This window comes from Ammospiza nelsoni, chromosome Z, assembly GCF_027579445.1.
Source record: "Ammospiza nelsoni isolate bAmmNel1 chromosome Z, bAmmNel1.pri, whole genome shotgun sequence".
NCBI lineage: Eukaryota > Metazoa > Chordata > Aves > Passeriformes > Passerellidae > Ammospiza > Ammospiza nelsoni.
The window spans coordinates 71,085,071-71,373,428 of NC_080669.1; the positions used below are offsets into that span (position 1 = coordinate 71,085,071).

At 38.2% G+C, this 288,358-nt stretch overlaps 1 protein-coding gene and 1 long non-coding RNA gene across 3 annotated transcripts; both read right to left on the reverse strand.

The window, feature by feature from the left end:
• Nucleotides 1-17,306: 17,306 nt before the first annotated feature.
• RORB (RAR related orphan receptor B) lies at nt 17,307-145,309 on the reverse strand. 2 transcript variants are annotated; one of them, XM_059492354.1, is made up of 10 exons: nt 145,211-145,309; nt 49,138-49,223; nt 44,748-44,889; nt 41,357-41,758; nt 26,761-26,882; nt 25,397-25,529; nt 23,350-23,457; nt 22,141-22,251; nt 17,989-18,101; nt 17,307-17,502 (listed from the first exon to the last, which is right to left on the reverse strand). In XM_059492354.1, exons 1-10 carry the CDS (start codon nt 145,215-145,217, stop codon nt 17,347-17,349), a joined length of 1,380 nt encoding a protein of 459 aa, XP_059348337.1. In that variant the 5' UTR covers nt 145,218-145,309; the 3' UTR covers nt 17,307-17,346. The 2 variants fall into 2 exon arrangements, with proteins under 2 accessions (XP_059348337.1, XP_059348336.1); XM_059492353.1 differs by lacking the exon at nt 145,211-145,309 and adding an exon at nt 58,123-58,162.
• A 63,562-nt stretch (nt 145,310-208,871) lies between these two features.
• Nucleotides 208,872-261,480, reverse strand: LOC132086708 (uncharacterized). Its single transcript, XR_009420433.1, has 2 exons — nt 261,353-261,480; nt 208,872-208,954 (listed from the first exon to the last, which is right to left on the reverse strand). It is a non-coding gene; the product is annotated as an uncharacterized LOC132086708 (long non-coding RNA).
• Between the last annotated feature and the right edge of the window lie 26,878 nt (nt 261,481-288,358).

A 288,358-nucleotide genomic window follows, 5' to 3' on the forward strand; every position in this document is an offset into this window, starting at 1 on the left:
AATTGCAGAAAAGACAAAAAAAAAAAAAAAAAAAAAAAGGAAATATTAAGAAAATGGAGTGTGCGGGGAGGAGGGATAAGCAAGGTAGCAAGGTGAAGATCTTTTATTTCCAACCCTGCAATATCAGGAAGCACAACTAACTCCATGTGAATCCAAATCCCTCTTATCCTGTAAGTCTGCTGTTTCATACAGGGACATGCTAGAGTGAGTCTTATGAGGTGGTGACAAAATTTCTGAAATGGCTTAAGGAATCAAGTATTCATATTTTCATTAAGATTACTGCAACAGCCTTCAAATAGGGCTAGAGAGGTGTGATTTTTTTGGAGCACCTGAAGTTTATTGCTTGGCTAGTGAGCTCTGGAGTGTGATGTATAATACACAAAATAAATCCCCTTTAAAGAGCAGCTGGTAGGTGTGAAAACTCAATTTTCTTTTCTTTTTTCAGAACTACATCTGTTACTAGGGCATGTCTGAAGCTGAGGATTCAGACACAATACTTAAGGGAAGTTTAGATGCCCTGTGAGGACATGCCTGCAGTTTGAATCCAGCCTGAGGTCCCAGAAGAACTGAGATTTTGGCAGCCTTCTTGATTTTGGTAGTACCCTCCAGAGCCTCTGACTGTCACAGCTTAGCAACTGTCTCTCAGCAATTCTTGATGTTTGGAAATGTTACACCCCTTCCCTCTCCTTGGAAGATCAGGACTTCCCTACAGATTGCAAAATGGCTTATGGAATTGCATGTTCGAAATATCACTACTCTCTTCAATTTTCCAAGCTCAAGCTTATGTAAAAATGGCTCCTATGCACTGTGCTCTTTGAATCCATGTAATGAGGAAAAAACTCTAGATGATGACTTCTTGTTTTAAAGATGCACCATTTATTAGATACTGGATTCTATTTAGTTTTCTATCTTGAATTTGCGGTTCCATGCACTCTGCTTCATTACCTAGTGTGAAATCCAAAAAGGCAGACACTAATTAGTTATTTCCAGCACTGTGCCCTCTGTTCAAATGATTAGGCAAAAGGGAAAATATACTTCCATCTCTTGCTGTTCTAGACCATGCTGAATTAGAAGAGCCCATGAAAAATCCCATCTCTTTTTTGTTTATCTCAGTCCTGAATTCCAGTCCCCACCTACATGTTGAAGTCAGGTTAGTAAAAGTATTATGGCACTGAGCTTCCATACTGACTCTATGATAGCTTTTCCTTGAATTTCTCCATTATCTGAACAGCCCTGTTTACCAAACTTATTACCCTTCCCCCTTGGTTTTCAAGCTGAGAGAGCAAAAGGAACTTCATTAATGGCTCACAGATCGATAATTAACAATTTACATGTCCCTTGTAAGGCTGGTAAGCAAAAGAATTGCTTTTGGACAGTGAAAATACTGGAGAGAAGCAAATGGGAGTCAACTTACGTGGTTAAGTTGTGCTGCTTCATTAATCACAATCTATCTTTTATCGCATTGCTCAAAGCCAAATCCATTCTGTTTCTTGGGAATGAGTTAGATTAAAATCAAGTGCTGTTAATGCATCTTTGACATCTGGTCTAGCAGCTGGCTATCACTAATATTGCTCTTTAGAAATGTCAGGAGCCACATTTACTGTGACCATTCCAGTCCTTCTGATTTAAGCTAGTGTAGAGGGCAATGAATTACCTTAAAGGAGCTCCTCCGGAAAGTCCTAAGTTTTATGCTGGATCCCCTGCCAGCCTCACCACTTCATGAGTATGAACAATCATACAATTGAACTGATTTGACTTTGCTGCTCCTGGAGTTTCATTGCTTTTAACCTTGGGATGTAATGATGGTAATGCCACGCTAAGTGCCCCTCCTACCTGGGTTTGTCTGCTCAAGTAGGGCACCCATTCTTGTTAGCTGAAAACTGCACTGATTTACAGAGAGAGGGGAAATGGATTGAGCATGATTAATACCACTATGTATGCAACCTATTTTCTTGCAAGGCTTTTGAAGGCAGTAGTCCTCCAGAGATATTTATTTCTTTATTAATTGTAAGCTTGTGCCTAAAAAATGCTGGGATTTCACACCCTCTCTTCCCCAATAACATCAGTCTAAAGCCCCTAGTCTCTCCTTTCTCCAGGTAGACTTGAATATGGACTGCATTAAATTTGGGGGCAATTGTTCCCCTCTAAGGAAAGTGCAGTGGGAGGAGAGTTTTCTTTTCCTAGCAGTGAAAGGCAAAGAAATTAAGAGTTGGTCAGTGAAATAGTCCTTACCACAACTGGGAGGACAAATCAGAGTCCTCAGCTTCCCAGATACTATGTTGCCTACCTTATTTCCTAGATGTTTTCCAGTGCCCTCTCATGCTACCTGCTTCTGACTCTGACTTGGAAAGAATCTAGGAAATGCGAAGAACACGAAGCAGAATAGCAGTTTGAGAGTCTTTACTATGACTTGGCCATTCTCAGATTGAAGGCTCTTAACAGAGGCATAACTTCCTCCATAGATGTTGTGGTCTGATTTGGCCATTGCTTGGACCCACAGGAGCCAGTTATTGCACCCTAAAACCTCTGATATTTCCTAGAAAAATCCCAGCGAGAGAGATGATGAAGGCTTTGTTTTATTCGTCAGCCTGCGAAACATCCAGATATTAAAATTATTAGAGAGATGTCTCTGCTTGAGTAAAAGTGCAAATGAGACCACAGGCTGAAGTGATTTATGATTTAGCAATAAATGATTTATTTTTAGCAATAAATGTGAGGTAAGAGAGGGAGACTTAAAAAGAGAGGGCAGGGGGAGAGCAGCAGAGTGACCAAGTAAGTCACCACTATGTGGATCCTGATGGCGTCCAGTCCTGATCCATCTGGGCTGAGGGAAGCCCAAGAAACACAGAATCCACCAGGTTTATGTTTGTTCACAGTCAGGTGAAAAAGTCCAGGCTCCTCCTGTGGGGCAGGGAGTTTTACACTAGATGATGTTAATGCTTTGGATCATGGGACACTTCAGGAACCTTTGAAGATGGTTTATGACATCTTCAAAGATGTTACAGCAGCCTCTTGCATCAGCAAAGCTGAGTCAATTATGGCTCATTAGCAGGAATGGATATCTTCAGGCTATGTGTGAATACTGGAAAAGCACAATTTGTCATGGAGTAGAATGGATCTGTTAAGTGTGAAGCACTCCTACCCCGACTGCTTTGCTGGACACAGGATGAAGTACACGTTTTAACTCTGAGAGTAATGTGTCAGCAGCCTTCTGTGTTGCAATGCTGCTCCACATTGAAAGGAACAGCACCTCAGAGATCCCAGTTCAACATAGTACTGGAAACAGGATCTCTTGGAAAAAAGCCTTAAAATATACTGGCAAATGTTTTTAATGCCCCAAGCTCAGCTAACAGAGACTAGTCATTAGTTCAAGTGGTTCAACCATACGTAAATTGAAAACAGAATCACTTGATGGGCACATTTTGGTTCACACTGAGTGGTAAATAATGAGTTGTATACAGTAATCAAATGACTGAAGAAATTTGAAAAGAAATTCTTTTATTTGTCTTCTGTGATGTGTGCTGGTTCCTTCCATAAAAGAGATACGGTTTTCTTTTAAATTTAATGAAATAATGCATCATATTGCTATAATTTTTCTTTTACTTTCCAAGGCACTATTGCTCATAGGAAAAACTGTGGCCGCAGAATTTTGATTACTAGATTCAACACTAATTGCAATTTTAAATCTTTTGACTGTTTACGCTTTTATTAGCTTCAGTCACAAATGCTCTCAGGAGATTTTTGGTGGATAATGTCTTGCTTAGGGGTCTTAAGGTTCAACATTTCTAAAAGTGCAAAGCACATTTCTATTGCATTTCCATTTCTATTTATTCTCACTGAATGTTGTCAAATTAAAAGAAAATTAACAAATTCAGATAACGTATTTCAGACAAAGAGTTTTAAATCTATTGATTCAGTTCACTAGTGTGCAAAAGGCACGATACCTCTGCTTTGCTAGCATTTGGAGAAGGCGAATGTTTTAGAACAGCTGGATATCCTTTAGCATGCAGCATTGAAGGTTAGGAGTGAGGAATTTAAATCCTGATTTGTGAACAGCCACAGCTTTTCAGCATATTGTTTCAGTGAAGTCACAGGACGGCTGAATTTTCCCTTAATAATGTGAAGGTTGTTACAATTCTGACTAACCTGCACAGAACAAGTCACTGTGAGACCCTGGAACAATCACTGTTCTCAGAGAGAAGAGCGGATTTCATTAATAATCCAGATGGAAGCAAGAGAATGAGGAGGTAATTGCCAAGACAATAGTTGTTTATGTGACAACATCTGAAAATTTTGAAATAAAGATGAAATCGGGGCTTATTCTGCAAAGTTGACAAGAAATAGCTAAATATGTATATGTACAAATGTCAAATTATCTGTTTGCCTAGAAGTGAGTAATCCATGATCAGAGTCAGCATCCCTAAAATACAGTGTTTAAACTTGGTGGTGCTGTCATTTCCTGGTAGGCCCCTCAATTATCTATAGAAAGGTATTTTGATTTAATTTTTGGACATAAAATAAAAATTCCTTATGGCAGTATTTTTCAGCACAACGTTTAACTGCTAAAATGTTCTGTACTTGACAAAGGTGCACGGGTAGCTACACTCAGACAGTTACTTAAGCACAAATCTTTATTTTCACAGAGGAGGTAGTGATTTCTTTTTATATGGCATGCGTTTAAAAAGCACACACAAGGTAATACCACTGACTTTCTAGGATGTCATTCCATTTGATGAAATGCTCCTGAATGCATTGCTGCAAGAAAAATTGGGAGGGGGGTGGAAATTACAAGCCTAGTATAAATTACTGACCTAACTTCTAAGCCAACAGTAGATTTTTATTGGTACAGGAATACCAAGAACGTATTTGCAAAAATTTATAGAGTTACATGTGTGACGTGCTGTCACAAAGCAGCAAAGGATATACCAAATCTTGTTTGTCTCAATCACTGAGTTGTCCAGAGGAACCACACAAAGCTGATCAATTATAACTGCAATTTTAGCAGCGCTGTCTTTATAACTGGGTGCATTTTTGAATGCCAAAATACAAAAAAACCACCAGGGTAGAGGATGCAATTTTTGAAGCCCTCTGATAAGGCTTATTTTATTAGTCTGATGAAACTCCAGATTAATTCAGCATTTGCTTAAATCTGCTACTGATTAATTAGTGGAACTGGAAACACATTACATGACACTTTATTAGGACTGAGCTGAATCTACTGATCATGGAAGTGCTCTCTTAAGCCCTTAAGTAAAGCAGTTATTGTTGGGAGGATTTTTGAAGGCAAATCACAGCAATTATTTCTAAATCACTGATAGTGTTCAGTCTGTTTACTTTCATACACCCACAATTCCAGGCATTCATATTAAATATAGATGTTGTGCACCAAAACCTTCTGTGGACATCTGAACACCAGCACACAGCTACACTGGAGTTTCCATAGGTTATTGCAAATGTCAATGTACTGGAGAAAGCCATGAGGAGCAGCAGGACAATGTCATGTGAGGCACCCAAGAACAATGCAAACAGCACCAGTGCACCTCTCTGGACAAATGAATTGAGCCCTAACAGGCAGAATGTGCAGGTGAAGGACTTGCCAAGATTATAGCATACTTTTAATGCACATCTGTAGGGGGAGGTAATATTTTTATTAGACTGCCCACTCTAATTGGAGTAGAAGCCTTCTGGGATCAGTCCCTTCATTGGGGTTAACTGAAACTCTTACGTCTCCTATAAATTTCACTTCTCTCCTATATGCAGACCATTAAAACCACAATTAAACTCCTGCAGGCATAGGAAGGTAAACAGACATTTATCAGAAACAGAAGCAAGACCTTTAACACCAACATTACAGCTACACCTGCACCAGAACAAGTCAGAGTTTGTCCTCCCAAAGCAATCTGCAAGCCAAAGGACTTTTTCAAAATGTACTGGGTATATGAGAATGGGAAGTGAGATTAACAATAAAGGAGTAAGAAGGAATAGATGCAGAAAAATTGTTTAGCTAGATTTTGATTAACTGAATACAGATACTGGACTGTTTTTAGGATGTTGATCACACCTCATGAGACAGTTTCTGTTACAAAGATGTTGTCTGAAGAGCATGTAATTTATGATTGAGTGCATCTATGATACATCATGATCCAGGAGGCTGCATTTGCATGGGTTTGTAACTAATTGAAGTATGAAATAATTGTAAGTAGGTAATTTTTCTGGGACTGGCAACTATAATTATTAAATGTTATTTTGTCTAATGCATTGTGTTTCTAGAAAACATATATTCATCCATCTACCTTCAAGAACCTGCAATGTGAAAAATGTATAAAATAGTTCATTCTTGTAGGAGGAGATCTGTTGTGGGCCTGCACATACTGAAATATGCAATGACATTTAACCGGCACAATAGTGTAGGAAGTTATGCCCTGTAAGACTTTTATGTAACTGTGTCTAAAATAATGTGTGTAAATGCAGCACTCCATTTATTTCATATCGCTAGTAAACTCTTCAGCTTCATCATATCTGAAATATAAATGTTTATATATGAACTCCCCATTACACTTGTCTGAAATTTTTCCGAATTAATGTGAAACCTTGAAATGAGACTTAAATATCTGGGACTTGAAAATCGAATAAAGCTAAGCTGCACTTGCACTTACATCTCATGACCCAAACTCACGTACCTGTATTGTGGTGCTGTCCCGTGTCAAGGGAGATTTGCTCAGACCCCCAGCATGTGCCAGTGACCTTCCCCACAGCTGCTGGCTCCAGAGCAGGACATCTCCCTTTCTCCCTCCTGGTTTTAAGCTGCTGGGACACTGAGTTCCCTCTTCTCAAGAGTTTTGACAGAGCCTGGCCATGGTGTCTCCACCCTGCATTTGGACCCCATAGACTGTGCTGTGACTGGGAGGCCGGGTATGCTGACTGCCTTCCACTCAGGAGCAGCAAGCACATTTTCCCCTGCAATTTCTGTAGTGGTTTCTTTATAGTCTCAGTCACTTTCCCACAGATGTAAAAAAAAAAAAAAAATGAAACATAACAGGCTTTAAGTGTAAACATTGCATTAAGCCTGCTGAGTATTAGTGTACTCACTAATAAACATGTGCCTAACAGTTTGCAAAATGAGGTCTTTTGATATTGTTGTTTTTAAATTTACTTCTGATGTAAATTTAGGGTCTTAAATATTTACAGTTAGTATCATTAAAAGGTAATCTAGCTGATTACAGCCTTGTCAGCTAGACATACACAGACTTAAACAAATATTTGACATATTGACCATTTTAAATACAATATCTTCTTTTAAATAAAGTAACCTTCTGTTACACTACTGAGCAGCTTGCTGTCACACAATTGTTTCTATGTTGTTTCGCTTTTCTACTGGCTGAGGCTTTCCCCCCAAAAAACAGAGAAATAAATTAGTAAGTACAGCAATTTCCGTATTCAAAAGTCATAGCTGTTACTTAAAATGTAAAACAAAGACTCTTTACCATCAGTTGATGTGTCAATATGCCACATACCACACCACCTACCATTGGTGAGGAAAACCCCTGAAAGTACAGGCACCTGGTCACAGAACCTTAGAATGGTAATGGCTGGAAGGAGATCTTGGTCTCGTTAAAGCTTCCCTGCTGTGGGTATGGACACATGATGTTAAGGACTATTTTCTCTTTTGAAAATGCACGCACTGTACCTTTTCCTGATAGATATAGGTAATTTGAAGGGACAGGAAAAAAAAAAAGCCCAAACCAAAACCTACAACAGAATTTATTTTCTTTCTTTTTTTTTTTTTTTTTAAATTTTGCATTAAAGAAAGGAACTTCATCAACACTGATTGTCATTTACAGAAAACATTCAAAAATCATGTGTGCATTATTATGAAATGCTAACAGTGTTTAACTAATAATTTACAGGTCATAAAATAAGACAAAGATCTATTACATTCTAAAGTAATATAGAACCTTTTCATTTGACATGGATGCTGGTCCTACAAGATTCATGATAAAAAAACCCTCAATGGTCACTTTCTAAATGAATCAGGCTGTCTTTTTACTCACATACACATAAATTATGTCAATTATATTAAACAAGGGAGCAAGATCAGAAGAGAATTGCAGATGTAAAAATGCTGGATGAACTCCTGGCACTGTTGAAACCAGTGAAGTGTTTGTTGCTGGTTTCAACGGAGCCAGATTTTTACTCAGTACATCATGATTCATTTGCAGTTCTGCTTTTTGCATCTACAAGCCAGTTAAGATACATGACAGTTATTACACAATTAAGATTATTAAAAAAAAAATAAATCACTGTTGACTCTATGAGGCATTTGATTTTAGAAAGGAACTTTTATTTGTCTTTTGAGAGTGATTAATTTTGAGTGTTACTCATTATTTTATTAGATTGTTTATTATCATACTTCTTGACAGGCAATGCAACTCTTGTGTGTTACCAACAGTGGTAAACATGCTTACCAAATAAAAAACAACACACACCTAAAATTAAAATTAAATTGATTTACAACAATATAACTACAGCCAAGCACCAAATAGCTCAGGGCTTGGATGCTGGATCCTTAACATCTCATTTCACTCTAACAAAATGAACTGGAAATAGGATAAAAACATTAGATATTTGAAAGTGGGAAGTATATGAAAAATCATTTCTTCTCATAATCCTAAAAGCATTTTCAGGGATATTCCAAAAATATTAGAAAGCTTCATTTAAATCTAAATATCTATCTTAATTATGTTTTTATTTTTTTATAAATTGGTAATCACAAAATACTAGCCATTAAAGTCACATTTGGATGCCAGAACAGCATCTAAGTACTTTGCTAATTATTTATGCTCCTGCCTGTATTACAATACAGCTGTTGATAAACTGGACATAGTTTCTTTTTTCCATTATGATCTTTAAAATGTGCATTTGGTGAAGATCAGTTATGGCTTCAGATTACAGCTAATGAGTGACCTGACTTCAAATCTGAATAAGAAATTAAAGGCATACAAAAATATTTTGCTCATTGGAAAGAGAGAAATGTTTCTATTAATATAAGTAATGTCAGAAGGATTCATAAAAGCCATATGCTATAAGGAAGCATTATTTCCTTGAACAGCTTTTCTTGAAATCAGTCAAATGCAGTCTGCAGGAATTATTATAGTACTCACTGTACAGATTTCCTGGGATCACATTTCTCTGACAATCCAACACTTTTTTCCGAATTATGAACAGAAGCATGCACTAAATATCAACGGCTGGTCAAAAGGCTTTATCTATTACAATCAGTTTCCATAAAAACTGAAGAGTACATTACACTTACAGGAAGCAAGTACATAATTTGCTCTTTGATGTTTTTCCTCTTTAAAAAAAATCCAACATTACAAAGTCTTATGTTTAAACAGAGACATAGAAAAAATCAGTGTATTCACTGTCCCAAGTTATTTACACCAAAAATTACAGAGACAGCATACATAGTATTGGACCTTCCACAAGCATATATTAAAAGTAATTACATATGAAAAAATATTTTATTTGTCTTCTACATTTCTACAATACATACTCAGTTTTCTTTCTTCTTGTTTTGTTTGTTTAGTTTTTAAGTAACTTCTTTAGTGTTAATCAAATGAGGCAGAGAGTGCAGCTGTAAAATAAGGGATTTTGTTGCTGTTATGATTCCTATGTTCTTTATATTGTCCATTCATTACAACTGAAGTAATTAATTTGACATGGGAATTATAGCGATTAGCATAAATCTCAAAATACCCAATGTATTCGATTTAGCTGAGTGTTGATAACAGCTTAGAGTTCAGTTGTGCTTTATCTGTTGCCACAAGTACAATCACAGAGCCGCTCCAAACGTGTACTAGAGGTCACATGGCAGTCACACAAGAGGCAAAGACTATCATGGCTAGTTCACTGGCTATGCTACTCAGTGGCTTTTTAAAAAATAAGTGCACGAATAAATCCCCATATACTGCATGAGAATGTGTGGTCCACACTCCGTAGGGTTAAATGATTATTAGCTTTTTTTACTAACAACAAAACAACTTTTTTGCCTGATTCTGACATTGAAGTGACACGTTAAAAAAACCACAAATGTAGTGCATCTGAATCTGAATCCCCAAAGTCAACAGCCTAATGTAGTTACTTTGACTTAATTAAGCTGCGTGTCTAATCAAGACAAGTATAAGTGCTTTTTTTTTTTTTTTTTTTCCTTCAAATAAGCTGGTTTTATCCAAAGCAGTTGTCAAGGAAAAGCCTGTTCTTTCCTGTTCTTTCCTGTTCTTGGTGGTTAACCATCTACTCCTGCTTGTGTTTCAATGCAGTTGCATTCCTGTTGCCCAAATAATATTGTTCCTAATATTGAAAACTAGGAGCCATTTTTTAAAATTCTCTCCAGACAGAGTCTTATATTGAACATACTTTACTGCCGTCCATGTATAGTCATAAACAAGAACCTCAGCATTTTCTTGAAGCAGAAAAAAATTTCTCAACAGCAGTATCTTCATTCATAAATTAGCAGCTATATCCAACAAATCAAAAAAATATGCAAATCACCATGATATCTACATTAGTTGAATTTTTTCTTTATGTTATTGTACAGAAGACCACATGCAAAGCAAACAATTTCTGCAAGTACAGTTACAAAGAAACAATTACAATTTACTTATTGCTGCTATATCCAACGCTGTTTTCTTTCACTTTCCCTATGTGCTGTGTTTGAACTGTGAGGATGATGAAATTATGCAAATGTAGTACATCACGTAACTGAACTCACTGTGAGCAGTATTATCCTCGCTGCCTGCAGTAACACCCAGGAAATACTTCTGCTTTCCCAGAGGATGCTCAGCCTGCCTTTTTAGGAGAGTTACTGATCTGTGAGCTACCACTGTGGAAGTTTTAGGCCTCTTCTTTTCACCATGGCTCTCGTCTGCAGACTGCATGCACAAGTGGCTTCTAGAGCTGCAAACAGCTTCTGGGATGATAACTTACTGGGTGTTGGGCTCATTGTCACACAGTCGTACGGGGACAACACGTGCAGGGACAATGCATGCAGGGACAGCACAGCTAAGGGAGAACATGAAGGGAAAGGAGGAAGGAACTTCCTTTCTACCACCTGGGTGGAGCTTCCCTTGCAGGTTGCAAGTACTGATCAACTTTGAGAAAGAATGGAGATGAGTCATTTACTACTCCAAGCCTCGTTCACTAGGAGCTAGGAGTGAAAGGAAAAGGAAAGAGAGGCCAGATCCTCTGACCAAAAGTCTGAACCTTTTAATGGGAAGCTATCATGCTAACAAGAACTTCAGTCACTTGGGCATGGCTTCTAGCAACATGAAGGATTAAAAAAAAATTGCAATGGGATGCTTGGCAAAGAATATGATGGTGATGATCCTGATGCATAGGGATGCTGGCCTCTTAACTCCTGAAGGGTCCATCAGTCTTCAAGGTGGGGAGGGTTCAAAGGATGGAAGGAGTCAAAAGCCACACATACTCATTGTGATAACAGGAGCAATGATCATATTCAGAGCTGAGGAAAACTTGGTTGAAGACATGGAATTAACTTAATGACTGGCAATGTAGTCCATTGCAATTTATCCTTCTGTGTGTGTTCTTGTAATGGCAGAAAACCTGTGGTGTAAAGCTAGGGATAAGCACATTTCAAAACTCTAGGAGGTGGGAGTACTTTTCACTAGCATAATATAAAACGGGGTAATGTTTTCTTGATGTGAGAAAGGAACTAATCATACATGGAGAAGTATTGCTACAGAGTCATGGGCTAGCTGTGATTTTGTGCATCCCTGAGAGAAAATGGTAGCTGTTAGCCACTTGCTCATGTCTACTTGTTCTTCACAGTCACTTCTCCATGTCCTAGCTCAGCGCTCTTATCATTGCTGACATATTTATTCCATGTCTTAACCTTTCCTCTTACACACCTGCAGCAAGTCTGAATATGAGCTCACATTAACGGCACATAAACTGAGTACTTTGCAACTTTGTCAGTTGTCTAAATTCAGTAATCCATACAAAGCTTGCTTACACTTTGTTCCGAAAAGGACCTTAACATCAGGAGCTGATGGGTCAGTAGACTCTGCTGACTGTGAAACAACAGGCAAAGTCTGACAGATCCAGCTGAGGAAATGCTGACAGTGAATTCAGTTTGTACCAATGTTACTTCTAATCATTGGCTTGAAAGCCTTGTCTGGGTCACGTTCACTTGAGCAGCTCAACCCACGTCCTTCAAAGCCTCTAACATTCTCTTCCGTATGATCACTGTTATATTTAAAGTTATTTTCAGTAATGAAACATCCCTGAGTGGCATAGAGTGCAACGTTTGCATCGAGCAGTGATTGTCATTTACGAAGCATGAAACTTAAAAAGTAAAGACAAGGACAGGGCCTCCAGCACACTGTTCCTAATGGAGATGAGATTTAGTTTCTAGAGTGGAGGCAGAAGGTGCTGGGACAGGCTGGTAGGTGTAAATACATTAGTATTTTATTGGCCAGGGAAAAGCAAGCTGCTCTGTCTCAGGGTTCCATTTCACACATCCTTAGACACAATGGATTGGACAAAAAAAGAAAATTGTGTTTCAGTTTGATCTTATGAGCTATATTCCTGGGATGTCCAAAAGACAATGACTGAAAATAGGAACGACTTTCAGGCTGGACCTTAGCTCTTCTGGAAACAGCACAATCAGTGCAGAGTCAGAAGGGAGGAGGAGGATTGGGGGAGCCTTTCAAATGACATTTGAAACACAGCTTCAGAGGGGTCAAAAAGTCAACAGGGAAAGAGGCAATCAGCTGCACATCTCTAGCTAAACTGCCTTACCAGTTTGTGGGACTGCTGCAGTCTTAGAGAAGCTTGTATAGCCCAGTAGAGGGAGGCCAGGAGGCTATCACAGAGGAGCACTTTGCATCCTCTTTGTGTAGAAGTTGTTACATCAGAAACCCTGCAAACTGTCCCAAAGGGAAACACACCCCTACACCAGCTGCCACGGTGAAACTGAACAAAGAAAATCACGTAACAAAGCTCATCTTCATGGGCAGCTCTGGCAGCTGCTCCACCTCAGCACCATAACCTGGCACTGGTGCCCAAGGTGCAACAGGACCATACACGCCCTGTGAAACTGAGCTGAAATAACAACAGGGAGCTTCAAGTCAAAGCATTTAGGAGAGCAACATCTGCCTTCTGCTCAGTAGAGCTCAAGTGGGACCTCTCCATGCCAAGGGCCCCAGTCTTGCTATCAGTTGAGCACCTTCTTTGCTGAAATGCCTCAATTTTTGTTGACTTTTGTTAGAGCTAAGGGTCTGAAAACTCGCGGAATCAATTCATTCATGCTGTTCATTCACAAGCCAATCAAAAACTGTACTTTGCTTTCAGAAACAGGTTTTCTCAACTGAGGTGCCTTCTAATACCGTGTTTCTTTTCTAGCAAGTTCCATTAGAAGGAAATATGAATCTTACAACTAATTGTTGTAGGCAAGAGAGATACTTACAGCAAAATGAATTCTTTGTGGTAGTATAATGAACACTGTACATCTGCTTCCTCAATGCCAAAGGTACTTTAGAATAATATGACTGCATTACTGGAGAGCAATGCTAGTAGTAGGAGATTCAATACATGTTTTATGATTTCAAATAACCTTTTGTTACAGGTCCCAGGTTAATCAATCATTAAAAAACGTGTCTCATTTGAAAAGTTTGTCACTAAAAAAATCAACAAACGTATCTAGTTATTATAGAAAGAAGATGTGATGAATTTTAGTTTTAGACACTTATTTGAAAAGTTTCAGGTTTTACTGTAGACTACTGAAAGCCAAAAAAAACTAAAATGAAGAACTAATATTGTGAATTATTAAGTTATTTACTAAAATTCATGCTATTTTGTCCTTAAAAGTCTATGGACAACTTGAATATGTGAAGCCCAATATCAAGAATTTGAAATTTTGAGTGTAAGTGACTGTGTCAGCAAAACCAACCACAAAAATCCAGCCTGTGGCATGTGATCATTATGTGTTGTTCCACACTCAGTCAAAGAAGGGCAAAAGAGGTACTATACCTATGTGGCCAAGCCCAAGTGACAGAAAATTAAATAAAACCTAATTGCAGTTACCACAGCACAGTTCCATAAATAAATAGTGTTTGAAAATGAATTCTCATTTTCCAAGTAAACCACAACACTATTTGCTCAAATCCTGTACTAATAGTAACAAAAATTTGTTTGGCAATAATTGAAAATCTCAGTAGATGTTATTGCCTATCAATGACAATGAAGATCTTGTATGGCAGAGTATTAGAAGTTTTAGGACAAAAGCCAAGAATTCACTTTTATTTCTAAACTGGATATTTCTACCTTTGTGGTCTTTCGCAAGTTACTTAACCTTTTTTCTTTCATTTCCACATCTTTAAAATGTGATCTTAATCATTACTGATTGGAAAGGTCATGACATTGTAGTGATATAAGAATAGTGTTTTAAAGATTAAAGGCCCTGCAGATAATGATTAGTGTCATTTTCGCTGGTGACCTCCATTTAGTTATCTTGCCTGAGTAGTAATTCAAAAATCCCAAGGAGCAATTAGCTTATTAGAGAAGAAAACAACATCTTCAAGATGTAACACACAATTGTGAAGGACTATTTATAAACATGACAAACCTCTTTATTAAGCAGCACTACGAACAGTAGTATTTATCGCTTATTCTATATTTCTATGGGTTGGCTAAATAGATACTTTTGATATACTGTAAATGAATTTATAAAATATTTCAAACAGTATGTGTGTGTTCTTGTGGTGGGAAATCAAGAAAAACATGAATCCCCTGCAATTAAAACTGAGCACTTCTAGAGTTCAGTATGACTCCATGTTTCTCCCAATAAATCTACACAAATAACATGTAGACATTAAGTTTTCATATACACATACTTGAAATTTGGGATCCTTTTCTTGGATTTGCCCTATAAAAAGGGCTGCAAACAGGTAAATCACCTTGTAAAGGAATGTCAGTCTTAGAGTGGTATAAAGAAGCATCAAGAGAAATGCTTTATTATTTTAATCTAAGACATTTCAAGGTACTCACTAGAGAAATGTGTTTTGAATTTGGAGTAAAAAAGGTAACTTTAGTAACTGCTGTTCTACATAGCGTTAAGAAATTTTGAAGAGTATGTCATATTTGCAACAAAGTTCTCACAACTAAATTTGCTGGACAGATTTTTTTTTTTCTAAGTTGTAATGGACCTGCACAGAAACACTTATTAGCTGAGAGTTTGTAACTACTCTTGTACCTGTTCTGGCACTGTTAAAACAGAACAAATAAATTGTGATATTCTCAAGACTTGATTCTGCCACAAAATACATATGCAAACTTGCAATGGAAGGCAAGGGAGAGCTCTCAAAGTACTTGAAATAGGCTGTGAATTATCTGCTCATGCAGAAGAGAGAAGCCTGAGACCAGAGCTGCCTGAGGCATTATCACTACAACAGACCCGATTTTCTTCACCCACCTCAGGGGCCACCTGTGTCCCTGTGGGCTCCCTGTGACACTGCCCCTCCATGAGCCTGGCAAACAGGCAGGTCCTGGGTGCTTCCCCTTGCCTTGCACTGGCTTCTGCATGGTTTGAAATAAAGGACATCTGCTTGTGATCCTGCCTTCCCTTCCTTTCCTCTCTACTGCCTGCTGCTTCTTATTTCTGCTCTATGCCTTTTGCTGGTATCCCAGAGGAGACTGCTCTGAAAAAGTTCACAATGGGTAAAAGTGGTGGTAAAGAGAGATGTAGCAGAAACCGAATCCCTCTTTCAAAGCTAAACCATCTGTGTTTTGTTCTACTGGCAGAATGCAGATACATTAATAATGACTCCTGATTAAACTTAATTAATCCACAAGATTAATTCCATGGCTGCCTTCCACTCCCCTCTGTTTGCCTTTGGTTTTGCAAGCAAATGCATGTACAGTCAGTTCAGAGACAGACAATAAGAAAGCTCCAGCCCTTTGCTCCACTCCTGAAATGCATTTAAAATAAATCCTATATATGCATATATATATATACAGTTATATACATACAGATATATACATACATATATGCACGTGTTTAAAACATACACAGATGTATGAGTGTAATGGAAACCATCAGTCCCATCTAGATGATGACTGTCAGAAACAGTGACAATTACATTGTTGTTTGTAGTAACGATGGACTTCACTCACTTTTGACTTTCTTCCTTCTTCCCTCCTTTCCTTCAGAGATACATTTTAGGCTTTCCATGGTTTTCACTGAGCTTACTACCTATCTTTCTAATGAGTTCAGCAAAAAAAACAAACCAAGACTTGAAACTACATTTCAAACCAGTATATATAAAACAAAATCCTGTGTGAAATCACAAAACTGTACATATGGGATTGTCTAAATTTTTACTCCATGTTTCAGATACTTTACTGAGATCAGGTCCTACTACGTTCACTTTTATATATGTTATATTCCTGTAACAGTGAGAAAATGAAAAAAACCCCAATCCTATTCCTCCTTTCAGTAAACCCATCCAGACAAGGCTTTTGCACCATTGATACATTCCTGATGTTTGATTTACACACAGCACGCATGCACTACATTACGCACATCTCAGAAGTAATCCTGTCATTACAGATTGGCAGCTGACAATTTAACTCTGGCAAAGCAAATCTTGATTGCCCAAAGTAAATCTAATACATTACTTGGAGAATGGGAAATACATTGAGCATCCTTTAAATGTAGGCATGTGATTTTAAGTTACAGTATGTATGCATATAATGCATACACACGTATGTACATACATACACATATATATGTATATATATATGTGAGTGTGTGTGTCTTCCATATATGCACATAACTTCCAAGACAGCTACAGATTTCCACATGCATTAAACTATCTAAAAACATAGAACTAGGCAGTCTAATAAGTGGAATTTTCTTAAATTATATTTCAACAATAAACAGCAAGAGTAATACTGCAAAGTACTGCTCTATTATCATGTATATCTACAATAAAATTCTAGGAACAGTTGTCTCCCAAAACATCCCCCAATAAAAGTAAATTAAAAAAAAAGGTAACACCCAGTGTCCTACATTTGTATATTCATTGTCAGTTCAAAAATGAAAAAAAAAAACCAACACGAAAAGTAAACAAAAGAGAAAAAAGACATCCCCACTCAGAGTTGCATATTTACATTCTTCAAACTGTAGCGGTGAAAAATAATTCTATTAAGTGCAGGACATTCCTAGTGTTGCAGTAGTGACATTTTTAATAATTTCTTCATGAAAACATTTCTCTTTGTCTTACTAGTGATGCATTCCATGACTACGTGAAAATTCTATTATCCCCTTCACTTGCAGCCAGTGGTTGAGTCTGGATTGAAAAGCTCCTTGTATAATGGAGGAAACAGTGTGTTCACTATGTCTGGATGAGATTGCTTAAATACCTGCAGTTTCTCTCCGTGCAAGTTGCAAAGTGCAGTAATTGTTGGTATCTTGGCTATTAACTGTAAGACATTGAAGCAAAAAAAAAAAAAAAGAAAAAAGAAAAGGAAGAAGGTGGAAGCATATTTTGTATGAATTACACTTTCCAAAATGAACTATGTTAGCTTCTTGCTGAGTAACTGAAAGCGATACTTTAAGCTCCATCAAAACCCGCACACAGGACTAGACATTGTTCTTACTGTGAGAGCCTAGAAACAGCTGCCCCCAAAGTTTTAGCCAAGGGCCAAAAATGCATCTGACAAGGAATAGCCTCAATGAGCACATTTTTAAGGCAGTCACATTCTTTATAGGGTATTAATTAAAATTATTGGTGTATTGAACAAAAAATGGAGTAAGAGGCAACAGGGGCAAGAGTCAGACAAGCCTCTACACATGGCAAGATCACAGTGCATTTCTTTTAGCTTACATTAATGTGGCAATACACACAGAACTGGCTGCAGAAAGAGTCATGCTTGAGGACTGCTTGGTGTTCTGTTTAAAGAACTTACCTTTGTCAATGTCTCCTCATCGAGGTGGTTCTTCTGAATAACATGTTGAAGTGCAAAGTAAATCTTTTCCTGAAGCTTCTGGACCTTCCTTGGCTCTATTAACCAGGCTCGATCTGAGAAAAAGGAAAATAAAAGTTAAAGAATGCACACTTGTGGGGCATGCTCATGGTGCATACAGGGTACTGTGCTGGCAAGTACCCACAGGAATCATAAATCTCACAGGGAAGGACTGCATCATGGTTTCAGAGGCAAAGTGTCTTAACCCATTAAAGGATCACCTGAGCACTTAATTAACACATAAAAAACATACAGGAACACAGTGTTGGCTCTGCATCTATTTGTTTAAGACAGGATGCTAGGCATCAAGATGGGAATAGAAATGAAACATGGCTCAACATTTTATTATTCTCTGTTGGTACAATCAGTGTTCTAATTTCATACTGGCTAGGTGATAAACATGTCACATTATCTCAGTGTTTTAATACATAAATAATAAACTTGCTGATCAAAACAATTCTTTGAAAGTAAGATTATTATTATTATTAACATTATTATATCTCATTATTTACTAGGCTAATATTTTGAGAAAAATATATTCTAAATAAAAATAAAAGGCTTTCTTCATGACAATTTTTTCAATAATTCAAAAGAATTGCAAAATGCAAGTTTCTCATTTTTTAAAAATGTTCTCTTAAACAACACAAAATGCAAGATAATCTGGAAGAATAACAGCTACACAGTTGTTTTAAAACCTATATGGCTGCTACTGGACTCAAATCCCACTTGCAGGAGGTTGTCCTTACAGTCTGTATTTTCACAAGTCATAGGTTCTGGAGAAAGCACAAAGAGAGGAAAGTAGCAGACCCCAAGACAACCCAAACCCATTAATGCAGTGTGCTTGGTGCACCACTGAACCTTCTGTTTTCCCACACTGCAAACTATTTTTTTCTCCCTCAATCCAGACCAATTCATGGGTATAGATTTTAGCTTTCATAGGGGAAATAGGAAAACTTCTTTTACCACAGGCATGAATCTTCATGTACAAATTGAACAATTCAGGAAAAACCCCTTTCACTTTTCTTTCATCCATTCCCCATCATTAAAATAAGTCACAAAAATGAATTAATTTAACCACTTCAATGAACACACATGCCACACAGGCTGGAACCGAGTGACATTTTATCACAGGAATAGCACAACTCTGCCATTTGTCTGACTGTCTCTGGGGAGAGGTGCATGAAAAGAGTTGGTTGCCAAGTACTTCGAAAAGGGAAAAAACCAAACCTCGGCTACTTAAGAGATGATCAGGAAAAGAAAACAGTATTTTGTAAACGTTAGAGAACTGTGTTCCCGGAAGGTAAGCCAAGGGATCCTGTGCCATCAGTGGCCATGGAAATAGAATTAGCTGAGAACACATGCACTTTCTACACAATAAGCTAAGTTTAGACTTCAGAGGTTAGGTGCTAAACTTTATGCTACTGCAAAACCTGGTCTTTAAATAGTGTTAAATTAATGCCTATTGTGGCAGACTGGAGCTAGAAACATACAGACCAGTCCCTAAAGGTCTACCTTTCTTCACAAGAATAAGGTTAAAAATAGACTGAGGTGGTTAAAGGACAGGTTCATCACTCACCTGTCATGAAGCATGCTGTATTTTACACAAGAGTTCTTAAACTCATTACAAGAGCCAGGTAAAAATTTTTAACAGATGCTAACTTTGTCTCCCAAAATGTGGTTTCTACCACCTGAACACCATCTGTAAATTTGGCTGGAATTTCAGAGGTAAGTCTAGCTATATTCACAGAAGTGCAAGAAAAAGTCAATAGATCAGTGACCACCTTTAAAGGACACAAGAAGCAGTGATTCAATAGTGTACTTTTCCTCTTGGGTTTTGAACTTCTCCATCTTCAATTAGTATGCTGTATACTTCAAAAAGTATGCTGTCCACTAGGCTAGAGAACAGTGTAGGAAAGAAGATGAGAGACAGCTCAGAAACAGACAAGATCTGCTTTTGCCAAAAGGAAGGTGGGAAGAAGGAAAACGCCAAGTCAAAGTCTCAGGAGACGGACTGGCACAAGGGAGCAGCCATGTTCCTGTCTTACCACGTGCCTCTTTTGTATGTTTGAAGGTGGAGATGCCTCTGCAGCCTTTACTGGATTTGTACAACATTTCAGCTTTTGAAATCACAAGTCAATCTAGAGAATCACCTTCAAGCAGTGTGGTCATGCTCATCATGAAATGGAAAATCTGGATTTCTGCTCTGAATTAGGTGGATGAGACACCAGCCTTTGCAACCTTTGCAAGACTACTGATGGATGTTACTCATGGACGCCCTTCTCAGGTGCCCTTACTCCCAGTGGACTGCTCTGGTTTCTGTAAGGGGCCTAAACACTGAGATGAAGGCTGCAAGAATCACCTTTCAGGTGGCGACTTCTGCAGAAAAGAAACCTGAATAAGAGTACTTCCTATATGGAATCTTTGTACGTTTGTATTAGTCGATGAAAGGACTGGTGCAGGGACTTCTGTGAAGCAGTGCTTTATTTTTAAATTTTTTAATTTGTTCCCATGATGAAACTCTTTATTGTGAAGGAACCGGACCTTCAAGTGTGGAAGGAAATATTTCTTTCTCTATTGTTTACTATTATTGTTTTTGTAAGAAAATAAATGGCATGTTTCAGTATCCGTTAATTCTGGACTATTTTCTCTGTCTTCCCACCTCAAATGTAGCAGCCTAGCTGAAAGGGGAGTTTTTTAGGCAATCGAGGTTCACAGGTTTTTTATGGAAGGAAGATTGCTTTCACCCATGCACTTGTTCCTGCAGCCCATAATTTCCTTCTTGTTGTGTCTTAGGACTAGTTACACATGCTCACACACTACAGTCTGCATGCACCGAACACTTTTGGTCCTTTTAATTTTTTTTTTTTTTTTTTTTGGCTAAAACAATGGGAGACGTTGCATGTATTCTCTGGCTTGCAAACTAAAGGGATGTATGCAGAACTGCAGAAATTAATCAGAATTTTGATCCCAGCAGCTAGCACCCTCTGCCACCCACCCATCTTTGATCTTTTCAGACAGAGAGGAAGGTTGGGCAGAGACCCATTGGGACATTGCTGATCCAAAGTCAGGACATCTGGGGGGTGGTGCAGAGGCAGCTCTCATGCCTGCACACAGCTGGGACACCTTTGAGGTGGCAATCATCAATGTTTGGAGGGTTGTAGGTGCAATATTTTGGTGTAACCCCATGAAGAGTCACTGGTTCAACTACTTCACTTCTGAGCAGACAGTGTCAAGAACTGCTCCAAGTGAAAGGAAAAGGAGTATAGTCCTTTCAGTAGGTGTTGTTAACGATGAGAATGAATGTGTTGACACCATCTGTGATAGTCTAATTCTGACTAACATAACCCCAAACACAGATGTGCAAAAGCGCAAGGTGACGTAGAAGAAGTCTTCAGCAAAAAATGTTTGAAATATCATGGTGTGGTTTTTTTTGTAAGGCATTTTAAGAGGTTAGCCTTAGATGAAAATGTGTATCTATATTGCCTGAGGCATATTTAAAAATCCCACACTAGACTGTGAGCTTGTATACTAGATCCACCTTCTGAGCCAACTTAAATCACAAAACAGACTTCCTCTGTGTTCAGCCAGCCGTCACTCCCTTAAATCCATGCTTGCCTATGTAGAGTTATGATACATGAATACATGAAAAAAAGCATGTTGCACTTCTAATCACTACCTCTCACCTGAGACTAAGTTCAGACAGGAGTGATCACCAATTTTTGCATTCTCATTCCCAAGAAAAAAGCCCATCATAGTTATGGACTATATAACCTACTCAGGGTGGTGATTTTTTGCTCCCTGAAAAAGCTAAGAGAAATATGCACCTCATGAGTAACATGCTTCTTTTCACATGGCCTGGAGGAAGGCCAGCCTGCATTTCTTGTCTGCACAATCCTGCTCCATGTTTTTACACTTAGGATCTACCTCAAGTGTATGTAATTCCTGATGGTATATTTGGGTAATTCAGGCATTCTTCCACTGCTTTATATATTACTTAACATTATTTGATGCAGCTTAAACAGCTATTTAAGTATGTAGAAATAGAGGTGGATAAAGAGCAAAAAAAAAAAATCAGTGTTTGGAATGAAAAATTACCTGGTGATATCAGAACAGCAGATGAAAACAAGGCAATCTCCTCCTCAGTCAGCTGTAAGGAACATAAATTCTTTGCAAAGTCAAATGCTTCATTTACCAGATCATCAGAACCTGCAGACCAAAGAGAACAAAACCAATGCTAGAAATCAGTTCTTTAACCTGCAGGGATTGTTTTGTTTTCAGAAAAAGTTGTTCCTTAATTTCTGTACTGCTAAAGCAAGTGCTTTTTATTAACTACTGAAATTCCACCGAACCTGAAAATGGCACTAAAATGTACATTGAAGCAAAAAAAATACCAAGAATTAGGATCAAGTACAAAAATTGCACAGACATCTTAGAAGTGAGTACTCTTTTTCCTTGCTCTGAGGAAAGAATTGGTATGTCTAAACAGTTATTAAACCTAAAGAGGAGGAAAGACCAGCCCTAAATAACATTCATAGATAATTTCACTAATTAACAGTACAAATGTTTATGAAAATTTGCAAAAGCATCATAAAGATAAAAATAAATCAACCAATAAACATTCATAAATGTTTTAAACTTGTAAAGTAGTATGTTTATGATACACACTAAAAAAAATATATATATGATAAATATAGATATTTTAAGGCAGTATTTCTCTTTGAATTTGGTCCTGTATCAACTTCTGATAGTATCAGTCTGATGGATGCACAAAACACAAACATTTCACTATTAACATTTCAGGTAGCACTAAATATCATGTTGAGAAACCAAGTAATTCTTTCAGTACATGAATCTAAATGAGCTTACTTACAAGTTTTAGGCAAAACAGTATTTTCAGCAAGTTGTACCAGTTCATTATTTTAGTCTCCTCATTGCTGGGGCTAAAATTGCCTTCTGCAGGACACAATTATTGGGAGGGATTCGATACATCAAACATAACTGAACAGAGAAGATAAAGAGGTGGCTCCTGCCATAAACTCATGACTCATCAAAACTTCAGAAGGCAAAAAAAAAACCCACCAAAACCCCTTGCTGTGCTCTTTTATTAGAGAAAAAACACCTATCATTTCTAGCAGCTAATGGAGTCATCCTTTTTTTTCTTTTTCTGTTCCAACCTAGGCATTTGGAGACTTGAGGATTCAACATTTGCTGGAGACTTCCACTGTGGATCACAATTCTCATAAAGACAAATTTTCTTGCTATGTGGCTCATTGCAATTTGTTGGAAAAAAGAAGAGCAACATACCCAAAGCTTTAAACATTTGCATCCCTCCATACTTTCCTTCAAACAGAACAGTATTGTTAAGTGGGTTGAAGGCACGGCACATTCTCACCAAAACCACTTCCAAGCAGCCTAGCAGACAGAAAAAAGAGCAAAGGTACCAGGTATTATTGCCTATCAGAGCACAGGAAATCTCAAGAAGATATTTACAAAGTCATCAGTCATTAAAAACACCAGAAGACACAGACAATCTTTGAAGACATCTAGATTATACATCTATGAAGGTGACAAAAAGTATTTCTGTTTGCTCTGAGTATAGAAAGGGGTCATTTCTGGTCTGGTCTAACCACCTTTTCTATAGGTTGACTTTTTCACCTTTTGCAGAAAATTAGCAGCCTGGACTGAATCTGAATTTAGATCTTGGGCAAATAATTTCAGTTTGAAATACTTTATCCTGAAAATTAGAAACACTTCTTTTTTCACTCCTAATTTCCAACTGCAAAAATATGCATTTGGAAAAGTGGGAGGAAGAATTTTAACATCCCTTAACTAAATTCAGATTTCCTGTAAGATGAACTCTGTATCTGAGGATTCTTCTGGAGACATGCTTTTGAGAGAAAAGTCCTCATTTTCTAACTCCTGGTCAGTACTAACAGTAGAAGAGAAAATAAAACCTCATATATTTTTATATGCTATAGCTTAGCAATGTTTTCCAACAGCAGAGGGAGATAAAACTTTTCCTGTGTAGTTAGCTTTGCCAGTCAAATGAAATTTCCTGGGGGCACAGTGGTATCTGCAGAATTTCAAAATTACTACAAGATTTTAAAAAAATAGTTTTTATGCTATAACTCCCTTTTTCTAGGAGGCTGCCTGTGTGCTCCCTGTGTCTCTGTACTGCTTCCCTTTGCAGCTGTGCCCATCATCAGAGCCCAGTCCCTCACCAAGACACAGTCACGGCGCTCGCAATGCCAAGCTTGTGGGTTTGATTGCCCTGTGGGCCACTTGAGAGCTGGGCTCCATGTTCCTTGTTGGGTCCCTTCCCCCTCAGAATAGTCTGTGAGTCTGGTTTTGCTACTGAGGTTAGCTCAGTTGGTTGGAGTCTGGCGTTAGTAACACCGGGGTTGTGGGTTTGATCTCTGTTCAGGCTATTCACAGAAAATCTGGCCTCAGTGATCCCTTACAACTCAGAATAGTCAGTGATTTCTGTGTATGGAGTGCTGAATCACACAGGCTTTCAGCCTTAGTGAAGAGATCTCTCTTCAAAGAGAAGGACTTAAGTTTTAACAAGCTGCCTCACACAGCATCCTAGCTTTTACACATGGACAGAGCAAGAAACTGATATGACAGGGTAAATGTAGTTAATTACCAGTCATGGTTCTTGTGGCTCACTTAGTCATGCCATTTTATCCTTCTGGGCTTGGCAGTGTTACTGCACAGTCACGATAAATCTTGTCAGGATTCTTTTGGAGGACAGAAATTACTGAGTCCCTTGATATGAAAGGAAAGTCCTTTTCCCCTTGCCCTTATGCACACACATGCAAACCTGGCATGCAGAGAGAGCATGGCTGGAGCACACTGCTGTAATCTGCTCTCATTTATTCTGAAACCAACTGGCACCAGCAGGAATTTTCCCTCCTGTGCACTGGCTGTAGTGTATTTCTGTAGTCTCATTAAGAAGATTAAAGATGACCACAGAGGCAGGCCCCAGGGATCTTGCCTTCGTTTCGTTAATGACAAGTGGGGATTTTACAGGGGGGCAGATGACTGATTAAACCAGCTCAATTTTCAGGCTCCTTCCACCACATGTCATGTTGAAGACTGCAGTTTTCACAATGGTTGTGTGTCTGTGTGTGTCTGTGTACTTAATAACCACAACTGACTGTAGAGGGAAGGGAATCATAAGCCAGTAACATTATTAAGGTGGAAAAATACAGCAAGGTTAATGTACTTAATGCAACAGACAGAAATTAGGGCTCCTTCAAAATCAAAATGATTTGCAGGAAAATAAAGGAGAGCATGTTTCTAGGGTGCTGGGTGCTAAACTAGTCTCAAGCCTCTGGTGTTTACCCACCTGACTTAAGAAGGAGAATTTGGTCATTCTGGCAGAGCTCCATGAAGCCTGTTATGCGCTTTGCAAACTCCACCACATACTGGATAGCATGGGTGATCTGAATGGCACACTGCTGCCACAGAGCTTCTCTCGTCTTCCAGGAGAACACACACGGAAAAGCAAAGCGGTGAGCAAGCAAGTACATCAGTGCATCAATAAATTCAGGCGGCCTTGCAGACAGCAGCACTCCCCACGCTCCACCCCATACCCAGGCACAGCTAGCAGCCCCTCTTCTCTAGGTACCCAGCACTTCTCACTAGAAAGAAGGCTGTTTTCACAAGCCATTGCCCCACTCATCTGAACTCTGGCATTGCCTCTTCAAAGGAGCAGAATGCAGTGCACAGTGTTAAGGTGTGGTTCTAATGTTGGCTTTTGTGCAGGACAGACAAATAGTGGCACAAAAAATGCACACATTCCACAGCACTCTTAGGCAAGAAGTGGTGCAATGTTATTAATTTGTTCAACAGACTATTTTTCCTAGTTTGATACTTAAAATATATAATTGAAGTATCTGAACACAGATTACATAAAAATTTGGAGTTCCTGATAATCATTTTCCTTGCATACACATGTATGTACATATAAATAGATGTTCCTAGTTTCATGCCACAGGTCTGCAAACTGTGGTGTGTTTTTATTACTGCTAATATTGCATAGCCTCTCAGATTTCAAAGAACAAGCTGGAGCCTCTCCTGTGTCTTACATGACCAGCTAATGTGCCAACTGAAGTCTGACTGAAGACACATCACTAATGAAGCCAGTGCAAGAGGCACAGAGGTTTCTGCTGACTCTACTACATCTGGGGACGTGACAGGGGAAAATAGACTGAACTTGACCTGAGAATTGCAGGAACAGAAAAAAATGTAGTGTAATGAGATAATTTTTCCACCCAATGTTAAAAAGCTTCAATTTAAGGAGTATTTTCAGCTTGTTATTATCTACTGTTGTAAGTGACAGGTATTTGTTATTCATTTAAAAAACAAATGTGTTTTCAAAATTACAAGGAATCGAGGTTTATGTTGGCTAATTTTCTTAAAATCTTTACAACAGAGGATCCAATAATAATGACATTGAAGTTAACCGAATTTGTGCATGAGGTTTAGATCTGTAACAACAAGCACAGAAAACATTACAAAGAGCCCAATATGCTGGAAAGCTTCTGCTTCTTTTTATGAAGTGTCACTACTTTGCTCTCAGTAACTAGTTCCCCAAAGATAGTGAAAAGTGTATTTTGACCTGTACAAAACTCATCAGTGTATTCTTGCCAGATAAATTACTCTGTTAACAATTTCAAGCAGAAGATAACGCATATTACAGGGTTGTACCTTGCTCTGGTAAACCTTTATTTCTTCATATGTGTGGGTCTGCCACGCTAGCTGATGTAATTCCTCCATTGTATATTGACATGTCTCCAAATGAGACTTAATGATATTCTGTGCAATTCGATCTGTGAAAGAGATAATAAAAAATAATTTGCATGAAACAGTGAACAGTGATCTGCAACAGCAAAATATTGAAAACAATGAAGGTGTTGGAAAAAGCACATTTAAGAAAATTAATCTTTTATTTTCAATGCTGCCTTTCTCATTTGTTTTTAATGTGGAAGTTGATTATTGCAAAATGTTTCAGTATTCAACCCAAAGCCAAATGATCTTGATAAACAGTGGATCTGCAGATGAAAATAACAATGACTTTTGTGAAAATATACAGAATCTTCATTCTGAAAGTGATTTAATATGTTTAAATAAATTTCACTAGGAGACCCTGTTTACCCAATTGCTTTTGTCTGCCCCAAACCTATTCAGTAACTGGTGGACTCTTCTAGCCTGGAGAAGAGAAGGAACACTGCTGTTGATTACGAACCCAGCAGGGTACCCCTTCAGGCTTTAGGCCACAACCTCTGCATGAAGGCAGTATCTCCCCTCCTGCTGTGTGTAGGTGTTTGCTTTCTTTCCTAACTGTCCATTTCTTTCTAGTTCTACTACAGGAACCTATCTGCTGAACTCAGTGGTCAGCATGTTTCAGAGCTGTTTCAGTGTCTCAAATTGACTCACTGCTTGAACTTGCCATGAACATTTGCATTACATTGAACACTGCGTGACTCATAAAAGAAGAGTAAACAGGTCTCTTTTTTCTCAAGTAAATTTTAAGCTGGATCATTTTCTGATTGAATTTGATTAGCAAGAACATGACAGACTGGTTTTAGCAAGGGATAAAAGCTAAAACTAGTATCCTGGGGTTTAGAAGGAGAAATGAAGGACATAAATCTCACACACAACACTAAGCTACCTTCAAGTTGTCCTGAAATTGCAGCCTTAGAAACTACTTCACAACATGGAATGCAGGATACAAGCAGAAAAGAAAGCATTCAATGTTGCCCTGGAAACTCACTGAAACTATGAGTAAACTTCTTTGACAAGTATTTTAAAGCAAACCTTTGCCCTTAAAGCCAATTGAGCGGATTAAAAAAAATTCACAAAAACTTCCAGCATGAGTTCATTAGCATTAGGAGTTGAAATGTTGTGATAAAACACGTTACTGAAAACTGATGATTTCCTATTTTGCAACTTTGGGTCCTACAGATCTAATGAAACTCATTGCTTCAGCCTGGAAACTTTGCTTAAGCCAAGCAAAGGAACAAAGTTGAAGCCACAGAAGTGAGCTGAAGCACTTGTAGTAGAACCAGCATTGCACAGAAAATATTTGTCAAAAAAGAGAAAAGGACATTGAAAATGCATTAGCCAAACCTGAGCATGGGAAATAGAAAGACCTAGGTATACCATTGCTCACTTGTTCAGATCCTCAACAGTTTGTGTAGAGTGTAGGGATCTGGAGCCTGGAGTTCCAAAATAAATCTGCCTCTTTGGCCTGAACTGACTGAACTTAGAAACACCAGCAAGAAGAGAAGCTGAAAAAAGAATGCAGAAGTGCATGTTCCCTGTAAGCACTGTTGGAGGAGAGCTATTTGAAGGAGAGATGCCTGTGCTACTCACAGTTAATAAACTGAGACTCAGCAGAAAGGTGCTGAAGATAAAATGCTGTAGGTTTGCATAGGAAAAATAAAACCTGCTTAATTGAATTTTCACAGGTGTCCTTTTATAGGTCAACACTATCTTTAGGTTTCCTAATGGAAGACTTGACTCCAGCCTATAGGTAACTAAGAATGCATATTAACAGAGTGATCTACCCATTGTTCTTTTATAGAAGGTTAGATGGAAGTCTTAACCTTTGAGGTGTTGCATTTTATAATCAAAAGGTGTTGCATTTTATAATAAAAATCTTGAAGATAAATGGGCATCTCTCTTACAATAAATGTCTCACATAATTCCATATTACTGCGTAGACAGATTTCTAATCAGATAAAGTGACCTGATGTCAACATTCTGAAAACAGGACCTTTTGATTTCACTGACTTCAAAATTTATTCCATTAACAGTTCTACATGGCTGCAAAGCTCCTCAGCTCCCGTCCTTTTCCTAGTATTTATGTATTTACCTGAGGAATGAAGAGCTGAGAAGCTCTGCAGAGCTTTCTAGGGATGGCATCCTCTGTTGTACCCCATGCATCTTTTCCTTACACACTTATGCTTATGCTGAGCTGACATTAAAACCCATTTAGATGTGCAAAGGCCTGGGGCGATCGCAGCAAGCAGCAGCTCTGACTGCTGACATCCAAAGAGGAATCAGGTGCAAGACAGACCTGAAACCCTTGTGCCGCAGGCTAGGCGAGGCTGAGTGCGTGATGGAAAGGGTACACGGGCTCTCTGAGGAGAAGGGAAATGCTCATTCAGCACAGCAGCCTGCCTGCTTACCCTCCCTGCTGGAGCCCCTGGAAGGAGCTTTATGCAAATATAGCCTACAGCTGGGTGGCAGAGCTGACATGATGTAAAAAGTAAAAGAAGAATACCCCTGTCTTGGCTTCTCAGATGGTCCAGGAACAGTAGATCCAACACAGGCAGAGCAAAGAATGTCACTCTTAATGAGTTCCACACACCATAGCATTTGTTTTTGCCCGACATTTTCAGATTTTAGCATCGTTTTGCTAATAAAGTTGGAGTCAGTGCACATCTTGGCAAATCCCAAGGAGAATGACATTCCTGAACCACTGGCAACAATATAAATGACATGTGATGTAAACATGTCCTATCACAGGTACACTCCTGTACCCAAAATATATGAATTTCTGGGAGACCTGGCAGCTCTGAAATAAGCTGACCACCAAGTTCAACAGGTTAGTTCTCTAATAGAACTAGAAAAAATGGACAATGGGGAAAACAGGACAATATCTATACACAACAGGAAGAGAGATACTGCCCTGATGCAGAGGTCCAAAGCCTATGGAGGTACCCAGCAGGGGTGATAATCTAATAAATAGCTATGTTGTCCAGGCTAGAGGAGTCCACTGCAATTACTTCACATATCAAGTCTTGACTTTCAGTAGATTTTGTTTTCAAAAATCTTGGGCCATAGATTTCAAGGGTCCCCTATCACTGGGTAACTGCATGTATACAACTAGAAATCCTGTTTGGATGAACTCCAGGAACTACAAAAGACAACTCTGTTCTTGAGACTTCAATGTGAACTGCATTTCTACTTGAAATATTGTCAGTTCCCATTTTACATAAGTTACAGCAGGTTTGCTATATGAAAGGGAAAGCAAAAGAGATTATTCTGGCCACACGGGTGTGAGAATCAAAGTCTGCAACAACTTATTTTCTAAGGACCAACTGCTCCAACTATTGAGTGAAAATTAGTATTTCTAATGGAAAGAATCCCTGAGCCAGGACGACAGTACACCACCAGCCTGTAAATGGCAGGATTTGTAAAGCGTATCTATCTGCCACATAGGTAAACACAAATGTAGACTAGGTGCTTTACTCCTCCCCTGGCTTTATTACATTGGGGCTATATCTCCTATCTGGATCACTTGATACATGAAAATCACAGCATATCCTAGCAGATCTACTCTGTCTGGGAAGCACGGTCCACAGAAAATAATGTTCCCAGTATCCAAACTCTGGTATACACTGGGATGGGAAGCATTTGTATTAGTCAGGTTCATTCTATACCTTAGGTTTTCTTAGTATTGGTAACTTGACATTTTTTCTTGAAAAGCAAACACTTTTTCTAAAAATGCTCTGCTTCATTGAAAAAAAATCTAGAAAGAAGTACTTGCTTCCAGAGAGATAAACCAGAAACAACATACTCAATCAAGGAAATTGCCAATAATTGTAACCAACAGTTTCAAAAACCAGAAACACTCAAACAAAATACATCATGGGGTGTCCACTTACATTTCATTACTGTCCTGCACGTCTCTGACTGGTTTTCTATAATGGCCCACTACTCTAGCTGTAAAGCCTCATCAGTTCTTAGAGAACAAGGAAATCCAGATGGTTTTTTTGGCATGGCTAGAGAGCAGACACCTGAGAGGTCAGGCTGATTCCACTCCACGCAGCACAGGGCATTCTGCCCTTCCCATAGCAGGGCCTGGTGAGGCCTTGAGATGTGCCAGACCAATGGGTAGGTTATTTAATCGGAATTTACAATGCAGCAGTTAAAAATATAGAAAAGTTCAATGTATAGTAGGAGATTTCCAGGAAAAACTGAAAATTGTACATCATGAAGCTGAAGAGGACCGCAAGAGATCCACGCTGTTTCAGGAAAAGAATGGTTTTTACATTTGTCCTAGCCTACCTAAAACAGAAGAAAGAATCAAGAGACGATTCTGTGAGGACTGCCCAGTGAAGTGAGCTATGCAGAGAAGTTAGTGCAACAAACCTGGATGCCTTCAGATGCATCAAACATCACCTGCCCCTCCCCTGGGCCCTTCTGTCCCTGGTGGTGGGGTGGGTAACATGCCTGGTCCCTGGTCAGGTCACAGGCATCACGTGAGTGCACAAGGGACTGCTCTGGTCAGTGTCACTGGTCACCAGCCACCGGGGCTGAACACGGGACTGGGCTGTGGCGTCCTCCTCTCCCTAAAGCTCTCTGTCTCCTTTGCCTGCTGAGTAGCCACTTCTCCAAAACTTGCAGGAGCTCAAGTGTCTGAGACTGCTGCTTCACTTCAGCGGTGCTGGGGAGTAGCTAAAGAATCATTGCACAGCCCTGACAGAAGGACTGGGGAGGCAGAGAGACTGCAAAAGCCCTATTTCATCAACAAAACAGGCCAAAAGCATATGCTGCAAGAGAAGAACAACAGCACATAAACTTGGGACTTTCTGTTTCCAGTTCTGTTTGCTCTGGCAGGCTTTGCCCCGCCCCAGCCCCTTCTTTTTTATTTTTCTCCTGCCGTAGTTTCCTATTTTGGATTTCAGGAGTTATCTCACAAAAGGCACTCTCCAAAGACTACCAATTGCTCAAACATTATTGGTGGAGTAGGAACTGCTTAAATACAAGCACATACAGAAAACTGAACACTGCAACCTAGACAGCAATCAAAATCAGCATACCAAAGAGCCACAGGGGTCTACCATCAGCTGATAAATCAGTACTGCCTTTTACAGGCACTTGCAATATTCAGAGATCTCCAACTACAATAGTGAAGAAAAACTCCGACTTGAGGTCAAATACAATGCTGGTGGGGATGGATGTAATCCATGGAGTGCACACAACATTCACCAGCTGTGAATTTCGTCTGCTAAGTGGAACTCATCTACAGCAGCATTTGTTTCCTACAGGCTCCTTAGTTCTTTTATTTGTCTCTCTTTTCTCAGGAGACACTCTAGTTTTTCTCAGCATTCCCTTCTTTTGCACAGGGAACTGAAAAACTTTGAAGTGTGCCTTCTAAAACACTGATAATCTTCTTCAATTAAAATGAATAATGAATCTTTAATTTGCCACTTACCCGTAGGATCTAGTTGGGTAGCTAAGAGCTTATCTCAGCTTATATTCTAAGTTGAGCTCTTGCAGGGATCCACTTTGAATTAATGCTGCAGTAACATCACGGCTTTGGCTGGCTGCTGTAAGCATACATAACAAAACTCCAGCCAGGCACTCTAAATAAAATCTCTGTTCTAGGACCTAAAAACTTGCCAATATAGCATCGGATCAACACTTTTTTGCATGCTAATTCAAGGGTATTATGACTAAAAAATGAAAATTTTTGAAAACTGAATCATTGAATTCAGACTATTCTTAAATTCTTTGACAGTTGTAGACACAGTGGCACAGCTAATGAAGTAAAAAAACCTCTGTGTTTGCTGTCAAACATGAATAATAGGTCTCATTTTTTTTACATGAACTGGACGAAAAGTTTGATTTTTTTTTTCTCAGAAAAACAGGAACATTTTTTTCCTGAAAGTGGTTGCAAAAAGCTCATTCCAGGGTTCATCTGTCTGTGGCATTCTCAATGCCATAATGCAAGAAAGTATTTCCCTCTGAAAAACAAGCTACTTTCATAACCTCTATTTGCTTAATAAATTTGCAGCACTACACAATATTCAGCCTAGGAAGATAGTATGAAACATAAAAACACTCATATGAGACTAGAAGTGCTAGAATTTAGTTCAGGAATAACCTTTACTTTATGTTTAAGTTACTGAATGTTTAACAAATGGAGTCCACAAAGAGTAAAAGCTATGTGTGTGAATTCTCTATTTTGTCTCTCTCTTTCAAAGTAAATCAGTGCTTCATTTGCCTTTCTAAAAATGCTAATAAATTAATAGAAATGACAATACAATGGAATGAAGTCCTTATCTTCAGGAAACTAGAGGATGGACCCAGAATTCCGTTAGATCCTAGAAGATTTTATAAATGCTTAATGGTCTCTAGTTAGTAATAATTCTCTTGGGACTCAGCCAATTTAGCAAAAATTAGAAGACATTTGACTGGCAGCAAAAGCACTAGCCAAGGAAATAGCTGAAGTTCAAATGAACTCTAAAGCCACCATATAATTACCACAAATTTATTGAGATGAGCTCTTTCTTAGCTTCTTCTAGCATAGGTTGCACAAATAAACCCTTATATTAAAATGAGACTGCTCTGAAACAAGAAAGTGGTTTTATTTTTTACAATAAAACATACATTACCTGAAGTGGATATTGTTCTCTATTAAAATGAGAAATATATATGTAATAATTAGAATATTACTGCTTTTAAAGCATGTTTGTGAGGGTTTGCTCTGTCATAGTCTGCAAAAAGCTGAGAGAGGTTAATATATCTTTTAGCAGTTGTTTCACTGTCACAGTCCTCAAATTAGCTTTCTATAAAGATTTTAAGCAGTCTGTCTACAGAAACATGTTAAAAAGTAATGGCAAAACATTCTACAATGGTTCTATTCTCCGGTAGTGTGGCAAATGAGTTGGATCAAGGTGATGTTAGTGTTTAGTGTCAGAAAGTGGAATAACTTGGTTATCATACACAATGACAGAATCATCACTGATCAAAAGAAAAGCCATCCATGCAGTCAAAAAGGAACACAAAACAGGGCTCCACACCTTAATATCCTGTATTAACTATTCCCATTTACTTGTGACTTTCATTCCTCGGAGATTACTGCACTATAAAATCTGCATTCTGATAATCAGTTTCAACATTTGTCTCTGAGCCCTGTGTTTTGTCACATTGAATTTTTTCACTGTGCACATCTATGTTTCTTTCTTGTGCATTTCACTCAAATTCTTTCTCATATCTTTTCACTCTTGTATAAAGGAATTGTTGCTGTTCTGTGAAATACAGTATCAAAAGCTGAATGGACTGATGAAAGACATCAGTACCTACAAAGCCGGAAACAGCATCACAAAACGCAAACCAAGCAGATTACCTTATTCTCAGGAATAAAGTAGGAAGTAGTGAAGTGCATGAAGTGAGTGATGAAAAATGGCAGACAGAAAGTTTGCCTTGGAAAGGCAAACTTAGGATGCTGCATGTATACTGGGAAAGAAAAAAGTTATAAACCCAAACTTCTGATGCCTTCCTTGTGCCTTAGGATTAAGGAATGATCAACCAGTGCTGTTTAGGACGACAAAGAAATATAACAGGGACTCCAGGTTAAGCTCTCAAGGTAATAATTACCTTGTAATTATTGGGGCTGATTGCCCAGAAACATCAGACAAAACACTGGTGGGAAAGTCGACACTAAATCCATGAAGGGGTTACCCGGAGGAGGATGGAAACAACAAGCAGCCACTACTTCAAACCACAGCAATTCTGGCAGATAGTGTGCCACTTCCATATACTACAGTGACTCCTAGAGCATCACTGCCTTGACCCCTCGATTCTCGTCTGCAGTTCCCCTCTTTGTGGGCTGTGCGTGAGTCACAACCCCAGAAGGCAACATACTTCTCTCACACATCCCAGCCCCTCTGTGCTCTGGCACCTGCTCCAGTCTTCTTTTTTCGAGCATTACTTGCAGAAAGCCATCTCCTCTGCTACTGACATTGCTGGTCCAAAGCATATGACAGGGAACCAGCCACAAGTCTGGTCTTACAACTGGCAGCAGCAGCAGCGTGCCTCAGTACTTACCACACCATTGGATCTACACTGATCTCCCTGTGAGATCTGCAATCTGACAACATTCACAGCACAATGGTATTCCTGAATAGATTGCCATGATATATGGTAATATATGGGATATATTATACGGTATTTTACATATTTTGACTGCTACAAATGGTTGATTTCTAACAGCTTTTTTTGGACGCTCAGTAGAATGAACATATTTTGCCAAGTTTGGTAATGGAAGAAAATATTCTCGTCTTTGGAGAAAAGGAGTAATTTTATATACTTTAAAGGATTAGCAATTTGACCACTTTAAAGGACTGTATTATGATGTTTAAAAAATGTAGTCTATAGATAAGGTTGTTTTTAATACCATTCAACACATATTTTCAGCTCATTTGTAAAACAAGCTGAAGTTCTAAGTGAGCTGGAAGGGACACAGAATTGAAATGTGAACATACTCTGATTGTCATCTTTAAATAGGTAACGATGGTAAGGCAGTGCCCTGGTGGCATGCGCATAAAATGCACGTTGCATTTTTAAATGCTCACTAGATGGCAACATTGCTTTTCTTTAATACAGCTGCCATGGTGTAGACAGCAGCCCTGTAAAATTCTGACTGTCACCTTTGTAGAAGGAATATTAAACCATGGTTTGGAAAAAGAAGTGGAGAACATTACACAGGACTAAAAAACATTATTTCTGTTTCACTGTGGCTTTGTAAAGGGAACATAAACATAGATGCAATTGTCACCTTAGGTATGGGCTTTAATTGGTGAGCTCGCTGCATTTTGAATGTGGTTTGGAGTGTCCCTTGAAATAGCATCTAATTGACCGCTACATGTTCAGTAATGTTAACACTTGATCTGGCACAGGGAACAAACCTTGGCGATAAAGAGAAAGGTGTTAAGGAATGAGAAACACTTATCTCATTGAGAAGTGCTTTCAAAACCAAAGCACAGTGGACTTTTTAAGATATCAGTCTGATGCTGACATGCATTTATATATTGCACATCCAACATTAAGTCTTGTGGACATTCATGAAGAGTATAGATATAGAGGAATAAACTAAATAAACTAAATTCTTGTTAAGTTAGTGAGGAGATTGCTGAAAGAGAAAGGTGTGAAGAGAAAGAGAAAGGCTTTCAAATAGATCTTCAGCAGAGAACTTCAGAATGTTTACAGGTAAAGACCTCCCTTCTTTAGGAGAGAGAGTGAAATAACTCCTGCTTGTACAATATTGCAGCAATGGAAATTAAATAACTTCACAGAGTGTAAAACTGTTCACTGTGGTCTTGGGATGAATGTATTAATACAGCTAAATTACAACCAAATTACAAACGCACGGAATGTAATTTGTGGTTACCAAGAGGACTTTTTTTTTAAACTATCCTGAGCAAGTTGAAAAAAAAATTAATGTTTTACTTTACTATAACTTTTCAGTCCATATGTGCAGGTCAGAAGAGCTGTGCCTTACAGTATAAGGCAGGTGATGCCTCCTCCAATCCACATTAGGCATGTGTCCTAGGGAGTTATTGCCCACCCTAAGACACACATAGCAGGGCAGGCTTAGAAGGATTGGGGAAAGGGAAGGCTCACCAGCTTTACTTTAATTTTATTAGAAATGTAAGCTCTCAAAGCCACTGGGTACAAACAGGCCTGATTTTGAAGAAATGTCATGTAAATGCATGTAAACAATACTTTCATCTACAATTATAGAGGCTGGGCTGTGTTATCTCCTGTACACTCCAGAGGTGTCTTACTGACTACCTACACACACACAGCTACAGGGCACCCTTAAGTTTGGCTTGCAGTGAATGCTTAACCAATCTGTTTTCTCCATAACAGTTGGCTAATCATTTCATCTTGTCCTTAAGAAATCACAGGGTGGCAATCTCAACTGCAGTTAAAGCAGGGAAGCCTTTCCATTAACTTTTACAGACCAAGATTGGAGGCACATATTTAGGGAGGAAAATGCGATATGCAGCTCAGTGGCAGATAATATTATGCACATATATTTAAACAAGATAGTCTTTTAATTTCACCAAGTCTAAAAATAGACCTTTAATGCCTCATAATTTAAAACCACACTTGGGAGAAAGCATTGACACCAGGAACTGGAGCTCCCTTCTCACTTCAGAATTTCCCACCCACCAGCTGACCCCTATGATTTGCTGTGTGAGGAGAAAGCCATTCTTCAAATGATCAAATTGTTGCTTTTGACATCGCAAGCGGATTTCACCCCATGGTTTGAGCTCCCACTGCATCATTTCTTCCTCCCCAGATGTGTAGATGGTACAGTGGTCATGGAGAAAGAGGATGATGTTGCCAAGTCCTTGGCAGCATGAGTCCTTGGGATGTGGGCATCTCCCATGCTGATGGAACACACCTGGATCATGCCACCCATGAACAGGACAGGCAGTGACAGAGCCTGCCTAACTCATCTAGTCACTGCCAGATGGTCACCTCACCTATTTTGTGTTCTGCCCACCCAAATCTGTATCAAGTGTCCAACAAGATGCTTTGACTTAAGGAAAAAAATACATCCCTTTAAAGAAAAGGGATCTGAACTGGAAATGCACTTGATGACAAGTTGGGGATTCTGCTATCGTATGTGTATTTATGAGGTTTGGAGTGATATCTTTATGCTTTGAGGGATTTTTGTAACATAAGTGGAATATTGATGAGGGCTGTGCCTAATGGGGAACTACCTGATTTTGTACAACTTCTCTCCATCATAAGCTCTGGCAGTTACATGAGAAATTTGTGACTGTATCTGAAAATGCTTTTTGTTACACTTAACCCTCTCTTCCATAGGAAGCATTGTCTATCCTGCTTCTCATGGAGATCACATAATGTGCAGTTGTATCTAGGCCTATGTAACTCATTTGGGGAAATATAATAATACCAAGTATGTGTGACAGAGCCCTATATAACTTTAATCTGTCAGCATGTCTTTCTCCTACACCTATTTGCTAGCACAGTAGATAGATACCAGTAAGCATGCAATACAAGATAAGCGATATTTTCCTCGCCATTCCATTCTAATACTACATGTCAAAACAGTTGCTATGTAAAAAATTTTGCATTTCAAAACTGTTAAGTTGAACAATTTCCCTTTCCACTACAAAGTCTTCTGGAGATGAATGTATGTTCGTGAAAAAGAACATTTTCACATTCAAATTAAAGCATAGAACTGTTAAAGATCAAAGTAGCTCTAACCATTTAGATTACTTTTTGGTGGAACTAGAAAATTAACATGTGAAGAAGAGCATGTAAATGATGCGTAAATTAAAGAGTCATAGAGTATCTTAGAAAATATTATTTTTATAACTGAATGAAACTGACAGGGAAAGGAAGACTTGTGACTTGGATTTTACAGAGAACTTACTGTTGGATAGCAAGCCAAATATAAATACTAAAGTAATATATGCAATTGCAGCAAGTATTTTAGGTGCAGCAGGGATCATTATTAGGATTTGTTTTGCAAGCATTTAACATTTTCATAATAATCTGAAAGAGAAGTTTCATAGCAGGCTAATTAAGTTAGGAGACAATTCTAAACTGAAGGAAGTCACAAAGCATCAATGAAGACTGAGACATAATGTGACAGGATTGAAATAATTAGGAAAATAAGAAAGAGAAAATTATACTCAAACTTGGAAATGTACAGTCAACTATATCTTAATTTAAAAATGCCCTACACAGGAGAGAAGTGAGTTTGAAACAAACAAAGCATTAACACCAAAGGAGTAAGTGAATTAGATTTTGGTTGACATGTAATCAGAAACTGCATAGATTACTTTTGTTCTGAGTGCTTGTGAAGAAGTCTGCTCCTTGGAGAGCTCATAGAAACTTCCAGGAACTCAAGGATGAAAGAAGTTCCCACACATTCATTCATGAGGGAAAAAAAATACAATAGTTGCAATCAAGATCAGGCAAGTGGCAGTGGAGATTGTGCTTATAGACATAAATTTATTTGAAGAGTGTAATGACCAGAAAAAAGTTAGGACTGGAAATTTCTACCTGGTAGAAAATAATCAGTGCAGAAAAGAAGCATCATGATCTGGGATACTTTAGTGTTTCACTAGATCACCAGACATGTTGGTACAAAGAAATTTCCATCAGCCACAAGGATCAATGCAGCATAGCTTTTCTATCTCCTATATATTCTCCATGATTTCATCTAAGAGTTAAAAGCAGTAACATCTATTTAGCATAAGTTGAGTTTATTCCTAAATGTCACTGTAGTGAGATGCAATTCTGCAGTGAAATTTAGGCACACTATAATATGAAATCAGCACATCCCAGGACTGCAAGACTGCAGCTCTACAGATGGTCCAACAATCCACTGCAGCATTAAGAGACATTTTCTACTCCTTTTTAAACACTGAAAATATCATTTGCCTGTGCACTAATCCAAATATTTTATGGTGCATCTCTTCCAGTTATCAGCTGATTTGTTATACTACATTATCTCTCACTGTCTCCCTTACCCCTCTGCTGTACATGCCACAAATGAAAGACAGCATACTTGTGTAAAATCATAGCAGTTTAGGAGCCCTAGTTTCAATTTCAAAAGGAAAAGAGGTAAATCCCAGAGCCTCTGCATTTTGCTGTCAGCTCAGAGATGGGCCATTTGCTATGTAGCACTCCCTCTGCTCTGGGTTTTCCCCTGATTTGTGTGCTTCAGAGGAGGGTGATAAACTTGGAAATGTGGGGTGGATTTACAGCAGAATGTTTTAGAGCTAGGAGAGAAAAAATAGGGTGAAAAACAAAGAATGTTGTATTATTTCTAAGTGAACCTGCAAGAGAAAAAAAGTTATCTTGATTTAAGTTAAAAAGATAAAACTTTGATTGTCTGAAATCAAAAGGTCCCATTGACTTCAGGGGGATTCTCCGGCCACTAAGGACATAGTGGCCACATTCTGTCTTTGCACTCATTTCTGTAACTGAGCACAAACCCCAACTCGTGGACTATCAGAACTCCTGCATTTCTGGACTTCCCTGGGTCTCTCTGGAAACTGGTACCGGTACCCTTTGGTGGTGGGTCTGCAGGGAAACAGCTCTTAAGGACTGTTTGCATTGCGTCTCAGCAGCTTTGCAGCAGTGCAATCCACAGTTGCAGGACTGAGGTATGCACAAGCCATGTGTGAGTAATACTCATATGGCCATGACAGCTGAGGGAGCAAATGCTCATCTCCAATGCTGCACTGTGGCTGTACAGTTTTATTGGACAGTGGCCTGGGCCAAATGTGATAATAAGGCAGGTCTTTGTTTGAGTGCCATATAAGTTTTAACTTTCTCCTGGACAATTTGCACCTAAAGCACACAACGTGTTATGGCGCTCCCTACAAATAAGCATGCAAGGGCAGAATACATGCTATCAATTTTAGCTGCAACTTCATTTTTTTACCAGACAGTAACTACTATATATCCCACTACTGTAATGTATGTTGAGGTGAGGCCACAGTCCTCAGTAGGACTGAGCACAAACACACATTTACAGATCTCAGTGTAATCCATGTACATGAGTCAGCAAAGTTAGGCCAGAACTACAGGGTTTTTTCCATGATTTGAAATGAATTAATTTGTTAAGAATGCTCTTGAACATGACTTTTTACCTTCTTCTTTTTTTTTTTTAATTAAATTCCATTAACAAAGTGTTACCCTTAGATTAAGTTCTCAGCCACAACTGATTCAGCATATTTCACTTCTTCATCCTAATTAGGATGCCAATCTTTGTTCATGTTATTTCTTTGTAATAGAAGTAGTACTTCCAGTGGCTTTGGTGAAATACAACTAGAAGCATTAGATGAACAGAAATCCTCCTTTGACAAAAATCACCTTTAGTCATTGAGTTTCTAACAGCCTCACCTCACAGAGGGGTCTCTGTCAGTTATCAAAGATGAAAGCAAAGGGACAGGCTCTCCAAGGCCTTCGGGCAGAGAAGCAGGGATACCCACAGAAATAAATTCACAGTTTGTGCACTTTAGGAATTTAGTGAGCGTGCTCACATCTGTGCAGCTGAAGTAGGAACTGGTACTTTTTCACAGTAAGTACCCTAGAATTTGCTGATGTGGGGATTCTGGGTGTTGACAAGAATACGGATAGTTGGCTGAAGCGATCATTTAACCCTGCCAGTAATGAGCTCATTTGAAACAAGCCCCTTCCTAATTATCACTTGGTTATGATTGATTAATCACCTGCTTTGATGCTCTTATTTAATAAACAGAAATGAACTGCTGGTTTTAAGAACTGCATAATTTTTAATAAAAAAAGATCTGCCTTAATGTTATATCAATTAGTTCCAGACTTGTTTTCTTTCCCATACTCTCTGTATGTGTGTGCACACACACATGTGAATATGTAACTACTGTGTACCTGTGCATGGAATGCCTGTATGACATTTTAATGAAAACAGTACTGGATCTTAGCTTATATATGCACATTGCACTACAGGAATAAGAATTTTTCTTACCGATTTCGCTCATGGATATCCCTGGAGCTAATTGGCCGCTGTTGAAAGAACTATAGGTAAACAAGTTTGGTACAGAGGTGAGGTCATAGATAGGTTCCTGCTTTATCTGTTTGATTCCAGTCATGTCTAACCCAGACTGGTCTGGGGAGGGCTGGGCAGAATCCACGCTGTAATAGCCCTCAGACTTGGGCAGGTCGATGACGTGCCCGTTGGCGTAGGTGCTGCCACTCTCGCTGTTCAGATTGTTCAAGCCATTGCTGATGCTGCTGCTGTAAACCCTGGCCAGAGCTTCTGCCTCACCACTCTGCTGCTGCCGCTGCTCCTGCAGTCGCTGCTGGTGCTTCTGCACTTCAGCATACAAGCTATCCCTCTGCTTTTTGGACATTCTTCCAAATTTCACAGCTGAAAAGCAAAGCACAATGTCAAACCATTGTCGTCTTCAAATTTTTCTCGATTCCCCTCAACGCCACCACTCTTCTGTCATTAACTTTCAGGGTTAATTTTGCTTTGGAAACACCTTTTTCTGTGGAAATGAGAAAGGATGCAAAGCTTTGCGTCACATACATCTCATAAAGGAAAAAATATTGCGTACTTGATTTTACCAGGTGACAACAAGAACTCCTGTTTGACAGGAGGGCCTCAGTCAAGTAATTCACTTCCCACTATGAATATTAAAAAGACCATGCATCCTTTTATATCTCTGTGTTCACTGAACAACCACCCAGAGCTGTATGAAATGTACAGTCTGTGAATTCATATCCATTTACTAACTTTCCACAGATCTTTACACAGTACACTAACAAGATTAGTTTTCTGGGTGAAAACAAGCCCCAAAAACTTATTACCGTATCCTTTCAATGGGGTGTTATCTTCCTACTTAAAAAAAACAAAAAAAAAAAAAACAGGTTAGAACCTAGAGGAAAATAACAGATTTGAAAGTAAACAGCACAAATGAATGTCATCTTTTCCACAGAGCAAAGTCTTAGGGACTTATGCAATCTCCATTTCAACAACCTTCATGCACAAATCCATGCACTCCTTCTGATGAGAAAGGGAAGAAAATATAAGAGGGCAAACCATTTTCCCCAGAAACAGGGTTCATTACACTGAGACTGAAATTTTCAAAGGTGACAGGCTGATTGCTGTGGAGCTAGGAGGAGTAAATTCACAGCCTGTACACACAGCAGATCACAGCTGATTATCACTCTCCACCCCCATCTCTCTATAAATTCTGGTCTTTTACTGGGCTTGATCTTGGGATCTTAGAGCAGAGACAGTTGTTGATTGTGCTCTAAAACAAATGAGAGACACATCCAGCAGAATTCATCAGAACAGGTATGGGGACATAGCTCCAGAAATAAAGAGTTCTAGGTATTATGAGGTGTATTTTCTATATTGTGTATTTCCAGTCTGTCTGAAATTTGGATCAATTCAGAATCATATTTATTGGCACATGACTCTCATTTAGCCCTTGAGAAAAGGGCTAAAAGTAAAATTCTTCATTCAGGAAAAAGAACAGAAGAAGTAGAGCATAATATGAAAATACAGTGCCAGAACAACAAGGTGACAGCTGCTTTATTTTCACTTTTTTTTTTTGTTTTACATCTAGAGGGTTTTTTTCTTATTGCCAACCTAAGTTTAGTTGCAGCCCTACATTCAGGCTACAAGTTACCTCACACAAACTCAGCCTGCCCCTGGAATCAGTGCATGGTATGCTGCATACCCTTATGGACAATGTACAATGACTGTATTTTAAATAATTTTGAATAATGCAATTGTGTATTTTCTTCAAATTTAGGGCCTCAGCAATAAAACCAATGCTTATCCTCATTATATATTCATTAATTGGATTCTCCAGCTGCTGTCAATTAGCATCCTGCCTCTGCATGATAAAAATGCATTTATTACATGGCTGAGAGGTAAAAATCAAATTAAAGTTTTCTGTCAAAAAGTTCACACAGCCAATTTTAAATTTGCAAGAGCTGTTAGTAGCCTTAATCCTAAACAATCATAAAGACCCTTACATCAACTAGGACAGAACTAAGTGATCTGTTGGAAGAATCACTCCTTTTGTCTCTCTGCAGTGGTCTCTGAATTACTGGTTGGGAAGATGGCACTGTCAGTCACATTAAAATGCCCCTGTGATTTATCTTAAATCATTGGAAGATACTATTTTCAGGAGGAAAGCATGTGCTGTTAAATTGTTGAAATGTTACTTCTTTAATCACCATGAAGAATTAGGAGTTAAGGTGTCAAGTAAACTGGGTACTAGGACCAAAAAGAATTCATGGACTAAAGGCCCTTCCCAGGTGAGGCTGGTAAACAAGTAACTTCAGTGAGGCATAAGACACACTGAGGCAGAAGAAGACCTATTATGGTCCAAATTTTGACAAGTTTATAGTCTGTGGTCCATCTAAATAAATAGCTCTTTACGTAACTTCTCCATCAATGACTCAATTTAAAAATACACATTTTGAGTCAACCCTCTAGGAGAGAAAATTGCTTCCAGGAAATTGAAATTCATATAAACTGCTTAAAAAAATTAGAACATTTTCCTCCAATACTTTCTTACTATATGAAACATGTTTTTGAGCTGGAAACCCCCTGCATGAGGAGTGGTGCCCAGGGCATGCCAGCTGTGGGCAACCTTGCTCCCACTGCCTGCAGCTTTGGTGCGGTGCATGCTCTCAGCTGCTGATATTGGCTGGTCACACCACCGCCTGGAAGGTGGAACTGAGCTCTACAGGGAGCACAGGATCCTGAGATGGCACAGGCTGTGGAGCTTTCCTCTGGCATAGGATATACTTTCAGTACTAAATCAGGAAACTTTCTTCTGCAGACCCAGATAGGGACAGGAGGCAATGTGCAAGTAAAAGAAATGGGGTTTCTTCCAATGCAAAATATTTGGTCAAGTGCACTGAAAAAAACCAAACAGAAACCCCTAATGATATCAAGGTGTAAATTTGTGTAGGGTTGCATCTCCTTACTACCAGTCCTTCAGAGATCTCAGGGAAATGGATGCTTTCACACATCAATATGATATATTAAGAAAAATGCTGATGTTTAATGTAATACTTAATGTAAACCCACCTCTCCAGAGATGACTTTTTTGTGCTCTGTGTTTTTGATTAGAATAACATATTTCACTTCTGCCTGCCTCTTTTTGCTCTAAACTGACACTGCTCTCCATTTTGTGATTTTCGCCACCCCTGCCCATGAAAATAGCCTTCTTTGTTAAGTGCATGGCAAAGATCGGCTCACAGCACACGCCTTACAAAGCACGGAGCTTCTCCTCTCTCTTTTGGCAGAAATCTACAGGGAGTTTGAGTAAGTCAGCAGCGAAGAAAAGTTTCAAAGGGCTTAGATGTGAAGCATGGATTTGACTCCTTACCATCTCGAGACATTCCCAGGGCAAGACATTTCTGCAGTCGGCAGTGCTGGCAGCGATTTCTGTTGGTTCTGTCAATTAAACAGTTTCTCTGTCTTGGACAGGAATAGGATGCATTGTTCTGCTGACTCCTCCGAAAGAATCCCTTGGGGCAAGAGAGCAGGAAAGACCAAGCATTACCACGAGCACATTTATGTGTGTGAGCATGCATGCAGACACACACACACACAGAGGAGCATGAAAACAAATACAGCAAACCCCTGTTTAGAGCACTGCTACTTATGCTGGTATGGTGTTATTGTATTAAAGAACATTTAATTATAACAAGGAGAACTGTGTATTATTCTGTAAAGAATATAATTCTGCGTTGTTAAAACTAAATTATGTTGCAGAATGCATTTTTACTATGCAATAATGACCCCGCATCATCTAATACTTGCTCCTGATAGAGGAAAGACTTGTCGGAATTTGTAAGAGATGACTTCAAAGTACTTGTTTTGACATTTCTCCCTTTAATGAAGAGACTAACTGTAACTGTAGAGGTAACTGTTACTGGGTACACATAGCATGAGAAGCTGAAGTCTGCTGTTCACTTTTACTTGGCAAATGTTGATCTGATCTGGAGAGGCATATGATTCAGGAGTGAAGTAATTAAAATTCAGTCTTCACAAAAGCACTAGGATATAATGACTGTATCAAGTAAAGCCAACACACAAAGGAGAAAGCAGCACCTTCAGGCACTACCATGAGAATATAATGGCATTTTCCACGGGCTGTTTGTTTAGAAATCGGAGGGCTAGAGGGGAAGTTTATACACCCAGGTAGGTCTTTATGAGCTGCCAGCCGCTACGAGGTGGTGCCAAGAGCGGCACCAAAAGGTGCTTCTCCTGTTGTGGTAGAAGTGACATGAAGCAGCGGAGCTGACAAGAGAAATGAAACCAGGAGGTGAAGAGAAATGAAAATAAATAGATCTGTACCAAAAAAAAAAAAAAAAAAGGTCAGGAGTATCTGTAGGTCCAGAGGGAAAGTAAAGTAGAGAACTCCCCTAACCAGTTTAGCAACTTTAAATGTTTAAATGCAAGCAGTGCAGGTTGTGGTGGGAAAGCTGAAGGATAGCCTGGCCACTGGCTATGAGTAGTAAAACAGCAGAAATATCATTACTGCAGTTACACCAGTCACCAAATGTGACACCAAAGTGCTTGTGCCGTTCTGGGGTGGCTTGCAAACACCTTGGAATAAAGCCAGAAAGCAAGAGCTGACTTCATTTATCAGGAAAAAAATAGGGCATCTCTGCAGAGGTTGATGGATGTTAACACTGAGCAATGGACAAAGTCACAAGGTGACAGTGCTACAGGCCTCAGCTCACTTGCTACAGCTTGTACATGAATTCAGTCTCAGGTCCTGGCGAGCTGAATGAGGGTGGTGTGGTGTCAGTGGCAGTGACAGGCATGGGGTTCCACCAAATCACTGCCACTGCGAGCACAGAGACCCGCCTGAACTGGGTCGAGCTTGTTCTCTCAGTGATTACAGTGTATCTAAAATATAAAATAAATTTTGTGACTCATACTTTTCAGAAAATAGATGTCCTTTTGGGGAACTCTCAGAAAAATTCTGGTGGAAACTTAACTGATCTTAGCTGACCAAAACTTTCCTGATATAGTAAAACTGCCTTTAATTTAAGACTAAATAGATGCTAATTGCATATGTCTTTGCTGAACTTTATAGCCAGTATTGGTTTTGACTTGTGAAGGTTTTCTGTTTTCAGTTTTAAATTTCAGCAGCATCTATGGATTTCAGAGAAAAAATTAATTCAGTAATGTTAAAAAAACCACACTCAACCATTTAGCATTGACAGTGCTTTCTCCTGCAGTACTTTTTGTTCCCTTTAAGGTTGATCTCATCTCAGAGGAATTTGTTTCTTCTTTGCCCTCCTTAGGAAAAAAGGACCATATTATGTATCAAGGGTTATATAAGAGAATTAATTTACAGAGGGTAATTAATTTTTCTGAGGAGAATTTTATGTTCTCATTCTCCTGCATAAGATCTAAATGTTGTCTTTTAAAATTGAGGTAATACTTTCATTTTATTTTTATGTTATCTTTATATAGATTTGGCTACATTGTTTTACATTGGAATAATTCAATTTTGCGTGAAGGAAGATGTATTTCATAGCTGAGGAGCTAAAGAGTCAAATACAGATTTCTCAACATGGACAACAAGTCTTTGAACAGATCCCTTCAGCCACCACCCACAGCCAGTCTGAGAAGGGAAATTGCTGAATGAACTACTTTCTAATTCATGACAAAACAGTGGTGGAAAGTACTTTGCTGTGGGGGAAGGCACATGAAATGATAAAAGGCTTCTTAGCGAAGAAGCAGCTGCAGAGATAGATGTGATGCAAACTTATTTCCAGGTTTCACCCTTTCTGTAAGAACAGTGTCAGACCTGCAGACTCACTCAGTGGGTCCAGCAGGCCCACTGCACGTGCACATTCAGCATAAGGCAGGCATGCATACAAACCAACAGCAGTATTTCAGACGACCCTTAAGCACTCAGAATATGGGTCTGCCACAGCATAGCTAATGCAGCAACACAGAGTTAAAGGATTTTCTGTTCCTGGAAGTCTGCAGCACCGCCACTGGCACTGTAATTCTCGGATGCGGTATCCAACAGGCTGCCTGGTGCATGGCTCAACTTGTGTGTATGCTTGTGGAGTGATTCCACCCTCCTCCTTCCACTCATGGCCTCTGTTCCTAATCATTTCAGATTTCCAACAAACCGAGACAAAAAGAGCCAGAAATGATGAGTATGCAGGCTGAGTGAATAGCTATTTAAGTGCTGGGCACTTAAATGGACAGCAGAGCTGCACTGCCAGAAACAGTGCCCACCTTAACAGGGAGCCCTGCCAGACTGAGATGCCTCCCAGTGGAACTGACACGAAAAACCGACACCTTTTTTTCACACAGGCTCACAAAACAAGATTAGAGTAATTGATCTGATACAGCAAAACTGGCACAAACCCAATAGGAGTTAAAAGTGGAAGAGAATCTCTTTATCTCAATAAGCAGTCAACTTACTGAGCACAGTGGTATCATCTCCTCTTGAGGCACACACAAGGGCTAGCATTAACCCTCATTATTTCTACGGAAGACTATACCCCTAGACAGTCTGTGGGCTCTGAGTACTGAGAGAAGATGCTCTTTTTCTTCTTAAAGTAATACCCTTCCATAGCTTTTGTGCCAATTTTGAAGTATCAGATCAATTAGTTTAATCCTGTTACATGTGATCATCATAAGAAGATGGTTATTTCTAGTCCAGTGCCACAGTAAGACAAAGACACACTGCAAATTGTTCTGTTTACAATTGTCAATGTTCCTGAAAAAACCCCTTGATCTTTACCAGTATATTGGTTCTCAATGTACTGGCAGTAAAGCATTTCTTTTGCAAATGGGTGCACCCAAATTTTCAGATTTTTCAGCTGTTCTAATACTTTGTAAAGCATTAGCTACAGACTTGTGATTTCACACTGCAATAGGCACCCATTTTCAAACGTCCTAGCTTCTGTGTTCCACGTACAAGAAATCAGAGACACTGCCTCTCTACCTTTGCAATTTCCCATTTACAATTAAAACTGAAATACCAAAATGTGGTATGAAACTTTTGTTTGTCATGAGTAATAATGTAATTCCTTAGGTAATAAAATTGCAGACAAATTTTAAAATTGAAGCCTTTCTTCTCTCTGATTGGGTCTGATTTGCGTTATTTGAACTAATGCCTGAAATAATATGTTGATATGTCTAAGCAGCAAGTCTTTGCGTTTCCCCCCCTCCACCCCTTTTTTTAACCTCCAATTCCCAGAAACTGCTCCTGCACTAAAGCCTTTAAGGAAGAAGACAAAGAATCCTTTTACACTGCTCATAATGTAAGGCATTCTTTCTTTTTGAGATTACAATTTGGTGTGCAGATTGTGTGAAAGGAGATAAAAAAGGACCCAGGTCACACCTGTAAGCTCTTAAAAAAGGCTGACCAGAAGTAACATGCCAACTGTAATGCTACAGGGGTTGTATAGGGAACAAGATAAGAAATCCACCTCCTTCAAAGCTGATTTAAGGCAGAACAGGTGTGACTTCCAGTTGCCAGCCTCTACTGGTGTCAGCACTTACACTGCACCAGATGTAATTAATTCATGTTTCAAACAAGGAGGTAGCTCTAAAGACTATTTGACAAAATGGAAAGCAACTAGGAAAATTAGGCATGAAATGCATCTTTATCATCAGTAGGCTTTACAGCCTTTGGCACCACTTGTTTGAAAGCTTGTAAGAGTGTATCACTGTACAGAGGTGCCTGAGGCTAATGCAAATGATGATGACTATGCTGTATTAAAATCTCATACCTTGCAGCCTTCACATGTGATGACTCCATAGTGTATTCCAGAGGATTTATCACCACAAATTTTGCATGGTATCACTTCAATTTGTGCTGAAAGAGAAAACAAGGCAGATATTTTGAGTATATAGTTGGATTAATTTATTTTTTTCTCAAAATGAGATCTTTAGAAATAGAGAGTAGATAACCAGCCGAACCCCAACAATACAAAAATGCTTTGTATTGTATGTCTGTTTCTGAATGCTTTTGTTTGGAAAATTTTAAATGCTTCACATTATGTAGTTTCTGCCACATCCTACAAAACTCTTCAACAGTTTAAAATGTCTCACAATTAGTAAGCTTTTTCTCATATTCCTTTTTTAAAGGTTTTTTTTTACTGGTTAGTTTTATAATTATTATAAATTATTATTGCTAATGACAGTCATTAGGGGGCCTAAAGAACAATCTGGATTGTCCTTTCCTACATACTTCAAATATTTGTGACTTTCCATTTTTCTGAGGTAGAGATACAGGGTGTATTTTGATGCCCTTTTTAAAGAAGAGTAGACATGATGAAGTTTTCACTTTCTTCAAATTACGTTCAAGACATGAAGATACCAATACCACTGTCAGAGACAGGCAGGTAAAAGCTTGCTTCATCTTCCTCTCTTCAAACTACTTGCTTTAATCCTAGGTCATTGGCAGGCAAGGCCCTCAGATGGAGTTTAGGTAGCCAGTGGCTATGTGCTGGGAGAGTCAGGTACAGCCTGAAAAATGTTTACATATGGATGTGCTTCAGATCCTCTTATAAACATAGTGGTCATCTGATTCTGAGAAGGAAAACACATTTCATTGTCTTTTAAATTTTTTTTTTTGTTAACGCAACTATTTGATTCTCTCAATTACTTTGAATCCTGTGTCTTTCCTTTGATGATGCTGTAAGAACACATTAGACATGTAAGGAAAAACTGTGCCTTTATTTAAGTCAGACGAACTGAGAAGAAATGTTAAACTTATGTTCTCTCCCTTTCATTTTCTTCTGTGTAAGATGCATGCCTCCCTGCTATTCTCCTCCTACTTATTTTCTCCTGGCAGATGCTGTTTCTCCATGCCCAGGCCAGGAACAGCAGCAGTTCTCTGCAACTCAAGTCATCCATCAAATCCTTGAGTAGAAAAGCTTTTTTAGTAGAGCTAGCCCAAGCACAAGGATAGGTAGCTGTTAGTACATTTAACAAGACACGTTTAACTCTAAAATGGATTGAGACAGAGAAACAAGATTATTGTCCAGATGCTAATCCTAAAAAGAGCATCCCATTTCAAACTTGTGGGCTGTTGAAAAGACTAAAAAAACTGGAAACAAACGATGCATAAAAATGAATGCAATTGTAAGCTAAGCACTAAATATGCTTGCACAGCGGATACTGTGAAAATATAATCATATAGCCTGGATTATGCCCTGTTTCTACTTATGATTATCATTTATGTCTTTTAGCAGAAGCCAGAAGTTTCCTTCCTGCTACTTCCTTCCTCCCACCACCTTGTAGTTAAACAACCAAAACTCAGTACTGTGTCCCAGTGAGCCACCACTGTCACACTTCCCACCGAAAGGTGCATTGCATACCCTACTCCTTTATCCTCCTATTTAATGTGGAGGCTTAAGGCGTAAACTGCACAAGCGGAACACTAGCAGGCCCTCCACTTTGTAAAGTCAAGTAACTATTCCCTTGGGACAGCATATTCCAAGGGACCCAGGCAAGAGGAACTTACGGACGGCTGAAGAGAGTTTAGCTTGCCACTGTGAGCTCATTTTCCTGACATACTCTTTCTGATCTAGCATAATTTTAGGTTCAGGCAAGTAAACCAGTTTTAAAACTGCTCCTAATCCATGCTAGAGGGAACAGAGGGAACTCCTTAACAGAGAAGCACTTGCAGTTCTTTGGAAATTTTTCCAGGTTGGTCCTGCTCAAAAACTCCTACGTCTTAAGCCCACTAGGATAAAAAACCCTTAAATATGTGCCTCCGGGCGCTGCTCTTTGTGAGGCTACTTCGAGTAACTGCTCACAGGTCTCTGCCTGAGAGTCATGTAGATGGAGAAAGTCTCAGCTCTGGGACCATGTGCTGCTTTATGTTACATTGACATATGTCAATGTCAGAGGCAGGAACTACAATGAAAATACAAAGAAATCTTCAGGAAAAGACAAGACAGAGGAAAAAAAAACACCACAAAAACATCAAGGTACTTTTAATGTGATTTGCATATACCATTTGTAACTCTGATAGGAACAGAGAGAGAAGAATTTATCCTGAGACACTGATTGCATTTAGCACAGTACTTTTTACTGTAAGCAAACAACAATTCCATGCATGAGTCTCAATTACAAGCTCTACATTCATGGTATTTGTGGATCAAGTCCCTAAATGCTAAGGCTTTGGGTTTCAATTAATACGTAAAAAATATTTTAGACTTGTGACTCTTCAGTTAATTCAAACCTTTTTTTGAAAATAACCATTCTATAAATTAGTAAATTCAGTTTTGTCTAGGAAATCACAACCATTTCTTGTTAAGAGAACTCACAGAAAAGACTTCCTTAGGACACGAAAGGCATTTGAATAAGTTTGGAAAAGTGTATTTTGCTACTGTCCCCGACATTTCTTTAATAAAAGAGCCGAACAGTTTCCGGATTCCTAACAGAAATCTTGATTGTACAAGCCAGATAAAAAAGAAACCACTGTATTCCCAGAAGAGTCTTGAGATACTGTAATGAACATAGAGCATACCATGTTTCTTTTGCAGATAAAATCACAGGTCACAGACGGCAGAATATTGTGAGTTGAAAGGGACACACAAGAATCCTCAAGTTCAACTCTGAAGTGAGTGGCCTGTATGGGGATTGAACACACTGCCTTGGCATTAGTAGTTGGCACAGGGCACTACACTTTTTGCACATTCTGGTTTTATTTGTCCACCTATGATCTTATGTTATTTTTCTTACTCCCTTCACCTATTAGGCCAACAAACAGTTCAGCGAGCTGTATATCTGACTTTCCTTACAGCTATTATAAAATAAGCAGCTTTCTTCTGAACTCCTTAAAAATATAAAATGCATTGACCAAGTGCCACTTCCTAAATACTGAGGGCAAAAATTGAATGAACAAACAATTGTGGAGTTGCCACAATGGTAGCTTTCACCAGCACAGGAACAGAACTGACAAATCCCAATGTGATAAACTTGAAGAAGGAATTAGAGCAAAACTACTTAGCTCCACTTCGAAAGCGTTTCCACTTGCCTTCTCACCCATTTTCCTCTGATACTATGAGCAAGAAAAATGGCTCCCACCTCTTTTCAAGCAAGTCTCAATCTGAGCCCACTTGTCCAATTTTTCAGTAAGCACATTGAGATGTACCACTCAACAAAAGCCTGCAAAACCACTATCACCCTTATGTCTAAGAAAACATTTATAATGTTTCTATATATGCTGCACAGTGATTCCCCCCTACCACCAGCTGTAGCATCCTTCCTCAGTACCACAGATAATTAATCTTGTATTCTATACTGAAGTTGAAAGTTCTTTAGGACAGGAAACTGCCTCCAGTTTTATGGGACAGTCTAGAAAATGTAATGCCACAATGGAAATTAATTAATTCTATATGACTAGTAATTCTCATCCACCGATGATGGGATAACAACCTGGAATCTAATTCAGTCTCTCATGAAAACAGAAAGTCGGGTGGAATTCTATCAAGGAAGTAAATCTAAAATTGTCTCACGTATTTAAAATGAACGGTTACATATAAAAAAATCAGTAATTAGAAACATCTTAAATAAAACATTAGCTCAAATGTGCAGCAAGAAAAATCACAAGCACACTGCTGGGTTTTCTTTTTTTCACCAACAGAATATTACACATAGACAAAAAAATCCTAAAGGCAGGAAAATGATCGGGTTTCAAAAGTTATGTGGGTGAATCTGTAATGGGAGACCATTTTCTGAATTCCTCTTGAAAGGAAGGTAAGAGTCAACAAGGCAGTTAATGTGTCAGAGGTGTATTTGTGGGGATTGTCACTCACATGCATGTGATGCCTAACAAAGAAAAACAAAGTTCATATTTTATATCATTTCAGTTTAATACCTGAAGAACTTCACTTGAGAAAGACAGGACTATAATCTCACAGACCTGTAGCTTTGGTTTAAGGGGAAATAAAGAATTGAGGTTTCAGTATTTAGTTCTTGATCAAAAGATGCTAATAAAGCATGCCAGGCAAAAACTTTGAAAAGCAAGTCCTTTCTCTAATTTGTAGATCCAAGAAAGGTTGCACTTGGAAGCATCAAGGCTAATCAGAAAACTGATAGTGAAAAAACCCCAACTGCTTCACCTTTCAAGAATTCCCATCACCCTTTTTTTGGAGTTCCTTGAAAATTGCTGGTAGATTGGCCTAGTTCACTTCCATGTTTTGATTCCTAACTGATTTCAAATTAAGTACATTCACCATTTTTATCTACTTGTCAACTCTGCCTTTTTTATCCTGACCTCTGTAAGTAGGAAATGCTTTTTTTCCTTGCATGTAACTGTCAGTGGAAGTTTCCATGGTAAGTTAGGCTGGCAATGAGATCTTGGCATACCCTTTGCTACTGGAATAGATGTTCTCTAGCTTCTCAGCAAGATGTTAGGTGCTTTGCATTTAATAATCTGAAAATATACAGCTGAGGAAACTACTTATGTTTAGAGCCTCTGTCATACCTCATGCAGTGAGACCTATATAGTTAGCATTATCTCAGCAAGTTAATTAATTCCAGATAATGTTAATTAGTGTGTAGATACATTAGCTGTCAATCATAACCCAAATGAGCCATTAGAGGAAACTGATATGGTGCAGTTAACCCAGAAAAGTAATGTTTTCATAAAATCTCAACACTTTTGCGCAGAGATACATTAAACTCTGACTGTGGGTCTTTGTTATAGCAACAGAGACTCTCTGCAAAGCTGATGGCTCTCAAGTAAGCCAGTACATCTCATGAGCACAGGCGCACAAATCTCAAGAAGCAGCAGCGCTTGTGCATCTCAGTGTTGCACTGGGCACAGATAATAGATGTCATCTGTACGTAATTATAAAAACGTGTCTTGAGATCAAAGTAAGCAATAGCCCTAGAATTTGGATATTGAGAAATCTGATAGATCATTGCTCAAAATAGAAGTCGGGTACATTAGTGAAAAAATGAATGTTTTTTCCAATAAGTACATGCAATAGCCATGCCTGATTTCTTTCACTGTCTCACACTCCTAGCTGAAGTTCTTTTAGTTTATAACAAATATCACTTGGAAGGTTATTTGGTAATATGTTTTCTTTTGCCCTTCCTCTTTCATGACTTTCCAGTGGGGAAAAAATGAACAAAAAGAACTCCAAAACAAAACCCAACCCAATCCAATCCAAATCAAACCATGATGAATTGTATACCAGCTCCCCTTACAGATCAATTCTGCCTTTTGCATGCCTACTCCAAAGACTACTGAAAAAGAGCATTTTAAAACTCAAACTTTTTTAAATGGCAAGTCTTTATGTAGTTACTCTCTGCATCCTTATTGTGTGCATTTAAAATCTATTAAAACAAAAGATCAAACCTTAGAAATACGTGTGATGATGATTGTAGAGTGATAAAAAGTTTTAAAATTATGTGCTGTATATTAGCCTTTTTGTATATGAAGAAATATGCTGATATCTGCACTGTAAATACATACTTTGGAAGATGTCTTCCTGAGTTCCACGGCAATAGTAATGTCTACTGAACACTGTCAAATGGTATGAAATAGCTGAATATGAGTTCAAATGATTATGGCTGCTCCACAGCTAGAGGTAATTTAAAACTGCTCATATTATCTCATCTTTTTGTATCTTACTGCTACACAGTAATTTTGGGGCAAGTCTGGAAAGAATTATATACTTGCCTTTATATTCACCAGAGAAGGTGAAATTATAAGGAGAAAAAATGAGCACAGTATAACAGCCTTAAGTGCTAATAAGCACTGAAGTAAGAAAAAATGTTTTGTTCAAATACTGTTTCTTTCCTTTCCTAAGTGTAATAAGTACAGTGGATCTAGCACTATAATTTAACAATTTATGAATGTTACATTTGTGATGATCCAGGGTTACAGATGAGATGAGATTTTCAGATAGATGTAATATCTTTCATTAGAGCAAGAGATATATTCTTTTTAAAAGAATCACTTTTGGACCTTTAGCTTTTTACCATAACTTAGATAGGAGCAAAGACTTCAAGCCTCTGCAAGGCTGGATGTTTCTCTGTGAAGCAAAGCCAGTTGTGAGCAAAAAAAGGCAACAATTTTAAGAGCAGTGATATAATGTTGGAGATAATGATATATTTTGGATCACAAGAATTTTCATTTTCTGCAGACCTAATTATTTCAATTAATTAAAAGAATTTGTATTTTTGTAAAAAATTTGTAAATTTGTAAATTAACAAAACCCCTGGATTTTCACCGCGTAATTAAAGGATTGGTGATGCAATTTCCTGGACTCCAGAAAAATACTGTACACTTTGTTGCCATGAATGTCAGCCCAGCCCTCAGTGAAATCCTAAGAGATTAGGAAACTGACAAAGGTACACAAATTGCTACCTGGAAGCTCATTTGTTTCTTTAATGTGGACAAAACAGAGTGGCAGAAGTGCATAACAAGCACAAGTGTTCAGGGCTTTCCCAGATTTTTTTTGAATGGTTCACAGGCAAGGATGGCAGCAGAAGAGAAGCAGAACTGCCTGTATCCTCTGCTGGGCAGTGATGGCTAAAACCAAGTACAGCCCCTTGTCCAGATCCCAAAAGACAGAACTCAGGTGCCTTGTCAGAAGCTGTGGCTCAAAATGTGATCCCTGAAAGTCTGTGCTCACAGAGGTCAGAAAGTGCCAAAGGATCAGTAAACTCTGATGGCTCACCCAGCACTCTGTAAATCTGTATAGAAGCATTTTCATTGCCTCTCAAGGTGAACATCTCTGTATTAATCCATAAACCATTTTCCCCAGTAATTCAAATTCACAGAAATTATGCGTGTAACTTCAAAGGATGGTACTACAGTAACACAAGTCATTACACAACACAAACTGTTGCCAAACTGATGATTTGGGCTCCACATGTGAGTTAAATCAAAGTTATTGAACTAAATGATCGAGGCCTTATCCTGGGCCCCCTAAAGAGCTCAGAAACTTGCCCTATTCACAGAGAAAAATTTAAGTATATAATATATGCTGAATTATGATGGTATAGTTTCTGTTTCCCTCAGACTCAAGCAATGGTTCTGCTGATACTGCACACCTTCCCTAAAGAGATTATTATGCTAATCCCAAATATTATACTACCCAAGCTATCCTATATTTGACTTCATCAGATCCAATGTTCTGCAAATAATCTCTAGGAGCTTTAGGTAATGTTTATATAAGCTGGTCAGGATGACTGAATAGTGGTGACCATGTTGTCTATGCAATACTCTAAAACTGGAAGTTTGGCACTTGGCCAAAAAATAGCTGCCTACACAGAAAATGCACAGCAAAGTTCTTTCCTATAAGAATTATACTTAGTATTTACTCTGCCAAAATGTTTATCATAATTTCATAATAAAATGTCATAATTTTCATAATATTTACTCTGCCAAAATGTTTGTCATAATTTCACAATAAAAGTTAATCATTTAACAATTAAAATATTTTATATCAGGCATTTAGCAGGATATATTATCTTCCCTCTCTACTTCTCCTTACTCAGAAAGCTACTTAGAGTGTGCCAGGTATTGCTGACCTGTTGTTTCCTGAATACAACAATCCACATCGGCATTCTTTTCCCTTCTGAATAAATGGACTAATGAACTCTGCAAAGGAAGAGTTCAGATACCAGGATAAACACTTTCAGTCCATTTTGCACGTTGAAGCTGGCTGAAATGGTCATGCAGTAGTCAGGGCCTGTTTTTTGTGTCAGACACGCACAGGTCTCTGCTATGCAGTTACGAAGCTGAGCGACACAGAGGAAGATGCTGCAGGAACATGCTGTGCAGACCTGTTTTCCAGGCTGTGGGGTCACACACAACCTTATCTTTCCTCACACCCAGCCAGGCGTTGCTGCTTACTGGAGTGGGATGGAAACGCACTTTAAACCTCATTCACCTCGTAGGGGAAGGAGGGTGTAGTGGTTATTTTCAGCTCTGTCTGTAGCAGCACCCTCTTCTGCAGCGCTTTGCCTCCGGACCGCAGCTGCAGCACACCGACAATCTTTGCAGCCCTCACCTCCTCCCCCTTTACCTGCCCAGACTCATGGGAGCGCCCACAAATTCCCACACTTCCAGTAACACTCAAACCTACACCCGTCTACACCATGCAAAATCTTCAAGGGAAATGAGGACTGCTGCACTGTTAGATTAGAGCACTGCAGCAAAACGAGGGTCTAACTTGAACTATCTGGGGCTTTGTGTGGCTGCCATCACAGTCAAAGGAAACATTTCCAATCCACTTTCCTGCACCACTTTTCTTGCAACGCCTTACTTTAGACACAATATAACTCCTACAAGGCAAAATTATGAGTTACAGAAGCAATAAAAACCAAATAATAGTGATTTCAACCTGAAATACTCTGAAATCATTCTGATGTTGCCTTCTTAAAACTTCCTGAACTTCTTCATATTTCCTTATATTTTTGATTATCACTATGGATTTTCACTTTTGCACGTTGCTATTTAAATCTTTGCTCCATCTTTTGAAAAGCATTTAAATCAGCTGGAGATATTCTTGGATTTGCATCTGTTGCTGTTTGAAAAAATGTTGTACTTACCAGCTGTCTACTTACCAATTTAATCTGCCATCTTTTAAAGACAGGAGGAAGAATTAATCTTAGTAAAATTCCAAGTACAGTTGTCTCAAGGGTAGACTTGTAAAATATGTTTAATATCTCCCTCTTTATTTTTCACTGTAATGCCCCACAATGTTAATGAAGTGAAGAATAAAAATATTTCAACTCACCAGTTGCATTAAGTTTTATATTGGTTTGAATATCACACATTTTGTTGTAAATAAATAAGACTTCCAGGAGCAGAACAGTAGTCTCCCTACTAGCCTACTTACTTAGAGTTACACCTGTGCTGTTGCAAAAGTGGAGTCTTAACAGACTGCATTAACAAGATTAAACGGAAGAAGTAATAAGGCACAGACTGTTCCATGTCATTAAAGAAGGGAAGAAGGCTTCTGGAGGCACTAAGTAATGAAAAAAATATTTCTTTTTGATACTCTATTCATGTATGCATTTCCTATTTAATTCCAATAATTTTAAAATTTTTTCCCCTTGAAATTCTGAATAAATCCCAGCTTTCCTTTGTCATCAGTTTTTGTTTCAGATATGTAAAAAGGTATGGAGGATTAGAGTGGCAGATGTAAGATGCCAAATTATTATAGATAAAATCCCCATGTTGTGAAACGTCATGAGCCTACATCTTGCCCACTTTCAGCCAGAGTTAAAAAGTAAGTTTGTGTTTTTAGATGCCATGTGACAGACCTGTCTGAGTTGCCCCTCTTGAATCCCAGGCGCCCTTAGGTTGTACAGAAAAGGGAAACTCAGGGGTAAGCTCTCAGTGTGAATCTCTAACAGAGCTGCGCAGAGCCTGGCACTATTACAATTTTCCCCCATGCCTTCTATAATGTTCACCACTGCACCCCGTTTCATGGGCTGCACGTGCAAAGGCACACAGCGGCTGCTCTGCCCCCAGTGCGGTGCAGCCGGACACAAAGCAAGAGTTACACGGGCTTTCTGTCAAGAATGAAACACAGCAAAACAGCATGTGAGAAAAGAGCATTTCTACAAGACAACTATTACATTACATGCACTGCCTCCTACTAATTAATTTTTCCCTTTTGAGTCTTTGTGGACTTCCTGTGCTTTGAAAGAATTCCTCTTCCCATCCCCATTACATATTCCCAGGCTTTTCTGTGGCACTGTTAGCCCACTTCCAGGTAACCTTTCCTTTTTAATCCATTTTCTTGTGCCCTAACCTTTTGCATAAAGAAGTTGTTGGAATAAGTAAGAAGATTCTAACAGTTCTGTATTGCTAACCCTGCATATCAATTTCCGTGGAATTCAGGCCAAAGATAAAACAGAGAGAACTTAATTTTCAAGATTCAGTTGGCCTGATACATACGGAAGACTGCTAATCATACATACTACTGGGAAAAAAAAATCAAAGTTGCCATCTCAAGCCATCTTTGCTTTGAATGCTTGCTTAGTTTAAATAAAACAGCTGAAAGATTTTCAAATAAAGAAACATATGCAAGAGGAAATATTAGGGGAGAGTTCTGAAGTTTGTGCAAATAGGCAGTATTATTGGAGATTGGGAAAAGTACAGAAAACAAACAAATACATGAGCTGAAAATAGTCAGGCTGAAGAAATATTGTCCCAATAGTACAGAAAACATTATTTGAAGGATAGTAAGGATGAGTTAATTACTTGCAACAACTCATTTAAATTTGCATAAGCATTACACAGCTATTTTTTTCATGTCTGTTCCTAGAATCAGCCACATATAGTCACATACATGTGTTGCTCTGGGTTTATAATCTTAAATACAGTCTCCAACTCTTGGCCTGTGGAATTTTGATGAATAAACATTTTCTGGCTTGGTAAAAAACAGTTCACTCTCTATTATTTCATTAATTGCAGCTCTTTGATGTTATGGAGCATAACTTTTCCTGACTGGGTAAATAATTGGTGTATAATTTTCCTTCTGTTGCAACAGTGTTTCATTCTGCTGAAGTACTGATTGCCTAAGAAGATCTTTAAGTCTCACTGTTTCATAAAATATTAGAGTTTCCCATTAGACACACCGCTTTCCTCTCAGATAAAAAACACAGATCAAAGAAATGGCCAAAAGAAATGAACAATATTTAAGTGGGTTTTTTCCCCCTCTTTTCCCTCTGTAATTTGTGTAACTGAAAATTAGTTCTGCATGAGTCAGAAAGAAATAACAGATTGCTGCCAAATAATGTGTATCCTTCTGATGCATGATTTAGTATCAAACTGGTACTGAGCAATGGCTCCAGACACACCAGGTTTCAATTCCAGAACTGCCATTGACTGGCAGCCCAATAAATCTCACTGCATGTCCTGCTGGATATGTGCTGCCTCTGCAGGGATCAGGGTGGGATCTTCGAGACTTCAGGAGCACACTGAACTGCCTCTAACTCTGGGAAAACAGGAAGCTCTTGTAAAATAAGCCACCACAACAGGAACGCAAGGAAAGCACAGATGGCAAATAGGGAGGCATTAATACCAGACCTAAATGGAGGTGAAGGTTTGCAATTAGCACATTGGGCAAATTCCACAGTGCAGACACAGTAGGAAGAGTGCAGGTGGAAGCAACAGGAAGATGCCAGGCCTGGTGAGGCAGATCTGGGTAACCTATCCAGGCAAAAATTCCCATCATGGCAAACGGTGAGAAAGCAAACAGCTGCTTACAGACGTGCCATTCCAAGTTGTGGGAACAGCATCTATGCCTCATGGATAGTGGGAACCTGGACCTGGAAATGGGGTACCTCCAGAAGAACACTTTGGGACCCCCAGGACTGAGCAAACCAGTGAAGAAGAACAAGCAGGATGCCAGAGGAATCCATGCAGTGGTATCTCTTGCTGAATCTCTCACTCTTTGTCTTCTCCCTCTTCCTCCTATTCCTATTGCTGTCTCCACCTCACATTAACAATTAAATAAAACCTGTACTATTGATTTTGGTCTTGTTTGCACCTTAATTCAGTCAGAGGCATCTCTTACCAGCTGGATCCTAACAAAGAGCCGGCAGAACTTAGATGAGGAAATCTATGCAATATTTACTTTTTGAAATGAGACCTGATTTCAAGAAGAAAATGGAAGTATTTTAACTCTTACAGAAATATGATGATACAAGGTAATTTTCAGTTTGTATTTCTAGAAGTGTGCCCCACCGACTCTCAGCTGGAAAAATCCTATGTTGAAAAATGATTTCAAGAGCCAAACAAATACAAAATGAATACTCCACTCATCTACAGCACAGGCTACAGCAAGCTCTGAAATCCATACATTAAAAGCTCCCTTTTGACCATGAAGCTGCCCAATGAGCTGGCCTAATAGCCTGAAGCAACAGACAATCTCAATAAAAGGCATCCCCATGCACCTAGCGTTCTTTTTAACTGTTTGAACACAAAGAGATCATAGAATCATAGAATAGTTTGGGTTGGAAGGGATCTTCAAAGGTCATCTAGTTCAGCATTCCTGCAATGAGCATAGAAAAGTCATATTTGCACATTCATGACAAAATATTACCCGAACGTGTTCAAAAGGAAAGAGATTTCTTTTTTTGTATGATAAAGATTTTTGAGGTAAGGGTCTATAGAGAAATGAGGTGGAGTTTCTAGAAGAGGGTGGAGGAAATAGAGTAGCTTCAGTGGGTATTATTTTCCTGCTGTGTTTTAAACTAGCACATTAAGAAAGGAAGGAATTTGACACCACTTTCACTTATTTCTAAATGAATTAATTCTCTCATTGGTCTAATTTGCTGAGCAATTAATAGCATCTTATAACATTCACAATCACAGAATGAACTACAGAAATGAGGAATGTAAACAATTTATCCCAGTAATTTAGAAAGAAAATAAACTATTGAAACTTTTACACAGAAACTGATTATCAGAGTACAGTAAAAAACTCCCACAAAACTAATAGCATTTTCCTGAAAGACAAATATATTAAAATTCAAAAACTGACTGGGTATTATTTTTTTCTTGCTAAAAACTACTAATACTCAACAACATGATCTGCTTGATAGTGGAGCCCTGGAAAAAGTTAAAGATAGAATCTAAAATGTTAAGCTTTGTGTTTTCCCACATCAACTGCACCTGCATAAGCAGTATGATAAATTATATAATTGTTAGATGCGATGATTGTTTAGTAATTAAAAATAATTATTATATAACCATAAGAAGAGTAATGAGAACCTATGTTGGAAATTCAGAGGGGGGCTAAATCTATGTATACAATAGAACAATATAAGTTTAATAATTAACATGAAAGTTATATAACGATAGAGTATAAAAACATGATCATTTTGGATGTGTGGTCGGAGTCAGATTTGGGTTGAATATACCCCTGGCACCCAGAGCTCTTAATAAAAAGCACCGCATATAATCCCTCCGTGATTATGTGTTTTTGAATGCTAACATGCTGAAGCCACCCTGTGCAATTCTATAGCTCAGGGAGTCCTTCAGCTTCTTGTAGGTAAAATCTGGTTTGGTTGATAGCTGAGGTAAAAATTATTTAGCTAAAGCAAAGAAAATCTGGCCATCACTTTAGAGACAATAAATGTAGAGAGCAGGATGAAGGCGCAGTGGAATTCACCTCCACCTAGCAACCTTACTCTTTTAAGAAGCAGACACAAGACGCACCCTGTCTTGGTTCTGGTCAGATTGTTACTTTTTTTCAATGGACAAGAGGACCACAGGTAGGACATGGAGGTTATTCTCTACTGTCTCACGTTGTTGCTGGGGGAGGAGGAAAAGGAGTCTTGTCTGGGAGGAAAGGGCTCCTTATGGCTGAGTGAGTGGCAGAAGGAGCAGTCAGGTAATGCTGGCTTTAAGCTGGAGCGTGCAATTGGGAAACACTCACGTTCCCAAGCACTCACATGTGAATCCTTTGCGCATCATACACACTTAGTTATTAACATTGATCTCATTGCTCTTTCCAGTAAATTGCTCTCATCCCCCTCTGCTCTGTGCTGAGGCAGCCTCCCTCTAAGTACTGTGTGCAGTTTTGGGCATTAAGCTGTTGGAGGGGTCCAAAGAAGGGCACCAGGATGGTGAAGGGCCTTGAGGGGAAGCTGGGTGAGGAGTTGCTGAGGTGCCTTGGCTTGCTCAGGCTGGGAGGAAGCAGAGGGGCATGCACAGATCTCTCCTCTCTTGTGGCCAGGGACAGCACTCAGGAAACAGCATGAAGCTAAGCCAGAAGAGGTTTAGGTAAGATATAAGGAAAAGAGCACAGTATTTAATGGGTATATTGTACTCCTTATCATACACCAGCCTCTGGGAAAGCTGAAAAACACAATGGACAGCTAAAAACCACATTGAAAGCAATGGATGGGGGGGACCTTCACACACTGGGACTTTCACTTAGCCAAGGACACCTCCTTAGCTACCACCAGAGGCTCCACCAATTGAGCTGAGCTGGCCCTGCCCAATCAAAACCTTCACAGATCACAGATGGGATGCACCCTGTGAGGTACATCTGATGAATGTGTTAGGGAAGAGACAGTTTGGATTAGTCCAGGTTTAAGCTAAGACAAACCTGTCTGTGGGACTGTTTTTGCTCAATGACCCGGGTGTACGTGGTATCTAATGCAGTTGGATGGGGAAACATGATGTGTACCTGAAGGGAATTTGATTTTTAGGTGAGAGCAGTCTGTAATATTTTGTTGTATAATGTTAGTAGCTGAATGCTGTAACTAGCATGGATACTGAGTACGGACTGCTCCAGATACACTGGTCCTGAGCTCGTGATGCAGCTTGCAACCACCTGACAGCACAGCAGCCCTCCTGCCCTGGAAGGGATCTAGGACAGAGAACCCACAGTCATGGGCTCAGTGAGCTCAACAGATACCTTGGAAAGACAGATATTGACTGTGGAAATTGTGCTTGTGTCTATATCTCTCTATAAATGTTTATAGTTGGAAGGTGTAGGATCAAGATACTGATGGTATAGGATATGGGCTGGATAATGTCTTAGTTATAGTCAGGACAGAGCTCACGATTTGCAGTAGCCAGGAGGGGCTATGGCTAGGATCCAGAAGTTATTCTACACCACCTTAAGTCATTGCCAGGGGCAGGAGCAAGGAAGTCTCTTCTGGGGAGAATGTGTTCCTTCCAGTCAGGTAAATGGGGCAGATGGAGTGATCCTGTAGCTCTGGTTCTGAGGCTGAGAGTGGCTGGGTAACATGCATTCTGAGCAACCATGTGTGAATGGTTTGCCTTCTACATTTTGTTGTTATTATTGTTGCTGTTACTGCTAATTTTCTCACCACATTGCTGTTTCCAGTAAATTGTTGTTATCTCAATCTGTTATCTTTACTTTTTGTGCCTGCAATTCCCCTGTCCCGGAATGGGAGAGGGGGGAGAGTGAGTGGCACATGCAGAGTCTCAGTGAGAGCACTAAACTGGGGAGTACCATTCCTAAACCGTGCCACACCCATAGAACTCTTCTTCTGCCATTGCTCTTGGGAGTTGTATCAAAAATTATCCAGCTGTCTGGACAGTAGTCTGGGACTGAGAGAAATGGAAAAAAAAAAAAAAAAGCGTGTTTATCTGTGCAGAGGCAAGAGAGGCAAGACTACTGGTTCAGAACCTCGTTTGGTACGGACTGATGCAGGGTGGCCAAAGTCAGTGAAGCTGTGCCAAACAATATTAATTATATTGACTGTAGGTCAGCTCCTCTTTTCATTTATTCTGATGTCACACAACAGTTGAAAAATAAAGTAGGGTGTTATAAAAAGGCTGTAGGTAATTGTATGATTCTCCTTCTGAAGGCTGCCTATGATATATCCCCCCGGTCCTCACTGCCAGAACTGTGGAAAATTGAGCTGCAGCTTCTAGACTGTGGCCCGCACTATTATGAAGAAGATGCTTCTGTTCATTTATTTTAGGAAGTAGGTATTGTCCTTGGGGAATGTGATCAGATGAACCTCTCTCTGTCTTTTGCTTTGTATATTCTTCAGCCATGCAAGCTCTGATCAACCTGGCAAGTGCCCTTTCGGATGTTGGCCTTCCTCCTTTGCAGACACAGAACAGAAAAAAAGTCTTACTGTATCCTGAAATCCTTGTGATCTGTAAATCTAAGTCTCTGCAGCCCTAGGGACATTTCAACAATGTGAATCAAGTTCTATTACACTTGCAAGCTAAAGATACAAAAATGGTGATGCTACTTTCTAGTTTAAAGAAAAATGAATAGAAGCTTTAAGAGAATGCTAGTGTTTTAATCAGAGCTGCTATGTATGACAGAATATGGATGGCATAATATATATGTGACTCCCCCAATCACAGCAAAAGGATTAGCATAAGAAAATGGTAGCAGGATTTTCTGTCAGCTCTTTTTTTATTCTATTTTATTTTTTCTGGTAAAAAGTGATTGCAGCAGACTGCATGAAGGGGAGCCATGAATAAGAGAGAGCATGCTCTAAAGGTCTATTAGTCCACTGTGCAGTACATTTTAAGTTAAAAGACTTCAGAAATTATAAGAGAGGCCATACCTCTATGTACAGAAAATAAGTATCTTTGCACAACCTTATAACATTGAGGTGACAGGCTTCCTCTGTTGGTATGAACTCTTTAGGTCTTTGAAAAACACTGAATGAATGTTAAGAACCAGGGACCGGAATATCACCCATGGAAAACCTGGAAAAGAAATTATGAACATGTACAGAATCATATCTTTGAACCGCACTGGAAATGGTGAGCTAATAATAGAGTGGTCTAATATCATAGTTCCCCATTTAAACTTGCCAGATCTGCGGGACTTGCTTTGCCTGACTCTTTGTCTCACTGGTCACTTATTGTTTTACCTTCTAAGAAGAGACTGACCACTCCTGATAAAAAAGTCTCTTCCCTAAAAGGGACGACTCATGTCCCTGACATCTGTAAAGAGAAGTTCACAGCTAAATACATGCAGGAGCAAATCAGGTATTTTAGACTCCTACAGTCCAGATTACAATTTGTAATGGGCCATTTTCTGGGAAGCTATTGGTTATTCCCGTGGGTCAGTTTAGTTCTTCTAGTGGCCAATAAGATTTGCTCCAATATTCACTGGTTGCCAAATTTATTGATATTTTTACTACGATTCAAAAAGTCAGAAAATTTTTAAATTGTGAGTCACCTTCTGAGAAGGAATACGCTGATAGCTCCTTCCAAGTTGAAAGCACTGATCTATATTACACACTTGATAGTCTGAATATGAATGCCATAGTTGGGACACGTCGAAGTACATCCATTTGCCTGTACAGGATAAACAGCTACACGCCCCAAATTTTGAATGTTAAGGGAAATTATTTTGATATAGCTCTTTTCTTTGTCTGCCGACAATAAATTTCAACTTTCTGCAGCAACAGAACCATTATCTCCTGAGCACTTGGTCTGAACTGTGGGGAAAGCTATGCTCTACACAAACTTGTGTCTCACAAGAGAAGCAGTTACTGAAGTCATCTGTCAAGAAGAGTAGTGACTACACATTAAAAATAAAAACCAAACTAGAAGGATTTATATAAGTTAGGTAATTAAATAAACTATATTAAACGAATGCTTTTTCAAGAGTTTTTTAGTATCTAAATGTAAGCCTTACTCATTTATACCTCAATCAAAGTATGAAATGAAACCTCCTGGGTTTATTCCTATAAACGGCTGTAACCACACTCTGCTTCCTATAATGTGTTTTAATTTAAATTCTAGACTCCTTGTAACCATAATGTCTTGTTGGAAACCTAATAAAGTAGGACAATTTATCTGTCAATGACGACAATCACTATGCATAATTCAGTGTGAAACCTCTGTATTTCCACTTTACTGTAAGGAAACAGTAAATTCTCTCTGGGACCTCTTCATTATATGCATTAGCAAATGGTATTTGATTGGCAGCAATGCTGCTTCTGAACTGTACTCATATCATGTCCCTTCAGTTTGCCAAGCCCAAACACTGGAAACCAAGCAGGGAAATGACAAATATCAGAAATATTTCAGTGGGCATCCTGAACCTAATGAATTTATGCTCCATCCAGCTGGAAGGAGAATAGGGACCTCGTGTCTTATGTAAAACTCAGGTAGTTTTCATGAATAAGAATACTGCCTGCCATATTATAAGGCCAGTCAGAAAGAAAGCATAACTGCTGGGTTTCTAATAATGAATCTCACACTCATCAATAATGCACAAAAGAACATCAAACCCTTCTAAAACAACAAGCCCAGAGCTTTGCTGTAATACCTGTGCCAACACTTCTCTGCACTCCTGAAGACACATATTGTGCTTTTTGACAGAAAGAGTGAGAGCTTTTAAGTCACTCTTCTAGATACTACCTCATGCCGGTTTCCAAGCACAGCATGTGAATAATAGATGCAGAATTTAACAAATTTAAAAATAGTGAAAAAAAGTTATTAACTAAAGATCATCATTGCAGGCAGAAGACAGATGATAGAGTGAGCATGAGCCACTCAATTTACTGTGCTGCTATTTCAGTTATTATGTTCCACAGAATCTTCAAGTGTATGACAAAGCTTGTGGCATTGTCCTTCAAAGTCCTCCACGGAGGCATGAAATGGAGAGAAACTCCAATCAGTATGACAGCTTTATTCAGACTGGTGACATGCAAAACATTTTCATCCACATTGAGATACATAAGGGTCAGACCAAAAAAAAAAAAACCCCAAAGATCAGAGACACCTAAGAATTCGGTACTGTGATATCTGTCTCTTGAGACACTTAAAGTGGGATTAGTAAACCTCTATGTGCTTAAATGTTTCTGCAGGCTACAGGCAGTCCTGTCATCTGCCACTGGGTCTGGGTTTGTGAACTGCTAACACGCAAATGCTGGAGAAGAAAAGAGTATCTTAAGTGCCTTGGGCAACATACCTAGGGATGCATTTAATTTTGAAAATTTGCCTAATTTCATTCTCAACAGCAGCTAACTAATAAAACTGTACTAGTGACATTAGAATATAGGGGAAAGAGTGAACAAGCTGTTTTTATAGCAATCATTAGAAACACCAAAGGTAGGCATTTGTTTACAGCGATGTTTCTGGCCCTCTGCCTAAAGTATCTGACTTTTTTTTTTCTGACAAAACTTTAATGAATATAGCTGTAACTTCATTAAGGCTAAATGGAACACAGCTTTGTCATCCTAGCTTTAGAAAATATACTGGGTAGGGTTTTGTTTATTTGTTTCGTTATTGCTACAGGGCAAAGACTAACCTGTTTGTAAGCCCATACCTAGCAGCTTCTGGGATGCTGCCACATCTGAGGCAAAGCACTCTGGCTTGTAGGACACAAACACTGATGCAGAACAAGTAGAGCAAAATGTTGGAGCCACACAGAGCTTCAGGGACAATTTGGTAAATAGGCAAACGTGTATTGGTGTACCAGCAGCAATGTATCAGAACACTTTCACAAGGTGGTTCTCATGGTGAGAGGCCTCAGTGAGAAGCTCCCTTTCATCAAACGATAAAGCCTATCACCAGCTATGGAACAAAGGGAAGCAGTAATATCAAACGAATCACAAATACAGCTTCCTGCCATGCTAGTGAAATAATACATTCCTGTCAGAAGCTTTTCATCCAGACATTTTAAAAGAAATGAGAACAAGCTGTAGGAAGAGAAGAGACCACTAGGAGAACAGTGCTGTTACTGTAACTTTTTTGTCGCTGTCTCACTACTCCCTCATTATGTTGGGTATACTTTTCTGGCTTTCCCTTCCAGGAGCTGCCAATGAATTTAGAGAAGTGAAATATAAACTTTTATCATTTACCTCTTAGATTCCAAAAAAAGTCAAAACCACAGTTAAGGACAAAATCTATTTGACCAGCAGCGTTAGTCATCTTCATAAAACATAGAAGTGTCCAGCAAAAGGGTTCTAATTAATGGTTTCCTAGGCTATGAAATTTAACACTTTTTCACTGGTTTACATTAATTGTTCTTGGAAACAATACAAGATATAATTACCTAATGAGGTAAACTAGCTGATGAAATCTAAGAATACAATAAAAAAGAAGTAAAATAAGAATATTTTTATTGGCATTTTTTATTCTGATATGTGTCCAAACAAGACATATATACTTGAAAGTGAAAGATTTCTCACTCTGTGCTGAGACAGAGAACTTAATTTGCTTTAAAAAGTTAAATAAATGGTAGAACAGAACAATCATATTTATCAATGTTACATACTACAATATTGCTTGCTGCATTCTTAAAAATAGAAGTACAGTTGTGTTACAGATGCCAAAAAGAGAATTGCTATTAAAAATGCCTTAATGGTACTGTATGCTCAGGTCTGCCTATAATCACCTTTCTAAATGTTTTTCTTCTCCCCACAAATGCTATTTATTGGGAAAGAAAAGTGTGTATCATCTACCCCTTCACACAGGTGTCATGCATAATGTAATTCTTACGATTTTCTGCACCTCAAAAGTGCAACCGTTTCCCACAAGTACGCAGAGAAAGAAAATTACCCTAACTCAAATTACTGTACAAGAGACAGTCCTCACTAATATAGCTCTTATTACTTTAGATGACATTGAATAACTATGGATAGCATTAGTATTTTCAATTCAGGTGGCTCTACACTCAATTATTAACCAACCCTACCTCATGTTCCCTTGGACACTAATTACTTCGGTCATGCAGCTCAGGAAATCTGAGCAAAACTGTAATTCTGGTCCCACTGAGAGCTACCTACCTAGGTAATGGGGGAAACAATAAGCCAGGGATATAAGCCATAAGTGCAGCCCATGCTAACATCTTACTCACTGTAGCTTTAGTTGTGGGGTGCCAAGAAGGCAAAAGAAACAACATTCTGCGGTACTTGAGGTTTTTCTCATACTGTCTTAGCAAGCATTACTAAGCAAATCTGGCATTCAAACTAAAATGTTTTGCTCTGCAGAAAAATGCTGAAAAAACCTTATTAAAAATCTCATGAAGATTGTTTTGTCTGGTAAAAATCATAAACATTAAAAAATGGTAAGAAAAGCAATTCAGGCAAGATGTTTTCAATATATCTACATGAAACATTCTGTAACAAATTTCTCTCTCCGCTTTCTCTCTCTTCTTTAATTGACAGACAGTAAAGTCTGATGGGAAAATAACAGTGTTTTAAATACCTAGGAATGAAAAGCAAATTGAGTTATCACAGTGTAAGATGTAAGTAATTAGACAATGCCAATCCTGTTTTACACAGTTCATTCCTTAAATAACACATCTAGGAGAAAATACGAATCTCCTTTCTTCAAGTGACTCATGCTCTTTTCCCAAAAAGTAGTCAGGGCTATTACATGTAACAGCAGGCTCTTTGCTTAAGGGTTTCTCACATGTGGATGATGCTAACAGTTAATATGCAACTATGTACAATTTCCTCTTTGTCTCGTCAAATACAAGTATCAGTAAATAGCTATGAGAAAACAAGTCTTCACTGGGCAAATTTCAAAATTATCTTTTCTGCAGAAAGAATTTCTATTATCTCTGAGAAAATGCCCCCACAAAGAGACATAAAAATCTGATTGAAGTCTCAACAATATGTACTATGCAGCTGCGTATTTTCATTGATACATTAAATATTCTGCTGAAATGCAACTAGATCACTGAACAAAAAACAAAAAAAGGCGTTTTAGATGGTTTGTGTCACAGTTCCTGACTGGTACCATTTCCAAATTTTCCACATCTCCTGTTTTTGTGGCATCACTTGTCCTTATGATGTGCACACTGCCTCAGCTGGATGACACCTAACAGGGAAGGCTTCTACAGAGGGAGCAAGACGAGAGGCCAGAACTTTCTCTCTACACCTGCCTGAGAGGACATTGTGTTCAAGTGTGAGCCAGCCTCTTCCCCAGGCAGCTACTGAAGGGATGAGAGGACAAGGTGCACTCAGGCTGGACATCTGGAGAAATTTATTTATGCAGTGTTGTTAAACATTAGAAAAAACTCTCCTTGGAGTGGGTGGAGTCACCACCCCTAGAAATGTTCAAGAAATAACTGTATGTGGCACTTAGTACTGTGGTCTGGTTGACAAGTGGTGATCATTTAAAGACTGGACTCAATGGCCTCAGAGGTATTTCAAAATCTAAGTTATTCTGTAGCTTACTGACAGATAACAGCTAATTTGTCTAAGCAAGATGGTCATGTGATACTGTAAGAATTCTAGGAAATATCAACTATTCATTTAACTTTGACTAATTTGCACTTATAAACTTTCACCTTATATCATTCCAGGTGTAAAAATTACCCAACAGCAATCACTCATCTCCATTCTGTGTAGGAAAGGCAGATTACTGTGGTCCACAGCGGTCCATTTACTTGAGCAACTCGGATTATCTGTGAAGACATGGCATCCGAGTCCTTCGTGTAAGTAATGCAGCTAAATACAGTCTTGGCAGGATCACAGACACTGGCTCATAAAACAACTACTTGAGAACAGCTATTATGAGCATTATTATCTTTTGTTACAGGCCCCCATTCTTACTCCTAGCAGGGGGCATGCATTTAAGTTACAATGTATGGCTATTACAAAAGATGATAACCTTTGACCACTTAACTTTTCCAAAAAGGGATGGATTACATGTTTCTCCAATTTAGGTTGATGTGAATTTTAATATTTTTTTTCTGATAGGGTACCTACAAGCATCTGGAAAACAGTATTTGCTTCTTTTTCTTTCTCCTCTTCAGAAGAAGTGAAATTAGCACTGTGGCTTGGTGTTCAATCTCCTTTCCCAAAAACTGGGTTAAGATATCTTCCTGCTAGTGTCCCAACATTTTGACTACCCATCTTATGCTCAAAACCTACTTGCTAGCTTCTTTCCTGAAAGTACTCATGGATTTTTAAATGTTTTTTTTTTTTTTTTTAATAACGTTGTTCCCCTCTGCTTTCCAGTAGAAGTTGCAGGCATGTACTCTTTCTTTCAAATTCCCCTTTCTTCCCTAGAGCCAGAATGAACAAACAGGAGACCATCCACGTTTGCCTCGCCACTGCCACCTCTGGCTCCTCGTGGAATGTGCAGTTTGGGAAGTGGATGGTAGGTTTTTGGGGCAAGGATCACCCACCTGCCTGCCTGCCCACCCAGCATGTGCCCATCTTCACCTGCGCTACGCACGGGTCACTCGCTGCGCGTACGCTACATCGCACGCTGGCATCCCTTCTGCTGGACCTTGCAAAAGTGTTTCAAGGAGTTCTGTAAGCTGCAAATATTTATTTGAGCGCAGCAAACAACTGCAGTACCAGGGCCCAGATCGTGCCATGTGGAACTGGAACAGAAGGAGTCCTTGGTAAATGTTTTCAGATGAAAATTACCCAGCCACAGCCAGTTAAAAGGAAAACAACAGGCTACTGGAAGATGTCAGAACTCCAAAATTATTAGCATCCACCCATGGTGCTTTACGAGTCAAAAGGTATTAAAGATGCTCGGAATAAAACCCTCTATAACAGAATTGGTTCAGACTTCAAACATAATTTATTTTGAATCAAAACTGATGATGAAAATCACATAAAGTGCAAAAAAAGGCATAAATGTCATGTGTTGTGAAAGACAATTTTCACCAATCAGAACACCTTGTTACACAGACTTAAATGAAGAGTTAACTAGGGATTTTGAAGCTGCAATCATATTACATTTGATAATTATGTTTTTGTTGACCATAGGTACCTGAAAGTATTTCTTGCCTAAAGCTAAGACATGAGTTATAGTTTTTCTTTATAGAAACTTCAAAACAATTCAAATCAATCAAATGAATAACCCTTTTAGAAAGAGTTATGTTTATGTGGGATTTAAGTAGTAGTTACTGACATATTCAAGAAAAATGTCCTGACCCATGAGTGCCTGAAACTGTCATGTAATCACTCTAATTATTTCAACTTTGTGTGTGTCCAAAGTTTCTGCAGTGTGTTGACATAATGTAAGACATGCATATTTCCTTTGATAAAGAAATATTTCCTTTTGGACTGTAGGAAAACAAACCTGTTACAGACTGGAGAGTATTGAGGTCTACAGAATTGGCAGTTTAGACTACTTTCTCTGGTACATAATCAAAACCATATTATTACCAGTACTAGCCTTTTATTAAATGAACAAACTGTGATCTCTTCTACTCCAGGGTTCTTGTTTACTAGGTGTTTGTTTACTATAAGAAACCCATTTTGGAACCACAAACAATTACTCCCTCTTAGGACAAAGTGTTTATGGAATTGAATGCAGATCAGATCAGAATGGGCAAGGAAATGGAGATGCTGACACTCCCTTTTACCCAACAGATCAGTTAATGACTGTGGCAGGCTAAGTATTTCTTGTTTCCTAAGGGATTTCTAGGCACATCTCTTTCCTAAACTACTTTAAATGCCTCAGCAAAGTCTAAAATGGGATTCCAATCTCTCTCAGAACTGAAGTGTGTAAATTCTGGAGCGGAAAAAGCTTTCTTCAATTCCAGGACCTGTGAATTTTACAGTACTTGAGAGGTTTCACATGACCAAAAATACCAAGTGCAGGAACAGTCATTTACTTGTATTCTCTGTAAGGAAATTTCAGTTCAGAAGATGCAAGTACAGACTCTAGTGTGACAGACTGCCCTCGAGTGCAGAGTGCCTTTAGTAAGTCAGCCAGTGTGGTACAGAGGAATCATGCGCCCGAGTCACTCCCACCTGCACTCCATATGCAAAAAGAGAAGTTGTTGCAATCAGAGTTCAGACATTGCTTCAGTTTTGGACATTTAGGGAAGGAACCCTGTTTGTTTTTGTTTGTTTTTTTTTTTTTTTTTGAAAAGGACATTGCTAAGTTTAGCCATTTTGAGGTTAACAAAGAACCAGCTCAATCAGAGATCTTAGAAAAACAGTCCAAATTGTTACTGTTGTCATTAAACAGGGAGTTAGAGAAAGCTAATGAGAATCTGAGCTCTTTCTGACATGAGTATTAAGAATGAAGTTAAGAGGGATAAGGTCCCTGGAGAGCAGCAAGGTAGTGGTTGGTAGAGGAGAGACTAGTTTTTATTTTAGGGATGATGCTAGTACACAAGAATAAACATCTCTCCTGAGAAAAATCTTATTCAAGCACACTTTTCCATTTAATCCTGGATTACACTGCCATTAATCTCCACATGAAGCCATAGGTTCAGCTTTTTCCTTAACAGGGACTCCATTAACAGAGGCTTCTGTGAACTTCCTGATTTACAGGTAAGCTTATCAGGTGCTACAGCTCTATGTGAACTCTCTCCTTTGCTGGCCATGGATCACTGGGAAGCTTAGAACAGCAAGCAGCAAGAACCATGAGAAATCCTTTTGTGGGACTAATGGAAAAGCCTTATTTGTGGCTTCAAATCCATGGTACATATGTGTACAGGTCCCAGTGAGAAAGGTAAGTCCTTAAATCTGTTGCTGGCATTTCTATTTATTTTACCCCAGAGGATGACTTCAGAAAGACAACAGATTTGTGAACTACAAATGAACAGGAAACCATCAGAAATAGCAAAATGTTCCAAGGTAGGAGGGGGAACTAGTTGTAGGATGTTGGGAATATTTAGATTTAGTACTTTGTACACCAGTTAAAAGGGCTTTATGAAACTGTAGAAAAGCCCTCAAACCCCACATTAAAAATTCCCTCTTTCCTTTTTCATTGCAAGAGTACTTTTGTTTCTATTTCTTCTAATTGTAGGTCCTGAAATTGCAGCACCTGAGAATCCAGCAGGTTCTTTTTTATTTCATAAACAGTTAACAGTTTATCTAGAAAAAGAACCTTTATTTCTGGCTCCACTGTCTTGTGGTTAATCTTTGGTGACATAGAAAGTTCAAGCTCCTTACCTGAATGGCCATAACTATTTGAAATTTAACAATCAACTGGTTGAAATACAAAAGTAAACAGAGCATAGTTAACCCCCTCTCACTTGATTTGGAACTTACAAGTCCAGCAAAAGTGTAACATTTCAAACTAAACATTCATTTTGGACTAAAGTTACTAAAAAAAATTGAATACATGAATTTCAGTCCAAAGTTTTCATTACAGAGGCTCCAATATAATGGAATTATGAACAAACAAAAAAAATTACAATGAAGAATTTATTACGAGAAATGAAAATTCCCAACACAACACTCTCAAGACTGTAAAAAGCTTACCTAGCTTCATATATTACCTAGATCTATGCTATCCTCTTTTTATCTACAATGAACCAAAGGTAAATTTTCTCTAGATTTAGCCTGCTGACTAAAACAATTGTCTGCACAAATCTTGATACAGCTATGAAATAATTTACACTACAACAATTTAAAAAATTTGTTTCAGGAGCAAGTTAATCTTTCTAAACCACACTGTTTAGATGTAGAATATCCCAGGTTAAAGTCTTTGTTTTCTTAAAATACACCCCTCTCATAACTCTGCTTAACAGTGCTCAAAAGCACTGATGATTATTTTGATCACTAGTGGCTGATGTTCGTCCACCAGTGGGCTTTTTGGCAGTTTTAGTGCGCTGTCCCTTTACCTTGAGAAGGATCTAAGATCTGTTTGAGTTCCTGAGTAACACATCAAGCCCAAACTTCATTTGAGCAGTACCACCCTGGTAATAGTTTATACAGAGTCCCTTCAGGCAATACAGCTGAAAGCTGGCAATAGCCAGTCAGACACCAATGGTGTGCAAGGCTGGACACTCCTTGTGACAGGTTTTTCACTGCTGTTTCTTCTTCTCTGGTTTCTAAAATTCTACTCCCAGTGGGAGGTGCTGCTGCCCATAGCAGAGGGCGCTGGGACTAGTTATCTCTAAGGTCCTTTCCAGCCCCCTAACATTCTATGATTCTATGATTCTCTAGCCAAAACAGACCCAGCTGCTGCAGCCCCTCCTCACAGGAGGTAGTCGAGACCTCTCATCATCACTGAAGCCCTCTGCTGGACCCTGTCCAGTGGCTCCTTGTCTCCCTAGTGAGGAGCCCAGAACTGGACTCCAGAATTGGAGCAGTCCAGATGTGGGTTCACTAGGGCTGAGGGGGAGGATCACCTCCCTTTACCTGCTGGCCACACTCTGCCCAGTGCACCCCAAGATAGCACTGGCCCTCCTGGCCACAAGCCACACTGCTGGCTCACAGTCAACGTGTCAGCCAAGTCAACTTGTCATCCACCCAAATTCCCAGGCTTCTCTCTGCAGAGCTGCTCTTGAACAGGCCAGCCCCTGATCTGTGCTGCTACTTGGGGTTATTGCTCCCCACGTGCAGCACTTGCCCTTGTTTATCCTCGCCTGCCCTTGTCTGAGCTCATTAGGTTTCTCTCCAGACAATTCTCCAGCCCATGGAGGTCTCGCTGAATGGCAGCACAGCCTTCAGGTGTGTCAGCCACTGCCAGCAGAGTGGCTGATACATCAGACTAGGTGCATCTTTTATTCATTGAGGAGACCCAAATGCAAAATTCACTGCTCCAAGATATAATGCTGCTTTGTGAGTATCCAAAGTTCTTTGCAGCCATAAATGGATGAATGCCATATGTTCACATCTGTATGCAGTTTATCATCCTTGACATACAGATGGGCAACCTTAAAGATGTAACTCAACTACTGTCCAATGAAGGTAACTTGCATAAATTAGAAACATCACACACGGAAAATTTCTGATGTACCCTTATTCTGCATCAACAGGTCCACCTGGACATCCTAAGTACAAAATTCTCAATTAGAGAGAACATCAAGCTTACACACTGTAATTTTTGTGCACACAACTCATGAAAATACACAAGAAAGGAAGATGAAACAAGTATTACATCATTTGAAGGTTGTGGTGTCACATTAAAACAATGTACTTCCACTTGAATTACATATTCACCTTGCTAAAACTTATCAGCCCTATATGATAAGATGAACTAACATACAGCTTAAGGACTGTTTGCACAGGTTGACAAATAATAATTATATTCACAGGATAATCCTTCATCTCTATGTACATGAACAGTTATGTTTTTCTTCCAAGCATTTTGAAATAATCACCTAGTGCATTTGAACAATAACTTGTGTTGTGCTTTTGAAACCTTATTCTCCAATTCAGTAAACCCACTAAAACCACATGCTGCTCCCCTTCTCTCCTCCCCTCTGCCCTGAGTGCACCAAAGCAAGGAATTGGGGGCACAAAAAGTAGCTGCTGTGTAATTTACTGGAAACAGCAATGAGATAAGTAAACAAACAGCAGCTGCAACAATGCCAATGACAGAGGGTACAAGAAAAGTAACTCTTCACAAGAATCCCCCTACCCAACAACAGTCATGGATCTCTGCCATGTTTATTTGTCTGGAAGAAGCCCCTTCTACTCGGGAGACAGCCTCTTTTCTCAGGCCCTGGAAATGTTGTGAAGTGGTTCAGAATATCCTCCATGTCCAAGCCATACCCTCTCCTGGCTACTGCAAAAATTAATTCTGTCCCGGCCAGATCCAGGAGAACTTTTCATAGATATTGTTAAGGGATGAGGCAAATTCATCACCCAACACAGTACACTATATGATAAATGTATGCATCCTATGCCAAGAAATAGCCATGACCCAGCTAATTCACTTTTTTCTTTAAGCAAAGACTGTGACGTAAGTTTGTGGCGGAGCAGTGGCCAGGACAAAAACAGGAGGAACAGCACTGTGTAAGTGTTTCAGCTGTTCTTCTTAGGCAAAACAACAGAGCAAAGGGAATTACTAATAGTAATTTCCGAAAACAATTTTGCTGGGGTGGTCTGCTCAACACCAGGGTACTTGGAGTGTAAATGAACAGCATTTTCACAAGGAATATGTGCCCACTGTCTACCATGGCAACCTGGCCTTAGGCCAATATGGAAAATTGACCCTGAGGGAAAAACAAGTCCACAGAGATGCTCTTCTTTATCTGAGGCAGCATTGTGTGACTGGGATTGGTGCTACACAAAGCTGGCAAGTCAAGGTTTTAGAAATATGCATGAATAACGACCAATAAAATGTACCTAGCATGAACGTTTTCTGCAATACCATGCAGTCCTCTACTTAACTCGTCCTGCATGGCTTTTTTCAATCTCCACCCTTAAAGACAAACTTTACAAATAAACTATCTTCCCAAAGAACGGGTGACTAGTGACAAAACTTGATTTGCAGAGAATATGGGTAAAGTAATACGTCATCCAACTTGAATAAGACACCTCAATAGAACCCACATGAGCAGGTATCTTTTATCTTTATCCCTCAGGTATTCAAAAATAATCCTCTTTGCTTTGCCATTTTGTTGCAAAAACAGCAAAAGTAACAATGGTACTCTTCACGACAAAACCCAAAGCAAACTAAGCCAAAAAGCCCCAAGTTATAGTTATACAGATTAGTAATAGTAACTGCACAGATTCCAAAATATTCACAAGCAGAACCTGGCCCAAAGGAAAGTAGATTGATCTGAAAGAGCAAAAGGGAAAAATGGTAATCAAAAATCATCACTGCATAAAATTAGCTTTTCAGGGAGATATTGAGAAGTTCATGCTAATGATGACCTGAAAATGGACTGCAGTTTATTGATTCTGCCTTAAGAAAAGGCTCAAATTAAATATATTATACATTATATTAATTATATATATACACATTTTCATTTACCCTGTAGCTAAACAAACGGCAAGAAAAGACCTCCTGGAGTTGTTTAGCCACTGTACTTAGAAACTTTGAATAAATCAGGAAGTTCACCACAGCTGAACAGCGGAGGAAACACATCAAATGTCTTTTTGAACTACTTTTTTAAAAAGAATTTGTTGTAGGTTGACAAAGAAGTGAGTTTTCTTGGGAAGCTATAGTCAAACCAATCAAAATATATTCTGATATATTTACATATCAAAAATATATTTTCATGGGTGCACTGGCACTGCACCAGCACCAACCCAAGGCTTCATTGACAATGGATGCTTCTCCTAGCATATGCAGTCTATTTTAAGTTGCTTTGAAATACTATCTAAATAATCAAATAAATCAAATAAATAAAGTTTTCTGTGATTTTGTATCAAATCTTATTTTGAGTAAAACAGATAAAGAAATATTCTTTTGAAAAGAAGCTTAGGAGTTTTGAAGACTAATTTAGTAGATGAGGAAGAAAGGCTCCAAAATCCACAGTAGGGAATAATTATGATGAAGAACCATCTTAAAAAAAAATATGACCCATAATGCACACAAAAATGAACTAAAAAGACCCTACCATTTAAAAAGCACAATACCAATGGTCTGTGAGATTTCAGTCCTAAGGAAATAAGTTCTAACTACTAGAAACTTTGAACAAAACAGAAACAGATTAAGAAAAGATTCAAGAGAAGGCTCAAACAATTTACTCTGGTAAACAATTTATTCTAGTTTGATATAATCTACAAATATATTTATGCTGTTTATTCCAAAGACTTCTGAGAAAAATGGGACCTTTGCAAAAATTGCAGGTTGGTATTAAAATGCTATTTAGGAACAAATGCATCTATTTATATTCAATGCTATCTTAACAATAAAATTCTGTCCCACTTACTTCTCAAAGAGCCAAAGCAGACATATTTCTATAGCAAGCAGACAAAAATATGCATTTCAATATAGATATTTTACAGAATATACGTATGACCTGAGAACCATATACTGCCAGTGCCTGCTAAAAATATTTGTCCAGAGCAGTTGTGGATGTCCCATCCCTGGAAGTGCTCAAGGCCAGGCTGGATGTGGTGTGGAGACTCCTGGTCAGGTGGAGGGTGTCCTGCCTGTGGAGGTGGAGGGCTGGAACTTGATCATCTTTAGGGTCCCTTCCAACCAAAGCACTCTCTGATTCTGTGAATTCACTTGAGACACAACTGGTCATAGTCAGCATGGGTTTACAAGGAAAAGTCCTGCTCAACCAATTTAAGTTCCTTTCAGCTTTATAATTCGGAGTCAAAGCTGTGCTCTGATTTTATTGTTCAAATGTATGAAAAACACATAGGTATATTTAAAAGTATACAGTAAATAAAAATCTAGACCACTGACAACACCACATGAAACATGTTAATTGCCCATGGTATTTATTTACCCCAGTGCCAAACCGAAGGGGCGATGGAAGTCAAACACAGGTCAAGAGTGAGCCTGGCTCAAAAACCTTATGCATTTTAAAACTTTCTTCCAAGTGTCAGTACTCCAGGGAGAGAAATACAGCACATGTGAATGAAATGATAATGAAAACAGAATATAATTTTGACTAGCTTTATTCTTGGACAGTTGTAGGTAACCTTACAGAACTGTACTGATCAACTGTTCTCTGTTAAATTACAAAATAGCCCTTCCATTTATGCTCAGTCTTTGATAATGTCTAGTCTCTCATTGTTGTAATCACATTCAAGGTGATCTTTAGGAGATCCTTTCAGACAGTATATTGATTCCCTACAATGTTTTAGGCAACCTTAAGCACTAGTCAAGAATAAACACAAATCTTAGGCGCATCAAGGCCTTTTAGAATGAAATTTTCTTTTTTCTCCGCTCTGCATGGCATATCTGCCTACAATATTTTTCTGTTATGAACTTGGCTCTCAGCTATGATATTCATTCATGGATAAATGTCATCCCCATATATTTTAAGTAACACTTTCTCCTTTATATTTTTTCCCAATGAAAATAATCATTGCTTCTTCATAGACTGTAAATATTTTCTTTATAACTACAGTGTGAAACTGAAGCTAGTTTTAATCATTATGTCAATGAAATTCTTCTTAGCAATGACAGAGATCTTGTTTCCCCAGTGCAGTAACTGATTATTCCCTTCAGACTTGGTAGCAAAGGAGCAGTTCTGATTGTTAAAATATAAATGTTCATAGGAGGCCATATTGTAGGTCACCGTTTTTAAGCAAGGCCCAATTTAAGAGACCTGAACTTCACTTGAATAGCTAAAACAGTTTATTAAGTTTATTTAATTTATTAAATTTATCCAATTTATTAAAACTGGATTAGACTGCACAACAGTGGATACACAAATCACTCAGAGAGCAAAATGCAACCATCTTTATTGTCTATTGCTTTGCTATTTCTCCTATTTCAGGTGGGTGGAATAATTTGGTTCTACGAAACGTTAACGGTGAGCTGCCTTATCCTCCCTTCCACACATAAACCTGTGCCATAATAAGAAGCAATCAGTAGACACTCTACTATTTAGCATGCCTTCCTTTGCCACTGGGTAGCTCCTGCCACCCTTAAGCTTCTGTTCACAAAAAACCTTGTAGCACTGGCTACACTTGCCAGTGTTCATATATAAAACTTCTGGAAGCTCAGCTTTTCCCTGCAAAAGCTCACTGAAGATAGCATTGTAAAGCTCCACATGCACTTTTTCTCACAATAATCACCATTCTAGATGCACTCAGTTTAAAGTAAAAGAAGTGAGTTTATTTGTCACTTTTAGCTTTGTACACACAAACGCCCACAAGAGTCCCAATGAATCCTTTTTGTATTGTATACTATCACCTGGACAATACCTTTAAAACAGCAGCTTTTAAAGCCCTGGTGACATCGTCTGTTACAGACATATCATGTGTCCCATGCCCTCCCTCATGTCATCATGTCCAGCCCTTGGCATGAAATTCTCAATACTTATGTTAGGTGACACACAGAGATCAAGAAACTGTCATCCAGTTAATGGAATTATCCACTTAGTATCTAGCTCTCACATTTTTCTTGATAGCAACTGCAGGCTTGACCATCAGTGCAGTTTTTAACAAAACAATTTTAAGTATCAGTTGCAAAACATAACACACTTTTCTCTCATGCAGGTGAAATGTGGCTAGAACTATATAAGCAATTCTGCTCTTATCTCTGGGAAAAAATCTTTTTCTTTTAAAATTGTAGCCGTAGAATTTGCAAACAAAATGCCTTGCATTTGAGCAGTGACAAAAATAAACTCTGGAATGCTGAAATTCAGCAACAGCAGTGGCAACTAGAATAGTCTTTTCTACATCTCCTCAGTCCTCACTAGATGGTTGCTTTTTTACCAGTTTTTCCCTGGGTCTACAATGAGCAGAGACCTCGTTAAAGCTCACAATGCATAGCAGAAGACTCCAGCTAGGTGGGCATCATCTGGTTTTTGTAAAAAAATACATCACAATGAGTACTTAAAGCACTAAAAGATAAAATTTGTATTTTTTCTTTCATGCAGTGTTATGTCCTATGGAGAATTTTAAAAACATAAGATGTTCGTAGACTCAGCTTTTCAAACATAGATAATTTCTATTTACTTTCTCCTAAAATGAGACCAAATCACATCTCTTAAAAAAAAATAAATTATCTTACACCCATCACAGAAAAACAGTTAATTAAATGTTAAAAGCAGAAGTCATTCAATTAAACGATAGCGCCAGCTGTACAAGGATGCGTGCATTTTTATTTCTTGTAACCACTTAGATGCACTGTAAAAGATTATAATTTTTTTCTTGTTTTTTACATTACTATTACTGCAAAATCTGCAAGCCATGAAAACTAATCATACACTTGTTGGTGAGTTGCTGTCGGACATCACAAGTTGTATATTGAACCCCAGTGATGCTAAAGCCATCCCCAATTACACAAGTGTTGGATTTCCACTTGTACCCATGTTCCCTCCCCTACACAGGGCACATTTGTACATATAAAAGTGTAAATACTCAGTGATTTGTCTGTATATCCCAGTGACCACAAATTCAATTCTAGCAACCAGTGATTATTGGTCAATAATCCAATGATTATTTCTTTGCATGGTTGCAACTTAGGTTACCATCCAGGCAGAATGAATATGCAAAATGAAATCAGGTGGCAGGCTTGATTCTTTAAACTTACATATTCAATATTAATACATGTCTATTGGCCAAGTTCTGAGAAGTTTTTTATTAAAATATCATGAAAAGGAGGCCTGTTTCTATTAAATCATATGAAAGCGTAGTGGGATGCCAAAAGGATCTTTATCTGCCTGATCTATGGACCCTCAGGTACACATTTCACTTTCTGAACATCAGTTTCACTTATAAAACAGATAAATAAATCTCTTTGTTTTCAAAATTTTTTGAGGCACTATCAGGTAATACAAACAAAATAGAAATTCCAACATTATACCTACTTATTTTAAACTGATATGGTGACCGAGCACAACAATTTAATAAATTAATTGCTTTGAGGGTTCATCGCATACAAATAGCTACACAAATATAAGTTATCCAAGGAAGAAAAAGGTTTAAGAAAGCAGTAGGAGAAAAGGATGATAATGATATGGTATATTAAAGATTCTTGGTGCTATTTTAACATATCGAATATTGCTTACATTAGTTCTCACTCGTATCATTCAGTAAAAAAAAATTATAAAGAACAGAGATCCATAGAGCTCACTTTTGAACAGTTCTTAACACATTTTCACTATCTTAAGAAAAAAGATTTAGGAACAACTCAGTGAGCAACACACTTAATTTTGAGTTCACAACATCCAGGGCTTCCTGTTATATTGCAGGAAAAATACACCCAAACCCACTCTCTAAGATAGAGTGAACTTAGAGGATTCATAGTATTTGTATAATTAATATTTTATAGGTGATAAATTTTAATAACTCCCAGAGACATGATGGCACAGAACATTCATCAGAGGGTGGGCTCAGTCATGCCTACAGTAGCAGACAAATGGGGTCAAGCTGCCATTTCAAATTTCAACACATTTGACTTCCTCAACTCAGATTCAGTTTTAATGCACCTCAAGATGCTGCTTAACTTCCTTTTTTTCCCACCTAAGGAGGAACACTCTGAATTTGAAACAGCCAGTAAATATGAATTTGATAGTCATGTTCTCCTAAACATCTCTTTCCTAACATGGATGTCCTTTACAGGAAGGAGAGGACATTTTAGATTCATCTCTAGCTCTAGGAGGACTCCCAGTCTCTTTAGGCAATTTTTTTACTAAGTGTCCAGGAATCTGGTGCACCAGGTTTTCCAGATCCGTAGGTGGCACCGGAGTCACAGCAGTCTTTCCAATGTCAACTAAACAAGTGGATGTAAAAACTGTAGGGCAGGCAGCACCTAAAATCTCTCTTGTCATTCCAGTATTGATCTTGAATACAGAGTAACATTTGGAGTGTCTAAAGCACGTGGCAGAGCTTGGTACCTGAGAGGAAAGGTCTCATCTGGTTCATGCCACAGGCCTGGCACAGCTGTCATGCAAGACACAGCTGAGGAGATCTGCTCCATCTTTCCCCTGACAACCGAGATCCAGTTGTAATTTACCCACCTGTGTAGCAGGAGTCCTTGTAAAATATATGTATTGTGTAAGTGGCTGTGCCTCAATCCTAGTTGTTCTAAATGAGCTACTGCTGTGAAGTCCTTAATTGGGCAGCAGCTTGTGGCTCGTGAAGGCAACTGAGATAAAAGGGGGGAGGCTTTCTGGTCAGGGAGAGCCTTGGAGGAGTCCTGGCTGAGAAGTAACAACGACACTGCTGAGAAGAACTGCTCATAAGGTACGGGACTCTAGAAATAACATAACATCAATATGAATGCAATATATTATAGCAATATGAATGCAATAACCTGTATTTACTACACCTCAGCAGACTGCTTCAGCTTCAAGTGTCTGGAGAGAGCCTCCTGCCCTATCTTCTCTCCAGACTCCATGCTATACTGGTATTCAGGCACGCAGTCCCAGCGGGAAGTGGGAAGTGTCCCCTTCCCATTTGCAGTCTTGTGTGGATTCAACCACAAGAAAGCAAAATTCAAGTGCCTGTCATCAGCAGTACAAATAATACAAACCTATTTTGTTTTTGAATTTTAAATACTTCCACAGACCCCCACTCACAGCGTTCACATACCAAAGCCTTTGTTTAGAGATGCAACCTTCATTCCATAAAAAAGTAGATCAGGTAGCTAATAGAAAGAGATTAGCATCTGAAAATATTAGCAGTGAAGTCAACAAGTTAAAGTCCCATTTTGGAATATGAACAAAGTCTGAATTGGTGATTTTGCTCAGGGACCGGTCATAAAAAAGAACTTCAAAACTGTTCCCATTTAATCAAGAAACTACATTCTCTCAGTTTTTCATTTCTACCTCATTATGAACAAACCTGTTACCTTAATTTTCTTCACAATAGGTGTCTACTTGTTACTAGCATTTTAGGCAAAGAGAAGCAAACCAGGTCAGGAAAAAGGATTACATGGCTTGTGTGAAACCCAGTTCCACTTCAGTTCTGGGTAAGGAAAGAAAAATTGCTTTATTACTGGTGTTCACATTGCTGCCTACCTAAGATTAGGTCTACTACTACTACTAATTTAAACCTTCAAGGTAAGAGGATTTAACAGTGAGAAAAATTCTCTCTAATTCTCTTACCTCTATAAATGGCTCCAATATGCTTACCAAAGGAGAAGCTTCTATCTCTTAACCATGGGTATACTTGCAATCACATTAATTGCTCCACCTTCTTTCTGCCTTCTCTCACGTTATTACAGCTTTAGATTCACTAAAAGCCTTTCTACTGCAATTAAAACTTTCTGCAGGGCTATCTACTTTTTACATATCTGTTGCTGTTCTAAACAGAGTGGCTAAAAAAGGATTATAATTCATGATTTAATGAATTTATTCTCTGGACCCTTTATCTCCATTGGGGCAGTGATGTAGTTAGATCTGGAAGCAGAAAGCCAAAACTTGGAATTCTTTGCCACTTGAATGGTTACATAATTTTAAGTGTAAATTATCACCTAGATGTATTTTACTCCTTCAGGAAGACTTGTTGCAGCCCTTTTATGGATGGAAGGCTCCACTGTATGCAGAGCATAATCCCAGGTTACAGTGCATCTTTTTCCACAAGGTCTAAAGTAATTACTACATGAAAACAAAATGCAGAACTTGGGCTCCAATACAGTATGTTCAATGATGGCAGGATGCTATGATTTAATGATTTTCAATACAGCAATTTCACATACTGCAAACCATTTTCTCAGTGGAACAGACGATATTTGAAAGATCATCTTAACTTTGAAAAACTGTTTCAAGAGGAGGGAAAATACTCCCTTCTCCTCCAAAACTATTCATTTTGCCATCTTGTAGAAGGTATAGGAAACAAATACATGCTAAAACTTAAAAATAATTAGAGAAATTGTGTGAGGACAGTAAAAATTTGATATTTTTAAAAACACAATATTTATACCTCCTCCAGCCCTTACACTGCATTTTCAGAGGCAGATTTTCTTCTGTTGTAGTCATATAAACTGAGTTCAGCTCCTTTGTTTTGAATTGAATTACTTCAGGCTTACCAACATAACCAAGATCAGAGGCTGACAAAGTGGCTATCCCAAAGGGAATCATGAATACAAAACACCAGAGAGGGAATCAACTCTCCGCAGGACCAGTCTCCTCTTACATTCACTGTCATTAATGAGAAATGCAGAACATCATCTGACTCAGTGATAAAGCAAAATACTGTATTTTCAAAGTGCTCCTGATTTAACATTTGGATCACACCGAACCATCTCATGGTGTGAGTGTCATCATTCATGCTACAAAATGCGCACAGCACACAAGAAGAAGGTTCAAGCTATCTGGAGATAGGAAATACTACAAACAAGTTTCCCCTCTGGTGTGCATGCTTTATGATACAGCTGTGAATTACAGGACTCAGTTATTGCTCTCCACAGAACTGCACCTCACACAATACACAGGGTGAGTGGTGTTCATTGAAAAACAATGAATCAATAGCCTGTTTTCTGCTAGTTGTTCAATGTTTGGCCTGGAGTCTTATTTACTATACATACTACATGATACTGCTCTAAAAAGAAAAATCTCAATTTTCTCATTAGCTTTTTTTTTAATATTCAATGGTATTCTAATATTTAGAATTATGAATATACTTGGTTTTACAGTATATTAATTAGATAAGCATATGTAAATTTTAGAAAGCAGCAGCTGAGGAATAGGGAGACTGAAGTAAAAGAAGTAAATCTCTTCAGAAGTTTCTTTAATCAGACGATTTACCTTCTAAGATGCTGATTTGTCAGTTGTTTATGAAAACAATTTTGATGAAACCTAAAGGATGTGTTAATTTTAAGATGTCTGCCATTTCCTGACCATCAAAAGCTACAGAAAAGCTCACTACCAGGGAAGATGATACTCAGCTACAACAAAAGAAGTGAATGTTTCAAGCCTCTCACAGACCTCAGGCAGGCAACACCAACTGCTGACCAAAAATTCCAAGCAACTGGCCATCCTACTAGCCATGAAGCAGGTGTCTTCAGAGCACATGTACAAACTATAGTGCTCTTGGGGTGAACCTCCATGATAATGGAAGGATATGTATTTCTGTGAATCAGGGAACTCCTACCTAACCATCAGTGTTTTAAGGAGTATCTGAAGCTGGAAAGGACCCTTAAGGATCATCACATCCAACAGCCTACTTCTGGAAGGACTATATAAAACTAAACCACACAGCTAAGAGTAGTTCAGAGACTCCACGAACTCTGGCAGTCTTGGTGCCCTGTTCCAGTGACTGACCATGGCCTCAGTGAAAAACCTTTCATTCCCACCCCATCTGAACTTCCCCTGACTCATTTCACTCTTTTGCTTTGTGTCCTATCGCTGGTCCCCAGAGAGAGAAGACCAGTGCCTGCCCTGTACCTGCCCTAAGAAGATGTGGATGTTGATGGGGGTCACCCCTCAGCCCCCTTCTCCAAGGGGAACAAAACAAGTGACCCTTCACTGTCTCAGTCACTCCTGTCTGGACGTGCTCAAGGAGTCTGACATCCTTCTAGGAACGCGGCACTCCGACACAGTACTGGGGGTACGGCTGCACTGGGGCAGGGCAGTGGGCTCCAAAAGGCGAGGGTTAAAGGGCAATTCCCCCTCTTGCCCCTCGTGTGTTAGTGTGTCTGATGATTGGGACTGCTTGGTGTACAGCACAGTTCTTACAAAGCAAGTCAGGATGTGGGGAATTGCAGCATAGGGGCATGAATGCCTTGATACAGCTCTGATTTCGAAGAAACTGTCAACTGAGAAGACTGAAACTGTAAATTACTGGATTTGGTTCCAGATTTACTTTGGAACTCCTTCTAAGCTGCCATAAACAATGTGCTACATGCACTTGCTAACACGACAGGCATTTCTACACTCAGGGGCAAAGCACAGCAAATCTGAAAAGCTTAGTTACTGGGTTAGCAGAAACACAGTTTTGTTTTGGTCATGACTTCAGGTTCGACAATATGATTTACTAGTCTCAAACCTTCATTCTGTGAGTTAAATTCTTTACTAAAATTTTCCAGGAGCAATTGTTGATAAGGAAATCTTAAGTTTTGGGGGAAAAAATTGGTCCAAACTATTTAAATTTTAAAAAGCTATTATCAGTTGTAATTGGAGTTCTATGATAGCAGGATAAAATGCTAATTTTATACATACACATTGATGTAAAGTGTTTTTGTGCAAACAAATGAGAGGTGTCACATCCACTAGGAATACAAGTATTTTAAAACATTAAATTATCGCTGTAAGTTAATATTGATATATTGGTAGAGGACTACAAGGAAGCAATTCAGTTTGAATGACACATATATAATTTGCTGGAGAATTGGACTTGTCATCCTCCATTAAAGGAGAAATTATTACTGTCATTGTTATTCTACAATTTAAATGGGGACCACCTCATTAATGCATTATGAAGTAAATTTTAACACTCTTCCCCTAAAAGACTTCACCTTTTCAGACAGGGTCACAAAGTGACCAGCAAATGGAACACAGGTTCCAGGGGCAGCTCAGGCAGACATCACACACTTTCCACCTTGCCCTGGTGGGAGCTTCATGAGCAGAGCTGCTGTGTTTGTTTAAGTGCTCACTTGGCACAGCCCAGCCTCAACTCGTGGGATGTGCAGCACCCCAAGCTCAGCACACTCCTGGATGTGCAGCACCCCGAGCTCAGCACACTCCTGGACGTGCAGCACCCCGAGCTCAGCACACTCCTGGATGTGCAGCACCCCGAGCTCAGCACACTCCTGGATGTGCAATACCCTGAGCTCAGCACACTCCTGGATGTGCAATACCCTGAGCTCAGCACACTTCTGGAAGTGCAGCACCCCGAGCTCAGCACACTCCTGGATGTGCAGCCCCTCTGAGCTCAGCACACTCCTGGATGTGCAATACCCTGAGCTCAGCACACTCCTGGAAGTGCAGCCCCTCTGAGCTCAGCACACTCCTGGATGTGCAATACCCTGAGCTCAGCACACTCCTGGATGTGCAGCACCCCGAGCTCAGCACACTCCTGGATGTGCAATACCCTGAGCTCAGCACACTCCTGGATGTGCAGCCCCTCTGAGCTCAGCACACTCCTGGATGTGCAGCACCCCGAGCTCAGCACCAGGGCAGTGCCTCTGGGTCTGGGGCTCACAGGACACTCCGCCCAATACCGTACTTGGTTCAGCATGCTGTCACCTGCTGCTGCACGTTCTACTACTTGCTATGCTGCACAGTGGTTTTACAAACCACTTCAAGAGCACTTGAGGACAAAGAAGCCTGTATTTTCTCACCCCCCCTTCCAGTAATACACAACACATTTGTTCAGGGATTCATTAGCAGAGCGCTCTTTAACATAAATCTAGAGAAAAAAATCCAGCAGTGGTTCCTTAAGCTATTGCTCTATTAACATTGGGAGTAACTAGTCTGCAGGCTGGAGATTGCAAAATGCTTTGTCCTTTCTACTTTGCAAAGCATTATAGCTCATTAACAAGCCCTGCTAATTGAATTTGATTTAGTGTCAACACTGTCACAATCACACAGAAGCACACTACTAAAATCTCAATCCTGCTTGCTGTGATCATTAAGTCCCATTGTCAAACAGAAGCTCTGCCTTTGTGGTGAAGGTTGTCAGATCAGACTCAGAGGGGCTCTGCATTTCAGCTGCTATGTGAAATACATAAAAAGTGGCAAAGCTACCACCTAACATGTAAGATTAATAGAGAAATTAATTAGTTAAAATTACATTTATAAATGCTGCTGGTGGCTTCTTCTTCCATTTCTGATCTCAGTTATCCTCTTCAAAACACAAAATCCTGTAGACCAACAGAGTTTTGAAAGAATGAGTGTGCTAGGGAAACTACTAGATTTTTTTTTTCCCCATTTTAATCCCCTTTCAAATAAACAGAACAAAAATATGGAAGAAAAAGGTAGATTCAAAGCACATAATTGAGAACTATAGAGTTTCTAATATACTTAGCTTGCTGGAAGATTTAGGCTATTTTTTTTTTTTTTTTTGGCTCTTTGTCTAAATCAAATAGATAAGCAGCAAACAAATGTTTCAAATACTCTATCTGGGGGCTTTTGGTTAGCAATAATACCATTACTAGTAATAACATGAAACAAAAGAAAACGAAATCCTAAGAACAAATATTGTCTAGATTCTGACCCTTAATGAAACCTAAAGAAAAATATTAAAAATCTGAAGGTTGTATTCAGAATCGTAAAGAATCATTCATGGGACTGACTGTCCAAGCTGACTTTCCACTTTGGCCCATCAATGGCCTAAGGAAACACACTCTTCATTTTCAAGACTAGTGAGTATTTAATCATGTACATAAGGCAGTTTCTTTTCTCTCTGGATGGAGAGGTTCATGAACCACTGGAGTTTCATGATACTCCACCACATCTTTCTATTTTAGTATTTTACATGCAGGCACATATCTATCCCTCACCAATGTGTGTGCTTGGGGCTTCCCTGCCTCAGCAGCAGTGTCATTAAATCCCTATCTCACAGATCACACGAAAGTGACATAAACACTGAAGTACTAAAAAACTATGAAGTTATACTCTTGCAGCTGAGGAACACCTTATTGGCACCAGGCAATACTGTGAATCTATTGAAATCTCCTCTGGAATCTCACCTGAAAACTTAAAACAACCCCAAACAAACAAAATAAACAATCAATCAAAAAATCCAAACCAAACAAAAAAACAATCATAAAACTCCTCAAAGCCACAGTGGAAATACTATGATCTGATGATTTACCACCTTATGTTGATCCTGCTCTTTGTCATTTTCCACAGCTAAATTCCTGCATTACAGAAATTCAGTCATTATATCCTCAATAATAGACTGTAACATTTGTATTACAGTATTTCGTCCCTTTTTTATTCCATGTCTGTTTTCCCTATAGTAGATCCCAAATGCTGTACATCCCTAATAATCATACTATAGTCATTAATGGAAATATTCAATAAGGTCAGCACAGAAACTGATGCCCAAGGAACTCCCCTAGAAAAAATATTCTATTTCCTCCATTACTGTATGTCCCCGTCAGCAATACATCACGTTGTCTTACATGGAATCCCAAAACCCTGAGATGAAATAAACCCAAGCTCATAGTCAAGATTAATCCAGGTTTTCCACTGATAACTGCCTGTTTATTGTCTACCTGTGTTTTGAATGATACTTATCATACACTGAAAGTTAAATCAAAAAATACGAAATGGTTCAGGGAAATGTTTATCTCACAAGAATACACTCTCAGGCTTTATCAAGAGCTTTCTGTGAAAAGGTGGAGGCAAACTAGGTCTCCCCAAAGATGTACTTTGCCACATCCACACATGAAACTCAGCCTTAAGGTGAGCTCTTGCAGAGCTCTAACCCAGCACTGTTCTGTGCAGCCTGGACATAGCCTAAATGTCTCCACTATGAAAAGGTAACTGACTGATTTTTGCAAGTTTCCTTTCTAACATCACTGTTCATTGGTGTCACAGACTGAATAATTTTCAATCGTGTAGAATTTCCTCTGGCAAGTTACAGCCTTACTTTTACAAAAGCTCTGGTCATAAGAATAGTGCAGTAAAATATTGAGGAATATTTTCATATTCAGAGGACAGTCCACTCAAAAGCTGCATCACATAAGTGTGTCTAAAAATACTCACTGCTGGTCTAACACAGTATATATACATACTTCAACTTGCAGAAAAATAAAGCAAAACAGCATCTGAGCAATCTGCATGCTCTTCGGTCTCCTAACTCAAAATCTTTGGGGTTAGCTAATTTTTTTTCCATCTGTTGATGCTAAAACAATATTATGTGGGGTTTTTTTTTAATGCAGAACCACTCCCCTTCCCCTCCCCTCCACATCATAGGAACTTATTAGTCTTCTTCTTCTGCGTAAAACACATATTCTGATGATCCTGCAGTCTGTCCTTTCCAGATAGGCAATGAGTACAATAACTCATCTGTTGGACAGTTCTTTGTCTCGTCTATCAGATTCTGAATTTCTTTCTTCCCTGCTGGGCTGGAAATGATTCAGCTTTGATAAGAAGCAATACTGTGCTGCTTACAGATTGCTTTCACCCAGGCTGGCCGTTTCCCTTCTCTTTTCATGAATTCTATGGACCCTTATTCTGTGTCTATGAGAACATCCTTCCCTATCAGGGTTTTCACAATGAATTGCTGTCACCTCTCCAGAACTGGCTTGTAGAAACTTACCAACCAGCCTTCTCTGTGTTCTCTTTTCCCTCTGATCCACTTTGAGTCCTCAGAAGTGTGCTCTTACTATCCAAGGTCAGAATAACATGATCGATCACTTGCTGTCTTTTGTCCCTATCCTACCCTGTGCGTAGAGAGACTAGATATGCTTCTGAATTTTCTTCTCTTTTCTGCATCCAAATCTCTGGGTGGAAGAAGAACTCAGAAACCTGTTTTAAGCATTTGCTCCCCAAATTGCGTGTGGGCTGCTGCCTCACTTCATTCTTGCCACCGTCTAGACTATTCTGTGAAAAAATCTAGTCCTTATGTAAAAGAAACAGACCAGACGTCTCAGTTGTCTAGTATCTATTTCTAAATTGTGCAACTTTGTGTCATTCCAGTTCGCAACAACTACATGAAGTATAAAAAAGATGTCCATTTTTAAGCTGCCGAAATCCAACCACTTACATAAGACATGACTAATTACCAAGAGGAAACCAAACTTCCACAGTACAATTTTGCTGTTTTAGGTTCTGCACCATTCTCCCCATCATCTGCACCCATGGCCAGAGGAAATAATTGCCAATTGCCTGGCTGGCAATGCAGGGATACAAAGACTTCAGTTAAGATCAAAAAAATCATCAGAAAAAAGGCTGTTGGTGGTCCTTATTTTGGTTTGATGATTTCTAACGTTCCTAAGATTTTTACACCTAATGACTGAATTATCTTTACACTGGGGGATTACAACTGCTAGTATGGCACTACAGTTTATAAGTAGAAAATACCTTCCATTAAATTCACAGATAGCACACAGCCCAGATTTTTTCACTAGAAATGGCTTTCAAAGAACTAAAATGGATATAAACTATGAGGGATGTTTCTTCTGTTCTTCCTAAACATGCCTTGATATTTTCTAAAGGGCCAGGAAGAATCACAGTAGATTCTGAGCTGAAAGGGGCCCACAAGGACTAAGTCCAACTCTTAAGTGAATTGAACCCACAACCCTGATGTTACAAGCACCATGCTCTAAGTTATCCCTATTTTCAGAAGGAAGACGATGAAAACACCATCATGGGACCATTTAATATACCTCTTCTGATCTGAAAATATTTCTCATTAAATGTTTACTGCATCAAAACTTTTTTGGTAAATAAAGAAGATCAGGTATTTACACATACATTTTAGTTATTGTCTCAATGAGACCTTGGCAGCTTAATATGACAAAAAGTCAAGTCAAAGTCTGAAGTGCTGTAAGTCTCAATGGTATTATGCCCTTAAAACAGAAACTGATGTTTCTAAGACAATTCCTATAAAGCCGTATGTCTTGTCAGTAAATAAAATAGCAATTCTTAACAAAGAGTAAGTAAGTTCAGACCTGAAATCTTTTGGTCATGGTAGTAATGTTCAAGAAACAAGTTAATGAACTGTACTGTATGGTCTAAGTATCATTCAAAACAATGAAGATGTATTTTTGCATTCAAGTCTAAGGATCCAATAGCACCATGGAAAACAGTTATGTCTAGAGTTACCAAATATTGCAGAAATTTCAAGAGAACTGCAGTATGAAGTTCTACACGATTGCCTCCCAGGTTATATATTTTTTAGAGATGTGGTCATTTTTCAAACTTTGCACATCAACAGTTTTGGCACTGCCATGGGGAACTTCGTATTAAAAAGATTCCTGAAACTGTTTATATGGTGAACTGTTCACAACATAGTTCTCAGGTAGCTGCCACTTTTGTTCAGCAGGACAAACTTTTCAGCACAGCTGGAAGTTGTGGTATACAGCTTGTGAAGTTTGAAGAAAGGAGAAAGAGCCTGGAATGACAGATTGATTTACAGGAATACCTGCTTAGATTCAAAAAACCCCAAAAACACAAATAAAAACATATGGCTTCATCTCTCTAGATTTGTGAAGCACCATATAAATATATCTGTTCTAAAATGGGGAACAGACACTCAAACCCATGTACATAATCTTGAAACTGCCAATTGAGCTGAGAACTCAAGCTGAAGAAGAAGTTGATCTCAATCATCCCTGGCTTCAGCTACTGCAATCCACTGACTGCAGAAGATTGCTAAAGTTGTTCTAGATGTGGTGGGAAGGTATTTTTCTACCCTGTGGAAATTTTGGGCATTTCACAGGTCTTCTCATTCTGAAATAGGAAATTACCTCACAGAATCATCTGAGCTGGAAGGGACCCACAGGGAACAAGCCCAGCTCTTCAATGAATGACCCAAGCAGGGATCAAACCTGCAAGCTTGGTGTTAATTAGCACCATGCTCCAAACAATGGAGCTAACCTCTGTGGCTTAAATTCAAACTCTCTTTAGATGTAGTTTATGCAAAACATGTCAGACATATCAGCTTTAGAACAGACCATGACTTGGGTAAATCACTTATATGAATGTAACAAAATTTAATTCTGTCCTGCTTCTTCCAAAAAAAAGATAAGACTTGCCCTCTTGTAATGAAGATGATCTCCTCACTACTCATCCACTGGCGATTCTGTCCCACTTAGAGTTATGTTACCTTGAACTAATATTGAAATACTTATTGCAGTAAAGACTCTAACTGCTTTACACCAGAAGTCCATTTGGCTAGTTTACCCTTCAGCAAACACTGTGTGCCACAGGAGAAGGTTTTGCTAGTTCGCACTTTCTGTCTTCACAGCTCTTGTTCTAATCCAAGTATTTTTTCCTTGTAAATGTGGCATGCCTGCTGTCATAGACAATTTTGATTTTATTAAACATTCGACAATTTCAATGAATATTAAACATTTTCAGACTGAAAAAAACCCAAAAAAATTACAGGATACGTGTCATCAACTCAAAAATTTAGGAATCTCCACCTAACTAAAATCAATTGCTTTTCAAAATTACAGTTGTCAAATGTACTTCACCAATATCACCAATAAGTTCCTGCATTACAGAAATTCAGTCATTATATCCTCAATTTATAAACTATTATAGACTTGTACAAGATGCCTTTCCACTGGTTCAGGAAAAGGGATTTCAATACAGTCCATCACACTGAAATACTACCTTATTTCATAGTGTCATGCCCCAGATTTGGTTATAAAATATCATAAAATTGAGGACTGATAGGTGCATGAAACTAATTTAGAGGAACATAAGGCAAAGGTTCTTTTACTCCCTCAGACTTAAAAGTATTTTTTCTATTTGGTTTAATATCACTTCAGTAATGATACTTAATAGTACTATGGCTAGATTTGCCCACTCAAACAGTTTTGGCTCCCAATTCAGTGTTTATCAGCACAGTTTCTTACCAGTGTGTGGTGGTTCTCTGACCCCCACAAGTTACTTGGTGACATACTGTATAAAGTGCAGTTTGCAGTTTTCTATTTGCTCTAATTTTTTGTTTTAAAACTAAGCTCTCTGAGTGACCAGAATGCTTTTGTGGTGGGTCCCACCTTAATTCCAGCACTGACACTATCCCTCTTTCCTTGGGCACTCAGAATTTGGAGACAAGCCCAGGCATATCCAGTTACTTTAATTAATTATACATCACAGTTATTTCAGAAAAGTCTCTGATTTCTTTAGGCTATAGTGTTTCTGTTAATTGTCTAATAAACTATCATGCACCACAAACCTTAAGAAAAGCGTGGATTTTATCTTAATACTATGACAACATAAAAATCCACTCCATGTTTTTCTCCTGATGTTACAAGCAAGAAAAACTCTGGGGCAAACCCTCAAAAAAATTAAAAGACAGGAAAATCAGGCTCTAATTAGAAACTTACAATGGTAAGGCTCAGTCAGAATTATTTTTTAACAAGTAGAATAGAATGTCCCCATTTTAATGCACTCATGAATTTATTGCACCAGCTGGATGAAGCTATCAGCTGTGTGATGAATCACTGAATCACTATCAGCTGTATTGTGTCATAGGTATTTACACAATCCTAAATGTGAAATTTACAAAATACCATGTAAAAAGATAATCTGGATATAATTCCTTCATGTACAGTCTTATTCACTGGAAACAGGTCAAGTCTAATTATAACTATAAGCCTAACTATAACGATAGCTAATTATAATTATAATTATAATTATAAATATAAGGTTGAGCTTGGTCCAAAAGCTATGTCTTCCCATATACAAAGACATTGTATTTGTTGAATTTGTTGACTTCTCATGGTGGAAGATGATTTTGTTTTGGGTATTTTTTTTTTTGTTTGTTTTGCAGTCTTTCTGACCTGAAGTTGTGGGATGCTCTTTCTCTTATACTTTAGCACCCAGACATTGCCAGGGTGCTTGCAGGTGTTGTAACACAAAGCATATACCATCCTACCCATGAACCTACCCAATGGGAAGACTGTCTCCATCCAAGTAATAACACTAGTACCTGTGTACTAGCCAAAAAAACCTTGGCTGCTCTAAGACTACAGCCCAGTGTGATTATTGATTTGCTGATTCTACCACGTGTTATTAATTTATTAATCTGTCTGACTGCAACTTGAAACTAATTAAACTAACTTAAAATTTATTTTCCACAATTACTTTTGGAGAAGGCTAAAACCAGGGAAGGAGAGCTCATCTATTATTAATGAATAGATTCATAAATGTCCAACGAGGTTCACTTGACATGGTTCACTACAGTAGCTTAAATGCTTTATATTGATATAGAAGCATGCCAGAGCCAATCTGGTTCCGTCTAGTGGAAGTTACTTGACTTGCTTGTAATTTAAATGTTTATAAAACATTACCAACCATACACTAATTTATATATCTTGCCATAACTGAATAAATCATTAACAACTGGCTAAATGTATCCAAACATAGGCTAAATAACCCACAACAGCTTATGAGAAAGCAAAAAATTACTTAAGATCTCTGGAGATGGAGCTTAGGTCCATAATAATTAGTCTTTGCAGAATGAGATTCCCTGCCCAACTCTAGTGACAGTCTGAGACTTATGAATACTTCTTGAATGTACAAGAAGTATTCATAATGTGACAAGCACACCATTAACAGGGAACAACAGGAATATTTTCCTAAAAGTCCTTTTTTAAGACTTGTGCTTGCATTGTAATATTGACAGACTATGGTAATTTAAGAAGACTTACCGTGTTAATTAGACAATGCAAATCTATGTGTCTACATGAGGTAAGAGGTGTGCATGTACCTGTGTATACTCTCACACGTGCTTCCTTTCCTGCTCAATTGCCAGAGAGATAAATCTCTGCCATGCATGAGAGGAGTGAGAGGTGGTCTTGGCCTTCTCAGGCGTGCACTGTACTGCTCGTAAGCATTCCCTGCATGTGGAGCACCTTCCAATACTGGCCTGTCACCACCCACAGGTGCCTGACCTGCGCAATGCATGCCAAGTAAAACTCCACACTTCGGATTTGTACTTGTACTTCAGATTAATACTACAGCAACCTTAATGGGGCTATTAACTCACCTCAGCAGAGCCTGGCCAAGTTTGCTCCTATGACTTTAGATTTGAGAATTGCAAGATTAAAAATGCTATTTATAATTTTTTTTTAAACTGGTGTAGAAGGTATTAACAAAATCTTGTGTAATTTGTTAGATTAGTTACTTGTGAGTTCCACCTAGGCTAAATTATTTATGAATGCAGTCCCACTTGCACAGCATACCAGCTGTACAAGGATAATTTTTAAAACGTCTCTGATGACCAGCCCACCTTCCCTGCAAACATCCACCATAAAGCACCTTCACAGGGTCCAGAATGTGACAGCTTGCATATAAAGAGCAACATTTGCTGCTTTTTTTGCAAATTTTTTAGTTGCGAATACACAATGCTGAGATTAATGAATTTCACCGCTTGGATCCACAGCATGAATTCCAGAAACTTGGGGGTTCAGAAATGCTTGCAATTTATTTACTTTTTTTGATGACTCAAAGTACTATTTTCTATTTAAAAAATCCCAGAATGTTGAACAGCAGAACATTTCTAATTTGTCTTATTTTGGTTTTGTTTTAAATTATGAACAGAAGATTGAAATCTACAGGTTACTTTTTGTGAAAAGTAATCTGTTATGTTCTAATTGGATTTTCTGGAGAGAACAAGAGATTGTTCTGTTTATAGGTACATTCATTTTGTCACTTTCCTGTATCACTAGATAAAATAAGAAATACCATCATCGTCAGCAGCATCATCATCAGCATCATCATCATCACATTGACTTTAATTTCTGTAAAATTAATGTAAATTAATGTTGCAGCCACAAATACAAAATGAAGCCGTTTTTATTTGACTCATTCATTTTTCAAAAAATGTTGTCTGTGTGGAATTGTATTTAATTTTGCATTCTACCATGTCATATATATTCAACATCGTAACTGGAAACTGAATTTTGATATGTGTTTCTATGGGCAAAGATGGGAGGACAATGGAGCCAACTGACATTTAGCAAAAGGATTAGAGGGTTTTGCTACTGACACATCATAAACTGTTTTTCAATTCAACCTATACGGTGCAGCTACAGAAGTTTTAACAGCTAAAATGAGACTCACAAGTTAAAAAAATTCTGAAAGCCTTTTAATTAGCAGACACCTAATCAAGTATCCTCCACAGCAGCTCGGCCAAAAATCTGCTTTCAGTCCCTGCGCATAAAACACGGGCCCGCTGTCCAAGAAGTGCCAATGACCTGCAGTTCCCCAGCTTTCAAGGCATTTTAACAGGCAGCTGAAATGTTAGATGACCTAGTCAAAATGGGGAAGCGGGCAAGAAATAACCTCAAAGAGAAATCCAGACAATCAGACACATCAGACTGAAGTGGGGGAAGAATTGCTGGCTGATACTAATCTGGCAACCTTAACCATGATAAAAGACTTTTATAGAAGCAACAAGCATGCCATTGGGGATTTGAGGGCAGATGTACAAGATGCCTTTTTAATTTTTGCATTCTGTGAACTGCAAAAGTTGTTCCTGGAGTATAAAAAAAAATTGTAGATAGATCTGCTAAGAGTTCAGAGCCTGTTACCATATGCAACACTTCCTCTGAATATCTTCTACTCTCACACCAGGAAGTAATATCAATTTCTGCATTCCTGTAAGCAAGAGTGACTTGGGCATTTTATAAAATTGTGTGCATGCTCTATTGTGCATGATTTTAGCACTAACTTTCAAGTTTAAGGTCTTCAAATGGTTTGGTTTAGTTAAAACTAGGAAACTAGGGTATTTCCTAAGGCTTGCTCCCAGACAAAATTTTGTGGGAGGAAAAAGAAATAAAGCTTTTGCACTCTGTAGTTCTACAAAATTCATAGAAAGATCAAGATTTGAAATTATGAGCTTTGAAATGATGATGTATTTTTGCATGCCCTTCTTTTTGGTGTCAGCCTAATTATTTTTCTTGATAGTCATAAAATCTGAAATTTCTTAACAGTACAGTTAAATACAAAAATGTACGAGTGTATATTAAATTCTCTATCAAAGAGAATATTTGAATAGAGAATATTTGAAAGAAAATATCAAAGAGAAAATTTCTCAATCACTCCTTTAAAATATTATTCCTAACCTTCTAACTGTTTTAATAAATTCAGCAAATTTTACATGGCCCCCTAACAATTTTGGGATTATACATTTTGACCTCAATTATATGACAACCATTTGATTACATAATTACCACAAAAATAACTGAAATAACAGACCTGCAGGAATCAGGAATCCTTACGAATTTAAAATTATCATAGATTCTGCAAAACATTTTAGATTATTAAATCAAGGTAGTGTGCAGAAGGTAAATTCAAGGCCCAGTACTATTTTAAAGGAAAAAAAAGGAAGGAGAAAAAAAAAGTATTTCAGTTTAAAAAAAAAGTTCAAGTATTTAGATATTTTCTAAACTTTTTTTTTATTATTAATTTTGTTTCCTGTTTTTTCTTACTTCAAAGCAAATTCATATTTTTCTGGTTATTACAGTGGGCAATTTTGCAGAGATTCTAATTTACTGTACAGGCCAGCTAACACTGACTATTATTACTGTGTCATTAGGAAATAGCTGAAAACAGTAGACACCTTGGCTTTTTCTCTATTAATGTACATGCATGCACACACCCATTTACATACACAGGAATGTGGGTTGGTGTTCAGACTTTAACCAGTGATTTATACTGAAGAAATTTCAGTTTCTGTAGGAAAAACTGAAACATGCAAATTTAGGTCAAGGTATTCATCATGCTGACATTGTCTATTAGGCTTTATTTAACATGACATACCTAATAAAATCATGCAACCTTTTTTTTTTCTTGCTCCCACCTTCTTGGGCAACATTATATTCAATATTGCAATGCAAACATCTCATTCTTTGTGGTGCTTCCTACCAATTTAATAATTTCTACTGCTTGATGGAGGCATTATGTTGTCACAAACAGATGAACATGAAGTTCTCTGAGTGAAAACAAATCACCCTAAAGCTTGTAAATTGTAATTAAACACCTGAAGTCTTGGACATGCACCTAAACTTAGCATACCCTAAACATTCTGTGTAAATGTGAGTTAACATTAGTAATAAAAATATCTAGTACAAAACACAGTTATGAATTGTAATAAATTTTCCTGTGAAAAATTTATACAATCATCCCAGTATGAGTGTAATTCCTGTCTTTGCATGAAGCCCAGACAAATAATGAGTAGGCAGAGGAGAGCTCTGTTTTTATGTTTTTATAAATTAAAGCACTATAGAGGGATAATATGAAATTAACTTCACTTCAGATGATTATATTAAGAAATGAACCCCAAAATGTGGTAAGAATTTCAACATCTCCCAAATGTTGCATTCTAATGTATAACGTCATTTAAGCTTGTGCAAATGTTATTCACCAATTTATAAAACAGCACGTGTTTTAAACCAAGTATTGAGCAAACAACACTGATTTTAATAACCCTGTAATTTTTCTGTTTTCACAGCCTCTCACCCACTACCTACAGTTTTCCCAGAATTTTTCCTTTATATTTATTTGAATAGAAAATGAACCCCAAACCTCTGCCTTGCATATAAATATGTAAGTTTATGCAAAATACACTCTCCTGCATTTTCACAGCTTCCCAGAATAACTAATAAACAACCAAGAGAAAACTCTTCATCCATTGTTGTTTCATCACGTTCATTTGCATTTTCTGCCTGTTGGAGCATTGTGTTTAGAGAACTAACGGGTTCGTCTTAGTCCCTATGACTTCCCTGAATGTGGTTTTACACATCCTAAGGCTTTATTTTCTTTTCACTGTGCAGATGAACAAAACTTTTATTAATATTCCTAACTAAATCAATTTTCAGACTATTTGAATGTAAATGGGAGCTTTACTGGACTGCCTGTTTATCCTAGCTGTCTGCAGAATAATTGATTGATCTGTGCATGCTATGGATCAATAGCAACATCAGCAGCTGCTTAACCATTTATGTTTGCAACTTACATACTGTAGGGAGGAGCAAATATTCCACTGGCTAGCTAAGCCTTATCAGTCTGCAGAGATCAGGAAATCTATCCTGTGCTTCCAGGGAGATTTCGGCATTAAGAATGATAAAGACCCTGGCACAATGTTTTCTAACTAAAACAAGCTTCTAAGCTTCTATATGAAGCTCCTTAATGGCTCAGAAATTCAGTGTAGAATTGGTTAGCTCCATGGTTTAATTCTTCCAAAACACCTTCCTCAGAAATGTAGGTTAAAATGACATATAGGCAGAAGATAGATGACACTTTGTAACAATACAATACATGATTTCAGTGGAGTCTAGCTAAATCTTGGCAATACAGATACAGTAACTGACAGGATTTTCAGGCTTAAATATATATTTTTAAGTGCCTAAACTGTGTATTCAGCACTGTTGGCTTGATTTATGTTTTCTACAGGAATTCTGGTAGGCTTACAGATACTTACTCCTTCTTTATTTCTGACATGGGAAGCTGCCATGTCAAATCCACATTCAGAAGTAGCTAAGCATGACATTATTGGCTCTTGTTTACAGTTACTTAAAAAAAAAAAACAAAACAAAACTAGTCCAAGGCCTGGTTCAGTTTTTTAGTACTATAAACAGTCAAAACTTTCAGGAATTAAAAAGCGTAGTTACTGAACAAAATACTGCCTTCTTGACCACAATGGCTCTCATAGTTATGCCTCCAGTTATTAGCTTCAGACCTGTAATATTTAAGGAACATCTGCTCAGTATTTTTGAAGGGACCATGAAATAAATACCATTTTTTATCTGTTTCTATTTCTTTATGGTTTTTGCTTGTTCTCATGAGGAGTTGTGTTTTGTTGTTGCTGTTGTTTGGTGGTTTTGTGACAGAATTTTACCTTCTCTCTGCATTACCCCTAGACTAGTTGAATTCCTCCCGAAACAGCTCCTGAACATGGGTCCTTTTACAGCTGAATAAAGCCTGGTGAACCACAAGGGACAAAGGTCTCTATTGAAGGGTATTTTAAAAGGAAGACAGCCAGTCCTATGCTGTATTGAGCAGCATTGTTGAATAGAATATAGCATACTGCCTCTTTGACAGGCTGAAAGAAACATGCCAGTTCTGATTTCAGACTTGCACAGGATGCAGACCATGTTCTAGCTTCAGCACATCAGGAAATCAAACAGTCAAAGGAATGAGGAAAAGGGAAACTGGGGAAGAAAGGAAGGTTCAACCTGATTTTGTTCTCGTCCTACATAATATTCCTAGCTTCAGCTTTTCTCAATTTACATATTCATCAGAGCATTGGATGGCACTTTTCTGCTTTGAACATGGTAACATAATGAGAAACTACAAACAATATTCTGTTTAACACCATTTAACCCCAAACTGTCTGGGGAAAACGCCACACAATCTCTTGTTGCTTAAGTACTACGGATCATCAGAACAGGCAGGTTAGTTTTTCAGCTACTTTCTGTTTCTTCTGGAACTATCTGCTTTAATTCATTCTTTAACAGAAAGGGAACTTATCTACAAACTTCAGTCAGATAAGGATTCTGTGAAGGGAATAATGGCCTGACATTTATTTCTAAAGATATTCAAATGCAATTTTCAAATAAATTAAATGTCAGGTAGCAGCATGTTCTGTCCTCACTTTTACTAAGGATTTCTGGAGAGGAAGAATTAAAAATTATGCCACCTAGGTGACTACTATCCTAAAGACTCAAGAAAAAGAAGAGAAACAGCAGAAAAACATTAAAATATTTAGATGCATACAGGACATGACAAAACAAAAAAAAAATCATACAGAATATAGTCTGATCCATATGCTACAAGCATAATCAGTGAGCTTGATGGAGAGAATATATGGACTGTTCTTAAGAACAAGTATGATTTTCAAAAGAAATGTTGTTAAGTTTTACAATTTTGCATGAATTTCTCTCATATAAATGATTTCTAGATTGAAGCTGGTCACTGATATATCATGGCCAAAATGGCACTTGAAGGTCTTAATTCACCTCCTAAAATGGTGACATTTAAAAAGTTAATGGCAATTTTTAGTAGTTTGAGTTGCTCATACTTACTCCAGGCATGACCACATGTTACATATCTAGCATAAAAATTAGCTTAGGTTGTTAACAGAAGTAGTTTATTTCCAGCCCCCAAATAAAATTGTAGTATTTGTTAAGATATATTTATACTGAAGTTGAACCACACTCTAAATCCCAGTTTCAAAAACACCCAGACATCAGCAAATTATTTGGGAAGCTGAATGCAGATTTTGACTAAAACTTCATGCAAAATCCTTATTCTCTCTCTCTCTCTCTATTTCGCTCTCTCTCTCTGTCCCTCATCTTGCTAGAACAATCTTTTGAGGCACATCTGGACGCACGAAATGTCTTCATTACAGGCATTTACTGGTGCAACAGGAAAATTTTTAAAGAGATAGCCATACACCTGCAAATGACACTGTACTCACATCTTTTCATTGTACACAATTTCCTCTGATCACATCCAAGCCTCCTTCCCTATGCCTGCGTTACACATGACAATAGAAAGGACATCATTTTTCAAAGCCACATTTCATTGGTTGAATTATAGAAAATTGTTTAAAAGTAAGATGCACAGACAGCAACTAAAACACATTACACTTAGAAAAGCAGGATGTGTCATGCAGGATCAGAGAAGAGAGTCCAACATGCTTGATATCCTCCTTCCACGCAGTACAGCCCTAATTCTTTAGGGCAATGTAAAAGCATCCAGAATTTCACAAATCCCAGCCTTAGTTCCAGAGCTGGCAGAACCACAGAATCATTCAAGATGAAAGGGAGCTCTGGAGTCATCTTGTCTGACCTCCTGCTTTAACAGCAAGCTGAACTAGGCCTTCCTGACTCACAGCACCACTGAGTTGATAAAGGAACACAGAACTTTTCTGTAATGCATACACATGAGATATCAATATTTCTGGACATAAAATGGCCCACTATCAGGCAGAACTATCTTAATACCAGTTTTGGCTGACCTCTCCTTTTATATATGAGTGAGGGACAGTTTATCAGCACACCTCAGCTCCTGGCACAATATAATGTACTTAAAGGCTTCTACTGATCACTTCATTGGTTGGGTATGACCAAATTTTATTACTTCATCTTTGAAAGCATTTCAGCTCCACATGATTCTCTGAAGTTGTGGTCCTCTTACTTTTTCTCCAAATTGTTGTTACTTATCTGCAAGACAGAAAGGAGCTAAAGAGAGGTCCTATCTCATTAAAGGCCATCAAACTTAATTTAACATGTGCATGACTACAGAAGAATAAAGACAGAAGACCTGATTACCTTGTACCTTACGCCAGTCTAAACTGATTTCCTTAATGCACAAAAAGAAATTTGGAATGATTTCCTGATTCATGTTTTTAGGAGCACATATATAAATCAGATTTTCAGTTGCATCCATTTACAAAGCCAATTCCATCTATGGTTTCAGTGGAATTAGTATGAAATTAAAAAGAAGAACATAGCACCTTTACTTCCCCTCCCCTTCCCTAATACAAAACCATAAAGCATTTCTAAGCACACTAGTAACTTGATTTTTTTTTTTTTTTTTTTTTTTTTTACTTAGGGATTTATATTACCAACTATTCATTGACTTATTCAAAGGAAAGGGAACAGAAGACATTCTCCTAAGTAAAGCTTTCTGTTCCCTGAAAAAGCTTAACAAGAAATGGATACTTTAGAAAGGGATCAAGGACAAGAGGTGTTTCACACTGAATAGAAAAAGAAATCTTTTGTAAACAGTTTACGTTCTGCCTAGCACATATCCAATGACCATTTGATTGTGTACCTGCTATTACAGAGGGTAGCCACTAGCTTTAACTAAATCTTTGTAGAATGCTCTCACAGATTTGCACAATGACTTACAAGATCACTGGCAACAGGAACACTGCCTCTTCCCCCCAGATTTTACACTCATCAAGACTCAGACCTTGCCCAGGCATCTCCCTGAGAAGATTGGTTTTGGATAGCTCTGGAGCAACTACTGAAGTTTTAGATCCTGACCAGAACCCTACTGTGGACTCTAGTGTTGGTTATCACACCTTGCACAACTGATACCAGGCAGAACTGGCGCTCTTCTTCCCTGAACACTGGTTGGGTGGCTGTGAGTCACAAACATTGCACAGTAAATAATCCACATATGTACAAGAAGCTGCAAAAATCCCAGTGAATCAAAGAGCTCATAGCAGGAAATGTAGGAACTTAAAATAACATAGAATATCCTTCAGCAGTTAAAGAATGGGTTTTAACCACCTGAACACCTGAAGATAAAAGCACTTTGAATCCATGCTTACCTTTTGAAACTAAGGAGTAACTTGAAGAAAAGTTATCTCATGGATTTGCCTCCATCTTTTGGAAGGAAACACTTGCAGACTAAGAAAATACAATTTTGTTTACTTCGCTGTTGTGATATGAAAGAACAAGACGTACTTTTGACTCAGCTTTATGATTCTGAATGTTGCTTTTGCTGACTTGTGACTTTTGCCCCACAAAATGCGAAAAGAGCAGGGCATGTGGGTACCTACCAACCAAAGCTGCACAGTATTAATAAACAACTGCATTTTCAAGACTTTCACTATAGCATGCCTGTAGGAAGGGCAAGTAAAACAGATTTTGGACAGAAAGCTTGCTGAGGTAGTTAAGACTAAAATGGAGTTCCTGAGAACCTGCTATGCATGTTCTCAGGAGATTATGCTTATTTAAATAAATATTTGTGAAAAATGGCTTCACTGTGAACTGCATCAGAAATATAATTGTACCTTTGAAATGAAGAAACTATATAGTCATTAGGAGTCCCTCCATTCTCTCACACGCTGCCCCATTTTCTTGAAAGCATTGGCCTGCAATGAACAATCATTCCTAGATCTCTCCTCAAAAGATGGTTTCTTTGCCTTATGAAGAAGTATTTAAAGTCCTGAACCCTTTTCTTCACTTCGGAATAATTTTATTCCTCCACCTGCTCAAAAAGGGTCATCCTTATGAACTGAGGAGAGCAGGATGGGTAATTCTATAAATATTCACATACCCTGTAACACCTCTGGAAGCTGGAACTCGCTTATTTACGTTTAACTGCTACCCCTGCTAGTGGCTGAACTGCATGTCCCTGGGGTTCTTCAAGTCCTGCAAAACATAACCTTGCCACCCCAACTAAAAAAATTACATGTGAAAGTTATGTATTAAAACTGTTATGGAGGGAAGATAAATCACAGACAGCTTGCATTCTGGAAACTCTGCAGTTTAAATTTGACTGCTTTCAGAGTTATCTCTGATGATCTGCCTCCTGGAACCCCTGGCATGGGGACATTTTGAACATGGCCATATCACTTCAGAATTTACAGTGCTGAAAAAAATGTATTTTTTCTCACAATGGAAAGATCAGCAAAAATTCCTGAATTTATTTCCTACTTCATATAAATTTAAAAGATTCTTTCATTTTCGTCAAGACTCCAGAATTAGGTATATACCATAGTCTGTTGATGAACTAGGTATTTCCATCAGTTATGTTCACTAAAAATATGAAATCTCTGAGGCTTTACCCCCTCTTGAGAAAAGCAAGCCATTTCAAGTCTTGTCCCTGGCTTCACTGATAGCCTAGACCATCATTACAATCAGTATCAGGCCTAGCAAACCAGGGATCCAGAACAATACACCCTGCATAATTACAACATTGGATGGTTTCAAAGCTGCTATTTGAACCTGAATTTTCTAATACCAAAGGTCTGCCTGGCTTCCATGCCAGTCTCAGTGACCAAGACTGTAATCTGTACTTTTATGAGTCACTGCACAGGCTGCTACAGCACAGTGCCATTTTCTGAAATCTTGCATGTTGGCACTTCAAAAAAGCAGCAACTGCCTCTTGAGCAGATAAAATTTTTTCATGTCCAGCCTGGGGTCTGTGATCTTCACCAACAATGAAACAACATTTTCAGACAGTGAATGACATTGTAGGAAATAAGCTAAGCCCAGACAGTTATACACAAACTGTAAAAATAATTAAAAAAAAATCAGATAAGCCCCTCAAGTGCAGTTTCAAGACTGACATGTCCAGATTAGTGGCTGGTCTGTAAGTTCATGCTCAACTCTCTTCAGTTGAGACACTATTATTTTATTTTCATTTAAATAGAGTTTTAAATTAAAAGTTTAAGGCTAGGGCTGAATAGTGGTCCATACAAAAATCTGAATACCATTTAGGTATGGTGATCAGAGAAAGTGTGGTCGCTATCACATGAAATGCAATGTCATTGACGTACTCGACAGTCCGACACTGCAGCGCCACAGGCAGATCTCCATTAGAGTCACATCACATGACAGAAAACAGAACAAGTCTAACACGGAAGTTAAACTAAAACAACATAAAGTTGTATAACCTTATTTACTAATTTGTCTTTCTATACATCTCTCAGATTTCTGAACTGACAACTGATTTATTTTAATTAACATTTTCAGAAGAGGCCGTAAGACTGACACAACTAGTCTTCAGTATTTTCCGTAGTCTCATGTTAGAGAGAATAAGCACATTTTGTTTGTGCCCCATAGCTTTTGTCAACAATAAAAAGGCTTAAAAATCCACTTCATTCTTACACTTATTTATTTTAACTGAAGTTCTATACATTTCAACTCCATATCCCTATTTCTATGGTTACTAACGGCTTCATTCAACATCAAAACGTACAAAATTCATATGTTCTTCAACAGCTCTTTGAAATATCTTGTTTCTAGAGTGCCTGATCAACTGCCTCTAAATGAGAGCCACTGCGTCTAACTGGAATGGATTTGCTGGCATGTCCAAACATTTTTATAATTCAAATGCTACAGACAACCAATGTAACCTCTAAACCTCTAGTTTAAACATATCTCTTATCCATGTCCCTAATTTCTAACTAAACCACGTATTTCCATGTCAAAGACAGATGATGGTATTTACCATATCGACACTATTCTTCTCATGACTATCTATCAATTCACAAACCTAAATCTTTATCTCAAGACTGTAGTTTTTAGATTTGTATATTCAAGTTAATGCAGTAAGAAAGAATTTCATTTTTAAACAGGCCTGAGCTGAGAGGACAAAAATATGTTACAGAAAAATAAATAAACATTACAAGAAATTTATATTGTAAGGTTTGTTTTCAATTCTTCCTTGTTTGGCTTCTATCTACTCGTAAATACAGAAATATATGACGTCTTCTTGGGAAAGAATGTTTTGGGGGAATTAAGGGGATTAGGTATAAAGTATTGGAATGGAAAAGGCCACTGTTTTCATCTAAAAAAATGGAATGTTTTACCCTGTACTCTGGGCTTCCAAATTGCCAAGCTTGTGATGCGCTGTCACAACTTAGGCGTGACTGACTGGTTAGAGAGCTTGCTGATCTATATGGAGAGGTGAGAATTTGTCACTGTGCACAAGCAGAGAGATCAGTCAGATATAGTGATAGATCTGTTCTTTGCACAGGTTCGTATGCTGCTATATTATGGGGGCTCAGTGCTGCCAAATCAAATTCTGAGCCTATTTCTGTGGTTGAAAAAACAGGAAAAAGACATAGGCATGTCCTGACACAAACATTTTCTGTAGAAAAACCTCTTAGAACCTCTATAGTGCTGTGCTCTATCTTCCAGGGCAGCCACAGTGATCCTGGAGTTACTGAGTAATCTCCTCCTGCCCCTGCAGTTCACTCACTACACAGTCCAGCACAGCACAATGTGGAAGCATTCACTACCTCTCCTGGGGCTGTCAATAATGAAGATATTTTGTACAGTTAAATATGCCACTACCAAAGCACACAAAACAGTAGCTAACACTGTAAAGGGAACCTGGAGATGGAGAGCCTTGAGGCTGTGCTTGAAGTAGAGAACAATGGTCAACTTGATTTTCCTAAGGCTTGCCTTAAAACTTGCAGAGCCATTGCTGGAAAAAAAGCGAGTCCTGAGTGGGCTGCTCAGACAAAACCACCCCTGTCTAGAAGCACTGTTAGTGGGGTGTTCAACCTGCAATCCCATGTCTGGATGACACTGGACTTTTGAAGTGCAAGCATTGCCTTATGCCAGCATTACTCAGTGGACTGAGATAGTTTATGCCCACCCCAGCTAGCAGCGAGAATGAAAGAAAATCACAGTCTCTGCTCAAACCTAACTCCCCAGGCAGGACCTCATGTGACCTGCAGGAAGAGCCCTTCTTGTCTCTCCAAACCTACCCTACCCTGAGGAGATGCTATGATGTCTCGACTAAGCATGAGGGTTACAGTTTACAGAAAACCACATACAGCATCCACTCAAAGTCAAAAATAAAAACACAGGAGTGAAAGAAGGGATAACAGTGTGGAGACAGATATGCTGGGTGCCTGCATAGGTAATGCTCTATTCCTGGCCTGTATCCTCCTATCTGTTCTCTCTTTTGCAGGGGGTCCTGTGACTCTCTCCACTGCAATCTCCAACATGTTGTGCTTTGTCAGAACTCTTGACCATAGGTCAATTAGACCTAAACTTTACTGAAAAGTAAATTTAAATACTTAAATTATAAAAGCACATCAAAATCACAAATACCTTGCAGCTAGAGATACATTTTAATAGAACTGTTCTGGCAATAAAATTGATAAAGTGAGGTGAAAGGCACACAAGATTTACAGAAGTAATTGCCAGCCCTTCTCTGTGCTTCTTCCAGAAGACACAGCTGAGAGCAAGAGGCCTAATGTAGGTCAATGTCTGACTCTCTTTAGTGCTTTTAGACAATGTTGTCTATGCCTTTCTGTAAAATTTGGCTGCTGGTCTCCTATTTGTGGTGGTGCTTTATAGTCTCAGTTATTATTTTTTTTAAGCTAAAAATAAAGGAATAACTTTAGAAAGATAGTATCCACTCCATCAAGTGTATTTAACCATGCTGCTTAAAGGCTGCTTTTTTGCTGAGGGACAGAACACTCCATTCAGAACATCATGTTCCTTACCACTCACCAAAGGAATAGCACTAGAATATATTTTATTTTTTTCTGCACTATATAATAGTAACTGTATTAATTTTCCTTTCTAGGGATTAATGTAACTTGTATGCAGCAATTTGCAGTGATGGGACAAAGAACCATTGTTCCTCAATGATATTTCCAGACCTGACTGACTTGCGGCTTGACCTTGGGCAAGGCATTTACCACATCATCCACATGGACAACTCTGCTAGGGCTCCAGGAGCAAATTCATCTGAGAAGCTGCCATGCTTCCAACTGCCTGAATGTACCTGCTAGTCTTCAGAGGAGAGACCTTGCTGCAAACACAGTGCACAAGCTTGGTCACTGGTTTACTAGATGGTTTGTCCATCACTGGGGGACTGTGAAGCGGGCCAGCTGCTCAGTGCCATGGCATAGCTGAAAAGCAACATAACTGTCTGCTTACACAGAGTGAAATAACCACTGCCTCCACACCTGAAGCACAGCAGTGTTACAAACACTGTATTGCTCACAAGAGTCTTTTTATTTGGGGTTCCACTGGAAGCAAAGGGAACACTGGTTTATACTAAAATTAGCACAGCCCCTGAAACAAAAAATAAAGAGGGCTCTTCTAGTCCTGCAAAAAATCCTGAAATTAAAAAATACTGCACATTTTCAGTTCCCCTGAAAGCAGCAGCAGCACTAACAAACAGTAAACTTGTGAAAATTATTGTTATGTGTTGTGCTGTTTCTTACAGAAATGTTTGTTTGTCACTGGTGTCTATTTAATCATGCCTGTTATGCTGGGTTTTAAAGCTTAGTAAATAACTTACAAATCCACTCTGGTTTTAGAGAGGCTTGTTCTTTGTGAAAGCTCAAATGACTGGATTCATCAAGGGCAAACTTCACACACAGTGCAGGCCTAATCCTTCTGTGTACTGCAGTATGATAAAAACCAAGGTGGCAGGAAGAGAGTACACCAAGGAGACTTACCCTGCTGGTGCTGTTGCAGTACTTTCTTACTTTTCTTTCGTGCAGAACTGACTTGTGAACTAACACTGTGCTTGCCACGTAAACTGTCTGTCACAGAAACTTATTCTTCCTGAATAATACAACTGACATGCAGAGTCATATTTAACCAGAGCTTATTGAGTCAACACACAAGAATAGGTTCAGCAAAAGGATTTGTCTATCAGTATTTGTATAAACCCTAAGGGAACATGATGCAGACTTCCACAAACGCTGTGTATATACGATCACACAATGTAAAAAAGAACACCACTGTCAAATCTAGAGTATTTTTTGATTAATGAAAAACTTCCATTATTTTGCTTTTGATCACTAACGATTCAACCAGAGCAAAAATTGAGAGAACGTGACCAAAACATGACCTGAGATGGGCTATATAAACACGTGTACCTCCTTGTGTATACATCCATATCTGAATACGTATTACATATCTTATTTATAACTGTGTACATGTAGGTAGATAGATACACACACAGAGAGATAATTTCAAGTAGGCCTTTCTAGTATGGTGGCAGATTTTCTCTGAACCTGTAATTTATCAGTGACTAGATGTTAGCAATAGAGAATGCTCCCACTTCACTTTTTCGCATTTGTACAAATCAACATCAGTAGATGCATTACAATCTACTGTACTGTATGGGTGTTTTCAAGACTTGACAAAGGACTGGGAGAGCTGCCTAAAGAAAAGTAGCCTTGACAGAATGCACGGCCCAGAATCTGGTTTCAGCACATTGAATCAGTTTATTTTCAGCCAAAGAAACATGTCAGCTTGTCTAAGAAAGGTCACAGGGACTTCTTTGTGTAGGGCTAGCTTTAGAAAAGTTGAAGAGTTACCAAAACACTCTAAATGCATGAACTCCACCATGAGTTGAGCCAGTATTCTCAAGGCAGACTATTTCAACATACAAGTGGCTCACTCTATCCATGTGACTTACAGACTGAGTCTCAAGGACTGTGTGTACGAGTGTGTATCTCCCACTATGACTAGTGGGAGATCCTCAGACCACCTAACAAGACTGCTGCTTTTCAAGGTCAAATGGTGTGATGACTTTTGACATGGAGAGTTTGTAATTTCTAACAGTTCTGTTTTCCATAGAAATAGCAGAGAGCCATAGATAATCAGGCATTCCCTAAAATTTAAAATTTCTTTAAAAAATACCCAAACCAAACACAGAAAAAACCCTCTGTACTTCAAAATAATTCACATCATGCATACTTGGAGAGGTTTCCCTTCAAAACACTTGCAGGATTGACACCTAACTATAAGCAAATTACTACTACGCTAAATTATATTAAGAAGTACTATTACACTGGATGTATTTTATATATGTATACACGTTTTCTATATATATGTATTTATTCATACACCTGGGATGTGGCCTAATTCCTAAATGACCCTGTACTCTCCATTGAAAATGTTTTAGATTAAATAAAAGAGTATCTGAAACCAGGAACATTTGGGGCTGACCGTACAGCTGTTATTCTTTGAAGATCAGTAAATCAATCTGCATTCAAGAAGTATGCCATATTCCACATCTATGTTTTTATTCTCTATACTATATATGGTGAGAAAGAAAACTCCTAGAACCCCAAAGCAGGTACTGAAAGCAACTAGTGCAACCACTAGGCAGCTCAGTTTGATTAGTTGTCATCAGCTCGGTAGAATAATTAGAAAAAATGCCAGTGTGCTGCTTGTCAGTTTACAGCTTTAAAGAGGTGTTAGCTCATACTGATTGACAGAACTGCTCTTTCCCAGTACAGCAAATGCAAGAGTACACTATAGCAAACCCATAAATATTAATATGTATCATCAGGTTTACCACTTAGGAGTGTCACCTTATGATTAATGGGCTGAGAGCCTGTGAGCTATAAAGCAAAGCTGAGTTGAGCAAGATGTGCCTGCAGCCTGAAATGTAATTCCTATGGCACATTTCAGCACATTGGCAGTTTTAGAAATAAAATAAAAAAATTAATAACTATTAATCATCATACACAGAATGATTAACTGTTTTGTACTAGCATGAAGAGGGAGCCTCCTGTTCCATTTCAGAGAGTTCACTACAAACAATCTTTCATGCGCATGCTAAATTCTTACTTGCTCTGTGCAGATACTAAAGCTGCACTGATATTTTTGGCAAAAGCCAGGATTTGCCAAATCTTCCAACAGGCTGGCTCCTCTTTCCTTACTGACTGCTTCTTCAACTGCACTAGGAGGTCTGACCAGTGCATATGCCCTTGTAAAATCGCACGTTCACATGCACAGGCAGACCTAAACATGGTGACACATACAAATTTCAGGAGGTCTCCAGAACCTTCTGAAGTCCCAAATGCATGCCATTGGGTGAAAAGCTACTTTATATAGCATGCTTTGCTTTACGTAGGACACCCTTTGTGAGTCAGACCTCTCACAATAGAGCCACTATGTGTACCAGGAACCTGCAGAGAGTTCAGCTTCATGTCTGATCTATTTCATGCAAGGTTTATCTTTTTAAATGGAAAGATGCTTTTAGGGACTACTGTGAGAGGGACTGAGATTACTGACATCACCACCACAAAGTTTCTAATGCCATGCAAAAGAAATTATTTGCTGCAATGCTGTAACGTCTTTTTAATACAGATGTATTTGCTAATGGAAAACTTAATTCTGTGTTCCTTTAAAAAATTTATTATTTTATATCTAATATCTATGTCTTGCTTACTACAAAGCTTCCTATACAAAAAGAGTTACGATATATTCCTGCAATCACTTCCATCTTATTTTGTGAAAAGAAAGGTTAAAAACTCTCTAAAGAAGGACAATGTGTAAAAATGAAATAATGATCCCAAAGGACCCAATTGGAAAAGTTTATCTTTTTACTTATTCCATGCCAGCCCTATTGGCCATTATAAAAAAAACCAACCAAACAAACAAACCAATCCCACAAAATAACACGTTTCAGTGCTAGCCAGTAACAGCCATATCAACTTTCACCAAAGCTGATATGCTTGCTGCGTGAAACAATCCCATTATTTACAACAATAATGTGTTTATCAACTAAAACTTCTTTTCTAATACATCTCCATATCAATTAAGAAAATTCCCCTACTTTATATAAGACTGTAAGAAATATAGAGAAGAAATGTGCCCAAACATTTCTCACAGATTTTTCCAAGGAGTGTTTCAGCTTCTGGTTAGTGCACTGCCCCAGTCCTAGCAGAAGAAAAAGAATGCAACATCACACTTGTTTTAGAACAGGGTTGAAAATAATTACAATTATAGGGTTCTGTTGTACTTCCATGATGCTGTTCTGTCATGTGGAAGTCAGATTTAGAAGCAAACACCTGGTTTCTGTGATTTAGCCAGCATGATACACACCATGCATCTGTGCACGAACAAGATGGAGAGCTAGGATCTGGATTTACACACCCAGACACTAAAATTCAATGGCTCATCCTCCTCCACATAAAAGTGACAGACCCATGTAGCAGGCATGAATTTGAAACCTAGAGTCCGTGCAACAGCTGGGAAATATTTAACTATTGGCAGTCTGGAAACAAGAGGAAACTCATATTCAGGAATGAGTGCCCATACAATCTGTTAAATGAGGAACAGCCAATGTATAGTTTACCTTCAACACAATAAAAACATTTATGATTTTCCTTTTCATATGGTAAAAACTTTACCCATCTTTACACATAGCCAAATCTCTTTTCTTCCCTTTCTTGCTTCTCAGGGCCACCTTATCTATCTGGTATTATGATCATTGGGGTGAACCAGCCATCTTGCTTTTTTTACCAAGTTATTCAGGGCTTTGCTGTAGCTAGGCTCTTCATTAGTGCTAGAAGCACTACTGTCATACAAAAGCACCGTGCAGACACTGTGCAAAGAATTCACTTTAAATGTGACCTGAAAAGTTGCAGGAACTTTGGGTAAATGTCTGTAAATGCAAGCAAAGACCTCACAGACAACTCCTAGGTTACCACGTCAAAATAGACCTATTCTACCTAGATTTTCCCAGTTTTATTTAGCTCCCTGAATCAGTAATTCTTAATTCCTTACAAAGATATTTTCCTCTATCAATGAAATACTATCAGTCTGGCAAAGGCAAGAATTTTGTTTGTATTCAAGAGATGATTATAGGGCTTATTTAAACCTCTCATACAGCATTACTATAATGAGTAATTTTGGGAAGCAAGTTTTCAGAATTCTTAATCTTTCTCCTCTCCCTCTAGCACTTACTTTGTTGTTGTTCTGGGGTTTTTTCTCCTTCTTTCAGCAACTTCTATCTTTTGAACTAATTTTAACATGAACAGTTTCTTATTAATTCTCCTCCCACTTTTTTGAGTTCTATCCTGCCTGGAGGAGTCTTGCTTTCAAAACAACAAGGAGCTGTCAAAATACTTCTTTTAGATCTGTCCTCCCTACTGCAGCATCATCCTGGATCCTTTGTACTCAAAGTCTATTTGTATGGGAACATCAAACTACATGAATCTGGACCACAGAATTGAGCACCAAGAGCCATAGTTATTCAGTCACAAAATGCGCATTATAATGACAAAACCAGTATGGCCTTACTGAATAATAATGTCAGAGGTAATTATAGAGCATTATTTTAATTATTGCATGTTTTCCCTGTAGCAAGAGTAGGGAAGTGATGATAATATAGAAACAACTCAGGTAAGTTATCTAATTGCAAACTGGCAGGTCTTTGAGCATGGACAGTATTAAAATATTGTCACACATTACAGCACTACAATAGTGCATTCAGTATTACAAATATTTAATATTGCAATACTCACTTTGGAAAATGGCCATGTTCTGCTTTTTAAAGTAACCTTTTAATGTGGATATAATAACTTTTCATCCTAGCATTACATATGCAGACCCCACAGATTCATGGCAGAATATAATAATTGTGATTCTTTTAATCCTGATTGCACATGGTCTTTGTATATGATGTATATGTGCATGCTTTGTATATGATGTATATGACTGTATGCTACACTACATTTTTGAGGTCATTGACAATACTTTTGAAGGGTAAACTACAACACTTAACACGAGACAGAGAAAACCAAACTGTCCTTTAGTGACCAACTCAGTTACAGAGTAACAGAATTAGATTCTACAGGATAAAGTGAACCTCAGTAAAGTGAAGAATAGCATTGTCCGAAAACAACTGTAATGGTTGAGAATACCAAGCATAATCCCAGTGTAAAATCTCCCTTATGAAAGGTCAGAATCAAAATTTAGCAGGGAGCATCTAAATAGGAAACCTTACTAAATACATGTAGATATCAGCAAGGTCACTTGAATTTAGGGTTTTGGCTTTGATTTTTTTTTCCTCTTTAGCTTTTTAGCTAAATTCACCTGACAATTAACGCCTCAGTGGCTCAACACAATTCAAGAGCAGTCTTCAGATGCAGGAGAAACAGACACATGGCTATCTGATTACACCTAATTTTCCCCTCATGCCATGGGCGTGGACTGGAAGAGGAGAAAGTCAGGCCCTGCATCTCACCCAAGAGGACCAGAAAGGCGAAGGGGCTACATGACACACCACACCTCACATGGTTTCAGACACAGCTGGCAGAACTGAGTGCCATGTAGGAACATAAATAAGATACTCGACAAAATCCTTTCTGCATAAAATGTAATGCCTGCCTCTCACGGTAAGGAAGTTGAGGATCTGGACAGTAAGCTCAAGAATGGATGTGTCCAGCCTTGCTCTAGGTGGGATGTCCGGACACCCAGGCAGTCTGCATCTAACTTCTAACTAATTGGCAGAAGGCTTTTTGTGCCTTCATTTGCCTCTGCACACTGCAAATCAATCAAAAGTATTTGTGGGCTTTCATCTGGGTTTTTGTTGCTGTTTTCTTTGTTTGTTTGTTTCTTGTAACTGACAGATTTCCTGTTATTTGAAATACAATGCCTGGAGTAAAGTTTAATAACTGTCTCAAGAGAGCTGTTCTTTTATTCAAAGGGAAGCCAAACAATGTTTGTTCAATTTTTAATAATAATCTCATTTAGATAATAAAGCCACCAAACAAATGCTCTTGGGAATATGCAAGGGTCAGAAATTACTTACAAACCAGCAAAAAACGACACACAATCACAATGTTCTGAAAACAGAGCACTGGCAATCAGAACCCTATGACGTACAAGATGTATTTTCAAATGATGCTTCATGAGGTTTGACTACTATCCACAGCAGTGGCTTTGTAATCCATGAGGCTGAAAGCTGCACAGTTAAATTCATGGAAGCTTAGCAATAGTCTTTTTTCCTAAAAAATTAGGCATCTGTATAGACCAGAAAGTTTTCTAAATAAAATATGCATAAAACAGCACAGTGGGTGCTTATGCCCTTTGAGAATTCTGTGGGTACACCTCCATGGAAATTAGAAGCCCACAGTTCAATCACTTAGAGTAAGACTATACAGCAACACAGGTGGTTTTGCAAAAATTCACAAATACTTGTTAATGACTGGAATAGGTATTCGGGCACTAAGTAATCTCAGCCAGCAAAACCAACAAGATTTCAAGAAGCTTCCTTTCCTACTACTACCCTCAAGTTCACCAGAACAGCAAATTTGTATGTGCTTACAATGAGCATGGCATGAAGTCTGTGCATCAAGATAAGAACAGTTTTATTTTGTTTGTTTATTCATTTATTAATTTTATTTTTGTTATAAAATTAGCAACCACTATGGTACCAGAAATAGCCTGATACAGCCCCTTTGGTCATAACTGAAAAATTTTAAAAAAACCTGCTCAATTAATCAAAAGGTAACTAGTCCAGAATTAAATTTAGGGGGTCTAATACTGAGAGGTGCTGATCAACCCCCTTAGAGGCACTGAGCAAGCTCATGTACCACAGTAGCAGGTCACAGAAACAGTTCCCCATGACCACTATAGCACAAGATTTGGACTTTGGAGTTATTAATTAATTTTTTTTTTCTTTTCTTTGTGTATTATCTGTCTATGTCCAGTTTTGTGAGTGAGTTTTACGCAGACACAATATTGACAAATATCTAGAAATACTTTTAGAAATCATTTCAGGAAAAAAAAAGACATATTTAAGTTTCTTCATGTACCTTTCACATGCACTTTCCGAAACTAATTTAGGAAAAAAAAAACCCAACGAACTTCCATAAAAAAAATGATTTTCAAGAAATATTAAAGAATGTTAAGGAATTTTAATTTATGAATACTTACACTACAAAGTAACTTCTTAGAATAACCTTCATTAGTTAAAGAACATATCAGATTTTAGAAAGAGAATGAGCCCACCTGGAATTTTAAATATCATATATTGGGAAAAAAACCATAATGCACACTCTAGAGATTTTAGATTATTTATGGAGGAAATTTGGCAACTAAACATGAATAATTGAAGGAAACTGCAGTTCTATTGTGTGTGCTTGAGAACACAGAAGAAATTTCTTAAAAAAAATTAGTTTGACTGGATTCTGTAGAATTAATTGCAAACATACACCAAACATTTCTCACTCATGTCCTGAACATCAGAAATGAAAAAGTCTTGCATCACAATCTGTACACACCATGCAAACCAGCGAATGAAGGCAGATAGGTGTTCATGCTTCTATTGTTTTCCACAAAAGGATATTACAGCCATTACTATTTGCTCCCAGTTTTTCAGTTGTAAGCAAACCTTTGTCCAATAATGAAAAATCAGTAATCCACACAATTTTTATAATGTTTGTCTTCCATTTCACTGAGTTTTTAACAATACGTGCAATGCAGAAATTTGGGGTTTTTTCATTATTTTTACCATGAACAACATGATGATGTTTCTGTAACTACAATGCACTGAACCAATCACTGTCATTTAAGTTACACACATTTTTTTTTAAATTACAAAATTACAGAATACAAAAATCCATTGCTTGCTTAACATTCATAGTTACTGGGTATTGAAAACTGCATTGCCTACCTTAGCTTTAGAATCTGTCTAGTTTAGAGTCTGTCAAGGCTCACTTACGTTGTCTCTAATTTAAGAGACAACATTAAGTAAGCCTTGACAGACTCCAAAATCCTATCTTAACTGTGTTACATGTTCTACATGCTACATGTATTCACAGTACTTGGAAATCTATTTTTTCCAATTTCAACCAAGTTTCTAACTTGAGACAAGTAAATTTATGAGTTATTTCTAGTATTGCAGTTGAAATGGAAAAGGGAAAATTCAGGCTTCCTCATGGTATGAAAACTAGTGTTTCTGTTGAAAATCCAATGTAAATGATTTGACATAAAGAAAAACAGTATTAGGTAAGAATGAAAGGCAACTAAGAGGATAATCTTTCTATAATATTTCCCACGCCCTGAATTAAACAACTTGGTGTCTTTACACCACACCAAGTGTCTAAAGCTTTATTTTGGCACAACAAAATCACTGCAATAGGAACTCTTGTGTACAAGGAGAGGATACAGTGGTAGACAATACATAAACGAATTACCAGTCTGAACCTATTCCTCCATAAAATAGTTTCTGAAGTCAAATGAAACATGCAAGAAACATAAAAGGTATCTGCGTAGCTCTCTTGATGATGGTAACAATTATCACAATTCAGATTTTCCTATACCAGAGTAAATACTCCAAAGCTATTAGCCAAAGTCCTAAGATTTTAATAAAAATCCTGAGAATTCCCAAAGATGTTGCGACCAATTAAGGAAAGCAATGAGAAACTGCAATTGAACTTCAAAGTTTTTAGCATTATAACTCTGGTAATTACAATTATATACATTTTTGGTTAAAATAAAAGTAACATTTAAAAAATGCCACCAATCTACTGTGGTGAAAATGCAAACATTTTGATAGCTTTTCTACATGGTTCTCTTTCAAAATATTAATGACCTGCAAAAAGGTCTTACTCTGCACTGCACTGAAGGCAAAAAGAGTAAATGAGCCAAAAATGCAGGGAAAGACTCCAGAGCCTTTTTATGTCTAATGAGCCAAATGTTTGAGACATGATTCTGGGAAAAGTCCCAACAGTTTATTTAGGGCAGTACACGAACATCAAGTAAAGGCAATCAGATATAAGATGACTTCATTGTTTGGTTTGTTTCAGAAATATTATGACAACTTTTTAATTTGGCAAATTCTTATTGCCACCCTGCCTATTTCAGCAGGAACCTCCTCTCCTTCCCACAACTTTTCCTCTTCTTTTTGCAATCACTCTTCATTTGTACCAGCGGGTGATATGGTGTGGAGGTAAAGTGGTGACTGCATTCAATTTCAGCTGTTGATGTTAGAATGCCCCAAGGGACATCCTATCTACTAAAAGAAACTTTAAAAATACCTTGACCTTGATATAAAAATGTGCAGATCTCAGCAAATTAACCACCAAATGTCCCAAGAGTACAGAAATGGTTACTCCAATTTTACAAAGGAATGAAGCTGAAATGTAGCAGGCTAAAGAACATTAGAAAGGTGATTCCTGTGCATCTTCTAAACATCCTGCCCAGCGCTTCCAATTTCATGAGAAAATTTGGACGAAGTTGGTAAATCAAATACACGTACAAGCAAGAACACAGGCAAAGACTCAAAAAGATAAAAAGCTGAACTCAGTTACCAACAGCTCACTTACCAGTCACTCACTGACATACAACAAGAATTGGCAAAGTGACCATGATATGATCCAGCAATCTTAAATAACACATTATAAAAAAATATCATAGCACATGTACATTAAATGGTATTGGGAAATTGACTTTTCTTTGTGGAGAATTAGCAGCAATAGCCTTCTTACCAAGTGCAGTTCAGGCATACAAGTAAATAGAGCAAATTTCAGTAGTGGCAAAATATTCATTAAAACAAAACACCAAAAGAAAATTTAGAAATAAAAGCAAGGGCAATGATGTAATAGAAGTATCAATACATTATTATTACAAAAACTACAGAAAATTGACATTTTCCAGACTGGAGGTTCTTACAAAGAGTACTGAACAGAAAATTTTATCATTTAAATACTTCAAGCTACTAGAGACATCATGATGTTACTATTTCATGTAGTATTCTATTCTATACTATTTCACCAGAATTTGGGACATTTAATAAATCTCTTCTGGTTAGAAAGTCTGTATTTTACAATTATATGTCTGATTGTGTTTTGATTGCTTAGCTGAATTTACCCAAGAGGAAACCAACACGACAGAATATCTTTCAAAAAGTAACAAAGAGCAGAGCTAGCTGAGTATGCACTTCATTAAATTTCTAGTGATTTATTTAGTAAATGTTGCCAACACACAGAAAGAGATGTTATCTGTTAGACCATGTATCATCATAGCTGGAGAGAGACAATTAAGACACAATTTCCACTAGGTTCATCAGAAAAGCACATCTGGGCTAAGAGAAGAAACAGAGGTAACTGCTGCTAACCTAGAGAAAAGATCAAAAGAAACAGACCAGAGGCCTAGCAGAACACATTGCATACAAGGTTTACACACAGCAAAGTATTTACTACATGGTTGAGCTCAGTCCTCTTGTCTGAAATGGAAGGTGAAGTGTACTGAGGAAAGGGAGGTTAAGAGAACAGTTACAGGCTTGCACTGGCAGTGCTTGCACTGAGTGCTGTACAAAATGCAGGGCCAGGTTTGCACAGATTATCTCAGTGTTATCACAGCTATGCACATTCTGAACAACAGTCTTAAGCAATGGAAAGCAGTTTTCCTCAGACATTACCTAAGTAACAGCAGAGAAGTGATGACTAAACACAGGCTATGCTGCATACACTGCAAATGGTTCCCAAGAAAGACGTATCACCGGCAGAGGAAAAAGGCTTGGATTCACCTTTATTTCAAACCTTATTGAAGTCCAATGTCAGAAACAGCCAGGAACACCCAAAAAACAGCAGAAAAGACAAGATTGCTGAAGGGGAAGGACTTAAAATATTGAGATTCACTGAAGTAACTTAGTAATGCAAGGAAAAGTGTTTGGAGACATTTATAGAGATAAGAAGAGAAAATGTAAGGAGTACACCAGCAGAATTCTATATTGCATTGCTCACTTCTGCATGCAGGCATTGCTCTGAGTATTAAAAGAAAAAGAAGGGAAAACAAAAACAAAAAGAATACAAATTGATTGCAAGGAGCGAGGCCTTATTTCTTTCCGAAGCAGAATTTTTAACAAAAAACCCCATCTTCAGTCATCTGTGTGGAAGACAGCTATACAGCTCAAATGACCAGTGCATCTTTGGATACCCTTTGTCTTTGTCTTACAATTAGCAAATTGAAAAAGACTGAGTGAATTTAGTCAAAAGTAAGCCAGGAAGATCAAGTTTAGCTAATATAAAAGAATAAATTATTCAATTAGCTACCTAATATTTTAGGACAAATCACAATTAATCCCCTTGAAATTCTGTGAAATATTTCTGTTGTACACAGGCAACAAACTGAGGGACAGAAATAACAGATACTTTGAGATGAAAGTAAATGTCATATTCAGTAATACTTGCTCTATTGTCTTCAATGAATTCAACAGGAACTGTCTGAAGAACAGCCTGCTACACAGGATGGCCCATAAATTAAGGTGCATTAACTTGATTATCTCAACAGCATCTTGGTGATGCGGTAGGATAAGAAATGACCGAGAGCCCCATCCTGCTGCTCTTCTACTCCCCGCAGCCAGGCCTGCTGCCAGGGCCAGAGCCACCCACTGGGGACAGCACTGTCCCCACGCCGCAGAGCTGCTGCTGAGCCACGCCACTCAGCACAGCACCTGCACCAAGCCCGAGTTTGTGAACTCTGTGATCATGTGGATGCGTACACCATACAAAACTGGGAACTTGGAAGATGCCTTGCCTTGTTACAGTGCACAGAAAAAAAAAAAATTGTGGTAACAGAACACTCCAAACAAAACAAGCCATCCTCATCCATCCTTATTCATTTTTGGGGATGTTGATAATCCTTTAACATCCAAATTTAATGTTTGGCATTTGAAGCAGTATATTTAGAAGACATTCTCATCATTCCATTAAAAGTGAATGATGACTTTTTATTTTGACACAGATGTCTTAATTATTGTTTTTAAAAATATTAATACAACTCACCCATTCATGCAAATTATCAGCTGGAGAAAATTATCACAACTTCAGCATTTTCAACAGAATAGTGTTGATTAATACAAGTTGAAAATCCAGACAATTATTTTTACTGCTGTGTGGTATGACAGCTAAAGTCTATATATGTTGAGGAATGAAGACACAGTAATATTCGCCTTTATGAGCTCACAGAGGTTTCAAAGATGTTATAAGGGGTCATTAGTATTCTTAGTTTTTCTTCATGTCACTGTTCAGTTTTGGACTACCTGTTATTTAGTAGAAGATGGAGGCAAGGTGAAGGTGAAGGCACAATGAGAGAGAGCACGGTTCTTTAGCATTGTCACCACGCCTCCTTGGGAGGAAGATCTTGGTTCAGTCCCAGACTCAGTAGCTACTTTATCCAGTTAGTTTCCAATCTGGAAAATAGACCCAAGATTTGAGTATGTAATCTGGATGTTCAGTCTTGCTCTCTGCGGTTAAAGGACCATGCTTGCCCTATTTCTGACTCAGTGAATCTTTAAAAGTATTACAAATGAGAACCATCAGTGGTCAGTATACAGCTTGCTCTCTAAGGTATATCGCTGTGTATTTATGGATTTGACCCTCCAAAGAGCACAGTGCAGAGGAACACTCTCTACACTGTATTATGCTGAGAGATACAAAGAAAGGCAGCAGAAAATAGGAACTTTTAATTTCTGCAAAGCTAAATGTGGAAAGCAAATGTCCTCACATAACTTAAGGATTCTGCAGCCTAAAAGAGGCTTTTAGTGTCATAATTTTGTAGTTGACCACCTATCATAGGTGCAAAACTGAATTTATAATGATTTGGTGGAGAATAAGTTTTTATAGCATGAGAAAAATATTGGTGAACTTGCACCAGCACAAACTTATCTTCAAAATCAGTAGCACTACAGTGAAATCAGTAATTTCTTTTAATATATTTAACCTTTTTGGAGACAATATGAGCTCAAATGATCTCAATAGGAGACAATATGAGTGTAAACCCACCAAAGAGCTATGTATATTCAGGATAACCACTGACTAATTTTGCAGACACACCATCAATGATGAAAACATTAAAGAAACTAACTTAATCTCATTAGAAAGCCTGAACTGCACACATGACCTTTGCAGATTCAGGGGTCTAAGCTGCACCAAGGGAAATAGAGGCTGGATACTAGGAAAAAGTTTTCTTTCAGAAAGGGTGATAAAGTACTGGAATGGTCTGCCCAGGAAGGTGGTGGAGTCACCATCCCTGGACATGTTTAAGAAGAGACTGGAGGTGGCACTCAATGCCATGGTTTAGTTGAGGTGTTAGAGCAAGGTTGGACTTGATGACCTCAAAGGTCTCTTCCAACCAAGTCATTCTATGTGTATGTCTGTGTGATTCTGTGTGTTTAGAGACCCATAAAAGCTGAGCCTAGTGAAAAGCCCTATTTCTAAGGGCTAGAGCTATAGAGGAGGAATAATCCATGTACAGGGAGAAAAGCTGACATATGGAGATTGAAGAGGAAAAAGTAACTGCACGTGGAGAAGAATGCAGAAACATCAGATGAAAGAACGAGACTAGTGAAAGAGAAATACAAGTCAAAGTAGAAGTAAACTGGAACAGATGGCTGGAATGCCTTATCAGAGGTTGGCAAGACATCATTTTGGCTCTAATTTATCCTTTTCACCTTGTTCCTACAAAGTGATGTTTGGGAAGGAGGCCTCAGACACACAGACTAATGACTTCAGTAGAAACAGTAATATTCTCAGCAGAGCCACAGAAGAGAGTGAAAATGGGGAACAAGGACCTCCTGCCTGACTTCAGGCTATGCCTTCTAAATGTACACCCCAGAAACTTTTAACATGCCTGTTCCCCTTAACTTTTTCTGCTTAGAGCAGGTATCACAAAATCATCATGAGATGGTGAGAAACCTCCTAATGACACTTACTCACTGTTGCCAGAATGACTCTGTCTTGAATTTGAACTTCTGAAAAACATTAAGTGAATATTTCTCACAGACACTAGACTTGTAGAATTTACTCCCAGTCTCCCAGTTTGTTCTTTGTATTTTACTGAGCAGGTGAATATAATATTTGTTGGTGCAGCTGCCTTCTGCATGAACCCTGTTTTTGCTTCTTCAACTTGGTAAGTGCTTGACTGATCTACACACATGAAAAATGGAGCAGAATTTACACCATGCAGCTATGTGAAGGTCAGCATTAAAATAATATCTACATCTGTTAGTAGGGTTCTGACATACACTGCTTTCACACTGTCTATTTCTCCTTAGATGGTCACAGCATCTCTGTCAATCAGAGTTTATTCTACAAGTGTCCCATGGCTCTCCTACCAAGACCTACTCAGTTTGCAAATTTAAGATAATCTAAGATATTATATAGCACTGTGATGAAAAAGTTAAATCACCAATAATGTTTCTAATCTGCATCTACATTGCCCTGACAGAACACAGCTGGGAAACTTGCTCTGGGCAGAATTTGTTGTGTATACTAACTTTGGCTTTAGGCCATTCCTGGAAACACCACTTCCTGAGCATCCCTAAGCCTGCCAAGGACAGTCTTCAAAGTGCTTTCCCCAGACAGCTGCTCCATAGATTCACCCCAGAGCAATGCCCAAGAACATCTCTGCTTCTACCACAGACAGTCCTTCCTGGCCTGTCTACAGCTGGCTTCTTGCAAAACTGAACACAGCTTCCAGAGGAGGATCATTCAGACAGAGTTGCTAGAGACTGAAATGTGTCACAAGGAGAAAGCTGAAAGCTGAGGAAGGGCAAGAGTAACACTGACTTCATATGATTTTCTCCCTCCAAGATGATCACTGTAGGACAAAAAAATCAAGTCAGCAGTATCTATTTGCTGATCTTCACATCACAATTGCTACAAAACACACGCCAGAAGATACCATACCATTTCTACAAAAAAAAGATAGCAACAGTTTTTTAGTGGAGTTCTTAACCTTGGAGATGGAAAGATGCTGGATAGCCACAAAAAAGTTATCGACTGTTCAGGGATAGAGATGATACAGAGAATATTTCACTTATAAGACAAGAAGAGAAAGTGACTCCACAACATATTTTAAAGCCTTCTACCTCTCAGGGTCTCTCAGAGCATATCACAGAACATTAACAACAGGCTGAACAGATACATAGAAAAATTCTGTGCATCACTTGTAGCTACAGCACCCAATCTGATCCTGCTCCTGACCTTCTTCTCCACCCTGCTATCTCTCCCCTCTTCCTCCAACTTTTCTGAATAAGCAAACAGACAACTCACAAGACTTTACAGGTTTGACCACTATATCACCCTGTCCTAGTCTAGTGTCTGTTAAGCTCATAATAATTTGGTCTGCCATCACAGAATAAAAAAGATGTCTGTCCTTTCCTCCTGTCTGTGTGTAAGTAGAGGAAATATGGTATTTGGCATTCCAGACAAGATATGACCAACACAACCTTTAAAAATATTTCCCTAGTACAACCAGTTTGGTGATGAGCTGGACAATAAACATATAGGCTGGGAACACTGCAATAATCCTTAAGTCATTAGAAGAGTTAGCATGTAATGCTTTTGTGGCACGGAATTGTCCTGGTGGTTTTTTCACCTGTCCAGTGTTTTTTTCATCCAGACTTAGTGTCTGGAAAAGAAACCATTATTCTTAAACTGAAACGAGATATATCTTTCTTTGATGACAATGGGGTTTTTTAGTATTTACTAATTTTTTTTTTAGGATTTACTAGTATTTACTAACAGGGTTTTTTTAGTTTTAATTGTTGTGGACACAGAGGTACAATTAATTTAACAGTCTTGCAGAAGACCATAGTGGAAGACATTTATTTTGCTATTGCCCATTTTCTGCTACTGTCCATTTCTCACCTTATGGTCTTGATGGCCTCAGCCGCATTTTTCAGGTTTTGAATATCATAGCACTATACAATGTGCCATGAACATATCCCTTCTCCAATACTTTGAGCAGCTTTCAGAAAAAAACCCCGAAACAGCAAAACCAAAACAGATGTTTAAGGAAAAGCAGTTTTTTGTTTACCTTTTCCTTTTTTGACATTGAGAAGAGTTGTAGCGAGTCTTTACCTACAGACTGAACAAGGAGAAACAAAGCACTTTATCCTTACCAATAATAAGCTTTATTGGCCCTTGCTGAGTGTTAAGTGAATACATTATCCTCTCTCCTCATTTAATGTCCTGGTAATTTGGCTTAAAATTCCCCACACTGCTCTATGACAAACCCCTTTGGTGCTACTGAGTTTTGGTGACATCCAAAGGGTTATATGAAATCCACATGAGGGGGCCAAGAAGACAATGGAGGAATCTCCTAAAGGACAGACAATGGCATTAAATGAGACAGCAAAGACACAATATGGAGTAGATCATGGGGGTTTGTATGGAGCACCAGCTTTGGGTAGCATTGTGATGATCTCAGTGGAGATGCTTGGAAAGATCATGAATTAAGTATTCACCCTGATGGCACCCCAGAGACCACCTCTGGCAACTAGAAGGAGTGAAAGACAACAAACCACAGGAATTCTTTAGGAGAACTAAAACTATTTGGACATGGTTACTTAAAAATGGACACACAGCATCCATCTCTTTCTCTGCTGAGTGAAAGAATATTCTTTGCATTTGGAGAGAACTTGGTGAAAAAGCAAGATCTTGGACACAATGTAATTATAAAGAAATTATAAAAAAATAAAACATAATGCTCTACAGAAAATCTCCACAGTAATATTGGCAAATTAAGGGAAACTACAGAATTGTGTTCTGGCAACAGAGATCAGAGTACAAATTATAATAAATTTTGCACTGCTGTGGAAAACCTTGCGCAACCTGCTCACTGAGTATGATCTTACTGCTTCTTTCTTCAGTAATGTTTCTCCACAGAAAGACTAAATAATACGTTAGGCCTATCCATTATCAGAATTTGAATGAGAACACTAATGCAGTGTAATTCTGACAAGCAGAATTCTGTATGACCTTTGAAAAACGTACGTTAAGAGAGTATTGAGGAATAGAACCAGAGACACATTTCTAAACACGAAATAAATGGCTAAATTCTGGCTTACCTGCCTACAAACCTGATGTGCAATAGTGAAGTATTTACATTTTGATAGAGCAAGATAGCTGCATGTTTGCATGCTGACAAAAGCTCTCCTTCAATCTCTGCTTCAGATTGTGTAACTAATTTAACTTGGTTAAGATAGCACAACTAACCAGACTTTTATCAAATGACACCACACCAAAACCTGCTTTTGTCACTTCTGTTTTTCCAGCCGTAACATAGCACACGTAGTTCTAATTAAATTTCCTTTTCATAGATTTTGAGTTCCTGCTAACTCCTAAATACAAAAAAACCAGACTGAAAAAAAAAATATTTTAGAATGGCAAGGCAATATTTTAATCCCAAAGCTTCTCGATTATTCTTAGTTTTTGCTTAAGATGTAATACTACCAATCAGATCCCAAAATGTTTTTGAAAATGTCAAATACGCTTCCTTCTTTGGCAGAAGAGAGCATTGGTGCAGTGCCTTTCAGGGATTCCTAATCATACTGTAGATGAAGATGGGATTTTCTGTTGGTTTATATTCAGTTGTTTTTCTCCTCCACCCAACACAGAGGGGATAAAATCTATTTTGAAAATGAAGGAAAAAAAATCAACGCAAACACTAGCTTCCCCTGCAAGCTGATGTATACAAGAGAAAACAGGAACAGCTCACGTATTTGTTTAAATATTTTTCTAAGATACCCAGAGAGAATTTACTGCAGAAAACCCTACGGAATCAAGCTGCTGCACAGCACAGCTCTTGAAGCCTTTCCTTTTACTACTGGTGCTGACCAGCCAGAGAAACCAGCTGTATGTCCAGATCTTTAATTGAAATCTGCTGCTGAGGGGAATTGCTCTGTGCTTTCAGCTGGTTCAAATGGGGCTGCCTAGCAACTGCAGAAACAAGTTTCAGCAAGGCGGGATGACACAAGCCATGACCGCCTTTGTGGGAACAAGTTTGTTGAAGTAGTATTTACTAGTGAGACCTCCTCAGACAAGGAACAAGAAGCAAGTCAAAATCAGATGATAAATAAAGTATAAATATGAATATATTAATAATATGCATTTTTAAATGCCTGGTTTTGAGCTGACTCAAATAAGCTTTCCATATGCTGTTGACAAACCTATGTTTTATTTATCAAATACATTTTCACAGGAATGTTAATGTTAAGTATCAACCTGCAGGACAACTGGATCAGCAACAGAAGTACCAATAAAACCTCAAGTTAAATCAACTAATGAGAGATGCAATTAATCTAATTTTAACCAAAACTGTATCATCGCATCTGTCTGTAACTCTGAACATCAAAGCAGTATTTCTGTGTTGATAGCTGAATGCTACATTACTCCAAAGCAAACTTCCCCCACATCTGAATTTTTCATATTCTACTCCTGAAATAGCCACAAGGCACATTTGTAGAGTGGTAAAATTGAGAGCTGATGTCAATACTCAGGGGGTAAAGGGTCATGCTGGGTAAGATTCATGGGGGTACATGAACATACGATACAACTTCATTCATGATGAAAATATACTTGCAAACTACAGTAAAAAAATTATGCATAAACATCATGATAACCCTAAATCAAGAGGGCCAGAGATGAACTTTGCAAAATTATCTGCTAAATGAATGTAAAACCATTCTGAACTCTCAAACATAGGGAAGTTGTTCAAATAAAGGAGTAAGAAAGGTCATACTCTGAAGTTTTGAGACTCCTGAGAATGAAATTCTGCCGTGTTCAAAGAATTAGATTCAATATGTGCTTCTAACAGTACGACTTAGTAAAAAAATAATATTTTAGAAGCAAAATTATTTGATACATTTGTCTTTAATGGTTTTCTACTTGTCATTTAAGAATAATAAAGGCATTGCTCTGCTACAATACACATTTATACCATCTCCTCATTATTAGAACCGGATAATGAAACAGTATCTAAAAATGAAACCAATTTCATCTCTAAAGTTCAGCCCCCCTTTAGCAAAAAGTCCAAATCAGGAGCGTTTCTTTTAAAGGATTTACAGAAGCAACTACAATACCAATATTTGTGGTGCAAACTTGCATCTTTGTTCTGCTCTCTCTTGCCCACTCTCTTTTTGAATTTGCTTTAAAAGCTAAATTAGGTCTCAGGGACACTGCACTACTAAACAAAGATCTCTTCTAGCCCATTGTGATGGAAGTAAATGTACTCAGGAGGGAAATGTACTGAGAGGCTAAACAGTCTTCCCCAAGTTCTCTCATTTTTGCATGGAACTCTTTATCCCACTTCACAATATCACTCCCACCAAGTCATACACTTTCCCCTCCTGCTTCTAGTCTTATCTCTTTCTCATATATGTAGCCACATGAATGTACTGAACTGGAGTAAATGTTTTTTTTGGTAGACTTTGCTAAGCTATTTCAACATTTACATGATTCTTTTTATATATGTATTGAAAAATAACTCTTTTCTAATAGTTACTCTTTTCAGAACTGACTTATTTGAAGAGAATATATTCACATTTGAATCTCAGCCCTATTATGACTTAATAACAACTCAGTTCTGCTCTCCTAGTGCGGTCCTGACTGCTACTGTCAGTAATGACAAAGTTCTAATACTTCCTCAGCTTCAGCTTCACTATCACATTATCTTAAATTGCAGACATACTTGTAATATACCTCACTGTGAAGGATCCCAGCTTGCACTGGGTGGGAAAAGAAGACCAAAACAAAACCCAACAAAACCTGAGCTGTATAACCCATTTCCTCCTCAGTTATGAAAACAAATTATTTAAAATTTTAAAATATCAAAATACTGCAAAAGAAAAAAGCCAAGACTGTTGCATTGAGCTAAGAAGTTTATTACACACCCTCATATATGTCACGTGAAATTTGGCATTAAAGATTTTAACACAGGCTAGTGGATACCACTTCTGTTGGACACTGAGAAAAGTTTGTTCATGCATATTTAAAAGAATAATAAAAATAAAAAGTAAAGTAACTTTTCATCCAACAGAAAAATAAAAACTGTTTCAGAATTACTGATTTAATCCTGGGCTCCACATAATACTAAAGAAAACCTTCATTTTTCAACTCCGTTTTCTATCTAAGAAACGTTAGAAGTTTGTGGTATGTATATATTTAAATACGTTTGACAGAAAAGTCCTGGTAAACTAAAGATGTCCTAAGATCACTTATGAGATGTACATAATAGAACAGAGACTCTCATGTTTCTGTATTAGTTTGCAAAGCTTATTGTAACACACAGAATTCTCTCTACTTTTTGCAAAATTCTACTGCTCCCATCATTCCTGCTGTTCCCTTTTAGTACGTCTGGTCAGCTCTTGGGAGTTTTTCCTAAAATTTGTGCATTTTGTAAGTGCAGAGTCAAATTCAGTGCCTGACCACAAGAAGTAAATGGAGATATTTTCTGTATTTGTTACATAATACTATGCTTTATTCACAAATCTTACTTCAGAAGCAAACCTCTTCTACCAAGTACAGCCATTTAAAACTAATGGTAGACACAGAGACTGCATACAGATTGCACATGAAGGTTCAACACCAGGTCAGTAGCGACTGAGCAAGATAAAAATGCCACGGCACTTGGTGGCCCGCATGAAGTAAGCTGGTGGTGTCAGTCCAGTCCTCAACGGACTGAGTTCATTAGACAGGAAAAACAAACCCTGCCACATAGCACTAATTGGCACCCCTGTTGTCACTGTCAGCGGCCAGGCCAAGGTTACAAGAGCCGCAGGAAAAGGGTCCTTCAAGGTCACAGTGGAGGCACAACGGGGAAGCGGCACGGGAGACAGGCAGCGCCAGTGCCACGGGCAGCCCAGCTCCCTGACCTGCGCCAGGGCTGGGCACACCAGCCACCCCACCCACGCAATATCTGCATGGTACAAACCCCTGCAGGAACAGGTCCCCAACCTCTGCAGATCTGGCACCTTTTCAGTTAAAGAATACGGCACGTGTGAAGGCACTTAAGAGCAAAAAATGCCTAGGAAAGTTCCAATTGAACTGACTGACAAAATGTCTTTGTACAAAAGGCTTCTGCTTGTTTTCCTTAATGTACAAGATGCTGGCCATATCTGCAACAGAAGGAAAACTATCATTTGTCACATCAATAGAAACCATCATGAGGAACAAAGCAAATTAAATAACATAACTCAGAATTCTTTCTTGGTTTTCCTGTATATGAATAGTTGCTAAATGCCACTACAGAAAGCATTAATGAGTGCGTCTGTAGTTATGGAGTACTCTGGTATGGAGACTCATCTTCAGTCTGCCTTTCTAATGACTCTAATGAATTATGTGGAAGGATCATGTTCCAAGCTCACCCGTAACACCTCAATAGTTCAACACCTCTTATTCTACTGAGTCTGCTAGTAAGCCTGTTAGAGAAGCAGGTCACAACATTAACAACCACAAAGACCAGAAGAATGTGAAATGTACTGAGAAGTAGCCAGTAATCAGAGAGCAGTGGAGATGGAACTTAAATGAATGCAACGCAAAAAATCTAAAAAGGTTAACTGCAATAAAACCCCAAACCAGACATTGTAGCATAAACATAACAAACATACATTGTAACAACTGTTTAGCTCTAAGACAAAAAATGTGATATATGGCATTTTATTTTCATTTTTCAATCTTCATTAGAAACCAAAAATATATAGCTATTAAAGGAAAATTTGTATACTTGGATGTGCATATATCTCGTACTGTAAATGTTTTGCTGAATTCACATCATGGGAAAATAATATCACCTAGTTTTTAAGAAACTGATTAACACATAAATGTATCAAAATACCACCTATACCCTCACAAAATAAGAAACATTTATATACAAACATCTAAAATCCAAAGCCTTTTCATTTAACTTCCTGAGCAGCATGTAAAATATTAATTGATTAGTGTTCCTTAAAATATCAACAGTCAGGCTTTAGACACAGACAAAAATAGCCCTAATCCTTAAGTGAAATGTAACTCTTAACTCATATTATTCCTGACAGTAAACTAAGAGTTCATCTTTTGTCTTGGTTCCACAGTGAAACATATAAAAAATGCTTTTTTGGACATTATGAAAAATCACAATATGCATTTAATAGCATTTGTTTCCTGGAATTATTTTATACTGCTGCTCATTTGTGCCCAAAAGACAATGCAGGCTAAGACTGGCTCAAAATCGGACGCTTTCCTAAACATTTCAGTAATAGCACAAAGACTCTGAGCCATATACCCTCCTCTAGCTCAACTGATCCTGTGAGAGGATGAAATAGATGCTAACGGATGACAGCTTGGCATTCTGCCTGTTTTATGCTTAGGACTTACAGAAAATTCCAGGAGGGATGTGGGAAATCAAGAGATTTCATATAAATGTACCTCCTACACTTTCAGTGTAGTTTTCTGAAAATTGAGATCTTTTTCTTTTTGGTCATGGGGACTTCTGCAATTGTTGTGGTCTGTAATAGGCTCTGTGGGGCTGCTATAGAAGGAAAAGTTAGTCAAGGGCTTATTCTAAAAAATCACCCTGTTCTTGGACAATTGGAGAGCATTTTAAGAGCATTCTCCATTTCTCTTTTTCTTTTGAGCATGGAGAGAAGATCAGAAGATGTTTTTTCTGTCTTACAAAAAATATTATGCTACAATCAGATAGGACACTATTCCTTTATCATGATGTATTTCCAGCATCTCCAAAAGCTAAAATCTATGTAACAAATCTGTGGGTTTTTTTTAAAAGCAACAACACAAAATCAACCAAACTAACCACTCAAAACCACCAAAACCCCACAAAACAATCAAAACCACCAACCAAACAACGCCCCCAACCAAATAACAACAACAACAAAAAATCAACCAAAAAAACTCCCACACCCCTCCCCCCAAAACACCACGTAAACAAAAACCCAACAAACAAATTGAAAGATACCAGCATATTCTTTTACCAGACAGGAGAAAGAACAGGTGCTGAGAAGTAGGAAGCAATAGGGAAGCAGAGATTCAGCTCTTGAGCACCTCATCTATTTTCAAGGCTACAAGCATAAAAATGTTATAGAGGATATGTAACCTGGCCAAGGTTTAACAAACTGCTTATTTCTTTGTAGCAGGAAATCCCAAGCAAACTAACCAAATGAAAGAAAAGGTTAGAAGGAACAACTGTAACACAGGGACATATGATGTATAATTTAGGGAACCAATTATACATTTTCTAACAAGTGAATGAATTTCAGTCGCAAGCACCTTTCTGATTGTAAAGCTTTTCAACAAAAGTGATTGAAAAAAAAATCAGAAAGAGGAACAGAATAAATGATATAAAGACAGGGAAAAAACTCTAGTCAAACCTAATTTGATTTGATACAGAGTTTAAAAAGATTGGCTTTGGATGCATTTTGCAAATGACATTTCAATTTCACAATAAGTAACTTGGCTGAAGTGTGGTGAATGCCAAGCTTCTACAGACAGCTTACATAACTGTATATGTGACGCCCTGACTTGCAGCATTCCTGAGTAGTGGAGCTCTGGATATACGCAGTGAAATGAATCGAAGTGGATGTCTAATGTTAGCATTTAGCTGAATACCAAATAGTTTGAAGTCTCATTACAACAAATTTACATGCAACACCAAGTAACAGAAAGTAGCACAATGAATACGTTTATATTTACATTTATATATAATATTTGTTCTTTTCTTTATTTTTCTTGTCTTTTTCTGTTACTTACACTTCTCTCATTTCCAATAGCAGGCCCACTGTAGTTAACTCCACTTGCAATGAGTGGAAATTGAAAAGTCCAGTACTGTGTAGTACAGGACTGTTCACATCAAAACCCCTTCCATCTCCTCACTCTTCTGTTTTATATTGTTCTTTTCCTTTACATTTCCACTTACTTCTTGAACATAACTCTATTTCAAAACAGCATCTTTCTATTCAGTTTGTTGTTTATACAAATTCACCATCCTTTTTTTCCTCCCTATTTTCTCTCGCTCCTGATTGAAAGCATACATTTCTCTCCATCAGTTTTATGATGCAGCTGGTACAATATTTTTCTCCCCAATTCTGTTGAAGCCTGAAAATAGCTTGCTGCAGAAGGTCTTAGTTAATGTGTTCTGTTTTAATGGCACTTCCACTAGAGTTTTTAGGAATGCTGATTTAGAGCACATCTTGGCCAATCATATTTAAAAAAAAAAATGGAATTTTGGCAAATGCAAATCAATGATAGACAAAGAAAGTGCCTTTTGCATAGGCACCTGAATTAGGATAGCACAAGTTCTCTTCCCTGTTATCCACTGAACTCAAAACTGATTAGTTCTCCCATTTTCTAAAAACCAGTGGGCTGTAAACAACAATGAGAACATATTGCACCTTGATTTTTACATAAGGCGTCCCAACAAAGTTAATCGGGAATTCTATTTCAAAGACATACAGCTCTGCAGTTACAGATTTCACTCAGTTGATGCAATTTACTGTAGTATACATTTGCTTGAAATATTATCACATATAAACAGTTTCTCAGAAAAAAGCTTTGTGTGGTTGTCATTTCTCTAAATGTTAGAGTGAATATTGCATGCAATACCTTTCTTTCTGTTCTCTTATTAATATATAAATTACTAATTAAATTTTGCCTAAATTATGGAGACTACTAGATACCTTTGAAGTTTTATTTTTAATACTGTTAACAGCTGCCATAGCACTGGTAATGCCTCTCTTATCCACCAGTTCTGAATAAGGAGTTTATTTTTGTAAGCATGTAGAGTTGCTTTACAAATTGTAGTGGAACATGATGTTGACATTCTTCAAGCCATGGAATAATCTGAAGTTTAAATTACTCTCAGTGGATGTTAATCAAACATATTTCGCCTCCACTGACATCGTTGTTTTAATCTTCCTCTGTATTCCAACTACTCATGTGAGAGATTGATATAAACTGAATTTTAAAGAACTGGCTATGGCTACAAGGAAACTAGCATTCTAAAGAAAATATATTGATTTCTGAATGAGAAAATTCTGTGTAAGTGTTGCTAATTCTTTACTTTTTTCAACGCAATATTGATTTTAAGTCCTATTGTCCCAGTAATCTAGTGAATATATCTAAAAAAAGACTTCTGGTGCAGTACTGCGTACATCCTACCTATAGTACAATATGTATTAGAGGTTTCCCTACATTGAACAAAACAGTTAAGCTGGTATTTCTTGCATCACCTTTCCATTTCCATATGCATTCCTATAGAGAGAATGGTTTATGCAATTAAAAGGAGAAGTCTGGCTTGCTGACAGGCACGTCCAATGATAGTACATGTACAGCTTATATAACACACTGAAAGAAAACAATAACAGGTTTAATATAACTTCCTGAACAAACTAAATTAATTTCTTCTTGTCCACCAGTGGAACTCTTTCCAGAAGTTAGGTGTCTTTTCTTCACAAAGATGATATCAATGTATGGCTTTGTGCCTTATTAACACACGTCTCCTCTAATGCCGTTACTTCTCTGTGCCACTAGACTGTGCTGCATTTGTTTACATTTGTGCTGCCACTGCATTTGAGTATCCAGCCTCAATTCTTGCGCATGGTCTCTCCTTTCAGTTAATTCCAGTTACTTTCAGTTCATCCCAAGTGATTACCAAATACAGCTCATTGTACAAATATTGTACAAAGCCTCCCAAACAATGTGCACTGAAGTAAGCAATGCTTTTCATAGCCAGCTGATGCTTCATTCTTCCAGACTGACAAATACGAAAAGAAACAACAGAGCACTTGTTTCAATAGTCAGCCAGGACCTGAAATGTAATATTTATTTTCATTTTCCATCTTGTTTAAAAAAGCAAAATCAGTGCTGCACTGCTGACACGCACAAATGATCAAGGAAAAATGTGCTAGCAGGAAAGTCTTAGGATTTCCAAAATGCACTTCTGTGGCAGGCTCTCAAATCAAAAAGGTGACTCAAATAAATTTATCCTCACCTAGTAAAACTACTTGAATTTTCCAAGAAGGAAAGAGAAGACAACACACATCAATATCTCTAAACAGAACTTTTAATGAAAATATGGTCCTTAATTTTGTTATAGTTCACCTATAGTAAAATCCCCTAACTGTCCTTCTCCAAAAGATCCTTATTTCTAATAAATCTTCTGGAAAAATATTTGCTGAACAGTTCTCAGTCTTCTAGCTAAGACATGCAACCAACTTTGGACTGAGACTATAGCTTCCAAATATCTCTGAAACAAGTGTGCACTTTCAATGTGTAATGCACACTAAATAATCTAACCTTTGAAAACTATGCAGGTGCGTAAAGCCTATCACTCTTTACCTCCTGTTGTAGTGGGAATAATAATTTAAGACTTGCTTATTTAAAAGCAGCTTTGTCTTTACTTTTTACATTTGAAGTTTATTTTAGGAGAACCATAATTTCACCTGAGACCAACAAAATGCAATATGCTACCCACTTGACAGCTCATTATTTTGACAGTAGACCGAACTGCAATTTAATTTTTTTGCCTTCTTTTGATCTGTTTTTCCCCCATGAATGCCTTCACTAAAAAAAAAAAAAAAAACAAACAAAAAAACCCCAGCAAACAAACTAACAAATCCCCCCCCACAAAACAAAGAGAAGAAACAAAAATGAAAAAACACCAACAACTGAAACTTGTAACAAACAGATTGCTTGTAACAATGTTTTTCCTCTAAAGGACTGCTTCAGAGGGAGGGAGAAAATTCAATGTAATGGGAATGCATGTCTTGTTCAGAAGTGTCACTCTGAAGGATAACCTCACTTATGAATATCATGGATTAATGAACCAGAAACATGACTCCGAAAAAGAATAATTTTGTTATGGAAGGAGTTTGCTTGTTCAGGAAACCTAAGTGACCATGGGTAAAAAAACAAATCAGTTAAATGTGAAATCACCTGAAGAACACCTGTAAGTAGACAGACTTTTATATACTGAATTTGTAATAATCATCAAAATTGCCCTTAAAATTATATTGCTCTTTAGCCATACTAAAATATTTATTACCCTATGTAGCATATTCATGCATAAATACAATACAAATATATGTATGTTCCTAATCTTTATTTAAAGATCTTTCCAATCTTTGCTTGGCCACTATTTGCTAGCAACAGCAGAGCAATGAGCATGAGCGTAACAAATAAACAAAGTAGTTTGTTGGTAATTGGCAGAAAAACAATCTTTTTGAATACTTTTTATGTGTCAGCCTCAGCAGATAAAACATGTATCATATTTCCAGCATATATTGCAAACAGCTGTATTCAAACACTGAAGAACACCAGACAGTGACAACAGGAAGGTGATTTTACTGAAAATTCAGAGCAAGAAGACATTTTCTAATTTGGCATGCTTCTTATGATATCAATTCCTTGTGGCCTTATAATCATTCATGCTGCTTACAATCTCAAATCATTGGGTGTCCAAGGGACACAGAACGAGCAGTCTTAAATTCAGCTTGCCTTATTACTGTGAATAGTCCCATAAAACCTCACTGAACTACTCACATATACAAGAACCATGACAACTCTTCATAAGTGGGTTTGTCTGTCAAGCAAGCATAATTGATGCTTACTCTTTAATAAGTATATGTTTTTAAACGGCCGCGATCCAGATAAACATAAATTTACATTTTAAAAAGTTACTGCGTTTTTGTGCAGTAGGAAAAGTGTAGATCCTCCATAAAAATTGTATACATGCATTTTAACTGGCAATTCATCAAAATAATTCACAATTAACAGCAAAGTAACAACATTTATGTCAAGCTAAATTAGCGTATATACTTGTAACAGAGGCAGAAACAGCTGTTAGTCTGTTTGCATAAACTTCCAGCAGAATGTGTCTGGCAAAGTTAAGCATGAACATTTCTGCTTCATAAAAAATAGTTCCAAGACTGAAAAAATGTAGAGGGCCAAATGTCTCATTAATAGGACCACTCAAGTGAGTAAGCATTGTTCAGTCAAACAAGGACCAGGCCATCACAGCTGTACTGTATTCTCAATCCTGTGCATAAATTAGAGTTTTTAATATGCTCATGAAACCAATATTAGAAACAAACAGAGAAATTGCATGATCCAAAAGGCACCTTCTGTCTGCCACCCCCAGTGACACTGTGTGATGTTTTGTTCTCCAAGCTGCACTGCAGACTTTGCCAGACTGCATACAGAATCGGAAGAAAAAACAACATTGAACTTTTTTAAACACAGAGCACAAAGAACAACATTTTGACATCTACAGCTAGTCTATGAAAGTCATTATGGAAAGCCCCAACTGTGCTAAATGTACAAAGCTGTTAAAATTACTGTTTAAAGAAACTGATTTTAAATTCAAATGTATCAGTTTTTTTAAATTTACACTTTGATTTAAGTTGATATAACAGGTTTATTAGCAAGCTCAACAGCAAGTGATCGAAGACAGAACTTAGAACTGTAAAAAAATGTACGACCATTAACACACTACTGTTATCTCATGACTGTGTAGCAATGCTCAGACATTCTTATCTTTCTCAATTATTTCAGTTTTGAAACTGGAGCAGCTAATATATCTAGCACAATTTACCATAAATGTAACACCTGTGATTTTCCTCATTAAAAGCAAAATTGACTGGTTCAAGGGTTGAAAGGGCAGGGTATGGACTACAAAACAGCTAGTTAACATAACCATTATACTGCTTTACTGATGAAGCTCATTTCTATTCACCAGATGATTAGTTCAATCAATATTTACTCCTGTGTGCATCTTCAGCTACAAAGCACACATTCTTCAATTTTGCAGTGCAGACCTTAATTTCTGGGAACTCACTGCACCACTTGTGTGGTAGAAATTTTTTGTATAACTTGGGAATCTTTCACCCCTTTGAACTGTTTTCCTGTATCAGGTAACCAATGTGCACACTATGGCAGACGCTGGGTCCCGAAATTGTTTAATAAAACTCACTACTGTTGAAGGTATACCTTACCCACATGTTTCTGCTGATGCAAACGTCACTATGATATACAGCCATACCTCCCATAGTGCCCTAAAGACCCTCCACAAATTATCACAAGTACATTTCAAACAGGAATTATGACTTCCAGAATTCTTGTCTACTCAGAACACTTTTTTCCTGATAGATTCACTCCTAAATGCCAAAAATAGTTTTTAACCATAATACACAATTTAAATGACCTCTACTACTCCACTGTCAAATTAAAAAAAACACAGCAACTTACAGCTCGCCACTGGATTTGGAGAAGACCAACAGTGGAAGTCAGATATTTTCCATACCACAAAAAAGAAATTATTCTCAGCCAGTGCACATGGTATTTTTGCAGTTTTTAAATTAACTGTCACTCGAGTTCCATCTATGAAAAACAAATGTAACTTTAAAAGAATAACTATATTATGAAAAAATTCTTATAAAATATCTATTTGTTATTAAATCATGTAGTTATCTATTGATGAACTTTCATTATATATTCTCCTTTGATCCCTAATATAAATTGAAGACACCATATGGAATGTAAGTACCATCCAATGCAAAGTAAAAGTATTGCTGAGGTAATAATGGGCACTCATGCTTTCCCTTTTACTTTTGCTCCTTCTGCAGAGGTGTCACTGTTTATTGACTATATACAGCTGTATTTTTTATTACATGACACAGTTTATTACTGGCTCACAATTTTCAAAGCATTTACTGACATTTATTAAATTTTACCTGTGAACAGCTAACACCAGAAACTTGTGCTTTATCACATATCAAGGAGTCCCAATGAAGTCAAATAACATTATTCAATTAAGGAGTTGCTAGATGCACTACACTGTGAGGACAAACTGGTTTTACAATGGTAGGGCAAGGTCCTAAGTCCTTCCTTAAATACTCAATGCAATCGATCAATTTTAGAATACTAATGTTACATATTACAAATAGAGACATATTTACTTTTCCTGGAATAAACTGCAAAATAATTTTCCTTTGAAGTTAATGAGTCTATAAAGATTCCCTGCACTCATCTACTCAAGGAGATCTTCTAAGCAAGCCAGTGTCTTTACATGCATTACTTAATAAGCTGGCTTAGAAATACTGTGTGTAGAATTTGAGCACTTTTATAATTTCTTACAAATATTTCAGTCATGCTAAGAAAATGGAGTAACTATATCATGCAACATGTATTATTGCTCATCCTGGCACCAACAAGAAAAAACTACACATAAAACTCACTTAAATAACTTGGCTTCAGGGAGTTGTGGTGCTTCTTTTCTTTAGATGTAACAAAAAAAGCTTTAGTAAGATTTTCAACTAAAAGTTAAAATATTACTTTTGTAATAAGTGAAGTACTTGGGTACTAATGTCACTTTCACAATTAAAATAGATACAATCACAAAATTGACTTTTGTATGTGTAAGAGTACCATGTTCCCAGAGTAAAAGTAGATATTTTGACACTTTTTTTGCCACAGTTAACCTTCCACATTTGTGTAACAGCTGCATTATACACAGAACTAACTTTTAATAGCTTTAAACTTTACAAATAATTTTAGTAAGAAATGAACTACAAGGAAAAATATAAGACCTGTTTTTCAGTTAAATAGCACAATCATTTTAGTGCGCTTTCTGTTCTCTTTTTCTAAAAAATATACTGAAGTACACATTCTATGTTCTTAACTCCCTCACAGGATGTTGCCAGGAGTGGGACAGATGGAAGGAAGACTGTGATGAATGCTCACTGTAAATTTCTTTTACACCTATGTTTGCCTCTATAAAATACTAGTATAAAAGTCATCAACTCCAAAAAACCCCCATTTTTCATTCAGAGGGAAATATCGGGACCTACCATACCAACAAATGCTCAGTGCCCTGTATATTGCTCTGCTATAATTCAGTATGGCTACATATGCTTAATGGGATTGAAATCAAGGTTTGAAGTGCAGAAAATTATTATTTTGGATGGAACATGACCAATGATGGTAACAACAGCTGAAAACTGGCTTCCACAGGATGGGATAACAAACAGTCTATGTGACCCTGGTGCTCAGGGATTCAGCAGAAAATAGCCAGGTTAGGTATTTTCGGGCACTTTTTGGCCTCTGTCTCCAATGTGGAGCAGTAATGAACCACAGCAGCCCCTGAACATCCGATATCCCAGGTATTCTGTGCCAACTGCCTCAACCACAGCTTGGAAGGATCACAGCTCAGCTGGGAAAGTTCAGGGGAACAGACCACATGTTCAAGACTGAGCGCTTCCTCTTCAAACCAATTGCAAATACAGTTGAAAACAACTACATCCTTACAAGAAGGCTCACAGCTCTCTAAAAGCATCAGTCCATGGGAGCTCACATCTGTGAACTGTGACACTCGTTTATTTCCATTATTTGGAAAGCCACAAAGACAGATGCTCAATTAATGTGTAATGTTCCTTTTTAATTGAGATGGTATGAAGCACTGCTCTTGCCTTGACACACACCTGTTGCAAAAACTTCACTTTACTGATCTCTTGCACATGATATAAATAAGAATGAAATCTGCCTGTTTGTTTGTTTTTCTCCTCCATCCCCCCACCCCCAGCCCTTTTTTCCCCACCTGTAAATTCCCCATTGAGTAAGCATAAATACAATGCAAATACTAATTTGCATTCTAGGGGCAGAGCTGCACCTCTTCACATTGGCTGACAGCACAGCTAAAGGGGTGGCAGAGATGGTTAGGAAGCTGGGGCAGATCCCGCAGGAGATGTAACCAGATATGCAGCAAGATATGCCTCCCTCTCCCTGCCCAGCACAGCTAGACCACTCCGGGCCTTGCTTAGAAGGAAAGTGTCTGAGGAGAGGGGGGACATTACTCATCACCCTTGTACAGGCCACCCCAGGGCAGGGGAGGAGAGGCATGGGAGCCACAGCTTGTGAGGATGAGCTGCCCACAGAACGGGGAGTTGGGGCTCCTGACCAGGGGTCACTGGATGGGCACGTTTTTAAAAACAGCCCCTGAGACAATGACCGGCTTTACTCAAATTGGAGGCGCTCTGGTGGGCAGAAAAAGAGAGAAGGAAAAAACCCAAACCAAAACCACAAACAATACCAAAACCCACACAAACCCCATAATCAAATAAATAGAAAATCTCCAACCCAAGCTGCAAAGCTGCAACAGGGGCCACTTTACAGAATTAAGTGTTTTCCCTTGTTTCCTGTTGCTCTTAAGAAAAACAAACACCCTTTAGGAAGTTCTTGCCAGATGCCCCACAACCAACACTCTAACAAAGAACGCTGGGGGAAAAGAAGGTCTTTTTAAGTCGATCTGTGCCGATGTCATAGCTACAATTCTTTGAAAGCCAATTACACACGTGTGATTTGTTAGTGCTTCTAACACATGCTGTTAGAGGAGATGACATCAAAAAAGCTGAAATTCTAGCTAGAAGTTCTTTACAGTACGTGTGTGTGTGTCCCATCCTTAAACAGAAGATCAAGAAATCTGCATACAGTGCCGCTGTCAACCCCCAGCGCGTCCCACTCCCCATAAGCCCTTCTCCTCCGTTCCAATACCCTGGTAGAGATTACTTTTTGTCCCTTTTACCATGCCGTGGGTGAGGTAAGCAACTGCCCTACCAAACTGGGTGATAAAGGGTAAGGTGGAAGATGGGGGCGGAGGAGCTGCGTAAACCCCGCGGACGCCCGAGGCTGGCAAGGGTTGTTCTTGCCCCGGTGCTGGCGTTCGTCCAGCCCGGGGATGGGGCCCAGGGGAGTCTGGTCTTGGGAGACAGGGAAACAACGCATTCCCATGTCCTCCGCAGCCCTACACACCCACCCGGGTGCCCGGCGTGCCAGCACGCAGCCTCTCTCCATCCCCACCGGACACCGGCAGCTCTCCATGCCTGAGGGTGTCCCGTCGGTGGCGATATTCTGTTCTCCGGCGGGACCCTCACCGAGTGCGGCTGCAAGCCCCGGGGGAACCTCTCCCGCCCTCCACGATCGGGCTGCGCAGGCAGGACAGGCTCAGGACCCAAAGAGACCTGCGGGCACGGGGAAGGGGTTCCCGGGCAGCGCAACCCTTGTCGCCCAGTTAGCAACCCATGAGGAGTGGGGGCCTCCAGGCGACGTGCCGGTTGGGGAACAAAGTCGACGTAACTTTTGGGGAGAAAAGGGGAGCCCCTCTCCGTGCTGGCAACGACCCGGGACCAAGCGGCAGCGGGTTCCGCCGTACGGGACACCTGCCGCGCCCCGCGGACAGCTGCAGGTGCGGACCTCACAGCACAGACACGGCCAAACCCCCGAGACTCCCTCCTGCCGGCCCTTCTGCCCCGGGCCAGGGCGGCGCCGGGCTCCCCGGGACAGCTACGCGAGGGGTGTCGCCCACCATCCGCCCGGAGCCTCCTCGGTCTGGGTCGCGGCCCCCGCGGGCGCAGGAATCAAACCGTAAGTAGCCACGCCGGCGGGCGGGTACGATCCATCAACTTTCTCCCTCGGACCCTCTTCTCTAGTACGAACCCTCTTCTCCCGCCCGTTCACCAGCAGCTTTCCCAAAAGACAGCCGCTCGCCGGCCCGCTTACCTCGCATGGTGTTGGTTCCCCGCTCCGCGCAGTCATGAAGCTAGGAGCCCAGGAACCGCACCGCACAAATCCCGTCTCAACACCCGCGAAGGTGGCAGCGGCCGCAGCTCCGCTCCGCCGGGAAAACCATACCTCCGGGGCGGCTCCGCGGGGCGCGGCTCCGCGGGCTCCCCGCCGCCGGGCGCGCTGCTCCGGGGCGGCCGCCCCGCGACTGCCCGCGGCTCAGCCTCTGCGGGGGGCGCCTGGCGGCCGAACGGCGGCGAGGGGCTGAGCAGGGGCGGAGAAGGAGGAAAGGAGTTACGTGAGAAAAAAACAGGAAAAACACGCGGAGGCAGAAGAGAGGGGGGTGCCGCGTGGATGGCAGAGCATGTGCGCTTTCACATGACAACGGCGCCCCTCAGCAGCTCCCCGGTGCGGATTTCCACTGCGCAGCCACAGCAACGCACGGAGCGAAAATGAGACCCAGTGAGAAAGCGGCAAAGAGGCTTATAGCGGGGGGTGGGCGGTGCCGCCGCCGCCGCCCCGCCCGCTGTCAGCGCCGCCGCCAATCGCCGCGGCCCGCCCGGCTCCGCCGCCGCGGGTGGCCCCGGGTGCCGCCGCCCGGCCCGGCCCGGCCCGGCCCTGCCCGGCAGCGCGGGGTCCGCGCCGCAACTTGCGCTCGCCCCGGGAGCGCCGGCGGGTCCTGCCCGGCAGGCGAGGCTGGGCGTGGTGGGGCAAGGATGGGACCGGCGTGCAGAGCTCTGGAGCTTGTGGAGGAAGGCAGCGGGCGCTGAGAATCACCCCGTTGTGGCGTTGTTAGTGAGGACGCGGTGTCTGCGGGGAGAAAGGCGAAGGCGCTCGGTCACCACGGTGTGACCCTCATCGGAAAACTTCATTTTCCGACGGGAATGGGAAAGTTTGGTGGTGAGTCATTTTCTCATTAAAGAGGGAATCTGGACATCGAAAGCAATTTGTTTTCCGGTGTAAGACTAGCAGAAGGTTCTGCAGAAACCGGTGTGTTTCTGCGGCCAGCAGGATTTTCACGACTCACAACTCTCCCCCTGTTTAACTGATAGACAAACTGATGTTTGTCCCCCAAAAAACAAAAAACCCAAGCAAACAACCCCCCCCCCCAAACAAACAAAAGAAACAAAAAAGGCAACAAAAACCACCCAAACAAACAAAAAGAGTATGGGATCTTTTCAATTACTGTTTTGTTTTGTTTTTTTTCCTGTATGATAGATCATAGAACACAATCGAAGCTCAGTAACACATCCTAAAAACAGGTCCCTATTATCAAGGTTTACAGTTCCTAGCTCTAAGCCTAAAATGAAAAAAAAAAGCCTCTGCTTTAACTAAAATGTATATAGTAACAAAGTTACTGTATCAACATCATAAATCAAAATGGGATACATAGTTCAAAATGTTTAATTAAGTTGAGACATACCAAAATAGATTTATTTGTTCCTACATGAATTATCAGACTGCGTTCTATTAGGTCTCTTTTGCAAGAGGTCATAGGTATGATGTCTTTTGCTGTCTTAAGACTTATTCTAGGAAAGATACAAAGTGAAGTGCCCACTGTTAGTGCAAAGTGGTGGCAAAGCTTTATTCTTGGGGAACAAGATTACAGGGTTTAGAGGAAACAAGTTCGTGTGGTTAGCCTGTTTTAAACACCTGTTTAAATTGCAACTGAAAAAGAAATGAAAGAATCAACTCTGCCAGTATTGCAAATGTGTAGATTTACTTGACCATGGTGAATTTTGACTGTATTCACTGTAGTGAACACAGGGTCAGTAAAAAAAAAAGAAAATTCTTAATTCCTAAGATATTAGATTGTATTTGTATTCCTCACTATTGTATTTACGCAATTTATATACTGCATGCAAAGTTGTTAGGACCTCATCCAGAAACTTTTACCAATTACTTGGCTTTTAGTCTACTTATATCAGCACACCTTTCAGTAACAGTTACGTGCTCTCCATCTTTTCACTTCATAAGACATGGAATTTACAGTGGCATGTTTTCTTTTTAATTGGGATTTTAGCAGATGTGGCTGGTGGCAGTTAGGCTTGCCTCCAGGATTCTCTTCTATGGATTTTCCCACAAACCATCTCTTCAATCTGTTCCTCCTGTTCAAAAGTTTCTGAGGTAATTGCAATAAAACAACTCTTACTCATCACTTTGCAAAGCATATTAGGAAGTCTCATCTCATAATAGGTATCATTTATCTGGTATCTAATATGAAATTTAGTGAATAGTGCTTATGGCTCTTACAAAAGCAACTAGGAGAGATAGCAGAGATTCCATCTACTTGTTGTATTGGTGCCAGAACATTTTTTTTCACTACTGGAGATTCACCTAGCAGCAGGAACAAAACACAGGTGGATTTCAAGAGGAGGCATGCACTCTCTTTTCACATTGTTAAGACATCTTGTTCCTGATTATGCCAAAATGATTTTTAGATTTATTTGTTTTCAAGGTTCATCTTAACACAAATCAAAACTTTATTAGGTAAATAACAAGCTATCTACTTGCTGTGCTGTGCATTCAAAATACCTTACACTATTACAGTGAGTTCTGGGTCATCTTTATATGGGATTTGTGTGGTGCTTTTGACAATGGAGAAAAAAAAATCTCATTATTCATTCTTAGCTTGATTTTGACAAAAAGCTTTTTTTCTCTTTTTCTTCTTTTTCTTTTTTTCCTACAAAACCCACATAATTTGGGCTCTGGAATTAATTTACTTTTCTCACTACCGTATCAAGTGGCAATTTTTATTTATTTACCATTTTCAGAAGCCTTGGTAGATTTTTAGTTTATTCATCTTTCTTGTTCCAATATAATATATGTACAATGATGTCTGAGACAACTTCACTAGCTAGGACAAGTTGTAAAATTTCATTTTAAAAAATATTTATGATTAAATTTGTCTAATAAGTACTAGTAATGGTGGTGAAAGAATTAGATGTTATAAACATGTGTGAACTTCAGTGAGAGTCAGACAAACTACAAATACTGTATTTAAAAATACAAGGCTTCTTGAAGCTGTTATATGTTGAAGCAGGTAAACAACACACAAGAAAGCCACATGATCTGAAGTCATACAGAAATTTAGATAATATTTAAAAACTGAACACATACTTTTAATAGTTAAATAAACTGAGAGTACAGTTTAGCCCACTATTCTTCAAAGATGTTAGTTATCCTAGGTTTCAAAGACAGCCTTTTCGGGTTTTTCTCATTTCAGGTGAGTGATTCAGAGAAGTTTAGAAAACATCAGACAAATATAGTTTAAGTACAAAAAATAATTTGTTTTACTTCAAAATATAAACTAATATTCTATGGCTAAAGAGCTATATTATTGCTATTATATTTTCACTGCAAAATAACAGTGAGGAATTGATTTTCAGAATATTCACTTACATTAGCACCTTTCCAAGCACAATCTTCTAAGACAGTATTTAAGGCTACATAGTTTTATCATTTTCATAACTTGCAATATGTTCATTAGAGCTATAGCAAGTTAGGCCTAATTTAGTTGCTTCATTAAAAAGTACTGAATAAATAGTCACAACAAACTGTATCAGGCAGGTCCCATTTAATTCCCCTGGGTATCAGTGGCTAATTTCTGTTGGCATGAAAGGAAGCCAGATGCACCCCATAGTCAAAATTTATTTCTGCGATTCAGTAAGAGTAGCATGGTCACAATTTTCTTCATTTGTCTACAGCTTCACTGCCAGACATTCCTAACTTCATGTAAGTAATAAAGATTTTCCAGTTTTTCTTTTTATGACTTTTGCACAAAGTTATTGACAGACTCAGGAATATGAGCTTCTCTCATGCATTCTTCACTTTAGATTTATTTTCTGAAATTCTTCCTATCTCATTATGCTGCCTGCAATCTGCACATGTACTATATTATCTTTGTCTCCTATAAAGACTTATAACCATTATGCAATTTTAAACCGTTTCCACAAAATATTATTAAATTCAAAACTCTGCATTTTCTTCCAAAGTAGTAAAATTATTTTAAAAGCAGCCCTAGAAAATCCTGACACAATAAGGAACAACATTTAGTAATTGAAAAATCTTTATTTATGCCAATTTAATTTTAGAAACTAAGTATTATGCAAGACAGGACAACCAGAAAGAGGAAAAAATTAGGTGAAAAACTATGTTTGACTTTTTCCTCTGTCTTGTGAAATGAAAAGCAATCCCTAGCCACAAATAAAGAAGCTCAACTCCTGTAAATACTTCATGACATCTATTTCATTCTGTCTCTTCTTCCCTGCCTTAACGGCAGAAATTGTGTCTTCCTCTGCTTTACATGCAGTGTCAATCACTGATCATGTTATAAAGTATCCCAATTGAACATGAAACAGAAACAGATACTAGCTGAGATACTAGATACCATCACCACCTCACCCCCTGACAAACCGTTCAGCACCTGAAAAAACTGTCTGTTAAGGATATAATTGCTGCATTAAACCTAGAACACCAAACTTTGAAATTATATTTTGGATTCTAAAACCTAGCTAAGGAAGGTGCTAAATTTGACAGTAGCACCTATGCCCAAGTAACCTGAAGTTTGCTCTGGAGAAATTACAGCATATTCAAACATTGATGAGAGAGGAGGCAGCAGTGAAAGGCTGTCTTCCTGCAGCAAAAAGCCTGCCAAGAGGCAGTGACCTTCCAGGATTTGTGTCCACGTTCTCCATCCTTGGAGGGTCCAAGGGTTCCTAAGTTGTTTTGAGGCAATCCAAGACCAAGAATGGGCTCCAATGAAGGAGATAGAAAGATAAGAGTTGGAAGGAATATGTGACCAAAAGAAAATGCTGTAGGGAAAGAAGCATGACGCAGAAGACCTGCCTTCAGATCAGTGCTTCAAATCCTCCTGGCAGCCTCTGAGGCACTAGACACTATAGCCTGGGAATGAGACTCTGAGTATCTTCAAATGTATATTGCTCTCATTAAGTAGTTTAAGGTTTAAATGTGAGCATGTATTACAAGCAAAAATTTTTCCCTTTAAATGAATACTGACCCTCCAGCTAACTATTCTTTCAGCTTCATGGAAACACTTTGATTTTTCAAATTTGTACTACTCTTTTACTGGAAAACTGCAAACCCAGAATACAGTTATTTTTATTCATCAATAAATGAATTAATTTTCTAGTGGAATCTCAGTATTCCTATTCTTATTTATGCACTACAGTTTTACATTATAAAATCAAAGAAGTTGAAAACCTTTATTCTAAATTCTTTTTCATTGTATGAACAATTGATGTTATTTCTGAGCTAATATCTGTTCAGAAAATCATAGTATTTAGTATATCAGATCTGTTTACACAGTTTTTAAAAACTGATCCTTTGCTATAGGTAGCATATAAAAGCATTTGCATGTTAGCAATTGTCTTCTAAAAGAGGTAAAATAAAGGCAAACAGAAATATTGTGTATTCATTTGAAAAGAGAGTATCACTGAAAGTGGAATCTTGGATATAATGGATAACAAGCAAATGAAACAGAAAAATTTAGAGGGCCTAACTTTCTGGACTTTATAGGAACCATGAAGCATATTGACTGAGTAATCCATAACATTCTCTTGATCATTCAGTTGTTTATTGTTATGTCACAATAAGCTACTAGTACCTGCAGAACAAGGCTGGTGGTAAAAGGATAATTTGGACTAAGCAATTTTAAAACAGCTGTATTCCCTGGTTTTGAACTGAAAAGTATATATTTATTTCTAATTTTCACTCAACTGAGAAATATTTAGGATTCAATTTGTTGCCCTGCTTTCACTTCTGGGGCATTCATATCTGGTGTACTGTTCTAGACTTACCTTGTGTGCATAATGAGTCCACTGCTAGAGACCATAGCCTTAGTTGTAGCTCAGAGCAACGGCTGAAGTCAAGGATGCTTAAGGGCTTCTCTTCAAAAGTGCCTTTTCATCCTCCCTCCCTCCCTCCCTCCCTCCCTCCCTCCCTCCCTCCCTCCCTCCCTCCCTCCCTCCCTCCCTCCCTCCCTCCCTCCCTCCCTCCCTCCCTCCCTCCCTCCCTCCCTCCCTCCCTCCCTCCCTCCCTCCCTCCCTCCCTCCCTCCCTCCCTCCCTCCCTCCCTCCCTCCCTCCCTCCCTCCCTCCCTCCCTCCCTCCCTCCCTCCCTCCCTCCCTCCCTCCCTCCCTCCCTCCCTCCCTCCCTCCCTCCCTCCCTCCCTCCCTCCCTCCCTCCCTCCCTCCCTCCCTCCCTCCCTCCCTCCCTCCCTCCCTCCCTTCCTCCCTTCCTTCCTTCCTTCCTTCCTTCCTTCCTTCCTTCCTTCCTTCCTTCCTTCCTTCCTTCCTTCCTTCCTTCCTTCCTTCCTTCCTTCCTTCCGACACTTCCTTCCGACACTTCCTTCCGACACTTCCTTCCGACACTTCCTTCCGACACTTCCTTCCGACACTTCCTTCCGACACTTCCTTCCGACACTTCCTTCCTTCCTTCCGACACTTCCTTCCGACACTTCCTTCCGACACTTCCTTCTGACACTTCCTTCCTTCCGACACTTCCTTCCTTCCTTCCGACACTTCCTTCTGACACTTCCTTCCGACACTTCCTTCCTTCCTTCAATATAAACGATCAGGCCAGGAGTATTCAACGTGTCTATTGTTGGCCTAGTTTATTAAACAGATGAGAAAAGAATCAGGTTTTTGAAAATACACATATTAAAAAGCAGATTTTTAAAAATCTTAAAGTATATTTTTGAAGAGAAAAAGAGCTTACAGATTGCTTACCCCTATTTTTGGCATGATACATTTACAGGCCAGTGCAAAGCAAACTAGATAGTTACTCAGATAACAAAAATAACCTCCAAAAGCAGAAATTGTTGTCGATGCTCCCCTCATTTAAAAGAGCTGTTTCTATTAGCACCACTTTAATTTATGCTGTTAATTTTTCCATCCAGTTCATAGGCCAATCCCAAGAGGGAAAAAAAAAATGGCCCCTGCTCTATCCCTTACATAAGGCAGGCAGATTTAACAAGTCTTGATCTGAGAAAGTAGTAATGCAAATGCTCAGGATTAAACATGTGGTTATGTGCTTTTTTTTAAATTAGAATCTGTGTCAGAATGCTTATTTAGCTACAATTCTGATAGTAAGAAAATCTTCTTGTGTTGGCTGACCTGATACAGAAAGTGGCATTGTTTTGATTGTTCCTTTTGTTTTATACACCTATGGTAAAATACATTGAGTATATAAATATTTGTAAGAGAGACATAGATTAGCTAATAGACATTTAATGTCTTATTTCCAAATTTATTTTTGTGATGTCTATTGTGATAAGATATGACTAAGACCAAAAGAAAACTTCTAGATACAGTGATATAAAAACTCTGAACCACTCACACTTGTGAACAGATGCATGCAAATGAGTTTTCATAAGATGTATTTGAAACTAATAAATGCTAGTATAAATTGAGTTCTTGGCACATACACTATCCCATGGTATTGTTACTCTGTGTCACTACAGCATGAAAGTAGAAAATACTTAAATGATTCAACTGTTAAAGATGTTCCAACTATTAAAGATGTTGGGACCTCCAGCCATAGCTGGCTTACGGGCTGATAAATGCACAGGTTGGACAAAACTAAGCAAGACCAAGAAGCTAATATTCCTTTAAATCTCAGTTCTCCAGGATGGCCATTTGCACCTGACAAACTGCAAGTGTTCTCCACGGGTATCTCCAGTTTAAATCCCTGGAACAGGAAAATATAAAAGCCCACTAGGACACAGTGTAGCATAAAGATGCAAGCCAGTTTTAAATGAAGTATTTTGGGTACTGGCAGCAGTCAAGCTGTGATAGCAGAAAGCTTACTCTGTGCAAGAAGTTTATTCTGCTGCATGGGCATGTTTAGCAGCCTGTTCTGCACTTCATGCTATTGTGAGGTGGCTGCTATGCAATGTTTTGCATAATACCTGCCATGCAAAATGTATCCAATAGAGCAGAGGCACCTGACAAATAACAATTAAATGGGCTAGAACTACACTGAAAAAGAATATATATAATACACATTAAACATGTAATTAAAGGTATATTATACACTATAAAACTATAATTGCATAGTTTATTCTAATAATTTCTGCCAATTCATTATACCACTTCCCCCTTTCTCAGAGCTTTTCTGTGTAAAATGTGGCTGGTCTTGAGATGCATGCTTTCTAGAAAGAAAACATTCACAGGAAAGAAATGAGGCATTTCTGAAGGAACACTACCTGTAGTGGCGCATGTGTGTGAATGAAGAGTAAATCTCCAAACACCTACAGTTATTGCAAGTTTCTCAGATGAAATGAACAACTTCAAGACTGCTGCTGCTAATAGGACACAATGAAAAACCAGCAAAACCTCTCTCTTTGCTGTTTATACAAGTGACAAGAAGATTTTGGGTGCCCCAGGCCCATAGGATGCCACTGCATTGCAGGGAGATATCTGTTGTGTCACATTAGCTTTTTTTTTCAGGTAGGCAACGAATGACTGTACAAAGAGGTATCAGGTTATTAAGCAATATGGAAGCATGATAGTAAGTTCAATTAACAGAAAGAATATAGAAACATATGGAAAATGTTCATGTAACAACAGCAGGGACACAATTTTCAATACAGAATAAATAAGAAATAAAGGATAGGTTTAAACTCCTATATTTACAAATTAGGGATTTTAAGTAGAGATTAGAATTACACAGGGAAACAGAAAAGTACAAAAATAATTGCCTTCTTAACCACAACAAATTGAAATTAATGTAATGTTTATTCTCCTGTCATCTTTCCAAATGTTTACCAATTCATAAATGCAGCCATTTTAGCTACACAAAGAAAGCAATTTAACTTATGTGGGATAGAGACTCATACTGCTATCTATTATAAATATTAAAATCACTTATTACAAGAACAACAATAGACAATAATGAGGAAGATAAGTACTAACAGAGACAGGAACAGAAATTAAAAACAAATGAAATTAAGAAATAAAAAATTAAGAAATTAAAAAATAAACTAAAAAATTAATAAAATTCAATTAAAAATTAAAAAATATCCTTAAAACCACTGTATGATACTTTGGTGCCTTACTTGGTACTTCACTATATCATGTTTTATATATAAGATGTTTTTTGTAACTCTGCCCAGGACATTGCACACCTTACTAAGATAAGACCAGAGAGAGGGAATACTGAAGGGGTAGGAGGCTACATAATTCTTCTTGTAAGTTTTTTGAGTTTTAGAAGAACTTGCATATGTTACACAAGTTCTTTCTACTCTGGGCAATTACAGTAGTCTGACCAGACTGAAAATGCTTGGACTCCACAGAAGTAGTGATTTTTTTGAAGGCTGATAAGTGCTAAATTTGGGAAAAGATCTTAAAGCTTTTCCTTTCAGCTCTTGAAGAAATCTATAAGCTGTTGAAATTTTTATTTATTTGCAAATAAAAAGTAGAGCTTTTGCAATTTTTGGAGAATAAGTATTGTCTTAAACTATGATAACTCCTATACTTCTAAGGGCTCAATAGAATGTACAAATACTATGCATGTATGACTGTATATATAAAAATAATAAAGCTTTATCTTTAGGGGAAAAAAGAGTGATGTTAGAAAACTTTAGTAGTGTATTGTCAGCATCAGTTATGTAATTGTTATACATTACAGACATTTTCAGACTGTCATATTCAATGTTTCTTTTAGATTGCGAAGATACTAGAACAAGAGTCCACTAACAAGAAATAAAAGAAATTAATGTCAAGCACTTCTAAACCTCTTCAAAATTACAGAAAGTGTCAAAAGAATGATGAGAACAATATTCAAATGACAACTGTAGAAACACTATACAAATTACAGTCATGTCAGGTTGTTCCTTGCAAGCTCTCCAAGTCATAGTAGGCTTATGTTTATTTTTCTTTCATTCAAAACAAAAAAGCAAACAAACAAATGAAAAAAATCCACAACAAAACCAAAAACAACCAAAGAAAAATACACACCAAAATTAAAAAATTAAAAGCCCATTTTCATTGCTTCCTTGGTGTTAATGACCTATGCTATTGAAATAGACATCTTTAAAGAAGCAGCCACTTTTCCAAATACAGAGAATCAAGCACCAAACAAAGAAACAAATCAAATCACTCCTCTGTGCACATCCCCCTGGCCAGCTGGATTATATGTCACATTTGGAACAGTTTCTATGCCGAATCAAACCTTTCATTCCCAAATATACTGGTGCAGAGAAAGCTAAGGGCCAGATTTCTGTTTCAGTCTTCAGCTATTTTGTTTCAGAGTAAGATCAGAAGTCAACATTGATAAATACTGTTTTGTCCATAGACATTACCCTCTTGCTCCCACTAAATCTCCTTTCAATCTGTTAGGTTTTTCTGCAGCATTTTAGAGCTATTCATTCATGCCTTTTTCTTGCTGCATCTGTGTTAGTTGATGCCTGACTTATAAACTCACCCTGCACAAGGGTCAGTTTTATTTCCCTTCAGCTCCCTACATAATTTGTGTAAACCACCAGAGGAGTGAATAAGTGCTGGCAGCAGATAGCATGATATTCAGCTCTAGCAGTCCTACATCTTACTATGACCTCCAGCCTGACCAGGAAGGAATGAGCTGGTCAAAACCAAAGTCCAGTCCTATCTGGAAATAGCAGAGAAAATTATTTCGTAAGGTCAGTCCTGCAACAGTGTTCTGAAAGTGAACATTGGTTTGTGTGCAGTGCATGGCTATTGATGGGTTCTTGCTGATTCTAAACTCAAGCCAAAAAGTATCCGTTAAAACATAGTAGTCAATAATGTCTTCATAGGTAGGAAATTCCTTCCAGCTCTGCCAGAAGAATGACTGCCTGTGACTAAACTACAGCCTAAAACAGAGCTGGATGTAAAACCACTGATGAGTAGGGAACATCAACTTAGCCAGCTGTTGTATTTCCTAAGTGACACAGGTACCACAAACAGAGGGACCTTCCACTGGTTTTATGTAGAATTTTTAATTTGAGTCAATGGCTCTTTCCTTATATTTTTAGGTGATCCCAGATACTGAGGAGACTGCTTAAACTTGTGGAATGATGCATGTGTTCTTTTACTCAGGAGGACTTTAAATGATAAGCATACACAAATGGAAGATGAGGACTATGGACTGGTCATGAGCTTGAAATTCATTTATCAACGAGGACCATAAAAAAATTGTTTCTTGTGAAAACTGCATTTTCTGAATTTTCAATTTTTCTATGCCTGTAGCTATAGTATATTAACAGCACTTCTCCCCCTTTCACTTCTCCATTTCTTTACACTGTAAAGTACATTGTTTTGGTTAAACAGTTCCACCAGCTATCTCATTCTATAAGATCTGAAAAACACTGTTTTCTAAACACATAGTAAATACTGTGAAATTGTGCAGTTCAGGAAGCATAGTTTTCTTTATACATGCTATAGAAATAAAATTTTGAGTTAGTATGCTCTGTTTGCAGAGTCTGATTGTGATGTCACTGAGAAACATCTGCATATAGCAGTGGTTCTTTGACTGGAATGAAAGGAAAAGACAGAATGATAGGAAAGGGAAGGGAAGTTCTGGGAAGGGAAATTAGGGAAAGGGAAAGGGAAAGGGAAAGGGAAAGGGAAAGGGAAAGGGAAAGGGAAAGGGAAAGGGAAAGGGAAAGGGAAAGGGAGGATGAAAAGAAGTAACAGGATTAAATGAAAACTATATGTGATATGGTCAAGCCATTTAAGCACTGGAGAAGCTAAACACTCAATTAAGTGACATGTATAGTAAACTTGTACTGATACTTGGCAGAGGAAATACTGTGAATTAAGAATATTGGAGAAAAGTATAATTTTTGTTACCTTAGTGAGATTTAAGGATTTACAGAGTTGTCATCCCAGATTTTCTTCTAATGGCATTTTAAATAAAGATCCCAGAGAAACAAATATTAATTGGTGAAACTGAGAATTAATGATTAAAATGTAGTGTCTGAGGAAAAAAAGCTGCAAAAGACATAAGTGAAAGGAAGTACAACACCTAGAGGAAAGAATATTGTGTGCAATTTGGAAATAAAACCTGTCTTTTCCTTGGTACTTTCAGCTTATGAAACTGTTGCTTGTGTAATTTTTCTGCAACTTTCTGCAACATTCATACTTTGTATTGCCTTGTAAGTGTGATCAAATCAAAGTCAGAGAAGATGTAGCGGTTTGGTGTACTTGCTAAGATGTCTTTTACCTATCAAACCTGAATTTAGGCAACGCCAAGCACTGGTTATATTGAACTGCATATCCTGCATTAAAAAAAAAAAAAAAACACAGAATGAATATGAAAACAAAAACTGTTATACCAAGTAATTTTGGATTTGCTGTACTTTATGTTAATTTTTTTTTAAAAGAAGAAAATCTGATCCTAAATATCAGCTTTTAAATATAATACAGATCCTAAAGCCACATTAAACATTAACAAAGCTATTTATCAAAATAAGAACATTAATTAAAAAAAAATCACTGAGTGCCACATTTGACTAGTTGACAACAAAAATAAAACGAGATAGACATGAACATTTTTCTCCTCAAAAATTAAGAGCAAAAAAATGGAATCAGCATTCAGTAGACGTGATGAAAAAATCTGCAGAAAAACATATTTATGAAGTATACTGAACGAAAGGATTATTACACTTACTTACAATGAAATCCATATGGTTTCCACAGGGACCTGTTTGAATTAAGGCATAATTTTTAGACAAAGCAAGACTAATTTGAAATTTGTCAGCAGTGAATAATTTACTTTGTCCTTTTCTAAAGCAACATTAGCAACAGTTTTTTGTTATCCTATTAGAAATCTAAGATAATATCTCCAAACTCAACTCATGCCATGTGAATTTACTGGGGTTTTATCTTTAAAACTTACCTTTTTCATTGCTGTCTTTCCTTCTTAGCGTGACTTGCTGAGTATCTTGCTCTATAAAACAGGTTATAGAGCTGGAAATGGTCTGTACCATGGAAGTTAGTCCTGAAGCTCCCACTGGGAGAAATACAGGTTTTGACCAAGTGGCTTTATCCATAAGTCCAGAAGTCTTTGGAACAGAGGTGGTGCAGCAGCTCCAGCTCCAGCTCTGGCTCCATTGGCACATCCTGGTTGCAGCAGCTCTTCCGATTCACAGACTACTCATAGCAAGCGTAGCCCCAGCCAAGTCTGCGAAGCCAAGTTCTGTTCTTGGTTACAAGGATACAACCCTGAGGAGATGATGGCCTGTTTTATTCATTTGTGGTACATACCGGTGTCAATGTCTTTGGATATGAAATTAATGTTCATTCAAGCAACTTCCCACTCATGTAATATTACTGTCCCTACTGAAATTATGGGAAGATATGACTAAGAGAAGACTTCAGAACTTTGTAAATATTCAGTTAGAGGATAATTTGCTACCAAATTGAAACTTGTTAGAGACTGAAGCAGAAGCAACTGTGCTGAATTTATTGGAACTACGTCTTGTTTCAAACTGCCTCATAGCTTTATTTAAAGATCTGCATTCTTCAGAGAGGAATTTGGAATAATAAATGTTTCAGCCAGGCTGTGTAAAAAGTGTAGGTATTTCCTTTCACCCTAGCATGAGTTAAGGAGAATCAGCTTTTATTCTCATATATACTTGATGCAATACTGCTAAGAAACATGCTGAGATTTTTTTGCAGTTTTTGCTTTCCATATCTGAAAATAAGCAGTGATAGTAGTGCTCCTGTAGTCTCAGTAAATAAATATTCCACCTTAACTGTATTCTGAAATTTACATATGTACCAATTCATTATTTAGGCATAATAAAAAAATTAAAAATTCATCTTTATTAAAAAGTTATGGGGTTTGACATAATATCCTAGGGTGAAGCCAAGGCCAGATAACACTAGCAAACTAGCTGTGAACTTCATTAATGACTGATTTCCTCAAGATTTAAATAAGCTGTAGCATGATTTGAGGCATATTTGGAAGAACAGCTGTTTTTAATTTAGACTTTCAGTCTTTATCTTTAGTCTAACTACCTTGGACTACAGATTTTCAGCAAAAATCCTAAACCAGTAAATTGGCAGCATTAGTAAATCCTAAACTAGTAAATTCAGCTAAAAATCTAAACATTAAAATTAGGCAGAGAAGGCACGAAGATCTGAAATGACACATACTCCTGCTTCAATATGGATAGAACTGAAGGCAATTAAAATTCACCTCCAACATACCTAGGAGTATTTTCCCGGCATCTCTTAGGAACTTTTCTCTCCAGGCTTTTATTTTACCACTATTAAAAAGGCAAATGCAGCCAAATAAAAACTAATATAAACTCCATGCAAACAATTCATACAGTTTCAGTATTGCTCTATTTTACTGAAGCAATGCGAAGGATAGTACTACCAGCACAATGCTTAAGCAGCAGCAGTAGATTTTGAATAAAGAGCTCTGCATTCCACTGGCAGCTGAGGAGATCAAACAGAAAATATGTCAGCAGTATAGACCAATGCATTATCACCCCCTCCCTCTTGCTGCATAACTGTGCTTCATAATGTGCCATAACATTGGCAAGCGCAGCTCAGAGCTTTTTAAGAACACAAGGAAGCTCATGAATAATGGTTGAATCAGGAAAGTGATAATTAAATGAGACAACTGAATGCCGGTGGAGTCCCCAGTGGAAAACCCTGTTCAGTGAAGATCATCTTCATTTTCCTGGGTTTAACGGTACAACACTTAATTTTTCAAACCAACATTTAAATGAAAATACTGAAGTTCCAAAAAAGATATGAGGTATTTTCCTGTATGTAAGAAGCTCTGTTTTAAAATGGAATGTATATTATGTGCTTCAAACAGAAAAAAAAAAACAAAAAAAAACCCAAAAACATAAAAGCTTTAATTCTTGATTCAGTGAGATAAAATATTTTGTTCATTTACCTAATTAGTTGACACCATTTAATTTATATTATAAAATGTGGCAAACAATAATGGGTAAATTGTAAGCATCTTGGCTTAAATGTTTGCTTCATGTTTCTCCTTGTATTGGAAGTATAGTAAGTTTTGTTCCATCTCCAGTTTCACCTACTTTGTGACCTTAGAGCAAACATGGTTTGCTGCCATTTATCAGTGGCCAGTCTCAAATTTTTATACAATAAGCATCTCTACTGTCTCCCTGTCCTGTCACCAGGCCAAGCTCCTCCTAAGGTTGTGCTGCAAGGAGAGGCTGCCATGCTCCTTGTGCATTAATCAACGCTCAGTGGGTCCGAGAGCCAGGAGCTGCAAGCTGTACACCCAGATCCTTTTCGGTTTCGCACTCTCCAATTAAGTGCTCTCCACAGATCACCCCTTGAAACAGAAATGAGAAATTAGTCTTGTTATGGAACAAAAAATTGCTTTTTGTAAAAGCACTAAAAGTCAAAGTGATTAAATGGCTTGACATTCATGTGGACATGATGGCAAAATCTGACTGGAACACAACAGTTTTTGTGACTTATGGTGTGTGTAATATACATTCATTCATCCATTTTTATTTGAAATAAAGTCATAAAGTCTTGTTCCTTTATCACCTGACTTGTCATTCTTAAAAAAAAAAAAAAACAAAAACCAAAACTGACTGACAATGGATCTCAAGATTGTATTTTGAACAAATTCAGAGGGTTTTTTTTTAATTGTCAGTTTTTATGTATCTTCTTGAAAGGATATGAACTCCCTGAATTAAAAGATCTAGAAAAATTATTTGGGGTATGCTTTTGTTAAAACACCATACAAACTATTTATTTATCATCTTTATGTGATTTTTTCAGTAAAATTTCAGTTTCAGTCTTTGTCATGCTGGTAAATGCAATGGAAGTTTAAAGAATCCTTATACTGCAAAGGATAAGGCAAAAGCTTTATCACCTAAATCAAGGTGATGTAAAAGCAGTGAAGATTATTTATTCACAGAACCTTAATCCATTGTAATCAAGGTTCTGGGTTGGGCATATAAGATCACGAACTGCTCTTAACACACACAAGAATAATTAATAATACAAAAATTCTTTTTTTTTCCAGTAATTAAACTTAAAAGTTGCTTTCTCTCTTGCTTTGCCAGGTGCCTCAGAAAACTTGGCCAATGCAGATTTAACATATAATGGTTGCTCACATGTATTTTTAGACTCTCTTAGTTGTTCCAGATCCACTTTATGGCACACAATTCCAGTATGTTTTCTACCAGAAGAAATTGAACGTGGTGGTGGCCTGGTTGCAGAGATGGGGTGGAGGTTTTCAGCGCTGTGTGGGTGTGACCACAGTGTTCATTCCATACCATCAACTTCACTGCGTTCAGCGGGACAACCTGGGCACCAGAAAATAGTTCTTCTTACCAGGCTTGCTGGAGCAGAGTGGACAATTGCCTTAAAAACCCGCTGAACTTGGTTCCTTCTACTTGGTGCTTCTGCTGTCCACCATCTCCCCGCTGTCCCATCTCTCCTCTGGAGGAGGACGGTGCTGAAAGGGACAGCTCTGAGGCACCAGGGTAAGCACCCTGGCAGAGGTGTTTCACACTCACACACACACATACACACACACACACATCACATGATGTTACAGAGATTTGCAGGTGGCAGCGCAAGCAACTACAGAGAGCTGAGCTCAGCTTTTTTTGGGCTGGGGACTAGAGGGGGAATGTGAAGCTGCGGGAGCTCTCCTCACCACATTACCTTTGTTTCCCAAATAGCTGGTGTGCAAGCACCACCTCTGGGAAGCTTTTTTTGTTCTCCTTTATTCCCAGTGGTGAATACCCTTGTGTGGGTAAATCACCTTATCTTTTTTGTAGTCTTGTTATTAAAACTGCTGCTGTTATTGTGGTTTTAGTAAATTTTTATTGCAACTCATAATTTTGCATTTACTGTCCCTTACTTACAGAAAGGGACTGGGGGAGAGGATGGCTTGTTCGAAGTTTAATTGCCCTGCTGGGATTAAAATCAGCACAGACAGAAGAACTTCATAGGTTAAAATACCCTTTGGAAAGCTGGAAAACTCTGAATCCCCTCAGTTCTCAGGAGAACAGAATGACGTGGAGCGATGATTTAAATGGTTATTTTCCAGCCATATTGGTTCTCTGGTGCACTGTGGTGGCATACAAGCAAGCTGGTGGAACAGTAACTGAAGGTTCTTGCTCAGGATGGCATAACTACTAAATGCAGCTCTGCACCAGCTTGATGTGCCTCCCACATACTAGAAATTAAACAGCTGAATTAAAAACTTCCTAGGTTTTTGTTTCATTTTAAGGATTTTTCAGTTATATTCAGGGGGGTGGGGGAATCACTAGGAAGCAATAAACCCAAACAGATTTTTTTCATTTAGCTGCTGAACCAAAGAAGAAAGAGAAAATACAGTCTAGTCAAAGAGGACACCCTAAATCATGCTTCATATTTTTTCACATAGTGCACATGACACTGGCATTATGGAAAAATACATAAGATGAAGTTATGCAGAGTGATGTTGCCAACTACACATTAGAGATGGGTCAGATTATTTATATGTGACTTCAGAAGGGTAGTGTAGAAAGCTCCTTAGAGCTTCCCATATGCTAATCTGCATAAAAAATGTTGGGAAATGAAGTGCAATATAAAAGAGAAATTTAAAATTTTGGTCTTGCTAATAAAGTTAGAGGTATCAATAAAAATAAGACAAAAATTCCTTTCCTTCTAAAAAAATAAGGTAGCTTTGTGGGAATTGGGTACCAGAATTTATTTCAACCTTGGTGTTTTGCAGTCTTTAGGGGGAATTATTTTTTGGTGAAGAGGCTATTGTTATCCTCTCAAAGAGATGAGATTATTGCCTCCATTTTGTCCCAGATTTAACTAAAGAATATTTGCTTTAGGCTGGGATGTCAGTGAGAAGGAGAAAAAAAATTATGTGAAAAAAAGCAAACACCAAAAATGGGTAAGCACCTTAAATAATCTTTAAAAGTTCATTGTGAGGGCATTTTTAAAGCTGTATGGCATTGGTTTAATTTAGATCAGATGTGAAAAATTTTACAGTGTCATTCCTGATGCCAAAACATATGAAGATATCTGGAAGGTGCCATAATCTCGTAATCTACTGAATTAGGAAGGATCTGAAAACCACAAAGTTTTGAATTACTACCTTTTCTTTGCCATTGCCTTTCAGGTTAGCTTGAAGCATCTCTCTTAAATGGCTGCAGTATTCACAGGTGTAGGAAAGACATGACAATTTTTAACTAATTCACAAATTTATCAGGAGAAAAGATAAATCTTGCTTGGGAGAGAAATTTATAGCTGAAACCATCAAATGACTTTTTCTCAAGTTTGTGCCTGTACTGAGACTATGAGTAACAAGGCACTTTAATTCTGACAAAAATGAGTGAATACAGCCCCAAATTTACTATCTTGTCTCTTATTAGACAAATGTTTGGGGATTTTGTTTTCTTCAGGTGTCCTAGAATAAATTTTATAAAGGGGCAATTTTTTTTTCCTTTCAGATACAGAGAAACCTCAGAGTTAGGAAAAGTCAGAATTTTATGGACTGAGCTCTTTATTCCCAAGCGTTAACACTTCCCATCTTCATAAAAATTAATCTTAGTTAGTGAAGTTATGAATCTTTCCAAAGCGGAAGTTATCACCTGGCTAAGTTAGTATTTGCAAGAGTTTAGTAAATAAAATCTCCAAAACCAGCCTCCCTTAGGATGTGGCTTGATCATATCTCCAGCAAAAGTATTCCATTGATCCCTGTTTTTAATTAAGGAGACCTATGCTAATCAACACTGATTTTAGGACATAGAGTCATATTAAAAACTGTATGGAGGTCTTCCCTGTCTAAGAGCAGGCAGCCAACTTTTTTAGTTAAAAGTACAATTCCTGACTGAGACAGAAATCTTCAAATTAAGTTAATTTTAAAATCATAGCAGTTATTGGTACAAATAAATAATTCTGGGGACCCAGTTTCATGCATTTCACTCTCTAAAAATCAATACAATAATGACCTTTTCGCCTTCTGAAGCAGATGTGGTGCATTGTGAGCTTCTGGGCACATCCTGCTCCCCCACAGAAGCAACGTGGCACTGTCGGATTGCCAGCGTGCCTGTCTGAGGAGCACTGCTGAGGAGAAAAAAGCTATGCCAAAGGCACAACAAACGAAAGTAAGACCCTGTTTTCACAATCCAGCACCGCAAAATTAACGAAAATCACTAAACCACGGATTGCCACTAATCAAAATATCCTTTGACTTTTTTTTTTTTTTTTGAGAGGCAAATGTAAAATAAACAGTTAAGAAAACATAACAGAGGAGAATGAGATAGACGTCAAACAACTAAGAAACCTACAAACACTAGATGAGGGATTATAAGCAAAAACAAAAAAAAGAGACTTATAGTCCAGAAATATAAACCAGGAGCTTGAATTAACTACATTTCTTCTTCACAGAAAATGCAGGAGTCCTTATGCGCTTAAAAATACTGACCCAAGCGGCGCATGCATGATTAGCCAAAGGGGCCTGTGAGCCAAAGAAAAACTTTGTTCAGGTTTGGGGTTTTTTTCTTTATTTTCTTTCTTTGTTACTTGCGGAATTTTTCCCATTGAGTTGCTAAGAAGCACTGAGGGCTGGGTGCTTGAGACAGCTGGGAGGGGGAACTCCCGTTTTTGGGAGTTTCTCTGGGGGCGGGGGGACAGAGATACCACGACAAGAGAAGCAGGAAAAAATTTCCAGGGCTGGGGAGATGGGGACTCTCATTTGCTCTCAGCTGTCGGAGGAAGACGGTGGAGCTGCTACTTGGGAAAGGAATTTCGCTCCCACAGCTACAAACCCGCCGGGAGCTGCCTGCCTTCCTTCCGCTGCCGAGCCCGCACCCCTGCCCGCCCGGACACCCGCAGTCCCAGCTATCGCCGCGGAGTTTTTGATAAGTCTCATACACCATCCTGGGATTTCTGCTCATGCCTGCCGTTCCAGCTTGTTGCTTCTGAGTCCTGGAGTCGCACCGGGACCGGCTGGCCCGGGGCTCTGTGAGGCAAAGGCCGTCCTCCACCCCTGCCCGTCGGGGCGGAGCCGCCATTGCCGCGTGCTCCCCGAGCCCGCGCCACAGCGCCCCCTGGCGGCGCGGGGGAGGCACCGCGCCCGCCGGGAGCGGCAGCGCCCCTGCCGGCCGTGCCCGGAACTGCGCCGAGGGGAGGCCGAGCGGCTTGGCTCGGGTTTGGGCCTGCTTGGTGTTAGTGCTGGAGCTGTTGTTGTTTGTTTGCCTTGTTATACGCGCTGGCAAAGAACTGTTGTCCCTATTCCCGTATCTTTGACTGAGAGACCCTTAATTTCAAAACTTTAATAATTCGGATGAGGAGGTTTGCATTCTCCCTTCCAAAGGAGGCTCCTGCTGTCCCTAGCAGACACTTGTCTTTAAAACTGAGACAAACTTCTGTCTCATCGTTCTTGAATTCCAGTGCAATAATTTAATGTCTTGATCACATTGAAAATCTATTTGGACAAGTTTCCTAAGCATTTAGAAAGAACTAATTTTTCCAATTTGTGTGACAACTTTTGTTTGTTATTTGTGTTATATAAGTCACAACTGGAGTATAGAAGTACTTATATCATTTGTTTGTTCACGTGTACCTCAGTGGTAAAGAAGAATGGGTAAGAAAGATGTGATGTAAAAAATATGTGATGATTCTCCTGATGTCATATAGCCTCCGCAGATGAGGAAAAGCTGATCTAGTTAGGCAGTGTAATGGTTCTATTATTTTGAATTTTAGAAGTCCTTTTTTTAAAATTATATTCCATGAACTATTTTCAATACCACAGTATCTATCTGCAACGTATGTGACTTTTCTCCAACTTAAAAAATAACAATTAAGGTCTTTACCTAGAGCCCAGCACAAAATATTTTTGCCCAAGTGGTGGATTTTTCACAGCTCTTGATCCATCTTGTGAAACGTGGATCCATTGAAACTGTTCTGCAGCCTTGAATAAGGCATCTGAGTTAATGCTCCAGTAATTATATCGTGTAATATTAGAGAGTTGATTTCATAATGCCTTAATTAAGGCATCATGTTATCCGCGTGTACTTTTCAGGGACTAAACACTTCAATTTATGTGCCAGATTTGGTAAAAAGATGTCAATTGTTTGTGAAATGAAAATAGAAAATGTTTTCAAGTAGTGCTTTGCTTTTCTCCTCCTCTCTGAAGAAACCTGTTATATAACGGAGAATACAATTTTAGTGAGCCTGAAGGTTCTTTTCTCTTTTTGGTGCATGTCCCTTTCTCCCATTAATTTTGCCTAACAAACAAAAAGTTGCAAGCACTTCTCTGAGACTTAGAGACTGAATTTACCAACTTGCTTCTTGTGGTGAGTCGATCTGGCTTGTAAGGCGTGACTTCCATAAATGTAACTTATTTGTCAAAAGTCTTCTTTCCTTTATGACCTACTTGCCCTGTAGACCTCTTCCTCAGTTAGGCCTCATACTCTGCTTATTTGTCCACCAACTTTAATCATCATCACTTTCAACTACTATCTGTCAAGTGAGATTTTGCCCAGTTTCCTCCTTGTTTGTATGCATTGCTCCTGAGCTTGGAAGAGGTGATCCTCAAATACCAGGAAGCATTCTTGTGCCCCTCTGCCCTCCAGGGCTCTGTCCCAGGTAGGTCCATGAAGAAGCCAAAATGTGCTCTCCTGAGTCCAGAGCAGGGAGCTTGCTGCATGCCCTCCTGGTGCCATGAGGACCTCACCACTGTCCTGTGGTCCCTGCAGACAAGGCCATCTTGGATCACTACAATCTCCACCAGCTCCTCCCTGCTGGTGGGCACAAAGTCCAGCATGGCAACTCTTCTTGTTGACTCCTCTATCACTGTGTAAGGAAGCTGTCATTGACGCATTCAAGCAACCCTCTGGGATTACTTGTGCCTCACTGTGTTGTCCCTTACCGTGTTGTCCCATGTTGTCCCAGATACCGTGGTAGTTGAGGACCAGTGCTCCTGTGTGCCTGTGGAGGGCTTCATCTGCACCATGATAATGGCTGGGCGGCCTGTATCAGTTCCCCCACTATAGTGTCCCCCATCCCTGCCTTCCCTTTAATCTTGACCCACAAGCTCTTGGTTGGCTCTGCATCCTTCCCCAGGCAGAGTTCCACACACTCCAGCAGGTCATTGACATAGGGGCTATGCCCTACCTTTGCCCCACCTTTGTCTCCTAAAACCTTCCATTCCAATGCTCTGGTCATGGAAGCCGCCCCACCCTGTCTCTGGGATGCCAATGATATCACAGTGTTGCAGGTGTGCATGTCTCTAGTTCCTCTTGCTCGTTCCCCATATTATGTGTTTTTGTGTATAGGCATCTGAACCAGGTGAAGGCCCCAGATGAAACCAGCTCACAGGTTGGAGTGTCTGGAATGCCTTGGCATGCTTCCAGATATCCATTACAGGTATTTGCACTCAAATGGCAGGATTGGGATGGAGAGGTGCCCCGTGTCCTTTAACAAATCTGGTTTAAAGCCCCCTTTACCAGTCTGGCAAATCCCTGACCAAAGATGCTTTTCCCCTTTGTCAGATGGACCCTATCAGCCCTTGTAGGCCAGGCTTGCCAAAGCAGGTCCCATGGTCTGAGTGAGCCAACTATGGTACCATTATTCTAACCATTTATTGACCTGCCAAAATCATCTGGCCATTTCAAGCACCTCTCCTTTGACCTGGAGAATTGATGAAAAAAATAGTTGATCTCCAGAGCCCTTTACCATCTATCCCAGGGCTCTCTAGTCTGTCTTAATGATTCCCAGCCAGCTGCTGGCTATGTCATCTGTGCCCACAAGAAATACTAATAGTGAATAATAATCCTTGGGTTTAGCTAGGCTTGGCAGCTTCTCAGTAACCTCCTTGATTCAGGCTTGAAAATGGGTCAGATATGCCTCTATGCCCCTTAAAGTAGACTTACCTGCTACTATCACCTGCCACCTTTTCTGGGGTGTTAATTTCTTGATTTGTGGAGAAATGCTCCTGTTATTTCTGGCTGTTCTTCCCATATGCTGGGTGTTGCATCATTAGTCTGCAGAATTATAAAGTGGTTCTGGGTGGTGATGTCAGCTGTGTGGGAACAGCTGAAAGGACAAAATATCAAAATGATTATATTTTGGCTATCCCATTTTCTTTTTTTCAGAATCCTTGACCGGCAGTTATGGGAATAATTTTTTCTTACAACCATTATTATTTGAGGTTATTGCTTGCCATCTTATTTGACCATCAAGGAGATGCTGCATATCCCATTTAGGTAACTATTTGCTTTGTTCTTCAAGTTGCTTATTGTAGAAAAAACCACCAACTTCATAAACATGAAAGGCTTATCTGTGGATTTAATGCAGTTCTCAGCCCTAAAGGGAAGGAACATTCTACTTCCTAGTGGGCTAGGAAGCTGTTCTGGGTTTTTGCCAAGCAGTACTCACTTTCTCAGCTGATTGTATGGTCCATGTGCCCAAAACTAAATGAAATATCAAAGCAAGTTGATAGTCTGTGGTATCATGACATGAAAGGTTCACCAGTTCAACAAAATCCTTGTAGGGAAAGAAGAACATAAATCCTCCAAAGATAATTATGTAAAAGGTGGAGATTAGCATATTTCAAAATTATGTTCAAGTATTTCCATTCCATTTGTTTTTCCTGTGTTTTGTTTTCATGAATAAATTAATTTTACCATGAGCAATGAAAGGCAGAATCAAAGAATTTCCTTGTTTGGGACTTGAGTTTGTGTGAAAGAAACTGATTGCTTTCTGAAGGTCCAGGATAGAAAGAAAAATTCCCGATCAGTCAAGGGTATTGGGTTTGGAGTGGTACCACTAGAATGCAATATAAAGCTCTTATAATTTCACTGTTTACACAGTCTTCTTTAACAAGTACTCATAGATGTAAGCTACTCAAAACTCAATTGGATCCTTCACAATCCTTCCCTACTTTTATCTCTTTTTTTTTTAACAAGGGATTTTTCTCCTTCTTAATTTTAAAAATAATACAGCATTTGCATGGAAAGCACAGTAATTTTTATTGAATAAAAAAGGTGTTTCTAGTGGATTTTTTGTTGGAAAGACAACTTTCCAGAATTGTTTCTCTAGACTCTCTCAATACAGCAGAATGGTGTACTTTGAAAGAAAACATCCAGCCAGTATTCCAATAAAATCTTGAACACAGAGGTTTTATTAATTTCTTATCATATATATTACAAAGCCTGTTGCTATTCTTTTTCCTCTAATTTTTTGCTTCATATTTTTTTAGCAAGCCCAGTTCCATGACTCATTGCATTTGATAACTGCGTTTCCATTACATATATTTCCAACCATTGCTTCTCTGTCTTCTCTCCATATTCCCCTTAACAATTTTTTTTTATACTAAAAGGACTAAAACAAGAATTTAGAGTTAAATCTTTTCCCCTACTCCCTTAGGCTGTGAAGCTGAATTAAAGAAACCCTACTAAAAGTAATAATAACCCCTCCTAGGTGTGCCATAGTTATATCAGTTGTCAGAATGTCAATGGCAATGTGAGGACTGAACACGCTGTTGCTGCTATTGAAGGAAAATGAATCCAAAAAACCGGAAAACCATCAACATCAGAAATCCTGTGTCTCAGACCTGAGAGGACCTGATACAGAAAAATCAGTCTTCCTAAGAGAAATACATATTTGCTGTAGCTTTATGGAAATTATTCCTGTCAGGATCAGATTTGAGTACATGTTCACAAAGCGGGTGCAGCATTTCTGGTGCAAACGTACTGGACCCTGCAAGAAAGATGATAACCTCCCCCCAGACAAAACTCCAAAACAAAGAGAGGGAATCGCCTCTTCCAAGCTCTCTGGGATACTGCAAGTGAGCACTGTAACATGGCAGAATTTATGAGTGTGACTAATACAAGGTGACAGCTCAGTTCAGATCTCTCTGCCCGTCTTTAGTGAGACCATTTTAATGAAATGTTTGTTTACTCTTCAAAAGCTGAACTCAGCTTGCAGGGAGTGCCTATTTTGTATTTATCTCAGTCTGGTCTGGAAGAGCTAGATATTTAAGTGACTAACAAACCATAGCATTGGTGAGTTGGCCTCTTATGGGAACAACAGCTCAGAAAATAACTGCCACCTCTTCACTACAGGCAGCGGATTCCTGCCTTCAGGAGAGCCATAGCTATAGGAGTTCCCAGGGGAATGAACACAGGAAAGGATGAAAAAAGATACTTCAACAGGGATTATTTGTGAACAGTGGTGGATGGGCTACTTTCAGCAATTATTATAACAAATTTACACAATGTTGTCACCATTCCCTAAATAATATAACTATTGCAAAATGTTCTTTACAAGAAGAGGTAGAGTACAGTTAAAAGAAAAAAAGGAGTAAGAGTTTTAAGAGAGCAAGAATAATAATGGTGATAGGTAGCTGCATACAACAGCAAATACATTTTTTATTGCATTTAACCAAAAAAGGGAAAAAAAGGTTCCAAATAGGACAAGCACATTTCAATACTTGGATGCTAGAAATCTAGGTGAATTTTCTTTCTTTTTATTTTTCCCCCTTGGATTTTGTTCCAAGACAAAATATAAGTGAAGTGAAGATGTGCTGTACTCTGCTTATAAACCCACAGGATCATAAATCAAGGGTCCCAACTAAGACTAAGAGTTAAAAGAAGGGAAAGAAGAAAATCACAGGTTTTAAAAGCACATCTTTTCCCGAAAAGACTGAAAAGATGTTAGTCAGCATGGCATCTGAATTTTTTTGGGGCTTTTGCATGGCAAAAAAGAAAGACACACAAAGATTAACTATAGAAAATAGCACTGCATGGGGTACAACTGAATGCCCCCGGCTTTCCACTACATTCACAGCATCACAAACCTTTGCATCAAGACCATCATTCTCTGATGCAGCCACAGCAACTTTCCAATAACTCTATCTAGATCTGCAACCCTGCACCAGGCTTTCCTCCTCCCTCAGCTGCACCACCATGTGTCTGTTCCCTCTGGGGCACAGAAAACCAGTTAGCATGAGCTGGTCCCATGAACCCCAGCTGTCCACAGCAATGTGGAGGTAGTTGGCTTGGTGTCACCTCTCTGTCATCGCACGCAGGTTTGTCATTTCTCCCTTGCAACACAGTATTCCAGCACAGCTAGGCTTCTGAAATTTTCCCCCCTTAAAATGCTGCAACTCAATGAACATAAATACTAAAGAATATAGTATTTTTCTAAGTTGTCAGCATCCCAAAAGCTGTAACTAACAAGGACAGATCAAGTTCTGCTACTTTCATTAGGAAATAGGCAAATATTTCAATATGAATTAGAGTCCAGATTTAGTAAGAAAAGGGTGTAAAGGCACTGTGATATTCATTTAATCATTGATGAGTACTCATATAACATTTATGGCAGCCAGTATCAGTGACAGTAAATGCAGTAAATATGTCTAATTTTATTGGATTGCTAGGATATAGCAATCTGATAAGAGTATACACACAGTTTAAGACATGGTGTTACAGACTTTGTATTAAGTGCTCTGCATGAGAGTTACAGATTTTATTGTTAAGTCTCATTAATTTTATCACTATCATTTTATATTACTATGAGTTACAAAATTGAGGATGCATATTTTGTAAATATTTTCTAGTTAAACAGTCTGCTAGCTGGCAACATGACTTTTTAAACCTCTTGTGAGGTGGGGTCCAATATTGACATTTATTTCAACAGTAGTAAAATGTAATCTTACATGTCCTGGCCTATGCTTTTTTGTCATTTTTCCCTCCTCTGTGAAGAACACTTTCAAAAATTGCTTTTACGCAGTCCTTTTTAATGGATTTTCTTTGCAAAGCTTCTTACGTTGAAACACACCAAATATACAAGTAGAGATTTACAGATTATGCACAGAAGATACTCTATAAAGAATATGTCTACATGCTTTTCTGCATCTATATCACAAAAGCATATGGACAGATAATCACACTTTAGATTTCATATAGTCAGATGAAAGAGATTTTTTTTCTTATTTCAGGTTTATTTTTCCTCTCTGCTCTGTGTTTCTGAATAAAAATTTTGTGGAAAGTGTAATATTCATGATTAGGATATTTTTCCCTTATCCCTTGGATGCTGTTTAAAAGCTGTTCTCCCAGCAGCAGCTAGATCTTCATCATATTCTAGCTCAAAAAATATACACTTATACTTACTTGGATGGCAACAGTATTCCTATATCACAAAGAAAGATAATGAAACTTTTATAGATAAAACCCAAATTTCACTCAGATAGTGATTTTTTCTGTCAGGCAAAGGTAATATTAGTATTTATAGTGAAGTAAATAAGTCTTAAATTTCTATTACACTGATTTCCAACTCTGAATGGTTTTTAAATACATTTCCATAAATACTTAAAATGTTGCAATGATTTTGAGCCCATAAGACCCAGACAGAGAACTGGAAGAAAATTCTATTTGATTTTCACCTTTGTTTGGCAGTTTCACTGAAGAGTGTACTGCATTATGTAGCATTAGATGTCTTTCCAGACAAACACACAGACCTGCATTGTATGCTTAACATTATGCTGCATATTTTATATTAAAAAGATACAATTGATAGCCTATGCCTGCTGTATTTCAACATTACTATGTGGGATATTTAACTCCATCCTATAATTGAACAATAGCTTCTCACTGTTTCAGTAGCCTTTATTTTTACTTTTTCAGGTAACCTTTCAAAGCCAAAATATTCTGGAGTATCAATTCAGGGGAGAATATGACATGCTGTTGAAAAGAACACTAGTAATTCAGTCAGCAGATACCTACCAGTCATAGTAGATGTAATCTTTTTTTGATCTTCAAAAATGTTTTAACTACAGCAGTTTTTTGATCTGAACATAAATATGATCCTCATCTAAGCTTTTCTTATTCAATGCAAACCAATTTGTCATAATTTTAAAATTCTCTGTGACAGAAAAAAATTTTAGGCTTATTGTTCACATTTCATTCCATAACCTTCAAAGGTAACATCTTCTGCCGGACTAATGTACTATTTCCGTATAGGCTGGGATTTCCAAAGAGGAACCTGGATAAACACAATGTCATTTACTTATGAAGGCATTTAGAGCCTTCATCTTCTTTCATCCAGTTAGAAAAACATGTGATAAATATGCCACTTTTATCACTCACCATAACACCCCTCATAACACTAATCATCAAGAGGTGCTAATAAGCAAAATTAGTTTAACCAGCAGAACCTTTGTTCTTATCCAGTCTTAATTCCCTGTCCAAAGGTGGGTTTTGAAACACCTCTAAAAGTCACTATTTTCCCCAAGGAAAAGAGGAAGTAAATTTAAAAATTATTATTACTTCTGGAGTACTATATCATACCACTTATCACAGAACTGAAATAATTGCTCACACTATCAACAGCACATCTAGAAGGGAAAAAGGTGAAATAGGGTGTGGCTAGTACTACATCAGTCCTTATGTACCAGATCTAAATCTAATTGTGCACCTTTAAACTCTCCAACATTATCCTTGTTTTGTTCATCCAGCCATTTAGCTGCATGGGTTTTGAAAAACTGTGATCTCAAAGAAGATCAAGGGATTGATTCAGAACTAGTGTAAGTCAGAAATTGTCTAGATAATGAAGACCATAAATTCCCAAAGCAGACCATTGTGCCAGCCTGGGAAGAAGTTTTGGATTAACTTCTTCATGTCAGAAAGTGATTAAATAGTGCAGCCTTAACACTGAATATCTCCATGTGCCATTATAGTTTGCCTTGAAAAATTCCAAGCTTGGAAGGATAGTGTTTAACAGACTAGATGTGATAGGAAATGTTTTGCTATCACACACTTACTTTTGTGTTAATATCAGAGACTTCACAGAAATTTTTAGGTCAGTATAACTGACAACTGAACATATTCTTCAATCCCCGTGATGTTTAAGCTTGTGGTGAATATATGCTCTAGGCAGATGATTAACAATTTCAGACTTTTGAATACTATTTTGTGAACTGTGATGATGCAAAAGGCTGGGTGTGCACAAAGGTGGTCAAGGGACCAGCTTTCTGATGTGAATGAAAGTGGAAGATGCACCATTATCTCCAAGGTCCTAGAGCCTCTCTGCTGTTAGACAGCCAGATCTGGGAATTCACTATGCTTTTAAACCTTGACTCCTGTAAGTATCCTATGTAAAGATCAGTACCTTTAAACACTGAGCTACAGCACAGAAAAAACTATTCTGCATATGCAGATATCAGAAGGAGTTTAATAGAATTTGAGCCATATGACCATTTTTGAAAATATTATTCCCCAAAACTTGAATGCAGATTCCTCTGTAAAGGAAAAAACTTCCTTAACATATTAATTGTATTGGTTATGGTAAAGCTCTGGATAGACTTATGAAGCTAATTGTCTTGCTTACATGAGTAAGGAGGAGGCTCTTAAACTCACTGGTACAAAATCTCTACTGTCTTGGATTAGTATATCTCTGCAAAATTCAGAGTGAGACACATCACCATAGACAAAAAAATAGGTGAAGAATGAGACAAAATGAACTTCTCTTATTCTGAAATCCATGTGATTCTCCTTTCTTGCATAGGCTACATTCCAAAACCAGGCTCCAATTTTGAACAGGAGTTATGTCTGGTTTTGTCTAGTTCTTATTGTAGCTTTCCATATTCCACACACACAATGACAGATTTTTTGCCTGAATGAAATAGAGCAAGAAGGAAATGTAGTCCATTTTGACTTAAGAAGCCAAAGCTTAATTAAAGTACTGGCACATTCAGTTCTCATACAGACCTGAGTAAGTTGTTAAATAATTCCAGTCACTGATAATGATTCCTTAAATATACATCCAAAAGAAAACAGCTTCTATTGGCACATTTTTCCTATTATACAGTACTCTTATAACACTGGATAAAATCTGAGAAACTATCTGATATGCTCATATATGCTGATATGCAAGAAATCTGCTTTGGAGTACTCATATTACACAAGAATTCTGCTGTATGTTTTCAGCACAATTAATAAACAACATATACATTGAAAAGGCACCATGCTCATAACGTGTCAAAAAATAGAATGAGAAAAGAGAAGAGAAGAGAAGAGAAGAGAAGAGAAGAGAAGAGAAGAGAAGAGAAGAGAAGAGAAGAGAAGAGAAGAGAAGAGAAGAGAAGAGAAGAGAAGAGAAAAGAGAAGAGGAGTGCTAAATCAGTGATTCATACTTAAGTATGAGGTGATAATAAGTATCTTTTATTCTAAGCAATGCCTTTTTCTCCACTTTTATAGATAGGCTGGAAATATCACACCTAGGTCAGTTAAGAGTACGATGTCCTTTTACTTTGTTAAAGCTGAATCAAAGCTTCTAAGAAAGCATTGTGTGGGAGTATAGGGGTCAGTGAGGAAGGCATTAAGTCTTTTCATTAGAGAAAAGTGATGTTATAAATCTTAAGCTCCTTCAAAGGCTCTCAGGTAAAAAAAATATGTTCTGCTAAAGGTAGAACAGAAAGAAAACCCAGACAACCTTCCTCTCATTATGCATAACAATTGAATAATCAGAGAGATACACATATTTGACTGGCTACAGCATATTTTCTGGTTTGTTTTGGTTTTGGAAGAGTTAGTTAATTAGAGCTTTTTATTTTTCAGTTTCAAAGGACTAGACACCTACTGACCATGAGCATCCATGATGGAATATGATTCAAACTCACAGTTAGAGATAGTATTGATTATTTTGGCTAATATGAGGATAGGATGTCTTATATCTATATTTCCTTGGTCTAAAATCACACAGGCCTCTTCTTAACTTAATTTCCATATGTCTGTGAAAATGTTTGGGTTCTAGAGTAAAGGAAGGAAAAGTATTAAAGTAATGAACACTTAAATTTTAGAATATTTGGGTAAGGGAAGTGGTTTTTGTTTGTCATATTATTACTAGAGAGCAGATGGTGGGTCAGATCACTGCACCTTTTCTTACATTCTGCTGTTGCACTGAAATCATTCACCTTCAATATCTCAGAGATGCTCCTGCACCCATATTGCCTTCTAAAAGTGTGATATTCACAGATGGTGGAGGTCTCATAAACTGGAAATACTTTCTCCACATTTTTCTGGCTACATGCTCCTAAAAAAAACCAAAAAAACCCACCAACCAAAAAAACCCACCAACCAAAAAAAACTATTATGGAGTGCAAAGGCCATTCCTTGCTACACCCTCTCCTGCTTCTGGGAATACACTAATAGCCTGCAGCTGTGCTAGCTGGAGATGGGGAAAAAGAGTAAATTTGAATGTCTTTTTCTTGTCCACTGATCTCAACAGCTGCTTGTGGAAAGGATGAGACAAAGTTCAGGTATTTTGCCACCAGTATCTTCTCTGACAAGTTCATGCCAACTCAAATTCAAGATTGACTTTACCAGAAAAAAAATTTCATTCCAGTTTTCCTACCAAAATCTCCGTGCTAGGAAGTCAGTTTCTGTGAAAAATACTATACTCCATTATATTTGAAATTTGGAAGATATTTCAAATGGCGTTGTTTTCAAGGTGGCATTCTTTTCTCTAGCATCTCCCAGGTGTAGGAATGGTCTTCCCTCCTTAGCTTGGGTGATTTACAAACAGTCAGGCCTCTGGCGCTTACTTGCTCCTATCTTATTTTCCAATAAAATATTTCTAAAACTGCTGAATGAAATAATACATTCATCCTCTTTTTACATAGTAGCTGGTGCAGTTATCTGGTCTTTTGTTTCTAGACTGCTACTAGGACTCTTTTATCCATTTCACAGAGACCCAGCCCTCTTGCTTTGTGTAGTACGATAAATGACAGTGCTGTATTTAAAACATAATACAAATATTAAATTATGAAGATCATAATTGCAGTGTATCAGTGAGATAAAATTGTGCATCTTCTTCATGATGAAATTGAATATTTTTGCCTCACAGATTTCTCATAATTAACATATTCAAATATAATTGCTGCACTAGTTAATCTTTAAAAATTAAATTTTGCATGTGTTGTATTTAAAACCCACAAGTGAAGTGTCTCAGAGATAATCTGTTATTTTCCAGTTTTAAATTTGAAAATAAAGAAATTTGCTGTTTCTATACTTATTATGCTGCAAATTCAAGTGGGAACTGCTTCAAATGGGAGTCTCATAAAAGAACAAGCAGCTTCTCTATTTTAGAAAAAAGGGTGATTTTTAATTTCCTTTCCAGCTCTGGAAAAGGGCTATAAGAGCCTGAAATAATATTCACAGAAGTAATTCTTAAGTGTCTGTCCATCTTATCTTAAGATAAAAACCCCACAGACACTGAACTTCCCTGCAGTTGCTACTCAGCATACAACAAATGGAGGTAATCTGTTTGAGATAGCTGTTAGTTAGTGCAAACTATATTGGGTGCTCAGGAGCTGTCTGCTAGTTTCAAGGTATGTAGAGAATGAGACAGCTAGTCATTTAGCTAGAGTTTTAATTTAGCTAATTTTAATTTAGCTAATTTATTTATACCAGCAGTCTGATCTGTACCTGTGTTTGGTAGAAAAGTTGATTTAAATGACCCCTGGTACTGCAAGCTCAGCATATCATATGAGAATTTTCAGTCTTAATGGAATTTGTGTAAATGAACATATATGTATGTGTTTGTGGTATGATTTTATTTAAGAATTTCTTATGTAATTTTAAGTTCTCACACTACAAATTATTATCTTCCCATAATTTTGGCATTAGTTTACCCAGTAAAGACAATTTCTTCATTTTTATAGAGTTCTTCTTTTGAGTCCTTTACTCTCAAAAAGAAAGCTGCATAAATAGTGGACTTTTTGGTTTAGTGCCTAACCAACATCTTCTATTGTTGTTGTTGCTGTTGTTGTTGTTGTTGTTATTTTGGCAATTAAAATAGTTTTCAAGCTAAATCTGAATTATTCCTATGAGTGTAAAGTAAAAGGTATTTCATAAGAAAAGAGATGATGTTTCCACCATTATTATTGTATCTAACTCCCAACACATTAACTCTGCAACCCTGCACAAAAAATATGTCCAGAACACAAATTTTAGTCCTTCTGTCAAGGCAAAGATTTGAGCCTGATTTGTTGTTTTTCTAACAATAAATAACTTTCTAAAACTTCTACTTTTTATGAAAAGTTTAGGTTTTTGTTGAAATACAAGGAAAGAGAACAATTAAAAAATCTCATTGCTGAAAATTCCTCTCCTGAGGTAACAGAAGCCACTATTCCATACCTTCTCCATTGAACACCTATTAGGTTTTGAGCAATGCATAGATGGCTACCCAGAGCATGCAAGCTTTCTCCACAGGATATAAGTTTTCAACATAAATCCTTTTATAAAATAAGTCAACAAGGATTGAGAATCCAAATCTTCCTTCACATGTGTGCTTTAAGTCACAAACTGCTTAAGGGCCACACAGCTGCACACTCACTAACTCCACCACTGGTGGCATGTGGGGGAGAGTCCATAGGGCAAAAATGAGAATGTTTGTAGGTTGGGGTAAAGCCACTTAAAGAAGGAAAAAAAGAAAAAGGAAAACCCCCTCCAAATTTTTCAAAAACCCAATCTCCCATCACCAGAATATCAATGCCCAGCCAGTACCCATGCAAAAGAGACTTTGGAAGAATTTTCACACCTCTCCATTCTTTACTGCTGAACATGACATTCTAGGGCATGGGGCAGATCTCTGATTAAGGCAGTTCAGCTGCCTTGGCTGTGTTGGCTGCCTTGCCTGTTCTAGCCAGCCTTCTCACTGAGAGGAAAAAGAGGTAAATAGAGATGGTCATGATGCTGTGCAGGTACTGTTTAGCAATAGCTAAAACATCAATAGTTAAAACATCCATGAGTATCGACACAATTTCTATCACATAAGCCACAGCGCCACATGGGATACTGTGAAGAAAATAAACTCTAAGGAATTACAATTTAGACCTTATTCCATATCATTTGTATTGTGCTCAGGTACTGCATTATTTAACCTATTTCCTAAAACACCACCATACTCTGCCCTACCTTTTGACATATGTACAGATATAATTCCCTTCATTCATTTCATGGGCCACTCCCATTCAAATATCCATTCAAATATCCATTAAAATGTCCATTCAGTAGTTTAGTCCTTCCCCAAATTTTGATGGTCATTCAAGACTGGAGAGATGCTGTATTAGGTCCTTGCTGCATTTGCCAAATTCCTTATTAGGTTCTACCTCCATTTGTTGCATGGCTCTTGCTTTGGTACTTCTGACATAGAACTATGACATCACACAGCAATGGCAACATACAACCGAGACCACAGATGATTTTCAACCAAAGTAAAACCTCCTCAGGGTGCACACTCAATTTCCCCATTGTTTTGTGTTGTCCACCAAGGTCCTTGAGCAAAAAGTATCTTGTGAATTATGAAAAATGGGGTTAGCTTTCCTTAATCCATGCTTTCTCAGAGTCACTAATGTGCACTATAGTAACTGTATGTCCTTCTGCAATGTGTGGGGATTTTGTGTGGGCAGAACCACGTTGTAAATTTAGCAAACCCTCTAGTGTTAATCACCCAAGTGACCTCTGCTGGATTTGTATCCCAAATGATTGAAGGTCCCAGCACCCATCACTCTAAGTATAGTTTTTAACTGCTCAATTAAAATTTGGTATGTGATATGTCAAGGTGTTTGTGAGCACAATAGGCAGATTTGATTTATACTGGAGTACTTTCTTGCCTTGAGGCTTATTTTCCAAGGTTAAGAATGGTGTTTCTGGCAGTGGAGTTGGTCACATCTCATGTTTCTGGCCATCTGGTAATAGTTTCCACTGTTGTAAGCGGGTGGCAATAATCGTGGCATGTTCCTGGTAAGGGAGCCTCCCCATATTAGTATCTCAGCCACCATCCTCTGTGCCAGAAAGCCAAGCTTTGCCTGTTTGTGTCTTTTGAATATGGCATGTTTTGCAGTCCCAGGATAACCTGTGCAACAATCACAATCGGTCATATTCACCCTAGGAACACAATGCTGCATTCCCTCCTTGGTGTCCTGATGCACAATGGATCCATTGAATGAAGTGCTGATGTCCTATCCACCAGTGTTTTGATCACCAGCCTTTAACATAGCACTATACAGAGTGCTTAATTGTGAAGAAAATTAACTCCATCCCAGCCAAAACCAGTGCAAAAATGGATTAAGATAAGCTGACCTAGCTATTCATCTGAAGATGAATAGCTTTCATCTGAAGCAAAAACCACCAAAAGATAAACTATAAAACCTTTTCCATGGGGATTACCAATTTAGGGAAAATGTTCAAAATGTAGGCTAAGTTAACTTTTCTTTAAAAAGACTGTGGCAACCCTAGGTTTTCTAGTCTTGATCTTCCTTACATTTTTTTCCTTTATTGCAGACTGTGAAAATGGCAAGGCACCAAAACATGGTGCACCAAGGTGTTCTGGATGCCCCATCCCTGGAAGTGTTCAAGGCCAGCTTGGACAGGCTTTGGACAACCTTCCCAAGTGAAAGGTGTCCCAGCCTGTGACAGTGGGTGGTTGGCACCACCAGATGATCTTTAAGGCCCCTTCCAACATAAACCACTCTATAAGCTGTGAAGGGCTGTGATTGGCTGGTTTTTGCTCGTTTTTATTTGAAGCACCTGTTGGTTACTTTTCAAAGATGCCTAAATCAAATAAAATCAAATTAAGACAGTAGAATTTTTCATATAATTTTAAATTTGGTTCAGCTTTGCATCTGCCGATGTATCTGCCAGATGAAAATGCTGCCTTTTAGAATAGCAAACTGTATTCAAACAAAAGATTAAGCAGTAAACTTTTGGTAGATATTACTCAGAGAAGAATGTGAAAGGAAACATGTAACTATGTTACGCTTATTCTGTAACTTAAGACTGAGCATTTCTCTTCAATTTCCTTGCAATAGCAAGATCTAGCATTAATCACTGATATGAGGTCTTAAGTTAAACAAGTATAAAAACAGAATCCTTATAAGGTGGGAAGAAAAATGATTACTTACTGATAAAAGAAAAGGAAGACTTTTTTAAAAAAAAGATGGGTTTCATGTTTTTGTCTTTTTTTTCCTGGTGTCATGCTTTGAGACATTGACAGGAAGTAGGTTTTTTTTTTTTTTGGGACATGCTGTGGCCACCAATAGGTGTTCAGATTTTAATATTGGCACCTGGTTTAGCCACTGAGGTTTGGACACACCTCTGAGAACACACTAGAGTTAAAAAAGAGAGCTGCGGCGCTGGGAAGCTCTCTTGGGACTTGGAGGGAAAGAGGGCGGATCTCCCTCCCCTGTCCAGCTGCTGCTGCTGGGCGGGCAAGGGGCAGCCTGCGGTAGGCCTGGGGCTGGACAGAGATGGGGGGCGAAGAGGCCCTTGAGGATGGAAGGGTGGAGGAGCACCAAGAGACATCGGGCAGCCACTCCTCCGCCTCCCAGGGGAGAGAGAGGGAGAGCCAGCGTCTGAATTTGATAGCGGCCGGCCCAGGAGGAGAAGGGGGGAGTGCGCGAGAAGGTGCCCGGCAGGGCAGCGTGGGAGTGCCGGAGCTCTGGGACAGGCAGAGACTGAAATTTTTAACCCTTTTCTTGCATGATAGAAACCTTGCAAATGCTGATCCTCCTGGAGCTGAATGAGAAGAGAGATAAGAGATGAGATAAGAGAGGATGGGCCATGAGGGAAGTGCAGAAGACTCTTGAGTGGGGGGAGAGATGATGGAGTGGCCTTTTGGCTGGACTTTTGTTGTGTGGCCATAGACTGAACCACTTTTTTTTCCCTGTGACACAGAGACTGCATTTAGGGGGAGGCAGTGCCTCAGAACCAGGAGGGTTCAGTGTGGGTACCCCTCGGCCCCAGGGGATGCAAAAATTTGTGGGGGACAGATGTCCCGAAGGAGAGACTGTGGCTTTTTTGGAGTGAGACAAGGCAGCCTTGAGAGACAACCCTAGAAGCAGCTCTGGTCCATGCACAGTGGTGAGAGCACTGGGCATGGAAGGAAGATGTCACGATGGCAAAGGATTTTCCGGGCGGTGCTGAGTGACATGGAAACACACAAGGTTTCAACGTGTTTCCAGGGGAAGCCTATGGTGCCAGAAGGACTCCTCTCCTCTTCATGGACTGAAGATTGAGTATTCTAAAGGGTGGTGCCGGACTGAGAGTTGGTGATTTGGGGGAATGTATTGCATTGGGAAATTTGGTGGCGGGGGGAAGGAGGATAATGCTTTTGTAAGGTTTTCATTTTCCTTGTGTGGTTTTTTGGGGTTTTTTTTGGTTTTTTTTTTTTTTTTTTTTTTTTTTTTTTTTTTTTTTTGGTTTTTTTTTCTTTTCTTGTAGTTTAGTTAATAAAGTTTTCTTTATTTCTAAGTAGGAGCCTGCTTTGCTTATTCCTGGTCACATCTCACAGCAGACACCAGGGAGAGGGTATTCTCATGGGGGCACTGGCATTGTGCCAGTGTCAAACCATGACACCTGGCTATAATAAAAAGGGGCTAGTCTGAATTCAGAGATCCATAATGTTTTTTATAATTCGTCATGAATGATTTTTTTTTCTGCAATGAAAAAAAAAGTGTATTTTCTTCTTAACTACTCATTCCACATTCCCTCAGGGAACATATGTTTTTCTCTACAAAAACTGAGCAGTTTGTATAGTTTAAAAGAACCATTGAAATGGTCTTTTCAATTTCCTTTGATGACTTCACAAATGTTAACTTTGTCAGCATTTATACATTAGAGGAGGAAATTTCCTAGAAAAATATCCAAAGAGACATTTTAAAACTTCTTTTTGTATGACCTCAGATGTTGCTTGCTCTGTTCACATTTAGTGATGATTCTATCATGAATCACTTGATAATTTTATTTCTTTTTAGAAGTAGGCAGGGTTGGAACAGTGCCCTTCTCTTTCATGTAGCATCTAACCCAGTTTGGATGCTAGAGAAATAGATTCAAACAGAAATTATTAATAATAACGTGTGACATGGGCAGATCAGAGCTGTAGGCAGAGGCACACAAACATGCAATGAGACACTTCATTTTGCTCTTGTGAATTCCCAGTATATTCTTACTGGACAACTGAAAAACACAAGAGAAACACAAGAAACAACAGCAATCTAGCATAAGAAGAGCTATGAAAACTCCTTACTGTGACTTGCACCTGGATTACAGGCCTGATATTATTGTTATCAGCTGACAGTGAGGCCAGTCTTCAAAATGGTTCTACAGCTGAGTTTTACACTGATAAAGATTCTAAACCTAAATTGTTATGGCTCTGCGGGACAGCATGGGTTCAAACCCGTCTCATATGCTATAAATACATGTCTCCTTTTCCTCCTGTAACTTCAAATTGTTATCATTAACTATTATTAATAATAGGATCTGTGAAGTGAGCTTCTTTTGAAAATCCAAGGATCAAAAAATCCTAAAATTTGCTGTCACACAGCACATTATCCTAAACAGACATGGGATTTTTACCTACCTCATCCTGAAGTCCTGGCTCCGAGATTTTTTTAGTTTATTAGATTGACTGATTATAAACCAGGCAAGATTTCCTCCTGGAATCTTGTTTGAACCATATGTTTCAAAATAATTAGCTATTAGCTAATGAATTAAGAAATAATAAAATATATATAAGAAATAAAATAATATAATAAAATGTGAAAAGCCAAATATGAGTGAATAGTAGTCCTAAATGCAAGATGCAGAATTGATTTATCTCCTAGTAATAGTAACATATTATTTTTAATAACTTTTGCAAATGAAAAAACATGTGCACTGTCTATTCTACTGCACACCCTTTATTAAGAAATTAATACTATTATAGTAGAGATTAAGCTCTAACGGAAGTTCTAACTGCATGCAGGCTAGGAGGCCTTAAAAATGAAAGTTATCCTCCTTCAATCTCTGATACTGTTTCAACAGAAAACACCCTTTGCATTTAAGTCAGTGCAATGAAAAAGTCTGGTGGCATTTTATTCATTATTTTATCGTCTTTGGGGTCTTGTATGATTAACCCTACTGAAAATACTAACTACATTCTGATTTGTCTATGTATCATATATGTCACATTTCTAGTTCTGTTTCATATCATATGTATAACATTTTTACTTCTCTGGTTATAACATTTTTTCATTGCTTATAAGACTTCTCTTTGGAGTGTTGGAGTGACTAGCTTTGGAAAAATAACCAATTTGTCCCATGTAGACCAAATATTCAAAAGAAGAATATACTATTTTTTGCATGTGTTTCTGTGTGTTTCTATGTGTGTGTACACCTGGGTGTAAACACACCGTTATTATTTACACATATATTATTAATAAATTGTTTCTTATTTCTGTTTCAGACTTCTGGTGTTTCCTTCTCTCACAACTGACTCTGTCAAAGAAGGCAACACAGAAAATTCATTCACTGGTTGAGAAGATTGAAATTAATTTGCCACTTCTTTACACAGTCAAAATAAATAGAATCCTTACCATAAACATGTAATTCCTTAAACTTTCCTGACATAATATATCTTCTTGGAAGTCTTGTGTTCTGACACTTAGCAGTCCAGTAAGACTGAGAACCTGAGACATTACTTACAGGATTTTATAATAAGTAAAGAGAATAAGTAAATTCTCTTTCAGAGAATTTCTGGAATCTCTCTGGGAATATTAGGAGGTATCCATTCTAGGAGCACATCTCTCTGAGGTCCATAGGACTTTGCTTTACCTTGCAATAAAAATGACATAATTAATACTCTATACATCAAGTGTAGAGAATCAGAGGCTTGTCAAAGCACCCAGGTTACTGAGACCTCTGCATGCAAAATTCCACCAATTTGAAGTTCAAAGGAGTTTACTGTGCTTAGCAGTATAAAATTTTGCAGCTAAATCACCTTCCTTGTAGAGCTGGGGACCATATTCAACTCTTTCACCAAACATCTTAACTAAGATCTATCTTCATATCACAGAGGAAATGTGTCATGGTTTAGGAATGGTTCTCCCCAGTTCAGTGCCCCCCGACCATGTTCCTCTCTCTTTCTCTCTCTCTCTCTCTCCTGTTTTCCTGTCCCTCTTCTGCCTCACTAGAAACACCAATGAGATAACAAAACAAACAGTAACAGCAGCAATACTAATGACAGAGGGTACAAGAAAGAAAAAAATCACATGGCACCTGTTACCATACCAGACAACTTCCTCTGCCATGTTTACTTGACCAGAATGGAATTCCTTCTCCCCAGAAGAGAGTCCCTTCTCTGTACCCCCATCAATGACACGAGGTGATGTAGAATAACCTCTGGATTCTAACCATGGCCCTTCCTGGATACTGCAAGAATTAACCCCATCCTGGCTAAAACCAGGACAAAATCCATCAGGGAATTTATACAATATACAATTTGTATATATACAAATATACAATGGATGTGAAAGAGCAGGTGTAATTGGCATGTGAACAATAACAAAATGAAAGTAATTTTTATTTGCATCACTTAATGAAAAAGAAGATATAGTAAAGGAAAAACAAAAACAACCAGAAAAGCACAAATAAGAGAGGAAGAACAACATATTAAGAAAAATATTATGAATTTTTGAAATTTTTTTGCCACATTGAACAAATATATTCGCTTCTGAAGCTACATATAAATTGTGGTTTAGGAATATTGTGGCAGAATCACCAAAATTTGAAATCTGCATACTCAAGAGGGTTTTAAAGAGCTGGTTTGTACCAGCCATCAACATGGTCTGTTGTTAATGATCTTTCTTCCCTAACCCAGTTTCAAATAACATAACTGTAAGTTTGTAAAGAAATGCAGTTCTCTAGCTCTCATTGATGCCAACTTAATTTCTCTAGCACTATTGGTATGTTTTACATGTCAAAACTAAAGATGGCAAACATTAATTGTTAAAAAGGTATTTAATTTCATGTTATCTAAATTTATTTTGTCTACTTTGATCTTAGTTCTCTGCGTGCTTTATTTTACATTGCAATAGAAGCATGAAAATTCTTCTAAGGGGAAAATGTGTCCTAAATGTGTTTTGCTTTCCTAAAACAAAATGAAGTCAAGCAGTTATTTAGAGCTAATATCTACATGTTGCTGATTCTCATTTGATTTGATCCTTTCCAGTGTGGACTTGCCAGTGCTTGGAATACAGAAATACAGATGATGAGAGAGAAGAAAGTTAAGAAACCTTGTCCCCCTATGGAGGACAGATATAAGATTCATTGCTTTCCTGCCAGAAGACAATGAAAATACATAGAGTAATCGTAGCAGGAATATTTCGTGTTCAGCAGAAGTAAGACAACAAGCAGTTTCTGTTTCTCTATCCTAACTCCAGGACAAAATCATTCAGTTTCAGATTTGATTTAAGCAAACCATCTCAATGTACATTAATGGAGACATAAAGCCCACGCAGCCAATTTTCATGTGACCTCATCAGAATTGCAGCATCCACATATATGCGCTCAGAGCACAAGAGCATCCACCACATTAAATGTTTCTTAAGTGATCATGCATCAGGACTCTGGAAGCAATTTGGCTCATAAATGGGGATTTCAGGAATATTAGTCCTGCTTGCTGCATCTCTTAAGCTACACTGCGAACCTAGCTGCTTAATATTTAGAGAGAAAAAGACATGCTTCAGGTCTAAATGAAGAAGTATTTCTGACCAAACTGAAACCTAAAGGAATTCAAACTCTGAAATTTACCACTAAAAGCCATAGCCACAGTAGCTCATAAAGCTATGTACAATATCCTGCACCCTATATTTTTAAAATTTTAATCACTGTCTTTCATAATTTATATATATCTTATATATTTGGTGTATATCCTACCTTATTTTGTACCCCTGTTTCCTGGGTGCAGAGACAAGGTGGTGAAGCTTTTAGTGCTGTTTTTTCAACACCACTAACATCACAGCAGGGAGCGGGGGTGGAACTGGAAACAGAAAGTTTGCCGTTTTTGCCTGGCTCTCTTCAGGAAGAAGGTCCCAGGTCAGCCTCATGGAGCTAGTCCCGCTGCCACCACCAGCTGCTCCTTTTTCCGTTCCTCTCAGTTGCAGTTTTTGAGGTTTGGGGCTGAAAGATGATGGTGAGCCCAAGATACCACTCTGAGGAAAAGGAAAGGGAGCAAGAGTGGCAGCAGCAGTGTGAGGGCAGAGCTGTGTGGGGCCCAGGCCCCAGGAGAGCTGAGAGGAGCATCACTAATACTGCGGGGGTCCGCGTGGAGCTGATCCAGTGAAATGGAGTGGTCGGGGGGAGCAGCACAGGTGATCCAGGTTCCAAGAGGTTTTGTTGGCCTTAGCTTGATGTTTTTTTTGCACTGGGGTGGGTGACTGCAGAAACACTGGGAGGCATTAAACGGTGGAAGCTCTCCTTGATGTTCACATTGCTTTTGTTTTTTCTAGTACCATTGGCCCCAGTGCAGGGCCAGCCCCCAGCTTGCCTTCGTTTGGGAAACCATGTCACGTGCTGTCTTTGGGAAACATTTTTGTTTGTTTGGTGGTGATTTTTTTTTTTTTTTGTGAGTAAAACACTTTTTCTCTTTTGTACACATTTTATCATTAAGATTATGATTATTGCGATTTTAAGCAAACTGACACTCCAATTTATAATCTCTCCCAGTGTTCTTCCATTTTCAGAAGGTGCAGGGGCGAGAAGGGATCAGCTTGAGTGGGTTTAATGTTCTAAATAGGATTTAAATCCAGCACACCCTCATAAGATTTTTGGAAGCGTTTTGCTGCATTTTATTTCATTGCTTATTCCAGCCATAAAATAACTTAATTTTCTACAGCATTCTTTCTCTGAATAACAAAATCAGCAATTATAGCCATAATATTCAAAGTGCTTACCTTTTGGGAATACATTTTTGGACAAGTTTTTTTGTATGCTGAAGACTGTAAAAGTATTCTGAATATTCACAGGCAATTTTCATGCTTGCATCTAAAACATCTGAACAACCATTACAAAAAGGATGATTTGTAATTGAAGGTTTATGATTTTGAAATGGAGAATTTTTTTTTTTTCAAGGAAGTTCAAATCAGGGTATTATAAGCAGACTTGAAACTCAGCCTTTACTAAAGTGCTTTTTGAAATTCATGTCTTGTTTTCTGCCTTCTTTTCTAACCAAATTTTAATTTAATTGCTTACATGTCTGACTTAAAAAAGGCTTATGTCTAAGCTGAACAATATAGACTCCTCAGGGACCTGTACATACTATCTACTTTATACCAAAAACTTAAATATTAAGTGGCCCTTCAAATAAGTGTTTGCTACTGTTTCATATGAATTTTTCTCATGAATCTTTTATATAAATTTTCTGGTTTTGCTATTACCCACTTTCTAATCTTCATTAGACTATTTGTTCTTATTTGTTTGGTACTTTCATTTTTCTTTGTTAAATTGCAGGTCTACTAATAATCTTTTTATTTTAGACTTCTGTGTTCTTTCTTTTTGACTTAACTATGTTCTTTCTACAGTTCTAGACCTTCCCATTCGACACATATTAGTCTACCAAACTTCATTATCTTTCATCATCACAGTATAGGTGATTTAAACAAAATATTTAATTTTAAAAATTTGAAGAATGTTAATCTTGAAGAAGAATCCCATGGTTAATTGGAGGAGTTAATTCTAAAAAAAAGCAGTATCACGAGAGGAGGGTTTATGTTCCCTTACTAAAATTTTTCTAGAGTTATCCTTGCTAATTCCAGCTGTTTACAAGGTATTTATCATGTGAAGCATTTCACAGAATCACAGTATAACAGAATGGGTAACTAAGGTTGGTAGGGGCCATAGGGAGTTATCTTCTCCACCCTCCCTGTTCAAGCAAGGTCATCCTAGAGGACATTGCATGAAACTGTGTACAGCAGGCTCTTGAATATCTCCAGTGACGGAGACTCCGCACTCTCTCTGAACGATCTGTACAGTCACCTGCATGATGAAAAAGTCTGTCCTCATATTCAGATGGGACTTCCTGTACATAATTTTCTGCCCATTGCCTCTTGTCCCATTTTTTGGCATCACTGAGCAGAGCCTGGCTTGATCTTCTTGGCATCCTTCCTTCAGATACTTACATTGATGAGATCCCCTCTCGGCTGTCTCTTCATGAGGCTGAACAAGCCAAACTTCCTCAACTTTTCTTCATAAGAGAGATGATCCAGTCCCTTAATCATCTTTGTAGCCTTTTATAGCCCTTGCTTAGTAGACCTTCAGGAGTTCCCTCTCTCTCTTGTACTGAAGAGCTCAGAACTGGACATAGCACACCAGATGCAGCCTCTGGAGAAACCCTTCTACTAGGTTGACTAGAAGGGCAGGATCACCTCCCTCAGCTTGCTGGCATTGCTCTTCCTAGTGTACCTCAGGATATCATTGCCTTCTTGGGGCCCATTGCTGGACATGGATAGTTGTCATGGACAGTTTGTTGTCCACCGGGATCCCCAGGTCATTCTCTGCAGAGCTGCTATCCAGCAGGCCAGCCCCCAGTTGATACTTGTGCCTGTGGTTATCCTTCCCTAGCTATAGAACCCTGCATTTGCCTTTGTAGAACATCAGGGAGCTCTTCTCTGCCCATTTCTCCAGTCCGTCAAGGACCTTCTGAAGGGCTGCACAACATTCTTGTATCAGCCACTCCTCCTAGCTTTGTGTCATCAGTGAACTTGCTGAGAAGGCATCTTGCCCTTCATGGAAGTGAATAACAAATAAGTTAAACAACACTGGGCCTGATATTGAACCTTGAGGGACACCTCTAGTGACAGGCTCCCAAACAGACCCTGTGATAATGATTTCGACACTACAGAATTTGACATCGAGACAGTTCTCAATCCATTGCCCACTCATCCAATTCACACTCCCTAAATTTGTCTATGAGGATTTTGTGAGAGACAGTGTGAAAGCCTTTCTAATGTAGACAATATCCTTTCTAACGGTGCACAATTGCTCTTTCATTATCATGCAGGTAGTGGTTTCATCATAGCAAGCTATGAGGTTGGTCGAGCATGATTTATCTTTTGTGGCTCCATTCTGGTCCTGATCACCTCCTGTCCACATAGATAGAGATGGCCTCCAGAATGAGATTCTCCATCACCTTTCCAGGAACTGAGATGGTTGGTTGCTCTCTGTGCAGTCCTTCTTGCCCTTTCTGAAGACCAGTGGCATTTAATTTCTTCCCATCCTCAGGCACCTCTCCTGAACTCCATGACCTTTCAAAGGTGAGAGACATAAAGCCCACACAGCCAATTTGCTTGTGCAGCCTTGTGGTTTCCACCAGCTTTCTCAGTACTCATGGATGCATTCTGTCAGGGCCCTTGGACTCATGGATATCAAGTTTGCCTAGATGATTCTAGCCTGAGTCTCCTTCATCAGGAGTTAAGAAGAATTGGGTTAGAGTCTGTCTGTCTTACAAGTTTCCTTTACCCTGGTCTGCTGGATTAGCATTTTCTGAGGGATGATCTTGTCAGTGAAGATTGATGCAAAGAAAGAATTCAGTAAGTCTGCCTCCTCTGCACCCTTTCTTACCAGGTTTCCTTCACTAGTAATGGGTCCACATTTACCTTTGTTTTCTTTTTATTACTGATGTACTTGAAAAAGTAGATCAGTACAAAAGTACTTCTTGTTGGCCTGGATATCCTTGGCTAGACTTAATTTCAGGTGGGCCTTGACCTTCCTTGACTTTCAGGTGGGCCTTGACCTTTCTACTTACTCAGACAACCTCTCTTTATTAATTCCAAGTGGTCTGGCACTACTTCCATCTTCTCTGGGTTTTCTGTTTGTGCTTGAGTAATGGAATGAGTTCTGTGTTCATCCACACAGGCCTCTAGCCCCTTTGTCTGATTGGGATACATCACGCTTGAGCCTGCAGGAAGTTACTCTGTCCCATAGGATTCTTCTAGGAAGATTACTGAAGAGGTTAGCTCTCCAGAAGTCCATGGTTACAATCCTACTTGCTGCCCTGCTTCCTTCTCATCCGAAACTGAACTCCACATTCTCAGGGTCCCTTCAGCGGTGTCTGCCGCCAGCCCTCACTAAAGACTGAGATGAGTTCAATTGGTTAGAGCACAGTGCTGATAACACCAGGGCTGTGTGTTCAATCTCTGTACAGACCATTTACTTTAAAGTGGAACTTGGTGATCCTTGTGGGCTCCTTCCAACTCAGGATAATCTCTGATTCTCCAACAAGGCCTTCTCTCTTGTTAGGGTAAGGTTGAGCAGCGCATAATTCCTGGTGGGATTCTCCCCTACCTGAAACAGGAAGTTGCCATTACTGCTTTCCAGAAGCCTCCTGGATTGCTTGTGTTTTGCAGTGCACCCTTAACTCCAGCTGATATAAGGGTAGTTAAGATCAATGTTTCTGACTTAGAGGCTGCTTTGAGCTGCCTGTAGAAGGCCTCATCCACTTCCTTCTCTTAATCAGGGAGCTTGTAGCGCACATTCACAACAGTGTCACCTTTACTAGTCCCCCTTTTATCCTAACCTATAAGATCTCTACCCACTCTTCAGACACAGAGCTAAATATATTCCAAGTGTCATCTCATGTGGAGGGCAACTCCACAGTAGGCCATATAAGTCTTCATGATATAGCTTTCCTTTCCCAATTCCTTAAACCAAATCTGAAACCAAGCTAATTACATCTTCTGCCTGCACATGTATAATCATAAACAAATTTCACATATATTTTGGTCTTTCAGCAGCAGTCTAATGAACTAGGAACTTAAAACTAATTACTTCTACAAGGAGATAATGAAGATTGAGGAAATCACTTCAATGGCACATATTGATTTATCTTAAGTTCAATAACACAGTCATAATTTTAATGTGAATAGTGCTCAGTACTTCTCTTTTTATGTTCAGCATGCACCATTACTCTGACGAAAAGCAATGATGGCTGCATTAACAATGAGCAGTACTCCCTTTTGTTAATGATCTTGATCATTCTAATATTCATACTACAGTTTTTGTAAGTAATGAGAGATATTTTCCTTTGCTATTACCAAAACTGAACTTTACAATCATGGTTTGGATATTAAGTTGTTTGGCTCAGATACACATTTCTTTGAACCTGGTATAGCAACCCTTTATTATGTACACAATATATCTGTTCATGTAGGTGTAATTGTTTCATAGCTATAATTTACAGATTCACACAGGTTCAAAATCCTCTTGCTTTTAAGCATTGTTTTTCCTGATGTTATTGTAAATATGTTTTTGTTCATTTCTTTGAAGAGAGAGGAAGTGAAGACATCCTTAGCAGAAAAAATGGTCAATCTTATTACCTTCACCCCAGCAAGGTTACCTTAGATTTCACCCCTTATCAAAATCTTTACATACTTCTTTGGGGTCTTCAATGCTGGGTGTCCTTTTTAAGTGGCTGTTCCTTGACTCCCACTTGCGAGTAAGCGCAATATCATTGTTTTGCATAACTTCTGCTTTGTCAGGCTCACGGAGCTAAACTGGCATCCTGCTTGCATTTTGCCTGACTCATATTTGCCTGAGTTTCATCTTTCATCTATTTCACCAAAATAGAATAGTTGTGCTGTTCTCTTCTCGTTCAGCTGTCCTTATTTGTGTCAGTCCTTCTTCCTTTCACCAACTGTGGAGGCATGTGTGCTTGTGTGTGTGTGTGGTCAGTGCTGCTGCTTGCTGCCTCCTCCCACCACCCACTGGACTCGGTGTCAGTGCAGGGTTGGACCTGCCAGGATGCTGAGGGGAAGGAAATGGACTCACTGGTCACTGAAGAACAGTGCCCCTTGCCCTGCTGGTCCCAGCTGCAGTTCTGTAGCTGTCACTTCAGCACTGTTTGGCTTGGGAATGGCCCTGCTGCCTCTCCTTACTGCCTGGTTCTGCAGACATGTCCCGGAAAGGCTGGTGGTGTGGTGCCAGGGTCTGCCCTTCACTTCAGTGAGCCAGACAAAATGGACCCCTTTCTAGTTGTGGCCATGGGTTTTTCCCTGCCAGAGCCACACCAACAGCTGTAACACGAATGGCACCTGAACAGACAGCACAGAAACCCGCAACACCATTTTCTCTGTACCCAAGACACAGAGTAAAGAACATTAGTGAATTTAATGTTCTCATATTTTGTGCCCTTTTACCCTTCTATCCCTTCTTCTGTCACAGTATTTCCGTCCTTAGCAACCTCCTATCTTTTCTGACAGTGCCAATGACCAAGGCGACTTGCCATGTGGGTGAATTGTCAATGCTATATTTGTTTTGTCTGGCTAGCCAGAAAGTAAGGTGAAAATTGAGAATGCAATATTTTATTTTCTCCCAACTTACCCTCAGCTAAGGGTTTTACTGTCTGACCAATCAGTGATCTTTTCTGTATTCAGAGAAAATTGTCATTGAGACCTGTTGAGTTTGACTGAAATTACACAGTAGAGAAAAAAGTGTGCAGGCGGGAGAACTGATGGATATGCAGAAACCTAATAAGCACTGAACGTCTTACCCAGGCTGACAAAATGAATGAAAACTACATCACCTATTATTGCCCACTTTCATAGCATAGATTAGGAACCTTTCTATAACTGCTTTTGGTATGATACAGTTCCAAATGTCAATGAGACAACAATTGGCTTTTTAACCTAAGTTGACTGTCTAACTAACTTGACTGTCTTTCTGAAATTCCCTGTTTCATGTTTACGTGTTTCACGCTTACATGCTTCAGTTCTTAAGAAATGGTCATCACATCTTCTCTTCTGATGTATAGTGAAGGAGGTAAACACTTCTCTCCCATGCATGGCTCCCTCAAATCTGTTTGGTCATGTAGCTGAAGTCAGTGAGTCAGCTAGAAAAAGAAAAAAGAACCATTACTCTTCAAGTGAATTTCAAGCCCATTTTATCTATTGGCTGATGAATTATCTGACATGTGATAAATGTTTGTATAAAGAAATAGCAGGAGGAATGCACATAACCATCTTCTTACATGAACATACTATTTACCCAGTATTTAAAAAACTTTAAAAAGTTTTATATAACATGCTGGTGTAAGTATTTTTGACTACTTGACAACATTACATTACAATACTGAAAAGGCAAATCTGATGCACTCTATTCCCTAGCGACAAAAGTACATGTGTATATATATACATTTGCTGTACCAAATGCCATCAAATCAAATACCAATATTTAAGATTGTTTTAATCTAGAGAAGACTTTTTTGGTGTTTCTGTTTGAGGCAACAAAGTTTTCAAACTGTTAGCAGCCTGCATTTTTGCCAGTTTAGCTTAGGAGAGACATTTCTTTTTGCTGGAGATCTGAGATCAGAAAACAACCACGTTTAGGCACCAAAACTCAGCAAATAAATTTGAACTTATTTTGTCACCCTTTCAATAAATCTCATCAGTTCCTAATGGACTCAGTGATGTATTGTGCTGATAGTTCTATCGAACATTTGATTTATGGCTAAATATTGACTTAAAACTTTGCATAAGAAAAACTGGTTAAATAAGGAAAAAGAAGTCTCCCAAGCCATTTGAAAATATTCACCCTAGTATTTGCCTGGTTTGTTGTCTTTACAGGTCAAATTCATTAAAATGAAAAAGCCCAGTCTATAAATTAAAAGCTCAATTAGAAAATTGAAACTGGACCATTTGGGAAAATATTTTAAAAAGGGCTTGAAACCATGAATTGAAAATTCCTGAACTCTCAGATGAGAATCATCTTAGGCAGAGATGGAACTGTTGATATGGCTTTCTTAACTGTCTTCTATGTGCCAGGAACATTTTTGGATAAAATAAATTGCTCAGTGGCTAGGTAACAATACTACTTGAAAGCATCTATGAAATTTCATGCTTGTGTTCTGAAGCTCTTTTCTCTGAAGGGATCCTTTCTCAAGAGAAGTTTTAATTTCTCCTTTCATCTCACCAGTCTTTCTGGTTATCTCTTTGATCACATTCATAACAGAAAATATTTTCCCAGTTTATTTATTCACTATTTCTTTCATATAAAACTACCTTACTTAGTCTTGTCTTAGAGGCAAATCTTTTGAAGCTTTAAGGACAGTGAAGACCAACATGAACCTACAAGTGGCAATTTTCCTCCTCTTTCTCTTCCACTCTGTTGAAGGGATAAAAGACTTTCAGGGAAACCACCTGGTGTGCCCAAGTTAGTCCCCTGCTTTGAAGTGTCCCTGAAAGAAGGAGTACCCTGTAAGAGAGTTTAGTTTTGTTTAAAGACATAAATGTCTCTGGAAAAATAGACTTTCTATTAAATTAATGTTTAAGGATGAACCTTTTGTTTGTCTGTGTATTTGTATTGTATTTTCTGTGTATTTGCTACAATGCTTTCCAAAAAACACCCTTTTATTGATAATATGTTGAATAGGCAGAGTGTTTGAAGGACATCGTCATTGTCTTCTGCACACTTGTTGAAAATATCCTCAGTAAATGTAAAATGTTTATATGTGCTAGACTCTCCAGGAATATGTGCATGTGGCTGGACAAAACACTGGAAAAACGTATACACAATTGTGGTTATTGAGGTTTAAATTCTCATAAAACAGTAGTGCAACTGTTTAATTCTGGATATGATTTTAAAATTATTTAATATTTCATGGTGCTCAGATTCAACAAATAAAGCAATAAATTTAGTTTTCTTTCTGTTATCATACTTGTTGCAAAAGTTTTTCTGCTTTAAACCTAATACAGAGAGCACTTTAGCCAAAGCTTTTTAGTTCCTACTTTCCAAGTGACATCCAGCTACAGAATACTGACAGTTGTCTGTTAAAAGATTGGTATTTACTGATACATTGTCAGCAATGAAATAAGTGGCTGAAATGCAAAGGAATCAAACATACAGCTTCACTTTAAACAATAGGTTATTTTTTTTGTCTGAAAGCCAGATATACCAATGCTCATTTCTATGCAATGTTACCTATGGAGCCAAGAAGCGGGCAGAGAATCAGCTACAACTGCCTCGAATCAAGTCTAGGAGACAAATGTAAACAGTAAACAGTTGTCATGTTTTAAGCCCAGCTGGAAATTAAGTCCCATGGAACTGCTTAGCTACCCCTACCCAGTCCAGTGGAAGAGACAAAAGGCAGAGATCCAGACATGAGATAACAATCACTTACTGCAAATAGCAATAAGATAAAAAACCAGCATCAATATTAATAATGAAAGTAAAAAAGAGAGTGATTTACATACAAAAAATGCCCACTGAGCCATCTGACCTGGTCTGGTGCCGTGTGTCCCTCTGGGACAAAGAACAAAATGGCCCCCCTCCCTTCCATATGCATGTTTGTTCCCTCCCAATCTCGGACATTGAAAAACAAGATGGAACAAACTGCTCCATTTGCCATTTTGTCCCCCAGAAAAGGGTAAAATTCCCACAGATCCTCTTGAGCCCCCTTTTTCCTCCACCCAAAGTCATACCCCCTTCTTTCCAAATGTAAGCATCCCTTTCTTCTGCCCCCCAGTGATGATGTGGGTAATGTAGAACAAGAACCTTGACATGTCTGTATGGCTGAAGGCTCTGTTCCCTCACATCCTTGGCCAAAACACATGTATGTACAGGAAAAAGAGCTCTGACCACCACAGGAAATAAACAAGTTAAAAGTTCATTCATTGTGTCTCATTTACTTATTTTGCCATGCCATCGCATTTTGAAGGACATGGCAAGTAATGCAATACAAAGCTGGAGCACACCTCCTCTTACTGTCACTTATAAACTTCCTGTCTGTTTCTAAAAAGGTTGGCTTTATTAAGAACACAAATGTGGTTGAATTGCTATCACAAATTCCTGCAAACATTGTATGCTGTGGCTCTTGACTTCAATGAAGATCTCTTTTTGCTGTGCTGGTGACATAAGTCACCAAAGCTAGCAGAAAAACAAGCATACTTGAAGTGTGACTATCAACCCAGTTGTGTGAACTTGCTCAGCTGAATTAAATGGCAAATATAATCTGATGTCCAAGAAGCAGAGAAAGCAGACTTGATTTCCTCATATTTCCCTTCAAAAAATGTCAGCATTCTGCTACCATTTTGAGCACACACAACATCTATTTCAGTCACAATTCTGCTGGTTATAATTTTACTGGTATTTGTATGAACCTTTGCACACAGCTTCTCATGAGACCCTTCCCAGATGAAGTCAGCGAGGCACTCAGGGGCTCGGACACAAAAGGGTGAGCGCATTATAACCCACTACTGTGTTAGTAAAAAGGCATAGCACTTATACCCAGAGGAATGAAACCATGATGGCACCATAAGAACACAAGAATTCATGTCCAGTTAAGAAGAGTGAATTCTGCTTTAAAGAACTGAGCTGTGTATTCAACACTTTGCCGCAACAGTTTTTGGCCTAGTGTGGTGTTTTCTTGTAAATAAGATGCAAGTACTTGGAGAGGTGTGCTACAATACAGAAGCTGGAGTCATTGACAAAAAGAAAAGAGTCCTCCACAATGGTAAAATCCTCATAAAAGGAAAAAACCCCACAGGAGTAAACTTCTGATTTAGCAACATATCTACATATCTAAAGCCACATATTAACACATGACAAGAAAAACACCTGTCTTTTCAAAGACTTGTCACAGTTTACTAGAGATCAAATATATACTCCTATAAATTACTTGATACCATTATAAATTTCCTATGCTTCTCTATTTTCTACTTTCTCTATAGGAATTATATTGTCACAACAGGAGCAAATTATTGTCACAAAATTTAGAAATTGCTTATGGTCATCTACACTGTCACTACTGACATTGTCAAGGTTTGCATTAGGCAAACAAGGGATCAGAGAAAAATTTTCATGAAAATGGCATGAAACAAGTCCACGGGTGACACAACTAATCTTGACTGAAAATTTAATTCTTGCATTTGCCAGAGCGAATACAAGAAGTCCTAAAGGAGGCTTTTTTTTTTACTGTCATGGAAAAAAAATCAGTTAGAAACATAAAAAATAAAAAGGGAAATTAGAATTACAGGCATATGACTACAAATTGCCATTCCTAAACTTGCAGTGAGATCAATATTTACTGTACCTAAACTTTGGAGCGCAGCCAAAGAGCCAGGGAAGGACCACAACAGAGATGGAATGTAAAGCAGTGATCTTGAATCAGTGTCCTTTGCTTTCATTGGTAAGCTCTCCATTGATGTTAAATGCATTCTGGAGTTTAACAGAAGACTTTTGAGTTTTTTTTCAGTGTGCACAGTAGGATACGCTGATCAGCTTGCACAATTGTATCTTCCTACTCCTTAATTGTTGAATTGCAAATTAGCTATAAGAAAATGATGAAGTTTCTTGCTGGTTTACTCTTCTCATCAAGGGAATTTTTTGAAATGATAGTAAAAAGTCCATGGTTGTCTCTACTAAAATAACTTTAATAATATTATGATCCAAATATTAAAATTGTTAGAGATGCATCTGCCCAAAATGGCGTGCAAACAAGACGATATGCTGAAGCCAGTAGCACAAATTTTTTCTTAACAGTAAATGTGAGGTAGAGGGAGATAGAAAGAAATAGGGAAAAGCAAGAGAAGGAATGAAAGTAGGAAGGTATATAGTAACCATTCATTGGATCCCAGAACAAGGCTTGGCGTTGCAATTGCAATGTCTGGTGGTTGATGTCCTGCCCTGTCAGAGAGGTGGGGGAAATCCAGAGAACAAAGGGTTCAGGTGGGAATGTCCAGGTGCCTCCCCTGAGGGGTGAGGAGCTGAATGACGTAATGTTGTGTATCACAGGACTGTTCAGTGAGGCCTTCTGAGGCCAGCTGCCTACATCAGAGCAGCTGAGTCCATCACAGCCATCATGGCTCATCAGTAGAGCTGAAGACCCGTGAGTGAATGTCTGGGTGCTTTTCTGGCAGGGGAGTTTTCAAGCCTGAGTTCGCTTTCATAAGGACAAGGAGACAGTACCCCATTTCCAGAGTTCCTCCGTCACCTTGCTCAGCACTGAGCTTGTGGCCAGAGGTGGTGGGTGTGCTCTGCCCTCTGCACCTGGGCGGTTACTTTGCACTTCAGCAGCTTGACTCCTGATTGTTTAGCCATCACCCTTCCAGGAAGTCTGCAAGCCATCTTCCCAGGACTAGGAGGTGTGTAGTGGGAAGTGTTTGTTTAAGGAATAGGATGTTTCTCCTATTGCTGTAGGAAGTCTCAAGCTCTTAAAGAGATAGTTTTCATGAGCTTGAATTATACATTTTTACACTAAACAAGAGAACTTGATGACTTCCTCTATCTGGGAGAATGTCCAAATGAAAATGACTATCACTGATGTCCTTGTAACCTTGTTAGATGTTCTTTATTTTCTGGCCAGTCTGTCCTTCGTGTTGGATATACTTTGTCCTTTCCTCATGTCTGCCACAGAGCTGCCCAACAGCAGAACATTACCATTAGGGAGGGAATGAATTGTTCTTGCACATGGCCAAAAGCATTTGCAAAGCACGTGTAAAGGCTTGCTTTTAAAGATTTTTTCTGTATGAAAAAGATTGATATAGTTGAAAAAAGCATATTAAAAAATGCTACTGCTTTTTCCTCTTGAAAAGGGATTCTGCTGTCTGCAGTGGAGATATCCTGTATTTACCCTGGTGGGTATCAACTGTACTGTTCTCAGAGTACAATATTCAAAAGCATAAGAATCTTATTCATTACTTATTGCAGAGATATTGCAATAAGCATTATGGCAAAATGCCAATTCAGGTATTTTGATACCTAAATTTCCATCATAGTTTCTGTTGTCTTATATATTACAATAGTTTTATCATTATGGTGCAAGGATTCAGCAGCGCCAGAGTTTCATACCTCCTTGATGTTTCTCATAGGCATCTCCTCTAAGCACTGGCTGTTCTTGGTCCTTGCAGCAGCCATCTGACTCCTCTCTCCACCAATCCACTCTTTTATTCCAATAGTTCTTATTGGCTACAGGTGTGGCCTGTTAAATCAGGCCTGCTCCTAATCTTTAGTAATAGGGTCCAGTTACAACTCACTGGGGGATAAGATTGCATTCTACATTACCTTCATTTGTCCATACTATGTCCCCCTACAGTTTCAACTGATTATTGTGTACTTCCTTATTTTCTGTCTTGGGCTGCCTCTGACAAGGACTGGCATGCTAACAAGGGAGACGGATAGGGTGTAAGATTGTGGTTTGCCTTCATAATGTCTCTAGGACCATGAAGAGATCCAGAAAGTTCCTAAAAGATTCCCAAACACCTGGATGATAAGCCCATGGTATACATACAGAAGAAACCAACTAGTAAAGGTGTCCTCCTTGATTTGTTGCTTTGATTTAATTTGTCAACAGAGAGGGTCTTGTGGCTGAAATGGTTATTGGTGGATGTCCTGGCCACAGATCTCATGAAGCAATCATGTTTACATCTGGTGGCAACAGGAAAAGGGTCAGAAAAACTTCAGCTCTAGTTATGAGGAGAGCAGATTTAAGGTTACTCTGGGAACTACTTTATGATGTCCTCTGGGAAAATGCTTTCAAAGATGCTGGGATCCATCAGCTGTGGCCACTTTTTAAGCCTCACATCCTAAAAGCGCAGGAGCAGGGAATTTCAGAATGTCAGAAGCCAAGCAGACAAGGCAGAAAGCTGGCTTGCATGAGCAGGCATCTTCTTCTGAAGCCAAGGCAAGGAAATAGAATGTACGACTAGTGGAAGCAAGGTCAGGTGACATGGGAGGAATACATGTGAGATTCTGCTTGCCAATGGGAGAAACTTCATGCGGACAAATCCTGCTGGTACTGAAGTTAGCCAGTACTGTGGGGGTCAAAAAAAGTGCTTTTTAAATAAGCCTTTAATAGCTAAAGGCAGTTCAGTAATGACTTTGTCCTGTTTCAGCAGGATGAAGATGGTGGCCTTACAAACAGGGACAAGGCAGAGAAATTTTTTACTTTCTTTGCTTCAGTTCCTCTAAACTAAAGATGGGCTGTGGAAGTGCCAGTGTACTGAGCTGAAGGGTGTGAGAGTATGAGGAATATGTTCTGAGCTGAGGCTGTGAGAATGATAAACACCCAGTTACTCCTGAACTTGTGCAGGATTTGCCATTCCAGATGGTTGTTGACTGGTGTTGAAAGCGAAGGGAGACGACCCATCCTTGTTGATCAGCATCAAACTCCGATTTATTGATCTCACTTACACACTTTTATAGTGGTGTTAATTAAGCTTATACATATTACAAAATCCGAGCTCATCATAGGTCACAGATTACATACCAACCCTTCCTTTTGTTTTCAATACCTGTGGTTTGTTATTGAAACCAAGATTTGTGTTCTCACCCTGATATGAAAGTTCTCAAGGCCTCCATATTTGTCAACTTTTGCTTTCCCAAAACTTATCCAAAGACAAGATATTTACTTGTTATTAAAAACAACCTGAGAACCTCTGCTGTTTACATAAACATGCCTGAGAACTTTTGTTGTTTACAGAAACAGGCTGTGAGAATTTGCTCCCCACAGCTGCCTTTTACTTTTCCATCAGCTGTATATGATTATGGCATGTCTGAACAAAACTCTATAAGCCATTTCTGAGCAAAATTCTCCAACAGACTGGTCACTTGGGAATCCCCAGGGCTCCATCCTAGCACCACTTCTCTTTCTTAATGAATAACTTGGATATAGTACTGCAAGGTATACAGAGTAAATTTGCCAAGGACAATAAACTGGGAAGAGTTGTCCACCCCCTCAAAGGCAGAGAGGGGTCAGTACAGAGAGACCTCAACAAATTACAGGCCTGGACAATCATCAACTATATAAAGTTTGACAAAGACAAATACTGGATTCTTTCTGCACCTGGGATGAGACAGACCTGGATATGTGAACAGACTGGGGAATGAGAGGCTGGAAATCAGTGCCATGGAAAGGGACCTGGGCGTCCTGGTGAGTGACAAGTTGGACATGAGCCAGCAGTGCCCGGGCAGCCAGGAGGGCCAAGCGTGTCCTGGGGGGCATCAGGCCCAGCATTGCCAGCCAGGCAAGGGAGGGGATTGCCCTGCTCTGCTCTGGGGCAGCCTCACCTCGAGTGCTGGGGGCCTCAACATAAAACAGACATTGAGCTGTTAACATTTAAACAAGGATGGTGAAGGGTTTGGAGCAGAAGCCATATGAGGAGCAGCTGAGTTCTCTTGGTTTGTCCAACCCGGAGAAGAGCGGACTGAGGGGAGGCCTCATCACCGTCTTCTTCCTCATGAGGGGAAGTAGAGTGGCAGGGATCAGTTCCTCCTCTTAAGTGACCAGTTATAGGTCTTGAGAGAACGGCATGAAGCTGTGTCAAGGGCATTTGGCTGGATATTAGAAAAAGATTCTTCACGCAGGGCATGACTGAGCACTGAACAGGCTACCCAAAGCTTGTGGGACAGCACCAAGCCTGCCAGAGTTCAGAAACATTTGGGCAATACTCCCAGGTACATGGTGTGATTTTGGGGGTTGTCCTGTTCTGGCCCAGGGTGTGGACTTTGATGATCCATGTGGGTCATTTTCAAATCTGGATGTTGTATGATACTAAGATTCTCTGATTCTTGGACTTTTTTTTTTTTTTTTAAATACCAAAATGTCATGGTCTTACAAAAGAGACATACTCAGATATATGGCAAAACAGATCACTTTCATTTTCCCCTTTAGGTCAGACATACATCCTTTTCCTCACAGGAGCTATTTAGCACAGAAAAACAGATTCAAAAGCCTCAAGTGTCCAGTATGAATCTTATCAGATCCTTAACCAGTGGCATTGCTTCTGTGTCCTACAATAAATCAATTGTGGCTTGACTGAAATGCACTGTAGTTTTTTGTCATGTCCATTATATATTTTATATATAACTGGAAGTCAGATACCAATCACAGATCATAGGGTTATTGTATTGCCACTTTTCAATCACATTAGTAAAGCCCATGGTGGATATTTCTGTTAAAATTTCTGTTAGTCTGTGTTCATCAGCAGGGAAATATTGCTGAATTTTAAATTAATACCAACACAGTGGTTGTGTAACAGTTTCATGTTGTTAATTTCCCAAGCAAATATAATAAATTTTATTATTTGAATGTATTATGTTTGTGTTTCAATCTGTATTCTTGTAAAGAAGGCATATTTTGCATGCGATTTTTTTCCTCTTTTTTTTTTTTAATGGGACTGATAACACTGTAAGTTCATCTGCTACCCCTTGCTGGGCTAATTATTGTAAAATAATTGAGAGCTGTAGGATCATGAAGATCATGTCAGGAGGGAAAGAGAAATGCCGTGTACATCACCTGTACAGCAAACTAGTAGCAGAATCTGGAATTAGTGCTCTCACTGTGGAATTATGGTACAATTTCATAGTGCAGGATACCTCAACATCATTTTTGTGGGCCAGGTTCTGTCTTTTTCTGGTCACCAGCAGCTCCAAATAGGTAAATACTATTTGGTGCTGCTGTAAAAGACTTAGCAATTGATTTAAAACTCTGCTGGCTGTTGATCCTTTCAATTGATATTTACAGAGAATTTTGTGTAAGAACTAAACAATAATAAAAAAAAGCAACTTCTTTTAGTACTTCTAGGAGAAGAAATGTTTTAAACTCAAATTGAATTCAACAGTTAAGGAGCAGTTAAGGAGACTTAGGATCTAATTTCCTTTCTCCCTGGACCACCAATATGTGTTGCATTTACCTCTGCGCAGCATTACACTACAAAGCCTTAACAGGTGCTTTTTAAAAAAGGAATTTTTAATGTATCTTACATGTAGCTGGCAAGAGTTATTTCTGTCACTTTATATGCAGATTTGTTTAGATGGATAGCAAGCCCAGTAATTTTCAGTGCCTAGGGCAAATCCTCATATGTCCCTTTTGCCATCCTTTAGGTTTTGCAGTAGATGCTCAAAAGGGTGATCATTAATTCTTCCAAAAGTTTTTCAAAACCCTTGGTTTGCATTTTCATTAATGCAACTTGTGGTAAGATCATCAAGTTAAACAGTAGAGACAAGTGAATTATATTTAAAACTACTCAGAGAAAAGGTCTTTTTCCTTCAAAAAGACGTGCTCCCGATCAATATAACATTTTTGGCCAGTGCAAAGGAAAAAGAATTTATTGGGCACATATTGTGGCATGGGTTCATGCCAGGTAATAATTAGCATTGACTCCATGCTTCCAGAAGGCAGATCAATTGCTTTATTATACTAATACTATACTATACTATACTATACTATACTGCACTATACTATACTATACTATACTACACTACATGATTAAGAAACTCATTGCCAATACAGACAGACTAGATTGGTCCTTGATTCCAAACCACCATTACTATTGGCTAATTAAGAAATCACCCTTTGGTAACCAAATCTCCATAGCGCATTCCACATGTTCACAACAACGGGTGCAGCAAATGGAGATAAGAATGGTTTATCTTTCTTTTCTCCAGTCTTCTCACAGCCTTCCCCAGGACAATGCCTGGGGAAATTGTGCCTGCTGCCCTCTATGAAGAGAGCTGCGGCCACAGGCACTTTGTGGAAAATAAATACAGGCAAAAATTCTACCTAAAACTGAATTACCTATTACTACTGTGAGGCCTGTGGAAAGATACACTTTGATGTATCTTTTAGTGTAAATTTTGCTTCAAAAAGAGAGAACCCTACCCAGTCAAACCCCAACGTCTATCACTATTTTGAGTGGCTGATCTCTTAATCACAAACTATTTATTTCGAATGGGTACAGGGTTCAAATCAACACAAATATTCTCAGAAGTCCCTTTACAATGCAACTTTCTGCAGATTGCAGATCAAAAAAAAAAATTTTTTTTTTCCCCAGGTAAATTACAGAGAACAGGTGCAGTATCACTCAGCTGTGCTGTACAACCAATAGCATATGACACCAAGAGTAGGTGGTGACATGGTATTTTCTGCTACTCTTTCTCTGTAGGAATTCTGACATCTTTTCATATTTTTGTCTTACAGTAGGATTTACTGTGTCATTGGGATTATTTTTTCTTTCCTTTCGTTTTTTTGGAGTTTGACTCAAGGCTTGAGCTCCAGATGTTTTATTATTTTCGTCTCAGATTGCTGGCACTTGCTTTCTGCCCACAGTTGTAAAGCTGTGCATTTCTGGCTTCTTGGATTCCCTGTTTGGAGGCTGGATTATTGTTTGCTTGGCAGGGATGGCTGTAGGCATGTGGGATGGGTGCTGCTGCATGAGGATCTGCAGTTTTGGAAGCTGTTTGTCAGTAATGCTTGGCAGCCCCTTCTGGCTTCAGTAATGTGCTAGGACCCCACAGGCATCTTTAAAGATGAAAGGAAAGAGCTTCTCAGTTATCCAAATTGCCAAATCCTGATTGCATCCCAGGTCACACTGCTTTGCTTCTTCATTCCTTCAATGGAGACTAGAGTGCTGACTAACCAGTTATCCCCAATGAAATCCTTTCCCTTTCTCATTTTGGAGTCACCCAGCTGTCACGTCCCACTATTCCTGTATTTTCTGTTGGTTACAGAGGTTCTCAGGCACAGCACCCCTGACAGTGCAAAGTATTGCAGGGCCATGGATGCTGTAAAGCTGCTGAGCTGCTGACTGGCACTATACCGTGCCTCTAATAAGGCACAGGAGCTGGATCGTGTGTGCAGGGGGCCTCTGCCTCCTGTGCAGGTCACCAGAACCATCAGAGGTTAGTTACATTGGAAAACAGGAATTGTAGAATAGCAAGGACTCATGCTCCTCCAGAAGACATCAGTATTCTTATTAATACTATTGCCAGTAAGGCAAAGAAAATTGGAATGAAAGGAATTGCTGTCACTTTCCCAAATATGTAAAATGAGTGCAGTAAAGAAACCATGTTGTTACAGCTGGCAATCATTAGTACTGGCAACACAGGCTTGTCTTGACAAAATTATAGTAGTAATAAACAATGTCTTGCCTTAAATAGAAGTTTTCTGCTTTTGAAGATTGCTGCTTTTACTTACACAGGAAGTTGGGCTTTGCTAGTTTGTTATTGGACCCAAAGTCTTTTGTTGTGCGCTGCTAGGATTTGGTGAGGGCTTTTTGTCAGCATTTCCTCCTCTAAAATGTAATTTAGTTAAATAATTAATATGAAGCATTTTTTTGAGAACATACTTGTTGCTACACAAAAGAGACCATGAGAGAAAAAAGTGGTAAAAATGATAACATTTCAAAATTAATCACTTTGATTTCACAACATATTAATTAGCTGGCATTTCCTACTACATTTAAATATTTGAAATGCAATGTGTTTGATCACTGAGATTCATGGTAAGCTCAAGGTTTTCAGTTCTGGAGAGATGAATTCTGCCAACTCAAACAGAGGGAGTGGTATGTGGTTGGAGCTATCTTGCTATAGGGAAAGTAAAGGCATCACCAGCGGAAAAGAATGGGTGGGAGTGGGGTTGACTTGTGGTACATGGCACCTCCAGCTGCTCTCCCAGTAGCAGCAGCAGTAAAACTGACTTCTTTTACTTGGGAGAGGCAAAGCAAGCAGGAGGCCAAACTCACTGTACTCTCCATGCCCACTACCTGCAGCCTCAGGAAACAGATTTTATGCCCTTGCATTGATTAAAAGAGATGTTGTCATTTCTCTTTTTCAGTAGATAGCTAAAGAAAAGCCATGGTCAGTGGATGCTAACATCTTCATTTCAGATAAATGCATAAATCGTTTTCCTGACAAAACCTAAGCATTCCTCTCAAGAGGAACAGATATTTATAGAAGGAATGTGAGAAGGACTGTCTAGATATTTCATTATATATGAACTTATATGGAATCTATCTGATCTCTTAGTTTTAGGTTCTGGGGTTTTTTTTAAGATCCAGCATTTAGACTTCAGTATTCATATGTAATTTTTATTAGTAGCCTCTGGACCAACTAAGAACAAACACTAGGTATTGATGAGTCATTCTCTGAGCTCTTTCTTTTCTCCATATTTTTCAGTTCTAGAATTATGAGGAATTTAGCTACCTCAACTTGTTTCTGTTAATAGGAACAGAGTTTAATTCAGCAGAGGCCTCAAAAGTGTTTTCTGGTTTAACCACTTGTTGTCACCAGAGATACTAGGCTGGAATTTTCAGCAGGGACCACCCGAGACCCACTTCTCCATGGCATTCTACAGTTGAAAGACTTGACATGAAAAAGAGGAAGAGCTGTTAACAGAGAGTTTGAGAACCGTTGGAACCTGAGACAAGTTCTTACTGATGATCCAACACCACCTGAATTTGATAATTCCTTTTTCTTGGACAGATATATTTCCAGAAATTACTGGGATGAATATTAAACCTTTTGTTTATGATTGCCAAGGTGGGTTATTTCATTGGAGGCTTTTGTTTTTTTTTGCTTTTCTTGTGTTTCTGTATTTGTCTTTTTAAAAATAGCTACTTTCATTCTTTTGCCCATAGCTGCATTGTCATTTAGAATTCCCTCTGTGATTTTTATTTTCATCTTTCTATAAATCCTAAATAAAAAGTAACCAGAAACAATTATTAAGTATATTTAAATTTCAGTGTAATCCAAAAAGCATGGCTGTAGATGATTTCTTTTCAGTCCTATGATAGAGGACTTTCTGAAATATAGCAACATTCTGAATAGAGAACCAAGACAAAAAACAATAAACCAAAAAACTGTCAACCCCCCCATTTAAACAATACCTTAGAGATGGAATATTTATCTTTACTTTTGTAACTAAGAAAATGGACTGCTCTTAGCTCCCAATGGTAAGGACCTATTACAGCACACAGGAGGTGCTGCTGATTCATACAGGTTCATAGTATTACTCCAGAACCTTTACCAAACTTTCTCCATGGAGCCTAGTATGGGAAAGATTGTTCCAGCTGATATGGCCTTTTAAATTGCCATATCAAAAGCATATCTTGAAATGAAGAGACAAATGAATTTGTTAAGTCTCAAGTGTTGTTGTTTTCATCCCTGGGTGAAAGGTTTGAATGCAACCTCAGCAAGTTTGCTGATGATCCCTGAGGGCTGTGCTGGCCTTCAGCAGGACCTTCTCGGGCTGCAGATTGGGTGGAGGGAACCCCGATGAGGTTAAACAAGGGCAAGTGTAGGGTGCTGCCCCTGGTGAGGAATAACCCCAAGCACCAGCACAGGTCAGGGGCTGACCTGCTGGAGAGCAGCTCTGCAGAGAAGACCAGGGGGTCTTTGTGGTTGACAGGTTGATATGAACCAGCAGTGTGCCCTTATGGCCAGGATGACCAATGGTATCCTGGGATGCACTGGGAAGAGTGTGGCCAGCAGGTCAAGGGAGCCGATCCTCCCTTTCTACTTGGCCCTGTTCTGGGCCCCTCAGTGCAGGGAAGACAAGCAGCTATGGAAGAGAGTTCAGTAAAGGCCATGAAGATGGTGGGGTCTGGAGCATCCTTCTTCTGAGAAGAGACTGTGGGAGCTGGGCCTGTTTAGTCTGGAGAAGAGAAATCTGAGAGGGGATGGCATTAATGTAAATAAATATCTCCAAGGTAGGTGTCCAGACTCTTTTCAGTGGGGCCCAGTGACAGGACAAAGAGCTAAAGCCTGCTCAAATAGTTCCACCTCAGCATGAGGAAGAATTGCTTTATGTTGAAGGAGTCAGAGCACTGGTACGGGCTGCTGAGAGGGGTCATGGATTCTCCATCCCTAGAGACATTCCAGGCCCACCTGGACGGGTTCCTCTGTGACCTGCTCTGCATGACTCTGTCTTGGCAGGGGTATTGGAGTAGATGAGCACTAGAGGTCCCTTCCAACCCAAACAATTCTGTGATGCTGTGAAGTGTGCAGGTGAAGGAGACATGCAGTGAAACCCAAGAAATATTATTTTTCCAGTTCCCCAGCAAATCATAAGAAATATGAAAAGGAAGGAGAGAATATCCATGTAAAATACTATCTCATTTGCAACTGGTTCTGGTTTTTCTTTTTGTTTTGTTTTTTTTTTTTTTTTTTTTTTTTTTTTTTTTGGTTTTTTTTTTTTTTTTTTTTTTTTTTTTTTTCCTGGAAAAAGTGGCTTGGAAATATATATCAAAATTGTTTCTTACAGTCTAGTGTATGTTCTCACTATAGTCAAATTAAAAAATATTGAGAAACCAACCTAACATGTTATTTGGAAGCAAACATGGAAGAGATGATTAGGAAGGCTAATTAGGAGGTAAATGTAGTGCATTTTTACTCTAAAGATTTGTTATCTACTTAAGTCTGTACAGAATGAATTACAGATTGTATATGCATGGGTGCAACACTTGTATAATCTCATTAATATGAACTACTTGCTTGTCATCACAAATGGTTTTGCTCTTTCCAGGAGCCCTTCAAGTTTAGTTATGAGGATCACAGACTTTCAATGGGATCAAATAGGAGGCCCATTTTTCAGATGATAAATAGGATTATGAGTCTGCTTCTATTTCTATCCAAATTGATGCTAAGACTAAGTATCAATTTGCAGAAACCAGGCTTGTGATCCCACAGAATATCCATAGCAACTGAGAAAAGGAGACCATTTCCTGACTACTACTCCTGTGCTTTAACTACAAACCTCCTCTTTGCCTCAAATTGTTGCTCCCTCACTTGCATAGAAAATTACACAAAAGCCTCACTAGTTCCAGGACAAAAAATTACATAATTCTGCTTTCCTTCTTTTGTTTATTTACTTAGCCGGTAATGGAACAAGATGATAAATGATCAAACAAGACTAAGACAGAGAAATGGTAACACTTCAAAAGTTCAGGCTGTTCTACAGAGAAGCTCTCAAATGTTTGCAGCTAGACAAATTAATTGTTTCTGAGAGAGCACTTATACACTGAACTTGGCGGGCTGTGAAATTTTAATGCATTTGATCCCATGGATTTATCAAAACATAGTCCAAAACAATATGTAAGCAAGGAATCACAGTTCCTGCAGCTTTATGAGCTTTCTGGAGTGCCCAAGGTAAGGTTTTATTTATTCATCTCTTTATTTATTCATCCATTTTTGAAGAAGCTTATTTTCCTGTCTTGTGGATCCAAAGATGTTCATCGCCAGACACTTTCTGATGCCAATCCACCTTCACAAAGAGAAAGCTCATTTTCATGAAGAAGTCGTATTTTTCCCTAATGTTGCATTTTTGGAGTTGTGCTCTCCACTCTACATATTGCAGAGAATATAAGACTTGTCTTTTCTCTAAGCTAAATAAATTGCAACAATTTCTCCAACCCTTTCCCCGTGAAATCTAATTCAAATCTATTTTTACTTGTTTAAGGTATCTAGGTTGACTAGGTCATGTGCTGCTTGCAACTCAATACTCCCTTACTTCATGTTGGTGCTCAAAATGTAATTGGGCTTTTCTGTGTAAAAACTGGAACTTGATTGCACTTGTTTTATATTGATATTTATTTTAAAATAGTTAATTTTATATTAACTATCAGTAGAATTAGTTTTATTACATTCTTGGAAGTCACTGAAGTTTTACCAAAAATGCTGAAAGCAAACTGAGCACTGAATTAAAATTATTTATTGAATAACTTTTCCAGTGTCCCTTTTAAAAAGGAGTCACATAGAAAAGATGAGAGGTGATTGGTGCAAATGACTCCTGGGGAGATTCTGATTGGACATAAAAAGAAAATTCATTTCACAATGAGATCAGCCATTTAGAATGATCTCTCAAGGGAAGTGCTGTATTCCCCAACAGCAGATACTTTTTTGCAGCTGTCAGATTCCAGACATTGTTCTTGAATCCCTCTTTTAGAGAACATACAGCAGTTCAGGGCAACTAAAGGTGACAAAAATTGATTCCACGCCACCCACACATGCAATTGAGTTTATTCCAATTGAATTAGGAGCTTTCTGTGTGATGTGGTATCATACCTGTGCAAAGGATGGAACAACAGGCTGAATTACTGACCAGCTTCTCTCTTTCCAGTGACACATCTTATGGGTGCTACAAACTCTCTTAGATACTGTACAGCTTCACTGTGACATCTGAGGTTCTGCATTGAAAGTAGAAACAAAAGTTGCTGCTTCCTTCCTCTCTTCTCAATTTCTTAAAAAGCCTAATCATTTAAAAAATGAGTAAAGAATTAAAAAGTGAGTGTGAAAATTGAAAAGTATTTACATACAACAGAAAACATACTCAGAGCTGAGCTGGCAGAGACTACAAAATTTTGGTTGTATTCATGATGCACTATTAGAGTCTGTATTTTGAATAGTATTCTAGGTTTATGTGAGCAAAACTCTGTAACTCTTTCCAGGTGGTGGTACACCAGTTGAAAGTAGTCTGGGTAAAAAGCTGCACTATTAAAGTCAGAAGGTAACAAAAATATAGAATATTATGGGCAGACAGTGTGAGCCAGGCTGCCATTATATATTTGACAAGTTAGTATATAATTTTAGCTAAAAAATTTAGTGAGATTGAGAGAGTGGGAGATTTCTTTTGAAAGTCTCTGTGTCTCTTGCTAACATTTAAAAAATGAATTATTTTTACTTTCTATTTTAAAATGGATTTTCATTTACCTAATTTTAAAAAAAGGTAAAAAGCACGTACATTCTTTGGAAAAAAACCCCAACAAATAACTCTGAAGCTAAACATGAGGCAATAATCAGTAATTAATAATTCTGACTTCAATAAGTGGAGAAAACTGGGGATAGGTATTGCTTATACTGTATTGCTCTAGTACAGTAAATTCTACAAGCCCTTCAGTTAATTGTTGCTGTAAAGATTTAATGAGATTTTATAGAAATGCGAATTTAAATAGTTAGCATCAGTGAAAATTACCAAAATCACACTTTTTCAAACAGTTCATACGTGATGAACCAGCAGACAATAGGCTGACTTTTGAAGCTTACATTTTCTTAAAACAAAACCTGCTCTTGATGCTCACTATGATGTTTTATTCCTCTATAAAGTGACTACTCAAATATGGAGGCTTATCTGTTAGTGACTCAGGTTCAAGTAAGGTAAGTCTAAACACTTTTACCCTGTCATGAACCTAAGTGTTTCATATTTTAATTGACAACATTCACATCGTTGAGGTTTTCATTTAGACTTTGTTAAAATCTGCTCAGAAAGGCAGATGGCTGGTTGTTATTTTTAATTCACAAGCAATGTTAAATATATGCCATATGTTATAGAACTTTTCAGGCACAGCCTTTTGAATGCTATCACAATAAACTTACAAAATTACATAAAAGGGAAATCTGGTAGAGAACAACAGCATTGCAGTTCACGTTTTTGAAAAAGGAAAAAAAAATGACCAGACTTCCTTCTTGCTAAAATATAATTATTCAAATCACCAAACAGTCTTTGGAACATCAAAATTGGTGCAGAAGGGAAGTATTTGTGGGCTTCTGTTATCTGTTCTGCATCTAGGAAAAAGTCTTATAATGCACTACAGGCATTAACTGAGATGTTTCCTTGTTAAAAAAATGTTCATGATGTTTTACACTACTGTATGGGGCAGCTTGATGTGTAGGTTAGTAATGAAAAAAGATGGGCTGAAGTAAAAATAGTTTTTAGCATAGTTTGAGGTCAGAGCTGTTGTCAAAAGAGACAATCAAGCTATATCTTCCCTAGAACTGGAGCTGTGGAAGCTGTAGCAGAAATTGTAAAGCAACTCTGAAATATTTTCTTTTTCCAAAAGCCATAGCTAATGGATATATGGCAGCCCACAGTCTGCTGTAGCAAAGAAAAGTATGCCAGGCTTCAGCAGCTAGTGGAAGACCCATATTTGAAAACACTGCATCCAGCATGTTCCTGAATTGCATGTGGACTTCTGGCCTGTGAGTTTTCGGGAGCAGCTCAAAGAGACAGACAAGGCAGTGTGTATAATAACAACCGGTTGTATTTAATGTGATACAGACAATGAGATGTGTCCCAGGGAGGGAATAACAACCCTGCAGGTGAAAGCTGGGGAGAATGGAGTCTTAGAAATGTTTCTGTGTGTGAGCAGGGGATGCAGCCTCACAAATCCAGCGATTAGCTGTGCCTGAAGCTCTCCCTGGAGAGTCCAACAACCAGCCCTGAAAAGGGAGCACATTCAACAGCTCCTGTGCACCCACAGTCAGTCTGGACTACCATGTGAAAGTGTCAGCTGGGCTGGCATGAGCAAGCATTGTTTATTTGGTCTTCTGTCTTGCATGGCAAAGTTGTGGGGGTCCTGAATTTATTCAGCTGCTGAACACTGCTTGAAGCCACTGGAAGTGAAACTTTAAAGTAATGGTATAAATGTATATGCAGAATGCCAAGAACATTTCTATATAGTGTGGAGATGGATGAATTATTCATTATGAATTATTCATAACACAATTTTTGACATTTTGCTGGAATAAATTTCCATTTTTTTAATTATTCACATTATCACCAAATAATTCCTGAACTTTTCATTACTAGACATCAGAATACTTTCATAGGTTCTTGGTTTCTTTCTTCATTACTCATCTTATTCAATGACACCTGATTAATCCAGCCACTTCTGTAATTTTTAATATCTTAGGCCACAAATCCAGTAAACTAATGAGATCCAGCACTGCTGTGAAGGCTGTTAGAGAAACTGCATAACATTTTTTTTTTAGAAATATTTCCTTTTGTAAACACAGACTCACAGTGGTAGATTTGGTTATAATAGATAGGTTTCTAGAACTTGCAACAATATTATTTTTCAGTATTGTCATTGAGACAACTACCTGTTGAAGTGGTTTCAGAACTACTGGCTGACATTCATATTTCTTAAATGGAATTGATCTAAATCTGGTTTTCAGGTAAATATGGGATTAGTTAATTAAACTCAGTGAAGACCTGTGACTGCACAAGCTGAATAAGAAATAAATTAATTCAGAATCAGAACTCATCTTCAGTGGTGTTCAGCTATAAATAGGGGGAACAAATATAGATTCAGGGCTATACAGTGGTTAGAGTCTAGAAATTGCATATAAAGCTCTACAGAAGAAATCTATATTTTCCTACCAGCCCAGGTAAAACATGTCACAACAAGTAGTTCCAGTCAATGAACTTGAGGTCTTGTGGCAGCTTTAGACTACATCTGCTAAAAGCACCAGTTGCACATAAACTCCCCTAGATGCTTTGGGCTAATTCCTATTTTTGCAAGTTAAGTGGTTGGATGAATAAAAATAAGAATTTTTAAAAAGTATAAGAAATACAACCTTTTCTTGCCCAGTTTCCATGGAAATGAAAGTGGAAAGACTGCTGGCAGTCAGTAGCCGAGTGTGAGAACTCTCGCTTGCAGATGTCAGTTCCTCACTCTTCACTGAAAACTGCAAGTGTTGGTTAAAAAAATCAGCTGCAAATGATATCTTCAAAACTCTGTGGATTAAAAAAAAGTTGATAAACTAGTTTAAAATGGGAATATTAAAAATGTAAAAGTCTTTACATTTCCATCCACCTGGCTGCTGAGACTCTTTCCTTTTATAAGCACAAAAAGTGGTGACTACATTTTCAGTTACTATCTTTTTGGATTTCCCTTTGGCTCAACAGTTTGAGTTGATCACTTTGCTGACTGTGCTGAAAGCCTTTCCACTTAAAGGAGGCACATGATTTCTTATTGGTGTCATAAAGCACTCATGGATTCTGTTTAGATATAGATTGCTAATATTTACATTAATTTAAACATAACAGAGACATTAATAGATTTAGTTTTAATTCAAGACGTGATTGTTTGCATATAATATCTTTCAAGTAAAGAATACTAACATATTTCAAATAAAGATTGAGAAACTTTCTCAGTGTCTTGCAAGAGTCACAGTTTGGACACAAGTTTACAATTGTTAATAGTTTAATGTAAAATAATAAAAAAAAATCCTTTATATTAAAAAAAAAAGACCAGAAATGTGTTAATTAAAACCAGTGCACATTCTCTGTAGCCTACAAAAACTCTCCTTAATGCACTTATTCCCCTCTGTATCTCAACAGGCAGTAGTTTACTGTTCTTAAGCACTACATGGAGAATAATGACTGGGAGGGATTTTCCAGAAGATTACAGTCTTAAAGACTGTGAGATGTTTTTTTTATGTCATACAATATTTATTACAATAAGGCATGATTTTCCCTGGAATGACTGTCTGCTAATGGGCTAAATGAATAAGCAAGTAACTCATTCACAAACAGCATCATTAGGAGCTGAGGTAAGCAGCTGATCTTGCTTGCTCTGTACACTGAAGCCTTGAGACTAGTTTGCCCTTTTTTCCTTACACATTAATTCAGTTTTTGTGGCTGCTATGGCAGGTGGAGTATTTTATATTCTCACATCATTAATCAGGTGTGGGTTATTGCGGAAGATCTACAAATGCCCGTTGAGGAGACTGAGACAGTGTAACCCATAACAAACCGGCTGCTGCACCATGAGGCTGTGATGGAACCTAGGCCTTGGTAACACGCAACAAATATTGTGAGGCATCTGTGAGGGAAGCAGCATCACTTATGCAATGAACAAGGTTATCACTTAAACCACATGAATATAAGAGAACAAAAAATGAAACAGTAGTAAACTTTCTAAATGTATGGTAATGAGTATAGCAGAATTTAATACACAAAATCTCCCAGTCTCTGCTTCATGGTCTGACCTAGGGAAACTCATCTTTCAATTTTCTGAACTGATGCAATACACAATTATAAATTTTTATTTTTCTCATTTTAAATTATAAAAGAAAAAGAGAAGTATTTTCCTACAAGCTTTTCCTTTACTCCCCTTTTTAGCTATACTGACTTCAAGCAACCTAGATTAATCACCAGTTATCCAGAAAAGAGATTTAGTTAAATCATTGTGTGCTTACTTGGTTCTAGGCTTATGTACAGGGAAGCACTAGAAATGAGAATGAAACCACTGCAGCAGAGCAGAGGAGCTTCATAGTGGGGTTCTGCAGGACTTTTTCCTAGGGCCACCTCTCTTCAGCAACTTCAAAAACAATTGGAAGTAATGCTAAGTTTGCTGATGACACTAAACTGTCAAGTTCCTCAAAGGCAGAGAGGCCCTGCAGAATGACCGGGACAAACCAGAGAGATGGGCAATCACCATATGAAGTTTAGCAAGGACAAGTACTGGATTCCTCACCTAGGATGAGGTGAGGAATTAACCCTGGCTGTAAGCACAGCCGAGGATAGGTGCAATTAACTCTGGCTGTGCACACAGCCTGGGGAATGAGATGCTGGAGAGCAGCACCATGGAAAGGGACCTGGGTGTCCTGGTCAGTGACAAGTTGAACATGGGCCAGCAGTGCCCTGGCAGCCAGGAGGGCCAAGCGTGTCCTGGGGGGCATCAGGCCCAGCATTGCCAGCCAGGCAAGGGAGGGATTGTCCTGCTCTGCTCTGCTCTGCTCTGCTCTGCTCTGCTCTGCTCTGCTCTGCTCTGAGGCAGCCTCTCCTTGAGTCCTGTGTGCAGTTTTTAAAAGAGACATTAACCTGTTTGAGACCCTCCAAAGTTGGGCCAAGAGGATGGTGAAATATCTGGAGAGGAAATCTTGAGGAGTGGATGAGATCCCTTGGTTTATCCAGCCTGGAGAAGAGGATACCGAGGGCACATCTCGTTGTGGTCTTCAACATCCTCATGAGGGGAAGTGGAGGGGCAGACAATGGTCTCTTCATTCTCATGACCAGTGATGAGTCCTGAGTGAATAGCATGAAACTAAGTCTAGGCCTTTTGGGTTGGATATCAGGAAAAAGCTGATCCCTCAGAGGGCTGTTGACCACTGGATAGCCTCCCACGGGAAGTGGTCACAGCACCAAGCCCGACAGAGTTCAGGGAGTATTTGGACAATACTCTCAGTCACAGGCTGTGTTTCTTGCAGTGTCCTCCACAGGACCAGGAGCTGGACTTGGGTCCCTTCCAACTCAGAATATTCTGCCATTTTGCCTGCAAAAGAATGCTCTGAGGGCATGCAGGACAGCATAATGGTTTTGCTGTTTTTTTCACTAAATGTGAGTACAGCAGGCATTTAAAAGATATTTTGACATATATGAACTTCTAGTGAAAGGAATGAAGCTGCTAAGTGATTTAACTAGTCGGGAGTGGTGTAGTTTTAACCAAGATTTTAACCAACCTTTTTGACTGTAGTCAAAAAGCAGTTTTCAAAAAAGAGTCAGAGATCTCCTTCTTTTTTCCACCATGCAATAACCTCATAGTTACCCGTTCTTTACCCACTATCACTGTAGGCCTGCTCTCATCGTTCCTACTTGTTATGGCTTCTAGTCCATTCCTTGCAAACATTCTTTTAAGTGATGGATATGATGAGATAGGTCAACATATCTACTCCTGCTGGAGTTTGTGGAAATAAGTGCAATTAAGAAGTTTGGACCACACTGACTTTTTTGAACTGTATTTTCTTATAGCAAAGATGAAGCTCACTTTCCCTGGGTAGCTGAGCTATGTCATTGCCCAAAGTAAGACACTGTAAGTGATTCAGGCCTTTATTTCTTTCCTGAGGCTTATTGAAACTGTCTTTACTCTTGAAGGTCAGTGCTTCTAAATAAAATACTTTTTTGTCATCTCTCTTCAGAGTGTCTTCCAAGCCATTTGTAATTCTTCCTCATTGTCCTCTCTCTTCTAGACCCTTTGTGTTTCTTGTTTCCTCATACTTTTTTTTTAGCAGGAATCTTGCATTGATGCTGTGGCAATTTTTTGCTTTATTTAATATACATTTCATATATTCTCTATATGCATAACTTACATATTTTCAGTCTGATACTGTAACTTAGTTCTGGTATTTCTCTAGGCAGGAGGACAAAATCTTCTAAAAGTCTCCCCGTTGAAGGCCTGAAGCTTTCTGCTATCTTTTTTCTCCATAGGAGCCAATGCTGGAACCAGCTTTCTAGGACATATTTTTATAACCAGGATACAAATCTCATCTGAGGGGAAGAGATACTTGAAATTGCCAGAGCAGGGGGACATTACTTAATCTATTAAGCTTCTCATACGGGAATCTTCATCAGGTGTGTTAATTTGCAAAGTTTATAAAAATTGTATATGTGTCACGTGCTGTAATTTCAGCGTTTTACGCCTTGTTGAGTTGTGCACCATAAGGATCCTTATTAAATGATCCTTATAAAACTCCTTTCATCCACTTAACCATGTAGTAGCACCAGAGAAAAAGGCATTACCATAAGTGAAACTCTAGCTTGAAAAACCCTCTCTCAGCTGATTTTTAGAAGGCTTTTCACAACCCGGATGCAGCATTCAGGAAACTAAGGAAATAATGTAATCTGAGTCCATGCTCTGAGGTATGAAATGACTTTTTACTGGTGGTAGGGAATAGCTCACAATATCCAACTTATGCTGTACAATACTTCTTGTTTAACTAAACATAGCTTTTGAATGAGACTGTAACAGGAGACTGTACAGGGAGAGGGACCTGCCTAGTCCTCACCCATTTACCTTTGACTTGGTGTGACCAAGGAGTTGATACAGCACACTTTGTTATAATAGGAATGTCACAGCTGCAGAGCTTTTATCATCCTTTTTATGGCTTTCCAATTTGCCTGGTTGCCCTGTTTCCTTCAGTATAATCAGCTATTTGCAGAGGTGGTATTGCCGGCTGATGATACTGGCACTTGGCTGATGTAAATTAATTTACATCATTAGTCTGATTCTTAGTACTGTGTTGCCTTCAGAGCACTGATATCGGACAATGAGACCACAGAATGAGATGAAACTCATGGCAACAAAGTAGTAACTTCCTAAGAACATGATTTCCTTCTTTCTACACAAACTTGTAGTTCACCTTGACCATGACCTACATCTAATTTAAGAGACATTAAAAATTAAGTATATATTGCAAACCAAATTTTTTAGGTAATTATGTGACACATTGGACAATTTAAGCTTTAATTTCTTACTGCTCCTATAAGCACGGTGCCAATATGACAGACACCCTTATAAATGTGGTGATGAGTGACAGAGAGTTCATATTCACCCACCATCTGAGATTAGGAGAGATCACAACACCGAAAGCTATGTATAAAAAATTGTGAAGTAGCATCACATTACTGACAGATCAAAACTTTCAGCTTCAGTGGGCACAACCATTTATAGTTCTATGCTCTTCCATACTGTCCCTTGCTCAAATTTTTATTCATATCAAATATTTCATACATTTATAAAGTACAAGGTGCCTCCATGATCAGACTGGTTATCTACATGATGGTACAGCAGGAGAATGAATGGAGTTGCAATTGTTTGATAGTATCAATATGCAAGTAATAAATATTGGGTTGTTATTTCATATATCAACAATACAAGTGTAATTTTTTTAAAAATTCCAGCAACATATGCACTAATCAAGTGCTCTGCTACTTTTTTTACTGACCAGAAAATCTTCCTCTTCTGCTTCTCATTCAACATACCTGAGCACCAAAGCCTACACAACACTGAGATCAAAGGAAGATTTCATCAATTTCAGTAGACTTTGAATAGAACTAAAAGGAAAAAAAATTGCAAGTATATAATAAAGTAGTATACATTTAAATTTTAATAGAGATGGGCAGAAATGTTCTTATTTTCCATAGACCTCCCCCCCCCCCCCCTCCCCCCCCACCCCCCCTATCTCCCTGAGATAATTCAAAACATATTCCCTAATTTTTCTTTTATGGGGACTGTGGTGGAAAAGGAAGATATAGAAAGATTCTTTTGAAAAGCACATCTGAAATCTTGGAGACCATTACCAAGTCATTAGTGAACACAGGCCCCTGTGATGACATTTTGCTGAAAAATTGTTAATCTGAACTCAGGAGCTATTTGATTCACAGCAGCAACCACTGACAATTTGAACTGATGGGTGGTGCACATTCCTAGTTGTATTACTTTTCCTGTTTTCTTCCAACTAGTTCTGTCTAATTCCTCAGATGATTCAGGCTTATCTAAGTTTTGGAAGTAACCTAGCTCCATTTTATTAAGAAAGGGGCTTTAAAATAGTACTTTGATTAACTATCTGTGCCCTCCATCTGTAAGACTTCTTCAGTCAAATGCTCCGTCACAAGCCTGCCACTGTAGCTCATGATTGTGATGAAATGTCCCAGTAGAAACTTCTTTAGGCAGGCAAGATCAAAACTACATCTCCTGAGCCAGTGCACCCAACCAGATTTCGTACTGACCTTCCCCCAGGAAACAGAGAACTTTTCTCGTAATTTGCATACAGCTGCAAACTGTCGCTAAGTGCAGTCTTGAAGCTTCCCCCATCAGCTCCTTGCAGCATTTTAATCAATAACTTCTAATGGCAAATGACAACAGTGAGACAGGCCACCCTGCTAACTGTAGGAATATCATAAAAATTGAGAAATAAACAAGAAATATCACAAACTTTCCAGTGAATGTTCCATGACATACTGTTTGTGTTAGACCGCTAATCAGTTTTGAGTCTATGATAAATTTGAATACTAATCCCTTCTGAATAGGGATTAAGCTTCAGCGTGTAGAGGAGGGATTCATTAGAATTCATCTCATCAAGACACAGCTTGAAAAAAGTTGCATGGCACTCTGTACCTCAGACCTTTCAGTGCTGACAACCAATTGCCAAACCACCACTGAGTGCCTAAAATCAACAAACTGTAACTTATTAATGCCCATATTTTCTCAGTCAGAAACTGATGACATGTTGTGTTGTTGTCTGGAGAGGACTATCTTCAGGCAAAATGCTTTCTGGTTAGTTACACTAGACAAACCATCAAACAGTCCTGAAAAAGATGACAATAAGTAAGGGAAATTCAGTGGAGATCATGTTGACAGAGTATGAGCATGAATGTTTTGAGGCCCCATCTGTTGATTTATGTATCATTGGACCACTAATTTCACTATTGTGCAGACTCACAATAGTGAAATTACTTCATTGATTCAGCATGAATCAGACTATGTATTAATGCATTGCAGGAATGCCCTTTCCCAGGAAACATACACACTCTGGAATAGCTTTGACCTTCTCCAAACCATATTCATGCAAAGGCAATGGTGGCTAATGCAAGATGTGGTGTGTGCTTAAAAGCAGTTTCTATTTCTTTAGCTACAGGGTAGAATCAATAAGTGTTTTGACCACGAAATTAGTAGGGCAAACTCTCTAAACTTTTAGGACTCTTTTCTCAGTGTCAACAAAATTGGGATAGCTTTGATGAACACATGGAGATTTACTGATCTCATAAACTGAATATATTTGCAGTAGTCGCCAGTACACTCTGCTGTTGCAGGGAGAAATGTCTGCAGGCACTCTTAACTAAAATGCTTTGTTTACAGCAAATTGTGCATGGCAACACAGCATTTACAGGTCTGCATGCTCTACAAGTGCAATATAGCCATACATAGGGGCTCTCTCACAAGTGACTCCCTTTCTCTGTCTGTCTGACAGTACCCCAGCAAAACAGTCAGATGAAGAACAAAGGGCAGAACAAAGGTAACCTTGAGACATATCATTATTTACAAGTGTCAGGTTGTAAGGAGCACTTCACAGCCCAAGCCTCATTCATTATAAGCAGCAGAAGTGTTAGCTAATTAATTTGAAATGTGTGTAAAAAAATCAAACAAGAATTCAGATGTAGAATCCTAACACTGTCACACCAGCTGGTGTTGACCACTTTTGCAGGGACTGCAAGCTTCAAAATCAATGTGCTGATCTCACTGACCCCATAATGGAGTTGCTTCATCTGGAACATTAGATATTGACCCACTTGGGTTTTGTACCTTTGGCACACTCTTCAATATATTCTCTTCTTTTGAAGACAACTTCAACCTGAAAGTATTCTTTCAAAGAAAGAAAAGTGGCCATACAATATGCACATCTGTGTGGGAAAAAGAAAAAAAAACCATCACTGTCAATGAAAGTTTCCACCCACATCACTGCAAAGCCGTTCAGAAGTGCTGGCACCAAGCGCCATAACATTGCTGATGCTAAAGTAAACTGTATTACTAGATAGTAACTTTGACAATTTCAGTTAGATTCCTGTTATAACCTGAAGCTTTTGCACATAATGCACTGATATAGAATTTTGGCTATTTAGGTCAAATATCATATAGTGTCCCAAATAATTTAAATTGTATTGTCTATTTTTCTTGTCTATGATTCATGACAGAAAGACATATTTTCTTTGAAGTTGGTTAGACAGTGTCATGCAAAATGAAATGTACAGCAATGTCAAATGTTAAACAAAAAAACCCCAAAACAAATGGCAAAAATGCACGTATGAAAATCTAAAATAGTTGCATCCAGAGATCTTGGGATTATTGAGCACAGGTAGGGATTCTATGCTTTGAGGTCCTAGCAAGAACCTCTGTTTCACCCAAGACCATCCCTACGTCTGGATGTTGCATACAATTTAGAAAAAAGATTCAGTCAAACCTTATGACGTAATTTCTGCTTTAATGTGTTGAAGATTTTTCTCACAAATTCTTAAAACAGCAAGCCTAAAAACTCCCTCCCTCCCTCCAGAAAACATCTTCAAAGGAAACTTATTATTGAAAAAAATGTTGATTTTTTTTTTCAACAGATGAAAATTCTGTCTCACAAAGCTGGAAGTATTTACTTATTGCACTAGATTGACCTTCCAGGATGTTAATGGTAACATTAGCTTTTTACAGAAAAAGCAGCTATGAAACTACAAAGGCCCTTAAATAGTACCTTTTCTGAGCAACTGGAACATTCTCTACCCTACAGATTCAGTGACAATAAGTGCCCAGCTGAGGGCAGGGAGAAGAAAGCCCAGAAAGGTGTGCTAGCTGGCAAGTGCAGGGCCAAGGGTCTGCTCTGTCTTAGCAGTTGAATCTGACCATGGCTGACTTGTCAAAAATTGTCACAAGTCAGCTATGAATTTGGATCTTGTGGTCAATTCAAATTGTGGCTAATCACACAAGAGGCAGACAAGAACAGTAATTTCTTCTGCAGTACAGCCAAACTTTCTCTTGTTATCAGAGATGAATTCTAAAAAAATGTCATCCTAATTGTATTATCTTCCTGGTTTTCCTGTTGTCATCATATAATTCTAATGTCTTTCAGAAAGCACACATATGAAATCTTGTATTCTGTCTAATTTTGCACTCGAAATTTGATGAATTTGTTAAACTACATTGAACAGAGGTTTTGTTACAACATAGGAAAAATAATTGTGTGTAGTACATAGGAGGGGTGAAATTTAATGTATGAGACTGAATTTTAAACAGAGACTTATTTGCTAAGAGATTAATTCAAAAGGAGAGTTACATAGCCATCATTTCCTAATGGAATATGCTTCAAGGTGTATCTGAAAAAATAATCCTTCCTTATCCTATATTGGCATGGTGAAAAAAGTCTCTCTAAGATTATCCAGCCTTTTTTGGTACTAATACAAGATGACAATGGTCTTGAGAATTATGCTAGTTCAGTATTAAATTATTTATATCTTGAAAGCTCTCCCTTACTCTTGGGAGATTTGCAATCCACCAGATGTCACTTCCAGAGTAGTGTTCCTGATCCCAATCTTTCTCCCAGCTTTGTTCTAATACCCTTAAATTAGTTATGTTTCAATACCTGTAAGTAACAACCTCAGTTCTGACTCAGTACTTAGAATATCTATTGGTCATAATTATCATTTAGCACTTATTCTGTCAAGCTATATAAAAGCAGCTTGTCAATTCTCCCTTGTAATCCTCCCCTTCTTGTCCTGCTGATCTTCAAGCTGTTATTTTCAAAATTTCCTTACCTATAGCAAGTAAATCTCCCAAAGTGCCTGTAACAAGAGATCTATAGCCACTGTAAGATATTTAGGATTACTTTCTCTGTGAATACTCCTGCATGTATAGGTCGAAATATGTAAATTTTTAGCTCTGTGTTTTTCCAATTTAAAACGTGTAATCTATTTTGGAATGATCAAGGTGTTCTGTCCCATCACTAAATTATCTTGGAATTGAAATACATGAAAGTGGTTAGCAGCGCTCAGAAAAGCAGCAGACCATTCAGGTGGCTGTATGCTTTCCTTAGATCTTAGGAAAACCTTTTGTTTTCCATCTGATGGTAGAAAGCTGAAAGGAAACTCTGTAACACCCTAGATTTTTTTGTCCACATATGAATATTACTTGTCTTGCCTTTTCTTCCTTGCACAATCCCTGCTGGGCTGTACTGTACTGGCCATTTCCATGGAAGAGGAGTTTATTAAGCCAGTCTTTGCTACCAGCCACATAACACCTCTCCTAGTTCAAATAAATACTCCACATGGACCAGCATTACAGCTGTTACTGAAAAGGGATGGAGACACAGAGGTGAAGCTGTATGCCATGGGGACTAGGTGAGGTTTAAGTGTTTCACTCTTTCCTAGCAGTGCTCCCCTTCTTGTGACTAACACACACCACTTGCCCTGCAGGGACTGGTTTCCTGATCACACTAGGAAATGGATTTGTGCAGGGCCCAGTTGTAAGCTTTTTGCCATAGGTGAGTATCTAAAGAGGGATAATCTCCAGCTGAATGGAACATGTCAGGGGAGAGGATGAGCACCAGAGGTGCAACTGCATCTGCAGTGTGCCATTCCTAATAATGGCCTGAACCATCTCTGGGTGAAAGTCACAGCCCCTCTGGAGTGTGTTTTGTATCTACTGGTAATGCTATTGCCCAGGGAAACACAGAGCCACACAACAAAATGTGAACAAGTTTAGTCTGAAGAACATAAAAGGCAAAAGAATATTTGTCTGTAGTAGAGACCTGGAAAGGAGTAAGATATTTTTAATCTAGCTGTTTTCTTGATATTTTACCTGTTTAGCAGATCTCAACAGGTGCATTTTCCAAGTATTTGTCCACTCTCTGTGAAACCCAATACTTGTATTCACAATATGGTTTCACAGGTTTACTGCCCAACTCAAAAAGGTTTATCCTCAATTCTACATGTTTTACAGTATATTATCATACAGCTGAAATTGCTGACAGCAATTAAATTTATTACTACTGTTTCATGATTGGTTTGTAAATGCTTCTGTATTTCCCATGTTAGCAATTCAGGCTGAAGTGGTTTCTTGTTTTTTTTTAATTATATTCAAGAGCAAGTCATGCTTGTTTCAACAAGATTTATAAAAGGACAAGTATATGTCCTCACTCAAGTTAAGAACAGACCATCAGCTATTGAAAAAAACAAACCATATAGGAATTCCATCTTTGAAACTTGGCCAAGAAAGATGGCAAGTAGGGATGTATACACTTTATGCCAGAGTCTCACATTTATAGGACGTGGGGCAAGCATGCTTTCACACACAGTGACAGCTCAACATATTTTTAAAAAATTCTTCAGTTTGAATACAGTCAGTAGGGAGTTTGCAGCTAAGCCATAAGTGCTGAATGAAGCTGGGGTCTGAGAAGAAAATAGATGGTATCTGACTGTGTAATTAAGGTACACACATGAGGGATGACCTGGTGGGTTGACCCTGTCTGAATGCCAGGTCTCCACCAATGCCTATCACTTCTCAATAAAAAAAGATAAAGCAACAGGCTAATGGGTTAAGATAAGGACATGGAAAGATCACTCACCAACTGCCACCATGGGCAAACAGACATGACTTGAGGAAATTAATTACCAATTTATTATTAAATTAGAGAGGAGTAACAAGAAGTAAAACCCTGCTGTCTCTGTCTCTGCTGCGTCTTCCTCTTTGTGTGGAACACTCCTCACTCTCCTTCCCTGCTCCAGAGTGGGAGATAGTCCCCTGTGGACTTATCCAGTGTGAGTCCTCCTCAGGGGCTACAGTTCTTCACTGTAGCATGGCTGTCCCAGCATGGCTTTCCTGCAGGGCAGCAAACCTACAGCATGGGCTCCGATCTCCATGGGCCTGCAGGCCTTGCCGGGCACCCACCTCAGCGTGGATTTCCCATAGTGTCACAGCCTTCTCCTTCAGGCAGACAGCTGCCCATGTGTGCACTCCTCCAGGGGTTGCAAGGGGATCTCTGCTCCCCACTGGGCTTTCATGGGCTGCAGGGATGCAGACTACCACACTCTGGCCTTCACCAAGGGTTTCTGGGGAATGTCTGCCCCGGCAGCTGCTGCACGTCCTGTCTGTCCTGCTCTGCTGACCTTAGTATGTGCAGGGCTGTCGCTCACTCTCCTCTGCTCTGATTTTTTCCCCATAAATACCTTTTCCCAGAGTGACTGCTTCTGGTGATGATGGGCACAACCAGTCCAGCAGTGGTGTGCCTTGGAGCTGTCTGATGCTGTCTCTACAGGATATGGGGAAAACTTCTGGCTGCTATTCTGAGAAGCCACTCTTTTTAGCTGCCCAGAACCAAAACCATGCCATGCAAACTGAATATGAATGAATTAATAGTGCACATGCCAGTTTTCTCTGGCACTTTTCCTTGCTTTACTTTACTTATTTGTCCTGTAATGCAGTTGTGTTGTTATTAATAAATAAATAATTAAAAAATAATAGTTGTGATTCATAAGTTAAATATCTGTATGAGTCCAAGGCTTGCATCCTTCCCTCAGTGTTTGTGAGAAGACAGCTTTGCCTGATTTTCTATTTGCCACATGTCATTATTATTTACACAAAGCAATTATTGTACCTCAGTTATATAACTTGTCTTTACGGAGCTAGAGGTTACTTTTACTTGTGACATCTCCAGCAGAAAATACTTATCTCCACAGAAAATACTGTGCATTTTCTATGGTAGTTTGGGAGAACTATAGCAGAACATAAAATTCTTGAATTGCACACAGTTTGTGTCAAAGAAACACTGCAAAACACATCTGAAAGTGGAGGAAATAAGAGTATATTATTAATTTTGTGGCTTGCACACTTCTATACTATCCAGCGTGAATGGTTTTTGTGGACACAGAGCCCAATGAAGTTCAACGTCTTCATTAAAATCAGAAAAAATTTCTAGTTAACTGCTTCTACAGCTTAGAAGACAACACAGGAAAGATTTTTTGCTGGTGCTGTATTCACCATTTTATTCAAGTATCTCAAGCATATTCAGAATTATTTCTGTGATACTTCATTTTAATTTGTGGCTCTTTCTCATTCATACTATTCCTTGGTCAATACCAAGACATGGCACAATGTCCATAAATTTAAAGTCAGACTACCTATTTAGACCCAGTATGCAAAGTAGTGTTGCAATCAAATTTGTACAAAGTCACCCTTCAGAAGATTTATAATTCAGTGGAATTATTACAACTTTTATGAAGTTTCTGGTCCAGTTAATTTTCTTTCCTCAGAAAGAAAGTCTGTTTCTCATCATCAGTGTGAAACTGCATGATTTTGGAGAAGAAATACTGTCCACTACTAAAGATAAAGCAAGTAACTGACAACATTTATTCCAGGTATAGCATAGCAGTCTCACTGTTATCATTATAAGTAATCCATTGAAAAAAAATTTACACGTAGAGAAAATCTTGGAATGTATGGAAATGAGAAAATTTGTAACAAATGGTAGACAACGCCATTAGGAAATTCTTTCCCCTGTACGACACAGAAACTAATATCAAAGGAATGAGGTGAGAATTTGATTCGCTTTCAATGCGGTGCATTGGCAAGTAATTTGATAAAATATTGTAGGGGTTTTTTTAAACACTTCAGCTTTCTTCCTGGGAATGCGATATTGAAATTGTGGTGTTCACAAAAGTACTGACACTCAGCTCTATAGTATTGTTAAAAATATGAATCTAGTTAGTAGCAGATTTTGTTTTCATCACATCTCCTTGATCCTTAGCTATGTGGTGGTGAATGCTCTCAATATATCAGCCAGGGATGAAACTAGCTCTCTTTTTGTGCTACTTAGTCACTTGTGTATTCCATCTCCTATATTACCAATGTTTATATCCTCTCAAACTACATACAAGCAGTCCTTAAAATGATCCTTAAAGAAAAACCAGTGAAAATATCTAATAAATGGTATGAAATGATCATAAGTACAGAAAAGTGAAACCTAGAGCTGAACCCATACATATCAGACTTTAATATACAAGTATGTATGTATCTACACACAATTTGGAGAGAGAAAAATATGCATCTCATTTCTTCCTTATTTCAGTGTTTTCACTTGTAGCATTCAATAGGTAGATTCTTCTGTCATACATAACTAAAAGAAGAATTAGTCTCACTGTTTCTTTCCCTAACAACCATAGCATAAGGCAGCCATAAGTTTGTTGGTGGTACAGAGGATGGCTAAATTATTTGATTTTTCTGGGTAAAAACTACCCAAGAAACACCATAGGTCTTTGAAAACTTACTGTGGGGAATTCCTTTTTTCTTCATTAGAAGGAGTTAAAAGCATTGGTATCACATCTGTAACAGCTCAAACAATTACCTTGGCTTCACTAATTAACATTTTTCTACTCTTTTCATCCAACCAGAAAAGCCAGAAATCTGCTTTAGCAGCACTGAGTCTGATCGCATCTCTTTCATTTGGAAATCCTTGTCACTATTAGCATGCAAACCTGAAATTTCAAGACTCAGAGAGGAACTCAGAGGAAATTATTTAAAGTGAATTCATTGCTTAATTTAAAAGGGAGATATAAATTTCTATAAGAAGATTAATACTTTCTTCATTAGTTATCAGGGTTTGATTTCAGATGCTGTGATCTCTGTCAGGATACAAAAAGCCAACTTCAAGAAAAGAGAAATATCCCCATATCCTCTGTGCAGCTTTTTCAGTTTCCTGAACACAGCACATATTTACTACAAGACTGGATGGAAGCCATGTAGGACCACCCATTCTATGTAAAACTGTCTAGCTTTTAATGAGGACTTCTGTAAAAAGCAGACTCTCCCGCACTGCCCTAACTTAAACCAACACATTGAATGCATGGTGTTTAATAAAATACATTATGATATTTTCTGCTATGTTGCAGGAATCATGTGAAATTTGTAAAAGATTAATTACATAGTACAGATAACTGGTTCTGAAATATAAGTCTCAATTAATTTGCACTGTGTGTTGTTGAAGTTTGCAAATACAGATGATGAGAACTTTAGCCTAGCTGCAGTACTGCATTTTGTTAGTTGTGAAATTCAAAACAGAAATATCCTTAGAACTTGGTTTTTTTTTCAGGGTATGTTCTCTCTTTTACCTTTTGATTCCTAATGTTATCATAGTTTGGCAACTTCTAGTGAAAGATCTGTGTGGCCAGAAAACAAGTTAATAATACAAGAGTTCACATTTAAAGAAGCCATTTTAAAATTGGAAATATTTATCTAAAATTCGTTTAGATGCAAGCACTTTCAGATGATGGAGTTGTCTGTAGCAGCTTTTGCTACCATTTACTGAGCTGTGGGTTTAGGGATGTGGCACATTGTTAATTGTAATATCCACTGTCTAGCAAGGGCCAATACTTGCAACCTGACCGTGGAATCAAAGAGGTACAACACTCTGCTAAACACTCCTTATTTCCTGAACTGATTGAATAACCTGATAATGCACAGGGGATCCATGATCTGATACAGATAAGTTAGCAATGATTCTTATGCTACTACGTTTGAAGGAAGTTTTAAGAGTGCACTACAGAATTATGTAACCAGTGACATCACATAAAAAGAGCAACTGCAGAAACCTTTAACACAAAGAGTATGGAATACAAGCAAAATGACAAAAAATTCTTTTTGGTTGATATTTGATAGCTTAACTAAACAGTGTTAAATACCTCCACACAAGTATTTAATTTTAGATATATGCACAAGGCATGTCTTATCTGGCTTTTTATGAACTCTGGTAATGACTGAGTCCAAGTTACTTACCATGACAGTCATTAACCATCAAACACTTCCCATTCTCTAGCAATTTCCCATTCCCTACTTTTCTATTAAAGGGAATATATTGCAAGAACCTACACTGTTCCATCCCAGATAAGAGCATCTTCACTCTGGCATCCAAGGGCAGGTTTACTTGGCTGCATGCACACCATTGCTACCCTGTTCCCCTTTCCTTTGAGTCACCTTAGAGGTAACTTCACACTGGGGACTCTCTGGAGACACTGAGATGAGAAGAGAGCAGAATGTGACTGTGTGTTACTACTTTCAAATGATTTACCCAATAGAAGACCTGTAGTGAGTTGGGGACAAGCAACTAATCCCCTTTTGAGAGATGAAAAATAGATACAGGGAAACATTTCTGAAGTATGGTCATATATTCCTACTGAATTCAGTGTAAGGTTTTTGTTTAAATAGGCTGTTTTCTCTCAAGCTGATTTGAATGTTTGGAACATTGGACTAAGCAGTCTGCATGTTATCATAGTTTTACAAAATCAAATGGATAACTCTAAAAGGGATTAATCTGAAATCTTTAGAGTTCCACAACCAAGAAGTTACAGAGGAACTGTAGGATTTTAAGGAGTCTCACCCTTTTTTTTTTTTCTATTTACTTATGAAGCAATAAACCAGTGGACTATTGAAACTGATATATCTGGAATCCACTAGATTACTAATACCAGCTATATCAGGCTGCTATCTTAAAAGAATGATAAATCTTAATGAGAAAACAAATGAGAAAAACTAAAACATGAAAACAAATTATAGTCTGCAATATTGGACTTGATGATCTTGGAGGTCTTTTCCAACCTTAACGATTCCATGAATATTTTTTCTTAGGTTAAATTTAACACCAAATAATAATTAAAACAGTAGATTTAGTATCAAGTTAACCTTTGTGTCCGTGTTGCAAAAATCAGGTCACATATGAATGTGAGGTGTAAATTATTTTAGGTAAGTGGCACTTGTAATGATACCATACAGATGGTATTTATGGCAATTAATGGAGATTATTTTAAATGGGAAGAAATGGTGACGACCTGGTTGTGTTAAAAATGCCAGGCAATTCACCTGCAAGCTGCATAACCCAGGTAGAGAGTAACGTTTTCCAGTGTGCTATTGAAGTGGGGTAGAGGACACTGACTGTCACAGAGGGCAGGGCCATGATAAGGAATAAGCTTGGTATCTGTCTGAATAAATATGGTATTCATTGCCAGGCCATGGATGTGCTTGTACAGAGCTTATGGTATCTGGCATTAGAATAAATGATGAGAGAGAAAGCAAATGATCTGTGCAAGCCAGACTGTGGCTGCATGGCAAAAATACTGGCATTAATTAAGAATTTCTTTGTATTTGCTCATCCTAAGCAAAAGGAGAGAAAGAGACACCAGATTTTTCTGCACTCTATTAGTTTGTTGGCGAAGTACATATTTTGTCACATTCATCTTGGCATTTACATCTTCCACTCTACCTGGAAGCAAGGAGATAATTTTCTATGGTGTCTGGTCTGTTTTTAAATTGAAATACTTCTCTATCTCTTTCATGTAATGACTTAATGAGTTCATATCACAATCTTTTTCATGTAGTAGAATGCATTTTATCTCCAGTAAATTTATTCCTTAGCACCTATAATGAAAAAAAGTAAAATGTAAATGCCTTTTGAAAGATTGTTCTGCTTTGCTGAAAAGTAAATGGAATTTTTTGAAAACTAGGGCTCTAACAGCTTCTTGCTAAAAATACATGCATCTGTACCCCTGTATGTGTTTGTGTGTGTGTAGGAGGAAGAGACTTTTGTTATTGTTATACTGGGAGATTCTCTTGGTTTAAGAATGGTTCTCCTCATTTTTCTCCTCCAAACACCAAAGACTATATAAGATAAGAACAATTTACTGGAAACAGTAAATGAGAGAAGAAAACAAGCAGTGACAACAATAATATTAACAACAAAAGAGTACAAAAAAGAGAGCGATTCCCACAAAAATGCTCACTGACCTCAGTCCAAGCACAGCCATGCCAGCCCAGATTCCCTCTGGCTTGGGACTGGTGCCCCCTGCTACCCTGCCTGCTCTGTCCACCACTCTTGCTTGACTGGAAGAAGCAGGAGAACCCCTTTCCCTGCCTCTGGCAATGCTGTGAGGTGGAGCAGAATAACCTCCTAGCCATGCCCCTTTCTGCCTTTGGCTACTGCAGAAATTAACCCTGTTCTGACCAGGAAAACAGAGGTCTCACTGTTTAGTTACCAAGAAATCTATTGACAAGACCTATTGTTTAATGGATTTAATATTGTTTATTGTTCAATTTTTCCTACATTGCTTCCTATGTATTAAAATAATTTTGTAGAATAAAACAGACCAATTCAAGCTAGCAATGTTCCTGATTACCATACAAGTTCAGAACACTAGTTACTCTATTAATTTTTTTAAACCAGAGGGATATGAAAGGTGAAAGAGGTAGAGAGAGATAGAAAGAAATAGGAAGACAGGTGCAGAGGGCTGGGAAAGGGAGTGTGAGAGAGATTAGAGAGAAAGATAGTCACCACCATGTGAATCCCATGGTATCCAGCTGATCCTTCCTCTCCCAGGTCTTCTTGGTGATAGGCTTTCCAGAGCTGTTCTTTGGAAGGCACCACATTTATACAGTAAAAGCCCCAGATATCCAGGGGGCATGGATGCTGTTCCCACAACTTGGGTTGGCATGTGTATAAGTGGCTTCCTTCCCCACTGTTTGCCACTGTGCAAATTTTTGTCAGGATAGGTTACCCAGATCTGTCTCACCAGGCCAGAAAATAGCATCTTCCTGGTTTTGCCATCTATACTTGCCTCAAGCTCTCACAAAAGGAATTCTTTGTCTGGCAGCTGATCTTGTGGGAAGTCCCTTTTGTGTCTTTGACAGTGTTTTGAGACAGGTAACTGCATTTTGTTACAGCAAAAAGGCTGTGCTCTGCTAAAGTAAATCCACACAGAACTTAAAGGCTGCTTTGGCATTTTCACTGAGGATGAGTACAGGAAATACCACCACTGGAATATTACACAGAAAAAAACCAACAGTGAGTATAATTATACTATTTTTCTGTTCTAGGGAGTGACTCTCCTTCCGTGTGGTCTGTTTTGCATCTCACAAGTTTGGAAGAGACAAAAGTAATGAAAAAAAGAAGTAGAAGTACAGTTGGACCTGTATAACACCTAGCTTTTCATTTGAGGACTGCCAAGTTTATGATAACCATGACAGAATCTACCATGGAGAGTTGCTTGTCAAATTTTATCCCATCTAGTCCAGGAAAATGCAAACTGTGAAAGAGGATGTCTTTGTAAGGCGAGATAATTTATTTATTTGTGGTCATTTGTTGACTTTGAAATTTCACCACTGTTAATGACAGGAAGACACAAATTTAGCCACACAGTCCTGTAGTTTTATTAGAGCTTTGTGCTTAGTTGTGGCCTTTTTTAGAAACTGTGGAGAACTTGATCTGTGTGTGGATAAATGTCACAACTCAGTCTAGGAACTACAAAGTTTATTAATTAATACTGTGAATGAGAGAGTGTTTTTCAGAAAAATAAAAACTTTTGTTGGATATAGTTTGCTTACTTTTGTCCTCCCAACCTTAGAGCCTTTTGCTTTGCACTATTTTGTGTGCAAGCACTTTTAGCCTTTAGCTATCTAATCTATATTTTTATAATCTGTGAGTTTGATGCAGTCAAATCCATGGCCTTGTTCTGTTCCTGCAGAAGTCAATGAGAAAATTGGCTCCAGAGGGCCTGGAATAGGGTACAGAGGCATTTAGGAACCAGATAATTAGTTTTTGCTCTCTTTCACCAATTCATAAGTCAAAAGAATGTTGGAAATTTTCTGATTCCATTTAAATCACTGTGAAAACTCACTAGGACCAATATTTGGCTCCATGCAAATCAGAAATTATGTAAAGAAAGAACAGTGAAAAGAAAGAGCAGCAACACACGACTTTTTGTATAGCACTGGCAACCATTTCAAAGCAGTAGGCAAGCAGCTCTCCCACTTCTCTACCAGAAGAAAAGAAGCACTAAGAATTGCGTCAGTGTTTAAAAGGACTACAAACTTTGTTTCTGCCCTTGCCAGAAATAACTTGTACTCCTAAAATCTCTTCGAAACTATCCAATGAGATTCTTAAGAGAAAAAAAAAGTCTTGTAAAGTATTTGCTGACTCTCCCTTCATTTTCAGTTGTACACCTTCGACGTGTGTTAGTGAGGCTGTTAAGTTGGAATGTGAAGTCTAGTCTTGAAGAATATGAAGAGCAGTAAGTCTGCATGATTGTAGGGTAGTGAAATTCAATCCTGTTTGAGGAGAAAGGAGAAAAGAGTGCACAAATAATATCATTAATGAACTCTAACTATTTGCAACAACAGCTGGACTTTAAAATAAAAGAGAATTCTTCAGAATAAGCGACAGATTTAACTCCTAAATGCATTTAATTTTGGAACTCTTTCAAGTCATCTTTGAAGATCTAATATCAAAACTGTTCAAAACTCATTTCTTTTCCTTCTCATTTATTCTCAAAACTTCAAAACTCCTTTCCTCTGCCTAGTGTTTTAAAACTGCACTTCTACATTCAAAATAAGGAGAAGGAACCTCCCATTTGTAGCTTCTCTTTTATTGAACTAAATGCCTAAATGGCACAAGGGCAGCAATTATGCCATCCAAACCCATCGTAACAGAACTCTAGGGGTAGCAGTGAAGCAGACTGGAAAAAGGAAAGAGATATCAAAAGTAGCATAAGCTTTATTTAATTTATTTCTTTATTCTTCCATGGGGTTTTGGGGGATCTTGGGATTTAGAAAACTGTCTTGCTATTATTTTTCCCTTTGTTATTGCAATTATACTCAATTAAGGCAAGAAATGCATTTTGGGACAGTAGCTGTACAGTAATAGTCACTAATAGGTATGCCACTTATTCATAGTCACATTTTTGGTGCAGGTCTTGAAAAAGCTAGAATTTTGTTTTGAAGTTGACTTTATTATAACTTGCTTTTTCTAGGTGACCTTTTTTTTAGTCAGGACAAGTTACGTATAAATATTTTGAAGCACATTTCACAGAACGAACAATATTATCTACCATACTAATTTTAGAGGAAACTTATTTCCATGCTTATGGCAAATTAAAAATGTGCTAATGTTTTTGCAGGGATAACACAAAAATTAGCTTTTTCCAGGGGATTAATCTTATTAGTTTTGATAATTTCTGCCCAAAACATTATGGTCTGGAAAAATTGGAGCCTAGAAGCAGTCAGTGGGCCTTGGATACTGGAGAGCTATAGGGTAGAAACAAAACATCCTCACAATATATAATATTAAACAAAACTCATCCTACTTCTACTCATTGTGAGAAAGAAAAATAATAATGATCATTATGAGAAAAAAAAATTAATCAATTAGATGGAACTAAGACTATGTATATGTTAATTGGCTAAAGTAGAATGAGAAATTGTGTGATGGATCTTCAAGAATACTGGCATTCTGTGTGTCACTTTTACACCATGATTTCAGCATCACCAGAAGATAATCTTATTTGAATTACTTGCTGTATGGGATCTTTAATGATGTCAATGGAAAATAACTCTACCAAACTACCATTTTTGAGACAGTAAGATTTTCGCAATATTGAAGTGTGAAAGAATTTCTCTAGACTTACCTGAACTGAAACAACAGACCACAGAACTCGACAGTATCTCAATGTATTGTCTTGCCTGCTGCTGCCCTTCAAGTCAGGCTGTGTTTGAAAAAGCTCATAGTGCCAAAACACAGGGCCACTTCAGTGATATGTTTTCATTGTGTTCCGAATCTCTCAGCCAGACTTCCCAGCTGAGCACGGACAGAAGGTTTAGAGGATTGTTGAGGTTTGGAGGGATGTCTTTAAGTCACCTGGTCCTGGCCCCCTGTTCAAGAGTGGTAAGTGAGAGCTGGCTGTCCAGGTGCATGTGCAGGTGATTTTTTTATCTCCAGGGTTACTGTCTCCACAACAACTCTGGGCAACCTCCACCAAAGTCTGGCTGCCCTCACGGGCACATGGTAGGGAAACGTGCAAAGCAGCAAGTGCTCATCTGCATCACTGAAGTCCACACCCCCAAAAACACCTTCTGGATTTCAGGAAATTGAACTGGGAGTTAAATCATGTGAGAATTTGAGATGTGATAAAGGCGGCACTATTGTCCAATCATCTCATATCTAAGGTGATGTAACTCCCTGGGGAAGAAGAAAGTATCCAAAAGAAAAGCCAAACACGGCAGCTATGTTGAAAATCAGCTCTGTCTGGATCTGGGTAGGGGAGGCCATAGCCCACAGACTCATCTGCAGAGGCCAGGTTTGCACACACACTCCCCCACAGCTGAGCTGGGGGAGGAAGTTTTTGGGTGTGTGAGGGTGAAGCTCCGGTCCACCTAAGACAGAGCGGATGAGCACCCACTCCTGGAGGCTATAAGCAGACACTGTGGAGATAGAATGCTGCTTTTTAAGATGCCAGATATCCTCCCTTACAAAAATCTGTCTCAGTTGCAAAACTCGCAAGCACCCTGGGAAGGTCACCTTCACACAGAACGTTCTCATGGGAGGCAGCTGGCATATTTAGGTGGTGTCATCTCACCTTGGGAGAAGCCCAAGGTGCCCCCCCAGACTCATTCCTGAGGCTTTCCACCAGAGGCTGTGCTTCTGTGACCCAAGGGTTGCAACAGATCCACAGTCTGTGTCAAATGACAGCCCAAAACTTGCCCCCACCCCGAAGAGATGCTTGGGTGTTCCCACTGTACCTGAACATATATTAACCCACTGAACTCTGTTTTGTGGGACCCCCACCACCAGAAGACCAGAAGAGGAGTAATGGGACACCACTAGATCCACGGGAGTGGTGATACCTTTCTATTTAATCAGTCTCAGTCACTCTCTTTCTCTCCCTGCATCTCTATTTTTCCTGTTTCTTGCTATCTCCCTATACTTTATTGACTTTATTGACTTCGAGATGTGGTCTCAATTGTATCTTGATTTGTACAGAAGTGTCTCTCTAATAATGGTAATAATTTCATCATAAAAACCTTTTTGGAGACGGGAGAGATACTTAACACACTTGGTCTCTCTACTCCTAAGAGAAATGTCTGTGAACACAGTTTGGCTTTAAACACTTGAGAGTTTGGTGGCTCCAAATAACATTTTCTTTGCATTTTAATTCTAATTCAGAAAAACCTCTGCATTTTATATATGACTTAAATCTCAAGTCCAAGTATCTGAAACACTAAATATTCAAAACAAACCAATACACTTCATCCCTTGTCCTCCTGGACTGGAATCTTCCGCTTAAAAATGTTGCAGTTTTGGAGTCCAGGAGTTAACCTCCGCTAAGAAAACTTTTTACATTATTGATATTTACCTAATTTGGTACTTTGAAATCATGACATATGCCTCATTCTGGGACACTACTACAGTAAAATAAATCACCATAATCTCTACAGTAGTCAAAGCTAAGTGAACCATTAAAGACAAACCAGCTCAATGAACCAGGCAGCAACAACAAAATAAATGTACAGTGAAAGCATGCCTAAGGCAACAACATTTTTTTTCTCACTCCCATCTCTGCTACTGACTTTAACAAAGGACAAAAATGTCCAATAATTTATTTGTTGGCCTTCCTATCTGGACTTCAAGACTTCCAGCCAAATTTTCAGCATAGCCTCTTGGTTTGGCATTTTCCACTGTAAGTTTGGTCTTATGTGAAGGTACTGCATGCTTTCCATTCCATTTCACCAGATGATGCATCCAGGATGAATTTCTACCTCTGACAATGCTATTTGTGTGTGTGGGTCCAAGTGTGAGCATGAGTATATGAGGTATTTGCCTACTTACCACAAAAAAGTGAGTTCTATTTAAGACATTATACTTGCAGCTCTACTGCACTGACCAGAGTGGAAGACCCTCTTGGGTAACTTCAGAAAGCTGCAGTCTACAGTTCACTGAGCTTGCAACCTTCAGACCTAGGTCTTTAGTCTGTTCAGTCTAAGCCTATCCAGTGTGGAAATGTGCCATGCAGGCCTGGTATATTTGCAACTATGATGGAAATTCCCTTTTTCAAACTCTTCAATAAGTGGCAGCTGTCGTTAAGATTATCTAGAACTAATTGAACACAAAGTCATTGGTCAGCATGAGAATTCGTATCGTATTTTCTGTAAATTTGCTGCCATTTCCATTAGAGAAAAAAATGTGCCTTTTGTCTGTGGCCATCCTGTTTGAAGAACAAAAAAATTCCCATTCGCTTATCTGCCAAATTCATCAGCAGGGATGTACAGAGTTCTTTGGTAGTGAGTCCTTTACCATCCTTGAGAAAAATGAAATTGGATTTCACTGAGATGTACAAGAAAATGGACTAAACATATGAAATATGGGTGGGGTTTTATCAAAGCATCTGAAATGGTGTTGAGATTTACCTCTGTCTCTCTCACATGTAGTTTGCCTTTCCTGCTAGTCACAGCCAGTACCAAGGCTAGCCATCAGTGGCAGTAGCTGCAGGAATGCTGAGCAGTAGCTGGTGGTGCAGAGAAATCAAACTGCCCAGAAGAAGTTTTGGTCCTCTCTGAATTTCATTTCCCAAAGTAGTCAAAAAAGAAATTAATCACATTATTTCATAATGTAACAGATGAGCTCAGGTGAAGAATAGGTTCTTCCTCTCTCCTGGGACATCTGCAAGGCAGACTGGTATACATATTTCCAATGTCTTTCCCTTTCAGGCAGTGAATACAGGAGAGTTGTACCACTTAATAAAGACAGAAAAGACAATTTTAGCTGCTGAAATTTCAGAGCTTGAAAATGCAGAGCAGATAGAGTCCAATGGCTCCAAAATCAGGTAGCAAATACACTAATGCTGACTTTGCTATGATTTTAAAAGCTTCTTATTTTAAGCTGAAAGCCAAACATGAGAGGGATCACAGGATGCTGCTTTTGTGCTATGCTTTCATCTCTAGGGCTTCACAGATGATGCAATGGCAATTGGTATGGAGATACATGACTTTTGGCATTATTGATCACGTCTGCACTATCAGACATGATCAATAGGCTAACTGGCAAGTCTAATCCCAGCATGCATTAGGTTTTAGCAAGCTGCACAGTCAGAACAATCTGGGGTCACTTTTGGTTTTGGTTTAGGAGAATTATGAGGGGTTTATTGGGTTCTGTTTGTTAAACTAGTATTACCCAACAGCCTTAAGAAAATAGAAATAAAATAAAATAAAGTTACACTAGTGTCAAATCCTTGTCTCAGTGCTCCCCATATTTTAAAGATGAAATTTTTTTATCCATGAGTCCCTTCTCTGCATGTTCTCACTTGGTTTTTGATTTGAAGGACATCTGAGAACAACGTGGGGGAGTAAGACAGAGCCAGCTGCTTGTGGCAAATAACTGAAAATATCAAGAGTTAGAAATAAAAATAACAATGAGGCTACTGTGTTCCAGCTATTAGCAAAAAAGGCCAAAACTAAGCTTTCACGGAAGTCAAAGCATGCCCCAAATAGGCCAGTGTATAATTTTACCTGGTGTATATTTTTAGTTATTCACAAAAGTTTATATAAACACTGTCTACATTTATCAGGTACAATCACTTGCAAAAAATCTCCATGTGACCCAGTACATTTCCAGAAAATTAGATAGGTATATTAAGTTCATATTCAAAAAATGAGTATTTTGCTTAATAATGTTTTCCAGAATATACAAAAGTGCATGTGAACAGTATTCTACCCACAGTGTCAGTATTGTTCTGCACATAGCAGTTCTCAGAAAAAGCACAGGTAGCAAAACTTCATTTTCCCAAAATGCACTTCAATATATTTTAAGTATAAAAAGCTAATTTAAAATAATGTCAGCATCTTTTGCCTGTAGAATATGAGGCTCAGCATCTTTAAATTATTTAAGAGCTCCTTAGAGAGTCAGTTGTGCTTATAATGTCAGATTTGCTCAAAGAAATGGAAAGAGCAAAGCAAAGTGTTGAATAAGGACTTCCTGTGTGATTTTACCAAGTTATTTTTTACTGCCTGTAATTGAAGCAGCATTCACACCTCACACCATTTTAGCCAAAAATATATGTTGTATAACTGTAACTTGTTTTACTTGGTTTTGTTTCTTTTTTTTTTCCTGTTTTATAAATAAACTAGCTCCATTGAACTGCTCTTTTCCCCACTGGAAGTCATTCACAAATAAATACAAGATCTATCAAGACTCAATTGAAAGTACACTTGTAAAGGGGCTTACAGATTTTTATGAATGTCTCCTCCTAAAATGAAAAATACAAACTATAAAGGAAAGAGTTTACTACTATAATCTCTGACATATTTTGTTTCCTTTATTGTGATAGAAGGACCAGAGCTAATACTCATAAAGCCACCTTAACAGTTTCTATTCAAGCAAATGAATATATTCAAACAAATAAATGACAGGACTTGTCACAGTTTGTCACTACAAATGCATTTTCAAGTTATAGCCAAAACCTTTATCCTAGTATCAGCCATAATACTAGGTTAGATGAAAATAAAGATTCTTGTTAGCGTTGTCTTTTTAATTTTCTTTTTTTTTTTTGCTAGGCATTTTGGAGACCTCTAGATGAAACCAAGTTTGTGTAAAGTGTGTTATATTTTCCCATGTTTAAGTCTCAATTTATAATTTTTTTTTAATGTCCTTCCCAGGCACCGGTGTTTTACTAGTAATAAGGATGTGAGAAATAAAAATTAGAAGAGTACCAGGTACATAATTTTATTTAAATGCTCGATAAACTTGCCACACTTAGTCTTAACTTAGGTATCTCTTCTAATTTAATGAGATGTCATTTCCTAAAATTCCTAAATTGTACAATTCCTAAAGATGTACAATTCCTAAAATCAGATGGAGAACTTAATTCATATACTGAACTTGTCTTTAAAATAACCATTCAGTTGTTGCAACTAGAAATCTAGCCTGCACTTAATTGCATGAATTTACCGAGGAAAATTGGCATAGGGCTGCATTGCTGTTTTCTGCAGCTAGCTACACCACCATGCAGACCAGCAGCACCTCATGGGCTCTTTGCAACTGAGATATTTCTTATGGCTCTGTAATTAAAAACAAACAAGCAAACAAAAAAGCTGACTAATCCTTCTTTGCTTTGAGGGTCTTTCAGTACTAATGAGGAAATTGGAGTACACAGAGAACATGGATCATAGCTCGAGCAAGGAGAACAGGTCAGCTCCTATTTACCTCAAAACACCTTGCACTGGCAGACCATGCACCGTCTGTGCCTGAGACACTTTGTGTTTGAACTAGAGCACAAGCTCCCTGGGGAAGCAGTGCATAGCTTCATCTGATTTTGATCTGAGTCCAGTCACTATTGACTGTCTGTACACAACAACAGGGATTGTACCACTCATAATGTTAATATTCTGCAAAGGATTTCTCATTAACTGTACAAAGAATGCTCCTTTTAAACAAAACCAAAAAAAAAAAAAAAAAAAAAAAAAAAAAAAAAAAAAAAAAACCCCACAAAAAAAAAAAAAAAAAAAAAGACACCCTGAGTGTATTCACACAGTTCATATAATGACACTCAGTAATCACACCCTCTGACCCAAGGAGCTTTGGGCAGCAGCCCTGGCCTCTGAGCACAGCCCTCTCTGCCGTCACTCACAGGTTGCCAGGTGCCTTCCATGTCGAGACTCAGCCAGAGCCGCACTTCACCCCTGCTGAAGTACAGCCACTCCTGCGGACAAGAGCTCCTCTCCAGGCCCACCATTCCCTCAGCACCGCTCAGCAGCTTAGCTCTGAGCCTGAGGACTGTCCTTTACACTCTAAGATGCAGGCTGAATATTTTTAAAAGGATCTGGGTATTGTGAATTACAGAGCAGCAGCAGGAACAAAATGAAATTAAATGACAGAACTCTGTGTCATTTTTTCAAGTCTACATACACCATGGATAGATTCTTCTACTATCTCTTAACTTTGACTAACATGTTATGTATTCTGTGCCCAGTGAAGTGAAATGCAATCAAATAATTTATTATGAAGGGTAACATTTTTTGCTGTGTAGAGATCAGCCAACCCACATCTGCCACAGGCTTCTAGATTAAGGAGGTACTGAAGACCCAGTACATGGACCACTCACTCGTGTCTTGCTCTCATTCTCTGATTTTAATACACCATTTGAGATTATGCTGTATGGCACTAAATAGCTCAAGGCAGAGGCTCAGCTTTAACCTTTAACCCTTGTACATTGAAACCTTACAATAGAAGCAGCACTTTACTCATGCAGAAGTTGGAAGTTGGGTAGATCTGAAATTATTCATTATTTCTTGGGAACAAAACTGTATCACATGTTCCTGAATTCGGTTTGACCACTGTTTCTTTCTTCACACTTCAACTTCCTTCTTTTCCCACCACAAATGATTTTGTAACACAGGAGAATTGGGAAGAATTATTCAGATGCCAGCATTAGCCTTGGGCTATACTATTTTGCCTTCCATTTTTTTATCCCTTCCAACTTTAATTATCTCCTCTAAGTGTTGTGCCAGTCTCATCTGGCACAAAATAGTGAAGCTACCCTGAAAGCCATTGTTCATTTAGATAGCTATGGATTCGTTGGCCTTCATTTTCATGTCTGACTTCAGCTGCTGGAGGTTGCCATCTCGTCTACCCTACATCAGTATGCTGGCTGTGACACCACCTCTCTTGGCATTGCAAAAAGGATTCCTACTTGCAGCAGTGCTGGGACAGCAAAGGGGCCTTTGAAGTAAATTCAGGCCTTCTTTCAAAACCTGTCTGTATTTCAGAAAATTTATTGATTGTTTTGGTATTAAGTTCAGTGACTAATTTATCTTGAGATTGCAGGGAAAAATCAGAGAGGAAACAAGTTAGAGATGACAGCAGAAGAAACATTTTTATTTACTTTATTTCTTTGCTAGCTTGAACTTGCTATTGCTATTTCTATTATTTTTATCTATCAAAGCAGAAAATGTTCCTATTGCCATCTATTATTACACAATACAAAATAGCTTTTTCTTAGCTATTGAATATTAGCTATGTTATATTTTATATGTATTAATTTTAACAATGGTGTCAAAAAACCTTAAACATGTACTTGAGAATTTATTCAAAGTTTGAAGGCAAAGCAACTTTCAGTTTTAAAATGGCACTTGAAAAAGATTACAAACCTATGTGGAATTCCCAAAATGTCTTTTCAGAGGTCTCCATCAGCTACACCATGGTTAAGTTGAACTAATTTTGTTTATATATAGCAAAACATCTTGAAAGATGCCAGAGCAATTTTTTCTCCATAAGGGGAGAGCTTAAAAGTATTGAATGAATAAGAAAACCCAAGATGTAACAACTGCACATTTTGGAAGCCAGCCAATTTTAGACTTGGTTTTAGGCCGGAAGAGATATATGAAATCTCCCAGTGGTAGTTTTACGATTTGAGTTAACAAGATATACTCTAATGACCTCATATCATAGCTCAATTTTTAATGAAAATAATTCTTTCCCATATTCAAATTAATCTATTTCTAACCTGTGCACAAAGGTCAAAAGATTCCAGATAATCTCTCTGAGCTTCACCATAGAGTGAAATAGAAATTATTTAATGTGCAATATACATTAGGAATCACAATCTTTGGCAAAGAGCACAACATACTGATTTCACAGATTGCAGAGCACATAACACAGAAAAAAAGAGTGGGGAAGGCAATGCCTATCTGTACACAAACCCTCCCTGTTTAAATGAAACAGTGAGCATAAACATGCATAAGGACTCTGTGTCTAGGACTTGATTACATCTACATCTTCAAACACTGGTATAAGTTTTATTCAGCATACCTGCAAAAAAGTTGTGATTTTGAAATAGATGAGGAGAAACACATCAAAATAGGTAGTTTGATTTTGCTTATGAAAGTGCATTTTAAATGGCTTTTTTTTTTTTTTTTTTTGTAAAGGAACTTTTTTTCCCAAGAATGTACCTGTGAATAAATTCTAACCCCAAAATCCCAAAATATATCTTTGGTTTTGTTTTCTAGAGATATTATCTTATCCATAAGATTCTGTGCCTTTCAGATAGCGCTATCTATCTATCTATCTATCTATCTATCTATCTATCTATCTATCTATCTATCTCTATATCTACACACATATAGTTTTTAAGGTTTTTAATCCTGAAACTTGTAATGGAAAACTTTTTCATAAAACCTGTGGCAGGAGAGGAATCCTACTGATTCCTCACTTCTGTGACCTCAGGAGGAAAAAACCCATTTTTTCTTTTTTTTAAATGAAATTCATATATATATTGTCTAAGATATTTGTTTTCCCTTCATGCTATTTGTGCAAGAAATCTATTAATAATATGCCAGCACATTTCATAATTAGTCTACAATTCCTAGGATAACAACATGACCTTATTTTTTAAGTCATCTTTTGGGATTCTTAATCAACTTTTGGTCTTTGTTGACTTCTGGATCTTTCTTCAGTTGTACAGTAGGTATTCTGGAGATGCCTAACACAATCTCTGCAGCATTAAATAAACTAAATCTGATGGGAAATATACTGAACTATGCATCTTTCCTGAGCACACTCACCTTCCACAGCTTCATTACCTGGGTGAATTACTGTAAAACCTTGTTTGTGCTGGTAATACTTTTCTCTTTTCTCTTTCTCTTACTTTGCTAAAATGGTGTGTAAACAATTTGTAATAGTGGTTCTCATGAGTACACACACACACACACACACACACACACACAAACACACACACAGAGATATATACATATATATAAAGTTCCTCAAGATCATCCAGTTCTTTCTATGTATCCTGATACATCTACCTTTTAATTGTGTTTAAAAATCCAGCAAGATAATGCACAAAATTTAGTTTTGATTCACTTTGTTCAGATTTTACAATCTGAACTGAACTAAAACATCTCAAACTGTTGCTTATTCTGCAGAAAACTCTTACCCCTGGTTCAGATTTTGATCCCTCATGTCCAACCTAGATAATCATTGCCCTTTTCATGCTACAGTGTTTTTACCAATGCCCAGATTGCAGATTGGACATTACTGCAGTTTCTTCACCTATAATTTGTGAAAAATCAGTAAGGTAAAATTGGAGTCCTCTGTGACAAAATATCTTTTCTGCAGAGGATAGTTTTTCATTATAAGTATCTGGTACCATACGTTCTATTTTACGTGTTACATGTCTGGAAATATTAATACAATTTTCTTCTCTAAGCCTTCCTACATTCCTGCCATGACAGAAATTAGCTGAAGAGTCTTTATTGTAAAGTGCTATTTGTCAGGCTCAGAGAAAAGAATATGAGACAGGTCTCAGTGGTATGAAAGATTGTGAAGAATTAACAACATACAGTACATGTGAATTTTATAGTTTATGTTATGGAGTCCTGTAGAGGCTTTGTGCATGTTATACAAAGACATAAATGATGCTTAAAACAGATGAATAGTATTTTCTAAGCCATGAGTGACCTCAGAGGTAACTACTCAGTTTATGTAAAGATTTCCTTTGATGAAGATGTTCCTGTAAAAAGCAAGTAGTGAAAATACTGTGGAATATTAATAGCTGAGAGGTTTTTCTGGATTTTAGTACAATCATCTGTTTACTGAAATGAGGATAAAACATATTTATCTTTTTAAAAACACCTAAACACTATAAAACTTGGGAATAACCTATCTGTTTTGAGATTGAGAGTACAAACAAGCTTCAACTGTTAATAAAACTGTTAACAAAAATTTAACAGGAAATACTGAACTATGCCACATAATATAGAGAAGAATGACAAGGTACAGAATGTGATACTCTCTATTTATTTATACTTGTCTCATCAAATACACAGCAAGCTCCTTAATATAAGTTACAGTACAGATGACACTAAGATATATTGAATCCATACCTTTTGAGTGAGATACTGTTTTCTGATTTTGAACCTTCTTCCATAGCCACGATACAATTTAATGACTATTTTGTATACAGGAAAAAAATAAAAATAAAAATATTTTTCTGCCTTTGGTACCATAGGATCTTCTTTTTTTCCTATTATATATTTGACAACTGACTCTTAATTAAAGCAAGTATAATTCTACATTTCTATTGTGCTGATAAAGCATGCATTTTTTCAGGACTGGAATCACATTCTGGAGAAGGACACAGTTTAAGTTTTTTCCTCATGAATAGTCACTAGTGTTGTCATTTTAGATTTGATTTTACCCCACTGTATTTTCATTATATTCTCAAGGTATTTTAGCACCTCATAATATCTGCTTGGTAGATTTTCAGCTTCAACCAGAGCACAATGTGCTGCGTCTGAAAGAGAGACATCCTTCTTTCTTCTGGGGAAACCCCTTATTTCTGTTTGTTGGAGAAATTCCTTCCATAAGCACCACTAAGGAAGCTCCACTGATTTAAAATAGTGCTTTCTATTGGCCAAAGTACAGCTAATTTATTCAAGTTCTTGTTTCTCAAACAGAGGTTTTTAAAACAATTTTGATTCACAGTATGGCAGATTTTCTACAGGGAATGGTTACCTAGTGGTGACTGCCATGTTACTGGTTTTTATTTTCTTTGTTATGCACCACTTCTAAACTTTCTATCATTGCAATCAGTAGGTTTCCCACAATCTCAACATTATTCATCTTCTTCAGTGATTTGTTGGACTGAGGCCAGAATTCCCATCCCTTGCAGCAGAGGCAGACTAAGGACATAATTTATTATGCTGACCTCTTGATATTTAGTGAGTATACTGCCTTGTACAGCTGCAGCTGCTGCTTTCCACAGGTCTGCAGCTTGCATGTTTCTTCCCCAAGATCAGGACAATATTGTCATCCAGCCTGCTTTAAAGGATTTCTTTTTCATGAAACCAGTATAGGAAACAACTGTGGCAGTAAAAGGTTGTTCAACACCTATTTCTTCTGCAAGCATGAGAGCATCTTGTTATGCATGACACTTCATCAGCCTTCTGATAACACAGAAGACAGAATTTTGATACTCTGCATAATATCCATTAAAATAAAAAAAAAGCTTAGATACCTCAAGTTTCTTGATAGAAAAAAAAAAGGATGAACATCTGGTACAGTAATAGAATTTTTCATAGGCTTATCAGAATAAACCAACATGGAATAATTTTTAATTCTGTGCTATAAGGCCTTTTATTATTTCTCAGAATTAATTATAAACCAGGATCAGAGTATCATGACAATGCACATTTGGCTCCAAGTTTAGACTGCATGACCTGATTTAAATATCCTCAAGAGACCTGTTTGGTGCTGAGCATTTTGAAAATCTGAGCTTCTCATATAGGTATCTACTTTATCTACACCACGATCATCAAATTTATAATTTTCCTGTTCAGTGAATTGTGCCCCAGAATCACATTTCTAAAGTACAACTGAATTTACTCTGACTTTCAGACAATGGAGATTTTTGCTAGCCTAAGGGATATGCCGTACTTATTGAGATGAAATGTATATTTGGGAGTACAAACAACACCGTTAATATTTTTAGTAGTTTTGTAATATAGGAATTTCTGCTGACATTAAAAGCCATATTAAATTGCTACTTGGTTTATTTTGAGAATATCTGTCTAATATTACAAAACATGGCTTTGATGACATCATAAATCTGATACATGAAAGCATTAGCAAAAACTGCTTCATAAAGAGCAATTAGCCTACTGTCATTGAAGGTGTTCAGACGTGGTAATATTTCACGCTAAACACACTGGACAACTTCACATCATTCTAACCAGCAGGGCTGCAAAATTGATAGTAGTGAATATGTAAGCCTAAAGAAGCGAGAGAGAGAAAATTTTATTTTTTGTGTCAATATATTCCATAACAAATACTTTAGGACAGGGAAATATTACACACCTTGTCAAATCCAGCCACATCTGACTGAGAGTCTTACTTCCCTAGCTGTTACCAAGGAAGTTTTGTTCTGTGTGTCGTCCAGTCCTGTCATTTCTTTTTGCAAATGTGATATTTAGTTCCATTTATCCAATGAAATCAGTCACATTAGGATCTTAGTGTTTTTTAAGACACAGAGGAGCTATACTCTGCATTTCTTTTCATTAATTATTTATCTTTCTGCAGGGTAAAGCTTCACACGTTCCATTCTTTCCCCTCTAAAATGCATAGTGGGCCTTGTAAAGTATGAAGCACCTGGAAAAACAGACTTAATTGTAGGTAGGATGGTAATCATTTTCTTGTGGAGGTGCCTGCAGAAAAGCCTAGAGAAATGTTTTTGAAGATGATATTCCTGTTCAAAGGCAGTAGATTCAAAACTGTCATGTACTTTTGAAGGTCTAGGATTGCTTTCATTGCAATTTTGTTAAAATATTTTTGGCAGTAAAGATTTTAGGAAAATAAAAAATGAAGAATCTTGTTTTCAGGCAATTTATATTCAGATCAGCATAACTCCTATTTATTACACTCCACTCCTAATTACAATCTACAATTACAAAAAAAAAAAAAGTTTTTTCCTGGAAAATATTCCAAACTATATGTCTCTTTGGAGGATTGAGACTATCAAAAGTTCTTTGCTTCAGTTAGGGTAATGCTCCCTTATAAATAATGTCTTCATAATACATTATTTGCAAGACTTGCGAGACTTTTTCTGTATGTATAATGTCTTCATAATACATACAGAAAAAGTCTTGCAAGAACTTAATGGGACATACAGCAACATACAAATCTGTTTCTGATTACAGAATCAAAGAAGAGGTATACCTAATATATTAGAAGCCAAAACAAAGACTCTGAGCAGATACAATTTGCTCATTGAAACTACTGGAAGCAAACATATTTCCTACATTTGCATGCCATTTTCATATTGTTCCATTCTCCTGTTTCTCTTTTCCACTCTGACATCCCCCTGCCCTGGCCTCAGTCAGTTTACAGAAGATTTGGTACATTATGAGGGAATTGAGGTAGCTAATGGAGAAACATTTGACTCACAGAGATGAGAGTGAAGAGGTCAAAAATAGAGAAAACCCTTGTGCTGGGAAAAGGAATGGAATAATCTAGAGGAACATAGCTTTGAGTGTTATTTATATGGAAAATTTGCAGTGTTCTCTGGATTATTTGTATGCAATGGAAGTGATAGGTAGACAGTGGTTTGCAAGGTTGGCCAATAGCTCTCATGCTGAAAACTACTCTGGCAAAACAGTTTTATATTGATCATATCCATGCATCGTTCAAACCTCTTAGATTAAAAAGTTATGGGACCAAAGTTATTGGTCCATATTTACAAGTCTGATAGCATGTTCTTTCTGTTTCAAAGGTCACCATGAATACTGCATACACTATTGAAATCAAACAAAATGAAAAAAAATGAAGGGCACAGAATTACTTCAAGTCTTGGGTGCTGTGGGAAATCATCCAGCTCACCTTCATGGTGTACTCTAGACAGCAACCACTAGAGAGCACCTAGTTACAATAGCATAAGTACCTTTGCTGAAAGGAAAACACACTATCATTAAGTAAAAAATGAGAAATACTTTTTCTTTGTTTCTTAGATCTCAGGGATTTTGTGAGCCAAATAGTACTCCAAACACATTCACCCACTAGGGAATATCTTTTAAAAAGGGCAAGAAAACAATTTGTTAATCATTTTTAATATTAATCATTTCCCCAGCCAGCTGGAACTTTTTACCAGGTGTAGATCATAGCTCTGGAAGGTCTAGGACTCATGGTTTCTTTCAGGTTGTAATTAAAGCCACTTGTATGAAAACCATGGGAAAAATTCTTCCCCCATTGATATCAGGGTCCCATGGAAGGTAGAGGTCAAGGAATGTATATTCAGCCCTGTAGTAGTCAACTATAGCCTTTTACGTATTGCAGCAGCTCCTCAAAATATCTGCATGGTACGGGATGTATGGCTGACCTCTGCAGAAGGCACTTAACAGGCTTGTGGGATTTTCTCTGTTGCTTCCAGTACAGACAGCCAGAGTCTGGACTAGAATTAGTAAAGGTACCAGCTGGACATTTCCTGCTAATTGGTTTAGATGCTTCTTAGTGTATTACTGAGACATCAGGATGTTTAGACTCCAGCTTTTCTGTTTGACAGACAATGGTGCTGGAAGGCACTTGCTGTTTTCCTGCTTTCTTGTGTGGTGAAAGGCAGCAGCAGAAAGAAACCTGACTCATGCCTTTATTGTATAACAATATCTACTTGTATTTAATAACAAACACAAACATTTCCATCAGTTTGCTGCATGAGTAGAAGACCATTCAGCCATATGTCCTCGTAAAATCCCAATGGAACACTTGAATCATTATTACTTCCACACACAAGATCATCATTAACACACATCCAAAAAATCTTGTCTGGAAGTTGAATTTTAACTATAATTTGAATTTTTACAACATCTTTATTTGTGATGGACTGAAATAAATCATTCTGAGAAAGATAAGAAGGATCTGCTTTTTAAGACTTACTAGTTATGCCCATCATAGGAGATGATTGAAGTTTAGCTGGTTTATAGAAGATAAAATTCACAAATTACTATAATTTCATATACCTAATTAAGAAAAGTCCAGCCTAAACAACATCAGTTTTTAAATACTTCTGGCATAACGGCAATTTTGAGATAAACTGAAATGGAAATTAGCTAGAAAGGTGGTATCAGTTGAACCAGTATCCCTAGAATCTTTAACTTGTAAGCTAAAAAAAAAAAAAAGACAAAATCCCGTTCAAAGTTTTTGTGACAAAACACATCAATTAAGAATACTGCTAAAAGAACTGACAGAATATATTTAAAAGTTAATTTGTGTAGAGCATTTAAATTTTTGTAGCTCTCTTCTCCTCTGTTTTTTAAATTCAGACTTCAAATATTTCAAAATTCCTGATAAATGCTGAGCTGATATCTGTGTTACAGAGACAATCCTGAAAGGATGTGCAAACCCAGCAGCAGACAGACCTGCTGTGTGTGCAGAGCAGACCTGACCAGAGTAGCCACTGGGAAAGCTGCTTCCCAAGGTGTGCTTCCTGCAGGGGCAAAAATCATCTCTTGCCCATGGTCTTCTTGCAACAGTGGTACAACACTGTACAGCCCAGATGAATGCCATTGCCTTGGAAACATCATTAGACATGGGTGTCACAGGAAGGAAAAACCACTGTCTTTCTGTGCTTCGAGTGTGAATCCATTTTATGGGGGCCCCATGGAAAATGCTCAAGATCTCACTCCTTGTTTAAAGCTTTAGCCTGGCTGCTGTGACTGAACACTGTGCCCAGTCTTTCTCCTGCTTATGTTCTCCAGTACAGCATTGCACCTGGAAAAATGCAGACTTTTCCCAGCCTTCTCAATGTACTTTTGGCAGCATTATGCCTTCACAAACATAACAGGTGCAAACCTAAGTTACTCATACCTAGGGGATTTTGATTCACGCACTAGGACACTCTTCTTGTGTGCATTGAGACCTTCATCCATGGAGAGGCATTACTGTGATCTGAGTGAACCAAAGAAAGTCAGAGCAAAAGGAGGAAAGTAAAAGAGCAGAAAATAATCCCACTGAACAACTGAGGCTTGTTGAGATGAGCACACCTGTCTGAATTCAAAACAGAAGAATAGAAGAAAAAGAAAACCAAAACAATTAGTAAAAATAACAGAGTGTGAATAGATGAGCAATGATAAACAGTAGGAAGCCTGAAGGTCCATAACACTTTATTTTTTTGCCTATATACAGTGAAAACTGTGGAAGCCAGCAAAGGAGAGATTTGGAAGGAAACTATGAAGGAAAGCATTCTCCCAGAGTCTGAACGCCCATAAGCTGACGTTGTACTGTACAAATCCAGACCTGCACTTCCTTGCACCAGCCAGAGAAACATTAAAAATGGTGATTCTGCTATGTAATTTGAACCCTTTTCAGGTATGTAGCTCACTGCTCACTGGGTGATCCCAGCCTGTTCCCTTTGTTCCCTTTGTGTTTACAAGGTCTGAAGGCTCCCTGAACATTAGAAGGTGGATGTTACAGAATGAGAGCCTTCAGTGAAGTTCAACAGGTTTACTATCAAAAACCCTTAAACAAATACAATGTTTTGAGATTGTAAAGTGGGGATAATTTCTGTTTTCCATTAACAAAATGATCCACCAAATTAATTTTTCAAATACTAAACTGAAAAACAAATATCTGAACATTAAATTCTGAAAATCTTGGTGCTTGTATTTTTCTGTGTGATTGGCAGCTAAGAGGACTGTTGTTTCAAATACTTTCAGCTATTAATTACGTTTCTAACAATATTCTGGATCAAACACTCTGCAGTGAATTTGCAGTTCGATTTTTTTTTTTAGTACAATGATTACAAACTGTAAACATCTTCCCTTTTCCCTAAAGATTATATAACTTTATAAACACAGAGAGAAGGGGTGGAGGGTGTGGAAAAAATAAAGAAAGAGAATCTATTGAAGTAGAAATAAAAAAGGAATGTTTGATATGATTAATAATGACTATATAATGGGTTTCACTGGGATATGGAAATACATTCCATGATGAGAGGAAAAACCTGTGTGAAGGGGCTCAGAGAAAGGCAACCTCAATCTATTTTTCTTTCCCATATCCTTGGTGTTATCTCCAAGCCAGGTTGTAAGGAAAACAAATAGTTGACTCAGGTCACTTGGATGTTTCCTTAGGATTTAATGTGGTTAGAGGAACAGCTTATGGTCTGATTTGTTTCATAGGGTGAGGGAGAGAATAAAAAGTAGTAGGTATTCCATGTATCCAATTCTTGTGAATACAACACAAGTATAATTGAGAGACGCTGTTGAGAGATACTGTTGACATTTAATGAAGATGCTTATGCACAATATTTAATTTCATTCATCTTTTGTTGAGTGCTTTCACCCTATTAGCGTTTGTCCAACAGACTCTTGAACATCTGACAGCCTGTTGGGTTAGACAGCCTCTAGAAATTTGTGTTTGCCTGGGACAGCAGTGGGTGGGCCAGCCTCAGGAGGCCAGAATATCTCACTTGTGTCAGGTGCTTAAGTTTTTGTAAGATCATCTTCTGAAAGCTGTTTTAGGAGAGAAAATTACATTGTACTAGAAAGCAAATATTTTTGCTAATGGAATAAATTTAGGTGGAAAAATATTTAAATCTTTAGAATTCTGCTTAATGATCACTTGTTCTTGTTAGCTGCCCTAACTTGTGAGCCTGCCTCATTAAACCTGTCTCAGATCTGTTGAGACTTCTCCAAAGCCATGTAGAAGTCCCAAAACCCATTTCCCCCCGTCTCTATCACTGAAGATTGCTTTTGAGGCAGTTCAAACAGAGGTTTGGGCAAACTGCTTCTTGTGTAGTGTGGGATGCATTAGTTTGTTTAGATGGTAGCTTTATTCCATATTCCTTTTGATTTTGAAAGTAGTCTCCCACAGTAATTCATAGGACAGTTTTCTCGATTTCCCAATCTAACTTTGCTAAATTTAGTAAACGATTTTATTTCTTAATGAGTATAGATTGGTTGCATATTTGTTTTCCCTATTTCAAAACATTTTATGACATTTTAGTGAACCCAAAAAAAGAAACAGCAACTATATATATATATATCACTCAATTAAGTAAAGATTTTAATTTTGTTTTGAGAAATTAGACCATATTGGATTTTATATAAATTCAACAGAAAAATGCATTCTCTCACTAATACTTCATTAGAGTTTGGGTAATACCTTGGGATTACACAAAATCAAAGGTCGTAAACCTGTCATACGGCTAAAATCATATTTATTTTCACAGAAATTTTAGCAGTGACATGTCTGTGCTAATATATCTTCTTCCCATAATGGGAGCTATATGCCAAAAATACTCTAAGGACAAAATCAACACTGGCTTAACTATTTTAAGAAGACATAACAGTAGATGAACAAGTTGTTTATGACACATTTTTCTTCCATGGTTTAATACGATATAGGTATCATAGGTGCTTTTTATCATGCAGAGCTTTATTATTAAGCATTATTTCAAGTAATTTCAAGGGGACAGAGAAGGAAGGTGGTTACTTTCCACCAGGTGCATGTGAAATTTTTATTTATTTCTAAGCAAAGTATTCCGCTTTTATTTTCTTCCTAAAGTTTTCATTATGTGGGCTTTCAGAAGAAAGTAGCCAAATTATTTTCCTATTTTAAGCTCATTCATCAATCTTTGTATGAAAGTGATTAACCCATAGTGCTTCTGTTTTAGCTTAAAATATTAATGCTTTAATATTTGAAATGAAATGTTCTTGGCCTTTTTGTGCATCATGTATTATGGTGTTAAAAACCATAAGACAAACTGCAAGTCTATTAGTGATTGTGTCAAGGGCTTTGGCACAAGTAACTATATGACCACACGTTACATTTGAAAGATTTGTTTAATGCCTTTACTGACTAGAGGTTTTTTTAAAATGCAAGATTTTCACTGTTATGTTCTTGAAGTTGTCATATCATACCTATAAATCCATTTCATTCAAAAGCGTTTATACAAAGAAAAGCAAATAAATATTTTGTGATCCTTTAATCTTTCATATATTTATCAATAAGTAGATTGTTCCCCTCTTTCAAGCTAGGCCTTTTCATTATCAATTATGCAAATCTTTGCCTTAAGTAATACCATAAAGGAACTTTTTAGGGAATCAGGAGGAGTGCATGGCTCATTAAGATCTCCCATAACTAACCTTGTCACTTTTTAATACAGGCTGGCTCCCTTAGCCTCACCAACTTGAAACGCAAGCAATCCTTATATCATCATTTATCTTGAAAATCTAGCCCACAACTGTACTTTCCAATTCTCTCATCCAGAAATGTGTCAGAATAATTCACACTTGCTTCTATCGCTGCCTTTGACAATTTGTTCCATTATTCAATAATCCTCTGCATAAAGAAATTCTGTCTGAACTGCTTATAGATTAATCCTTTCTTTTAGATCTATCTATTATCTCTGGTTTTGTGTAAATTATTATCTCAAACAGTGCCTTAGTGACAGTCTGGTTCTGTTCCTTCACGATTTTACATGGGCCTAATTAAGACCACATTCTGCTGAGATCTATGCTCTCTGTGCATCTGAATTCAGATATTTTTAACTTCTTTCACCAGCAAAAGAAAGTGCCTTTTCTTTTTCATCTCTTATAGAAAAAAGCCGACAACAATACCACAATACCAGAATCAGAGGTGGAGTCTTGTTTACATCAGTTTAGCAAAGCAAAGCATATGAAAAAGCCCTCAAATCTGACAAAACATCTTAGCACACAAGGAGTTTCCTGGCCTGGTTTCTACTAATAAAGTTATGACAAAAGGAGATTTTCAGGAGTCTTCATTTGTAGTATCTGTTCTCCACTACACTGCTTTAGTGAACTGGCAGAAACGAAGGTACTTGGTTTCATCTCTTAGTATCAACAGGACTTTATAAAAGATTTTATGAAAAGTGTTTTCCTTTCTGCAGTAAGGGAAGTAGTAACTTGGTGCTCTACTGTTTTCTGAACAGTCCTCCACTTATTTTTGTATCACTATATATTTTTGTGCTGTATCCAGATGTCAAAACAATGAGCATGGAGGGGGTGGGGGTGAAAGAAGTAAGTTAAGCACTCAATACAAATATGGATTAGTGGGTTAGCTTGATGGGCTGCTTACTTGCATAAATCTCTCTATATATTTGTTTTGCTCCCACTAAGACTTTGTTTACTCAAATAGATTCTGCATTATATTGGTTTTGATTCATCATTACTTCATAAGCTGCTTTGAGATAAATTTACAGACCTGAATGGTCTACATAAAGCCAAAGTTTCTGCAATTCTTTAAAAACATTGGACATCAACACTATACTTTAGTCAGCTCTATTACTTCTGATTTTCCTGGGTAAGTAACATTGTCAGGAATCTCTGTTGATGTTGTCTTCTCTATTATTATAGTACTTAAAGTTTGTACTGCATTTTAAATAAATGAAACACAGACTTTTGATTCTTCCGTCTACAGTTATCCACTCCTTGAGAAATTCTGCTTGGAGAATCTTTATGGAAAGTATTGCATCATCTTGGGCTTGTTCTGACTTGGTAATTAATTGCACAATGTTGACTTTGATAATGCTGCTATGTATTTATAGAATACCTGAGGTAAAGCTCTCAAAAATACACCTCTTTTTTTAAAAATCCTGAATGGCAAAAATAATTGACATCGATACTCCACAGACACATTCCTTATGGCAATCATCAATTTTGTGCAATATCTGCTATTCCATATTTAGTTAGTTCTAACTTTAGATTACAAAAATATTGAATTATTTTTGTTAAGATGAAAAATTCCTATGTTTTATAAAGAAAGAGGCATCATGTCTTAATTTGGCATTAAATGTTCAAAAGGGATTCTTAATGATTTGTCAATTCCACAGCACTATATGCAAACTTTTTACTTTTCTATAATACTGCACTTCTGCTTGAGAGCTGCATTTTTTGGTGAAGTTTTTGGGGTTGATAAAAAAAAGAAAGAAATCAAAGGAAAATGCCCTTTGTCCCACCCAGAAAAAGTATCTCATGTCTTCCCCAAAATTTTGATTTTTCAACAAATGCCTTTTCTATTAACTCAGAAGAAAAAATTATCCCCTTCTTTTCTATAGCAAGATTTTTGTTTATATTGTGCACCATAGGTGTACATGTTATTATATTTTTATACAATATATTATATATAATATTATAATTATATAATTATAGAATAAAATAAATTATATTATTCTATAATCATATAATATATATTATAATAATATATATTATTTAATTATTGAATAAAATAAATTATATTATTCTATAATTATATAATATATATTATAATAATAAATATATTATATTTTTTCTCCTTCATTGTTCTCTTGCCAACACTAATAACACTTGGTCTTTTCACAACAGTGAGTGGAGGTTAGTGGTGAGCAAAAGTAATTTTTTTTTCTGTGTAGAAGTTTGATTCTAAAGAAGCCCAAAAAGTTTTCAGCCTAAAAACCTTTTCTCTGTTGCTTCCAGTACAGACAGCAAATAACCTAAATTCAGAAGACATGCTATTATTATTAATGTTTCAGGGTAAAAGGACAACAAACCATGGAAGTTTAGTACATGGAAAGAAAACAATTTTATTGTTTTCCATTTCTTTTCCTTTTTGAACACCCGAGAGGTTTTTATTTTGATTTTTTGTAGTTTTAGATCAAATATTTGAAATACAGTAGTTTAAGAATAATTCATCTTTTAAATTATAAAATCCTCTTTTTTCATTTTAGAAAAAACTATTTGGAGGAAATGTTACTTAAAATTTCTTCAACCGAAAAATTATTCTTAGTTGCTTTTCCTCTGCTAAGAAAATCCTAGTTCTATTTAATTGACTAAAACAGTTTTCTACCAAGCCTCCACATTTTGCCAGAAGAGACAAGCATGTTGTGTAGAACTGCTCAGTAATTTCATTCTTACAGGAAGTGGAGAAAGAGAAAAAGAAAATTGCACTGTAGACCTTGCATTTCTTTTGTAATATTATCTGTGAATCTAAGCATATTTTCTTTTCTTTTTTTTCACATGAACATGTTTCCCTGCTCACTCATCTTTTCAGTTGACGTATCTGAAAATTGCATTTTAAACATTTTCAAAACTTCCTGCATTTTTAAAATTTATTGTGCCCTGTTCATGTCTCAATAAACAGGTAGGTGGATGAGGGGTGGACATACACTTATATAAATACTCATGGGATGTCTGTACTTTCATCATCCTACTTTAATATTTTATATTTGTGCTAGACTGATTTGTTTCCTTTAATCCCTTTGTGAAGCAATATATTGCAGAACTTTTTACTTCCTGCTGTGCCTACTATTAAATAGCACAATTTTTCTTCCAACTTTCTGTTTTCTGTAAGGATTATCCTACCCAGGTCTTCTTGCTTTCTGATTTCATACTGTCCACAATTTTTTTTTTTGCAGTCATTCTGCAGCATTGTCAAAAGATCATAGACTCACAATCTTAAAGAACAAAACAAACTGGAATAAACCACTTAACAAATATTTAACTTTTGATAATATTTCCAGATTACTTTTTTCCATCTTTCATTTGTCCATGTGCCCAGAGATGTGGTAAAACCACCTACCTAGGCACAGACACAAGGGCATTCACACATCTCAGTAGATACACAGTGAACTGAGGGAGATTTCAATCCGAGCACAGCCATGCTGATATAATGATGAAATTATATTTGAATCAGGATTTTCTGAAGTTTCTGCCTGCGGACAGTGTTTCCAAATTTACTGCAAGGCAGTTTTTTGTGTGTGCACTTTAAACCTAGAATTTCATGGGTTTCTGTCATTGAAGAAATAAAGCATATGCCTGCTAAGGCATTCTCTTCTCTATTAGACATTTTCATGACTATGCTGTTATCTGCTGGCCCAAACACTTTATGTTGCTATGTCATGGGTCTTGAGCAACTGCAGTCTTATTTGACTAGAGCATTTTAGGGAAGCTCAGTTATGAACAGCAGAAGAGTTGTGCCCACAAAAGGGCAGCAATATTTTTTTTTCATTAATGAGATGAGGTCTGAACTTATTGGTGGTAAATGTACTTCTGTGATATTTTCCAAATGCAGCTTTAGCATAACTACCCCTCCCCAGTCACAGTACAATTTTGCTTCTGTAATCACTTTTCCCAGGCACTCCCTCAGGAAGTAAAACCCTACCCCCTCCTGGGCTGAAGTAGCTGACATGATAAGAATACCAAGGAGATGCTCTCCCAGATGCTTAACTTGACACATTTCTGTTGTTGTTTTATTTTTGTTGTTTTCCAGCTCTTTAGAATTTTCTTCTCAGGAGAAGCCTTGGTTTTTGTTGTTTCTGTACACCAGATGGACCAAAGATATGAAAATCATCATTTTGAAAAATTTATCTCTGCTTAGTTATTTCCGTGGGCACATTAATAGAAGTAGAGAATCATAGAAGAGTTTGGGTTGGAATGGACCTTTAAATGGCATCCACTTCCATGCCTGCTGCTACAGGAAGGGACATCCATCCCAGGTGAGAGCATTGGTGTTTCCAATGCCCACATACTCTCAAAGGCTGGCTTCTGCGTGGTGCAGAGCACCTTCAGCTGTCAGCAGTCAGACTTGCAGCAAGCTGCAGGGCTCCCATGCAACTGAAGGTTATGGAGCACAAGTCTCATAAGGAGTGGCTGAGGGAGCCAGCACTGCTTGGCCTGGAAAGGCGCCTCATGGGGAAACCTTACTTCTCTCCACAACTGCCTGAATGGAGGCTGTGTGTCCTGGGTTGGCTGTATGATGCTTTTATCCCCAGTCGTCCTGTTCTGTTTATGCTGAATAGTAAGTTTTGCACCTTTAAGACTTATTGCAGAGAGTGAAAGGGGGAGAGAAGTGCAGGTCTTTTTTCTTCAGACACTTCTCTCACTCCCCCACATTCCTCCTCCTGGACTGTTGTTGTCTGCGGACAGACAGCGGGACAGAGCTCTTCTTTTGCTTTTTAGTTAGTGTTAGCTAGCTGAGGCAAAGAAGTTCCCTGGACTGTGTTTTTTTTCTTTTCTTTGTACCTCTTGAACCCTGCTCTGGACTGAACACCCAGGAGAGCACCTCTAGCTCACATCTCTGGCCCACCGGGCCAGGCCTGGCCTGCGACAATTCCAGCACTGGAGGGACTGATCAGAGACTGAGTGAGCTGCAACCCGGGGACGGGGTTTTCTCAGTTTGTCATCTCTTTTAGAGTGGCAAGGGGTCTCATTGTTTGATTTTGTTTTGGTTTTATTGTTTAATGAACAGGTTTTTTTTCCACCTTTCTCCAAGGAGGTATTTTTTTTCCTCCCGGACCAGTTGGGGGGAGGGGCCGATTGGATCTGCTTTTCCCACCGGAGCTCCTTTGGGGGATTCTTCCTCAAATTAGCTCTAAACCTGGACACTGTGGCAGTCTGGGGGTCGGCCTCATCTCCCAGATAACAACGACAAGAGGAAATGGCCCCAAGTTGAATCAGGGGAAGTTGAGATTGAATAATAGACAAAATTTTCTTGGTTGAAAGTTTGTCAGGCGTTGGAAAAGGCTTCCCAGGGAAGTGGCTGAGGCACCATCGCTGGAGGCATTTGTAAGTTGTGTAGATGTAGCAGTTAATGACATGGTTTAGTACTGGAATTGACAGTGCTTAGTTTACATTTGAACTCTGTGATCTTAGAGGTCCTTTCACACCTAAATGAGTCTATGATTCAACTCTAAATGTTCTGTGCTGCCAGGCTGGGGCCCAACAGAGCTATTAGGAAATATTAGTTTTCTTTCCAAAGTCTTTATTTCTTGCTTACAATGTGTTTTTTATCATGAAACAAATTTTGATTAAAGGTAAATAAATGAAAATCTGAAAAATAAAAAAATCTGAAAGTATAAAATGTTATTCTGTGCACAGCCTTCTAATACATCCAGCAGATATATTAACATTAGTATTCAGATCTGTGGAACAAAACATTATTAAAGCAACTGAAGAGTTTTTAATATTATAAATATGTATGACTTTGTAGAATAGTAAGGAAATATATTCTGGTCAAAGCTCTCCTAATGCTGAATATTTTAATGAAACTTACAACATTTTAATACAAGTGCTATAAATTATCCACTTTAAAATTAGATAAAAACTATTTGAGATATAATTATGGGTATATGTTCACTAGATTAGAGTTGGAGGACTGAGAGATAAGGGCATTAGGTCAAGTCTTTCAATCTGACTCCAGATACTCATTTCCACTATAATACCTATAAGCACATTATGGCAACAGAATCTCAAGTGTTTAGAGAATTCTAATTCATTCCCACTCTCTTGCTGCTAGACAGTCATTCTTCAGCAGTGTACAAAACACAAACACAGAATTTGAGCATACTCACAGCATTCCTCTCTTGACCCTTACTGCTGTCCATACTTCTGCCTTGTCCTCAGGCTGCCTGCTGAGGGCAATCAGCATGCAAGACTTACCAAGCAGTTAGTAAATGTTGATTCAGACTGCAGTATTTACTTAATAATAGCATTGCTTTATCCTTGCTTTTAAGTTAATCACAAACAAACCTCCTTCAATCCTTGCCAGGAAGCCTCCCGTAAGTCCACTGCAAATCATAGACATAATCTGTGTAAATAATTAATCTGCTTGAATCTTATGCCAGCAACACCTGCACCAACACTGATTACCAGATATGTAATTACATTTTGTTTGTATTTAAATAGATTTGCCTCTGCTTTCTGTAGTGGAAAGTGCCTCACCTCCCCAGCGATCGAGGGCAGAATTTCTTGACCTTCATTTGGTTCCCTGATGTGAGTGGTCACTGAGGTAAACAAAAGTGATGTCAGACGATGAGGTTGTACCTTGTTTACTTCCCTCTGAAGTTAGAGGTCAATGGGTTGATCAACAAGGGACAAAATAAACATCTCACAAGCTCAAGTAATAACAAAAAAAGGGATTGTTCTTTTGTGACTCCACACTGTTTTCCATTGACTCAGAAACTACCACATAACTGACTTCTGTGGTGGATTGACTTTGGTTGGTTCCCACAAGCTGTATTGTTACTCCTTTTCTTAGTAGTATAGAGGGGAGAAAAAAAGACAGAAAAAATCTTGTTAGCCAGAATTAAAACAATTTATTAAAGCAAAAACAAAGGCCACATGCAGAAGCAAAGGAGAACAAAATATTTATTTTCTACTTTCCATCAGCAGGGGCCCACTTCCTGGGAAGCAGATGTTAGAAGACAAATACTGTAATAACAAATTAGTGTGTCTTCACCCTTCTTTGTCTTAAGTTTTTTGGTGTGTTTTTGTTTTTTTTTTTTTTCTTTTTGGTTTTTTTTTTTTTTTTTAGTTTGTTTTGCCTTTTTTTTTTTTTTTTTTTTTTTTTTTTTTTTTTTTTTTTTTGCTGAGCAGACATATACATCACCTTGTTCCGTTTGGGCCAGCTATCCTGGCTGTGTCCCCTCCAATTCACATGGCAGTGTGAGGTTAATGGTTGGACCCAATGACAGTAGAGGCCTATTCCAACTGAAATGATTCTATGATCTGTCATCCTATATGAAGTGTTCTGCTTAGTAAATCAGCACCAGTTAATTTTACTCACAAACCTGTACAGCCCACTGCTTTTATTGTGTCCTACTTCAGCAATTTTTTTTGTTGTTGTTCTTTCAGACCATCTGTTCATGACATCTTTCTTGAGAGGCAGGAGACCAACAAAGCATGTCTGCTTCTATATGGTTACAGATTTTGTCCATAGAACTTCTCTCTGAAATTTTTCAAATTAACAAAAACTTATACCATGACTTTCACTCTTGTTTCAGACTCATATATAATGATTTGGGACCATCTTCTCTTTAGGCATATATTTTACCTTTCTCAAAAGTTTGAAAATCTACTATGTAATAATATTGTGTTTTTTCCCATTTCAGGTGATTGCATAAAGCAAAGGGATAAGCCAGATAACTACGAGGACTTTATATTTCCACACAGATTTAACAGAAGACCTTAACCTCCTGTGCTCTAGAAAAAGGCAGACCAAAACAAAGTAATTTATAGTTATGGGATTAGAAATCTTCTGGAGCAATGACGTAAACTAAACCCACAAGAATATGGTATTTTGGAGTGACACTAATAAGAGTCAGAACTTCATATAATTCAGTAATATTGTTGAGCAAAACAAAAATTTTCCTCTGACAAGAGAAGGACATACATGTCTTCATTACCCTAAGTAATCTGAAGAAAGGTAAGTATTACCTTCTGGGGTAAACCACATATTGAATTCCAGTGTAACAGTGTATCTCTCCTACAGATATTTTATCAAAATGCTGCCAACTAAAGAATAAGCATTCTCAAGCAGCTGTCTTTAACAAATCCTTAACATCCTCTGACAAAATAATCAAAATACTTGCTGTGAAGAAAGGTGAAAGAGAGCCAGTGGGATTAGAAATACACTGTCAAATGGCTGTGATTAATTCTTCCAGCTGAAGAAAACATGGCAAGGCAGGCCTTGCATTAGAGTGTGTAAGAAAAGAAAAACCAAGGCAGACAAAAGTGAAAATGAAAGCCTGTAATTCATGTGAAATTAAAAAAACTTACTAAAAATGAAAAAAAAACCCTATAATTAAATCTACACAGGGAGGAGAAAAAGAGACCAAAAGTATAGAAATGAAATGGCAATATCATGCTTTATGTTTTAGCTTTCATATTTTCCAGATTCTGTACTGCATTAGTATATAACTATGAACTTCATATAGAGTTCTCCTCACAGTTTAGTCAGACAAAACAATCCTTTTCCAGCCTGAGAACCAAGGACACCATTGCAGCTTCAGGCCCAAAAACTATAAACAACAGCAAACTAAGGAGAGCAATCTGGGAGGATGAGACTGCATAACTTGAAGCTGTAATTGGACACTTAACCCCAGTGTGTAAATGCACCAAAACCCATAAAAGTGTGAAAACCTGTGACTCAGTGTCCATCTTGGTCATAGCCATGGCCAGGATCTTGTACTGCCCCAGGTGTATCCTTATCATAAATACCTACTTTATTCCTTTAACTCTGTGTAGCCTCTCAAGGCATCAAATGTGTTCTGTTACTTTGCTTCCAGCATGCACTCACCCATGAATACTGAATACATAACAATCAATAGCTGAAAGAGAGGAAAATTGCAAGCATATTGCTGATGCAAAACAGCATTCAAGCAGTTCTAGATCAGTCTTCCTTAGAGGCTTTGAGCCATCTCATACCTACCCATGTGGCAAGAGTGAGGCCGTGCCAGAATCAGTGGCTGCAGGTGCAAACACACTGGCTGCTGACTGTGTGTTAGCCAGCCCTATCTCGGGGATAGTAACAGTTTCCAGACAGTATAAAATATTTAAAGCTGGTTACAGCACTTACATTTTGCTTCATTGTTTTCAATAAGTACAGCCTTTCTCTGTTGAGTACCTGTTGTAGTCCCAATGATCCAGCTGGATTTTTGGCGTTTTGCTTCTAATGAGGACTATATTTTTCATCTACTGCTTTAAGATGTAGCAGAGCCATCTCTTTCCTCACTGTTGAATATATTCTAAAACAAGATAGCATACTAATGCAAACTCTGTAAGGACTGTTCTCACACTGGAAAGACATGGACTATATAAAAGAATTAGAATAAAATGTTCCATTTTGGTTTTAAGTACAACATTGAAATTTCTCTAATTTATTATAAACCTATCAAATCTATATGGGATACTGCAGCTTTCTGGGCCACAATCATTCAATGCTGGCTTACATCTATTTTTTCCTCCAACAATATCACCAGGCCTTTTCCTGCAGGACTGTTCTCAATCCAGTCATCACTGGTATTGGGGACTGACCTCATCTAGGCACAGGACCTTGAAATTGGCTTTGCTGAGCTTTAGGAGGGTCATGTGGGCCCACTTCTCAAACATTTCAAGGTCCCTCTGGAGGGCATCCTTTCTCTCCAGTGTATCAACTACACCACACAGCTTGGTGCCATCCACAAACTTGCTGAACATGCATTTAATATCATTTTCTGTGTCATTTATCAGGTTATGTAAAAATATTTATTAGTTCCAGTATGGACCCCTGAGTGACACCAGTCCTTACTGGTTCCTACTCTAAGATATGGATATTTAGTTAAGATATAAGATATTTGGATGTGGCCGTCCATTAAACACAAATCTCTGCAGTTCAGAGGTGGGGATCATGTCCAAGACCTAGCAGAAGCCCAGGTAGAAGACATCTGTAAGAGTTCAGTTGTTCTCCAAGGTAAAAGGTTACCTGATTAGTGATGCACATTTGGCCTGTGGTGAAGCCATGCTGGCTATCTCCAGTCTTTCAAATGCACTGACTTATCTTCCTGCAAGATCTCTTTCACGATTGTAATGGCCAGAGGGGAGGCTGATAGGTCAGTGTTTCTTTCATCCTCCTTTTTACCTCTTTCAAAAAGAAATGTGATGGTTCCCTCATTCAGATCACTGGGGATTTCACCTAGCTGCCCTAATAGTAACAACATCTTTGTCCATGTTATATTTCCATGTTTCGAATAACAAAAAAGTTTACTAGGACTGCCTGGAGAACTGAGGGCAAGAAAATAGGTGTTAAGGATTGGCCTGCTTTAAAAAAAAAAAGAAAACTGAACATGAAAGTAAAAATCTGAATTTAACTGATAAAGAATCAGTAATTCTTTTCCAGTTAGACTTGTGAATGTATACAGCCTTAATCAAAGCAGAGAAAATATTAGTGTCAATCTAATCAGTGAAAACAAAAAAGGTATACCTACATTTTATACACATACACACATAATTTTATGCATATAGAGTTGCATAGAGACAGAGACATATAAAATGCCTTGTCCATGCAGATGCGTAAAGAGAAGTGGAAATTATGAGAATCACATGCAATTTCAGCCTGCATGTGTTCGCATGTCTTTGTAGACATGGTCCAGACCAGTCTCAGGTCAGGTTATAAGAAACAACTCACTCCTCATTACACTCATGAATTACTTAGCTTTTCAGGGGTACATCTTATATGATTTACTGATGGCGTTTGTTTCATAAGTTGTTCCATCCTCAGTCCTAGAAAAGCAAAAAATGAAAATTTGATAGACTCAGCTGACAATAAAGTGGGTTTTCAATATGCTGCCCTTCAAGCTGAAGCACCCACATGTGCACCAGCAGGGACATGAGGACTTAAATAATCTTTCCTAGGGGCAGCAGATTTCAGAGAGGGAAAGAGCAACAGAGAAATTAACAATTAACAGTAGATATATTAAAATGAGAGTAGTTCTCTGCCCAGGTTTCTGCCACAAAGCTAATTCATTTCAGTACATGTGGTAACATTTGACAGCAATAGAAATCCCACTGCAGTTTTGAGTGGAATATAAAGGTATACACACACACATACAGTGCTTCATAACAGGTTTATGCATATTGAGACATACTGCCTCACCAAATCGTATAGAGCTTTTCCTGATAGAAGTTCTCTTCCTGTCTGTTTAAGAGAAAAAGATAAGAGGTTTTGTCATAAAAGTCTTGTCCTGCTTCATATGCAAGACAACCTTAAATGCTTCTCTTACTAGAAGTCAATATTTTTCTGTTTAAATATCTGATGTATCTCACTCTCAGCTACAACTGTCAGAGTTGATGATGACAATTGAGTCAGCTATAGACAACCATGACACAGAAGCAGTGTCAGTGTGAATTTAACATTGTGAGCATCCTCACAGCAAAAAGTCAGATGTATGATATAAAGGAGTCAGTATTTCTGCTATGTAAGATTTTCCTAAAAATCCCTTCCAGTTCAGCTGAAAATTATAAACGAACATCTGAAGATCTGAAATTTGTAAGTGAAAACAATATAAAGAATTTTTTTTGATTTTTAAAAATCTTATTTTTTAAAACTCGTTCACTTTTTAAAAAAATGTAATTAATATCTAGTTCTAATCTAGGAAACTATTTGAACAAATCCTAAAATGATGAAAAGCAAATATTTTAGAAGTTTTAAAGATTTTTCAATACCTTCAGGAAATATTTTTAAAGCAGTGTTTTCCTGTTAAGAGCTTTGAAATTACCTTCATTGTCAAAAAAGTTTTTGCAATAAGAAATCCTTGAGAGATAGAGAACATAAAATGAATCGTGTGTATATTGCACTACTGTTTTCTAGTGAGTTTTTCTTGTAGAATGCATTCTTTCTTTTTATCTAGCTATTTTTTTCTTCCCTTCAATATCTTTTAAAACAATGTTAATAATTTTTCAATTCTGGAGAAGAAAAATCTGTAAAATAAGGATATTATTGCCAGTATCTAGCTCTTCATCTAGCTCATCATCTAGTTCTTCTAATTTCCAATGCTGGATATCAGACTAAAAAAGCCCCTCAAGAATGTGACAAACAAAGAACAACTGAAGCTCTGAAGAAGTCAATTTGCAGTAAAATTACATTTTGATTCAATCTTGTCTTTGATGTTTTATCTAATAATGTATCCATTACTAGTTTTGAAAACATATTTATATGGAGCATAATCTTTGTTTTACATTTTTACATTATCATATGTAATGTTCTTGTATAATTCTACAGAGCAGTAGATTCATATTCCTATATGAAACATGTAATTAGCATAGTTTTTATTTTCAAGAAGGTTCTTTTTGGATAATAGCCAGTTACTTACGCCTGCTAAGAAAGTATAAGGAAATAATTTGCACAGAGTTAAGTGCATATATGTATATGTACTTACTGCATACCTATATGCTGACTTACCTATATGTAAGTCAGCATATAGGTATGCAGTTATGATACTTATTGAAAAACAGAGATAGCCATAATTCTTTTACCTAAGAAAGGAACCAAGAAAATGGGAGGTCTTTTCCAGGAGAGAAATCAACCAATCAACTACACAGAGAACAGGGGCATCAACGAAAAAAATAAAAATTAAAAATATTGGAGCCTGCCAAACATCTCTGGCAAAAGATCAGGATGCAAATGCAACAAGAAGAAATGCTCAGAAGAAATCAGCATCTTGTGAAATATGTTGAGTATAACAAACACGAGAGATGATAGCTTTTCCTGAAAGGAATTTCTTAGTATTAAGGTATAAAAGTAAATTCAACTTTTAAACACCAGCATGAGGAACAGCCCTTGAATTGGGAAACAAATCTTGGTAAGCAAAGATATTGCATTAACCATCACTATTTAAGTCTCTCACCTTGAAAATGAAAACAACATGAACTTCCTCCACAGCTCTCCAGCAAAGTAGCATGCTGCCTGAGAAGATTTAAGGCCTGGTATCAGGCTTACATGATTTCTGCTTTGAAAGTGGAAGACTGAGCTGTTCTGCACAAATTAAATGAAAAGACAAATATGGATAGGATGTTCAGCACTGCAGGTGAAAGGCTACACTTCAATTTGGCAAAATATGTTTAAATTAGGCCTTATAATAGGTTGGTTCCCCATTATTTTGTGCCATTAATTTGGTTTTAGAAAATACTTTAAAACACCTTCACTTGTGAAATCTTTCACAGACAGCTGATTGTCTCCCTAACCGAGAATGGGAGGCAAAATGTCAAGAAGAGCAAGTATTACCTTAACCTTGTATTGCACTGATCAGAACTTGTCTCAAAGTCAATGATTGCAACTTGTTCAGAATAACCTGATGACTCAGTCTCTCAGAATGCTAATCTTCAAATTCAGTGCAGGCGACAAGGGGATTAAAGCCACATTCAGTTGTAATGAGATCAATCATTAAAGGCAAAACAGAGTCCATTGACATGAGATGTCTAGCATGTGTAAATGCTTTTACTTTAAAATTTTCATTAGGGCAAGGATTTAGAATCATTGTTCTGTCATTATATATTGCCTATTATTTTCATCTTATTCTTATTAGATTCTTAATAAAGCTCTCAATTTTCTGCAGATTCTTGCATTGGAGCTTCAATTTATACAGACACCAGGGTTTTTTTTTTTGTTTGGCTGGTTTTAACGAGACAAGGAATTTGACTGCACAGCCTCTTCCTATTATTCTTCTGATTTTTTTCCTTTTGAATGTTTGAAAAGATTGTCTCATTCTGAAACTTGCTTTTTCCTGCTTTCTGTAAGAAATAGAACTAGAGATCCCTATTCCTCTCAGAATTATTCCCTGTGTCTGGCCAAGGCATTTGCAAACTGGATTGGGCATAGGCAGTCTCCTACTGGATGATGCTCTGTTCCTGCTCTGCTCCCCCAGCCTCCCAAAATTCCAGGAAGTTAAGGGAAGTGTGGAGCTTTGCTCCTTTGATTCTTTTTTTTCTTTGAGTTAAGTATAAGAAAGCTATCTTCAAATGCTGCTTTTTTTTTTATGTTTCACTTTGCTTTGCACAATTAATTCAGAGAAAGTTACAGCATTTCATTCCAGAAAGTAAACTGTTAATTTATTTGGGGTGGGGAATAGCAAAGGATACTCTACAGGAGTAATTAGCTGAAAATATGTACCAAAGGCAAAACAATAGAGAAGTGACAGTGTCAAATTGTGCATGATTGCCATTCACATTGTCTAGGGAGAGCAGTACAGTTCCTAAATGTGCAGCTTTTGACCAAGTCTTCTATATTCACAAGGAATTACTTCTCATTTAAGCCACACAGCAATTTTTTTTAATTGTTGAAACTGAGAAACAAACTGACAAAAATATACGAAACATGAGTAACAATTACAAAAATGCCATTCTATAGCGTCTATCCCAAAGAATACTTACTTTCCACTTTCTTGTTATGCTCCCTCTCCCCTTTATTGCTTTTGCTGTATATACAAATATCTCTTTTGCTTTTGTGGATGTATTTCCTTAAAAATATGTTTTGAAGACTGTTAAATGAATAACAGAGGCAGGATTCTAAGAAATTCAAGGTAAACTACATGATCTTTAGGAGAGTTAAAGTAATTTAGACACTTGAAATAAAATAGTATTGTAATATTTTTTCCCTGATTCAATGCATGTGAGTTGGCTCATTAACAAGATATAGCTCTTAATTCCAGTATTCTTTAAGACTCATCTCAACTCCAGTGTTACATTGCAATTTTAGATTTATTACATCTAAAAAACAGTACAAAGTTGCCGTAATTACAATTACCTATGCTTTCAGATTCCCCTTCTCTCACACAGCCTTCCTGGGAGGTTTTAAAGAAAAATAGCTAATAAAATAGGTGAGTGAATCCTGTAACATAGTTGTCATATGACAGATCTGAAAGTATAAGCAGCAAGTTCACTACTGAAGTACATGGCTCTTCTTGTGTTCAATGAATGAGACAATTTCTCCTTACTTACCCTTGATGGAGTCTAAGACCTCAAAACAGAAATGAAAAGTAAAAATCCAGAAATTACACAATTTTTGGAAGCAAGAAGTGTTTAATGGAAGAGATTTTTAGTTGCAAGTTGTCTCATTTTCCTGTCTTAAGTAAAGATTCCATAAAGAGTTATTGCTTTCTCAGATAGTTTCCTGAATTTTGTTTCTATCTCAGCTGAACATGACGGAGGCAAAGTGGGGAAGAGAGAAGAAAAAGACAGAGGAGTAAAGACAGCAAGAGAAGAAATCACTTCTACAGAGTGATTACTAAGCTAAGTGCCAAATATTCATAACACAAAACATAGACTGTTGCTGTAATGTCATAATTATCAGCTGGAATCTTGCCATGCAATATGCAAAAATAGCCATGTGCCATCTGGTAAGCATTTTTTCTCAGGCAAGATGGAAATTAAGGACTATGGCAAAGTTAATCCCTTAGCCTTGGGACAGTGTCAGAACAAGCACACACCACTTGTTTGTATATTTATTCCCTAGGCATGTCCCTTGATATTAACATAATAACTCAAATAACAAATTTGTATGTTCTAGAATAGGTCTTTCCTAAGGATCTAAGGCAGTTCATAAAAAGAACAGGACATCCATATTGACAAACACTAACTATATTTCTTTGGATTCCATCTTTCACTCTCCTGTTTTGAGTCTACTCTTGCAATGATGCTTTCAGTGTAGTTCTAGGATGCCAGCTCTTGATATTAAAATCTCAACTTTAAAAATTGAGCAAATATTCTGACTTAATTCACAGTTATGACAGTGTTTAATATGTTTTCTACTGCATCTGAACAGTAATATGTTTCTTGATTTTTATAAACTATATAGCCTTTCCAAATACATCAATTTTTGTATTTACACATTTTGCTAGGCATTGTATGCTTTTTCCTTTAATTGATTTATATATTACTTTTTCATTTGCATTCCTGTGAACAGAACAGGAGGACAGTCAAGAATAATAACAAATGATGATGTAATCTTTCAATTACTAGCAACATTCGTTTCTCATTAGCCAGAAATTACTTGCATAATGTACATGAAGACCTTAATACAGTTGTATTACTCCAGTACTTAACTTGACTCATAACTTGACTCATGACATATTTGCTGTGACTAACTGCTCTAATTGCACATGTAACTAAATTCCTGCATCCTAAGTGCATTGGATTCCTGACAACCCAATTCTGCAAGTGTTGTTTTTGTCATTTCCCAAGAAGCCATCCAATATTGTAATCCTGAAGATTGCCATGCCCTGAAGAAGGTCCATTAATTTTACTTCGTTTTATGGCTTTTATTATTTGTATACAAGGTCCTATTGTCTCAAGCACAGAGGAAAATCACAGGTGAGGCATTTTCATTTACAATGGTTCCCAAGCATGACTTTGGTGAAAATGCTGTGGCTAGTCCAGTGAACTTTTGCCTGTCTCTTGCTTCCCCTGTCTGCAAACAGAGAATGAGTTTAACCAGTCTTGGGTGACAGCTGAAGCGAAATTCTTTTTCCTTGAGTTCAGGCTGAAAGAAGTGTTGTAGATGCCTTTGACCTAGTCCACAGTACATCATGGGCCATTATTAGCTAGTGTAATCCCCAAATGCATGGATTCAAATGAAAGCAGCACCTTTGCTGGTACTTGTTACAGGTGCCTGAGGGACTGGTTACTGAGATGTATTTTTCAGAAAAGTTTGTCTACACCAGAGTGTTTAATGTAAATAAGGTATCCCCACAATGTTTTTTTTATACCAATGTTTTTCCAGAAGCAGCAGAAAGATTCTAAGTCATGTGGAAACAAGGAGTACTCACATTTTGCTCTCTGATTCCCTATTGCCCCACGGTCCTTCAACCATATTTAAAGCAGTATATAGAAATCTCATGGTTTCTTTACTTTTCCTTTAGGAGCCAGGAAGTGCAGATTTCCTAAATTTTAATAAATTTCCTGAATGAATGGCCCATACCCCATATGAGAATGACCTTATAATGCCTGCAAGTCTCAGAACTTCTATGGACTCTCCCGTGGGATCGGTCTTGTTTCCTCGGCCTGGAATTTTTCTGACCATACTGTTTTCTGCACTGAATTGAAGGTAACTTCAAATTTACCATTTGAAGGCAAATCAGAATCCCATTGTATTGCAAAGGATAAGGTGCTGTTGGAAAAAACTCCATTTTTCCAAGCCAGAGCCTCTAACTTTTGATTTGAGGACACAGAAAATTAAATTTCTTTGTAAAGTGTGAATGTTATGGACTGCCATTAAACTTCCCTTACCAGGCACAGTATCTTGAAATTGTCTGTTTTCTTTTTCAGAGTAAATTTTTCTTTGTTGTAAGTTATCACAGTCCCAGAAGTTGCCTTAAAAAGAACAAAAGTGCTCCTACTTCCTTTTTCATGCTTATCCCAATATTAGTTAGGCCACAAACAAATGGCTAGGTACTGAAGGAATACCGCTATATTAGGTACAAATCTGCTGTTTAAAATAAAGATATATGTTGAAATAACTACCACAGTGAAAGTTTAAGGGGGAAATGATACATTGTCCTTTTTATTCTGGCTGTCAAATACCAAATATTTTGACAGAAATGTCAGTATTTCCCTAACAAAGAAATATTGGCCAAAGCAAGGAACTCCTGAGATAATTGGATAGAACAATAATTACCTTTTAAAATATCAGTGCCCTAATTTTCAAAACAAACCCACTTTTTTATATGCACCTATCACATGTGCCAAGAAATGAAACACCACCATTTCACCTATCACCATCCAAAAGCAGAGACAACATGCCAACATTACTCTTTCATGAAACAACACTGTATCACCACCAAAATGAAAATGTCTTTGACATGAAATTACATAAAAATATTTTCCAAAAATATATTAAACATTAAAATACATTTCATATTTCTCTCTATAAGAAACAAGGATCTTGATATCTTTAAAGGCCAAAAATAAAAGCCTTTCTTATGTAGTCATTGTGAAAATTGAGGCAATAGTAAACTGATGGTAATCTCACTTTTGTTGCCCTTGATATTCAGTTTACCTTACAAGTCACAATCTTTGCTCTCAGGTTGAGCTGTAACAACATTAGATGGGATATTCCCAGTTGACTGTGCTACTTAAAATTTAAAGGCAAAATTAGATTTTCGAAGGGAATTAAATAAAACCACACAACAGTTTTCCATCACTTTTGCCAAGATACCATAGTAAGCAGAGGAAGATGTCAGTCACTGAGCATGGTTTGCAGGAGCTTGAGTATACACAGGGATGGAAAGGTGTTGTGCCTGTCCTTGGAGACTCCTTCCCTCTCACACTACTAAGGATTTCTGGCTGATGTTAGAAAATGAATCATATGACAAAACTGCCATCTTCAAAGAAAACCAGCAGAAAAAGATGCTGGAGACCTGGAAGACCCAACTGAAAATTCATTATCTTCATTTGAATTTGCTTACAAGAAATCTTTTGACTATCACATAGTAGTACATTTATGAGAACCAGAGTAGCTTGACATGAAAACCATGTAGTTCCTCTGCAAGTTTCAGCTTTTGGTATACATCTTTAATATTGTTGGCACATTTTCGGAAACAGAATACAAATTTGTTCTTCAGCATATTAAAAGAAAAGGGAACTCACTAATGAAGATAATGAGTATGATGTATGTTTTTTTTAAAGTAGCCTCAGGTACAGGTAAAATCATTTGTAATCTATTAAAAAGTATAAAACATTTCATAAATATCTTCTATTATATGTTCACTTATGGAGAGAAAATTTTTCAACAGTCTTCCTTAAAGTAACCTTGGATAATTTTAGGTTAAAAAAAAGTAAAAGACAGACAAGAAGTCATATTTAGGCAGCCATTTAGCTAAGAATCAAGTTGTTTAATTGTTCTGTGGGAGCCAATATCTTCGTCTTGTAATATAGTATTATATCTAATAGCATATTACCAGACAAAGATATAACTTCAAAATTTTATGCATGTCAAACATCTGTGTTTTGCTGATGCTGCCCAAGAGAGAGCTGTGAACTTCCACTTCAGGGTGTACTGGCTCGATTGTGTTTCTGTCTAGAAGACATCCATTTTCATTACTATGTTAAATGTGTCCAGGCTGGCATTTTTCACCTCTCAACAGGGCTCAGACCAATGTCTAGTGTTTCACTGATTTGTTTTATCAGCTATCTCACATCCAACTATTCAGCAGCAAATGCCCACACGAGAAACGCTTGGGTAAACAAAGCTCCTAAGGATGACATCTATTTCATTTATTTTCTTCCCAACATTCCAATATTTAGACTAACATTGATTCCTGCAGATATTAGGTTTTTGCATTTTAATTTCTTTTCTAATTCCCAAAAATTAAACCTATATTTACAGGAATTTGGCAACTGCTAAGGTTTTATTCATGTCTCTTTCCAGAACCCTCTCCAGTCCTCTCAGTGTTGTAATCCCCATTGGTCTCTGCTGGCTGAAAAGAGCTCTGTATATTTGTTTATGTGTATGGTTTAGGTAATGGGGGAGAGTACAGGGGTGTCTCCTATAACAGGATGCCAGAAGCATCCCTTCATATCAGAAAGGACCAGTGCCAGCTGGGTCCAAGGCATTGGCCAAAGCTGTGTCAGTCAGCAACAGAGGTAACGCCGCTGGGATAAAGTACTTAACAGGAAAAATAGAGCTGTACAACTGCAACCCTGAAAAAGGAGGGAAAACATGTGAGAGAAGGAACTCTTCAGACACCAAGGTCAGTGGAGAATGAGTGGCAGCAGGTGCTCCAGGTGCCAAGGCAGAGATTCCCCTGCAGCCTGTGGTGAAGGCCATGGTGAGGCAGCCCATGGAGGTCCCTGGGGATGCAGAGTTCCATCCACAGCCCATACAGGAACCCAAAGCAGGTAGATGTCTAAAGGAGAATGTGACCCTGCAGGAAGCCCATGCTGGAGCATGCTCCTGTCAGGATCCTGGAGAAAGGAGCCCACAGAGGAGCAGGTTTGCGGGCAGGACTTGTCCCATGGGGGAGCCACCCTAGATCAGGCTATTGGTGCAGGTCTGATCCCTGAGGAAGTTTACGAAGAACTGTGGTTTGTGGAAAGGACTCACACTAGAGAGGTTTATGGAAGACTATTTGCTGTGGGAGGAACCTGATACTTGGCCAGGACAAGAGAATAAGAAGGGAGTGGCAGCGACAATATGTGATGAGAGACTGCAGCTCCTGTTCCATGTCCCCCTATAGCACAGGTGGGGGAAGAATAGAGAATTGGGGGGCAAAGTTGAGTCCAGGAAGAAGAGAAGGGTGGGGAAGAAGTGCTATAATGTTTATTCTTATTTTCCTAATTTGATTTAATTAGCAGTAAATGATGTTATTTTCCCCAAGTTGATTCTGATTTGCCCATGACAATAATGGGTGACTGATCTCTCTCTGTCCTTACCTCAACCCAAGAGCCTGTCTTCATATTTTTTCTCTCTGTCTAGGAAGGGATTGATAAAGTGTCTTGGTGGTGCACCTGGAAAACAGCTGAGGCCAACATTGCATTTTGGGGAAGGAGGAGTTACAATTTTTTACTGTATGTCAGCTTAGCCACATCTTTTTTTTCATTGTTTCAGAACTGGATGCTCAGTTTACAATGAATGTTCTTAAGAAAGAAATTGCATATTTGCCATCTCTTTCATTCTAATTAAAGAATAGAATATTGACAAACATATGGTAAATTAAAAGACTAGTATATAGATTGGGCTATTCAACTGCATAAGACCATAGTGGCAAGTATTTTCATCATATAAAGCAAGAGCAACATTCATAAGGAGTTGGGTACAACAAAGGCAAAACATTTACAATTTGTGGCAATCTACCTTCCACTAAGTTAGGATCAAATTTGACATATCAGCATTTCTCAGAGAAAATTTTATCAAAATTGTTGTTCTGCTTGAATATACAAGAGATTGGCAAGTATGAGAGACAGGAATGTTAATGGTTAATGGCTCAAAACACTTGGCCACTTGCAAAAGCAGTGGGTGCTTTCCTGCAGATATGCAGTGCAGTGCCTTGGTGCAGAGGGGCTGCACACGCAGCACCAGAGGCTGCAAGCAGGTATCAAGCCACTCTTCTCCATTATGCAACTGGCTCACGTGTGAAAACTTCCCCTGGAAGTACTGGCACATTAGCAGGTGGCCTGAAGGAATTCATCCCTTCTAGTGGGCATATTTGGGTCAACTGTGCTGATGTCAGAGGCCTGAAAAGGGACCCTCATGAGAAGTGCCCCACGACCCGCAGCATAGAATCATACAGTGTAGAACTGCCCATCCCAGGGGAGGTACTCACGTGTTCCCGCCCAGCCTGAGCATACAGTAACCCACTAAACTCCCTGTTCCATGGCTTTATCCAGCCCCAATGGATCAAGACCACAATCGTTGTCTTGACCAAGAAACACTGAAATTGCAACAATTATCTAATCACTGGATCAATGGGTGGTCACTTTATACCTTTCTACCCTTTTTTTGAAAATTAACTTAGCCAATTTTAACTTATCCACACAACAAAGGAATTTACTACGGCATTGAATGGAGTTTTGGCTTTAGTTCTCTAGTATATTAACCTGTGCAGGATGCCACATCAGTAAATTATATTTAGGTGTTCAGAAGCATGAATCATATTGCTATGCTTGCTGCCATGGCTGCTTTTAAGAATTTCTACTGTGTACAGTCTGTTTGTTACTACAGAAGTTCAGCATAAAAAAGAGGTCTTTTTAGTTTCATAACAAAAATGAAAAATTTCTGATAGTTTGAAGTTGTACAGTCCATGTCAGAATACAATCACTGCAATTTTTTATCAATGACTGGGGGATCTACAGACTACTGGACACACTATCAATGAAAAGTTGATGAGAACACTTGGAACAACTCACAGTTTGGCTCTTTCCTTTAAGCAGAAATAAATTATTCGGCACACCATAGATGGAATTGTAATTTTTAGGTAGCTGATCATTTACCATTTTGTACACCTCTTCCCTCAATCACACTAATAGAATAGTGTTTCCTGTGTTGATGGTAAGGTGAAACAATCCCACACTTTCTCTGAATTTTACTTACCTCACAGCTTTATTGTCTGCTTTTTGCTACATATCAATTAATAAATCAAATCAATAGAAGAAGTATTTGTAAGCAATATTTCAGCCCAGAAGATGGATATTATGCTACAGTTTGTGGTCGAAGATGAAAAATGCTTATAGTGATTTCTGCTGCACAGTGGGATTTAGGGAAAAATAGCACTTATGATTAGTATGCAAAATAATTTTTCAGCATTATTCTGTCTTCAGAAGTGAAATATGGAGAAAATAACTTGATTCTATGAAGAGAAATTTTTTCATTAACATAAGCATCTGTAATTTATGGATAAGACTCAGATTCAGAAGAATATTGAAAGATTTCTAATAATTTTTTTCTGGTACTTCTCTGTCCAATATCATCATGTTCTAATCAATCTCATGCCAGCTTGAGGATTTGCTCCACATAAGAGTTGCAAAAAACTCCCTATAAATAATGATGTTCTATATATATATATATATATATATATATATATATATATGTTTTGGGTTTTGTTTTTTTTTTTTTTTTTTTTCAGACAACAACATAGTAGAATTTTCAGGGAAAAAACTCAGAATTTGAAAACATCCTAGAAGCTGCTGTTTGTAATGATATGTGCAACATATGGGTTCTGATGATAATTTTCTGTTCCTATTGAGAAGTTTTTTAATTCTCAAGAAAAGGATTTTGGACATTGTAGGTAAAGCCAGAAGGTCTCCTGTTGCTGAGATTGCTGTCTTTTATAGGCTTATAAAACAGCAGATCCACAACCATCTGTTGGCAAGCTTCGCCTTGCTGAAAAAAACAGAACAAAAAAAGACCCAACCAACCCCCCCAACCTAAAAAGAAAAAAAATCTTTCCAAAAAAGTAAAGCACCAACCCCAACTAGCCTAGACTTACGTTCATATTTCATGAGGTATCCAAGCTGAGAAAGTGGTTTATGTCACTTTAAAACAGATTCAAAGGATGGATTAGCCAAATTTCAAATTAAGCCTCAGTGAAGTATTTTGTCATCTCCATGGCGAATTGTTAAATCACAATAGGACTCACAGACGAGAGTCTCATGACTCGATTAGGGCAGAAAGGCATCTTAAACAAGCTGATCTAATTGAGATTGCTATTCATTGGAAACATTTATTGATTTTCCATTTGTCAACAAGGAACTACATTAATTTTTGCATGTTAGGACAGAAAAGTTGGTGTGCACTTACATGATAATGGATGTAATGAAAATGAGGCTGTAAGACACTGAGAGTGATGTTAAATCTTTCAAGCCTTTAGCATTGACCATTTAGGATGAAAAAGCCTAGTAATCAGGAAGGAGAGATAATTTTCTTTTACGGACTGAGAAATGCAGACAGAGCTCACCAAAATTTAAACTGAGAAGTAACAAGCTCAGTTTCTGGTTGGGATGCATGCCCACAAACTTCTCCTGTGCCTTCCACACCCTTCGTTGTACGCTGAATGGGCAAGACCCCCATCAACAGAGAATCTAGGGACACTGTCTAAATAAATGTCAGCACAACTCTTGTACCACTAAACCCTATTATTTACAAGGGTTTTTGTCAGCACTGAGGGATTCCAATGGCCAGGCTTTGCTCTGCCTTTACTGCTTTGTGTGGTATGGATATATTGTAACACAAATTATTTATACAGCTGTAGAATATGCCCACTACACTAACTAAAATTCAGCCTCTTCTTTTCCTGTTGCCACTGATCGTGTCAATAAATAATTGCATGGGTTGTTTGCCTGGATAAGGATCCTCTCTAGGCCTCAGAGTGCTTACACAGCTGGAAAAAAGCTCAGTTAAAAAATCAGGTCTCTTTATTTTTGCGAAGTAGAAACATTCCTTTCCTCATTTTGAGGATACATGTAGCGAAGAAATGAAAAGTTCACTACTCATTAAGAAATCATTGGACTCTGGGGTCTCTTTTGGAAGCCAGACTAAGTAATTTAAAGGAATCTCTACTTTGTGCAGTAAAGATTAAAATAACTGGTACAGGTGCAGGAGTTTGTAAGATCCTGGGGAGGGATATGAAGGGGAAAGATTTTTTTCAAACCCATTAGTGATTTTAAAGGCCAAATCTAAGCATGGGTCTAAGCTTCTGCAAAATTAGTGAGACACTTGACTTCAAAGTGAGAGGGGCTTTCAATTGCAGGTAATTCTTTTGCCTCTAAACCTGTGAGAATGGGGTGAAAGCAAGTGAAGCTCACAGCAGACCAGGGACTGCACCAGAACCCTTGCAGGGAGCAGAATCTAGGACTGCCCGCGCTACCTGAGCAACCAGGTCAAACATGTCCCCAGTAATGAAGATCTATTCATTACTATAACATGCAGCCCAGCACCGTAGATCACTTTCATGGTCTCCAAAGAAGCTGAGCAGTTATCAGTAACGTTCAAAAATCCACTGGAAAGTCATTCATTTCACTTTATAGTCCTAATTAGCCATTTGTATAGTTCTATAATTAAATATGCTCCTTTCTCATCAAGTTTTTCACTTTAGTAATGATACCACTGTGCCACAAACAGGCCCCATGCTGTTTGGTTTGGGACTTATTCATAGCTTTTAATTGGTCACCCAGTGGTTAGCCAATAACCCCTTCTATGGGAAGCAACACTCCGAATGCTGTTAATGGGCTAGAGGCATAGTGATTGCCTCCTGGTACCCAGCAGTACTGGGAATAAAGCAATTTCCTCCACTGTGTTGTGTGCCCAATAGCTAATCCTCTCCACTCCTGAAATGTACACTATTTGGTTATAAGTATTTGTGCTGGCTTACTTACCGCTGGGTTGTTAATAGGCAGTGATTCTTCAATGCTCCTTCAGTGAAGTTACAGTCTGGTTGCTGACTGCTAATTAAAATAAGTTTGTACTCTAACACTGCAACTAAAAGGTAGCAAGGTCATATTATTTAATGCTGCAGCTTTTTATTTAACAGTGTTTATACTGTATTTATTTGTGCATATTTTGCAGACAGGCAAAACTATTATTGATCCTGACAATATAGCCAAAATGATCCACAAACTAATCATTCCTTCCTTGGAGTATGATCACTAGGCTTTCCCTGCCCCTTAGTACACAGTTAAAGAACAGTGCATGCATGCAGATTTCTCCCTCAGTCTAGTTCTCAGCTTGGAGAAAATAGTGGTAGATAGCTAACAAAGTTCAAAAATGATTCAATCTTCCAGGAGTCTTCATAGAAATCAAAACACGTATTCATGAGCACTGGAGTAATTCTTAACCCAATTAGCTTTATAGAACAAAGTTATGACTTTCAGAAGCAAATTTTATTTATTACTTTTTTGCTACTGTTTTAAAATCCTGTTTTAATAAGAGCCCTATCATCGAGGTATCTGAATGTAATATTCATCTGTTGCATGTAACTATTTCTTTAAGCTTGCCTCCAGCAGATGACAAGCTCTCTCCAGCAGAAGTAACTGTGGTCCATTTACTTTTGCTTTCTACTTTACTAACAGGAAGGCCATATTATTCTTAGCCATATTCTTACTATAATTAATATCTGAGACAGAAATAAAAGGTTCTGCCTTTTTAAAAGTTGCTTTGAATCTTTCATTTCTCCATATTAGAAATTGGAAGTTTACTTATCTTGTGTCTCCAACGCAATGTAAAGCACTTCAATTTCAACAAGGTGCTAGCACAATGTCTATTTTGGGTATAAAGATTTTCCAGATATTTTTTCTTAAATAAAAGAGACATGCAATTTGGAAATGGGTTCGGTGTTTATGAAAAGCTAATTATCAGGGAACAAATACCATTTGCCCTCCTACTCTTCAATTCAAATATGGATATTCCATCCCAGTCTAAGAGAGATATGCTTTCTCAAGTTCACATCAATGGAGAATGTACACAGAGTATTACAAATCCTCTAGTCACTCTCTGTAAGCTGAAAGAAAACAAAATTGAAGCCATTTTTTTCTACTTTTCTGCCATTTCTTAAACCAGGCTTTATTTAGCAGCAGTGACAGAGATGCTCAACCTCCAACTGAATTTACAGTTGTGAAGAAATTCATGCAACTTTGCTTCATCTTCCTAACCTCTGGAATATAGGTAGTAGATATTAATTAGAAAGAGAAAACAAAAATTTTAAAAAGTCTGGATTACTGGTATGTTTGATATTCACAGAGTTTCTGCATGCAATTTTTGTTAGAAATTCCACTTCCCTGTGTGATTTTTCTTCAGTCTCTTAATTTGTTTCTGTTTTACAGAACAATAAGACTTTATTAACTTCAGACTCAAACAGAGCACATTTTGTATGTTTTTTAAGGCACAAAAGAACACCCTCAGGCTTTTGAGGAAGGCTGATGGTCAGGAACTGTTCAAAATTGATTAGCTATGTTTTGTGTATGAGGCATTATTTTATTTCTCCTTCTCTGAATCAGGAAACAATTGTGCATGAGAGTAATTTCAGCACATTTAATCCTGTTCAGTAGAAATGTTCACATGCAGAGCTGATTGCACAGGCTTTATCTGAGTTTTGATAGACTAGGCATACTGGGGAAAAACACTTGGATAAGCATCCTTAAATGCTACATTGAAGGAAAAATGCAGGATTACATTCATCATAAACCTTACATAATAATGTAGATGGTATATTTTATAGGGCATTATTTTCATAATTTGGGTAGCATTCAAAAAACCCAGCTAAGTATCAGCTGAGGAACCCGTTGTGCATTTTATGCATGTGCAGAAAAGTTTGCATGTTGTTCAAATTGTACTGAACCTGCTGGAGGAGGCAGGGGTGAGAGCAAGGAGAAAGGATGCTTTTGGCCCAAAGCTTATCTCTCTACCATTCAACACTTTTTAGCAGTCAACATGCCCATTATATTTTTCAAATCAATTTGTTACTCTTTAATTCATCATCATATGATTTGGAAAATATCTAATTTAAAAAGATGTTTTTTATAATTAATATCCTAGCTAGCATTTCCTCCTGTTCCTCAACCCCCTCAACCTTTGTGAACCCTGCCCTGCCCCCTCTCAATGGATCTGCACAGCATCTATCACCTCAGGTAATTTGGCAGGAAGCCATTTACTCCTCCTCACAGAAAATAAAAACAAAACAAAAACAAAAACCACAACATTACTTGGTGCATAAAAATATGATTAATTTATTGGAAAAGTCAATAGAAATATTTTCATTGATTTTCTTAAGTCTTGAATCAGATTAATACCAAATTCTAATTTAGAGTAGCCATAGATTCAATCTCTGCAAAAGATGTGATAGTCTGTTTGTTTGATCTGTGGACACTAAAAGTCAGAGAGATTAAAGTAATTTGCTGTCATTTTGTTGGAGTCTATTCTGGAGACTGAAACAGAAGCTGTAATTACTGAATCTCAGACTACTCCCCACCCACCAAGCATAAGGATGAATATTTTTGTTTACCAGTACAGTTCTCTATTCAGCCTTATTATGCTAGGCATTAATAGCTGCCATTATTAAGTTTTTGGTCTTGTGAAGAGCAGATGAATATGTCAAAACCCACATGAACACTCTCTGTTCCCTGAAAGTGGAAGGAAGGTAGATTCCCTTTTAAAATTGTTACCAAACCCAATAAGTTTTGCAGGCGATAGCCCCAGGAGCTGGAGCAGAGATTTCAGACACCCACCGGGGTTTGCTGGTGAACACGACCTGGTACAGTTGCTTAGCACTGCATTATGACAGCTCAGCTTGAGTGCTCCTGCTCAGCAGTCTGCTGCTCAGATGTAAGGTTATTTTATTGTCTAAGGTTGCAGGGTGGGCAATAGCTGACAAACTCTGCAGAGACAGTGTTCAGCTGAGTGTGTTTAAAGACACCTGAACAACTCTGTGTGTCTGTGCCAGCAAGTGGGAGGAATGTTTGCATCTTCACTTTGTAAAAAAAACCATCCTAAACATGCCCAAAAGGCAGACTGAGAGATTTGTGTGCAAGAAAACTGCCTTCCATTTTTTATTTCTTTTTTTTCAAACCAACGATACTGAGTGTACTCCTTGCAAACAAACTTGAGCACATCAAAGAATACTGTAGGTCCACGTAATCAACTTTCTTTCCCAATTAAAAAAGATCCACAATATTGGCTGTTTGGGCTAAAGGGGAAATGATGTTATTATCACCTGGTTGGAAGAGTTAATCTACTCCACCATGCATCATGATTTAATTATTCCTAATTGATCTTAATGGATATCAAGTCTGGACTTGCTTGGCTTCAATTATAGCAATTTTGCAGGCTCCCTTTGTAGTGGATCTTGGAAAATATCTGATGATTTCTGCCTGTTTACATTTATGTTGGAGCACTTCTAGATTTAGCTAGAATTGAAGATTTTATGCATTATGGCACTAAGGAGAAAGATAATGGAGATTTTACAAGAGTTTTTCTTTGTATATTCTTCGTACATTTTTTGTATATTCTTTGTATCCATTTCTAGTTTATAGAGTATTGGAGCTGTGTTGGTTGCTCCTTTGTTGGTGGCTGTTATGGAAGTTTTAAGGGAGAATGAGTGAAAAACAATCACACTTTTGAGCCAAACATATTTGGGAGTTATGGTTTTTTTTCCATTGTCATTTGATGGAATGTTCATGTACCAGTACCACCACCCAACAAGCAAGAAAGTTTTTTTATGAACTAAGAAAACAGTTCTCTGACATGAATTGTTTACGTTGACCCTTTTTGGTGTTTTTGTTTACATTCTACAGGAATTTAAAAAAAATTCTCAGGCTGGCTATTCTAGTGGTCACTAGACAATTACCAAAACAATATTTTAGAACTGCAGAATGGTAGAATATGCTGAGTTGGAAGGAACTCATCAGGATTATTGAGTCCATCTCCTGGCCCTGTGCAGAACACTCCCAGAATCACACCATGTGCCTGATAGCATTGTCCAAGCACTTCTGGAAGTCATATAGGTTGGTGCTGTGATCACTCTCCTGAGAGAATATCCCAGTGCCCAGCTACCCTTCAGATGAAAAATGTTTCTCTGGTATGTCACCTAAACCTCTCCTGACACAGCCTCAGGCTGTTTCCCTGAATCGTCTCGCTGGTAATGAGAGTGAAGTGATTTGCACCTGTCCCTCCCCTTCCCCTCCTGAGGATGCTGAAGACCACAATGAGATTCCCCCCTCAGTCTCCTCTTCTCCAGGCTGAACAGACAAGTGACCTCAGCTGCTCCTGTACCGGGTCGTCAGAGACTGAAATGTTATAGTTAATGGTTTAAACATTGTTGTGGAGGATTTTTTTCCCCTTTATGGCAAAGCTATATAATGAAGCTGCAACCACCAAAGCCCACCCCTCCCACAAAAGGCCTTCTGACTGGAATTTTGGACTGTGAGTTAAGCCAATGGGAACTTGAGATAAGAAAAAGGTGACGCTATTGTTCTGTTATCTCAGGTCTAGGGAGAAGTAAACAGGGCTCAGAGAAAAGGATGTATCTAGAGGAAAGCCAAATCCAGCAGCTGTCCTGAAAATTTTCTCTGGCTGGATCTGGGGAGGAGGAAGGCCACAACACACAGGCTCATCTGCAGAGGCCAGGTTTGCACACACTCCTTTACAACCCATTGGGGAGATAAGTAGAGATTTTGTGGGTGTAGCATAACCTCTGGCCAGAGGGAAATAGCACCCATTCTCCCTTACACAAACTGGGTCAGTTGTGAAAAACCCCCACCGCAGGGATGCCACGTCCACAGGGGACATTCATGGAGAGGCAGCTGAGGAGGTATCAAAAACCATCAAAGACCCCAAAGTACCCCCAGACTCATTCCTGAGGCCTTGCAACTGACAACTGTGCATCACATGCAAGTGATGCAAAGTGATGCAATAGATCCAGACTCTGTTGGAAGAGACTGACCCAAACTTGCTTCATCCAGTGAAGGTCCCTGGTCATTCCTATCTGGCCTGAATGTATATAAATCCATTGAACCCTATGTTTTGCAGGACTCCCACCACCGAGAAGACTAAAAGAAGAGGATCAAAAGGATACTGCTGTGATGCCTAGAGGGAGGGTTATTTTGTATTCAATCTATCTCTCTGACACTCTCTCCTTCCCACCCCTTTTCTAGTTCTTTCTATTTCTCTCTCTCTCTTACACATTTACTGTTAAATAAAACCCATACTATTGACTCTGGCATATGGTCTCACTTGAACCTTAATTCAGGCAGAGCCCTCCAGTAACTTCAAAACCTGGATTTTAACACAGGTCCAGAATCTGGCACTTGTCCTTTAAGAGTTCAATCATTGAAGATTGCACATCTCTTTAATTGGCCCATCACTTTTTACCAGGCCTCTCTCTCTTGAGGAAATCAACAGCTCCTCCCAGCTTAATGCTGTTGGTGAATTTAATTAGTACTCCTTCCAGTCCTGTGCCCAAGACATTAATGAAGTGTTGAAGAGAAGTGGGCCAAGGATGGAGTCCTGCAGAAACTTACATGTGAGGAGAGCCCAGCCTGATGTCACCCCACTCAGTAATACCCTTTGTGACCCACCCATGACCAGCCCACTGAATTACTCAGCTGTGTGCTGAATATTTGTCCAGAAGGAATACGGGGAGACTGTATCAAAAGCTATGCTGAAGTTCAAAAAGATTACACCTTCTGGCATTTTAAGATTAACTAGGTGGGTTATCCTGCTTTAGAAAGAAATCAGTTCAACAAGCAGGACGCCCTCTTACATACACTGAATAAGCAGAATTAAAGGTTTTAATCAAAGCATTTTTCTACTTTCCCCCTCATTAGTATGCTTTCATAACAGTAGATCAACTGTAATGGTTAATTTTTTGTGTGTGTGAGAAAAAACTAAGCATTCTATTTTTATAACTATTTTTGCTAAGCATTCAACACTACTGAAAACATGCTGAATTAAGGCATGAAAATTGACAATCTCTTCTAAGATGACACTAACTTCTCTGGTGCTATCTGAGAGAAAAGCCAGTGGTCCCATATTATGGGATATGTGTTCATAGGGCAATGACATAATTTCTTATTATTCATCAGAAGGCTGTAAACAGGCCAGAGCAATATCAACAAAAGGTAACTAAAACTATGCTTTTTGTGTGTCCTATGAAAAGGTGAAGGCCCAAGATGAAGAAATATGGAATGCTATAAATGTTATGAATAATCTTTAAAGAATATAAATTAGAACATAACTAGAAAATGAATTTAGAAGAAGCATGCATAGACTTTGAGTAAATTCAGTTGCTTGCATTCTCTGATATTTTGTTTCTGGAATAATTTTGATTGTACTTCATAATAAATAACTTTAAAGGGAAAATTTAATGCAACTGTCCTATTATGCGAGTAGGTGATACTAAGTATGCAGTAACCCAGTGATCTGATATATAGAAATTCAGAAATTTCAAGTATATTTTGATGATGTCCCTACAAAATTTATTGCCATTTGCCAGCTAGCCATATAAATGAATCTCTAAAATGCCAACAGATCAGAAAAAAATTTGGTCCTATCAGGAGTGTTAATATTGCTTGGATTATTTGTTCTCCATGGCACTTAAAGAACTTGCTGAAATAGCTTCTTTTTCAAAACAAATATATCTACTGTAAACAGAATGCTGGATGAGTTGGAGATGAAAGAAAAGTTTATTGGCTGGCCTTTCAGACAGTCTTTTCTTATTCCAAGGAAAGTGGTCACCAGAAGATACAAGGAATCCATAAGCATAAAGTCTACAGCCATCTTTTTCTATTTACCTTAAAAACTTGGTAAGCATTAAGGACATAAGATAAACATCAAATCTAACATAAAATCTTCGAATCAGCAGCACAGGAGTGTTTTATGTCTTTGGAATGAAGATCTGCGTTTGTCCCTCAGCAGCTTGGTTCTAACATACAAAGCACTTGGCGTTACAGAAATACCAAATGGCTTTGGTGTCTCTGTTCCCTCTGCACACAGCCATCACAGCCTCAGCTCTGGGATGGAGAGTTGTGCCACAAGGGCTTAGGGACATCCCTCCTCCACAACTTCAACTGCATCCAATGATAGATACAGCAATGTATTTGTTGATCTATTACTTTGTCCATGGGCATTTCTGCTAGGGCTATGGCTGTCATAGGAAATGCATTTCACTTAGCTATTTGCACATATTGACTCTAACAAGGTTTTGGTACTTCCAAGCAAGTGACCTTCATCTCTCTTGATAGCAGATCAGTTGCTTAAAGAGCTTCCATTGTGCACTGCTGAAAAGAAAATATATTTGAAGAAACAGCGTGTAATTCACTGAAAAGAAAAAGACATTACTCAGCAGACATGTCACTCAGGCCCACACGGTCTATAAAAATATGTTCCAAAGCTAAAATACTACATCTTGTTTGCACTTGAAGGGACCAAAAATGATTTGCTGTTGGCAGGTTTACCCACAAATATTCAATTTGAGTACTTTTTGAGAACTGTACCAGTGCTATCATGTCTCACTGGGGAGTTATCTAACTGTCAAGACCACATAAAACACTGACTGAAAATCGGCAGAGAGGCAAAATCTCTATTCTCTAAACGTATCCCATATTAACCAGGGTCAGGATTTGCCATTAGTAGAATAGGAAGAGGCATGGCAGAGGAGAGAAATTGACAGACATGTATTCCTTTCGTGCTCTCAAAAATACTCCACATCATATTTTTGCTTTCCTCATTAATGTTGCCACTTTATCAAAAAACTGGGAAAGGAGCAATAGGAGGGGGAAAATTCCATCCTACATTACGCTGAAGATCAAGGAATCTCTGAAGCTTGTGCAAGGCCTTATAACCATTGCTTGCATGGAAGGATATCAAATCACATCTTATCTATTCTCCAGTGCACCTAACTGCGGTCTCATCCACTTCCCTCCAGTGATGAAGCCTTTTATAATGGTACATGTCAGTTAAATTAGAATCCTGACAGATCCATGCCTACTGGCCAGATCCAAAGTCCTTTAAAATCAATGAATATATTCAAGCCACCACTGCTGCCTCCTGCCAGCTTTTCTGTGTTTGGGAAAGACCACAGGCTAAAGAGTTGTGTTGGTAATCATCAGAGTGAGTACCCCATATGAATAACTTGCAGAGAGCCAACAGAGCAATGCCTAATTAAAAAAAAAAAAAAAAAAAAAAAAAGAAGAAAACTAACAACAAAACCCAGAGGGAAACTTCCAGTAGTTTCTATTCAATAGATCCAGACAAATTGTTCTTAATAACCAGAGCAAACTATTTTCAGTGTTAAAACCCATTCCAGAGGATTTGCAAAACCACATCAGCTCACCTAATCTAGCATCCTCTTCCTAGTTCTTCTGAATATTTCAGGGAAACTGCACAATTTCACAATTCATCTAATAATATAAATCTACACAACTGGGAATGTCTTTTTTCCCCTTTCTCAGCTGCTAATCAGAATATGCCCTGAAGCATGAGGATTGGTTGGAGAGAAGATAAAAGCATAGAAGATAATAATGTAACTTATTGAAGTATTGCTTTAGACTCTAATGGATCCCACTACAAATTAATTCTTCGTAGTACAAATGCCCTGTGGTAATGCCCTGAACTACAGATGGATCAGCTGTGTCATGTACACCTAAATGGCTGTGCAAAGGTGTTAGGTTTTAAAGGAAAGATCACTTAGTATTCATATATAAAACACTGTTGGATACTGTGGAACCATGGCTTTGATGCCCTGGAAATAAATGTATTCCTCCTTCTCAGCAGTTTCGCTGTCCACAATACTGGACAGCCTAAGCTTTATGCCCTTATTCTTTATTCAGCCCACCAGTAAATAAATTAATAAGACCAGAAAAAGAGTTAGAGTGCCTGGGGACAGTCAGAATAGTCAATACTGTGTATTTCTACCTATGCTGTGTGCTTTTACATTGCCAAGGAAATCAGAGAAAGGAAGCAGCATGGCTTGTCCCAGCGTGGGATTGGCATTTGCAGGTCGGTAACCATTAT

Coding starts and splice junctions, on each gene's coding strand:
- RORB (XM_059492353.1), bottom strand. CDS start 58,162: ATGTGTGATATTCAAACCAATATAAAACTTAATGCAACTG. Junction 49,224..58,122: donor TATAAAACTTAATGCAACTG/GTGAGTTGAAAT, acceptor TTTCTCTTTCAG/CACAAATTGAAGTGATACCA. Junction 44,890..49,137: donor TCACATGTGAAGGCTGCAAG/GTATGAGATTTT, acceptor TCTTGCCCCAAG/GGATTCTTTCGGAGGAGTCA.